At 40.5% G+C, this 286,152-nt stretch overlaps 1 protein-coding gene across 6 annotated transcripts; it reads right to left on the bottom strand.

The window, feature by feature from the left end:
- Nucleotides 1–43,133: 43,133 nt before the first annotated feature.
- Nucleotides 43,134–212,237, bottom strand: PKP4 (plakophilin 4). Of its 6 annotated transcripts, none has more exons than XM_065880987.1 (21): nt 212,106–212,237; nt 158,124–158,236; nt 129,950–129,984; nt 108,030–108,161; nt 107,729–107,919; nt 97,760–98,312; nt 92,463–92,651; nt 90,420–90,643; nt 83,515–83,643; nt 81,964–82,177; nt 66,213–66,396; nt 62,211–62,328; nt 60,516–60,707; nt 60,138–60,311; nt 56,530–56,680; nt 53,016–53,211; nt 50,667–50,751; nt 50,426–50,543; nt 47,754–47,882; nt 45,938–46,011; nt 43,134–44,144 (listed from the first exon to the last, which is right to left on the bottom strand). In XM_065880987.1, the coding sequence occupies exons 1-21, from the start codon at nt 212,235–212,237 to the stop codon at nt 43,896–43,898; spliced, it is 3,582 nt and encodes a 1,193-aa protein (XP_065737059.1). In that variant the 3' UTR covers nt 43,134–43,895. The 6 variants fall into 6 exon arrangements, with proteins under 6 accessions (XP_065737059.1, XP_065737060.1, XP_065737061.1 ...); XM_065880988.1 differs by having other exon boundaries at nt 43,896–44,144; nt 90,420–90,640; XM_065880989.1 differs by having other exon boundaries at nt 43,896–44,144; nt 108,036–108,161.
- Nucleotides 212,238–286,152: the final 73,915 nt, after the last annotated feature.

The following is a 286,152-nucleotide window of genomic DNA, read 5'->3' as shown; positions in this document are numbered from 1 at the left end:
AGATCCCCACCCTTTTGGGGCTTACTTACTAGTAGGAAAGAAAAAAAAAAAACAAGTACATCGTGTAAAATGATACAAATTAAGAAATGACAAGAGCTATTGAAAAAAAAAACAACCCAACAACCAAAGCAGATTAAGAAGGTAGAGAGTGAAGTGGGGAGGTGGTGGAGTGCTACTTTAGATGAGATGGTCAGGGAAGGCCCCTCTTAGGAGGGAGCATTTGAGTAGAGGCCTGAATGAAAGGAGAATAGAGGCCATGTAAAGACCTGGGCAGAGGGAACAAGTGCAAAGGCCCTGAGGCAGAACAAACCAGGGTTATTAAGGAAGAGCCACGAAGGCCAGTGTGGCCCAAGCAGTGTGAACCGAGCAGAGAGCCATGGGAGAGGAAGTGGAGAAGGAGCCACGAGATGCCAGCCCAGCCAAGGGAAGGAGATGGAATTTTATTCTGACCATGGTGGAGAGACGGAAGGCTTTTCAAAGGAAAGACATGACATGAGTTATGTTTGAAAAAGATCTCCACGTACAAACGGCCAACTTGCACATGAAAAGTTGCTCAACGTCACTAATCATCAGTGAAACGCACATCAAATCGCAATGAGATATCACCTCCCACCTATTAGGATGGCTTTTATCAAAGATAAGAGATAACAAACGTTGGTGAGGGTGTGGAGAAAAGGGAACCCTTATAAGCCATTGGTGGGAATGTAAACTGGGGCAGCCATTACAGAAAACAGTATGGCGGTCCCTCAAAAACTTAAAAAATTGAACATATGATCCAGCAATCCCACCCCTGGGTGTATATCTGAATGCACTGAAATCAGTGTCTAGAAGGGGTATCTTCCCTCCCTTGTTTATGGCAGCATTATTCACGATAGCTAAGTTTTGGAAACAACCTGTGTCCACCAATAGATGAATGGATAAAGAAAACATGGTGTATGTGTACAATGGAATATTACTCAGCCAAGAAAAAGAAGAAAATCCTGACATTTGTGACAACAAGGATAGACCTTGAATGCTTTATGCTAAGTGAACTAAGTCAGACAGAGAAAGACAAAAACTGTATGATCTCACTTATATGTGGAACCTAAAAAAACTGAACTTGTGAAAACAGAGTAGAATGGTGGTTACCAGGGGCTGGGGGTGGAGAAATTGGGGAGCTGCTGTTTAAGGGTATAAACTTACAACTAGTAGATAAATAAGTTCTGGAGATCGAATATACAACCTAGTGATTATGGTCAATAATACTGTATTATAAACTTCAAAGTTGCTTAGAGACTAAATCTTAACTATTGTCAACACACAAAAAGAAATGATAATTATGTGACAGGACAAAGTGTTAGTAAGGCTCCTGCAGTAATCATAGTACAATATATCAATGTATCAAACCAACACATATGCCTTAAAAGTATATAGTGTTATATGTCAATTATATCTGTGTTTTAAAAACTAAAATAATGAAAGACATATATATATACAACAGGTAACAACAACCACAAAAGCTCCCATTGCTCTTGTGTGGAGAGGGCTGCGGGAAGCAGGCACAGACAGCAGTGGCTGGGACAAAGCGGAGCAGAGCTGGGGAGAAGTGGCTAGACTCAGGATATATTTTAAGTTATGGGTTCCATCCCTGGAAGATCCTCGCGACTTTCCCAAATGGAAATTAGGTGCTGTTGTCAGAAGTAGTGGTGATAGATGCTGGGGGATGAAAAGCAGGAACTTTCTATTACTTCCACCATTTGTAGTCTCATGCATTTTTCCTTCAGAGATATATTTTCACCATCATCAGCTTTTTCTGGGTTTGAGACTGTATCTCTAATCTCATTTCCTTCCTCCAAGGCCTAGAATCACTGCAATGGATTTTACAGACGATGTGGTCCAACCCCAGTCTATTTACAGATGAGAATCCCAAGTCTTGTACAAGGTTCCCCTCCAGCTAATGAGAGCTGGAACTGGGCCGCAGCTCTGATTCCCAGTGCTGGCTTCATTCATGGAACAAAGGCTCAATTCGGGATGCTGCTAAGGACTGGTGGGGGCTATGGGAGAGGGCTTAATCCTCCTGCAGTCTCCATCAGCATCCCCCAAATAACCAATGAGCTCAATACACAAGGACCCCACCACCGACCATAAAGCTACCCGCAAGGCCCCCATACCGGAAACCTGGAGCCACTCCTATGCCCAGTCACCAGCTCCTCGCCAGCAACTGTAATGAGAGTCAAAAGTCCAGGCCATAAAAGGCAGGCGCACAGATGGAAAACACCAGGGTAGTGCCTTATTTTTATTATATTTTTTTAGAGGAAACTGTATTTGAAGTACAGGCTTTCTATTCCTGCTGGGAAAGCTGCCAGTGGACAGGTCATTGCTTCTGAGCCAGAGGGACACACGTTAGCTTTTGAGGCAGAGCTGCAGCTCTGCAGTCTATAAAGCAACATGCACGGGCAGCTTTGCAGGATGGAACAGCTCGGGAGGAAGGACTGTCTGAAATCCTCCCCTAGATGCTCAGGGTGTGCTGGCCAGTCTCCCTATGGGAGAGGGAGCCTGAGGACAACTTGCTTTGCACTCAGGACCCAGCACGGTGCCTGACACTCAGGGGGAACTGCTATATGCTCAGTGAGGGGAGGCCCAGAGCAGCTGCACCCCCTCCCCCAGATATGCACACCTACTGCACAATGGCCTGGGTCCTCTTGGGTGTATCCTGGGTGACAGAGGGAGAGCCGCATGTCACGAGGGTGGAGACAGGTTGAGCGGTCTGTGGCTCTCACCAAAGGCACTGCAGTGGAAGGCCCTTTCTCTCTCTCTCGCTCTCTGTGGTTTTAATTTACTTCTAAGAAAAATAATCCAGCTTCTCTTTAATCAGCAACCACGATGGCCAGGAGAAGCTGTCACAGAGCCAATGGGAGTGGTTCCTGTGTTTAATCATGAGAATGACCTGGTGGTCCTCTCCGAGGAGGGCAGGGAAGTGACGCCTTGGATGGCTTTCTGTCCTCACCTAGAGCCCACCCTCATTTCGGTGGGGAGCCAGCCGGCCGTGCAGGGCCACCGGCTCCGTGTCTGTGTGGTACTGAGGGGACGGACACGGGGGCGCACAGATTCCGTAGTGAGCTCCACAGGAGTGCAGGGAGTCTTGACCTAACCTCTTCCCAGATGCGCCAGGCAAGAAGAGCAGTGTCTCTGGCTGTGGCAGAGGATCAGAGAGGGGAGGCTAAGGAGCGAGAGGGAGGGGTACCGGCCACAGCACTCGTGCTGGCCTTCCTGACGGATCAAGGACATTCTTTCTCATGGGCCAGTTGGTGCCAGCTAGCAAAACAGAACGAGTGCTGCACTGCAGCAGGGGTGTCCGTGGTGAGGGTGTGGCCGGGGGAGGGGCGAGAAGAGGCTGCAGTGGTGCAATTTCGGGGAGGTGGGGAGTCAGGGGTACCTGGGGTCCTAACTCCCTATTCTGACTTTAGCAAAGAAGGGATGGAGTCCCCCATGTCCTGCTTCTGACCTTAAACATGGACGTGGGCTGCCCCTGCGGGCTGACACGGTCAGTGGGCTTCAGGATAATACTCCTCACGGCCCCTGGCAACCAGGAGAGCGCCCTTGTCAACAAGGAGGGGCACGGCGTGGAGAAGTCACTGAGAGCGCCCAGGAGGCTTCAGCCCATGCGTCTTCTGAAGGTGGCCACCAGAAGGGGGTGCAGTCCTGCTCCAGCCCTCCTCTCCCGTCATTACGCCCAGCCCCTCCAAGGCACGCAGCCACCTGCCCAGGCGGCGACCACCCAGCTCCCGGGCCTCGCCCCAGCGCGGTGTGGAGCCTCTGCGGCTGCGCAGGACGTCCTCCAGCGCTTCTTGTGTGTGTTCCTATGTTTTCATCTAAGATTTTCCTCTCTTCTTCTCTAGGTGGCAAACACGTCCAGGTGAAGGGCTGGCTTACATCTCCTCCGCCCCGCCCCCTGCACCCAGCAAAAACTGTGTTTGAAGCAACACAGCTCCGGCTCCCGAGCTCCGTGTGTTCTAGAAGAAGCTGCCCATCTTTACTCCTTGCACACACTTTACACACGCGCAGGGAACAGACGTAGTTTTCTAACCATGCTGTATTCAGCATTCTCCTTCCCTCAAAATTTCCGCTCCCAGAATATATATGTGTGTGGATGTGTTGGCCAGTTTTTGCCCACCTTAAAACAAATCATCTCTAACATCTCTGCTTGTATCACTGTGAAACCCCAAGGGCACCATAGTGAAGTCTCACCTTAAAAAGGTGTTAAGTTGACCAAAGACATTTTGGAGCGCAGACTGAAATGTTTAGAGCTTACAGCACCCCAGACCCAGAGCACAAAGGCCATCTCTCCTGAAGGAAGGCAGCTACTATCATTTTAGTCTCACGTGCATGACATAAAGAACGCCAGCTCTCCTTCTCCGGTAACCACTCACATCAGAGGTACTTCTGTGGCCCTCCCTTTGCACATCACTTTAATTACAGGCATGAATGCCCATGGGGGTGCGGTGCAAACAGGGAACCTTGGATTTCAGTAAAGTCCAAACTGCTTTGAAATCCAAATACAGCCAACTCTCAGTTATCCACACTGAGGAAAGGGAGCGTAGATAATCCTGAACAGCAGATGATTAAAAAATCATTCCTTGTGGCTTTTGGGAGGTGCCATATGCTATTTGCAACAGAGCAGCAAAATTTCCTCTCTAGTTGTGTTTTGCTCAGATTAATATTGCATTACGCTTGCATTTCTCACGAGCCAGCTGACAGCAGAGGGGGTGAGACACAGGAGTCTGTGAGGAAACAACTTGAGTGGCAGGGGAAGCCAGCAATGAGGGAAGAGGGGTGTGGCTCAAGGTACTGATGAAAAATCAAAGGCTCTGGGTCTCCTCTCTCAACTTCAAAAGAGACTAGAATGGAAGAGGAGGAGAAGGAAAAAGAAGAAAAGGAAATAAATGAAAAAACTCTAGATGGAGAGGCAAGATACAAGAGAGCAGGCTCTCCCGGGGCATCGTCTCGCTTCTGTCTAGGGTGCACTTTATGATTCCGTGACATGAACCATCTTCTTAGAACACCTGGTCGGCTCTCTGCCTCCTTGCCTTTGCTTATGCTGTACCACCTGCCAGAAAGGCCTTTTTCCTCTGGTGTACTATCCACATTTCACTCTGCCTTTCAAAACTAGCAAATTTCCCACCTCTCCATAAAGGCTATTCCAATCATATCCATCAGAAGCAGCCTCCTACTTCCTCTCTTTCACCCCTTCTGAATGGCCATGACACAGTCTTCTCTCTCTCAACCTACTTGGAGCATAAGCTCCGAGAGGACGGGGAGAAACACTGTGTCAGATTTCTGACGGGTGTGGTGTTCCCTTTAACACTTGGCAGTGTTTGGTACACAGTAGGTTCCCCTACCTGGAGATGGACAGACTAAATCCTGCAGAAGGTGTGAAGACACTAAACCAATGGTTCTCAAACTTGAGCTGAGTTAGGCTTTCCCAGGGGACTTGGTGGAAGAGTTTCCCAGAATCCTCTCCCAAAGATGCTGCTTCAGTAGGTTGGGGGAACTCAGAGTCAGACATTTTCTACAAGTGCTAAGGTAATTTTGACCACTGAGAAGTCAGTTGTGAAACACACAAATCACCAACGCTCACACATTCAACAACATCCTTGTGTACCACTCATGTAGGTGAAGCCAAAATGTTAAAAAACAGAGAGGCTGAGAAACACGCTGGGGTTATTAGTGTTATCTCTCATGCTTCCTAAGGCTGATTTCAGCATTTTCTTAAGTAGAAAAAAGCTGCAAAGAGTAGAGGCTAAGATAGCACAGAGGTCTGCAACAGATTCTCCATATTTCCTTGAGCTGAAGCTGCACTTTTTTTTTTTTTTTTTGCGGTACGCGGGCCTCTCACCGTTGTGGCCTCTCCCGTTGCGGAGCACAGGCTCCGGACGCGCAGGCTCAGCGGCCACGGCTCACGGGCCCAGCCGCTCCGCGGCATGTGGGATCTTCCCGGACCGGGGCACGAACCCGTGTCCCCTGCATCGGCAGGCGGACTCTCAACCACTGCGCCACCAGGGAAGCCCGGAGCTGCACATTTTTGCACTTTTTAGCATCTTTGACATCAGAGTACAGCTTACAATCGGCTTTGGAGTGCAGCACTGACTGTCCACACACTAACCTGTTCCTAGCTCTTTACTCCACCATCATGCCAACGAATTATGTGCATTGCCGGCGCTGTACATGTTGAGTTTCGCTGCCATTTAAGTAATTTCCAGGAGATTATACTATAATTTGGTATTGAAGTGAAAAATTGTTGTGTAGACACAAGGCCATGAAGACAGAGCAGCAGAGCATAAATTTGATATTAGCGAAACAAATATTTACTGGAGGAAGAACCATACTTCCTCATTTTCTTGCAAAGAATCAACCAATTGAACCAATTGCTTTGTAGCTTTGCTTCTCAAACTGTGGTACCTACCAACTGCGTTGGCCTCACCTGGGGCTGTGTGAAAACTGCCGAATCTCAGGCCTATCTCAGACCTACTTTACATCTGCTTTTGACAAGATCCCCAGGTGACTTGTATGAACATGAAAGTCTGAGACACACAGTGCTATACGACTTAAGGAAAATATACACAGGTGGATAAAGCTGAGTTATGGTTAGTTACAGAGATACGCACAGAAAGGTTATCCCATGCTAGGCAAGAAAGCTTGCAAAAAGATGTCAGTGGCTTAGAAGATATGGGATATTACGAGAGAGCATATCACCAATTCACTTGAAAGCCCAGAGGACATTACTGTTTGGAAAAATACATGCATCAATGACTGAAAAGTGATGCCTTAACCAACTTTTCCACTGTTTTCCTTCTTAGATGCACGTAAGAGTGATACATGATAACAATAGATGTTTAAATTAACCTCAAAGGGCTCTTTCAATAAGGAAAAAAATTATGAGGAAGGAAAGCATTTGGTCATAGTTAATAAGGAACATCCCTTTTCCTTCATAATACACTATATTGTGTATCTTACAAGCAAAGCCATCTCAGATTTCATGAGATATAAGTCAAAGTCCCACACACTTTACCACAATTGCCTTTTCTCTTAAATTTTAATAATCATTGTTTCACTCCGATGCCCCCTAACAAACATAGTTTAAGTAGAAAATAAAGTTTTGAGTTTGTTACTTACGTTTTTTAAGTTTTACATTTTTTTTTAGGTCCGCCAACTCCACGGTTTTAATCTGCTACTAAGAAAAACAGAGTTTGTCTGCCCTAGCCACCATACTTTAGAATTTAGAAAGTTAAATAAGAATGGAGAAAATACCAAGTGAGAGATGGAAATGAGGCAGAAAGACATGGGTCCAGGTTGCCTCTAACAGCTATCGTATCTCCTTTTCCTATTTCAAACACCGGCCAACAGAAAACATTGAAAAAACCTATTCACTGCTTTCACAATGTTACTGTAGTTAATCCTGAGAAACCTGTCAAACAGGTATTACTATCCTCTTTCTCACAAGTGAAGAGAGCGAAGTCAGAGAAATGAAATAACTCACCCAAGAAGAGTGCGGGATCCTCAGTGGTGGGACCAGAATTCAAAAGAAGCATGACCGCAGCCCCGCCGAGCCGGCGACTCCGGAAGCACAGCTCTGCCACGTGCGTGCGCGCCTGCGTGGCAACACGCCGCGCAGCAATCATTCCTCAGTGTTCGTGAATAATCCATACTCTGTCTTCCGTGGATTTGAAGGCTTTCAGCTGAGTTGCTGTCCTGACACTGCCTTTTACTAAACAACCCCTTAGGCTGCCCAAGCCCCTTGCCTTTAACATGGTACCAGCCTCCCCACCTGTTCTTGACTACACTGAGGCCTCTGAAACTACAGAATTTCTTTCCATGTAAAATGCCCCCATTTCTTGCAGTTTCTTAGAGCTCCTTTTTTTAAAAAACAAAAAATTAGATTGCATTAAGCTCCCTTCACTTGTATCATTTAAAACCATCCTGTGTGACTGGCCCATGCCCAGCTTGGCGGGCGTCATCTCATTGCTAACCTTTCACCCGCCTCCTGGCCTCACTACAGTAACTTTGTCCTGGAGATTCTTACTCTTTACTAATTAACTCAGAATGCCACTCTGAAGTGAATCCTCTTACTTCTCATTAATTACATGAGTGGTTCTCCATCTTGGTAACATTAGAGTCACCTGGTAGCATTAAAAATTATCTCCAGGACTCAGGCCAAACTGCCTGCCAATTAAACCAGAATCTCTGGAGTTGGGATGCAGGATCAGTAGTTTTTCCATTTTGCAGGTGATCTCAATATGCAACCATGGTTCTGAGGTGGTAAATCACTTTACTTCAGCTGTCCACTAGCTCCCTTGTTGCTACCCTTTCCAATTAAGCTCTTTAAATTAAAAGTCCTTTAATAATCGTCCCTCTTTTAGCCACTTTTCAAAAATAACATTTGTTTTTATTACAAAAAAACATACATTTGTTGTACAATCCTTAGCTTTGCAAATACAGTCAGGAGAGGAGAAGGAAATACAAATCACCAGTAATCTCACAACTGCTAAGCTATTCATGAAAATACTGCCAGTGTCTTTCCTTTGGGTCACTATATATTTTGCGTGTATGTATTTTACAGTACACATGGTTTTGTAGCTTTCTTTTCTCACCTGAACATCTTTTCACTCGGACTTAACCTCTTGCCTTTTCCACCTCTGTCCTGGCCTCCATAACTTTCGTAAATCAGTCTTTCCTGGGTCTTTCAGCCTGGCCTTCTGCTGTGAATGTTGAAGCCTCATTTCATCCTAATGGGTGATTCACTTCAGAAGCACTAAACATGCTCCTTCTGGAGTCACTGCCTTTCCAAATGGCTCTACCACCTGGCTGCCCAACTGCTCAAGCCAGACATACCTGAGGTCATCCCTGGCCACTTGGACACTTCACACTTCATTTCTAACCAGTTATCAAGGTATATCCATGGTGCCTCTTAATATTTTTTGAATCCATACAAATCTCTCCATCCCAAGGTTGCAGCTTCCTTCCATTGAGGCCACTATCATCTCTGCCACGGCCTCCTAACTGGCCTCCTTATCCCCTTGCTTCTTTCTAGTCCACTCCCCGCACCATCAGGGTGGTCTCATAAAGTCAATCACGTTACCTTTAAGGTAAAGTCCACACTCCTTATTAAGCCTTTCAAAAACCTCTGTGATCCAGCGCTGTTTAAGCCACGCCTCCTCCACCCTCCTCCCACAACCCAGCATGCACCGGGGCCACATTGCTTCAGAAACGCTCAACTGTTTCCCTCTTTGTTCTGCCTAAAACATGCTTCTCATTCCTTCTGATGGGTGTCTGCTCATCTTGCAGGTCTCAGTTCCTCATTCCTCTGGAGAAGTCTCCCCTGACTCCCTGAATCTGGATTAGATACCCTCCTTTTTTTTTTTTTGCGGTACGCGGGCCTCTCACTGTTGCGGCGTCTTCCGTTGCGGAGCACAGGCTCCGGACGCGCAGGCCCAGCGGCCATGGCCCACGGGCCCAGCTGCTTCGCGGCATGTGGGATTTTCCCGGACCGGGGCACGAACCCGCGTCCCCTGCATCGGCAGGTGGACTCTCAACCACTGCGCCACCAGGGAAGCCCATAGATACCCTCTTGGTGCTCCTCTAACATCCTGTACCTCCCCCATCAAAGCCCATCTCACACTGCACTGCAGTCATCTCTGCTTCTCTGCATTCCCCGACACTGGAGAGAGGGACCATGTCTGTTTTGCTCATCATTATGTCCCCAGCAACTAGCAACACGTACTTAAACCATTTGTTGAATGAAAAATGAATGGTCACATCCCTTCATAACACATCATGGAATCAATCTTTCAGCACAGAAGGGGTTTTTGTTGGATGCAACCTTAGTTGCTACTTAGAATGTTAGCAGGGCCGTGGTGATGCTTCTCTCTGTGCTGTAAGGGGGCCCCGTGCTAAGGGGATGGCTTTTTCTTGTCCTTAGGCCCCTCTCTCAATCTTTCTCGGCTTCATAGCCTTTCCTACCTCATTTTTCTTCTCTTCCTGCCTTCCTCCAGCTTCACAGCCTTCAAGTCAAATTAGCCAGGCTGAATTTTGTATGAACTTAGTTTTATTTTTCACAGTGGAAGCTCCTCAAATCTCCTCATTAATAAGAGGCACCACTGTAACCCAAAGGTCTGTGGCTTTTCAAATAGAATCATGTTTATGAATATCTAATGTTAGCTTGCTATTGATACCAACATTACTAACATTTTAGTGGTGGGGGGAAAAAAAGGAGTCGGTAAAAGCCAGAGATAAGATTGTATGGTTTCCAGTCTTTCTCTCAAGGAGCTTGGGTTCTTTCTTCAAAACGTTGTGAAGCTTTAGTGCCTCTGAACTAGCTACATGACACCATCTAGGGTTAGATTAGGTTTTATCGAGTCTTAGATGTATGTAATTTGGGGACCTTTAAAAGAAAAGGAATGTAAATTATACATATACTACTTACAAGCCTTGAAAAGTGCTTGTGCAAGTTGGGGGCTCCTGAAAATCAGCCTGCATTAGGTAAACCTGTTCTCCATCTTCTATCTTAATTTTTATAATTGGAGAAACTGAGGTCCAGAGTAACAGGTCCACCTGTGGGTTGCCTTGAGGACTGATGGCTGACCTACCTGTCCCCAGTGTAGGACCTGCTGCTCGTTATGGAGCTAGATGGACTTTAAAGATTAGCTAAAGCCTCAGTTCCCTATCTCATTCACACAGGCCAAGCCAGAAGGGTAGAAACATAGATAGGTAAGAAATCAATGTTTCTTCAGCAACTTCAGGCTCTGCTTGAGCAGTGGGCTTCTTGGTCTGGTGGGAAGATCTCTGGGATGGGCATCGGGAGAGGCAGTTATATAGGATCTTGTTTGTATAAATACTATTAAGCACCTACAAAAATTGACCTGCTTATGGGACTCCGCTGGTTGCTCAGTGGTTAAGAATCCGCCTGCCCATGCAGGGGACACGGGTTTGAGCCCTGCTCTGGGAAGATCCCACATGCCGCAGAGCAACTAAGCCCATGAGCCACAACTACTGAGCTCTCGTGCCACAACTACTGAAGCCTGCGCACCTAGAGCTGATGCTCTGCAACAAGAGGCACCACGGCAATGAGGAAAGCCCACGAACCGAGCAACGAAGACCCAACAGACAAAAATAAATAAAGAAAATAAATTAAAAACAAAGAAACAAAGGAAATTTCCTCCTGTGTCAGAAGTGCTTTGTTTGCTGTTGTTACTGATGACACAGATAAGCACACCCAGGAATTCCCTGGCGGTCCAGTTGTTAGAACTCTGCGCTTCCACTGCAGGGGGTATGGGCTCAATCCCCCGTCTGGGAACTAAGATCAGCTAACCACTCCTCCCCTCAAAAATGCATATATAGATAAGCACACCCAGTCCCCATTTGGGTCATGTTGCTTTGCCTGCAGCACTTTTCAAGTTAAAAGAGGAACTCTGAGGTGTCAAATTTCAAGGCAAAGAGAAGGCTCGCTGCATGAGGCCAGGTGTGAGCCCTGGAGCCAGTGTCACTGGCTGTTTCCACTTGGGCAAAGGCCATGGCAAACAGGACCGGGCTTGACAGTGAACCGGCAAGGCGCAGAGTGACCTCCATGGGGGGATTTGTCACACCACCCTCTCTGAGAGGCGGGGGCAGAGGCCCGCTACGGAGCAGGAACTAGAGATACCAGGTCGGAGCAGGTAGGTCTGGAACTGAGGGCAGGAGGTTCATTTGGGAAAAACTCCCTGAGGCCTTGCGCAGAGCCTGGGCCTCTTCATAGAGCACCAGGCCCTCTCCTATGATGCGGAGGACGGGGCCTCACATACAGCGGTGCTCAGTTAAGGGCAGACTCCCTCCTTTCTGAGGGAGCACGAGGTTTGCCCAGAACATGGCCTGTGCGAGCCGTTCCCCACCGCCCCGCAGACCCCCACCAGGCCCTGGGCGCCTGGGGAGGCTCAAGCGGAGCCTCTGTGATTTCCCTGTGGGCGCCCGGGCTTGGTGACCTCCAGAGTCAATGTTAGTCAGGCTATTGTTGGGCCAGTTGTGTTTGCTAAAACCCTTCAAAACAGCTCATACAATCACAGGCCGGTCCTGCAACTGTACTCGTGGCTCTGAAAGAGGTTCTTGTGCAGGCAAAACCCCCAGAAGGCCCAGGGCAGGGGATGGGGTCACCCCCTGCTTTTCCCAGTCTGGCCGCCAGCCTTGCAGTTGCAGCTGGCACTGGGGGTGAGGCTGGGCTTGCTGACGCCCATTGAGACCCATGTTGGCGGCGGCGGTGGTGGAGAACAAACAGGGGATTATCTTGAGGCTTCCCTGCCCTCTGCTTTGCTGAGGGTCAGTGATGGACTCGCTGGGGAGGCAGAAGGGCGGGGACTAGAAGAGTCCAGCTGCTGCAAACCCAGGCACTGCCTGTACAGAAACCACCCCCTGACCCAGGCCCGCTCAGCGGGCTGCAGGCCTGCCTCGGGTCCTCGGGCAGGGGAGGGAGGGAGGAGCTCAGGCTGGGGCGGACCCTGCTCCCTGCACCTGGGCCAGTTGGGAATGTTAATCTTGCTTATCCGGGCATTTCTGTGCCGAACACCATGCTCAGCACTCTGCTCATATGCATCACAATTGACCCCACGAGGTAGATGCTTCCTGCAGCAGTGCCCCCAGTGTTAGAGATCAGGAAGCAGGTGCAGAGCGGTTGTGTCCAAGGCCCCGTGGGCAGTAAGTACAGGGTCAGGATGTGAACTCAACTTGAATTCAAGCCCTTCACCTTGATGGGACTCGTAAGCAAATCACTTCACCTCTCTAAGCTGCAGGTGCCTCATCTGTAACGGGGGCGTAACACACCTCCTTCCTAAGGCTGGAGTAGGGATTAGATGAGAAGAAGTATGGAGAGAGCCTGGCTCTATTCCTGGCTCACAGCAGGTGCTAAACGCAGCTCTTGGTCCTTCCTTGAGATCTGGGATGCTCTCACTGGGGTCCAAGGTGGGCATGAGGGAGGCTGTGGTCACTCTTTGCTTCCCTTTCAACTCCAGAGCATGCGACACTGGGAGCACCTAGGTACCCACCGACCACGGAGGATCTGTGAGGCTAGGCAGTGACTTGGCCCCTGGCTGCGTCCTAGCCAGCCTTCCCTGACAGGTGGATCCATCTTGAGCTGGCCCCTCCTGCTATGTTGGGACTGCATCCAGACACCAGGAAACTACAGAGTGGTGCCCTTGTCTACCCAAGATGCCCATCCTTCCCCTGGACCTGCTCTCCCTGAGGTCAAAATCCCAGCTCTTCCCATCCTGGCCCCATTCCTGGGAACCCTGACAGACTGTGGCAGGCAGAAAAAGGCTCCCAAAGATATCCACATCCTGATCTGGAACCTGTGAGTGTTATCTTGTGTGGTAAAAAAGGACTTTACAGATGTGATTAAGTTAAGGACTTGGAGACGGGGAGATCATCTGAGTGGGCCCTAAATATAATCACGGGAGTCTTTATAAGAGAGAGGAAGAGGGAGATCTCACACAGAGAAAACAGAGAAGAAGGTAACGTGAAGATGAAGGCGGAGGCTGAAGTGATGTGGCCACAAGCCAGGAGTGCTGGCAGCCACCAGCCGCTGGAAGAACCAATGCCAGAGATCCTCCCCAGAGCCTCTGGAGAGAGTGTAGCCCAGTGATAACTGATTTTCGACTTCTGGCCTCCAGATTTGTGAAAGAATAAATATCTGGGTTTTGGTTTTTTTAGCTTAAAACTGTTAAAATATACATAACATTTATTACTTTAACCACTTTTAAGTGTACACTTCTCTGGCATTAAGTACATTTGCTTTGTTGTGCAACCATCACCTCTACCCATCTCCAGACTTTATCATTCCAAATGGAAACCCCATACCAATCAAACAATAATTCCTCCTCCCCCTTTCCCACAATCCCTAGAAAACAGCTTTCTACTTTCTGACTCTATGAATTTCCCTCCTATAAATGGAATCATACGCTATTTATCCTTGTGTGTCTGGCTCATTTTACTTAGTATAGTGTCTTCAAGGTTCATCCACTGTCATAGCATGGATCAGAATTCCCTTCCTTTTTAAGGCTAATATTTCATTGCATGTCTATATCACGTTTTGTTTATCCATCCGTCCATCGACGGACACTGGGTTGCTTTCCACCTTTTGACTATTGTGAATGATGCGGCAGGTTAATGTAGTGGTGATTTGTTACAGCAGCCACAGGGAACTCACACAGGTGGTAATTTGATCCTTGGCATCCCCACTTTCCTCTCCATAGGTCAAACAGAAAAGCAGTGTTTCTAAAGGTGTGGTTAACTGACTCCCCACCTCAGAATCAACTGAGGGAGAGGTGGCAGTGGGACACTTTTAAAAATTCAGATTCCTAGGTTCTACCTCAGAGCTTCAGAATCAGACTCTGACCAGATAGGACTAGGGAAGCTGTATTTTTAACCTATGCACCAGAAGATTTTTGTATAGAGTTTGAGAACTTCTAGCTTCATGAGCTGCTTCTTCCGAATACAAAGTTGATTATATGTGTCTTCTGGATATAATCTCTTAACCTGAAGGAATGACCTTTCTGGTGGAGGTGTCAGGCATGGAGGTGAGACACAGCTCTCTGAGCTTTCAAATCACATGGCAGGTAGAGTGGACAGATGGCAGAAAGCACCTGTTATTTTAGAAGGTGAAAGCAATTTTTCTTTATTGGTCTGGGAGGAAGAATTGTTCTTAAATAGAACTGCACTTTTGTTTGGGGAACAATTATAGGAGCCTCCCAAGTGCTGAGAAAAGAGGTCCGTGGGCCTGAGTTGGATGAGTAAGGGTGAAAGAAAAGAAGGCTAAACAGCTCTTGGAATCAAGAACTGTTAAAATTTTGTTGGCATCTAGGAGGAGGAGGAAGAGATGAGAAGCTAGAAGACCAGACCGGCAGGACATGGCACAGTGGTCTAGAAGGAGCTCTGAGAGAACACAGAGCACAGTGACACGGCACAAGGCTGGAGCATGCAGAAGACAGAGCTGGAGAAAAAGCCCCACTGGTACGTAGAGGTGATTAAAATTAGGAATGGTGATGTCTGCCTAACACTGAATTTATTTTCTGCTCTGTGCTGTAAATATCCCCCTTTAGCCACAAAATCTTCAGTAAAATCTATCTATGTGAGGCTGTCTGCAAAGAACTTTGCAGGAAAAGAAGACAAGGGTTTTGCACCCTTCCAGGACATCTTAAGAAAGGAGAGAGGTGGGCGCTGCAGGAATTGGAGTGACAGTGGGGAAGTAGCTGGTAGCAAGGAATGACAAAACCAATGCAAGCCACTGCTCTTGGAAATCCACAGATATACTGGGAGATGACAGACTTCCTGCAGTAGGTGGAATGGGGACTTTCCTAATCCATTTTATTTGGTGTTGGTGAGAGTCTCTCTGATAGAAGTTTTGTGTGTGTGTATGTGTAAAACAGAAGGTTTATCCAATTTTTGAAAGGCTAATAAAAGATGTTCCAGCAGTGGAGATTAATAAGAAACACAAACTTTTCCTTTCAATATTTTCCTTTCTCCTAAGCTACATGCTCAAGTATTTGGAATTTAAATAATTGTTTTTAAGTCAAACCAATTTTGGAACAGAGAGAGTTAGTGGTTTATAGTCTCCCTTGATCATCAGCGGTTGCTGATTAATGATGCTGGAGTCTGTAATTATACTGCTGTCAGGAGGCTGAGTGTCCTCGATAAATCAAGGCTCATGTGCCTTTCCAAGACACCGGGAGAGGAGTAGCTTGATTTATCCCCCAATTGGCACATGTTCTCTTTACTGTACCTTAGAGAACGTTCACCTACTTAATGGTTTGAGAGGTCAATTTCCATCTTGCTTGTATTGAACAACCTAGAATTTAAGTGTCCTTGCCCACCACTTAAATTAGACCTTTCTTCTTATTGCCTTTTTGGTTCATTTATCTCTCCCTAACTAACCTCATGCATTCAGAAAACTGGGTGTGGCAAATTGCAAAAATAGTGATAACTCCCCACTTTTCTCTGAATCCATGCCCTTTAAAATGTAACTTTGCCACTCTTCCCATTAAGAGATAGAATGATGGTGTCTATTTTGCTATCCTTTGAATCTGAGCTGGACTTGTGACTGGCTTTGGCTTTTAGAATGTGGTGGAAGTGACAATGGAAGTTTCCAGTCTGGTCCTCAAGAGGCTTTTCACTCTTCCACTCTGAGGACCCTGCCAGCTGCCATGTGAACAGGCCCAGGCTTAGCTGCTGCTCGATGAGAGACATGGCTGCCACCCTCCCTTACCCACCCCAGCCCTCCCCCATCCTCAGGTCAGAGCCTTCATGACTTGCAGCTGAGCCCAGCCCATAGCGGAAGAACCACCCAGCTGAGCCTGGCTTAAACAGACTAACTGCTGAATCATGAGCTAAACAATGATTGTTTTAATTTTGGTTCACTATGTAGCATTATTATGGCAATAGATAACCAATACCCTGGGTATCTACTATATACTACCACTGTTCTGGAGTCTGGAGCCACAGAGAGTGAGAGATACAATGACGGTACAGCTAAGACATTGTTCTTACCCTTGAGGAGTTTGTAGTCTAGTGGGGCAGATAGGCTGACAAACGTATAATTGTCATAGGAAGTGACAAGTAGATTAATTTTTCTTGAACATCATCTATATGCCAGGCATAACGTTAAGCATTTTATCTACATTCTCATCTCACTTAGTCTTTGCTGCAAGCCTATGAGGGCTGACACTATTATTAGCCCATTTTAGAGAACAGGATACTGAGACCTATGGAAGTTAAGTCCTGACTCCAAAGCCCGTGCTTTTCCTCCTAGCTCCTGATGTCCCTTTATAACCTGTATAAATCTTAAGGAATCAGAGGAAGGGGCAGCTGGCACTCAGGGTAGGAGGGAAAGCCTCAGTGGGGCCTGGCTAAGGACAAGGATTGGAAGCCTGAGATCACAGGCCACTAAATCAGTTCAGGGGTGAGATGTGGTGATAACGAGCTAGAGAAGCCAGATAGCATGCATTTGGGTCAGCAGCCTGCTGGGGAGCCTGGAAATCTCTTCAACTCATTTTTTTTTTTTTGTGGTACGCGGGCCTCTCACTGTTGTGGCCTCTCCCGTTGCAGAGCACAGGCTCCGGACACGCAGGCTCAGCGGCCATGGCTCACGGGCCCAGCCGCTCCGCGGCATGTGGGATCTTCCCGGACCGGGGCTCGAACCCACGTCCCCTGTATCGGCAGGTGGACTCTCAACCACTGCGCCACCAGGGAAGCCTTTCAACTCATTTTTGGGTGGAGGCTGAAGAAGGCAGGGCATAACCTGGGGGAGGCAGGGGTACAGGAGGGGTTTTGTTTGTTCTCTGTGTCAAGAAGCATTTCTGCCTTTCTCTGGGGCGGAGTATTCAGTGCCAGACAACGCCTGAATGGGAATTTTGGCATGGAATGGACTTTTTTAAAAACACATCACTATTAATAGGAAATTCAGTTTTTCCCTCTGTTGCTTTCTTGGCAATGCTATTTTCAGATGCTTGTTTTTAAGTGGATTGTCCAGCTTTCTTCTGAGGACTTGGAACTCTGCAACTCAGATTGGGACTTGAACCCATGATCTTTTAACTGAGATCACACCAGGTTCTTGATGTCTCATCGCAGAAAGAATTCCATGAGAGACAAAGTGATAGGTAAGAAGTAGATTTATTTAGGGAGAAACACACTCCCTACATAGAGTGTAGGCCATCCCAGAAGGTGAAAGTGGCACCAGGGTATGGGGTTGTCAGTTTTTACAGGGTTGGGTAATTTCCTATGCTAATGAGCCAAAGGAGTATTCCAGCTGTTTGGGGGAAAGGGTGGGGATTTCCAGGAATTGGGCCACCACCCACTTTTTGACCTTTATGTTTGGCCTTGGAACTGCCATGGCGCCTGTGGGTGTGTCACTTAGCTTGCTGATGTGTTACAATGAGCATATACTGAGGCTCAAGGTCAAGGTCTAGTAGAAGTTGACTCATCTGCCATCTTGGACCTATTTGGTTCTAATCAGTTTATGTCATGTCCTTGGGCTATGTCATTTTTTAAAGGTTGTGCCCTGTCCCCTTCCCTCCTGTTTCAGACTCATTTGGCTGAAGGGATTGATACTGTGATGTCATGGTGTGGGACGTGCCTGTCCTGGGCAGCTCCTTACCCACTTTCTGCTCTAACCAGCATTTCCTTCTGTCAAGAATGTCCACACAGAGGGGCATGGAACAGACACAGCATGGGTCCTGACAGATGCCTGGGCTGACTTTAGACTGTGAGCTCCTTACAGTTTAGCACCCAGGTCTACTCTATCTATTGTTCCCTTATTATAGGCGGAGGTCTGCTGTGGGGAAAACAGCTAACAGGTATGGAACGCTTGGTACCAGGCATTGCTGTGTTTATACGTGTCAATTCATAGTAACATACATACTCTCATTTCCTAGTTTTGCAGATCAGGACAAAAGCAGGAGAGGACAACTGTGTTCAAGGCCCCAGAACTGGGAAGGAGAAGGGAATGGATTTGAACCAGGCCATGTGGTTCAGAAGCCCATGGTTTTAAACTCTCTGCTTTCATTGTGTAGAAATGAAATTCCAGGGGCAACGATCTGGGGGAAGCAGGGCTGGGGAGGTGGGTGGTGTCCTTTGCTTTTTCCATTATAAAGTTTGGTTGAGATGAACATGTAATAAAAATGAATATCTGTGGAAAGAAAATAAAAAATGCCTCATAATTTTTTTTAATCATGGAATGTTAGCTCTGAAAGTGACCTTAGAGATGATCTAGCCCAAGGAGGAAATTGTCTTGAAGGTGAAGCAACTGTCCCAGGCCGCACAGTGAGCTGGTGATGACAGAATCTGGAGGAAAACCTGGCTGTCCTTACTGTCCTTGTCACTTCCTCTCAGGTCCTCCCACAGGACAGTATTTATGCGCCACCTGAGGGTGGAGGCGTGGCTGAGGTAGGTTTGCTCGCTCCTTCACCTGACTTTCTACATTCTTCACTTAGCATAATAGCCTCAAGGTCCATCTGTGCATGGCCAATGGCAGGGTTTCCTTCTTTCTCACGACTGAATAATATTCTATTGTATACATACACCACATCTTCTATATCCATTTATCCATTGATGGACCCTTAGGCTGTTTCCCTATCTTGGCTATTGTGAATAATGCTGCGATAAACATGGGAGCGCAGATCTCTCTTTGAGATCCTGTTTTCATTTCCTTCAAATATATACCCAAAAGTGGCATTGCTGGATCACATGGTAGTTCTATTTTTAACTTTTTGAGGAACCTCCATACAGTTTTCCATAGTGACTGCACCAATTTACGTTCCCATCAACAGTGTGTGTGTAAGGGTTCCCTTTTCTCCACACCCTCACCAACAGTTGGTATCTTGTCTTATTGATGGCAGCCTTTCTAACAGGTGTCAGACAGACAAACACTCTGTGTTATTACTGATACGTGGAATCTAAAAAAAGCCAAACTCATAAAAACAGAGTAAAATGATGGTTACCAGGAACTGGGGTGGGGGGATGGAAATAGGAGAGATGTTGTTTAAGCGTACAAAGTTGTAACTAGTAGATGAAGACCTGGAGCTCTAATGCACAGTATAGTGAATATAGACAACACTGTATTATAATCATCAAACTTGCTCAGAGACTAGATTTTAATTATTCCCACCACAATAAAGAAATGATAATTATGTAATGTGATAGCTACCATGGCAATCATATTACGATGTATAAATGTAACAAATCGACATGTTGTACACCTTAAATGCACACAATGTTATATGTCAAATCTATTTCAATAAAAGGAAAATAAATGAAGTACATTCCTCCCTTCCTCTCACCATCTCTGGGCCTGCCTCAGGTGCAGAGGGCTCTCATGCCGGCCCCAGGCTGATTACGGTGACTTTTCTAGGTCCTTCTTGGGCCCATCATTTGGACATGCTCCATGTTTTTCTGACCTCCCTCGCAATCAGATCTGCCTTGTGTCCACATCTGATTCCTTGAACCTATCTGGTCAAGCTGGAGAAACGAATCCAAGCGCACAAGTGAACGTCTGACCCTATTCTTTCCCTTGCAGGTTATAGCTGGATTTTAACAGCAGTCATCAGTGACTTACAGGACTCCTGTAACCACTGCAGCAGCCAGGCCTGGCCAGTGGGGAAGCTCTTGCAGAATTTAATGCCTCAGGTAATGTTCTTAGTAGCAAGAAGAGTTGCTAAGTAGGAAGGAAGAACTAATTGTAGGCAACATTAAATTCCATTCTCTGGTGAGGCCAGTCAGACAAGAGATGTCAACCACAAAATCCCTTGTCCTCTCTCATCTTTTCCCCACTGAAGAATTGCTCTCCTCTCTGACCATTTGCTGGGGAAAGGGTGGCTAGGGCATCACCAGAAAGGAAGATAAACATCAAGGCCTTCAGACAGGGGCCCTCTTCTGGGACAAATTTTAGTTTTTACGGCATCATCCAGTGTCTCGTCTCATTTTATTCAGTGATTTTGTCCTCATGCTGAACCTCCTTAAACTAAGAGAGCGGCCATTTCCTCCTCCTGATTCCCTAAAGGCGGCATATGGCAGACAAGTCACTATTGTGTGGTTCTGGGAGCGGGGGGTGGGGGTGGGGCATGCCACTTAGATGTGTTATGTTTACTGGGAACATTTCTTCTCAGTAAATCTGCTTTCTGAAGTCCTGGCCACTTCCTCTCTCGAGTTGCACAGTGGGCTGTGGTGGCTGAAGACGACGTGAGGGTCAGGAAGCAATTCTGATCCTCATCCTGTATTTAGGATTCTAGCTTCCCCTCACCTCCCCCAGAGTTTTTGTTCTGAAAAACAAGCACTTATGTTCCACGGAACAGAGGTTTCTGCAAAGCACGAAGCCCATCCTGGTAGAGCCCTGTGTGGAGCAGAGAGTGAGGTTCTAGAAGCCCCGTGGGTGTGCTTCTGCTGGGGAGGCCCAGCTAAGATTCAGGTCACACGGTGCGAGCATGCAGGCCCGGGAGGTCAGACTGCACCCGTGTCTGGCAGGACAGGACCCCAGTCAGACACTGCAGGGACTCAGTAACTGTGAACAGCCTTTGTAATCCAAAGGCTACAGATCCAGATTTGGATCTTCTAGGAACACACATTTCTTTGGGCCTCTGTTCATCATTTGCAAAATGGAAATAGTAATACTTTCCCCTCTTACCTTATAGAAGTAGTGTACCAATAACAATCAATAACTAAAACAAAGTAAAAGCACAGGTTACTAGAGTTGGGAAAATGCGAACGATGGCTATGTTCCCTCCACCTCTCTACTGTGCATGTTCCGTCAAGACAGAATATCCACCCTTCTGGAGATCCAGGAGGACAGCTCACATGGTGAGGTACCAGTCCCCTCCCTTGCAGAGCCTGAGTCCTGAGATAACTCCCTGGATTATGTGTGTGGCTCAACATTTCCAAAGTGGACACTATTACAGGATATGATCAGATATTCTGGGAAAATATGTTTCATGCTCACGTTAATTTGGGAAACACTGGATTAAAAAATTAAGCACATTCTTCACTGCAGATGTTCTCAGAGCTTTTAATATGCTAATTGCATTGAGAATCCCAAAGGGAGGGACATAAAATGAAGCCTTTCCTAGATATTTTTGATCTCAGAGAAATATTTTTCTCATGGCACAACTGTTAATGTATCTCAGAACAGGGTGGTAAATGCCAATGTCCATTCATATGCCTTTGGTTATACAAAGTATTTTGTTCTTGATATCAGATTCAAAAAAAGAAATCCATTGCTAAACACCATTCTCTCAGACTTCTGCTTCTGGGAAGGTGGAGTAGACATAATTTTCCCTATTCCTCCTGCTAATCAACACTGGAAACCACTGGACATTACATATAAAACAAACATAGGGCTTCCCTGGTGGCGCAGTGGTTGAGAGTCCACCTGCCAATGCAGGGGACACGGATCCGTGCCCCGGTCTGGGAAGATCCCACATGCCATGGAGTGGCTGGGCCCGTGAGCCATGGCCACTGAGCCTGTGCGTCCGGAGCCTGTGCTCCGCAATGGGAGAGGTCACACCAGTGAGAGGCCCGCGTACGGCAAAAAAACAAAAACAAACAGAAAAATCTGAAAGGTGGAGAAAAGAAGGCAGCCTGACTAGGGAACTCAACCCCAGGAATGACACAGTGATGAGTTCTCTGGGTTTTCTTCTTGTCTCATTTATCAAGGTTTGAAGCTAAAGAAGTTGGAAACAGAGAAAATGGAACCCTCATACACTGTTGGTGGGAATGTAAATTAGTGCAGCCACTGTGGAAAACAGTATGGAGGTTTGTCAAAAAACTAAAAATAGAACTACCATATGACCCAGCAATTCTACTCCAAAATAAAACAAAAACACTAATTTGAAAAGATACATGTACCCCAATGTTCATTGCAGCGTTATTTACAATTGCTGAGATATGGAAGCAACCTAAGTGTCCATCAACAGATGAATGGATAAAGAAGATGTGGTATGAACATTCAATGGAATATTACTCAGACATAAAAAAGAATAAAATTTTGCCATTTGCAACAACACGGGTGGACTTGGAGGGTATCATGCTAAGTGAAATGAGTCAGAGAAAGACAAATACTGTATGATATCATTTATATGTGGAATCTAAAAAATACAACAAACTAGTGAATATAACAAAAAAGAAACAGTTTCACAGATGATAGAGGACAAACTAGTGGTTACCAGCGGGGAGAGGGAAGGGGGATGGGCAAGACAGGGGTAGGGGATTAAGAGGTACAAACTATTACATATAAAATAAACTACAAGAATATACTGTACAATACAGGGAATACAGCCACTATTTTATAATGACTATAAATGGAGCACAGCCTTTAAAATTGTGAATCACTATATTGCACACCTGTAACTTATGTAATATTGTACAACAACTATACTTCAATTTAAAAAATAGTTAAGAAAAAAGAGGCTGGAAACAGCAACAAGCACAGACAAAGTAAAGTTCCCACAAAAGCCTGTTCTCTCTTGCCAAAGGACCAGGAAAGGGGCCTTCTAACCAGAGAGGAAACTTTTAGGCAATAACAACTTCATTCCAGCCAGACAATGCAGGAAATACTGTGGTCCCTGCCTCCCCTTTACTAGCAAAGGCCAAGTAAGGCTTTTGGTGTCCCAGGAGATCTAATGGAGAATCAGGATGTTTAGCGTTGCCCAGTGGTAACACGGCCATCTCCACAATGGTGTCAGTGGAGACCGCGTTGGGGAACCAGAACTCCCACCCAGCAGTGACAAGGAGCCCCCTCACCCCTATGTGTCAGTGGAGCCTGAGTAGGGAACTTAGAATTCCACCTCCACATGGCAATAACGAGGCAGCATAACCCTTCCCTTGCTTGAGCAATGTCAAAGAAAGACACCTAAGACAGAAAATAATATGAATATGTTCATATTTCAATCGGAAGTTATTCATCACACCAAAAACCAAGAACATCTCAAATAGAATGCAGAGACAGTTGATAGATGCCAACAATGAAATGACAGAAATGTTGTAATTGTCTAATGTGATTTAATGCTTCAACATTATGAACATATTTGAAACAAATGAAAAAATAGAAAGCCTCAGCAAAGAAACAGAAAAATATCAGCAACACTATAGATCATATAAAGAATTTCAGAACTGAAAAACACAATAACCAAAATAAAAAACCTCAGTGGATGGGTTCAACAGCAGAACAGAGCGGACAAAGGAAACAATCAGTGAGCTAGAAGATTGAACAATAGAGATTACCCAACCTGAACAACTGAGAGAAAACAGACTGGAACAAACAAATAGAGCTACAGGTACCTGTGGTACTATAACAAAAGATCTAACATTTGTATCACTGGAGGTCCAGAAAGAAAGAGAAAGAGGGAAGGAGTGAAAAAGTATTTGAAGAAATAATCACTGATAACTTCCAAAATTTAGCAAGAGATATAAAGCTACAGATTCTAGAAGCTGAGTAAAATCCAGTTAGGATAAACTCAAATAAATCTACATCAAGGGGCTTCCCTGGTGGCGCAGTGGTTAAGAATCTGCCTGCTAATGCAGGGGACACGGGTTTGAGCCCTGGTCTGGGAGGATCCCATATGCCACGGAGCAACTAGGCCCATGAGCCACAACTACCAAGCCTGCGCATCTGGAGCCTGTCCTCCGCAACAAGAGAGGCTGCGAAAGTGAGAGGCCCATGCACCGCGATGAAGAGTGGCCTCTGCTTGCCACAACTAGAGAAAGCCCTCGCACAGAAACGAAGACCCAACACAGCAAAAATAGATAAATAAAGAAATTACTAAACTCCTACCCCAACATGTTCTTAAAAAAAAATAATCTACATCAAGACACATAATAATTAAATTTCTAAAAACTAAAGACATAAAAAATCTTGAAAGCAACCAGAGAAAAACAACACCATACTTATAGGGGGAAACTAGTTTGAATGACAGTAGATTTCTCTTCAGAAACCATGGGGACAAGAAGGAGTCAGCATAATAATTTTATAATGCTAAAAGAAAAGAATGGTCAGCATCCTATAGGCAGTGAAAATATTCTTCAGAAATGAGAGGAAGTCAAGATATTCTGAGATGAACGAAAATCAGCAGAATTTGTTACAAGCAGGCCTATCCTAAAAGAATAACTAAAGGACATTCTCTAAACAGAAAGGAAATGAAGAAAGAAGGAACTTTAGAATATCAGAAAGGAACAAAGAACATGGTAAGCAAAAACATGGGTAATTACTGTATACTTTACTTCTCCTCTTAAATTTTCTTAATTATGTTTGATGGTTGGAGCAAAAATTACAACACTGACTAATGTGGTTCTAAGTGTATGCAGAGAAAATATTTAAGGCAGTTATAAATAGAGGAGGGTAAAGGGATACAAAGGGAGGTAAACTTTCTGTACCTCACTCAAACTGACAAAATGATACCACCAGTAAACTATAATAAATTATGTATACATAATATAATGCCTAGAGTAACCACCAAAAAGCTATACAAAGAGATACACTAAAAAATTATAGATAAACCCAAATAGAATTCTGAAAAACATTCAAGTAACCCAATGGGCGACAGGAAAAAGAAAAAAGAAATTAAAAACAGAGAGAACAAATATAAAACAAAAATTAAATGGTAGACTTAAGCCTTAAGATGTTAACAATTACTTTAACTATAAATGGTCTAAAAATACCAATTAAAAGGGATTGGCATAGTGGATCAAAAAACATGACCTAACTGTATGCTGTCTATAAGAAACTTCAACTACAGTACAATGATATAGGCAAGTTAAAAGTTAAAGGATAAAACCACTTCACACCATTCGTATGGCAATTATTTAAAAAATAAAACAGAAAATAATAAGCATTGGTGAGGATTTAGAAAAAATTGGAACTCTTGTGCATTGCTGATAGGAATGTAAAATGGTGCAGCCACATGGAAAACAGTAAGGTGGTTCCTCAAAAACTTTAACATAGAATTACTATTACCACTTCTGGGCATAGATCTAAAGGAAGTGAAAGTGGAGATTTGAACAAATATTTGTACATCCATGTTTATAGCAGTATTATTCACAATAGCCAAAAGGTGGAAGTTAACCCAAGTGTTCATCAATGGATGAATGGATAAACAAAATGTAGTATACACTGACAATATTATTTAGCCTTAAAAAATAAGGAAATTCTGACACTTGCTAAGATATGGAAGAACTGTGAGGACATTATGCTAAGTGAAATAAGTTAGTCACAAAAAAAATATGACTGGCTTGTTTCACAGTCCCATGAGATACCCACAGTAGTCAAATTCATAGAGGTGGAAAGTGGAATGGTGGTTTCCAGGGGCTGGTGGGGATACAAAAATGGGGAGCTGGTTTAATGGGTATGGAGTTTTAGTTTTGGAACATGAAATGGGTATGGGTAGTGGTGATGGTTGTACAACACTGCAAATGGTCTTAATGCCACTGAAGTGCACACTTAAAATGGTAAAAAAAAAAATGGATAGAAAAGGATATATCATATAAACATTAATCAAAGGAAAGCAGGAATGGCTATATTAATATTAGATAAAGTAGACATCAGAGCAGAGGAAAATACCAGAGACATTCTATCATGATAAAAGGGTCAGTTCACCAAGAAAACAATTTAGCAGTGCTCAAGGTATATCCAGCCAACAAGAGAGTTGCAAAATACGTGAAGTAAAACCAAATAGAATAGGAAGGAGAAATAGATAAATCCACAATTATAGCTGGAGACCTTAATTCCCCTCTCTCAACACTTGATAGAAACAACGTTCCTGCCACATCTGAGTCTGGTTCTAATACTTACTGTCTCTCCAGATTGTATTTTTTGCCTTGTAGTATGCCTTGTAATTTTTGGTTGAAAGCTAGACATGATATACTGGGTACAAGGAACTGAGGTACATGGCCTGTAGTGTTGTAGTGGTAAGGTATGCAGGGAGAGGAAGTATTCTATAATCCTATGATTAGATCTCAGACTTTTATTGAGCTTGTGCTCCTTTCCACCCCTCCCCGCACCTTAGGTGGGACAGGAAGTTGGGGGTGGGGAGTGGAGTTGGGTATTTCCCTTCCCCCAAGCTCTGTTAGGCTCTGTTAAAACCTCAGTAGGTAAGGTTCTGGTAAGATAGTTTCTCTTGAGGGCAGGCCTTGTTAAGAAGAAGAGAATGCTCTGGTTTTATTTCAGAATGATTATCTTTCTCTTCCTCTTGCTGCAAGCATGAGGGGATTTTTCTCCCATCTTCCCTGTGAGAACCTGGTAGGGGTCTGGAGGTAGAACTCACAAAGGTGTGCCCTACCCCCCACCCAAGACTGGGGCCCCGTGGAGTTTTTTTGTTTTTTTTTTCTTGCGGTACGCGAGCCTCTCACTGTTGTGGCCTCTCCCGTGGCCGAGCACAGGCTCCGGACGCGCAGGCTCAGTGGCCATGGCTCACGGGCCCAGCCGCTCCGCGGCATGTGGGATCCTCCCGGACCGGGGCACGAACCCACGTCCCCTGCATCGGCAGGCGGACTCTCAACCACTGTGCCACCAGGGAAGCCCCCCTATGGAGTTTTTAACTCTCAGAGTTGAGACTGATGAATTATTGAGCCTCCACCAATTTGTTATTTACAGTTTAGGTTTTCCTACCCCAGCACTTGTTCCCACAGAGGTTTCTGCTCTGGTAAGTTGTGATTCTCTGTATCTGCCTCTTTGTTTCTCCAACTCCTGGAGCAGTGGTTTTCTCTGTGACCTCAGTTCCCTGGTGGATCTAAGAAGAGTTGTTGATTTTCAGCATTTTACTTGCTGTTAGGATGGAGTGATGACTTCCAAGCGCCTTACATGCTAGACCAAAAACTGAAAGTCTAAAGGGTTGTCTTAAATAAATTAATATGAAGTTCTTTCCTCAACTCTCTACAAGTTACATGGTAAACAAGTTACTTCTGTTTTCATTTTGGACAAACTGTTCTTAAGGGATATGAGGAGAAAAGCCCAGGGCTTATACTTGGAAAACAGGACCCCTCCCCTTGCAAGGTCTCTCATTGTCAAGAGTATTTGCTGTGAGCTTAAAAGAAAACATCTACACAAAGCAGCCAAATGAACACTGGTTGTGCCATCTTGGGGCAAAACATCCCCAGGGATGTTTTGATTCAATTAATCCTTCCTGAGATGCTGTAGCCTTTTCAACAGTGCTCTAATTTAATTTTCTCAAGAACACAAACTTCCAGAAAACTTAATTTGCCTGAAGAATGTGTAGGTAACCACTTCAGATATGCTCTGCTCCAAGGAAGATAGCGTAGAGGCTAGGAGCAAGGGACATAGATTCAGACTGGACTGGCTCCCAGGTCAGGCTTCACTAGCTGTGTTGTTTAAGTTTTCACCTACTCTATTGCACAAAACTGACACAAGCTCACCCAGATTCAAGGGAAGGGGACTGCTACAGACTGAATGTCTGTGTCCCCTCAAATTCATATGTTGAAACTTAATCTCCAACATGCTGGTATTTGGAGATGGGGCCTTTGGGAGGTGTTTAGGTTATGAAGGCAGGGGTCTCATGAAGGGGATTAGTGTCCTTAGAAAAGTGACCCCAGAGAACTCCCTTGCCCCTTCTGCCATGTGAGGACACAGCAAAAAAATGGCTACCTACGAACCAGGAAATGGGCCATCATCAGTCACCAAATCTGCTGGTGACTTGATCTTGGACTTCTCAGCTAGAACTGTAAGAAATACATTGATTTTGTTTATAAGTCATCCAGTCTATGGTATTTTGTTATAGCAGCCCAAATGGACTAAGACAAGGACCTTTCAATGGCAGGAATGCCAAAGAATTTGTGGCCATGCTTTTTTTAAAAATTAATTAATTTGTTTGTTTTTTTATTTTTGGCTGTGTTGGGTCTTCGTTGCTGTGCGCAGGCTTTCTCTAGTTGCAGTGAGCGGGGGCTACTTTTCGTTGCAGTGCGTGGGCTTCTCATTGCGGTGGCTTCTCTTGTTGCGGAGCATGAGCTCTAGGCGTGCAGGCTTTAGTAGTTGTGGCACGTGGGCTCAGTAGTTGTGGCGCACAGGCTTAGTTGCTCCGTGGCATGTGGGATCTTCGCGGACCAGGGCTCGAACCTCTGTCCCCTGCATTGGCAGGCAGATTCTTAACCACTGTGCCACCAGGGAAGCCCCTGTGGCCATGCTTTAAAACTGCCACCAAAGCCACAGACTCCATACAGTTCCCATGGAGTTCATTTTTTTCTGTGCTATTTTCTGCTCATTTTTATGTAAGGGGAAAAAAGCAAGGCTTTGAGCAGGAGGAACACACAGAAGAGGATGAACCTACCTTTTCAGTGTCTAAAATTGATAATAGATGGCTGGGTATTGCCAGATTCACCTGCTTTATTTTCACTTCTCTGCAGCTGCAGCTCAGGTATTTAGGAAGTAAGGATGGGTACCCATGGCTTTTTGTTTTCTAAAACATCAACTGCCACTACTCTCAGCTAAAAAGTCACTCCTTTCCCCTCACCTCAAATTCACATCTCAGAATGTGATCTTATTTGTAAATGGGGTTTTTGCAGATGTAATTAGTTAAGGATCTGGAGATAAAAATCATCCTGGATTTAGGGTTTGTCCTAAATCCAGTGACTGAGGTCCTTATAAGAAGAGGACAGAACACAAAGAGACACACTAGGAAGAAGGCAATGTGAAGATGGAGACAGAGATTGAGTTCTGTTGCCACAAGTCAGGAAACACCAAGGGCCATGAAAAGCTGGAAGAGACAAGAAAGGGTCCTCCCCTAGAGCCTTTGGAGGGAGCATGGCCCTGCTAACACCTTAATTTAGGACTTCTAGCCTCTTGAACAGAGAGAATAAATTTGTTGTTTCAAGCCACCCAGTTTGTGGTTATTTTGTTACGCAGCCCTAGGAAGCTAATACATATGGTAAATGAGGAAAACCCACTGAAAAGACCTTTGCCAAAGGTGAAGCAAGAACGTATTTTGTGAAAAAATATTTATAATAATGAATTATGTTTGTATTTATTCTTCATACGAGTAATACTGGTCCCCAGATATGTGCAAGCATAATTAAACTCAGTCATATTTGATATCTTGCAAACTTTTAGTCATATAAAAACCATACCTTTAGGCATGCTGTAAATATTTTGTTATGAAGAAATACTTGAGATAAATATATGAAACATTTTATATAACAGTATTAACAGATTTATATCTTTTAAATCTCTCTCTATATTTACATATTTACATGGTACGTATTTCCCTGTGCTCTGCAAATGTTAAGGGTGGGCCTGCACTTTCATGCCTCTAATCATGTTAGAAGGTGAGCTAGAGTCTAAAATAATGGCTAGCATTTATTGAGCACTTTTTTGTAGGCCAGACACTGTGCTAAGTGCTTACATGCACTATCTCAGCAAATCCTACAATAACCCATTTTACAGACGATAAAACGGAGACTTGGGCTTTGCTTGAGGTCATCCTGCCAGTGCGTGGGTGAGCTGGGACTATGTTCTATCCACCCAACTCCAAAATCAGAACTTTTTACCTGAGTCTCCTAAACACAGGTTTGTGTAGAGGGAACAGGTGTGTAGCTACTGCCCTGGTACCAAGCAGGATCCTCAAGGTTTCATTTCTTCTCCTTTGGGTCCGCGGCAGAAAAATTGTTAGCTGTTTCTGATTGTTCACCTGGGGATTCTACAGAACAAGGATGCACCCAGGTCCTGCTCATCTAGAGCCATCTGCCACTCAGTCTTAAGGGGTTGGCCCAAGGGAGGGGCTCCGCATGGGCACAGCATGTGGTCTTTATGCTCAGATCTACCAAAGCTGGTGTCTTTCCCTCTGTTCTCTTTTGTGTCTGGGCTTCAAATCTCCCAGGGCCAAGATGAAACACTGTTTCACCTTCCTCCCATGTGTGAAGAAGAATAAAAGATAGCTCTTCTTGGCTCACTTACATCATAGACCCACTCAAACCTTGCAGGAGAACAGGGCATGGATTATAGATAAAGCTTAACTCCATTCTTGCAGGAATTGGGTGGTTTACAAATGAAGGCAATATCTGTGTTTGGACAATGGCTACCTTGGGGAACTTATGGTTTTAATGAAGTTCTATACATCAAAAGTCTTGGGCTTCCCTGGTGGCGCAGTGGTTGAGAGTCCGCCTGCCTATGCAGGGGACACGGGTTCGTGCCCCGGTCTGGGAAGATCCCACATGCCGCGGAACTGCTGGGCCCATGAGCCATGGCTGCTGAGCCTACACGTCCGGAGCCTGTGCTCCGCAATGGGAGAGGTTGCGACAGTGAGAGGTCCGCGTACCGCAAAAAAGAAAAAAAAAAAAGTCTTAAAAAACCCCTGTGTCAAGAACATGCAAAATGACCCTCCCTCTACTGGGCTCCCGGTGAAAAGTGATGCTGTGGAAAGTGGTGGGTAGGGGAGAGGAAGGAGTATGAGCCAGCCCAGAGCACCAGGGCCCCCTGAGAGGTGAATGCCTTGGTCATGGATGTGCTCATCTCAGGAGCAGGGAGATGCATCCATCCCCCTACTCCTTTCAGGTATGTGCAGAGTGAGAAGGAACGGGGCTGGTCATCTGAAGCAGCAGCTCTCCAAGTGTGGTCCAGGGACCCTGGGGTCCTAGAGACCCTTTCAGGGGGTCCACAAGGTCTAAACTATTACCTGCATAGTACTAATATGTCATTTTCCCTTTTCACCCATATTCTCTCACCAGTGTACAGTGGCACGTTATGAAGACCATATGATGTGTGATGTCAGAACAGATTGAACGTAGAAGCAGGTAAAATACAGCTGTCTTCTGTTAAGCCAGACATTAAAGATACATGCACTCCAATGTTCACTGCAGCACTATTTACAATAGCCAGGACATGGAAGCAGCATAAATGTCCATCAACAAATGAATGGATAAAGAAGATGTGGTACATACATACAATGGAATATTACTCAGCCATAAAAAATAACAAAATAATGGCATTTGCAGCAACATGGATGGACCTAGAGATTGTCATACTGAGCGGAGTAAGACAGAGGAAGACAAATATCATATGATATTGCTTATATGTGGAATCTAAAAAAAAAAATGGTACAAGTGAACCTATTTACAAAACAGAGTCACAGATGTAGAAAACAAACTTATGGTTACCGAGGGGGAGGGATAAATTGGGAGACTGGGATTGACATATACACACTACTATATATAAAATAGACAACTAATACGAACCTACTGTATAGCACAGGGAACTCTACTTAATACTCTGTAATGACCTATATGGGAAAAGAATCTAAAAAAGAGTGAATATATGTATAATTGATTCACTTTGCTGTACAGCAGAAACTAACACAACATTGTAAATCAACTATACTCCGATAAAAATTAATTTAAAAAAAAGCCAGACATTAAAGAGATTTGAGGGAATTCCCTGGTTGTCCAGAGGTTAGGACCAGATGCTTTCACGTGGTGGCCTGGGTTCAAACCCTGGCTGGGGAACTAAGATCCTGCAAGCCATATGGTGTAGCCAGAAAAGAAAAGGGAAAAAAAAAATTTGCACAAATGAAAAACAGTGCCATTCTTCTGAATCTTTTGTTGTTCTGGAGAATGATAGTTATTTTTTCTAAAATGTGTAATTTATGTTAGCATGTAATGGGTTTATTTTTTAATGAAGTATTAAAATATTTTATACATTTCTGAATTTTAATTTCTAATATCATAAATATCAATAGATATAACCCACATAAATGAAAGTTCCTTGGGATTCTCAATATTTTTTAAGAATATAAAGGGGTCTTGGGCTTCCCTGGTGGCGCAGTGGTTGAGAATCTGCCTGCTAATTCAGGGGACACGGGTTCGAGCCCTGGTCTGGGAAGATCCCACATGCCGCGGGGCAACTGGGCCTGTGAGCCACAACTACTGAGCCTGCGCGTCTGGAGCCTGTGCTCCGCAACAAGACAGGCCGCGATAGTGAGAGGCCCGTGCACCGCGATGAAGAGTGGCCCCTGCTTGCCACAACTAGAGAAAGCCCTCACACAGAAACAAAGACCCAACACAGCCCAAAATATAAGTAAATAAAGAAATAATTAAAAAAAAAAAATACTCCTGTTCTCTGTTTTTTAAAAAAAAACTTAATAAAGGGGTCTTGAGACCAAAAAGTTTGAGAACTACTGATGTTATTGAGGGTACAGAACACCCCTCCATCACTTAGCATCAGTGCCTCTGGGCCACGTTATATGCCTACTCCCTGTCTCCACAGAATAATTAAATGGGTTCAGATCTTAATTAAGCTATCATGAATTTAAGGGGAACTTACAGTCTATGAAGATACGTTTTAATTATAAAAGTATAGACTATGTAAGGAAAAAAGAACCTTCACCTATTGAGGTAGGAGGTAGACGGGCTCCGGGCTGAACAGCTGGAGCTTGTCTCCTGCTGGCACTTAAAGGAAAAAAAAGGCAGGAGCAGAGAGGAGCTGAGCTCTGCTTGAGTAGAGAGATAAGATGAGCACATTTTTTATTCTTGAGCGCAAGGAGACTTCCCTGACTACACATGTGCAAAAAGGTTCCTCAGGGGTCAAAAAAGGGAAGGGGCACTAGCCCATAATACGTCCTGCCAACCCAGAGACCCTCATGCTGGAATCCACCTTGGCTAAAGGACGCATGTGCACATCAGGAAGGGCCCTGAGACAGAGCAAATACAGGCATGATGCAAGACAAGGCAAGATGATCGGCCAGAGGGAAGCCGGAAAACTGCCCCCACATAAGCAATTTAAGTCACTCAAAAGTGCGACTGTCTCTCTGAGCCCACCTGTGCGTCTTTCTGCATGTACTTTTCTTCTAATAAATGCTTTACCTGCTTCACTACCTTTTGTCTCTTTGCTGAATTCTTCCTTCAAAGAAGATGAGGACTGAGGTTCTGTTTCAAGCCTACTGGCCCTCGTGCTCTAGTGGCTGGGATTCGGCACGTTTACCACTGAGGCCTGGATTATGATTCCTAGTCGGGGAACTAAGATCCCCCTTCAAGCTGCAGCCCCTTGCAGCCCCTGAGATCACTATGATTGAGGAAAAATAACTTTTATCTACTCTCATATTGCACAAAGTGTGTTCCACTGAACCCTGTTTACTAAAAAAGTGCCCACTCCTCAAAACAAAATGTTCTTGGGTCAAATAAATTTGAGAAGTACTGGACTTCTGAATCCAGTATTTACTGCAAGTTTTCTCAGAGCCCCCAAAATGAGCATTAAAGGTATTGTGAATCTCTACATGAGACATATTATGCTCCATTTTCCAGACTTACCTGAGCATAAACCTCTTCCTAGGGACAGCTTGTGGAACTAATCTTCCAAGGAACATGGGAAACTCCTTTACTCAGCGAAAGGATGAAGTGGTCTCTTGAGTGCTGAGAGCTGCTTAGTATCCTGAAATCCACTTGCTTGCTCCCGTGAGGGAAGTTAGGGCTGGCTGCACGCTCACTCCAGGTGTGCAGGGTCTGGTTGGGGGTGGCATGGGCTGGAAAACATTCACTCCATCAGGTTGGATAAGAGAGGTGATTGGAAGCCCAGGGCAGGCCTGCGGGGAGAAGCAGAAAGGGAGGCTTTCTAGAGCTAGTGGGGAACACGGGATACCGGGGATGGGAGAGCAGAGCCCCCCAGGGGGGTACAGTGACACAGTGAGAGGTGGGAAGACAGGGCAGGGCTGGCCCACCTTACCCATCCAGTCACAGAACAGGAAGGGGGAATGGAGTTTCCACCTGGCCCACAAAGGATGAGAGGGCCATGGCTGCTGGGAGAGGTCCCGTCCCTGCTTCCCTGCTCTCCCAGCAGAGGGGCAGCTACTCATCCCATAGGTGAGAGCCTGATGTTCCTTTAGGGAAGTGGCTCTGGAGGCAGACGCTCTGCCACTGTCACTTGGGGTGAGTCTCTTAACCTCCCTAGACTGGGCTTCCTCATCTGTAAAATGGGGTCGCAGTGACCCTCTCCTCACAACCTCCCAGTGAGACAATCCAGGCAAAGGGCTTTACTCAATGCCTGAGACACAGCATGAACGTGGCGCCCCGGGGCGGGGGCACCAGGCTAGGGGGACGGCCCTCCTTGGTGGTCCGCACCCCAGCGGACTTCCCCACCCGGATGCTCTCCACTCCTGCTTCTCTAGCCTCCCTTCAGCCTCTGACTGGGGCGGGTAGGTCAGCTCAGACCTGCACCACGGACTTGACTGTCTTAAATTCTACGTGGGGATGCGAGGGGAGAGGTGGGAAATCCAGTTTCAACCTCAGGTTCGGCTGTGTTCTCCAAAAGGACGGCTGTTTTCCCAGGGTTTTGGGTGCTGCCCGGGTTAGCAAGGCGGGCTCCCGCCCTCGAGGTACGGTGTCTGTTCCCCAGCACCCAAGACAAACCCTCTTCTTATCTTTTCCCGGGGAGGGGGGTTTCTGGTTTACATGTCGAGATTCAACTCGGTCCCTGTGTGATAAGGACGCACTCCTCTCCTCTCTTGCGGTCAGAAGCAGGGAAGGGCGCGCCCGGGTGTATAGTGTATGCAAACGCGGGTCAGCGTTCTCATTTGGGAAGCGGATTTAGGACCTATAGCCTGAACCAGAGTGAAAAGCAGGCTTCCATAGCTACCCGAGTGAACAGAACTCACCCAGCCAGGACTTCGGGGGCGAGGGGGGCGGCCCAGCCACCGCGCAGGCAGGCTGGACGCTCTGGCGTTCACCCGGGCCGCTGAGCGCCCTGAGCTTACCTTGGATTTTCCTAGGCGCATCAGGTGGTCCCTCCTCTGCCCTTGAAGAGGAGCGAGGTGCCCATGGTTCCCTTTTGAGACTTGGAGGACTGTGAGTCAGCCGTCCGTGTATGCTCTTCCTTCACAAAAGCTAGGGTAGGGGGTAGGGCCTTCTCAGGCTTGGAGGCCACCAGCCCCTTTCCCAGGCTGCACTGCCGGACCCCCTGCCCCCTCCTCCTGCCCAGGCTTCAGACGTTCCCAGCTGAGTTGCTCCTGCAGGCTGGGCTGCTGGCGGTGGGCTGACGGAGCTCGTAAGGTGCTCTCTCGGGTTTGCTTTATTCCTTGAGGTCTTTTGCAGCAGATCTGCCAAAACTCAGAGCATAGTTTGTGAACAGGCAGCTTTATAGTTTTCTGTAGTTTTCAAAACATCTACTTTGACTTGAGACCGTAACGTATTTTCCTAGCTGTCTTTGCTAAGGCAAACATTAAAACTAGTTTGCATTCTTTGAGCCTAATTTGGCGGAGAAGCTAGTAGGAAGCTGGAGGGGGATTCCTGGCTGGGAGAGGGGTTGTCTCATGGGCTTACTTTAGCAGAAACTTAGATTATGTGAAGGCTGGAGGTGACTGCTCTTCTGCCTCATCAGGGAGACCCAGAAGGACTGATGGGGTTCTAGAATCCAACAGATCTCTGACTGATATCACCTTGAGCTACTCAAGCTCCATTTTCGAGCACAGTCTTCTCTTGCACATTGTTTTAGGAGACTGTTTTGAAGATTAAATGGGCTCCTGTGTGTAAAGCACTTAGCGCAGCCCTTGACACTCAATATCCTAGTAAACACTCAGCAAAGGGTTATTATTTGGAGGTTTGTTCTCACCCAAACCAGTGAGAGAAACTCTTTGTTGCTTCTTTCTGCCTTTTCCACTTGCCCTTCTCCCCGTCCTTGGGTTCAGCTGGTTTTCTCGTCAGCCCCATGCCATTCTCATTTATTTTCTGGTGCCTTTGCTTAGAATTAACCTGAAGTTAATTAACCCGAAGTTGAGTTCCTCTTACTCTATGAGGTTTACCTTGACAGCTGACTTGATGGCCGCTGTCTGTTCTGATGGGCTCAGAGGGGGCTGCTTTTGATGCAGTGGGTAGAGGGGCCAGAGTCCCTATCCTCGACTTCTGAAGCTCTTCTGAGGACACCTATGGCTCTGCCCCTCAGAGATTAGAACCCACCACAGGGCGGGGTTTCTGACCATAGATTACTGATGGTACCTGGCTTTCTGTGGTTAACATCTAAACTGCGAGATGGGTCAGTAAGTTGAAACTGACCTGATGGGGAGTCTTGCTTCTAGGACAACCTGAGCTTGAGAAATTTTATCCAGCTTTATCTTTCATGTCTAGTGAGGGCTGGGTACTGGCTTCTGCCCAAGCACAGAATTAATACAACACAGGTCTCTGGCTTGGAGCCTACATTCATAGGAACCCAAGTACTGTAATAGAAATGTAGAGATCACCCCATAACATCATCTATATCTTGGGCAGAGACCTATAGAGCCTTATCCATACCCTCATTGTCCTAACAGAACCCTTACATGAGCAGAGGCAGCAATGAGTCCAGGTTAAACTACTCTTCCAGTGAGATATATGGGATGGAGTCTAGAAAAGCTCTTTCAAGAGGCTCAGTTGGTGGTTCCACATTTCCCGCCAATTGAGTTGAGGAATGAGGGCTTCTCTTCATTGAAGAATGAGGATGTGATGGCTGGAGTTCCAGCAGCCATTTGGGAAGCCATGAGGATGAAGGCCATACCCAGAGATTAGGGTGGAGCCTGAGTCCCTGAGGACATTGTAGAACCACCATACTAGCATTGGTATGCCTTTCTTTGTTCATTTCCATATGTGAGGGAGAAAAAAATCCAAGGCCTTCTATAACTCATCTTGTTGAAGCCACAACTTTGGGGGATTTTGTTATTATCAGCCAAATATAATTCCTCAGTGATGATATGTCACTACCACAACCCAGTGACGTGGCCTCAGAGGATAATATTATTAATAGTTCCAGGTGGTGTTAGGCCAGCTTTTCTCTAATTAAGATGTTATATAGTGACAGGCTGGATGAGTTTCAGTATCGCCGCACCTTTCCTCTGATAGCTTTTCTCCACAGAAGTGTTAATTATCAAAGAAGCAATTCAAAAGTAGGATACAAGCAGTAAAAGTGAGAAAAGGAGCACCTAATTATTTGCAAACTGATTATTGCAAAGTGAACACACCATTATCTTTAGATCACAGTTTAGAGACAAAGAGGAGATTTCTGGTCACTGAGGCCAGCCATGATCGCAGGGATGTTGGTGGATATGTAAATATTTTAATCATTCAGCTACAGAATGTGCTTTCTGGCTTGTCTTCACAAAATAGTCTGTAAAGGCCTGAAATGCATTCCTCATTGCACAACCACTTCGGTCATGGCTGCCAGATCCCCTCCTATTACGGTCATCTCCAACCTGGAGCCCATCTGGATTGAATCCTTTCCTCTAGTGCCCCAGGAAGCTGGGCACACCTGTACTCATTCTCACACCTGAGAGGAAAAGAGAGTTCCTTAGGGTTGGGATGGGACAGCAACTGACTCTGCAGAACCCTGAAGAGAGACCCTGGCAGGGCATCCTCCTCCCCGAAGTCATTTTATTACATTAGTACTCGGTGGATGGCAGCTCATCAAGGCATTGGAGCCAAACACATTATATCCCATCACCAGCAGATAAAGGCAAATTTCAGGGGTGTTGCCTTTGGGGAAGCAACTGAACAGTTATAGGAGCTTTCTAAAGGAAGAGTTGGATATTTTCCCACTGATCTCAGAATTACACCTCTGACCCAGCAGAAGCTGTGTTTATTTTACAAGATAATGCACTGGTCAGCTCTGGAATCACTGGGGCATGAATGGAGGGTGAAATAGCCCATTGTGTCATGAAGTCTATCAAAATTTCCCCAACCTTTGGCTGGGGCTTTTATAATGAAAGAGCTTGTTATAGCTCATGCAAATGATTATGACAGTACAAAATGCTTTGTGGTGATTTCAAGTTAGAATTAGGCAATAGCAATGGGTACAAATAGCCACTCAGGGGACATGCCAGCCGCTTCTAGTGAAGCTGCTGACATAAAAAACAGGGAAAAGCACTAAAACAGATACAATTCAAGTCATAATTTGGTTGCAAATAATTTCCTTTTTGTGTCTGCAGCCTTGAAAGATTGTCCTGAGTAAGTGCATTCATAAAGACAGTGAGCCAGGTTAAGCCACCACACCGATGAATAACAGCAAACTTCTATCATAAGGGTGAGTAAGGCCGGAGTCAAAAGGCAGGATCTCCTAGAGCGGGGCAGAATGGACAAGCACCAGCTGAGAAGTCTTTCTGTATGGGTGGCAGCTCATGGCTGCACATGGTCTCTGAGGCCCAGCCCAGCCCCTGGATAGGTCAGAAGAGGGCAGCTCTCTATCAGAATGGAAGCTCCCTATGGAATCCCCCAACATGATTTGCGTCCTTTGTTCTTCAACCCCCTCGACAGTTGCACACTAATTAAGACTGTTTGCTTCCTCTCCAGCAAGGATTTCCTTGACCTATAGCAAGATCCTCTTTGAATTCAATCCACCCTGCATTTGTAGAGTTTAAAAAAAAAATCCTATTAGCTGCTCTACCTCTGATTTCACGGACCTGTTTTTGTGCTAATACCTCTCTGGTACTTTGCTGAAAGGGCTCCTTTCCCACACTCCTTTCCCTCAGCTTGGGTAGCACCAAGGTGGGCGAGGTGTTTGTTTACACATCTCTTTGGATCATTAGATAAAAGGGGTGACACACTTCTCTCTCTTGGCAACATGTTTAAACATAAGCCCGAGTTTTACTTTTCAACTTACTTTCTTGTCAACACATACATAAATCTGTCCAGTCATAGGCTCATTCAAAAGGACTCTCCCATACAGTGCTTTTCAAATATCAATTTTCTGGAATTCTGTTCAACTTTAGTAAGCTGTCAGCTTTTAAGCAGACTGGTGTATATAACTGCAAAGAATTTTGTGCTAAAATCTTTTGTGTGAAAACCACTGTAAGTAGATGTTTTATAAGGTTTGAAATTTATAAATTGGATTTTTCTCAACTCGGGAGACTAGGAAGAATAACTTTGATTCTAGGTTATAAAACTAAGTCTCAGACAATGTCATCACTCGTTTCTTTCGTGATTTTTGAAGTGTTAATTTTTTTTTATTGGAATAAATTTTACATGTGATGAAATGTAAGATCTTATGTCTACATTTTGATGAGTTTTCCTAAATGTATACATCTGTGTAAGAGCCACCCCAGGCAAGATATAGAGCCTTTCCATCATCTCCTAAAGTGCTCTAGTCAATACCCCTTTAGGTACTGGTACTCAGTAGGCAACAGTGGATCTGATTTCTATCAACATAGATGATTTTTGCCTCTTTTGAAAATAGAATCATTCAGTATGTATACTCTTTTGTGTCCGGTTTCTTTTGAGCATGTTTTTGAGATTCACCCATGTTATTATGAGTATCTGTGGTTCATTCTTTTTTATTGCTGACTAGCATTCCATTACGAGTGTACTCCAATTTATTTATCTATTCTCCTATTGGAGATTTGGGCTGTTTCCAGTTTTTGGCTATTATGAATAATGCTGTTATAAAAAATTTTCAAAAATCTAAGTGAGCAGCAATGGCCAAATTTGCAAATATTTTTTCCTTATAATCTGGTTTGATCATGGAAATGAAACCACCATCCAGTGGATTTAGATACATGTTCCTCCAAAGGTATTACTGAGGCTCCAAAATAAGAGGGTTGCCCAGTGGCAGATTTTAACAGGCCTGTGTCCATAGACAAGGTTCTTTTAAGGGGAGCTCTCAGCCCAACCTAAATCATCATATATATCAGAATGATCAGGACCCACATTTCCAGAAATGAGGTTCATGTAACACCAGTGGTGGTAGACAATGAATTTTGGTGGTACATGGATATTTGTATGTTTAATAGTTAAATGTTCATTTTTATGGTTGCCTCTCTTTTTTTTTTTTAGATAAATTCAGCCCCTCAAACGTTTTATGGTTGCCTTTTATTTATGGCAAGTGATGATAGTTTTTCCTTTATCCTTTGTGATAAAGTTCCCTTTGGCAAATTTAAGACCGATGAAAAAATTTCAGGAAAATAGTTCGGTTGAAAACTCAAATTGCTGAATTTTAAAAACACTGGCATTGTAGTTAAGGTAGACTGTGGTGCTAACTAACCTTGCCTTTGCCACTCATTATGTCACCTTTAGCAAGTTACTCTCCAAGTTTGCTTCAGGATCCATAAAATGGGCTATCAGTACAGGTTTCATACATTTGCTGTGAGGGTTAAATGATGTCTGTGACACTAGTAGCACATCGTTAGTGCTAGATAAAGTGAACCAGTGGTATTTCACTGCAAGAAGCAGCAATCATGTTGGACAACCAAACACTGGCCAGGGATTGATGACTGGAAGTGTTATGTGAGGTCATCATTTCTTTTTTTTAAAAAAAATACTTACTTGCTTATTTATTTATTTTTGGCTGAGTTTGGTCTTTGTTGTTGTGCGCGGGCTTCCTCTAGTTGCGGAGAGGGGGGCTGCTCTTCGTTGCGGTGCGTGGGCTTCTCATTGCGGTGGCTTCTCCTGTTGCGGATCATGGGCTCTAGGCACGCAGGCTTCAGGAGTTGTGGTGTGAGGGCTCAGTAGTTGTGGTTTGCGGGCTTAGCTGCTCCACGGCATGTGGGATCTGCCCAGACCAGGGATCGAACCCATGTCCCCTGCATGGGCAGGTGGATTCTTAACCACTGCACCACCAGGGAAGTCTGAAGTCATCACTTCTGACACCCATGAAACACCCCTGGGCTTTCATAACTTTTTAAAAAGTATGCATGGGCAAAAAGATACATACTCTGGCCAAGAAGAAAAACCTCACTTCTGACATTCAAAATTTAAGATCTCAGTTTTAATACTCCAAATCTTTATCACTCTCTTCCAGGCAAACTTCACACCCCCAACTCCAACCACTAAACTTTCAGGTCACAGGGCAGGAAGGTGGTGAGGGGAAGGAATGGCCCGCAGGCCAAGTGGCCTCTCACCTCGACTGCATATTGCCATCAGCCAGGGAGCTTCTCAAGAACACTGATGCCTGGACCCCACCTCCTGGGGTTTCCATGGGTCAGGGTGGGACCCTCCTATCTATGAAAGCTGCCCAGGTGGTTCTGATGTGCGGTCAGTGTGCAACCTGGTCTAGCTGACCAACATCGGCTCAGTTCAGCCTTGACTCTCCAGGATTGGGTGGAAGTATGCCGATCCTGGCTGAGTGGAAGCGCAGCCCCCTTCACGAGAGCTGAATTCTGCATTCTACTGGGTCACATTTCCGGGAAGCAGCAGAAAGTCAACTTTGTTTTAGTAGAGTTTCATGCCTATGCCTTGGAGCGGGAGTGGGCTCAGCTCTTCGATCCATCATGCAGTTTTGTGTCTTTTAGGCTCCGTCTGCAGGTTCTTTTCTCTGGTTATAAGGGAGGAGCCTGAGACGGCATCTGATTTTCTGCCCAGTCGTCACCCACAGGCTTCTTTCTGGCCCCATTACAAGGTTTGGCTGGAGGCCCAAGTGAGTTCTTTGCAATCTAAATTTGGGTCAGCTTTTGAAATGCTCTGTCAGATGGGGAACCTGGGTCCGCTAAGTTACCCCGAAGGCTAATGAGGTCCCTAAAAGCAACAGTCACTGTCAATTAGCTCAGGCCGGCTGCAGATTCCCTTGTATTCCTGACTCCCTGGGGGAGGGCCTTTAACCCAGATGCACAAAAATCAATCAGGTTCAGGGAAGTCAGTGATTCAAAACTCAAACGGATACCAGACATCTCCAAAGTCCTGATGCCAGTTCCTTGGGCGAAGTCTGGCAGCCTCTGCTGTCTCAAGAGGGCTGTTTCCCGGGCACGTGAGGGCGGAGGCAGCTGGGCAGTCTGTGGGAACTGGCTCAAGTGTCATTTCAGAGAGCCTGCATGTCAGGAAGGCTCCCCATTGGCAGACTTCGGGAATCTTCCTGCTTATACTTGTACTTCCATTTCTCTTTGGAGCCTAATCTTGGGTCGCAGTCCACTCAGCAAGGGAAAGCACTTTTCCCTTGGGACTCTTTCTGTGTATTCACAAATGTAAGCACACACGTTTTCGTCTAGGGTTTGTGTCACATATGCAGGATACACCGAGCTGTGTCAACACCTCTGGGTTTGACTTGCCATATGGGTTGTTTCCCATGTAAGATGCAGGGTGGAAACCCCAGACTTGGGAAGGCCTCAGACTTTGGGCCTCCCGGGGCTGATGCCCTTGTTGTCTCCAAGGATGGAGAAAAGCTCAGAAGTGATGCAGTTTGGCATTAAGACCCCTGCCTGCCATGCAGGTTGGGGCCTCCCCACCCTGTCTCTAAGCCAGGAATTATTCTGTCTCATGGAATCACTCAGCAAAATAATTTAGAATTTGTTTTGGTCTATTACGTTGGTGCCAACCAATAAATGCCCGACCACTGTTCTTATGTAGTTATGGAGTTCTTAAAATGATGCCCAAAGGAGTCTGTCAATTTAGTTAGGGCCAGGCTGCCAGATGTGATTTCTCTTCGTTGAAAAGTGGTGTTAAATATACAGCAGTCTGGAAAAAAAACATGATAAAACGGTAATGGGCATTAGATTCAAAACAGAACCCAAGAAATAAAAACACTAAGATAGGTAAAGAGGAGGAAAGTTCACAGCTTCATTCTTCGGTATAGTCCATCTCACAAAGTGTATTAACTGTACAGAACTAGGAAAAGTCCAAAATAGTTCGATATATTTAAGCTGTTTCCTACATGATGCAATGAGATTTGCATTTATCAATCTGCTTTTCCGTGTCATACACAGAAAAAAAAAAAAAAAGAACAGGGAGCAAATTTCCAAGGATGAAATTTCCACATTTATTTTTCTTTCATGTGCATAGAAAATGGCAGTGAAGTGTCCTATGAAAGAGGCAAGGGAATGGGCATGGCGCTGCTATACCAGACTGGACTTTGTGCTTCAAAGGTACACTATTCATTTTGAAAACAAAGGATGTTGTAGTTTGTTTTTAACCGCTAACAATTCCTTGGGTTTCCCGTTTGTTTTTTAAGCTGTCAGTTTCTTCAAATCTCTTTTCAAATGACACACTGCGTTACAAATGATGGCACTTAACCAATGTGGCATTTCCATATTTACACCAACAAAAGAAATTTACAAGACACAATAGCATACAATCTTGACATTTAGTAATAGCAATAAAACATGAAGGGCATCCATTTTATTATTTTTTTTTCTGTACAAACTATCAGAACATAACTTATTCACATTAAAAAAATCATCTTTAATTTGATTTGACCTACACATCCCCCATCTCATTTCACCCATTTCACAAACCTCTCATCACATCGCCCACACCTTCACCAGACTATAGAATCTACAGGTAATTAGATCTAATGCCTAAGTAGAGCTTAGAAAGTCCTCCCTCCCAAAGGTTACCTCACTTCCCTGATAATTCCTCAAAAAAGAAAAAAAAAATTCTCTTCACTCATTCCTTCCATGTCACTTTCACATTTCATCAGCAAATCAGCAAGACGGACTTCTCATCTCAATCCAAACAAGGTTAGAAAGAAAGAGTTCCTCTCCCAAGCACTGATGCTACACCCACGAGTCTGGGGACCCTGGGTACTGTTCTGATCTGTAAGAAGGTCGTTTAGTGGAATAAAAGTCTACATAATTTGTGGTCGATTTCAGTCCATACTGTGTTGAATAATCAGTAGAAGCTGGAAAGTGAACTCGGTCATCAAAATAAGGATCTTCATAGCTATGAGGAGACTGCAAATACAATCTGTATGCATCAAAGTTCTTTCTGTTGGAGTCATCTTGACTATAATACAGCTGTTGATGCTGTTGACAAAATGAAAAAGCAAATAAATCAAGGCAATTTTTGGAAGTACATGTTTAGGGAAAATTAACGTGGGCTTCCTGCTTCATATTTTTACAGCAATTTTCAGTGTTTGTGAATTTATGGTTGAAAGTTGTTTCTGGTGCATACTGTATGTTCACTAGTGGACCGTAGGGATTTTACACTATGTTTACAGGCAGGCCGGCAGTTTGCTCAAGTCCTTTCCTATGGCCTCTAGAAGTCAGCGCCTTGGGAGAACCCAAGATACCTCCCTCCTTACTAGAGGCCGAGTTCCGTGCTCTGCTGTGGAGGAGCCTGTGACCTGGGCGTGCCCAATGAAAGGATAGACTTGATTTTTGCTTTGACACAGGGAAACCATTAGCACATTAGTTAAAGGTTGGATTTTTGGGCTTTGGATTGTTGTGTAATTGCACAACCATCTTTTAAAACATTTACCTCAGAGATGAAGATTGAGTCCATCCCTCAGTTTTAAAAGAAACATGTAAAGATGCTTATAAAAAAAAAAAAGAAATATGTAGTTTGGTGAACAGTCACACTTTGGAAACCCTGCTGGCTGTGCTTTTAAAGGAATAAGGCAGTCTCTGGGCAGGAGAGTAGCAAAATTAGAAGAGATACGTAAGCATATACAATTCTAAAGGAAAAGACCTCCCCAAGCTGGGGCTAATAATAACTCCATCTGTAAGGAAGCAAGGTGAAACACAGGTGGGCATCATCCACCCCTGCCCTCATTTTCTTTTGTGTTGTCTTATCTCTGACCTCACATTAATTTCTTCAAATATGTTTGGAGAAAAACTGTAATGGTTCTAATGTCTGTCTTTCCCCCGATCATGCCCAAATCCCCCTCTTAGTAAGATGTAACGTATTTATCACATAGGTATCAACACCATGTTCTGGAACTAAACGCATTCTAACATTATAAGGATTTCAGAGCTAAACTTGCTTTTAAATTAGAGTTACGATTCTGAGGCTATTTCTCCTGGCTAAAGAAGATTATGAGTAACTTGAGAGGTTCTTCTTCCATCTACAGAGAAAAGATGATGTGAAGGGAGGTCTAAGAGCATCCTTTTCTGCAGAGCAGGATAACGGCTTGTTTGGGAAACCCCCAGTTGCTCATGTGTTAATGGAAGGTAAGAGGAGAGATCAGATGGCCCAGGTGGACATGGCATCAGGAAGGACCAAAATGAACTTCAAGGCCCCTCATGAACGCAGAGATTGAACGTTACAATCACTAGTCCCTATTGTGATGGAGAGTGGAATTCACCCCTGCAGGGCTGGATACACTCTGACCTCTGAGCCTAATAGAGATCTGGCTGTGGACTCAGGTGTTTTCAAACCACGGAGGCTTGGATGGGAGGGAGTCATGAAGATGGAGAAAGAGGTGTATGTACAAAAAAGAACAATGAGAAGAGAGAATGAAGTGTGCTTACCAACCTTTCCGCACCCACAGGATGGAAGAGATTTTAGAGATTAACAGGAAAAAAAAAAATAAGAGTGGGGAAAAGAAACTGTTGGGCAAAGAGTAGGAGTTAAAGACTTCTCAGCTGGTTGCCATCAGTGGCATGGTGGCACCAGTTCGGATATGCAAGGACATAAGGCTATTGTGGAAGTGATTTGCTTAAACCACGGATGAGCTTCCGAGGAGCAGAGATTCCCCCGGGGAAGCTCCTCGGCCCCTGCCGGGTGGGCCCAGCTCAGGTAAGTCAACCGGCGCGGACCCCTTACTGTGTTGATCCCTGCTAATCGGCCTTCTGTAAAAATGATATTGCAAATTCACCTGTAGCCGTCTATTTTGTTCTCTTGCTGGTGAGGAATAGGAACTGATGTAAATTGGTGAAGGTTTGCTGGAGCCTGTAAGAAAATATTTTACGAAATTAAAAACTAGTGCTCATTACTCTGTTCCATTAGGTTGTGTGGACTCCCTGCTCTAGGGCTGGTGGCGTCCCCGACAGGCCCTGCCTTCCCCGGTGCCAGCACAGCCCCGGACCAGTCAGCAGCCTGGGTGCCCTGGATCAAGCCTGCCTGCTGCTTACCCAGGGTTCTTAGGGGCTAATGAATACGGCAAAGAGAGGCTGTGTGTTTCACCAAAAAGCAATGCCAATGCATAGCTCATCCAAAAAGGGTTCCTTCTCAACTTCTGGTTGAGCTCTCCTTCTCAACCTCTGGTTGAGCTCTTCCCACCTGTGAAGATTTCCCTGGCTGGCTCTGAAGAGCAGACTTGCTCCCTGCGCCAAGGAACACGGCTTTTCCAGGGCTCTGAGCTAGAGAACTGGGTCAGATGAGGGGGTAGGGGAACACAGTGGAACAAGCTCCATGCCCTCAGAGCAGCGTTGATTCAAAATCCCAGGTCCTGGAAGGAGCAGGCACAGGTGTGTTCTAACAGGCCGGCCACCTGGGGGCACATTCTTGTGTCCACCACATTTAAGTATGTTTCAAAACAAAAAGAACCTGGTAATCAGATAGCTGTCTTCACGAGTCCACAGTAGACTCCCAATGATGTCATTGGTTACCCTTCAAGTACTGTTAAGGCTAGTAAAGATTTTTATTTTTTTTTAATGAGGAAAATGAAACATATTTGAGGCAAATTAGTTTATTGAAGCAAGCAAAGAAGATACAGAAGGGCGTGCATGCTAAGGAGGCGATCTTTAAAATAAAGCAGGCTGCCGCAAACCTGAAGCAACAATGCACTTCAGTTGGTGTGTGCATTTCCTCTGCAAAGAGCTTGGTGTTTGAAATGTAGCATCTGCCATTTTCTGAGCTATTAATTGCCATAGTAACAGTAGTTGATTAGTAAACAGTCCTGTGAGATCACAATCTTAAAGACAACAGCACAACTGAGACTGCTCCCCCAGCAGTTGTTAAATTGCCACCAGTTTTTCTCTTTCTTTTTAAGAAACCGTTTTTTTTTGTTGTTGTTGAGAAAGGAGGGTTCCCCCCCCTTTTTTGTTAGCTCACACTGCTTCATTTGAAACCTGTAGAGTACTAATTTGCAACATAGTTGAGAATGGAGACAATAGGAAACCTTGGTAACCCTTCAGGTTGGCCTTCTTTAAGTAAATTATATGCAGGGCTTTCTGAATAGGACATAAAAATATTAATACTGGGCAACATCATTTTTGTTATTCTTAAAAAATAATCATCTGAGGAGAATCCCGTTATATATTTTGTTATTCATTCAAACTCTTTTCCACAAAAATGTAAATGGAATTAATCTCCATCCGCAGGTTTGAATTTATGAGTCAGTCCAGGAGATGTGGGCCTGCCAAGTGTCACAGAGCTCAGGGTTCTGGAACACACAGGGGAGTGGGGAGGGGGGCAGGACAAAGGGCCTGCGCTGCAGGGGAGTCGGAAATGCTTTCTCGTTTGGATACAGTGCTCATTTTATGTGCGGTCACCAGACCACTACCCTCACTTGTTTTTACTTAAAACAAGTGGAGAAGGCCCTGAAGCAGGAGACGGAGAGACTGGACCATGGTTTGCTGCTGGGGGACCATCTCATTGCAGGCAGAGGTTACCTCCCAGGCCACCGGCCAAGTGCCTGGGGACACGCGGCTTTTCGAGATACTCTATCACACACCCGACTGGCGTCTTACCAGGGTACAGGCCTCTATGTGTGGCATCCCCTTGGCTACTGTAATACTGCATAGGTGGCTGGGTCCTATCGTATTCAGAGCGAGGGTCTCTGATTCCTAACAGTGCTGGTGAGGAAGAGGTACTGCCGACTGAAGGGAGAGGCAAGAGGAGGAGGGAGAGAGAGAGAAGAAAGAGAAATCAGGCTGTCAGTGTCTCTAGAAAGTCCCCTCTGGAAAAACAAAGGTCAGTAATTAGAAGTGCACGTGGCTGGCACTAAAGTCAGCTCTTAGAGGTGCTGTGAGTCGTAGGGCAGCCAGCCCTGGGTCTCTGGAAGGTGACCCGCAGGCCGGCCACTGTGAGGATCAGCACTGTCGACCCCCAAGCTTGCTAGAGAGCCACAGCACGTGGTTGCAGGGACCATGCGGCTTCCCCACTGACACGGTGGGTCTCAACCCCCTGCTTGGGCCTTTGAAACCGAGTGATGGTAACTTCCCGGTCATGCAAGAGTTACATGTGCTGCTTTATGATCTCAGTTCACCGACTTGTAACACACCCATCTACTATCCGTTATGTATAGCTCTTCAGTAAGTAGATGTTTTATGGCATGTTTTGATTTCTGATGATTTCAGAAATATCTGTATCTCTAAATGTGTCTGAATAAGAGTGCCCAGCCAATAAAATTTATAATGCTGACCAGCTGTCAGGGGAATTTATAAACTCCGTAAGCCCTGCTCATCAAGCTCATGGTGCTGAGAAGCCCAGGCCTCACAAAGGCCCAGCTTTTTTATCCCAGCTGGAGCCAAACATTTCATAATAACATGTCTACCCATGGGTGTCCTGCTGGGACATTTTTGCACAGAAGGAAAACATCTTCTTTTTCTCATTAAAAAACCCATCTTGCTCGCACTGAAGTATCTTGGAATTAAGAGTGGTCACTTATTCACTGGATCCACTTCAAAGCGGTAAGCCCCAGGCCCTGCTACCAGTGGTTTTGTGTGCATTGATGCTTTCAGAGGAAGACTGACATCAAAATATTTTCCCTAGAAAGTCACTTCACTGACACACAGTGAGCATGCATGGGCAGTGTCTATGTGCTTCTCATCCTGCCTACTTTCTACAAGGTAGGAGGACAGAGGCCGTCGCCACCCGCCTCCCATAATTACATCAGCAAGATGTGAGATGTGCCCGTAAGCAGATACCGCGCTAGTGCTGAGGGACGGATGATCAGTCCTCAGAATAAATGGAGAAACAAGTGTGAATCAGATCCTACCTTCAAATGGAATCCAGAGAGGGACCTAGGAACTTGGACGGGGCCCGTCAGCACTGTCCAGTGTGTATATTTAAGAAGTCCTCAAAACAAGTTCATTGCTTAGTGACTATGTCCTGATTTGTCTGAAATTATTCTTTGGCCTGTACACATGCCTTTCGTTAAACAGCAAGCTCTCTTGCTTCCCCGGGCACCCCTCTTCCCGAGTCTCTAAAGAATCCTGAGCATTTTTATAAAGCAAGACAGCCACAGGCTACACCTGGGAACCCAGCAAGATGTGTCAAAATCCAAGCAGAAGTCTCTTTGAAGAAAACAACTCATAATTTAAAAACTAAGACGTTAAGTATACACCATATGCAGTAGGCAGAGATAATTTTTAAAAATTCCTGGTACAAGCGGAGACATCCAATTATGTGACAAGAACCACCAGTCATATATTAGTCTTTTTGGTCACATCTGTCCACATGAGAAATAAGACTGCCAGCAGGAGCACAGCTGAATACAACAGGTAATATTTATATGTCAGAATGGGAGATTTAAAGCCAAATAAAAAAAGATATTTATTACTTTTCCTGTTTCATTTAGTTAAGAATTAAATTTACAGGACTGAATTGACTTGGTAGTAATATTCTGTTCTTACATGCAAAAAAAAATCCTCCCAAAAAACAACCCCCCCGACAAAACCCAGTCTGAGCCTCAATACATTCTTTCTACCAAATTAAACACCACCAATATGTAAGTAGTGTGGTTGTCAAGATTCCCAACTTACAAATCAAAGGGAATTCCTGTAAAGCCACCTGCAGGGCCCGTTCCCATTAGCCAGGGATGCTGGGGATCTGGAAGGCAGCCAGGGGATGAAGCTTTAACTGCTGAGGAGTAAGGCACAGGTGGAGATCACGGCTCTCCCAGGCTATGGGTCTAAAGCTCACGTCTAAGGGATTCTTTCTAAGAGTTTTCACCAAGAAAACGAAAAAATCACTTTGAAGAGATTTCAGATTTATGGCCTGCAGGCAGGCAAGGGCAGCCATTTTCAGGCACAACCTAATGGTTCTCAGAGTGTGTTCGTCCACTCTCCTGCATCCGCACCACTGGGCCAGCTTATTAAATGCAGGTTCCCAGGCCCCTTCGCAAAGCTAGTGAAGCAGAATCTTAGGGGGAACAGATGCTATTGAGGACCCCGGGATACTTTTATGCGCCACAGTTGGTGTAAACTTACATAAACTTTTAAAGCGGAAGGAGGAGAGTGGGTCTGCTGTATACAATACCATGTAATTCCCAAAGGAGGCTTTCAGCCTGAAGAGCAAACTCTCCCTTCCTCAGTGTTTGGAGGTGACAGGCTTAATCAGTGTACGTTCGATCTCCGGATGGGATACAATGTTCTGTCACACAAATGCTCTCACCAAGACGGGGAGTTTACCCACTGACCTGACTGAATGACAGGTGACATCTGTTGGTTGGTGGTAGACAACGAAGGATGTGATTTGAATCGGTCTCGCTCTAATGTTGACACAGGTGTAATAAAATGGTTCTGATTCCACCCATCCTGTGGAGTTAAAAGAGGAAAAGAAACCTCTCAAAGTGGATAATGACATTTCATTACAATCAATGATTACGAGCGTGTGCGCTCATGAATGCTAATTATGCCAGAGCTATTCTTGTAAGTTACCTTTTTATAGATGCTCCGGAGGTCCCGATATTGCCATAATGTATTCAAGACCTGGGCTGCTGCCTTCACCACTTTCAGAGATGATCTAGGGAGAGAGTGGGGATGTTAATGAATGTGGGCGGCTCCACTTGAAGAGGCTCTGGCAGCAAAGCAATGGCCAAGAGGCCATCACTCCAAGGACCAGGGGGCAAGGAGGCTGCTGCTAGAAACCACCACCAAGGAATCAGGTGTACCTGGGAGTCCGTCAAGTTCAGGGCTGGCCAGAGGTGGCAAGGACCAAAGAGAGGCTCACAGGCACTTGGCTCTGCGGTCAGAAGCTGTGGTCAGGATGAGCCCACGACTTCTGACCATGATCACACATCTCAAGTGTCTGAGGACCCTCCCAAGTTAACTTAAGTTACCCCCCACCCCCATTATTAGGCCTTCATATAAAACATGTTCACTGCCTTCTTGTCATTTGTGCCTCTTTGTGAACAGAGGTGTCTGTGTGCTCTAGTGATTGATTTAGAAAATAAGGTCAGTTATTACCTCCCCTCTCCCTGAGGCCTTCCCGACCAGTGTGTCTGAAATTGTGACAACCCCTCCTCACCCTGGCATGCCCTATCGCTGTCCCCGATTTTGTTATTTGCCCTTCACTCAGCACCATCCACAGGCGCTGCTCATTCCACTGGTACCTTGTCTGTTCCACCCATGGCATGTAAGCTACCTGCGGGCAGATGTGAACTGCTCACTGCTGTAGCCGTGGCAGGTGGGCAAGAGATAGAAGCTTGGTGAGTGAATCAAAAGGAAAATAAGTGTATATTCAGAAGACAGCTTGATTTGATCCAGGTTTTCTGAATCTCTTATTTTGAAAAAAAAAAATTAGACTTTTTTTTTTCAATATACAAAGATTTTGGCACTGGTTCAGCATTTCTCCAGCCTGTTCTTATGCCTTTCACGAATAAAGCCTATCTCACAAAATTCTGGGAGCACTAAATGTGATTTCGGTTACTCTTACAGGAGAGGGGAAGGGAGCTGGAGGCGGAGTTAGTGGAACAGGGCCTTAGCTTTATCTGTAATGTTTCGTTTCCTTTGAAATAAAAATGAGTGTGTTTGTACTTATTACTAATGAGATAAAAAAAGATACCTAACAGAAAAGGACTGAAAGGAAATATGAATAATGTTGGTAGCTGTGGTTTCTGCGGGGTGAGAATATGATTTGCTACATTATTCTTCAAAAGTATACACAGGGGCTTCCCCGGTGGCACAGTGGTTGAGAGTCCGCCTGCCGGTGCAGGGGACACGGGTTCGTGCCCAGGTCCGGGAAGATCTCACATGCCATGGAGCAGCTGGGCCCATGAGCCATGGCCGCTGAGCCTGTGCGTCCGGAGCCTGTGCTCTGCAACGGGAGAGGCCACAACAGTGAGAAGTACCGCAAAAAAAAAAAAAGTATACATAGTGTGAGTTCTAGTACTGACACTCAGCCAATTAATAAACGTTTACTACTATGGGCCAGTCTTTGTTCTAGATACCGAGGATGTAGCAGTGAATGAAAAGACAAGGCACCCGCTCCGGGGGGGCTGTCAGATGCCAGAGGGGGTCGTAAATAACCCCAGAGAAGCCACTGCCGTGTGCAGGAGGAGAGTGGGGAGACGGGTGGGCCCTTTTACGACTGATCGGGAGGCTACTGTCCTGTTGTGTCGAGAATGGGACAAGCAGCCCTACACTTCCAGCTTCCTTGAAGGATTCTCTGATCTGATACTAAGGCAAATTCACAGTCACTGCTATAGCTCCGTGACAAGAAACCTTCAATTTTTGCCACCAATCCTCTAATCCCTACTTCTGCTGCTTCATCACTTGGGTGTCACCCACAAGAGAGGTATGATCCAAGCCCAGGGCACATCCAGAGGCCACACAACGGGCTCTGGCTCTGCTGCATGTGGTGATTTTAGGTGAAATATTATTTAGGTGAAATAATCCCAGAACTGAGGATTTAAGAAGATGTTCTTGCAGAACAGGCCCTGGAGCCTGGAGCAGAGCCAAAGGTCCAAGGGAGATGGGGCCCCAGGTTTTCCTCCTCATGAAATGTCTGATTCTTCCAGGAGTCAAAACGGCCAAATGTGGCTTTAGGGACAGGAATGACGGTAGGGGTGAGGGATGCTCCAAGAAAATAAAGAGCAGAAAAGGGGCCACATGACCACAGATACCTCTCCCAGCAAAAAACAGGTTTTAACTGCTGGAAACCACTTAGCTTATTGGCACGTGAGAAGTGCACACATAAATCCTTCCCAATAAGCAGTGTATCCTCGACCAAGGCCCTTGTCACAGGAATGAGGGCCAGGCGCTGGCGTCTCCTTGCAGCAGACTTGCCTGTCTCCTCTGCCCTTGGTTATGTTCACCAGCTTTTCTATGCCCCCCGAGTCAGCCAGGGCCTTGGCATTCTCCATGTTCTTGCTGGTGACCTCGTGCAGGGCGCAGCAGATGGCTGCCACGGTCTCATCCGACAGCACGCTGGGGCTGGTGCCACCCGGGAGCCTGTTGACCAGGTCTCGCATGGCGTATTTACCTGCCCGAGGCAAAAGAGAGCTCATTCCACTTTTGGAAGGGACCTGGTTTTTGTTATTGTTGTCATTGAAAGATCGTGACTGTGCAGTCTCTTGAAAACAAAACCTCAAAAGAGACAATAACCGGAAAGAAAAAATCCACGGTAAAGAAGAAATAACAAACATTTTAACTGTACGGGGCAGGTTAACATCTATGGCCATGCCGCTGGAGGAAATGATCGGTTTATAAAACCTTACTGCAAATTTGCTGAAAGAAAATGTAAATCAGGGTATAAAACTGGGTATAACAAACAAGTTGCTTTAGTTCCACTATTTTCATTAACAGCAAGAATAAAGGAATTATGATAGTAAATTTTACTCTCCATTCAGTTCCTATGCATCATATAGGAAATACAACTTCCTCTTAAAGCTTTTAAAAACTTTTCTTTGAATAAATTTTAAGCTGGACCAAGTAAGGCTCCCAAACAATTCATTAAATCTTTCTACATCTCAACATGTGAACTGGGTACAGTTACACTTTTTTTTTTTCAAAAATTTTGAATTTTATCTTATTTTTTTATACAGCAGGTTCTTATTAGTAATCTATTTTATACATATTGGTATATATATATATATGTCAATCCCAATCTCCCAATTCATCCCACATTTTTATCAAGTTGAGGGTTTATATCAGTTGGTCTGACATCAGTAACAACATGCTCGTTTCTTTTAAAGAAGACAGAAGTATAATTCTGGTATGAAGATTAAGGGTATGTTACGTCCCAGAAGTAGTGCAATAATAAAGTTCCCGACAGGACCAGGCTGGGGTGTCCCTTCGCTACTGAGGCATTTCCGTACAGATCCTCAATTCCCCTTACTCTTCTCCAAACAGAGATTATCTCAAGCTTTTTCCATTTCAGTTACTGACTGACAAACTGGAATAACTGTACCGCAGACAAAAGAAATTAACTAAAGCTCAAGTAAATCTTTTCCTAGCTTTTCTCCCTATGCTAATAACTGAGTGGATGCTAAATGGGGTTTTTACTGAAGACTTATTTATATACAATGGCAAGCAGAAGAAGACAGGGCCTGAGTACAGGCCGCATAACTTACAGCACGTCAAAGTGAAGACGCGGGCATAACTCACAGAGAACAGTGTTAGGAAGCGTGGAGAAGCCGTGATGACACGGTAAGCCAGAAGGTAAATGTGGTTTTTAAGAACAGATGATAAGTTAGCACTGGTGATTCTGAATACTCACGAATGACCAAAAGGTCCACGACATGTAATTCGTCACTTTGCCACGGCACAATTTTAAACTGTACTCTGGAGGCTTGGGAGAAGGCCAGTCACTCGGTCTGTGAGTGAGCCTAGTGGTCCCTTCAGAGCCTGCAGCCCAGACAGCTGGCTTGGTCAGACTCAGGTGGGTATGCAGCAACTTTTGTGAACTGACAAAACTTTGTTTCCTCGTAAAAAACGGCTCTGGAGAGAAAGTCCATGGCTAGCGCTGGTGACGGATGTGAGGAGAGAGTGGAGAGGTCAGAGAAGGGCATGCTTCTTAGGAACAGAAGTGCTGGGTAAATCAGAGTCACATACTGATTATGGGAGGGGCTCAGACCACACAGGAAGGAAGGGATCTTCGTGGGGAAACAAGAAAAAGCGACTCCTGAAACAGCTCAAGAGTACTCCAGCTGGGTAAAATAATGCTCATCAGAGGAGACAGAAAACACGCGTGAAAGTTTAAAAGGGGGTGAGGACATTCACAGAAAACACAGGGATGCACCGAGAGAAGGTGATGCCCCGGAATATACATGCATTCTTCCCCAAGGTCTTAGCGCTCATGGAGCTGGCTGTGCACCCTCTGCTCTCCCATCTCTCTCCTCCCATTTGTGGAATGACAGGACACAAGGTGTGTGTGGCCAACACTGTTTTTTAGCATTAAGAACTCCCAAACTATACGGGCTTCTTATAAGAAATTCAAATAATACAGATGTAACAAATAACTTAAAAAATATCTTTTTAGGGACCTAAAGGATTTCTCTCAAGGAAATGTGGGATCTTGGAGCTATAACACATCTATTGGAATCAGGCATGAGCTGGCTATGAACAGGGCATGGAAGAGCCTCCTTTCCTCTCTGGGGGGTACAATTTGGCCCAAAGAGACAGTGTTTTAAGAGCAGGTTAGTCCAGGCAATAATTTAAAATAGCACGTCTACCAGGCACTGTGTGAGGGGCCGTAGTGACTCCTCGCAGACACTCTCTGAGGTAAACATTGTTGTCCTTGTTCCTTTTCTCTCTCCACCTTTGTCTTGCTCTATCATGGCAGGTGTATTTTAATATGAGTTCAATATATATTCACTAATCCACATAAGATCTTGTCAAATTTTCCCTCCTTCTCCCCGACCTGTCATCGGCTGTAGGACTGGCGTGGAGCTGGGGGGTTTACAAGGGGCATTTTCACAGCAAGCCCACGGTGACGAGCGCAGGCATGGGCAGCTCCCTTTCAGAGATGGGAACCAAGGGAGAGTTTTCAATTCAGACGAAGGAATGAAGCCCACATGGGCTCCATACAGGACACTCCAGGTTATACAGCCAGTGAGCAGCACATCCAGGGTTTAACCTGAGGTCCACTGGAGGGTCTCTGATCTTTTCTTTCCCCCACACTCTGCTTGGGATGTGGCCATGCTCCGGAGGCAAGCAAGCTAAGCTGCCTTGGGTGCACAACTTTGAAGAGGCACTCATTCTCAAGTTCACGCAAGTGCCGACCCGACGTCTGGATGGACCCAAGGGTGAATGCCTCCTAAAATTTTGCACCCTGTGTGCCTCACTTGCCTTATCCTCATCCTGACCCTGCCCTGGGGTCAGGCCTTGGAACAGTGCCTCTGTTTTAAGGCGAGCACTTACACAGATGTGAGAGGGAAAAGCTATAAAACATTCATGTGATTCCTTTTTTTTAATTTAGAACACGGTAGTGTTGGAGAATTAGCAGATACGACTCAGAAATCAGAAAAGGGAGAATTAAACCTTTTTGGTTGTTCAAGAAATGACTCTCTGGGGAAAGAGATACACCAAATCTACCAAGCAGTTTTATAATGTATGACTGAAATTGCTAGCTCTTCTGAAAATTTACCTTCCTGATCCAGTGTTTAATGAATGAGCCTGCCTCTTGCTGAAAAGGAATGGTCAGAAAGGACAGACACACGGGCACCAAACATGCCAAGACACCGGGGACTAGGACTGAGTTGCTAATCATTTTAAATGTCATATTTTTATAAATCAAAAGAAGAGTTTTATAAACGCCGTTGTTTCTCTCTTTATAGCTCACCTGGTCACCAGAACATACCTATGAGCTCCTTGTTGCGGACATCTAGGGCCATATTCCTCAAGGCAGTCGCCACAGAAGAAACAACTCTATCATTATCCATTCTCAGAAGTTCTACGAGGATGGGGAGCCCTTTTTCTTTGCGGACAGCTGCTCGGATGTACGCTGCAAACTAGGAAATAAAACAAGGTAATAAGTAATATAAAACAGAGTTCAACTCTCAGATGTTACTGTTGCCTAAAAAAAGATGTTTCCAAAAGACAAACTAATAGATTAAATGTTTTCTTTCCAACAGGAGATTAAATTTGTGATGCCAGTCAGGAGAAAACCAGTTTGGGAGAAAGATAAGCTAGGATGACTGATTTAAAAAGAAATCCCAAAGCCTGAAAAGCTCAAGCCACCATCTGGCAGATATTTTTGGGTAGAAAAGAGAAGGCAGTGATTATTTTCTACTTCAGCTACATAAACATGATTAAGGACGGATGGCGTGTCTTCTCTGCAGTTGGCCCCAGGCCAGGTACAGAGGCTATAAATAGGATGGCAGAGAGGGTAACTGGTCAGTCCACATTAAAGGAGAACCTGTTTCCATCAAGTCATTTCTCCCCTGTATTCTCTGCAACAATATTTACAGTTTAGTAACCTTTCAAGGAAATTGCTTGGAAAAAAAATCCCTTGCCTCAGAAGAAGAGGAATTCTGCAGGAACACTGAGCATTGTAATTCATACACACTGGTGAAAAAGTAAGTATATTTGTGTGCAAAATGCTTTACCATTCAAGATTAGTTAGCTGCTGCTGCTATTTTTTTTTTTTTTTTTTGCTGTACGCGGGCCTCTCACTATTGTGGCCTCCCCCGTTGCAGAGCACAGGCTCCGGACGCACAGGCTCAGCGGCCATGGCTCACGGGCCCAGCCGCTCCGCGGCATGTGGGATCTTCCCGGACCGGGGCACGAACCCATGTCCCCTGTGTCGGCAGGCGGACTCTCAACCACTGCGCCACCAGGGAAGCCCTGCTATTTTTTTTTAATCCACAGTCAAGAACTTCTTTTGTGATTAAGAGGCAAGTCTGTAAGGTGAGTCAGTTTGGGCACCATATGAATTGGGAACAAACACTAAGTCATCGAGGAAACAAATAAACAAAAAAAGTAACATTTGAAAATGGGTCTTTAATCTTGTTTTGAGTTTTCACTGACATTGTCTTTCAAAATTTAGGATAATTGAAAAATGTTGCTCATAAAACATCTAATACTTTCCTGCTGTGGTCAAGACAGGAGGACACAGATCTGCCAGCCCTTTGTATTATTTTGAACATGAAAGTATGTGACTGACTACTCAGTGTCCTTAATAACAACAGAATAGATTATTCTAATAACACAAATAAAAGGAAAAGATGCATTTCAAAGATCCTATTAGCTTTCTTCGGATGAAGTCAATACTCTTATTTTCCAAATCAAGTGATATCTGCAAGAGAAATAGAATACATGACTTGCTATCAGGCAAAGGACTTGGGCAGCTTTGGCAACTTCTCTCTCTGAAACCTGCAAGGACAGAACCAACACCTATCTCGCTTGGAGACCAACTGGCTCAGCCCAGCCCTGGGCGCCTCCCTTCTAGAGCACTACAGCCATCACCACTCCCAGATAGCTTCTGACTTATCACATCTGTGGCCATGTTTATCTTGCTTTCTTAATGAGGGCAAATATTTTGATTTACTATTTTAGACACTTTTGAAATCACTTCCATATAATGTTTATATTTTAAACGACCTTGCCATTTAACGTTTATTCACTAAAGATCCCAGAAAATAAAATTCTACAGCTCAAATCGTATCTATTTTAATTATTGTCTTTTTTCGTATTATCATCAAATGAGTCTCAGGTCATAAGAAGCTGGAGGTGAACACTGAGTCACCAACATAAATATTTTTGATACTTATGTGCTAGGCCCTCTCCTGGGTCCTCCACATTTATCTCATTTAATCCTTAAAACCGCCAAATGAGGTAGGTATTATTTCCATTTTACAGATGATGAAACTGAGGACAGAGCGAGCTAAGGCCCCCAGCTAGCAAGGGGGGTGGGGGAGGATTCAAGGCCAAGGGGTCTGGCTCCAGAGCCAGCACTTAGATGCTAAGCTATTAGCACTTTTAATTTTTTTTTTTTTTTGCGGTACACGGGCCTCTCACTGTTGCGGCCTCTCCCGTTGCGGAGCACAGGCTCCGGACGCGCAGGCTCAGCAGCCATGGCTCACGGGCCCAGCTGCTCCGCGGCACGTGGGATCTTCCTTGACCGGGGCACGAACCCATGACCCCTGCATCAGCAGGTGAACTCTCAACCACTGTGCCACCAGAGAAGCCCAGCACTTTTAATTTTTTAGAAATTTATTTATTTATTCACTTTTATTGACCTATAGTTGATTTCCAGTGCTGTGCCAACCTCGGCTGTACAGCAAAGTGACTCAGTCACACACATATCAAGAACAATAACAAAACAGCCACGGTGTCTTAGCGCTAGGCTGTAATTATCTGTATATATTCATTAGAGCATCTGGCCACATGAAACAAACCTTACCTAGGCCTAGCAATGCTTTTCACTCTCACGGAAAAAACGATGGCCAATTTTCATTTGGGGAGGGGGTGATGGAGGAAGTAGTCAAAAACAAGCATTATAGTAATTCTACTGAAATATACTTGTTAGGAAATTTCTAGAGGTTGAAATGTTTCAAACAAGGATTGTCTGGGAAGTTGTTAGATGACATTTAAAAAGTTTTGAGAACTTGCTTATAGTGGTAACAGTAGAAATCACCTTCAGTTTTCCTAAAGAAGTCACACACGTATTAGTGGAGGTGGGAACTTTGCCATGTGTATGTTCTATGAGTGTCTGAGACAGGAATGGCGGCCCAGCCTCAGCTCTAATTCAGGCCCTCGGCATCTCTCACCAGACTCCCCTACAGAATCCTAGCCTCAACCTTCCTCTACTTCAAATTCGCTTTCTGCGCTGCTGCAGACGGGATCCAACGGTGTCCACATCAGCCTGTGTCGTTGGTCTGCTTAAACCCTTTCAGCGGCCCCTCTGGCCCGAAGGTTGGGTCCCAGCTCCTGAAGTTGGCCGTCAGGCCTGGTCACGAGGCCCAGCTCCACGGGGGCACTCCTCGTCCCACCCTCCACGTCCCGGCAACCAGCTTGTAGCCTCCACCCACGGCATCCTCACTGTGACGCCTTTCCCCTGTTGTCCCTTTATCTGGTTGGTTCCCTGTACACCCCGACCTCGACTCTGCTGGCTTAATTCTACTCATTCTTAAAGGTTCCATTTGGGCAGCACCACCCTTCCAGGAACCCTTCCCTATGTTCTGGCTCCCCTCTTTCCTTGCCTCTCCCTCACCTGCCAGGCTGGGTTAGATGTCCTCTTCCAAGACCCCGCCGCACACATATCCCATGGGGTCTACACTGTACTGGCTCCATCTGTCTGTTTTTCTCGCCAGCCTACGTCATATTCATCTTTGGATCCCCAGAGCCGACTGCTGTCTCCCTGCTTTTCTCCTCCCCCGCTTTACCAAACTCTAAACAACCGTGTCCCTTTCCATGATCATTGCTGATCTGACTGCAAGAAGTGTGCACAAGTAGAAGGCATCCTACCTTCCAGTTTCCGGCAGAGAGGTTCTGGAGAGATCCAGCAGAACCTTCCAAGGTGGCTGGGTTGGAACTTTCTGCTAGAAGATTCAGATATGGTTTTACCACTGACGGATGCCATAGCATCTCAACCCCTTTGGGGGACTTCGACAGTCCTGGGATAGGACCAACTCCATCCCACTGAAAGACAAAGAGCACGCATTAGTGGAAGCAAATATGTGAACACAGTATCCAACACCTGAAAACGTTCCTTTCTGCTAGACTCAGCTAGAGCTAAGCAGAAAAACTGCATCACGAGAAAAAAATTTTTTCTTGCCAAATATGTGATTTCTCACTCCCAGAGGAAACGAAACTTTAGAGTTTCATGTCAAGTAAAATGCTAACTTGATCCTCTTGTGGTGTTCTCTTTTTCTTCTTCTTCTTCTTCCCCCAGCAGCTTGGCTCCAAGTCTTTGCTGGGAGACTCTTTTCCGAGCAGGTCATCCAATTCGTTCAGCCCCAGCGGCCGGGCCTGGGGCACCTCCAGCTCCAGCCGATACGACAGGTTCCTCAGTGTGCACACGCAGTTCTCCACGGTCTGAAACCCAACACAGTGTAGGATTAAAACCACCGTGGCACATTAGTGCGAAGTGTTTCTGTACTGAGCACCAGTGATAGTAAAGAAATGTAGAACGTGAAAGAACTGCTTTTCCCTTTATGGGAACTGCAACAGTCTAAGGTCAGAACCGTGAGACTGTTGGCGGGACACCCAATGACAGAGTGCAGAGCCATCTGCAGTGCAGCTGACGATCTGACTGCCTGCTGAGGGAACTGTGCAAGGCTCTGGAGAAGAAAATGCCCAGGGTTGTGCTTCATGGCTGCCGCAGTGGCAGAGATGCGCCCAAGTCACCAGGGTCCCCCCCTTCTCACCACTGGGAATCCTCACTGTGACAGCGGGTGCGACCAGCCTCCACCCCGGACACAGCCCCTCCCCGCAAGTGCCATCTTTGTCGTCTCCTTCCATTTCCCCCTCCCCCCTCCCTCTGTGGAAAGTTCCACGACCTGCTCTCTTTCTCTGCTGACGTTTTGCCTTCCGTACATGGTCTTTTGTTCCTCAAAGTCTGTATCACGCCTCTAATTGGGAGGCCAACTCACTTCAACCAAGTGTGTCTAGAACCAAGTTCAGTTTTGCCTAGCGAGCTCCCCTTCCAACTTGCTTATTCCTCTCAATTTCATCTGCAGATCTTTTGGTTCATTTGGAGCTCAAATAAAAACTTGGCTGTCACTTTGAATTTCTCCTCTAGCTCCCCCGCAATCCTACCACTCAGTCTTCTTTTTCCTCTTAGACCCCTGTTTACGACCCCAGGCCTGTTTGTGGCCCCTCTTCGTCCAGCCCATCCTGAACAACAAGTGCCCTGCCTGCCTTGGGACTCCTGACACTTTTAGTCCCTCCTTCCTGTTTCTCCCCACCTTCCCTGGCCCCTGATGCTGGGGCAGACCCTGGATGGCATCACAGCTGAAAAATGATGAGCGGAATTCCTTGTGAGAGGGCCGGGATGGAGGAAATAGGAGGGGAGGATAAGGGGGACATGCTGGTAACAGACGGAGTGGGTGAAAGACTGCAACCGCATGTAGAAAGGGGCATCCAGAGTTGGTACCGAGGCAAGAAGGGAAGAGAGGTTGGGGAGATTCCAGTGCCTGGACCAGGAACTTTTATTCAGTAGATACCTAGATCCAGATGGATTTGACTGTAGCAGCAGGGGATACGGAACTGGAGGAAAGAGCAGTGGGGCCATCACCTTGACGATGAGCCCAGGAGAAACCACAGAGAAGGTGTGGACCCTGGTCGATCCTTCGCCACATGGAGTCACTCAGTTTTCATGGTTCTAAGGCTATTTTCTTAAGTTCTCATGTCCCTGTTAACTTGTAATTTTTAGAGACAGTCTCCCTATATTTATTTATTTACTTTGAGACAGTCTCCCTTTAATCTGGAGCGTAGCCTAACAAGGAGGAGATGGTCAAGAATTCCAGAAAGAGTCAATGGCACGTGGACAGCGGCGGTCGGCAGCTGCTGTCCTCTGCCACTGCGGCGTTCACTGACCTTGCTGTCGTAGTCAGATGTGTTCACACACGTATGGATCACGTACAGCAGAGAGTCCACCAGCCCCTCACAGGATCGCATCTGCCTTCGCGCTTCCTCCCCCGCGGAGCTGAGATTCCTAAACAGGCAGAGGCACGGGGGAGCTCGTTAGCCGTGGAGCCTTACCTTAATGATCTGAGAACGGGTGACACAGCAGCACGTAGATCTGGTCTGAAGAGGCATTTGGAGGCTGCATTTTAATCTCGAGGGAGCTCACAGTAATAGCCAGCCCCCCATTAGCCACACAAACAGAAGGGAGCAGTGGCACTTGAACTTTGTATTTCTCTTGTGACGGGCCACCTTCTAACCTCCTAAAATAATTATTTTGGGGCTCATCTTCAGTTTCCTCATACATAAGAAAGGGGGAATAATAGTAACTACCTCGTAAGGTTGCTGTAAGGAAGAGATGAGCTGCTACATAGGAAGCAATTAGGAAGTGCCCACCATGTAAAAGGATGTTTGCTAGCCATGCACGGTTGCTGTTTTCAGACATCCTTTACCTCCCTTGTTAGGTCATAAGGTCTTTGCAGTCCCGGCACCTATTAAAATGTTTTGCATGTAGTAGGTGGTCATAAATGCTTCTTGAATGAACAGAGAGAACATATTTCTTGTATAAACATTTCAAGTTAAATAGGAACACTTGCTCAAGCCACAATTTTCCTCATCTTTTTAATTATTAAAAAACCTGAAAATTGTTTTAGGTCTCATCCATATGGAAACTTGTGTTATCAATTCAACTTCGTGAATTGATACCAAATTATAAGGCTCTATTTTATGTGCCATTAACAAGGGTTCTAGGCTAACTCTGAGATTTTGTAAAACTTAGACTAGGTAAGGGGGATCGGGAATGACTTTTCTTTTCGCCTTTGTTTTTCTGAGGCCAGAGATACTATCACGCGTGATCCCTCTACTGTTCTTTTTGTTTGTTTGTTTTGTTTGGCTATATTTAATAGCCAAAGTAACAAAGGCACTGATTCATCATATGAAGGTGTCAACGAAGTAGAAGAGATGTTAGACTTGAACAATCAGTTTGAAGTACAAAGTCTGAATCAGCTGAATGTCAACCACAGGAATAAACAAAAAAATATGTATGTCCCATACAAAGAGAAAACACTTATTATCTTCAATTCCATATTAAATATTATCAAACCTATATCAATACTGACTGGCTACTAGAACATAAAAGAATCTTCAATCAATATGACACAAAATATATTCCCTAACTAAAATTAAATAAAATTAGAAATCATATAAATTCATCTGCCCCACTTATTTGAGATATTAGAATACATACTTTTCTTTAATTCATGATTCTATTAGCTATATATTGCTGTATAACAAATTACCCCAATATTTAACAGCTCAAAAAATAAATACTTGTTGTATTATGGTTTCTCTGGGGCCAGCATTCAGGAGCTCCTTAGCTGGGTGCCTCTGGGTTGGAGTCTCCCATAAGGCTACAATCAAGCTATTACCTGGGGCTATAGTTATCTGAAGGCTCAACTTAGGAAGGATCTACTTCCAAGTTCACACAAGTGGTCGTTCCCAGTCCTCAGGGAATCCACTTTCAAGTCCATTCACGTGACTATGGCAATCCGCAGCTTCTCACTGTTTGCCAGACGTCAGTTCCTGCCATGGGGGTTTCTACCTGGGGAAGCTCACACCATGGCAGCTAGCTTTCGCTCAGAATGAGGGCAAGAAGAGAAAGAGTGAGCAACACATAGGCCAGTCTCTTCGTAACATAATCTCAGAAGTGGCATCTAGAACTTCAGAACTACTATTTATTTGAAGGATTTCACTCAACGAAAGGGGAATACACATGGGCATAACACTAGCAGGCAAGAGTTTTTGCGTCCATCTTAGAGGCTTCCTGCTACAATGGTTTAAGAGAAAATAAAAGTAGAAAATATAAATTATTTATGACTGAATGACAACAAGAGCATTACATAGCTGAAGCCTCTACTGTTCTTATCCAGGGTTACCTCTCAGTAGCTCTCAACAGGTGACCTCTTCTGTTCCTCTAACAGGGATCCGGTACCCCTCTGCTTCTCCTCTCATCCTGCTGTCTTCCCTTCTCAGCCTCTTCTGCCTGTGGGTCCCCTCTGGAGTGCCCAGGGCTACTTTGGTCGCTTCCTATCTTTATCTTGGTGCTCTCCTGGGTGGCCTCCTTCTGCTCCTTGGATTTAATACAACCTATAGACCCATGACTCCCCAGTTTTTATCTTTAGCCCAACCCCTCTCTAGAACTCCAGACTCGTTTATCCAGACATTACATTTATCCACATGGATAGCTAATCAGACATCTCAAAGTGGACCAGACAAAACCCTCAGCTGCTCGTCTCTCCACCCTTCCTCCACCCCTCTGCTCGACCTCATCAACAGCACTTCCGTGCTCCCAGCTGATCTAGCCAGAGATCTAGGCGCTGTCCTTACTTCCTCTCTTTTCCTCGCCACTCATATTCAGTCCATGAGCAAACCTTGTCAGCCTCTCCCTCCACAACGTACTCCGCTCTGCCGACCTCTCTCTGGTGCCTGGCCTTTGTCACCCTCACCATCTGCCTTCCTGCCCCCACTGTGGCCCCCATCACAGCCAGAAACCGTCCCTACTCTTGTGAGTAGACCCTCTGATGGTTCCCCATGACACTTGGCATGTGGTGCACTCCTTGCTCCGATCTAAAAAATCCCAACGTAACTGGTTTCACGTTGCACCTTGCCCGTTAAGCTCCAGCCTCAAGCCCCTTCCTGCCCCAGAGCCTGTACACTCCCTGTTCCCTTTGTCTCGAGTGCGTCCTCCTCCCCTCCCCCACCCCCGCCCTCACAGGAGGGGCACCCCCCCCCCCCCCGCCCCGCTCTCGAGCTCTGGTGTAGAGATGCTCAGACATCTTAGCCTAAACGGTAAATAGCGCTCACTGTGTGTGAGACACTACACGAAGCATTTTATACAAGCTGAGTCTTCACAACTCTGAGATGTTATTATTACCCCTATTGTAAAGATGAGGAAACTGAGGCTCAGAATGGGACAGGAAGTCAGTCTGTCTAAAGCCAGAGCCCACTCTTGTTGTCACCAGGCCACTCTGCCCCAAGGTTACTGTTTCAAGTTCCCAGTAAGCCTGGGAAACTGGGTGGAAATTGAGCTGATGAGAGTTAATGGCAAATAATGAGCAGCACCGTGTACAGTTAAAGGAGGCTTTATGGATTTTAAATGCTAACGATAATGACTGAAAAGAGTATTTGGGCTCATTTTCATTTATTTATAAAACTCTAAACCCAGTGATTGCTTAAACCACACCTTTTTGCACCCTTTTAAAAGCAAAAAAGTTTTAACCGTTACATTTAAAAAGACTGAAGTCTAATTAACAGACATTATATTAGCTTCAGGTGTACAAAACAATAATTTGACATTTGTATACTTTGTGAAATGATCACCACAATAAGTCTAGTTACCGTCTGTCACCACACAAAGTTACCAAGTGTTTTTTTCTTGTGATGAGAACTTTCTTAGCCTCTTTCAACTTTACAGCACAATATCAGTGACTACAGTCACCTTGCTGCACATCATGTCCCCGTGACTGAGCTACTTTATAACATGAAGTTTGCACTTCCACATTTTGAATTTAAACAAACACCAGGCTGCCAACACATTAGCAATCAGAATGTGACAACCAGAAAAATGCTGCTCGAGTGGAAAACACTGGAATTTTCAATAATTTCAGACTGAAAGGGCTTTTTTGACTGATCTATAGAAGAGTCGTTTATAAGATAATGTCTCTCAGGCCACTGCTCTGTGCTCACGATGTTTTCCTCATAGGATAACAAAGCCCAGTGGTCTAAATTAAAAAAAAAACTTGGAAACTTAGAGAGATATTCATAGAAATGAAATATTAAATCATCCTGAAGTCAACTTAGCTATGACACATATTATTTAATCACAGACTTAATCGTAAAGAAGAAACAAAAAGTTACCTCAGGCAACCTGTCGTATTACGCAGAACAAGTGAAGTCTGAAATTTAATTTTATGATCGTCATCAAAAGAAGAGTTATTCCATCCAGAATGTGGAACGATCACAGTGTTTGTCAGGGTTGAGAGAGCATCGCGGATGATTGCCATCTTTACGGCATCACATGAGGATAAATTCCAAAGAACTCCTAAAGAAGGAGATTTTAAATATCAGATCAATTAGAAGTCCTGCAGTTTTAGTAATGAAATAAACATATTAGCTTTAATTGATTGGAATTCAGTCTGTTCCAAACCTAATCTATGGCCTGAATTTACAACCAGGCTGGGGATGGACCTCTAATAAATGTTGACTGAACACATGTAAGCTTCTGGCAGTATATTACCAAGTCGTCCTTATCTTAAGTTTTGGAGCCTATGTATCTATCAGGCAAGACGACTATGGTTTTGCAAAGCAAATTAGAGTTATCCTGTGAGGGGGAGGGGCACAATCCAATCAAGGGTCATAAATATGATGCATCTGTGATGGCTGTAAAACTGTGGTTCATTGTATCATCCCTCACATTCAGTGTTGTGTGTGACAAACCATTTTTAAAATTTAGTACTTGAAAAGAACTTCTCTTTCTCAAAAGAAGGACACTTTCTCTTCATCACACTTCCTTTTCTTACTTTTGCTACCGGGAAGCTCATGCTTAAATATTATACTTGAAGTAACTTGCACAAAGGGTGGTTACATTTGTCTTATCTCCCATATTTAGATAAGGTTTAAACATTTCTATTTCCACGTTAAGAGTTTTATCAGCATGTGCAAGTTACTACCATTCCTTTTTGGATACAGGCGAGACTAACAATAAATTAAAAGCTCCCAATATTGTAATTCGTATCAATATTGCTAGGACAACCAGACCTTAAATGTAGCTTATTAGAGTGTTATTTGAATTATAAGCATATTAGAGGGTCCTCGTTTCTGTGTCAACCATAAGAGGGTTAAATTATTGTTATAAAGCACATATTTCCTAATAGTTACTCTTTTAGAAATTAGAGCAAATTCAGGATTATACCTACTCTAATGTCATTTTCACATTGATGCATTTTCCTAAGTAAGAGGGGATGGGGTGGAGGAGAGACGGTACAGCTGGATCTTCAGAGCCCTACACTCCTGATGTATCCCTGGCAAGTTGCATCAGTCAGTATAGTGATTTTAGGACTATCAACACACAAAAACGCTCGAGGCCTGTGGAGGGGAAGGAGTTGGCAAAACCTGCCCGTGTCCATGGAAGCATGTGAGGCTTGTGAACATGACTGAACTAGAGTGCTGGGCCAGAGACAAGACTGAAAACTGCTGCTCTGGCTCTGGTGACCAAGGAGCCAGCCTGTAAACTGCCTGAGCAGCAGCCTTCTTGGGGCCTAAAATCGCAGGGCCCCTTACGAAGGAGGGTGGCGGGAGAGAGCTGACAGGAGCTTTCTTTCTTTATTGAGGGAGGAGGGGTTCAAGCAAAGGGCTAGAACTGAAGACAGTAAAACAATACTCCGTGAACCGAGAGGACCGTCCATTCCCCGCACACCTGCCCTGACCCACTCACACCGGGGAGGGATGGTCGATGACAGAGGCAGATGCTTGGGCCCCGTCCTGGGAAACGCCCTGGGTCCTGACTCCTCTCTCACTTGGCTTTGATGTCTGGGCCTTGCTGACTGGGTTTCCCTTGCTCCCCCAAGACTTTCATCCTTTCTCTGCTCCTACCCTTTGGGGTGGGACAGCCCACCATAAGCACAGCTTTTCAGGACCTCAGCTTCAGCGGTGACCCATCTAGTAAGGCTCGGACTCGAGGGGGATCTGGACAGTTCAGCATCGGGAAAAGGAAGGACCCTGCTTTGCCTCTGAAGGCTTGTTCTGTCCACCACGACAGACCTTCGTTTCCATAACTACCCTGTGGCTGATGGTCCTGGTGAGAGGGCGGCACACACTGCAGGTGCTTATGACGTGAGCTGAAACTCCACAAGCTGAGCTACTTCTCTGTGGATTCTGATAAAACTGGCTGCATCTCTGTGAGTGGGTTTAAACCGGGCTCCCTGGACTCTGGGGGTTCCGCTGGGCTCTTAGGGGCAGCCGTGTGGGAGGTGGGTGAGAACCGGCGGCAGGGCTCCAGATCCCATCCCAGTTCACCGGGAGCCGCTCCATCCTTATCTGTTCTCAATACTGGGCTTCACTGTATGTTTCTGTTTGAAAAAAGGGTTTTGTGTCTAAGAGACATTTGAAAAGCACTGTATTAGGGGAAAAGTATCTGAGGACGGATGACCACAGAAGAGACCTTGGGCGCTAAGGATGAAAAACGAGTCTCTGGAGGTTGGTTCTGACCCAAATGATAGGTGAGGGGAGAGAAGACAGAAGGAGAGTGGGTTGAGGCACAGAAGCATGGATGATAGCAGCCGCCACGAACAGGGCTTTAACGTTTTCCGCCAGCGAGGCCAACCTCACCCCACCCAGCGCTCTGAAGGGGCCTGCCGGGGGCCTGAGTCAGCCAGAGGGGCAGCGTGTGGCCCAGAGGCCAGTGGTGGGGAAGGGTCATTTCCTAACCTCTCCTGATGACAGTCTTATAACATGCGATTCTGAAGGCCACTGGAACAGTTTTTCTCTCTGTGAAAGCATTTCAAAGTCCTCACTCCACGAAATTCTACACATGGGGGAGAGTTGCATTTTCCAATAAGCTACGTTCTACTTCACAGAATAAATGCATTCCAGTAATGTTAATTTAAGGCAAGGTTTATGCAAAGTAAAGTCTATCATACTGTAGGTTATAGGTATAAAATTAGATACATCTCTATGGAAAATTAAACAGTGCTGAGTCACACGCTTCAGGTGAAAACACGACCAAGAAGAGGAGTGGTTCTTACTTAGCACGTTGGATCTTGGGGCTGATGTCTAGAAGTTCTCCGACTGCTGGCAGAAAAGCTTGTTTTGCATGGTTCCTGCCTCCACTCCTGGCTACTTCTAAGATCTACTCTGGCAAGAGGAGAGTTCCCAGGTTTGTGGATTCGCCTGACTTTCTGTGCTGGAACAAGGATTTTGTCTGGCTCTTTCTTTTCCTTGTCAGGCATTTAGAATGACCAGTGAAGTTATATGTCATTCTACAGTTTACTATTAGCCATTACATCTACAGGGGATTGGAGAGCAGAAACATTCGTAAATCAACATACACAATAGTAACTTGGCCATTTACTATGGTTTTACTCTGTGCCAGACACTGTGTGCTTCACACATAATACCTTAAAGAGTCAAGATGCACAAAATGAATTCACTTCCCATTTAATTATTTGGTAGGCTTGAAATTCTACATGTTGACTTTTTTTTTTAACATCTTTATTGGGGTATAATTGCTTTACAATGGTGTGTTAGTTTCTGCTTTATAACAAAGTGAATCACTTTTACAAGATGACGAGCATTTCTTCTTCTAAATTCAATATTAAATTTCATTAGGCAAGTATAATGAGTAAGAAACACTCTATTATCCATTCTTTTATATGTCTGGTTACACATACGCAGGGGACATAATAGGTGCTCAGAAATATATGTTGATGGATCCAATTTAATAGCCTGTATTTGCTTTGAGATTTCCCTTTTATTTTTTGCCTGTCAGATTTAGCACCTAAGTATGTATTCCCTCCCTTTCACACCTTTTCTTAAAACTGAGCATCCTGAGAGTGTCCCTGAAGGTCTGTAAGTACATGCAGGGGGTCAGAACAGTGGTCTGGATCTTCAAGGGAATTTGCCAGCACAGTTTTGCCTGCTTTTCACATGAAGGCCAAAACGGATGGTTGCTGAAACTACCACCCTAGCTATGGAGCTAGGAGAATTACGTTGCTGCTCCATCTCCCAGAACCAGAAGTTAAGTTACACCGAAATGCCTGAATCCCCATCCCTCAGACTGCAGAAAGAAAGGACCAGTGTTGCCCAATTATAAAATGTTAAATTATTTAAAAATACATAATCCTTCAGTAGACTTGTAGGCCAGCTGACTAGGTTATCTTTCGGTCAACTCAGATGACTCATAAAATCAGTCTGCTATAGAAATTAAAGCTACCTCTCCTGCAACTTCAAAAAGTGTTCAGAATTATTCTTGATCAGAAGAAACGAAAGATTCTATTTTTGCTAAGTCGGTGGCATCCGCACAAAGGCAGCTTTCTGATCCCGCATTAAGAGTTACATTATCCCTCTAATCCTGTACTTCGCTATGTAACACAAAAAACTACATTTGGTAAACTACATTTGGTAAGGATTTAACTCGCCATTTTGAACATCAAAGCAAGTTCCAAGACATTGGTTTTTCCTCCCCACTTTCTTTTTCAAAAATAGAGGTTACGGAAAGCCAAAATAACCAGTTCTGATCAACCAACATTGGATGAAGAAGGTTCACTTAAACTTAAAAGCCTTAGCTATGGAATGATTACTTTGGCTTTTCTACTCAAAGTAACAAGCACCATTCTTAAGACCAACTAATAATACCTGTGTGTACTTGCCTCGCTAAAGCAGTAATAAAACAACGTTCTTTCCACTTACTCTGTCTAGGGCTTCATTTAATGGGTCAGGGAGAATGTTCCTAGAACAGTAAGTAATGAATGGAAAATACACCAGCTCCCATATGTAGCGAGACTGATGAGAAATACAGAACTACTAGCATCCTCCATCAACAGGATAAACCTCCAGCTCCGACGTCCTAGTGCAAAATTATTTTCAAAAATATTTAGCAGCACACTCCACTGTCTCTTGGTTCCTTAAAAGAAAGTTAAAAATAAACTATAATTCAGTTTAGGAAACTTGAGGTTTTTATTTAAAGCAATTAGCTATTTGTTGTGAGAACTAAGAATATATATAAACAAACTCATTTTGAAAATATTAGGGAATTTCCCGCATACTACTGTAGAAAACGCTGCTTATTCTCTACCACAAGAAAAAGTACACATAATTATGAGTAACCAGTAGCCACAATGAGAAACTGCCATAAGAGATGAAAGTTCATTTTCCCCACAAAGAATGAATACAGTAATTAAGATACCATTCACATAAATCCTAGGCCACAGAATTTTGAAAGAGTGCACGTTAAAAACTAGCATTATAGCTATTCTTACAGCCAAATGATAATTTCATAGTTAAATCAGAAACTGATTTTACTTGATTAATTAGAATAATAGCACCATTTGAAAAATGCATTTCTTAAAGGACATTAGAAAACCAACCAAACAACATTTTGAAAATGCTATTTCTCTGGTAGCATAAATACATAACAGCCTATGCAACTGTTTTTCTTTCTTTTTCTGATATGAAAGAAATCTAAACCCACTAATTTTTATATAGTATTCAATTTTTGCTGCTTCCTAATTATCAAAAAAATACCCAAACAAACAGCCCCTCCTCCCAAAACTGCACAACACAAGGGTTCATGGGCATTGCAAAAAAGAAAAATAAAGCAGCCAAAAAAGTGCTAGTGCAACTTCAAATATCACCACTGGACATGCCCCTGCATTTTCTTTCATGAGTTGGCCTCATGCTCAGTGTCTGTTCCTGACATTCTTGTTTCAGACATGCTCTTTCATGAGATGTCCACGAGGCACCCAAGCCTTAGGGGTACGAAGAGTATTAAATCAGAGAAGAGACAACGAGATCTTGGCCGCATCATTCCCTGCACAGAGCAAGCATCATGATAAGTCACTATCATGCTTCAGCTCTGTGGGGGTCAGAACTGCCTGGTATATATGTTCATCCCCTCCCGGCTATTCTGCATCCAATGGGCTGCTTGGAACAGGCTGGTGTCGTGTATACCCACCCTGCAAGCATTCTTGCAGGGGTGGAAATATTAGACTAAAAGTGAAAATATAAAACATCAAGGCTGCAGATTGCATATAAGCGTCCAAGCATGTGTGCTTCTCGTAAACCCATAGTCTGTGGATAACAAGGCAGGAATATGGGCCTTTGTACCCAGGGCCCCTGTCTGCTCCTAGCACATGCCTCCATTGTGATTCCCGAGATGGGTCTCTGGCTGAAACACCCAGGATCTAGCAAAAACACATCTCCGTTTCTTCTCTCTGGAGCTGCCCCGAAGCTCTTCCCTAACCCCAGTAGGGTTTTTATAAACCTCTGCAACTTTCAGTTGGGCAGAGTAATGACAAGATGCTATGGCTACTATATCCTGTCACAACACGGTCACCTGCATCCCTGCCCCCTTCCGGCATTAAAGCTCGGTACCTCATGCCTTTTAGACACATGTTACTTATACCCAAGCACAGCCTAGACATGCACTGTCCAATACAACAGCCACTGGCTGCATGTGGCTATCGAGCGCGTGCAATGTGGCTGGTCCAAACCACGATGGGCTGTAAGTGTAAAATACACACTGGATTATGAAGACCGCGTATGAAAAAATGAATGTAAAACACCTCATTGTTTTTATACTGCTTACAAGTTGAAGTGATATTTTGGAAATATTGGTTTAAACAAACTACACTATTAAAATAAACACATTTTTCTTTTTCCTTTTTAATGTGGCTACTAGGAAGTTCAGAATGACGTGCCCTGCGTTTACACTTCTACTGGAAAGTGCTGGTAGGGACGTTTTCATGCCAGGCTCTAAGGGATACAAGTAGGTGAGCCCTCTGCTCCCAGGAGGCCTTGCCACAAATAGTTGCAGCACCAGGCAGCTCTGACAAAGCACCCACCAGTAGGAAGAGCAGTAAGCCCAGCTCTACAGAAACGCCAAGCGGCAGGTACTGTGTTTCTCACTGGGCAGCTGGTACCGGGTGAGGAGATTTGCTGGGGCTCACAGAGCTGGAAGGAAACAAGTGGATCTGACTCTGGAGCCCACACTCACTCCTGACCCCATGCTGCCTCTCCCTGGATGTTTTTCTTAGCAGGCAAACCTCCGCCTTGGTGTGGAACTGGAAACCACTGCGTTCGAACTGGTGTGTGAAGGGCAGAGGCCAGGGAGAAGCGGGCTGGGGGGTGCCCTCCCAGCTGGGTGGGGCAGGAGTGGGGAAACCTTGAGGCTAGGGTTGGCCCAGAAGGTGAGGGGAGGATAGGGGCTGCAGATTTGGACCGGCAGCTGGGGAAGGATGGACTGCAGGACGGGCATTATCCCAGGAGGGGACAGTGAAGCTGATGGACCAGGAGGGGCAAAGCCTGTGTCCCGGGACAGTAGGTCAAGGGAGCATGTGATGAGGGCCTGAAGGAGTGCAGAGGGGATGGGAAAGCAAAGAGGAAGGGAGAGTGAGTGCTTGTGATGAGAATCTGGAGCCTGACGCAAGCTGAGGGTGATGTCAAAGATGAGCCAACAGTTCACCTCCTGTGTGAGAATATGGTACAGGTAACAGAAATGAGGAAATCAAGGGGGTAGCGGGAAAAAGGTAGTGTGAGAAGTGTCTGCCATTTTGTGGCTTCAGGTAAATGACTCAAACTTTCCACCAGGACTGGAATGCTGTGAATAAATTACGAAACTGAAACAGAACTGAAATAATGGGAAAGCAATTATTGTGAGAGTGGGACAAAAGGACTGTCTTCAGTTATAGAAATGCCTTTCTCTGGATAAATTCCCAGGCAAACAAGTCATGGTGGTGGATAATCATTTCCAGGGTTCCCAAGATGAGACCATCTCAGGAGAGGTACCTGAAAACGTGTGCAGTGAGCCGCAGAGCACCTGAGCGTGCAGTCCTGGAGCTGGCTTACAGGCCCGGCTCCGGGCTTTCTTCTTCCTGTATCCCTGCTGCCAGGCTAGGCTTTGCTACACTCCTTGCTGGTTGGCACAGCTAGCATCCTAGGTGGTGGGCAGTGCAGCTGCCCTGAGAGCTGGGGTCCTGCAGGGAGGCCTGGGCTGGCCAGCCTGGTGGGCTTGTCTTGTGTCCCTCGTTGCTCCCTGAGATTTCCGGCCCAGCTGAGGCATCCCCCATGCCAGGCATGGGAAGGCAAAGTCAGGCCCAGCTGCGGTCATGGTGGTCAGGACCTCGGGTTCCCACCACAGTGAGTGAGGGCTCAGGTGATCTGAGAGAAGGAAGCTGCCCAGGAGGGGGCTGTGTGGAACCGAAGACTTGAGCTGGCCGCAGACGCTGCACACGGTAGGGCACCAGCCTACATATTCAATCTGAAGGGGACTGTTTCCCGCTGCTTAAATCTGTCCCCAGCCGAAGGACCTGAATGATAGATCTTTATATTTTTAGTCTTTAAAGAACATAAGCCTTTGTTTCTGTGATTTTTCAGGTACAAAGGTGGATCACAGCATCTTTGAGAAGATCTATCGATTTCTAAAGCTCCATTTCCAGAGCCACTTTGCATTTCACCATATTCTTTCTTACCTAGGTAATTTCCCAACTTCAGGGGTAGGTTGAGAGGACTGGTGACTTCATGGAGGCATACAGTCCTAGGTACCCTGGAAAGGCATTTCCTCTGAAAATCAATCAGTTTAAAATTCAGAACTGCTGACTAAGCACTGCCCGTAAGGCACGTAAAGGATGATTCTTTCTGTTAGCGGGGAGTTTGTAAAAGCGAATGGGTCACGTGAAGGGAAAGCCCCCCTGGGAGAACTGCTCTGATGCAGAGGTGGCAGTGGGAGCAGTGACCCGGCCACCCTGGGTGCTCTTCAGGTCGTTTCATGTTCTGACAGAGAATTTATTTACACTACCACAGAGATTTCCCTGGGACAAAGTCCCACAGCTGCAGGTTCCACAGCTGACTTTTATGTGTTCCAGGAATGTGCTTATTCATTTGTAACGGCACTAAGGCTTCCACTTTGTCATCTGGTCTGATCAGAAGAAGCTTAGAGACGAAAGTGCCTCCAGTCCTAAGCCACGGGAAATAAGACAGACTCAGAAACTGCAAAGTACCTGAGGGACATGGGTGGGGTCTCTTGGGCACCTCTTTTTGCGAATTTCGTCATGTGCTCTCATCCTTCTCATACCGACGTGCTGTCTAGTTTACTGAGGGAGTGTCATTACGGGGCCTGTCTTGTGCTGAGAGACCCCACCCTGACCACTGGCTGACCACCTGAGTTCTACAGGAACCTCTGAGTCTCCCCGCTTGACTGCCTCATCTTACTCGGCATTCGGAAGCCCGCACACAAAATAGAATGTCATAGTCCACTTCCAAGGGCAAATCTTTTCATACTCAGACCGTGAATCCTGAAATACTCACAAGACTAAAATCACGGTTCACGTGTTTTCTAAGCAACCTGAAGCTTTAGGATTATACCTGATCATTAGTTTGATGTGGCTGTGAGAGTGACCAAGTTCAAAAATATTTACATAGCTGGGTGAAATTCAGAGACTAACTGAGATATTATGGGATTTTTTTTTTCCTTTTCCCTTTTTGGTGGTAATTAGAGAGAATAAGGGAAATGACATGTGAAAATGGGCATTTGCATCCTCCCCCAGATTTTGCGGATGGGCCAGGGTGGGCAGAGGCAAGGGAAGGAAGAGCTTCAGCCGGCATGTCAGAAACCCAACCTCTGGACTCAATCTCTTTGTATCCCAGTTTCTCATCTTGTACTACAGGGGGCAGAATAGAAGATTTGTTTAGGGCCCTTTCCAGCTCAAAGTTCTGTGACTCTGAATTAAGGGTTGTTGCATTTATTAAACTATTTTTGTTTTGTTACCAATGAAACGTTTGTCATTTTATTTCTCATTACTAATTTTTATGGTTTGAAATGTTCAGTAAATAGGAGAGTGCACGCTCCCCTTGCTATTATTTTATAAAGAGGGCCAAGTGGTAAGGATCCTACTGACTTGGGCTCGGAATTGGGAGGCGATGTTGCTGGATTTCTGAAAACTACCCATGAGACTCCTGACAGCTCTTAGGGGCCCACAAAAAGCAGGACAGAAAGTAAGGGGCCAACTCCTCTCCGCACCAGGGAATAAATGACTGTTTTGAAGGCACCTTAGTTAGGCCAAGGGGACATGTTTAGTAATCACTTCATTCTGTAATGGCACATAATCATCCAAAAGGCTGAATGCATGTCCATTAGGTTCTGGCTCTTTATAGGATGTCCTGCTCTTTGCTAAACTTGAGCCTGGCCCATGTACCCTTCCTTGGCACCCAACTATCATTTTCTTATTAATTTACTGTCTAATTAGAAATAAGGAGCTAATGATCAGGAAGGGAATACGCCTAATTTCACGTTCTTCATAGCGTCTGGAACCTACTGCTGGCATCCAAACAGTTTAAAATAAACAGTGTGGAAATATTTTACTTAGCCATATGGAGGAATAATAAGCTCTTGCTAAACTGGAAGGAATGTGAATATAGCAGTCATTTAAACAAAGCCCATTATTATTCAAAGGCTACTTTTTGGTACTTAACACCAGTGTTAATGGGGTAAGAGAAGCATGATAATTTTGGGACATCTGGTGCATCAAAAGGTAGGCGTGCAGATTCTATGCAATATCTTCAATTTGTATAGTTTTAAAAAACGATGCTTTCAGGATGCTCAATAACTTGAAACTCATATATCCTAGCTTAGAAACATATTTAATTATCTTGAACAAATGAGTTCAACATATCTCTTCTAGTGACAAGATGTTCCCACTTTCTACCCATAGTCTGTGGCCTCGCAGACATTCATTTTATAACCCAACTGGGGAACAACGATACTTCATCCAGCTTTCAGGTTTAAGCACAATAAAGGTAAAAAGTACCTCTATAGTAACAACCTCAGCCTAAGCACCTGCACATATCAGCAATTACTGAAAGAAAAGCTCATTAGGTTCCAACCTGGAACATGTTCAACACAGCGAAGAAAACACAAGAATCACGTCACATACTAGAGAACTATTTTAATTAACAATGACAGCCACACTGTCCTGGGAAAATACACTGGGCCAAAAGTATTTTTCCTTCCTACCTCTGCAAATTAAGATGTGGCCAAAAATGCAGGCCCTGGGCAGTTATTACATTTAAAGCAAAGGCAAGACATCTTTTAAAAAGAATAGCTAAAATTTCTGCATTGAAGTGCGTTAAAAATGCCAAACCGAAACAAAGGGAAGTGGAAGAAAAGGCTTTGAATTAATAACGAGGTTGAATTACTTAATATTAAGGACAATAGAATACCTAGTTTCAAGGGGAGAGTAATTTCTTCAAATAACACAATATTTTGAACACAATGGTTCACTGTGCTTTAACATTTCATGACCCTAAGTTGACTACAGTTTACAGTGAAGAACTCTTAGGCCATACCTACAAAGGCCAAGCATCGTGCAAGGTTGGCCAGGGCCAGAGTATTTTGTGGAGACACTGGAAGAACATTAAATTTGGAAGGATATCTTCCAAGAGATGGGCAGCTGATAGGGAATGGTGGGTGATGCAGTCACATAGCACCCTGCTACCCATGTTTGGAGCAGACATGTTTCAATGAAAATGGTTCAGACGGGGACATGCTTTCCTGGTTAGGAAAGGTCTGGAAGGCTGGATTTGGGGCTAACTGGTCTTCTCTTGTAGGGCTACTCTTAGGCAAAATGATGTCCTGAGGGCTTATCTTCCTTGCCTCTCAAGTCATACTTAATGTCTTCTTGTTGCTTTCTGGACAACTGTGCTACTCAGTCTTAATCCCACGAAGTAATGAGCCCCCTATCCCTGTGGGTTCAAGCACATGGTGGGCAGCTACTTTGTGTGGAAGCTGTACAGGGGCTCCATGTGTTGGATGGCTGATTGGACAAAATGAATTTGGAGGTCCCCTCCAACCTTGTGATTCTGTGCTTTAGAGACAGCTTATGAGTATTTGACTTCAGGAATAGTTAACGAAAGAGCTCAAGGTTCTCTTGATTTTGTCATTCTTTAAAATACATCAGGGATTAGCTGCTCTTAAAACATTACTGATCATCAGTTAAAGTTGGTACCACTAAATTCTGGAACTGAGAAATGTGAATAAATAAGTTTTCTTGTCTCCATAAATCTTAACCTACAAATACATGTATACATGTAATACACACACGACCCCAAGCAACTATGCTCGATTTATTATGGCATGGTAGTTTCATATTAGGTAGATAGTGTTTAGGTACAAATCAAACTTGGGCTGACATTTAGCATTTTGAAACTGGAAACTCACTTCTGAAGTCCTCTGGTCCAACTCCTTTATATATTGTCATTTCAGTGAATTGTTTACACACACTACTGCCATTCCAAAGCAAAGACTACTTTTGAAGAAAACGTTTCATAAGCAATCCGTCCACATATCAGTATGAACTGTTACAGGTAAAAGTACAGAGTTATAAAACAGTTCTTAATATTCCCTAACCTATAAGTATGGCCAAAAAATACTTCTAAAAAAAGCCTAAAAGCTACAGGCAGCTATTTCCAAAAAAGAAATATCAGAGGCTGTTGCTAGTTTTATATTGGAACTGATACAACCTATTAGGGAAATAGCTTTTTGAATTATGAAAACTCATATCCTCTTTCAAGGTCAGGGTCCAAGTCTTAAAACTTTTGTGTTCTCAGCAACCTAGTACTGTTCCCAAACAGAAATGAGGATATATGCAGTGAAACATCTAAATTAGCACTCACATCCAGAGTACGCACCAGGTAAATCAGTACATAAAATTTAATAGACTTTACCCTTAATAGTAAAGTCTGGCTCTACTTCAAATAAATTTGATTTATTCTAAAATGAAAAAAAAACCCACCAAACTTTCATACACTTTACTTCTTGTTTATCACTACATCATACAAACTCCTTGAGCTCAGTTCATGAAAGACACTGTTAAGAGTTTCTCCCAAGGATAAAACCTCAAAACAAAAATGCAGTCAAGACTTCTTCCTCCCGTGGGAAATTACGACAGAAGAAGAGAAAAAAGCTGCACATCAAGGATGTAAGGACCAAGTCATGATAAATCTGCCTAGTTAATCAAAACAGAACCAAATCTAGTAGAAGCCGTGCTTCCAAGGTCAGGTCGACCCTGGATCACCGCTGATCCCTCAGGGAGCCTGCACACATCATTCTGCAGCCTTGCTGGCTGCACAGGTGTATTACTGGGAGAAATTACTCGAACGCTCACGGAAGAGTTCAAAATGATGGGAAAGAAACATCAAACGAGGAAAGAAAGTACTCATATACTGCAAATAACACTGTCTTCCTAACAGGGGGCTTAGGACAAATATTTGGGTGTAATCACAGTGATTGTGCTAACTTCTAGAATGGATATGTCTATAATTTTTTTTCTTAATTTTATTTCGCTTGTTCTAATTTTCATTTCATACACACATTACATAGTATGTAAATGTAAATAATTTATTTTTTGGTATGAGAGGGCTTGATGCTTCAAAAGCATTTTACAAAGAGGGAGCTAAATTGATTTACTAATTGACTTACTAATAAATCAATATGTAATTGAGATGTGTTAAAGCATTAATATTCAAATCACATTAGGGCAGGCAGTCCATTCTGGAGTTTAAGATTATATATAAAGCGCATTCTACTTTTAGTACGTAATTTTCATACCTTATTCGAAGTACAGGGTACTTATTTTGAACATGAATATCTTATGAGAAAGTTGATTCCCCTTAACTAAATATTAGATTCAAGGTGGTTTGCTACATTCCTAAGTATTACTGAATAACAGCTGACAGAACCTAAAGCTCTGATTTCATAGTGGAAGCTAGTGGAGAATGGGATTCACTTGGAAGAAATGTCTTTAAAACATTTTAAATTAACTATTTCAAGCATGAAAAATAGCATAGCAAATATAAAACAAACACCCAGATGTCCTCCACCCCTAGCTTTGTTTGTTTGTTTTGTTGTTTTTGTTTTCTTGCGGTACGCGGGCCTCTCTCTCACTGTTGTGGCCTCTCCCGTTGTGGAGCACAGGCTCCGGACGCGCAGACTCAGCGGCCACGGTTCATGGGCCCAGCCGCTCTGCGGCATGTGGGATCCTCCCAGACCGGGGCACAAACCCGTGTCCCCTGCATCGGCAGGCGGACTCTCAACCACTGTGCCACCAGGGAAGCCCCGACCCCTAGCTTTGTTAAATACAGTTGACTTTTGAACAATATGGGTTTGAACTGCACAGGTCCACTTATATGTAGATTTTTTTCAATGGTAAAAACTATAGTATTGCACAATTGGTGGCTGGTTAAATCCACAGATGTGGAATCGTGTACGGAGGAACTACATATACGGAGGGCTAACCATAAGTTATATGCAGATTTTCGACTGCACAGAGGGTCAGGGCCCCCAACCCCCAGGTCATTCAAGGATCAACTGTATTAACATTCTGTCTTCTTTGTTTCAGATTTCTCTTTCCTTTTAAAGAAGTGGAGCCAGATTATACTCCTCAATGCCTTTTTCTCTACCCGCACCCTGTAGAGGTAACCACTATCTTGAATCTGTCTTTTATCATTCTAATGAAAAATTTTACCTTTATTGCATGTGCCTATATCAAAAAATAAAGATAGCCTCAACCTGCATATTTTAAAATTTATACCATAGTGTCATGCTGTGCTTATCATTCTACCAATGTTTCTAGAGATTTATCTATGTTGCTACAGATAGCTCTAATGAACTTATTTTAGCCCTTCTATGTGGTTTCACTGTGTGAATGTACTGCCATTTATTTAACCGTTTTCCTACCAATGAATACTCAGTATTTCCCCCTAATACTCTTATAAACAGTGCTGTCATTAATCACCCTCCTGCAGAACTGTTCTCTCAGCTTGACCTCAAGACAAAGCATCACTCAGTTCCTCTGGGACTCTCACTCCCCATGTTGGACCACTGTGGCCTGGCCATGAAATATTTCTCTCATTGTTTCCTCTTCTCCACTGCCCACCCCTTCTTTCTACCACTGATACAGTTCAAGCTATTATCTCTAGACTACTGACCTCCTCATAGGCCTCCCAGGTGCCAGGCTCATCTACTTCAAATCAATCCCCCACCCCTACTGCCTGCTGGAAGAATGCATATAAAAGCCCAAACTAGCCACGCCATGCCCTGTAATCACTCCCACTGCATGTGGGACACAAGTTCCCCAAACCAGGCCTGTGTTTCTCTCTGCTCTTGTCTCCTTTCAGCATCCCCCTCCTGCTGGCAGCTCCGCCTGTATAACCCATGTTGTCTCCGAGCCTCTGCTTGCGACTGGAAATATTTCCCCTGTATACCCAGCCAATGCCTCCTCAACCTTTAGGCCAGCTTTGGTTTCACACTGACCAGAGAACTTCCCTACCCATCTGCCGTGCTCCCAATGCAACCTCTACGGAGTCCAGCACTTGCACGTTTCACTGACATTCACAGAAAATCACTTGTGTTCCTCTGGAATCGAAGTGCTACTTGAAGGCAGGGACTGAGTTTTATTCAACTTTACATCTCCAGTACCCAGAGAAGCATCTGAGATACTAACAGGCTTTCAGACACAGGCTGAACTGAAGTGGAAGGTAGTCAATCCATTAAGTACAGTTTATTTTCATAAGGAAGGAGAGCCAGTCTATTTAAAACAAGTAATTACTATGGAATATGTAATGAAAAATGACGTATTCAGCCCTCTGTGACAAGACATCTGTTAGCTGATACTTACGCACTAACAAGTACAATAAATGATACTAGTCGAGGTGACTACAGCACTGCGAGTACCTTCTGAATCATTAGATTAACTTACACACAGCCTTTGTCACAGTTGTGAGCACTGTATTGTCACCTCCAACCTAGAACCTCCAAGTCCTTCACGATGCCACCATACATGGGCAGAATCTAGATGGTTTTCAACATCTCCTCCAAGACGTGATCACATTCTTTACCCACCTGTGACCAGCTCCCTTACTTCTGCATCAACAGATTTTCTCAACAGTCGCAACAAGGCAGGTATCCCACCAACATTCTTCATCGCGATTTTATTTTCATCTGTAGACTTGCCAAAAACAAGGTTTCGGAGGGCACCACAAGCATTCTTCTGAACTTCCAAAACTCTGTGGTCCAAAAGGTCAACCAGATGCTTGATTCCCCCTAACCTACACACCTAGAATGAAAAATATTAGGTACCAGGCTTAAGTGACATGTGGTCAATCAGAGAGCAAACAAAAGTCTGTTATGGGAAGATCACGGAAAACATACAACTCCAGATCATTTCAAATGATTATTTTTTATTCTAAAAAAATACATGTTTTATAAATTTTAAGGACACTCTCAAGATGAAGCTCTTTTCACAGGTTCATGGCTTAAAGAAGGGAAGGGAGACTTAGGTGGCTTAACGGCCACACGCAGGTAACATGGTCATACGCCAACCCTCCGAATGTACACAGGGATTATGCTGTCACTTCCAAGTGAAATGCACAAATACACGACCACAACAAAGCTGTATGTAGGGTCGAAGACAACACAGGAAGAGATTTTTTTTTTTTTTTTTTGCGGTATGCGGGCCTCTCACTGCTGTGGCCTCTCCCGTTGCGGAGCACAGGCTCCGGACACGCAGGCTCAGCGGCCATGGCTCACGGGCCCAGCCACTCCGCGTCATGTGGGGTCTTCCCGGACAGGGGCATGAACCCGCGTCCCCTGCATCGGCAGGTGGACTCTCAACCACTGCGCCACCAGGGGAGCCCCAGGAAGAGATTTTTGACTGAAGTCATTTGCTTTCTAGAATTGTTTCTCTAGGTGACTCTCCCTAAATTTTCTTCCATTTGTCACTTCATTAATATTTATGTGAATATTTTTGGGCTTTATTTACTGCATTCACCTTTAGTCTGTAACTGTGTGTTGTTCTAAATTTTAAGGGGTGAAAAACGCTTAAGTTCCATATGACATTGCAGGAGGAAAAAAGGTCTAAAATGTTAAATCTAGCCAATATCAATGACTCACTATGTTTCTATAAAAGCCCCAAAAGCTTAAAATCTGAAATAAAATATTCATATATGTTCGGTATTAGTAATGGTTATAAATCCTTTACTTAATTGTGTGTTGGCACCGATTCTGACCAGAATCTCGTAAAATACATGAGTTCACAAGTACATACTATAATTTGTATCTAATAGATTTATAGAAAATACTTTTAAAATGCAGGTTAAATTGATTTTGTTTCATGTTTTATGAATAAGCTAATGAGTGGACACATGATTTGAAAATGCTAAATGTACTTCAAGAAGTAATCTCATCCCAGATTTTCCCAAGAAATATTGAAATGCATAGCTGAGAAGTAAGAGTCACTGGTATCAGAACACCCCTTGAAAAGGGCCTCTAGATTGCATCTGGTCATTTCTTAAGCACACAAGCACGCAGCTGCTAAACGGACGGAAAGGCACTGCTCGGCCCTCCCCATTCCCCGCCCTGCCAACTCTGGTATCCCAGGCACTGGTCCTGTACCTCTAGCTTCACTTTGTTGTCGCCAAAGCACAGGTGTTGCAGGTAGGCTGCTGCGTTTGCCTGAACTGACGGGAACTGGTGCTGCAGCATGTGAATGACTTCAGGCAACTCGGGATCACGCCAGGCAAACTCCCTGCACGAGAAAAACGCGGCTTCAGAAAGGAAGGCCCGTGTTCTACCGATACACTGAACAAAACATCTGTCAGAGAAGAGAGCTCAGCGGAGACAATGGGAAGTTACAAAAATCCTAGAAGAACTATATATATATATATGTATGTATGTAAATAATTTTTATGCACTGATGAACATATCACAGATGCTTATGATCTTAAAGAAATCATGATGCACAGATGCAGAGAAAGATTCAGGGTAACAAAGAGGTTCTTAATATGGGTAACTTTTCCATTCTTGTTTTCCTCCTCCTGATTCTAATTTTACGCCTTTCTACCTATGTAAGAAATTCGCAGGTGTGAGGCTCAGGTAAACAAGTGCGCTTCAGCTAGGTGAGATGTCACTCCTGAGGAGGGAGGAGCAAAAGCCAGTGGAAATACTGTGTACCTGATGATTTTTAAGAAATTTAATATATATGGTTGCTCTTGATTATAAGAAACATAAAACATGATAAAAAATGTTTTTGCAGTAACCCTATATCCGAGAAAACAACTGTTGACATTTCCCACTGGTGTTTTTTTCAACCAACATATGCAGGCAAGTATGCACATGTGTGTGTACAGAATTTTTTTCAAAGAATTGGATTATTACTAAATAGCACGTACTATTCCGTGCCAGGCACTATTCTAGGCATTTTATGTATATTAGTTCATCTATCCTTAAATTGACCTTGTAGATTTGGAGGTTGAAGCCGAAGGGCTAAGCGACTTGCCTAGTGTCACCCAGCTGGTCAACAACAGAGCAACATTTGAACCCAGGCATCTGCCTTCAGAGTCTGTGCCCTCACCCCCGTGCTACCCCACTTCTTGTACAATAAGTATACAATCATATTAAATATACATACATACTTTTATACTACGTTTTTTTCAGGTAACATCACATTGTCAGATTTTCTGATGTAACTTGATCGGCTCACTGTTTGGAATCCTTGTTAAATGTGATTTTATGCTTATGTTACATAAAGACCAGCTTCTTACAAACGGTTCACAAAGCAACAAATCTGCAGACTTTGATAACAGGATGGAGTAAACTGTTAATCAAAAATGAATTAATCCCGAAGAAACTTAAAAATAAATCTTTAAATTAATGACCCAGTGATACTTCTATGGCCCAGTTTTTAAAGGTCCACAGCCTCTCTGGGAAGGCTCCAGTATGAACTGGTTCATCCACTACAGAGGGTCAGGTCATTCCACACCTGCACACACACATTCATATCACACATTGGTGCATTCTTACTATGCTACAAGTGCCAGAACAGGTGCTGGAGATACAAACATTGAATAAGACATAATTTTATGTATAGGGGCTTGTATGCCAAACTAAAAAAGTCTAGTCTTAATAGCGATAACATGAATAATTACTTATTGAGATTATCTGTGTCAGGTATTCTGTCAAGAGCTTTATAGATATTTTCTCACTTACCTTGACTGTTGCCCCATACGGTAGGCACTATCAAATAACATTAGATATAGATAGATGAGGGACCCGGGATTAGTAATTAAGAGGTGGAGGTTAGTGGTCTAATATGTTATCACCACACACAAGGAACAGAAAGCTGGTGGAGGTCTTAAAGCAGAAGCGTGAGAGAATGCAACAAGGTCACATTTATAAGGAAGATAACTCTGGTGGCCAAGTAGAGAATATACTAGAATCAAAAAAGACTGGTGGCAAGGAGACTATCCCCTATCCCCACATTTGCTCAAAATAGGACCATCCTTGATTTTTCTCTGTCCCTTATCCTTCTCATCCAATCCATCAGCAAACTCTGTTGACTATCTCCAAAATATTTAATATAAACCAAATCCATCCACTCTTTCTATCTTGGCTGGACCCTCTACATGCCACTTACATGTTCTCTCTGCTTCAACTATCACTCCCTCCCCCAACTATTCTTTGCACGGCAACCAGATTATCTACTGAAAACTGAAATCAAGGGTGAGATGGAGATTTCCAGCTTGGGGAACAGACTGGATGATGATGTCATTAACAAGCATTAAGAAAACCATAAGTGCCAAGAGGCAGGATAACGCAGCAGAAAAAGCACAGAATTTGGAGTTAGATTGCCTATGTTTAAGTCCCAGGTCCTTCAATTGTGATGTGATTTTGAAAACCATTTACATAGAACTTCAGTTTCCCCATCTGTAAATTAGGAACAATAAAACTATCATGTTTAACTTCTTCTTAGGCTGGCTATGATGATTAAATTGTGGTGATATATATTAAAGTAGTTTACATACTTTGCATTATGAAAGATGTTTTACTAATATTCATCATCCCTGAAAAGTGAACTATACTATGTTAACTATTTCTGATGAAAATCTATCTAAAGTCTATTATATATAAATCTATAAGGTAATTAACAGAGTGCAAGGAGTGTGATTTAATCTTTCTGTGATGACTCAGTCATTACAAATACACATTTCTGTTCTCTTTAAATGCCACAGGGATGGTCAAGATTTCCTAGCATCCTTGGGTGCCTCCTGAGCCAGACAACACAAAGGGTGGGCTCCCGCTGGAGATGGGCAGTTAGGCTCAGTTGACACCAACTCCAGCCTTGATTTTCAGAAGAAATTTACCCTGGAAAGACTTCTATCAATTCATGGGCTGGCTGGCTGGCGTCAATGCTTGCCAAGATTTGCTTCATTAAAACCTAAGCCCAGACTTCTGTTTTTAGCCATGATAGAGTAGTAACCAGTACTGGGCTTTGCCTTCCTCCCATAAACAACCATTAAACTGGACTAAATGTGTGAGGAAACTGTTTTCAGGCCCTAGACAACAAGTAACACAAGAATGTAATCCTTGAAGGGGCGGGGGCATCACCCTGGGAACCCCATACTCACTTGGCTTTCTGCCTGAGGGCACTTTTTGGATCATGGCACAGGAAGCAAGTCTGAATGGGCATGATGGTCTAAGTGAACTGAGGGGGAAAGATTGGAATTTGGGGATGCTCAAGAGGTTAAAATTTTCAGGGCAGGATATTGGAGAGGACAGAGCTATGCAGAGGAGATTTAACAAGTCTGTGTAAGGATTATGCACAAGTCGTTAGTTGAGCGCTGGGCTGTACATGTGCCTTGCATGTACATGTACAGGTCTGGTGGAGAATAGCTGCTGCTGGAATGAGAACTAAACCAGGAGTTGTTGGACTTCCAGCCCAGTCATAGTGCAGACCTCACCGATCACCTCAGCATTTAGTCTCCACAAAGGCCATATTTAGGAGTAAGAACCATTCCACAGGGTCAGGGCCGTTCTAGGAGTAAAATAAATCTAAAATAGACCTGTCCTAGCAAAGAACAGAACCAATTGTGACAGGATCAAAAGCACTTATCAGTAATTTAGTTATTTTCCACAACGAAACTTAGAATCCTAAGAGGAGACAACATAATACAGAGTCCCTACAATGTATTATCCACAACAATCAGCATATAATTTAAAACTGCTAGGCATAAGAAGAAACAGAAAAATGTGACTCTCAAAGATGTAAACAAACAAATAATAGAAACATACCCAGAGAAAACTGAGATGTCGGAATGATCAGAGGACTTAAAAATGGTTTTTATAAATGTGCTCAAAGACATAAAGCAAAAGATGTATGTAAGGAGTGAATAGATGGGGAATGTTATCAGAGACATGAAAACTACAAAAAAGCCAAATTAAAGTGTCAGAAAAAAAAATCCACTGGATGGGCTTAACAACTGACTGGAGACCACAGAAGAAAAACACAGCAAATCTGAAGACAGATTAATTAAAAAAAGAGATCCAGTATGAAGGATACAGAGAAAAAAGATTAAAAAAAAAAAAGAACAGAACTTCAGTAACCTGTGAGATGATGTCAAGTTATCCCAGGAGAGGAGAGTGAATTTTGGGCCAGAAAAAATATTTACAGAAATAATGGTTGAATATGTCTCAATTTTGGTAAAATCATCAACTAATATTTAAAGAATGTCAGTGAATCCCAAGCAGGTTAAATGTAAAGAAAACTATGCCTAGGCTTGTTAGAGTAAAACTGCTTAAGGTCAACAATAATATGAAAAGTCTGACAGGCAGCCAGAGAGAAGATACATTGCATAATGAGAAGAGCAGTACAAATGTTGGCTGACTTCTCATCAGAAACAATGGAGGTCTGAAGACAAGGAACAACATCCTTTAAAGGACTGAAAAAAAAAACACCACACCCTATTAACCCTGAATTTTATACCTAGCAAAAGTATCCTTTAAAAACGAGTAAATAAAAACACTTTCAGATAAATTAAAGCTGAGAGAATGTGTTGCCAGCAGACATGGAACACAAGAAAGGCTCAAGAAAGTTCTTCAGGCTGAAGGGAAATGAGTGGAGACAGAAACTAGAATTTCTAGGAAGACATGAAGAGAACTATTTACAAATAAGTATGCAGGTGAATATAAAGACCATCTTTTAAACTTAGCTTAATTTCTTTAAAAGACAACTGACTATTTACAGTAAAAATAACAACACTACATTATGGATTTGATAATGTATGTAGAAGTAAAATATTTGACAACAACTTAAAGGTCAAGGAGATGGTAAATGGAATTATTCTGTTGAATGTCACAGCTGAAGCCCTCCTCAAAAAGAACACCATGATTGCTGTCATTCTTTCAGTCACTGTCACTTTCCATAACAAGTACTTTGTTACTCCTTTCAGATGAATTATTTGTACTATTAATAAATTTTGCTTCCAAACTAGACAACTATTAAAAAAAACTCATACATTTCCTCTTATGTATAAAACATCAACAACTTCTTAAGTCTTGCAGGGTAGTTTTCAGGTTAACTATAATGTAGCATTAATGACAGAGGAAGTAAGTTTAGAAGTGAATAAAAATAGTAAAATTTGCTATTTTTAAAACTAAAAATTAAGTAATAATTATCATGAGTTTTTAATTTCATGGTTTGACTATTCAAACTTTAAACTCACTTGGATTCCAGTTGCAAATAAATAAATGCACCTATTATAAGATAATCATTTATTCATCTTACAAAATGCATTATCAGTAAAGTTTCACATAATCAAAGCTAGCCATAACAGTTTTATGCATTAGACTATGAAATTATCATACTATGAATAACTGAAGTATATTATCAGACACGAAATCCTTGTTTATAATGAATCAGCTCATATCAGAGGTCAAAACTGAAGTCTTCAGGAATGCATACTAAACTCAAAGCTCTTATCATATTTCACTGCTTTTCTGGGTAGCTATTCTTTTCTCTGCAGATTCAGCCAAGGGATGGTCTAAATTACCTACAATTCAAAACCCTTTTGAGAATTTCTGCATCTAGTAGCGTGCCCTAGTCTGTTGTTCTTGTGAGGACTTCAAAAAGATTCCACATGCTGCAGAGCAACTAAGCCTATGTGCCACAACTATTGTGCCTGTACTCTAAAGTCTGTGAGCCCCAACTACTGAGCCCACACTCTGCAACAAGAGAAGCCACCGCAATGAGAAGCCTGTGCACTGCAAAGAAGAGTAGCCCCTGCTCACCGCAACTAGAAAAAGCCCGCGTGCAGCAACGAAGACCCAATGCAGCCAAAAATAAATAAGTGAACAAATTTTAAAAAAGAAAAGAACAAAAAACAAAATCATGTAAAAATTTTTTGACTTAATTATATTGAAGTTGTTATTAGACAAATTATTTTTAGAAATGCTTAAAATAACAGAAGGGTGACAACTAGGAATAGCAGAACCAAATGTATGCATACACTGTAAAATATTTTAGGCAAATGAGTGAATAGGTGGAGTGGTTTTAGTGAAGCAGTGGGCTTCCCATTCAACTCAAAAGTACCTTAGGTTATTTTGTTTTAATAACCAAACCTCACTCATGCTTTTAATTCATTAGGATAAGTTGGTAGGCTGCTATAAATGAATTGATAATGATAACAATCTTTCAGTGAAACAACTATTTATGGGCAAAGAGTGAATGAAATCTTGTTAATATATGCCTTAAAATAACACTCAAGCTGCTTAAAATTTAGAAATAATTTCACTCTTTCAGAAGCTAAAATTCTCTTTTAGTTTCTAAATATCTTTATTTCCTGAATATTTTAAATGACTTTCATTAAAGAGATGAGGCTACTTTTTCAAAATCGATCAAGTACTAAATGACTCATCTTAATAAAACATGTTTTCTACATGGCCAAATAAAATTAAAAGCAGGAAACATCTATTATTTGCTAAATATTTTTTGCTCATGAGATGTGAGAATTTCTTGTAAACTATTTTCCCCTAAATGGGAGAAAGCTTTTCAAAGGACCTAGTTAATAAAAGCGCAACACGGCACTGACCAGTATGATTGAAAATGTACATGACACTGGTCTTTCCCAGTTTAAAACAACCATATGCATTTTCTGAAGCCATCATGTAAGAGGTCAGCCAAGATAAAGGAAAAGGCATAAAATGATCCTTTAAAATCTTTTGTGTAATTCAGACGAAGAGGCTATCCCAGGTAGTTGCCTTGATGAAGTATTTCAACTGTGGGTGCTGCAGATATTCACACAGACCTGTGCATTCTCTGACTTATTATTAAAGCGCTGAAAGAAGGAATCTATCTCTAAAGTGAAATTAACCTCAGTGACCTACAGTGCTGGAAAACAACTGGAAATATGAGAGATAAGGAGTTACTGATATTATAACAGACACGGCAACTTGAAAAAAGTCAGAATGAAGGAACTAGTTAACTCCTGAGATATGGTGGCATTCTGGAGACTCATAACCAGTACTTGCCTGGGATCTTTCTGAATGCTGTCTATTGATGGGGATCTCGTGGTGCCATCATCAGCTGGTGCTATGTGCTGAAGCCTGTTATAATTGCACTCTTGCACTCGGTATTGTATTGGCCTGTAGGGCTCCGCATAGGTAGCTGTTGTGTTCAGAGCATAATTATTTCTTTGGTATGTAAGGGTACTTCGTTGGCTGGACGTCCTTTGCAGATTTCCAACACCTACTAGAAAGTCAGCATTTTAAAAAAGATTAGTATGTTCTCCACAAAGTGATACTTTTCAAAGTCAAAATATTTTTAGTTTTAAGAAGGGTTAAGTTTTTAACAATTATATAAATTGCTTACTTTTAGATATTACCAATCTAGCTCATTAGTGCTAACAAAGGCACTGAAGTTTTTAACATAACACAAACAACATTTATGTCAATTTTATTAGCAGGAAAGAGCAAAAATGAAACTATAAATCTGCTTACACAGTAGGTCTTAATATGTTTAAGATTTAGTAACAAAACTGAGAGTGAAATAAAGGAAAATAATTAAACTAATCTTAGAAATAAATAACAAAATTTCATAACTACATTTTAGCAATAAAAGACAAGTAAGATATTCAAACTTATAGATAACTGAAACCATCAAACTTTGGACACCCAGTGAATACAGGTTACGTATTTTGATATATATTTTATTTATAGACTTGTGTATTTTGATAACATTGGAAAATACACTCCACAGGAAAGAAGACTGATATATCAAATTCTTCTAAAGCTACTCCCTAAAATGATTGCGTGATACTATGTATAAAGTACTGTACATTGTATTTAACCTTTCTTTCCAAATTATTGCAGTAGGTATCTCTCCAATGATTGTGTTCATATTCTTCCTGCAATTAACATATTTTAACACTATTTACTTCTTAATCCTAATAAAGAAATTCTTCAATTTACAGAACATAATGAGTGAAACATTTCTTCACTAACATCTATTAAAAATTGGTACATTTTATCAGGAGAAAAATACCACAGTGGACCAAACTGTCAGTTTTTGGCAAAGAACCAATTCAAATTCAGTCTTCTCCCTCGTGGTGTTCTGTGAGGTATGGCTCCTAGAGCTGTGTCTTTAGGGAATTATCATTGCTACCTGGAATTCATTTATGGGCACGTTAATAAATCTGTACTAACTTTTTTTTTTTTTTTAAAGCGGCCTCTTGGGACTTTATAAGCCACACCCGTAGCACAATCTGGCAGCTCACGTGGCCACAGGTTCTAGCTTCTGCTCTATCAGCCGCTACGGTGTGACACAAATGTGAGTCTGGGGGTGCAAGGGTGTGATGCACTAGCTGCTTATTTTTCTTCTTATTTTAAACATTATTATTATTATTTTTTGGTCATACCACGTGGTATGTGGGATCTTAGTTCCCCAACCATGGCTCGAACCTGGGCCCCCTGCAGTGGAAGCACGGAGTTCTAACCACTGGACCCCTGGTGAATTCCTGTTCCCTATTTTTATAGCTGCCATCATTGCATTCTGTCCCAGATTGAGTCTATCATAAGGAATATTTATTTCACATTCTATCACTTAAGAATTCAGAAGAGATTCAGTAACGAAAAAAGAGAAATACCAAATACACTTGGGCTACATACATGCTAAATCAAAGATAAGCCAATAGCTCACGTAGGGATTTTCTCTAAATACGTGTTCTAGGAAACAAAAATTACAAAGAAATATTCCAAAAAAGGCTTTCCTTTCTGTATCTGATATGCTTCCAACCTGAGGAGTCAGATTTATAGCTCAACAAACTTATTTGTGAATTAAAATATAATCACTGTGTTCACTGATCAGATTGAACTAAGGTAAAAATATATCACTTATAAATAGGTACTGAATGAACTTCTGTTTTACTGTTTATTGATTTGCTTTCACGGCTGCTTATCTGACAACCAAATGGGCAATATGAATTCACTCTAACAGGAAATCCATCTCAATAAAATCCTCTACTCTTGGGCTGGTGAAATTGGGAAAGCAGCTGAACAGAGCTGATGCCCACCCGAACCTGTGCGGTACAGTGCTGTCTGCGATCCTTGGAGCTCCACGGTTCCGTGGTTTGGGCTGCAGTAAACTGGGCTGTAATAGGTCCTCCCCTCATAGATAGGAGTGATGTGCAAGTCGGGAGACACAGTTGAACGAAGGTCTTGTCCAAGCTGGCTGTGCTGACTAGCATAGGAACTCCGTAAGCCTACAGGCAAGAAAATTACATCATTAAAAAACTTGAAAGCTGTGGTGAGGCTAAAAGTATAACTGCGAAACAACAGGACCAAATGCTGAGTCTAAACACCAAACCTAGTGAGTTTTACAATAGAGGGATGACAGATATGAATGGGATACCATATACATTCTAAAAATAAAACTTTCTCCTCTGGCAGCAGGATAAAAGTAAATTTTCTAAAAAAAATATAAGAAATTATTAAATGGTTTGATACTCTGTAATTCGTCCCCCAACTGTAAGCTATTTTATGATGGTGACCAAAAAGAGAGCGCCGTCATGTCCCACACCTCTTTAAATCCCAACACTTAAGACGACACCTACATAATAGTGCTTAGAAATAGGCTGATGTTCAAGAACTGTTCTGAACTTTGTCTCAATTTATTCATCCAAGAATTTTATAGAAAAAGGTGAAATTTTATGTTACAAAGTTTAAAATATCATCAGCGAACTAATAAGATTTATAAAGTTTTCTTTTATTATTTGTTATCACAATTAAAAAAAACAAGTGTTTTTCTAGGAATCCAAATACAAGATTCTTGTTTACCTTCTTTCTAGTGTAAAGGAAAAGTACAAAGTTAGTGTATTAAGTCATTTCAAATACTCTCATTCAAATTATTAATAATTAATGCAAATTTCAAACCCAAACATGTTATTTTCTTTAAAAAAGTGAATTAGTATATTCTACATTATGATGCTTAGAAATTTGTGAGTTGTCATCATTCATTAGTAAGTAAAATTTGTCACTTGGTAAGAATACCAACTAAGGTTACATTCTAAATACGAGCAAGAAAAAGCACAAACATATCTGAGGTCAGTCAGCATATATTTGCTTTTAAAAAGACTGCAAATAATCAACACAGTAACTAATTACCAAAAGACACGATTGCTCACATCTTGTTAGCTCAGTTAATCATATGACAACTAAAAGTGAATGGGCCTGAATGTGAGTGATAATTACATGTTGCTTAGTGAGGAGTGGCAAGAAAGTTAATACATTAAAGCTTCTAATATGAATGATTATTACCAACCCCGGACAGCAATGTGACATGGGAAGAAATTAAATGAACAAATGTGGGTTTTGGCTACTGGCTTCTCACTTACTAAAATGAAGATCACAGGTTTATACGATCTTATAATTGGGAGCTCATTCAGCCAAATCTTCCCATTTTAAAATTGAGGAAACAGAGCCCCAAAGGAAATGTAGTTCATCCCCTTCAGAGAGCTACTTCCTGGTGGGGCTGAGAGGAAGCCCCCTCCATGATCTGTCATTGCACTGGACAAAGCTATTTCTCAAGGATCATTGAGACATGGTGTGAGAAACCTTGAACTGGACAGAGCCCTCCACAGACATAAGGTTAAGGAGGGACGTTATCTCACCAGGGGTTCATGGAAGCCCATGTAACTCTAAAGACCATATTATGATTGCTGTTGTAAAGTTCTCATCTGAGGATTTCAGCTTTTTATTCACTGGCAGATTTCTCATTCTTAGCACAGTATAAACTCCAGTTCTTTATAGAGCCCAAGAGTATCTTGAACAAAAGTTGCAGGCATTGATTTTGTTAATGGTGATGTAAAGTGGGCAGGAAAATGCACCTAGTTCTTGGAAATCTTATCAGTATGAGGCATTATTTTAATATTCAGTAGAGCCCTTGATTTACTGTGAGACTCTGAAGATCGCAAACACTTGGGTGGAGGCAAGCTGAGCCCTGGATGCTCCTAAAGTTGGCTAAGCCGCCTTGGCTCACCACCACAGCGATGTGAAAAGAGACCAAAGCATTCTGCCCCGTTCAGAATGTGATATTCTCACCGTGCCAGGATCTAGCTGGAGTCTTCACTGGAATCCATATAATATGAAAACTTTCATAAACATTTACTATGATTTCACAAGAAAGGTAACCAAATGAGCTTGTTACCACTTATAACTATAAAAAGTATCCAATAAACAGCCCCCTGTTACAGGATTATTAGTGAGATGAAATGACTGTATCTGAAAGACTATAACGGGAAATAAAAACTTAAGAATTATAGTGAAATAGCAATTTCTCGATATTAGAAATCTTTGTGAATAACATTATGATGGTAAATATTTTTGTTTACCTACTCATGCATTAAAACAAAAACACGACTACTGTAGATTAACATTTAAAAATTACAAAATTACATAGTCCCTATAGATTAAGTAAAATGATTGTACAGAAAGGCTGTTATAACTTAGTATCTTTTAAACTGGAAGACAAGTGATATGTTGCAATTCCACAAATACATACTGGTTTACCTAATTCAATGATATATTCCTTGTGATTTAAAACCTTTATATTTTAAGTCAGTGAAAACAAACATAAATTTATCTTCCAAATATGAATTCTTCTTATTCTCAAAACTTGTCTTGATATGCTATGATTATACTGAAATGAATATTTTTTTTTTTTTTGAAATGAATATTTTCAGGCAGACATATTTTTCTGTTGTAGGAAGTAATTTATATACATCATTTAAATTATGATCACCAAATATCCAAGTGTCTGAATCTGTTATAAAATATTGCTTTAGGCTTATCAATTAGCAGGTTATTAAGCCTTTGAAATCAGTAGCATAGTAAATATAATGACAAGCGCATCACTTTCTAAAATAAGAAAAAAAAAGAGAGGAATTTACAAATTAGGATCCACATTCAGGCTAACTGGGCAGGTAGCTAGGTGATGGAAACCAAAGCGTCCCTAGAACATTTTAAAAAACGCTTTACTTCTTTTGAAGACTGTCATATTCTAGGGAAAAAAAAATCCATAATAGGCTATGTATAATTTTTTCCCCCTGAAACATAAAGTCTAACTTCACCTGCACTGTCAGAGAAGCAGGTTTTTTAAACCAAAGGAGATCAGCGCTCCAGGGTTAAACATGGAGACAGTACTTTATGTGCTCACTTTCTTTCCTGGGCTTCCTCTTCACTCTACTGCAAACATAGATTTCTGCACAGCCGTTGTTCACATACACGGGGCGAGGCTGGGGCACAGAAATCCTCAGAACTATTTATCTCTTAAGGTTTCCTTCAGAGACAGAATGTCGTAAATGATTCCACCTCACTCTGCTGCATACTTTTCAGAGGCATGCCAGAAAATATCTAAGCCAAGGACACCCCTCTAACGGCTGAATGAAAAAGAGGCAGTTTCTCCACTAGGAATTTCCTTGAGCTCAGAATCAAGTTCAATATTAATTCTTTGTGCAAGATTCTTCAATCAGAAAATTTCAAAAAGGCTTTACCTTTCCCAGAAGCCATACGGAAAGGATATTAATCTTACTTCACAAAATATTAAAAACTTCTGTAAATAAGAAATACCAAAAACAAAGTCAAAAGACAAATTACAAAATGAGAAAAATACCTGAGAAGTATATTACAAGGGGTTAATTTATTTCAAGTATAATAGCATTTACAAATTGAAAAAATAAGATGACCTGAGCTCACAGTTTGCAGAAAAGCAATAAAATGGCTGATAAACATATGAAATCATCAACCTCAGTCATTACTCAACACAGGCCACTTGAAACAATGAGGTACAGCTTTTTAACTGCCAGACTGGCAAAGATGAAACTCTTTGACATCATGCAGTGCTAGTGAAGGTGTAGGGAACATGCGCTCAAACTACTGGTATAAATAGAAATCTATAAAACCTTCCTGGGGGCAATTTGACAGTATTTCATTAAGAAAATATACACACATATTTTGATCCAGCAATTCTACTTCAAGAAATGGATCCCATAGTTATCTTAGTAGCTATGTGCAAATATGCAGGAGGAATAATATATATTGCATCATTGTCTCTAACAGCTAAAAATGAGAAAACCTAAATGTCCATTAATAGCAAAGTGATTAAATTATAATACATCTATAAAATAGGGTCCTAGGCATCCCTTGAGAGAATGAAGTAGAACTCTGACATATTAAAAAATGAACAAGGTTTACAAGATACATATAATAGAATTCCAACAGCATTAAAAATAAAAAAGAAACACAATGTGTGCACATTTGTATGTAATGTATATACTCATATATGTAATCAAACATTCTGGAAGATACATAAACTGGTGAGTGGGACTGGGTGAGGGTAAAGAGAAGGCTGAGACTTTCACTTCTCAATTCATATTTCCCTGCATAGTTTGAATTCTTTTTACCATTATGTACATGTTACTTTAAAAATATAATTTAGAACACTAGCTAAAGATGAATTCATTTTAATCAAAAGAACAAGTCTATACATCATGTAGGGTACCCGCCGTGAAAAAACCCTGAAGGAAACAGTTGGACTACCAGGGACCTGGTTGGTGTCTTTCTGATTTAATACAAGTGGCATTTGAAGGTAATTCATAAGAAATTTGTGCTTTCCCATCAGGATGCTAAAAATCAAGGCAGTAAGTGAGGAAATCCATATTCTAGTCTACACTATTAGGACATTTCTTTAAAAAAAAAAATTTGAACAGACATTCTGATACCACCTTTTAACATATCTTAGGGTTTTGAGTATGGGTAGGCCTAGCTAGTGAAAACTATTTCACTGTGAAAAACCTCAACAAACAGTTTAGAATTCCAACCAATTCTTCTAAAAAGCAAAAAAGTACCTCTTATATCCTAATATTGTGAGGGATGGGGGAAATGTATTCATTACAAAAGAGGTCTGGTGATATAAATGTGTGTAATTCGGTGCATTAAAAATTATACAGTCCAGGGCTTCCCTGGTGGCGCAGTGGTTGGGAGTCTGCCTGCTGACGCAGGGGACGCGGGTTCGTGCCCCGGTCTGGGAAGATCCCACGTAACGTGGAGCAGCTGGGCCCGTGAGCCATGGCCACTGGGCCTGCGTGTCCAGAACCTGTGCTCCGCAGCGGGAGGGGCCACAGCAGTGGGAGGCCCAGGTACCGCAAAAAGAAAAAAAATTATAGAGCCTGAAAGACAAGTCAGCCTGAAGTCTGCAGTATAAATTTTAAGATAAAAATGTAAGCTTTTTCCACGTTACATGCTCTGTTTCAACAACGGTTACATGGAAGACTTTCCCGCTGGGCTTTGTGTAGGGCTGTCCCCTTGTACTCACCTGTCAGGCTGTCTGGCCGAGGTGGAACCATCCTCTCGTAAATGTCATACTGCTGCTGTCCAAATTGTTCCATGTCATGAACAGTCCTTTGCAGTGAAGGTCCCAGATGCTGCGGTACGGCGGTCATCCCTGAGCGTTTGGGGGATAATGACCCCACCTGGCCTTGGGATGGGGAAGCTACTCGAGTCTGTACATCCGTCAGGGTCAGTGGGGACCCCACTCTGGTGGTCGTTTGGTACTGAGGGGTTGGTCCGTTGGGACTGGAGGTCTGCCGGGAGGTGACCGACCCAATCCGACGTACAGCTGATGGGGAGGCGGGTCTCTGTGCAGAGTACGGAGAGGCTGCCCGCTGAGCAGGTAATGTGGTGGAGGAGTATGCACTGGGGTTCAGTGGTCGGGAGTCGGTCACTGATGGAGAGCCGAATCCACTACCAAGAGAAGTTCTCAGTGACCCCCTTGAAGGAGACACGCCTGTGCTGATAACATAAGAAGGAGACTGTGCTCTAGATGGAACTGAACTAACTCTTCTCATGGCCCGATTGGCTACTGATGGCTGATGAAAGGGGGAGAAAAGAGAATGGTTTATCCAGGGTTGTGTGTCCATTGTCATTACACAAAAAAATGTACATAGCTCACTATAGAATGTGAATTCACTATTTATTTTAGGCATCTAAGTTTCTTTTCCTTTTTTTGCTGTAGAGCTGGATCTTAATTTTTCCTTATTCTGTTTTTCTTGTTCTACTATTTTGTTTTTTTGGTGGTGGTTTAATCTCCAACTTTCCCCTTCAGAACACTAAAACCAACCAGTAAGGAGAGATCTAAAGACATTTAATATTCTTTTTTTCTTTTGTCTTTACATTATTTTACCCTTTGCCTACACATTTTCTACAACACATACTATGCTGTATTGCAAGTGTGAAGGGTCACTGGACCACTGTACTTATTTTGTACCCTGCGAGTCAAAGTTTGGCTAAGTTAACCCATTTGTGTAAAACAAAAACAAAACAAACAAAACAAAACTTTTTCAATATCTTAATCTAGATAAAGCTAGAGCAGTATCTATAACTGCCTTTATAACTGTCTTTATGGGTTGGCCCCATTAACAAAAAGAAGGTTCTTTCAAAGTGGAATAACTGAACGTTTGGATAGGGCCTGTGCTCTCAGCTCTCCTCTGTGAGTGCTGCATTAGTGCTTTAGCCAAATCTATCTTTTCTTTTAGCTTAAGTGTGGCTGCTAGTGATTTCAGCCATTTCTTTCTACCTCCTTTGATTTATAAGCTCTTGTCTTAAGCTGGTGGATCAAAAGAGATGCAAATACAAGTACCCTCAATCTGTTCCAGCAGGAGGTATGCTCAAAATCTCTGCTGAGTTCTGGCCAGCTGCAAATGACCAGACTGGGAAATGAAGAACATCTCTGCCAGGGCTAGTCCTTCTATGAATCCATAGAGTTTTGCAAACACTGAGTCTCAGATCCTTTTCTTGATGCAGGACAACAATGAAGAAGAATGGTGGCTGGACTGAGGCAGTGGGTTATAAGCTCAGGACCAAGGTTTTTCTGTATCTCCTTAGTGACTACTAGAGTACAGCTGTCATCAACCCCCTTTCACTTTTAGTTGGGGCAATAAAGGAAGAAAAGGGATGAGTCACAGACTTTGTATACTCTTAGATGCCATAAGAAGAAACATGTTTTGTCTCCACGTGTCATAAGCAGTTGGCTGGCTGAAACACCTGCTCTGAGAACACTTGGGTGCTCAAACTCAACAATTCTGGGAAGGCAATAGCCATGGAAAGGAGAAGATCTGGGGAGGGAAGGTGACTGAAAATAAACAATAAGGCAAGAAAGAGGGAGTTTAAAAATTAGTTGGCAGGAGAACACACAGTGTGCCTCAGGCTGTTACAACACCATGCCGGCCTCTGCCAACGAAGCCTCGCCCTGCATTCCAATTATAACTACCGTACCTCTCCATCCCCCCGCGTGAGTGAGCGAGAGCCCCCTAATCAGCCGCTGCTTTAACCCCACCCAGTCTGGGCGGGAACAGAAGCCTGAGGGTGACCGACATGCAGAGATGGGACCAAAACCAAAGTTGAAACCCAGGAGCTGTGCGAACAAAGAGGAGAAAGGGAAATTTCTCTGTGCAGCCTCAGGAGCAGTGGATAAAATCCCCACAATCAACTTGAGGTACCCTGCACATGTGGAATACCTGAATAGACAATGTGTCAACCCAAAATTGAGGCAGTGGACTTTGGGTGCAACTGTAGACTTGGGGTTTGCTGTCTGCGACTGACTTGTTTCTGATTTTTATGTTTATCTTAGTATAGTTTTTAGTGCTTGTTATCATTCGTGGATTTGTTTATTGGTTTGGTTGCTCTCTTCGTGTTTTTCAAATTGCTTTCTTATTTTTAAATTTGAATTATTTTCTATTATTTTATTAATTATTATTTTTCTTTCTTTTTTTCTCCCTTTTCTTCTGAGCCATGTGGCTGACAGGGTCTTGGTGCTCCGGCCTGGTGTCAGGCCTGAGGCTCTGAGGTGGGAGAGCAAAGTTCAGGACACTGGACCACCAGAGACCTCCTGGCCCCACATAATATCAATCGGCAACAGCTCTCCCAGAGATCACAGTCTCAATGCTAAGACCCAGCTCCACCCAACGGAGAGCAAGCTCCAGCGCTGGATGCCCCATGCCAAATAACTAGCAAGACAGGAACACAACCCCACCCATTAGTAGAGAGGCTTCATAAAATCATACTAAGTTCACAGACACCCCAAAACACACCACTGGACGTGGCCTGCCCACCAGAAAGACAAGATCCAGCCCCACCCACCAGAACACAGGCACCAGTCCCCTCCACCAGGAAGCCTACACAAGCCACTGAACCAACCTCAACTATTGGGGGTAGACTCCAAAAACAACAAGAACTATGAACCTGCAGCCAGCGAAAAGGTGACCCCAAACACAGTAAGTTAAGCAAAATGAGAAGACAGAGAAATATGCAGGAGATAAATGAGTAAGGTAAAAACCAAACAGACAAAATAAATGAACAGAAAATAGGCAGTCTACCTGAAAAAGAATTCAGAGTAATGATAGTAAAGATGATCCAAAATTGTGGAAATAGAATGGAGAAAATACAAGAAACGTTTAACAAGGACCTAGAAGAACTAAAGAGCAAATAAACAATGATGAACAACACAATAAATGAAATTAAAAATTCTCTAGAAGGAATTGATAGCAGAATAACTGAGGCAGAAGAACGGATAAGTGACCTGGAAGATAAAATAGTGGAAATAACTGCTGCAGAGCAGAATAAAGAAAAAAGAGTGAAAAGAATTGAGGACAGTCTCAGAGATCTCTGGGACAATATTAAACACATCAACATTTGAATTGGGTCTCAGAAGAAGAAGAGAAAAAGAAAGGGCCTGAGAAAATATTTGAAGAGCTTATAGTTGAAAACTTCCCTAACATGGGAAAGGAAATAGTCAATCAAGTCCAGGAAGCACAGGGAGTGCCACAAAAGAAAAATCCAAGGAGAAACACACCGAGACACATAATAATCAAACTATCAAAAATTAAATGCAAAGAAAAGATATTAAAAGCAGCAGGGGAAAAGCAACAAATAACATACAAAGGAATCCCCGTAAGATTAACAGCTAATCTTTCAGTAGAAACTCTGCAAGCCAGAAGGGAGTGGCAGGACATACTGAAAGTGATGAAAGGGAAAAACCTACAACCAAGATTACTCTACCCAGCAACGAACTCATTCAGATTTGACAGAGAAATGAAAACCTTTACAGACAAGCAAAAGCTAAGAGAATTCAGCAGCACCGAACCAGCTTTACAACAAATGCTTAAGGAGCTTCTCTAGACAGGAGACATAAGAGAAGGAAAAGACCTACAAGAGCAAACCCAAAACAATTTAAAAATGGTAATAGGAACATACATATTGATAATTACCTTAAATGTAAATGGATTAAATGCTCCAAACAAAAGACACAGACTGGCTGAATGGATACAAAAACAAGACCCATATATATGCTGTCTACAAGAGACCCACTTCAGACCTAGGGACACATACAGACTGAAAGTGAGGGGATGGAAAAAGATATTCCATGCAAATGGAAATCAAAAGAAAGCTGGAGTAGCAATTCTCATATCAGACAAAATAGACTTTAAAATAAAGATTATTACAAGAGACAAAGAAGGACACTACATAATGATCAAGGGATCAATCCAAGAAGAAGATATAACAATTGTAAATATTTATGCACCCAACATAGGAGCACCTCAATATATAAAGCAAATGCTAACAGCCATAAAAGGGGAAATTGACAGTAACACATTCATAGTAGGGGACTTTAACACCCCACTTTCACCAATGGACAGAACATCCAAAATGAAATTAAATAAGGAAACACAAGCTTTAAATGACACATTAAACAAGATGGACTTAATTGATACTTATAGGACATTCCGTCCAAAAACAATAGAATACGCTTTCTTCTCAAGGGCTCATGGAACATTCTCCAGGATAGATCATATCTCGGGTCACACATTAAGCCTTGGTAAATTTAAGAAAATTGAAATCATATTAAGTATCTTATCTGACCACAATGCTATGAGACTAGATATCAATCACAGGAAAAGAACTGTAAAAAATACAGACACATGGAGGCTAAACACTATGCTATTAAATAACCCAGAGGTCACTGAAGAAATCAAAGAGGAAATCAAAAGATATCTAGAGGCAAATGACAATGAAAACATGACAACCCAAAACCTATGGGATGAAGCAAATGCATTTCTAAGAGAGAAGTTTATAGCAATACAATCCTACCTCAAGAAACAAGAAAAATCTCAAATAAACAGCTTAACCTTACACCTAAAGCAATTAGAGAAAGAAGAAGAACAACAACAAAAACCCCCAAAGTTAGCATAATGAAAGAAATCCTAAAGATCAGATCAAAAATAAATGAAAAAGAAATGAAGGACACAATAGCAAAGATCAATAAAACTAAAAGCTGGTTCTTTGAAAAGATAAACAAAATTGATAAACCATTAGCCAGACTCATCAAGAAAAAAAGGGACAAGTCTCAACTCAACGGAATTAGCAATGAAAAAGGAGAAGTAACAACTGACACGGCAGAAATACAAAGGATCATGAGAGATTACTATAAGCAACTATGTGCCAATAAAACGGACAACCTGGAAGAAATGGACAAATTCTTAGAAAAGCACAACCTTCCGAGACTGAACCAGGAAGAAATAGAAATATAAACAGACCAATCACAAGCACTGAAATTGAAACTGTGATTAAAAATCTTCCAACAAACAAAAGCCCAGGACCAGATGGCTTCACAGGTGAACGCTACCAAACATTTAGGGAAGAGCTAGCACCCATCCTTCTCAAACTCTTCCAAAATAGCAGAGGGAGGAACACTCCCAAACTCATTCTACAAGGCCATCATCACCCTGATACCAAAACCAGACAAAGACGTCACAAAAAAAGAAAACTACAGACCAATATCACTGATGAACCTAGATGCAAAAATCCTCAACAAAAATACTAACAAACAGAATCCAACAGCACGTTAAAAGGATCATACACCATGATCAAGTGGCGTTTATCCCAGGAATGCAAGGATTTTTCAATATATGCAAATCAATCAATGTGATACACCATATTAACAAACTGCAGGATAAAAATCATATGATAATCTCAATAGATGCTGAAAAAGCTTTTGACAAAATTCAACACCCATTTATGATAAAAACTCTCCAGAAAGTAGGCATAGAAGGAACTTACCTCAACAATTACAGGCCATATATGACAAACCCACAGCCAACATCGTCCTCAATGGTGAAAAACTGAAACCATTTCCTCTAAAATCAGGAACAAGACAAGGATGCCACTCTCACAAATATTATTCAACACAGTTTTGGAAGTTTTAGCCACAGCAATCAGAGAAGAAAAAGAAATAAAAGGAATCCAAATCGGAAAAGAAGAAGTAAAGCTGTCACTGTTTGCAGATGACATGATACTATACATAGAGAATCCTAAAGATGCTACCAGAAAACTACTAGAGCTAATCAATGAATGTGGTAAAGTAGCAGGATACAAAATTAATGTACAGAAATCTCATGCATTCCTATACACCAATGATGAAAAATCTGAAAGAGAAATTAAGGAAACACTCCCATTTACCTCTGCAATGAAAAGAATAAAACACCTAGGAATAAACCTACCTAAGGAGACAAAAGATTGCGGGCTAATCGGCGGTGTTTGCGGAGGCTGGCGTTTAGGATGTCTCTGCTAGTTGCTGCTTTTGGTGTGAAAAATGCCTGGTCTGGCGGCCACAAGCCCTGCCCCATCTGAGTCGCAGGAGAAGAAGCCTCTGAAGCCCTGCTGTGCCTGCCCAAAGACCAAGAAGGTGTGTGATGCGTGACTGAGAAAGGACAAGAGAACTGTGGACACCTAATGGAGGCCCACAAGGAATGCAAAAATTTTCTGCATGCAGAAAACTATAAGACACTGATGAAAGAAATTAAGGATGATACAAACAGATGGAGAGATATACCATGTTCTTGGATTGGAAGAATCAACACTGTGAAAATGACTACACTGCCCAAGGCAATCTACAGATTCAACACGATCCCTATCAAACTACCAATGGCATTTTTCACAGAACTAGAACAAAAAAATCTCACAATTTGTATGGAAACACAAAAGACCCCAAGTAGCCAAAGCACTCTTGAGAAAGAAAAACAGAGCTAGAGGAATCAGGCTCCCTGACTTCAGTCTATACTACAAAGCAACAGTAACCAAGACAGTATGGTACTGGCCCCAAAACAGAAAATATAGATCAATGGAACAGGATAGAAAGCCCAGAGATAAACCCATGCACATATGGTCACCTTACCTTTGATAAAGGAGGCAAGAATATAAAATGGAGAAAAGAATTCTCTTCAATAAGTGGTGCTGGGAAAACTGGACAGCTACATGTAAAAGAATGAAATTAGCACCCTCCCTAACACCGTATACAAAAATAAACTCAAAATGGATTAAAGACCTAAATGTAAGGTCAGACATTATAAAACTCTTAGAGGAAAACATAGGCAGCAGACTCTTTGACATAAATCACAGCAAAATACTTTTTGACCCACCTCCTAGAGAAATGGAAATAAAAACAAAAATAAACAAATGGGACCTAACGAAACTTCACAGCTTTTGCACAGCAAAGGAAACCATAAACAAGACAAAAAGACAACCCTCAGAATAGGAGAAAATATTTGCAAATGAAGCAACTGACAAAGGATTAATCACCAAAATATATAAGCAGCTCATGCAGCTCAATATCAAAAATACAAACAACCCAATCCAAAAATGGGCAGAAGACCTAAATAGACATTTCTCCAAAGAAGATATATAGCTTGCCAACGAACACATGAAAGGATGCTCAATATCACTAATCATTAGAGAAATGCAAATCAAAACTACAATGAAGTATCACCTCACATCGGTCAGAATGGCCATCATCAAAAAATCTATAAGCAATAAATGCTGGAGACAGTGTGGAGAAAAGGGAACCCTCCTGCACTGTTGGTGGGAATGTAAATTGGTACAGCCACTATGGAGAACAGTATGGAAGTTCCTTAAAAAACTAAAAATAGAACTACCATACCATACCATATACCAGCAATCCCACTACTGGGCATGTACCCTGAGAAAACCATAATTCAAAAAGAGACATGTACCACAATGTTCACTGCAGCACTATTTACAATGGCCTGGACATGGAAGCAACCTAAGTGTCCATTGACAGATGAATGGATAAAGAAGATGTGGCACATATATACAAGGGACTATTACTCATCCATATAAAGAAATGAAATTGCGTTATTTGTAGTGAGATGGAGGGACCTAGAGTCTGTCATAGAGAGTGAAGTAAGTCAGAAAGAGAAAAACAAATACTGTATGCTAACACATATACATGGAATCTAAAAAAAAAAAGGTTCCAGTGAACCTAGGGGCAGGACAGGAATAAAGACACAGAAGTAGAGAATGGACTTGGGGACACGGTGAGGGGGAAGGGTAAGCTGGGATGAAGTGAGAGAGTAGCATTGACATATATACACTATCAAATGTAAAATAGATAGCTAATAGGAAGCAGCCATGATGCACAGGGAGATCAGCTCGGTGCTTTGTGACCACCTGGAAGGGTGAAATAGGGAGGGTGGGAGGGAGATGCAAGAGGGAGGGGATATGGGGATATACGTATACATATAGCTGATTCACTTTGTTATACAGCAGAGACTAACACAACATTGTGAAGCAATTATACTCCAAAAAAGATGTTAAAAAAGAAAAAACAAAACAAAACAAAACAAAAAAATTAGTAGGCAGTTGGAAAATTAAAATCTGTACTTGGGGTTTCCTAATAGTGTTAAAGATAATTTTAAAAATCCCACACATAAGCTGTTTACTATCAAAATGGGATGACACTTGGCCCAGATATCTAGAAATTGTGTTCCCCAGAATACATGCAAGTTCAGTTTTAAAGACGGTCTTGCAATCTCCAGGAACAAAATTAACTTACTGTAAGCTAAAAAATAAATAAATAAATTGAAAAGGTCTCATGGCCACTCTTAGGGGCAAAATAGACAATCTGTGTAATTAATTATTATTCGGAAGTGTGACTTTAGACCTGCCAACATAGAAATTCACCTAAGCAGATGAACTCCTGTAAGCATTTAGTCCGAAGTTTCCCAGTGTTTCATCAGAGCATCCCTAACAGCAGACGAGTAAATGTACCATCTGAGGAATGGAGCTGGTGCAGAGGGGTCTGCAGCTGGAAGTAGTTTGCTATGGGCACAAGATTTCCTGTCTTACCTTAAAATTCATGCACCATATTTGTGTTTGTTTTAATACAGAAATGTTTCTTTTTTTTTTTTGTGGTACGCGGGCCTCTCACTGTTGTGGTCTCTCCCGTTGCGTAGCACAGGCTCTGGACGCGCAGGCCCAGCGGCCATGGCTCACGGGCCCAGCCGCTCCGCGGCATGTGGGATCCTCCCGCACGGGGGCACGAACCCATGTCCCCTGCATCAGCAGGCGGACTCTCAACCACTGCGCCACCAGGGAAGCCCCAGAAATGTCTCTTAATACTTAAAAGTTTCCCTTAAATTGCTGAGCCAAAGTTGTTTTGTGTTTCTCCTTTGGCATTGCGAATGCCGGCCCACTGCTGTGTGTACCTTCAGGGCTTCCTGTATCGCATTAAGAGAAGCTTAGGGTTCGCCTGACTTCTTTGATCATCTTGCCATTTTTCAGCTCCAGAGAAATCACGGAGGTACTTGGACAGAGAGATCCTCACTAGTTATTGCCACTCGGGACTCCTATTACTTTTATTAATTCTGGCATATGCTGGTGGACTGAGGTGAATAAAGTGGCAGTGAGTGAGGAGTTAAGGAGTTTTTGTAAATACATATGCATTATTATTTTTGACTATCAAGTAAGAAAACCTTAACAGAATAGTTATGCTTCTATATAGTAGCTCCCTATCGGCAGGAATATCTATATTCTAGCAAAGCAAATTAATACGTTTTCAGAGAACAATTCCAATGATGAAGGCGAAAACTTTGGTTAGAATGGGCCAGTCCCATTTTGTGCAGGTGTGGGAATAGTGCTTTGCCCTCTAGAACTCTTTACAGCATATTTTAGCTCTAGTATTTTTAGGAACTCATAAACCCTCAGGGACTAGAACATTCCACCCAATCCTCTCACACTCTCCGTGGACTATTCCCCTCATGCCAAACTTGCTGCTTACAGAAAAATTACTCTCCAATGTCTAGAATTTATCAGAATTCATTAATAGGAACTAATGCAGTTTTAGATTTCAAGCGTAAAATTTCATCAACATCATGGACTCATAGTGTAAAATGAGTCCATTTTTTAAAAAAAGATCGAGATGTATTTGGCTTACCTGAACCAGTGTTTGTCCTTCAGCTCTTGAATTCCTCACCAGGTGGTTATTAGTTGATCCTATGAATGAATGTTGTGGCCTATTATCTGCCTTACTCAAGTTCTGGCTGTTGTGGAAACTCCCTGCTTCCTGGTATCCACTGTCGGAATAAGAATTCATTTGTGTTGAACTTCTTGAGTTACCCAATGATCCTGAAGGAATGAAACCAGCAGAATATATCTTCATTTTACACTTCTGATGCTCATTTTCAAAATGGAAACATTAAAAGCAAATCTAATACTTGAAAGATAATACAACAGACCCTCACTTTCATGGAGAGACGTCTGTTCTGGTGAGTAGAGGGTTCCTTGCTCTGGCTCTGTCCTGATGAGATAGTTATTGGGATGGACAGCGTCCGAAGCTCTAGGTTTGTTTACACCAGTATTTGGCACATCTGGAAGAAGATAAGTTTAATCAGCTAAACTCAATGAAAATAATACATAAAAACTTGCTAAAAGAAGGGTTCAGGTATTTGTCAGTAATGTCTTATAATCTTAATACAAGACTATTAACTCAAGACTTCATACAAGTTAATAAAAGACTATTTTCACCTTAAACTGCACATTTGGACTCTTTTCTATATGAAAGTGTTCCATATGCTCAGTTTATTAATATATTTTGCTAAATTTCATGAATGTTTTTCATCCTGATTACCAGCCACAAATTAACTTACATACTACATTAAATTAAAATCTGAAAACTGACCTTGTTACCCCTTGGAAAACTCACCTCTCAGGGTGAGTTCCTCCAAGAGGATTAACAGATGGAATGAGAAGGGTGACTATGTAAAAAAAGATCCTCCATATCTCAAACTATTGAAATGAAAACTTGCATGATATTCACATTATTGAGCTTGGTGATGAAACCTCTGAAGGTAGGGCTAGCTTTTTATGTCACATTTCATATCATCTAAAATCAAAGGAACTCTGTGCAGAGTTTTCAGAACTGCCAACAATGGAAATTTAAATTTCTTACCCATTTGCTTATTTTATTCTTATAGTCTTTACAAAATGAATATAGACAAATCTAACCTCATTATTGCTTTCTTTACTCAAATCTGTCTCGCCCATTACCTTGTTTTATTTTCAACTGCATCATTTTGCCATCTTGAACTTAAAAAACAAAACAAAACAACTTATCTTCTTCCCGATTCCAACCTCTTCTTTATGCTGTAAATTTAGGTGGTGTAGCTTTTACTGCCTTTTCCCAGTTCTAATCAAATATGTTCTCTTTCCTCTAGGTTCTTCAAAATATATTTGCGCATATTCTGATTATATTCATGACAAGTCTTTCTTTCCTCAAGTTTAACCCTCATGCTGCTAACAAACATTTTTTTTCAGGAATGCCACTTCACTCTCATTTTACAGATTTAAATTGAATCGGTATCACATTCTGAGTTTAACACACAATCCTAAGGATTGAAATTAGTCTTTCCTTTCTGACTTTCTTTCTTTAACTATTTATTAAGGCCCTACTATATGCCAGGCTCTAAGCATGCAGCTGAGAAAAGATACAGTGTTTGTGTGTCACCGTGCATGCACATGTTTGTGTTACTGTCGGGGGAAAGGAGCTTAGGAAAAATTTCCTAAAGGAAGTAATATCTAAGCAGTATCCACTTACCACAGGAGGCCAGTTTGCCCTTTCTTTATAGCACTTATCACCATCTCTCTCCACTAGACTGTAAGCTCAAAGCAGGCAGGGACTTTTGTCTGCTTTGTTTACTGTTGTATCCTCAGTGCCTAGGATAGGTGCATAGCACTCAGTAGGTGCTCAGTAAATATTTATTGAACAAACAAATTCCCAGTAAGAATAGCAGCTTCTCTTTATCGAGCACTGATTCATGCCTGGCATTGTGCTGTGGGCTTTACTTTATTGTGTTCAATAAGGTTTGTCTATGAAAAGCAAAGTAAAACTTTTAGGCATTGCTGATCAAGCTAGTTTGGAAAGGGAATATAGGGTTTACAGGAGAACTGGGATGCCACATTCTAAACCTTTAACTTGATGTCAGATTCAATCCAAGGTTTTGTTTCCTAGCCTCCAGAAAGATTTGCTGACATTCTTAATATAGGTTTTTGATGACCCTGTCTCTAGGTTTATCATTTGACATTACACTTCTAGGTAGCAGAACTCTGTGATAGTTCTGAATTCTTAAGTTTGGAATTTCAATACAGATTTCAGATTGTATGTGGATTCCCTGGTACACACGGAAACATGATCTAAGTCTGTATCAGGCTGATAATAGTGAAGAGTAATCTGCTTCATTTATAAGTCTTCTGTCTTTCCACAGTTCTAAACACTCTAACACAGCAATTCTTGAAGGCGTTTCATTCGGGACTAAGTAAAATACATAGTTTGCTAGGTTATAAGAGTTTTACAGGGGATGGAATGCCTCAGAGAAGCTAAACAAGAGAGGACCTGAAATCAGAGCTAGGTAGTAATCCACCTTTATTTCATCCAGGAACGGAACACCGGAAAATCACAAAGGAAATGGCAACAAACTATAGACATGGAAGCACCAATCTGGCAGTTTCAAGAATTGGCATAATGGAAAAGTGGGCCACTTTTAAAAAGAAAAAGACGTTTAGATAGCTCCTAGCTTCAGCTTTAGTACAAGATAAAACCTGGGATACCATTACATCAGAGCTCTTGGCTTGGAAACACTAGGTGGCATGCAGTGTCAGAATCTGAAAAATTATCACCATGGAAACCAAAACCATTAGAGTTCTGTGTATGTCTCTCTCTTTTTAACCATTAGGAGATATTATTTAAATAAGAAAATAAAAAGAGACACGCTAAAAATCTGTACTTCAGCAATTTTGTCTCTTTATCCAATGGAACATTTTCTCACAAACCAGGTGACAAGCAATTGTGCTCATTTACACTCTTTTCTAAGAGAAGCTATTTAAAATAATCTTGATGGGATCAAGATGGCAGAGTAGGAGGATCCTGAGCTCACTTCCTCCTACGGATACACAAAACTGCAACTACGGATAGAACAACCATGTCTGAGAATGGCCTGAAGACTAGCAGAACAGATTTTCTACAACTGAGGATATAAAGAAAAGTCCACATTGAGATGGGTAGGAGGGGAAGATACACGGTCTAGTCAGAACGCACACACTTAGTGCAGCAACCCACAAACGGGAGAGATATTACAACCGTGGAGGACCCCTGAGGAGCGAGGGACCCAAGTCCCACGTCACGCTCCCCAAACCAGGGGAGCTGCACAAGGACGACAAGCCCCCATAACGTCTGGCTTTGAGAACCAGCAAGGCTTAAGTCTGGAAGAGCCAGAGGGCTGTGGGAAACCAAGACTCTGCCCATAAAGAGCTCACACACAAACTCACCTGTTCCAGGTACCAGGGCAGAAGCAACAGCTTGAAAAGCATCGAGGTCATATGAGAAGGAGATTCACTGACTAATCTGGGGGTATGTGCCAGACAGCAGGTATCTGGTGGAACTTTCTTTGGGAATGGAAACACTGTCAGATGCCATTTTTCTTCTTTTCACTTTCCTTCCCCCTGGCTGACCTGTTGCTGGCAGCTGCCATTTCTGTTTCTCTTTTCTCAACCTAACTAACACTGTGCACCTTCCCCAGGTGTTCCTGAGGACCAGCCCTGCACAACCCACCTGCCCCAGCGGGCCCCTTTAAAGTGGTTCTCACTCTGCCCCAGCCAGTGGGTAGCCCCAGCCAGCACTGGCACCCCTCCAAAGTGGCTCTCACTCCAGGGAGCTAGCTCAGCATATCAGCATGTCTGCAACAGTTCCGGCTGGCCTTGCAGCCAGTTGAGCTGGGGACCAGCCCCACACATCAGTGTGCCTGCAGCAGTTGAGGAAAAACCTATCAGCTGGCTGGACCAAGGGGGTGAGCCCAGCCTACCAGAGTGCCTGTAGCAATAGTGGTCTAACCACAACAAGAGGGCACACACAGGGGTAGCCCTGGATATCCTGGCTCTTGTGACCAGGAGGAATTGTGATACTGGACCTCACAGGGGACTTTCTATATAAGACCACCTTTTCAGGAGAAATAGATGATATGCTTAATGCATAGAAACAAACACAGAGAGTTAGACAAATGAGGAGACAAAGGAATAGCTTCCAAATGAAAAAAACAAGACAGAAACTCAGAAAAAGAACTGAACAAAATGGAGATAAACAATTTACCGGGTGGAGTTCAAAATAATGGTCATAAAGATGAAGAATGGTCACTAGGATGAAGAATGGATGAACTCAGGGAGAACTTCAAAAAAGAGAGAGAAAATATAAAAAAGAACTAATCAGAATTGAAGAATAAAATAACTGAAGTCAAAAAACACACTAGAGGAGATCAACAGCAGATTAGAGGATGCAGAGTAACATATCAATGATATGGAAGACAGGATGGTGAAAATCACTGAAAAGGAAGAGCAAAAAGGAAAAAGAATTTTAAAAATGAGGATTGTTTAAGGGACTACTGCAACAACGTCAACTAACATTCACATTACAGGGTCTGTAGAAGGAGAAGAGAGAGAGAAAAGGACAGAAAATCCATCTGAAGAAACAATGGCTAAAACTCCCCTAACCTGGGGAAGAAAACAGATATCCAGATGCAGGAAGCACAAAGTCCCAAATAAGATGAACTCAAAGAGATCCACACCAAGACATAATTAAATGGCCATAGTTAAAGAGAGAAGAACAAAAAGTCACATACAAGGGTTAATATGCCATAAGGCAATTGGCTGATTTTTCAGCAGAAACTTTACCGGCCATAAAGGAGTGGCATGCTATAGTCAAAATAATGAAAGGAAAAACTTACGACCAAGAATACCCTACCCAGCAAGATTATCATTCAGAATTGAGAGATAAAGAGTTTTCCAAACAAGTAAAAGCTAAAGAAGTTCATCATCGCTAAACTGGTCTTAAGAAAATGTTAAAAGGACTTTTTTAAATGGAAAAGAAAAGGCTATAACTAGAAACAAACAAACAAATGAACAAGATGAAAGAAAAAAATAGCACTGGTAAAGGGAAACATTTAGTAAAAGTAGTGGATCGACCACCTAAAAGGTCAGTATGAAGGTTAAAGGACAAAAGTAGTAAAATCATCTATATCTAAAAGAATGAGTTAAGTGATACACAAAATAAAAATAAAATATGACCTCAAAAACACAAAATGTTCAGGGAGGGGAGTAAAAAAAGTAGTGCTTTTAGAAAGTGCAAACTTAAGTGACCACCAACTTAAAATAGACTGCTATATTCATAGGCTGTTATATATAAAACTCATGGGAACCACAAACCGAAAACCTGTAACAGATACACAAAAAATAAAGAGAAAGAAATATAAACATTACACTAAAGAAAGCCATCAAATCACAAGAGAAGAGAACAAGAGAAGAAGGAAGGAACATAGAAGAAGTATAAAAACAGCCAGAAAACAATTAACAAAATGGCCATGGGGTTTCCCTGGTGGCGCAGTGGTTGAGAGTCCACCTGCCGATGCAGGGGACAAAGGTTTGTGCCCCGGTCCGGGAGGATCCCACATGCCGTGGAGCGGCTGGGTCCCTGAGCCATGGTCCCTGAGCCTGCGCATCTGGAGCCACCGCTCCGCAGCGAGAGAGGTCACAATGGTGAGAGGCCCGCATACTGTAAAAAAAAAGGCCATAAGTATGTTCCTATCAATAATTACTTTTAATGGAAATAGACAACATGCTCCAGTCAAAAGACATAGGGTGGCAGAATGGATTAAAAAAACAAGACCCATATATATGCTGCCTACAAGAGACTCACTTCAGATCCAAACACACAAATGAAGGGATGGAAAAAGATGTTCCATGCAAAGAGAAATGAAAAGAAAGCTGGGGTAGCAATACTTCTATCAGGCAAAATAAAATTTAAAATACAGACTGTGACAAGAGACAAAGAAGGGCATTACATAATGATAATGGGATCAATCCAACAAAAGGACATAACTTGTAAACAGCTATGCACCCAACACAGGAGCACCTAAATACATAAAGGGAGATACTGACAGCAATACGATAATAGGGGACTTTAACACCCCACTTACATCAATGGACAGATCAACCAGACAGTCAATAAGGGAACATTGACTTTAAACAACACATTAGACCAAATAGACTTAATGTGTGTGTGTATACACACACACACACACACACACACACACACACACACACACACACACAATACACATTCTTTTCTAAGGCACATGGAACATTCTCCAGGATGGATCACATGTTAGGCCACAAAACAAGTCTCGATAAATTTATGAAGACTGAAATCACATCAAGTGTGTTTTCTGACCATAATAGTATGAAACTAGAAATCAGTAACGAGAAGAAAACTGGCAAAACCACAAACACCTGAAGGCGAAACAACATGCAACTAAACAACCAATGGGTCAATGAAGGAATCAAAGAAGAAATAAAAAAATACTTTGAGACAAAGTGGAAACACAATATTTCAAAATCTATGGGACTAGGCAAAATCAGTTTTAAGAGGGAAGTTTATAGTGATACAGGACTACCTCAGGAAACAAGAAAATTCTGAAATAAATAATCTAACCTTACACCTAAAGGAACTGGAAAAAGAACAAAGCCCAAAGTTAGCAGAAAGAAGGAAGTAATAAAGATTGGAGCAGAAATAACTAAAATAGAGACTATAAAAACAGTAGAAAAGATCAATGAAACTAAAAGCTGGTTCTCTGAAAAGATAAAATTGATAAATCTTTGGCTACACTCATCAAGAAAAACAGAGAGGGGACTCAAATAAATAAAATCAGAAATGAAGCAGGAGAAGTTACAACTGACACCACACAGAGGATTGTAAGAGATTACTTCAAACAATTACACGCCAACAAATCAGAAGAAATGGATCAATTCCTAGAAACACAAAATCTTTCAAGACTGAATCAGGAAGAAACAAAATCTGAGCAGACTAATTGCTAGCAATGAAATTAAATCAGTAATAAAAAAAAACTCCCAACAGACAAAAGCCCAGGCCCAGACTGGTTTCACAGGTGAATTCTACCAAACAAACAAACAAAACAAAAGAAAAGTTAAGACCTATCCTTCTCAAACAAATCCAAAAAACCCCATGCTTATATGGTCAATTAATTTACTACAAAGAAGCCAAGAATATGCAATGGGGAAAGGCAGTCACTTCAATAAATGGTGTTAGGAAAACTGGATAACTACATGCAAAAGAATGAAACTGGGTCACTTTTTTTTTTTTTTTTACACAACACGTACAAAAATAAAATCAAAATGGATTAAAGACTCAAATGTAAGATCTGAAACCATAAAACCCTAGAACAAGACATAGGCAGTATACTCTTTGACACCAGTCTTAGCAATATTTTTTTGGATCTGTCTCCCCAGGCAAGGACAACAAAAGCAAAAATAAACAAACGAGACTACCTCAAACTAAACAGCTTTCGTACACCAACAAAACGAAAAGGTACCCCACTGACTGGGAGAAGATATGTGCAAATGATATATATGTTAAGGGGTTAATATTCAAAATACATAAAGAACTCATACAAATTAATATCAAAAAAACCAAAAAACAAGAAATAATTCAATTAAAAAATGGGCAGAGGACTTGAATAGACTTTTTTTTTAACATCTTTATTGGAGTATAATTGCTTTACAGTGGTGTGTTAGTTTCTGCTTTATAACAAAGTGAATCAGTTATACATATACATATGTCCCCCTATCTCTTCCCTCTTGCGTCTCCCTCCCTCCCACTTGAATAGACATTTTTATAAGGAAGACATACAGATGATCAACAGATACATGAAAAGATGCTCAACATCACTAACCATACGGAAATATAAATCAAAACCACATGCGCTATCACCTCACAGCTGTCAGAATGGTTATTATCAAAAAGACAAAAATCAAGTGTTGGTGATGATGTGGAGAAAAGAAAACCCTTGGGTACTGTTGGTGGGATTGTAAATTGGCGCAGCCATGATGGAAAAGAGTATGGAGGCTCCTCAAAATATTAAAAATAGAACTACCATATGATCCAGCAATTTCACTTCTGGATATTTATCTGAAGAAAATAAAAGCATTAATTTGAGAAGATATATGCACTCATATGTTCACTGCACCATCACTTACAATAGCCAAATACGGAAGCAGCCCAAGTGTCCATCAGTGGATGAATGGGTAAAGATGTGGTATTCCCTCTTGTGAATATTACTCGGCCATAAAAAAGAATGAAATTTTGCCATTTGCCACAACACGGACAGACCTAGAGGGTATCATGCTAAGTGAAGTAAGTCAGACAATGACAAATACCATATGATTTCATTTATATGTGGAAGCTAAAAACCAAAACAGAAACAGACTCATAGACACAGAGAAAGAAATTAGCTCTCAAGGGATGGGTGTGGGGGGATGGTTGGCAAAACTGGTGAAGGGGCTTAAGAGGTACAGACTTCCAGTTATAAAATAAATAAGTCATGGGGACATAATGTACAGCACAGATGAACCTAGGGGCAGGGCAGGAATAAAGATGCAGATGTAGAGGACGGCCTTGAGGACATGGGGCGGGGGAGGGGTAAGCTGGGACGAAGTGAGAGAGTGGCACGGACATATATACACTAGCAAACGTAAAACAGATAGCTAGTGGGAAGCAGCCCCATAGCACAGGGAGATCAGCTCGGTGCTTTGCGATGACCTAGAGGGGTGGGATAGGGAGGGTGGGAGGGAGGCTCAAGAGGGAGGGGATATGGGGATACATGTATGCATATGGCTGATTCACTTTGTTGTACAACAGAAACTAACACAGTATCATGAAGCAATTATACTCCAATAAAGATGTAGTAAATAGAAAAAGAGAATATAATCAACAATATCCCAATAACTCTGTACAGTGACAGATAGTTACTAGACTTATTATGATCAATTTGTAATGTATATAAATGTCAAATCACAATGTCGTACACCCAAAACTAATATAATATTGTATATCACCTATGCTTTAATTTAAAAAAATAAATAAATAATCTTACACAGATCAAGTACAAATTGTAAGATACATTATTCCATACTGGTCACCCTAACAGTAAAACTTAACAGAATTAGAATCTCAATGCAAACACAAACGAAATCAACAAAATTATCCCCAAGTAATATGATCATCTGCCCTCTAAATGTTAGTATCTGTTTCTTATACTTTTATTTTTTATTTACTTACTTTTTGGCTGTGCCGTGTGGCATGCAGTATCTCAGTTCCCTGAACCCGTGCCCCTGCAGTGGAAGCCCAGAGTCTTAACCACTGGACCATCAGGGAAGCCTATGTTTCTTATAGTTTTAAATGCAATGCAACAGGATACAGAAAAGGACACAGAGATGTTAACTAGAACACTAAAATATTAAATCCCCATGTACCCCAAATCTAATTTGAAGACCTAAATGACTGGGTTTAGAGTACAGGGTACCTATTTTGTGCTTTATATTTCAGTAAATATAAAAGTTACAGTTTTACAAAGTTGGTTAAAGAGGTTTATTTAATATGAACTGTAAAACAACCAAATTCTATACTGTGAATAAGGTCTTCAGTCATTTTTCTACTTCTATAGTAGAGTCCAATGATAATGTATACCTACAAAGACAAAAAGATATACTGAAATCTCTTCTGAATCACTAAAAGGAAATTAAATTGTTTTCAAGATAGTTTTTGCTATTATTTACTGTTTCTTTGAAAACTTGTAATTCACAAATCGTATACACCCACATAAATGTATGTACACACAGCTACTATACCTCAGATATACAAACGGGTCATTTCCTAATTACTGAATAAAGTAAACCTTATTGTAGTGTGGTGTGTCACAATTACTAATTATGCATTACTTATGCAATCTTTCAAATAAATGTCTTTTAAAAACGTCTGCTTTGTGGAATGGAAGCAGATACTAGTCAAATTTACCAGAGAAACCCACAGAGACTTACAGGATGGGGTTCATCATTTTATGATCAATGCTGTAAACTACAATTAAACAGCTGGCATGCTGTTTAGCACAATCAGAACATGAAATTGAGAGATTTTTAAGAGTAAAAATGGCAAACAGAATATGAACACTACTTCTTTAATCTGGGTACTGAAGAACATGTGCTACCTTTTTGAAAAAATCACAAACATGTTTCCTGGGACACCAGAAATATACTATGGGAGATTTTCAAACATCAAATTAGCATCTTTCAAGAAAATGAATGTCTACAAATATAGAACTTGAATAAGCTTCAAGGTGGAATGAAATAATCTCCATCTGTGATTAAGAGTGGGAGATTTGTGGAAGCATGGTCCTTCTTGTCTGCTACATTTCATCTGACTGCCTGAATATTACCCAAAAAAGGGCAATTAATTAGAAAAAGTAGAAGGCCGCAGCTAAGAAAAGTAAGGGACAATAATGGTGTAGGGCTATGAAAATCTGTTACATTACCCATCCCATTAAGCTCACAGTAAAAGATGAAATACAAAGTGAATTATTTTATCTTTTCTGTGATGTACCTCCCAAATACATACCAAGTACACATAAAAATATGCTCAGTGAAAGGTCTAAGGCTTGTTTAAAGAACTTGAAATTCTTAAAATGACTCTGCTTTGTTAATCTGTGTGTCTGTTTGTTATATGAAATGACAGAGGTCTACACTGTGTGTAAAATCACCACTGAAACAGGAACCTAGGGATCAGTAAGGAGATTTTTAGTATGTATAACCCTGTAACTAGTCTTTCACAAACCAGCAGGCTGCAACCTTATGCTAGATTCTCCTTGTCCTGAGTTGCTATAGCGTTTAGGGGTTTGCCCTTACATAAAAGGCAGTGCAGTGTGGGTTTTGGCAGGGATCTTGGGATGGTAATAGCACACAATGTTAAGGCAGATGATACTTTCTTTGACAGTTAAGGGAAATGGGTATGTCACATTTCTTCCAACTCTGGCCTATGAGTTGAAGTCAGGCTATCACACTCAGGTGCAACACTGTGAAAAATATGAGAATTTAGTCTTACGGGGACTCAGCTTCCTGTTTGGCCCTGGGACTCTCACTTCCAGTAGCACCGTAGGCTCAGAAGGGAGTCTACTTTCCACAGAGCGGCTGCAGAAATATTCCAGTGCCTTCAATGGCTAAGAAGTAAAGCTCTCAGCCAAATTCTGGAAGCGGACCTGGAAAATAGTCCCCAAGACTTGTCCTCTTCAGTAGCTTCTCTGATGTACAAGACTCATTTCTACAGCAGGTAACTTTATTATTGGAGGCAATGAGAACGTTGGGAAATCCTGTTTCAGAGTGAAAATGTAAACAGGGTGATGGAAGCATGAAGCATAAGAGCAATTCTTTAACCCACATAAGATAGAGATGGATATTGACTGATATCTTAAGAATACTACAGATACTTGGAGTTTGCTGACCCAACTACAAACTACTACATACATATGATATTCTTTCAAAGTTGGGTTTTAATGGAAGTAAAGACTTAGAACGAGCAGAAGACCATGTTTCTTGAAGCTATTTCTAGTCTGGTTCTCTTGATATATCTAGATTTTTGGATCTTATGCATGCTTATACTATCTCTTAAATATTAATAAGACAATGGCCCTAAAATTTTTAGTCATACGGAAAACACTGTGTGAAAAGCCTTGGAAAATAGAAACCATTATTAATGACGTACCTTCTAGTTCACTTTAAACCTTGCTCTAAACATCAACTAGTCTGCCTTAAAATCCACTGTAGAAGCTCATCTACCTGAACTGAATTTCATAGTTTAAACAAACTTCGTATCTGTATAAACTGGTATAAAGTACTTTGGATTTCTACAATGACAAATCTGAAAAATATTTTAGGTTTATATGCCACCAGAGAGCTCTCCTGTTCAAAAACATTTTAAAATTCCTGAATTCTCTTCAGGGATTCAAAATGATTAAAACTAATTTTTAGGGGAAAAATAGGAATTTCCACAAGTAGTCATATTAAGATGAGTGTTTATTAAGTATTTTTAGTCTGGGTACTAACTAAAATACAGTTATTAAACTTGCCATAAAAAATTCATAGTCTATTATCCCTATAAAAGGAAAACTATAAAAACAAGAAGTTTAGAAATACGAAGATGAAAAGAAATGGATCACATCTGCAAAGTGTCCGAGTTTAACAGGCGGTGCTCATAAAAGGCCAGAGGGCTCTCACTTCCTAACGAGTAAAGCTGAACAAAGAATAAGGGACTTGCTGTGAGGTAAAAAGTGTAGTCTATGGAAAATAAGTGCTCAAAAACCAGTCAAATATTTTTCCAAAGACAAATTTTGTTCCTTTTGGGGAAAAGATGTTACCAAATATATAAATGAAAATATTTGATAGTGGGAGATACATTTCTTCTGTTAAAAAAAAAAAAAAGGAAACCAAAAAAAACCCTTCTCTAAAAAATTCCATACATATTCACCTTTAAAAGAAATGAATGGGTCTTGTGAAACCAGGTTTTTCTGTACTTTTCTACTGGATTATCTATTTTGGTAAAGATTATCAAGATAAAGCTAAATGTAGGCTAACTTTGGCATAAAAATGAAATGTGGAGTTATAGATGGTAGCCTTTTTAATGTTTCCCAAAGTAACAATTGTAAGCTAAGGAAGTGGGGCTCTGTGTTGAGGAGGTGGTAATGGAAAAACAGATTTCGGACTTTACAATTTCTATTTTATTTTAGCTAGTTAATAGATTATTTCTTCACGTATCACTAAAAACATGAGAAAATTTAAATATTTATTTGACATGTTTGAATTAAACATAAAATGTTAAAGGCTAAAGCTGGATATTTGATTTTTACATGAAGTACTAACAATATTTAAGCTTCTGGGGGATGTGTTCATACGTCATGAATAACTTGCTCAGGAACATAAAGATACATGTTGGCTAAAGCTAAACGCTAATATTCTTATTTGCTGGCACAGAGTGATAAATGTGGAGTTCTAAGCTGATGCCCAGCACGCTACAGGTGATTTTGCTTAGTAAGAATTTTAACAAAATCCCATCTATGTGGAAACTCAAATTAAGTACCACCCACTGGCTGGGGAGCACATGTCACTGTCTCATAGTTGGTTTCATTTCTGTTAGGACCAGTCTTCAGAGTATGGGCAACAGCTTACTGGCTTTAACACGTCACTCTGATGTACGATTTAAATCCCACTATTTTGAACGCTTTATTTAAATTTTTTAAAATTAAACTTTTCAAACATATATAAAAACAGAGAAAAGTATAACTAACAACCCCCCAGATTTCATAATTACATTATACCACACTTTTATGATCCATTTATCTTTTTCTTTTCTTCTGTTAGAGAATTTTAAAACAGACCTCTCATATCAGATGATCAGAACTCTAAATACTTCCGTTTGTAGCTCTATAAAATAAGGACTTCACAAAACTACAATTATTCCATAATGCTGTATAATGAGTTCATATTCAGAATTTTCCTGATGTCTCAGAAATGTCTTTCTTCAGTGGCTTGTACTAGTCAGGCTGAAATAAGGTTCACTGATTGCGTTTTTGATTGTTACTTAAGTTCTTTCGATCTAGAAAGGATTTCCCATTCCTTCATTTTCATTTTCTTGGCTCACTGCTGGAACCATAGCAATAAACTCATAGGATGCGCCACATTCTAAATGTTGGATGGCTTTCTCGCGGTGGCATTTACACATCTTCAAACCTCAATTTTTCCTGTAAGCAGAAATTTAGAGCTAAAAGCTTTCAGGTCAAACTTTTGTGGTTAGAATACTTCATGAACAGTGCTGTGTACTTCACATGACGTCACATCAGAACTTTTACATTTGCTCAGATCAAGCAGCCAGTTCAAGTGGTGGCAGCCTGACCTTTGTATTTTCAAGTTCACCATCTTTCTTTCTACTAATGCAGGGATTCTCAACCTTGGTTGCACACTGCACAACTTGGTTGTCTGGCGTGGAAATGGAGGGCATAGAATTTAGAAACTACTGCCGAGTCCCATGCCCAGAGATTCCAATTCAATCAGCCCAAGTTGTGGTATGAGTATCAGGATTTTAAAAAACTCCCAAGGTGATTCCAATGTGCAGCTAGGATTGAGAATATAGAGGTTTTTGCATACACTGACAATCTTTGCTTGAACGAGTGATTTCATTAGGGGCTGTCAATTGGTGATTTTTCTAATTTTATTGTTCTTTCTACATTTATCAGCAGGAATTCTTTGGCATATTTAAGAACTCTTTAGATAGCCAGTAGTGACTAGGGTTATTTGGTGATCCTGAAATAAAATCTGTATAGGACAAGCGGGATAAAATTTTAATTCCTCTCTTTAATTACTAGTAACTAAGTTGATTTAACTATGAGTAAGGCAGTGGTTCTCAAACTGCAGAGTGGAATCAACTGGGGAGCTTTAAAGACTATTGATTTCTGGTTTGGGCCCCAGACTTTTGGATTTAATTGTGTATCAGGAGGGCCGGGAATAATATTTTAACAGCTCCACAGGCAATTGTAACATGCAGCAAAGTTTGGGCACCTCTGGAGTGAGGTGTTGGTACCCAAATCACCTCTAATAGTGATAGTATTTCTTGCTTGTTTTGGTAATCGTTTTTGCATTTTTGTTGACAGAAAAATGTATCTGATAATTTTGAGACAGATATGAAAAGAGAAGAAACCAAAGCTGATAGGTATCATGACAAATTTATTAAATTCCAAGATCAGGCTTGTCTCCAATTTCCGTAAGAATGAATCAAATAATAGAATGGTCAGTGGTATGCTGAAGTTTCCATGCAATGTTCTGATTTAATGAATATTTAATAATTATTTCTGTAAATGATTTTACTCTATTTAATAGGTAGACAGAGCTTATGATACAGGGAAATTTGAAGCAATTTTTTTAAATACTCATGAGGATTTACACTTCGTATGTTACTACCCTCTGGTAGCATGGGAAGCATGATAGGCATGACACTTGGTATAGGTAGGAATATATGTTTGTGGGGACCTATTTGGACCCTGAGAGCTGGCATGAAGATTATTCTAAACTAAAGATATTTGAGATTCAACAGATGCAGAAGGAAGCCTTTTTGGAGCTTCCCTTATTTCACTAAAAGCAGAAAAGTCCTGGGAGTGAGGCTGTCATGGATCCCTTCTGGGGGAGTTTTATGGAATGAAAAAAAAAAAAAAATCGGCGAGACCACTTGCACCTGTGTAAACAAACATCCTCACAAACTGTCCTATCTCCTGTTTGCTCCCCTAGAAATCCACTTGTTCTTCCCATATAAGCCTCTTTCGCCTGCTTCCTCTCCCCTAAGTTAGGTATATAAGCCCCCAACCCTAGTCATTGAGGGAGCTACTTCTTTTTTTTTTTAATTTTTAAAATATTTATTTATTTATTTATTTGGCTGCATCAGGTCTCAGTTGCAGCATGCTGATCTTCATTGAGACACATGGGATCTTTCGTTGCGGCGTGTGGGCTCTTCATGGCTGCGTGTGGGCTTCTCTCTAGTTGTGGCATGAAGATTTTCTCACTCTAGTTGTGGCACGGGTTCCAGAGCGTGTGGGCTCTGTAGTTTGCGGCACGCAGGCTCCTAGTTGAGGTGTGTGAGCTCAGTAGTTGTGGCACGTGGGCTTAGTTGCCCCACGGCATGTATGATCTTAGTTCCCTGACCAGGGAGTGAACCTGTGTCTCTCGCACTGGAAGGCGGATTCTTTACCATGGGACCACCAGGGAAGTCCCTAGGGAGCTATTTCTTTTGTGAGTTCTCATATGCATATGAATACTTAGGGTTTTTGAAAAATTATTATTAATCTGTCTACTGTCAGTTAAATTCACAGGCCCCCAGTTACTTAACCTAAGAGGGTAGAGGAAAAATCTCCCCCCCGCCACATACTGCTAAGCATTTTCAGTGGGCAATTGGACACTATTTGCCAAAATAAAAATGTATACACCCTTGCCCAGGCAGTTCCCCTTAAAAATGTAATCAGCAGAGACACTCAGATGTGCAGTGAAAAATTTTACCACTGCTTGTCAAAGGGCAAAGTTGGAAAAAACAAAATATTCACTAATAAGGGACTGGTTACATCAATTTTCTAAACAATAGATAGCCATTAAAAAGGAGGCAGATCTTTATAAATTGACACAGAAACACATGCATAGTTTTACTATGTTGTTAAGGAAAAAAACACTTAAGTCATAGAACAATGTATAACATATCCTCATTGTATTAAAAACAAAACAAAACAAATGCAAATGTGTGGATATTTACACACACACACCCCTCAGGTTTTCTGTGTGTGTGTGTGTGTGTGTGTGTGTTTGTGTAGGTATGTGGGGCAACAGCCATGGTATGGGTAGACGTGGCAATGAAGGAAATTTTTACCTTTTACTCCAAATTCTTCTAGACAATTTATTTTAAATAAGAAGCATGCCAGGGCTTCCCTGGTGGCGCAGTGGTTGAGAATCTGCCTGCGAATGCAGGGGACACGGGTTCGAGCCCTGGTCTGGGAAGATCCCGCATGCCGCGGAGCAACTGGGCCCGTGAGCCACAATTACTGAGCCTGCGCGTCTGGAGCCTGTGCTCCACAGAGAAGAGAGGCAACGATAGTGAGAGGCCCATGCACGGCGATGAAGAGTGGACCCCGCTTGCCACAACTAGAGAAAGCCCTCCCACAGAAACGAAGACCCAACACAGCCATAAATAAATTAATTAATTAAAAAAAAAAAATTAAAAAACATATTTTTAAAAAAAAGAAGCATGCCAAAATAAACAAATAGACAAAAAAACACACACACAAAAGCATAACTTACTTTTGTAACAAAACATGAAAAAGTGGTGATTAGGAAGCTACAGCACTGCAATTGTGGTAGGAAGACTATAATGACTATGTTACTAAAAAAGGTCTGAAAAAATAGGGGAGGAAAATCTTGGGACCCCAAGGCCAATATTAACAGAAATTCATATTCCTCTTGGTATTTGGAAGAGAAGCAGAAATAAAATTTTGTCATTTATACAATTTAGTCATAATAAATCATAACATTCAAAATCTGTAGTAAAATAATAGTCCTTTATCCATGATTGCTAATTTAATATTCTATTTATGAATATGCATGATATAACTTCCTACTGTGGGGACAGACAGCGCACTCCAGCTCTGGAGGCTGCTCCTTGTCCTAATGTGCAGGGAAGAGGAGGGGAGGGGTAGATTCTCAGGCTGATGCTGCTCCCCTCCCCTCATTTTACACACAAGTACTAAAACTGGCAACTGCCTAGATTCTAGTAATTTTCCCCCGAAACAGAAAAACTGTGAAATTGTGATTTGTGACAAAATTCACAAATTCACAAGTTTACAGGATGTGGCTGGAGGATTTAAGTAACAACCCATGATCACTTTGACAAAAGGACTCAATTTATGGCTTCAACAGCTTCTTTCTGGTAGGTAGGGCACATGGTGTTTGGTTATCTTTATGACTGAATTGGTGTGCTTTTTCTTAAAAGAGAGGTAAGTCCAAGCTTTTTTTCTTTAAAAGATATCCTCCATAATATAATATTTTCCATCATGAAGAAGTATAATTACTTGTGCATAAATTTGCATTCTCACTTTCTTCGGGTCTTTACCTATTATTCTAATATATATTTTCTGTGATTCTGGAGTTTATTTTTCTATTTTATTATATGGGTTCTTAAAAGTTACCTCAAATTTTGGTGGAACGTAAGAGACTGTACAAATACATACATTGGTAAGAGATATGAAGACATGACTAGTGGAAAAATGGCACACTAACAAAAGAGGAAACAGGAACCCTAAGACAACATTCCCTCTTCACTCTTTTTCAGCAGAGTATACATAAACACACCCACAAAACCCAAGGTCATAAGAAATGCAAGGCTAAGGAAAGAGCAAAGCCACAACAGAAAATAATAAACTCTCCTCTTCATAAAAGACAAGAGGAGGTCCATTTATGTTTTTAGAGAGCAGACATGTAATGCTGGTAAGCTAGAAAATACAGAATAATGAAGAGAGACGGCAACAGAAGGGCAAGATAACAATAAAGCGTATATGCTTAAAACAACTTTATTATGTCCAGGGGAGCTTCTCCTTAAGATTCCTTCCCAATCAGCCTAGGAAAATAAAAATGTTTTGTAGAATGGATGATTCTTCCCCACACTTTGGGAGGTTATCTCTTTGAGTGTCCAAGGCCTTGGCTTTCTGCTTTGCAACAGCCTGCGATCCTTGGTACAAGTTAAAAATCAAAAATCAACCAACCAACCAATCAACCAACCAGAAAACACAAGTAAGCTGATTCTCCTGAACTGAATCATATAAATGAAAATCTTTTCTGCCTAGGGCATCTTGAGCTTTTCCTTAGAAAATGACTCTGCAGTAAGTTAAGCTACTTAAAAACAAATTCAGCAGTTGGTCTCAATTTCTGGCATTTCAATGGAATATTGCTGAAAACTCCTGAGTAGGCAGGGATCACTCCCAGGTAGTGATCAAACTATTGCCTTGCTAACAATTCACCTTATGGCTGAAAAGCTTTTCAAGCCAAATTTGTAGTAAACCACACACACAAAAGGTAGAGAAACTGTCTTCAAGTAATGTTCAAAATATTAAAGAAAAATGAGGAACAATAACAGACCTTCAATCCTAAATCCTTTCAAATAATCCTTTCTTATTTAGGAAACCAAGATAATTGAATAAAGATGTTTCTTTTGTCAAGACCTATCCAAAGACAAAATAGACCAAAGACCCTTTAAGTATTTTCTTATAAGCCACCCCTACCTCATTCTGGGTGGGACTGCCAAATTCTAAAAACAAGATTATTTTCATATTACATTCAGGGTCTCTGCATGCAAACTGGTAAAGAGAAAATAACAGTTAAACTTTACAGGAAAAGTAGCAGCAAAACTGTCATTTCATCCCATTCACTTACAATCAAACTTCTAAAGGGCATCTATAACTGCTCAGAAAAAGGAATATGAAACCAATAAGATTTATATCTTTTATTCATACAATTAAATTTCAATTTTCTACCCTAATCATTAGAGCTTATTGCCATGGTTACAATTTAAATACCTTAAGTATGGTTGAAAAGTAGGCAAATTTAAGAAAACACACAAGAAACGTTAATGTAATTAAAGTAATAGAGAGTAGAATAAATATCAGTTGTGTTGGCTGTGTTTGAAAGTTAATATACTTCCCCCTCCCTGCAAAAGGAAAAAGGGTAAGTAAAACTCCCAGGTTGGAATATGAGTTTGGGCAGCAGTAAGGGATGAAGTATAGTTATCAGGTGTGAATTATGAATGTCGCTGTGGTGAGGACAGTTGAATTACTAGAGTTGTATTTCCCTAACACTAAAGTATTTGGGGAGCTATCTGGCATGTATTAAAAATATATAATACTTATATATTAAATGAAATATATATATAATATTTTATTTATTTATCTATCTATATTTTATGCATTAGTAAATCATGAAGATGGTGGTCAAATGACTGAAGCTGAGTAAATGCACTGGAGGGGAGGAGAGGCAGAAAGGATGCCAAGGGCCCAGATGTTCATTCTCCATCGTGCGTCTTCACAAGCGCATTCTCTCCATATGTAAATCCATGCAATTACACACCGTGCCCACCTGGCTTTTGGCAGTTAAAAAATCCACAACTGCCCCCTCCACCTCAGTTCAGTCAGGATGTTTCTCCAGCTCTACTTCAGGCAGCACTGCTGGCATGGCTGTATCTCCTTCATGGTTCCAGCTAATGCTGGAAAACTCGCCAGGTCCCACCTCCCACCACTGCTCCAGTTTGGTGGCAAAGCCACCCAGCCCCTTATCCCTGCAGTCTTTGACACGGCAGCAACTTCCAGGAAGGACCACTCCTTTGGGTGGTTGGGCCCTGACTGACACAGCTAATTCTCCTTGGGCTACAAAGAACTCTCACCTATCAAACACTAGCCCTCCAAGAGAAAAGGGCAATGGCGGGATATCGAAACATTTTGTAGATAGAGATATAAACGATGACACTCATGAGGGAGTATGAGAGGACTGGCCTCATATAGCTAAAGGGAGGGAGAATGAATACAATCTTTTTAGGAAGGCAACTTGGTAATACATTTAAAGAGCCTTAAAAATGCTCATATAGGGGCTTCCCTGGTGGCGCAGTGGTTGAGAGTCCGCCTGCCGATGCAGGGGACACGGGTTCGTGCCCCGGTCCGGGAGGATCCCACATGCCGCAGAGCGGCTGGTCCCGTGAGCCATGGCCGCTGAGCCTGCGCGTCCAGAGCCTGTGCTCCGCAACGGGAGAGGCCACAACAGTGAGAGGCCCGCATACCGCAAAAAAAAAAAAAAAGTTCATATAGTTTGAATAGTTTTCTTCCTAAAAATCTAGCCTAAGGTAAATCAAAGCTGCAGATATAATTTTATACATAAGAATATTTACCATAATGTTATTTATTACAATGAAAAGTTAGAAACAACCTAAATGTCCAAAAATAGAGCTATGGGTAAACATGGTATACACTTGTAGTTTTCCTTTACAGAATCCACCCCCGTCACCCCCAATTTTAAGTGTATAGAGTTATATACCTTCACTAGACTTGAAACACTTAAGAGGGCAAGGATATGTGTTTTAAACATTGACAACTATGTGCTAGCCAACTAGACTCTCAAGAAATATTTTCGGAATAAATTAATGATGCAGTATTAAACATGAACTTATAGGAGAATTTTACATTAAATGGTACGTGTTTGCCATAACCAAGTAGCAAATGCACTGTGTATTTTTCTTTAAATTGAATTTTTCAACTCTCTTTTTAACAGTTCATAGCATTGCTATTTCTCCTGAGGAATGTTTAAATCAGGTGACTTTTTGCTCAAACGATTTCCAGTGGCTCCCCATGATGTGCAGGAAGTTCAAAGTCCCTGGTATTTACAGATCTCTATAATTTGGCCCAGTGTGGCTGTCTAGCCTTTGCACATCTTATCATCTCTCAAACTAGTTTCAAATGTTCCCACAAGACATTTCTGTCGTCTCTTCTGCTGCCCAATGACAGTGCCCTCTCCACAGCCGGGCTGCTGGTCAAGTCCCAGGCTCTAGGCTCATCCTCTCTGCAAAGCTATCTCAAAAGTGGGCTGTCCATTTAATGACAATGTTTCTTTCCCACATAATACTTACTTGGTAGTTAACCACATACTACTTCATGCCATGTCTTCCCTTGCATTAAACTGCTGTTTGTAAGTCTTCTTGATAAGTAGCCTTTCACACGTCTCTTCCTAATCTATGGTTTGAGTAAAATACTACATTTCTTGGGAATAGGTTCTTTACAAAATGGCAAATTGCCTTGTATCCACTATAAATAATGCCAGAATCCTGGGGCCAGGTTCAGGTAAACTCAGATACCAGGCATTTGGTGATTTAAGTTTTACTCAATTCAAACCTTGTTCAAAACCTGCCGAAGTATTCAGATATCAAGGCCTATTCTAGCATTCACACATTGCTGGCATTGTCCTTTACATTATGAGAGGTGAGGGAGGTGAGGGGCATATGTGTGTGGAGCCCAGCACTGTCTGACCAATGACACGTATAGTACTTGGTTCATGATGTGGCTACTCAGGAAGCGTTTAATGAGTGAAGACTGAGTATGAAGATATCGAACATCTGTGAAAGTGGCAGACACTCTCCTCAATGCAATTCATCCTTGACATGAGGTGAATTTAGGGTAAAAAGAAGAGATAAAGAGACTATGTTAGAATCTTCCAGACTATTTTAGAAGCTATCAGGTGGTCTACATCTGGATACATAAGGAAAATGAACATTTCAGGCAACTCTTCTCTTGAGTATGAGAAACACTGTAAAAGGAAAGACCTTGACTTATATAACTGATATCCCAGATTATACAAAAACCTTTGGGAGGGCATCCCTGTATTTCTTTATGATAAAAAATTCAGATACTGAATGGATATTAAAAAGGTTTTGATGCCCAATGCTTTAACTTCTTTACAGCTGACATATATAAATCTATTCAAGTATGTTAAAAAAAAATTAAGCATATTAAGAAAGTACTACTTCAAAGCAAAGTAGCTCAATATTGTCACTATTAAAGGCTTTGCTTGGCTGATTTCACCAAGAAGTAGTAATTTAAGAGAGCAGGCTCTGTCTGTGCAAAACTAAAGGAAGATATTTTATATGATTAAAAACTCATACCTGTTGATCTCCAAGGAAATGACTTCTCAGTTGAGCTAGAGAAAAAGAAGGAAAAAAAAAATGGAACATTTACTTCCTTTGTCATAAAATTTAACTTTGGATCTGTTTTGCATATAGACATTTAATTTTCACATTTAATTATATAAAAGTATAAAAACCTCAAACAAAATTTAAAATGACTGTTCTAAGTTAATTTTTAGACAGTATTAAACCCTCCACATCAATCTGGGACAAAACTGTATTTCCTGGAAATTAAGGCAAGTTATAGAACGACTTATAAAGTTGTAAAACGACTTACAAAATGACATAAAAAGTATGATTCTCCTTGGATAAGACAAATACAATAGCACAACTAACTGTGACCATCATAGTACTTATATGAAGTACTACACTGCTTCGTGTGGAATAACTAATATGAAAACTACATATAAATTAAAACAACATATACATTATACTGTACAACACATACATTAAAAAGAACCAAAAAGGCTGTTAAGAAGTTCATTCAATTTACTTATTTTCAAAAGAAGCCCTAGATGCTATAATAGACACATAAGTTAACGGGGTCATTTTGAACTGAATGTTGCCTTATAAAATTTAAATATCCTAAACCTTTATATCAAAATATAAGGTTTTACAAGCTAGGAGAAAATTTTAACTGTATATTTTTCTTGGTTTATAGAGTACCAATTTTAAAAATTTGTGCATAAAAACATATCTGTGCCTCCCTGGTCCCCCTCCCCCGCTTAAAATACTCAATACGGGAAAGCATGGTGCTTAGGGGATGGTGTGGTAGAACAAAGGTACAAGAGGCTGGATTATTAGGCATTTATTAAATGTCAGAGTAAGTACCTCACACATATTATCTCCTTTATATTATTCACAACAACCTAACGAATAGGTACATTATTATCTTAACAGATAAAAAAAACTGGCCAAAGTCTTACGCTAGTAACTGGAAGAGCTGGGATTCAAGCCCAGTATGGTTTGATTTCAAAGTCAGGGCTTCTCGCCACTGTGCTATATAGTAGAATAGCTTGTGATCCCATTTTTGCATTAAACACACACACACACACACACACACACACACACACACACACACACACAATATGCCTAGGAAGAAACCTAGAAAAATAAAAACCAAAGTGTTAGCAGTTATTTCTGTGGGGTACAACTAAAAGGAGTTTTTTCCTTTTTAAACATTTGTACTTTTTTCCTGGAAATCAGAAACAAACACATACTGAAGTATTTTGGAAGTATTTATTAAGTTTATTCAAAAGGTATGTGGCTTTGGGCTTAAGGAAACTGTAACTTAAAGAAAGGGACAGCCTTTCAGTGCCGTAGGTGTAAGATTTTAAGTCCTTGTTAGTTGCTTGATATTCCCCCCCAAGTCATTAAGTGGCTAATGAAATTCTTGCTGGTTAAAAATTCTAGATTCAGTAAGAATTCCCTGAACTTCAATTTTGTCTGTGCTTTGTCTTTTTGTCACCACAGGCGGAGCAGCTCACGTTCCAGGACCTTGAACTAGCTGCAAGCAGCGGGGCATGCTCTCAGTGAATGGAGTCAGTTAATGCTATCTTCAGCACTCCGGTCATGTTCCTGTACCTGATGCACGCCTAACTGATTTCAAAAGGGACTGATGGGGAAGAAAAAAAAGATGAAAATCTGGTCAAGTATCAATAAGGGCACATCTGTCTTGTTCCTGAAGATAGGTCATCACATTCTTATGACTTCAAAAGTGGTTTCCCAGATTGAATTTCAATTCCTCTTGAATATGTTTTTATTATTTAATTCTATCATCTAAATTAGTTTTCTAATCACTGAGCTTGCTATTACCCAACTGTGTTCCTATTAACATGTTCATATTTTTTGTCAATATTAAAATACATGGTAAATCAAACTGCCATCCAGAATTGTGTAATATACCTCAAGTTTCTTGGGAGTGATAAAGTCTGTTATCTTCTGATTGAAATTTACATAAACTTTAATGAAATATGTTTACAAGATTTTTATTCTTGAAGTTATAGATCACAGAATATAATTCATCTTAACTGCTCAAACTGGGCAAGGGTTGTGGCTGTTTTGCGCATCTCTTTAGGTCAAGTGCCCAGCATACTGCCTGGAACATAGAAGATGCTTAATACACATTGTTGCTGTAACACAAATTGTGAAAAAGTAATACCGGGTTCTTCATTGTTCTGAAAGATCAGGTGTATGTAAATTATTACTTACTACTTTGTTCGAACAGGTCAAATTATTCTCTCCCACTCCAGGTAGGAAATTCCAGTAGCCTCATTGCATAACAATCAGGCAACCAGCAGTTTTGCTGCTGAAAAGGCCTTTGGTCATCAAAATACAATAAAGTATTCCTAGGTGAAGGCAAGGGGAAGTCTCCGTTAAAATTATTTTTCCCTACTCTACTCTAGACAAACAACAGAAATCACTAGGAAAATAAGTTAATATTGAGGATTAAAAATAAGCAAAAGTTCCATTTTGAAGACTATATATTCAGTCCATTTACCTTCACACTGATTCCACAGTTCTGTGTGATAGCTGGTCATTATATGTTATTCAGAACAGTCTATTTCTTTCTGAACCACTTACTTTATATGATTCTCAAATTGTTCACCACTCTGGGATTCAGGGATCGCGCAGTAAATATGTGCGGTTTTGAAATGCTGTTTTAAGTCACTGAATGTTTTAAGTCACTTTTATTGGAGAATTTTTTTTTTTTTTTTTTTTTTTTGCGGTACGCAGGCCTCTCACTGTTGTGGCCTCTCCCGTTGCGGAGCACAGGCTCAGCAGCCACGGCTCACGGGCCCAGCCGCTCCGTGGCATGTGGGATCTTCCCGGACCGGGGTGTGAACCCGTGTCCCCTGCATCGGCAAGCGGACTCTCAACCACTGCGCCACCAGGGAAGCCCAAGTCACTTTTATTGGAACAATAAAATGAGAGGCAGCTCCACATTAGACACAGGCATATTCCTTCTTTCCTCTCTCCTTCCAGCCAACTATTCCTAGAAACACTTCCCCAACTTTTACTGAATGTCTACAACATGTCTACAGGCACTGTGGCCATGAATGACTCCATCCCATTCCCTTTCACTTCTCATCTGAAGATGCCAAGCAGTTTATGTTCTAGGATCTTCCACTGGAATGCGAAACATTTTAAAATACAAGAATGGGATCATCCACAATAACTCTGTTTCAGTGGGAAGATGTATTCACAATTTCCAATAACTTAATTATCAACAAGCTTCTAGAATGAAATCCATTTATAAGTTTGGGACTGTTTGGTTAGATAGTGAACAGCAGTTAGGAGCAAGCTCATTTGCAAATTAATAAATCAAGGCAATTCATTTTAATGTGAAAAAAATCTTAGTTTTGTTTTAACAAAGACACCACATCTTCATCACAGTATTATGTGAGAAAAATGCAATAAATCACTACAAAATTATGTACACTTAAGAAATTATATATTTTTTCATTCATAGACATAAATGGAGGCAAAATTACCTTTGTTGAATATTTATGGCTGTCTTTGAAACCCAAACCCCGCTTATCTTAACATCCCATGCTATGTGTGAGAAAACTAGCCTCTCAAACTCTCTGCAGCCAGAGAGCCGGCCAGTGACCGAGGGTCTAGAAGGAGGCAGGCATGTGAGGGGAGGCGGTGGCACTGCGGGGAGCAGTAGCGGGGGCACTGGCCCTGGACACCCCGACTCAGAATCTGGCTCTCTGGGCTTCCTGGAGCTCCTGAAAGTTGACACCTAATAGCTTCTGGTAAGTTCCTTTCCTGCTTATACAAGCCAGAGAGGATTCTACCGTTTGTAGCTGAAAGTTCTGACTGATGTTTTATGACTGAAAACAAATGCAAACAGGCCCTCTGAAAAGCACTGAAACCTCACTCCTTAACTCTTTACCTGTATTTCCAAGTGCACACTGGATATAATACATTTTGTACTCAACACATTGAAACCCTTTTTTCCCCCAAACGAACTCCCATTTAATCATCACCACCTAGTCACTCACACTGAAGAACATGGAGTCATTTTATTGTCTCCCCTACCCTGCCCGCCTCACTAGCATGTAAGCCCCACGAGGGCAGGGAAGTCTGCCTTGTTCACAGATACGCCTCCAGAACCTACGACAGTATCTGGCACATGGCGCTCACTCAAAACATACACCTTCTGAATTCATCCCAACCACCAAGGACACGGTTGGGGCCTTCATCCTCTCATTGTCTTTGGCTGGATCATTCTTTCAGTCTCCCTCCTAACTTGTCTGCTTGGCTTTGATGTCTCATCCTTTCAGGCTCTCTTCCAGGCTGCTGCTACAGTGAGTTTTCAAATCTGAAAACATTCAAATCTTAAATTCTCCGGATGCTAACGCACAACAGATCCTTACAGGGTAAATTTCAAACATCTTAGTATGGCAGAGGCTCAAACATCTTCGTATGGCACAGAAGGCCCTCCACCACCTGGTTCCTTCCCGTTTGCCCTTTCCCACACAAACCTACATTCTAGGCACTTCTAATTACTTGCAGTTTCCTCACGTACCAGGCTGCTTCACTGCTTCCAATGCTATTTTGGGGGTAGAATGTGTAGGAACACAGTCTGGAAACTCAGAATTACACAAATTCCAGAATGGTATATGTGGTACAGTGTAACAATACATATGTCATATACCCATGAAATGGAACACTCTTAAGTTTACCTTCACTTTGTATCACTTAATAACAGGAATATCTTTGGAAAACGGTCTACTTAATTAAGTCACTACTCAATTTCCTCCTGATTTCCTACCGTGCCAGATGTGAGCTTAGGTGGACAGCAGTAGGTAAACAGTAGGGGACGGGGGAGTGGAGAATTTGATGGAGCTACACAGTAACTTTACCATGTCATTTCCCTCACCTTCTCCCTGGTCTAGATGGGGCTCTTTCTATCACTAGTAAAGTGCAAGTTACTGTCATTATTCTCCTGTAAGATACACTGAATTGGGACAGAATCCGAGTTATTTCACTTTGTTTTATTTTAAAAAAGTCATTGTGTTAAGAAATTTTATACACACACAGCCATATATATGTGAACCCTTATTAGTAGTTCAAAAAATTAAGCACAGCCAAAACCAAATTCAATTTCACTTGGCATTAAAGGACAGGAATTACTGGAATGAATGTTCTAGAAACTATCTGATTTATAAATAGAGTACAGGTGTGTACCACTGTCTAGACCACACACCCTCCACAGCGTCCTCTCTGGTGAGCACTAATCATCCTTCGAGAATTAGCTTGATGAAAGTTGATCACTTCTTCCTTTACATGAAGAATGTACCCATTAATCTATCTCGAGTTTTGTTTTTCATATGATTGCGATTGCAGGATTTGTTTACCTGTTTCCACTATCAGACTATGGCTCTCTTGAGGGTAAAGATTGTGTCTTAATTCTGCCTGCATTCGACCAGCACTGATATAGGATGCTAAATAAATGATAGCTGACCGTAACTTTTTGGGTTGTTCTTTATTAGGGTTAATCCTGTGTTATTTTAGAAATTGTTTCAATCATTCTACAAAGGAGATTTCGGCTCTTTCTACATCTTATAGAAAAGATGTCTGTTGTAAATATTATAGGAATCAATCCAACAAATATTTATTGATCATCTACTGAGTGCCAGACATTGTTAGAGGCTGGGGTATAATGGTGACAAGAGGCAAAGCCTTTGCCTTCTGCATGCTCACAATTGTCTTGTAATTACTCATTACAGTACGCAGGTGACTCCCCCACTGGATCACATGCCCCTCAAAGGCAAGGTGTCAAGAGACTTTTGAAAGGCAGAAACCTGTAAGAGAGTGCTCTGATGAGTCCAGCAGTGTTATGATTGAAGAAGCATTCGCATATCTATAACAACCCAAAGTGTGAAACATTTGTCTTTTAAAACAAAAACAAGACCCAGCTCTCCTTCTACTTACCTATGAAAATGAGGGAAATTGGTATTAGGACTACCCAGGTAGGAATTTGAACATGAAGGCTCCGAGGGAAGAGGTATGTAGCAATGTGAAATGTACTGTTATATTCAAGAATTTGCTTCAGTTCCCACAGATCAAAAATTATAAAGTGCTAGAAATCAGCCAGTTTGGGAGACCATCAATATAATAGTCCACATGTGCAGATAAACCTGACATGTCAGGTCTCCCCTGTGTATTATGACAGTCTCTTCAAATGGTTGTTTAAACCACCCCAATTTAGCAGCATTACATAATCTATGTATTTCACTATTGCAACATATTCTTTCACAATATTTTTCTAAAATGACCCTTAGGTGATCTTCCTTTACTGAACAGAGGTAATTAACAGATGAACTCTCATTGATCATATGTTCATTAATCTTACTATAAATATTTTCAAAACTGTATGTGTACATTGCTGGCCTGACGTTTTACTCTTGGCTTTCCTATTAGTTTTACTATTTTGAGCTCTGACCATAAATGTTGAGTTCCACGCAAAGGTTCTGTATTTCTGGACATTCAGATGGCCGACAGGCATGTGAAAAAATGCTTGACATCATTAATCATCAGAAAAATGCAAATTAAAACCACAATAGGATGTCACCTCACACATGTCAGAATGGCCATCATCAAAAAGAACACAAGCAATAAATGCTGGAGAGGATGTGGAGAAAAATGAACCCTGTACACTGTTGGTGGGAATGTAAATTGGTGCAGTCACTGTGGAAAACAGTGTGGAGGTTTCTCAAAAAAACTAAAAATAGAACTACCATATGACAAAGAAATTTACTCCTGGGTATATATCCAAAATAACAAAAAACACTAATTCGAAAAGATACATGCACCCCCAATGTTCACAGCAGCATTCTTTACAACTGCCAAGATATGGAAGCAACCTAAGTGTCCATCAACACTGGATAATGTTTCACTTTGTTTTATTTTAAAAAAGTCATTGTGTTAAGAAATTTATGGCACAGAAATTCAACAGTGAAGATGTGTGATGTATATATACATATATACAATGGAATACTACTCAGCCAGAAAAAGAATGAAATTTTGCCATTTTCAGCAACATGGATGGACTTGGAGGGTATTATGCTAAGTGAAATGAGTCAGACACAGAAAGCAAACACTGTATGATACCATTTATATGAGGAATCTAAAAAATACAACAAACTAGTGAATATAACAAAACAGAAACAGACTCATAGATATAGGCAACAAACCAGTGGCTACCAGTGGGGAGAGGGATGAGGGGAGGGGCAAGATAGGGGCAGGGGATAAAGAGGTACAAACTATTATGTATGAAATAAATAAGCTAAGAGGATATATTGTACAACACAGGGAATATAGCCAGTATTTAATAATGACTGTAAATGGAGTATAACCTTTAAAAATTGCGAATCAGTACATTATACACCTGTAACATATAATATTATACACCAACTATACTTCAATTAAAAAAAAGTTCTGTATTTCTTCTGCACACGTTAACTCTTGAATTTAGGAACTACCACGTGCTTACAGATGAAATCTCAGTAAGTAGCTGGAATAAATTCCAAAATGCATTTTTCTCCTTCTCCACCAATTCATTACTAACTGAAGTTATTCCATTAGCAAATGTTCTGGATTCTAAATCCATTACGAAAAAAATTCTGGCAGCTCATTATTGGTTTGTTATAACTGCCTTTGTAATCCATTGCTCTAATATTTATAAGTCTACCTTTCACTTGATTCCAAGGTCCATTTCTCAGTTAAAAAAGAAAAAGTTGGTTTGTTCGGGTTTTTATTTTAGGCGATTAATTCATATTGAAATTACTTACTACCCAGCTATCCTCTAGGTATTACAGATTACGTTTTAATGAACCGCTTCAGAATCTTCTTAGGTATGAAAGCTAGGCTCCATAGTCCACAGGTCACTCCAGATTTCCTATTATGCACCTAGGATTTTCTCAGCCAGAATCTGGCAAAATAACTACTAATGATTCTCAACTTTTGGTCTCTATCTGGAGTTCTACCAGATAAAATTTAAAATAAATTCCCTTAACGGAGTAACCCATTCTATCCAATACTTAAATTTCTCTATCTTCATTAATTATAATTAAATCTTAAATTATGATACGGCGATAACATCATACCACACTTTTAAGTCTTTTAAAATTTCTATCTAGTATTGCTTTGACTTTCCTTGTAATTAGTACGTTTAAAACTTTACCCAGTTTCTGTTAATGCATTTGTAAAATATTCCATTAGTTTTTTGTGAGTTCTTAGCTGGGTAAAGCTCATTCTGTGGTTTAGCTTTCTTGAGTGCTCTTGAATCTATGCTTGAGAAAGGCACTTTTTGAAGATAATGCCTGTGAAAGTCCCAGGTTTTAAAGCATTCACCATGTAAGCAGGTCAAATTTCTCCTCCCCTTGACCTCGGCAAGAACGTTCTTGAGTTCATTTTATACTCATAATTAGCATGGTGAGAAGTGGGGTCTAGAAGCCTAAGATGGAATCAAGGGCTCTCTAATGCCATGAGCCATCTTCTGATGCTCCAAGAACTCATTACCATCTAACAATAGGAAACTGATAGGTTTTAACAGTTTTGTTTTTCTTAAGTTTGGGAAACAAGGACCTCATCTCTCCCTTTTAGTTAGATAAGAATTAACTAAGGGCTTCCCTGGTGGCGCAGTGGTTGAGAATCTGCCTGCCAATGCAGGGGCCACGGGTTCGAGCCCTGGTCCGGGAAGATCCCACATGCCGCGGAGCAACAAAGCCCGTGCGCCCCAACTACCGAGCCTGCGCTCTAGAGCCCGCGAGCCACAACTACTGAGCTTGTGCTCTAGAGCCCGTGCTCCGCAACGAGAGAAGCCACCTCAAGGAGAAGCCCGCGCACCGCAAAGAAGAGTAGCCCCTGCTCGCTGCAACTAGAGAAAGTCGTGTGCAGCAGTGAAGACCCAAAAATAAACGCAGTCAAAAATAAATAAAAAAAAAATTTTTAATGAATAAAATCTATCTTAAAAAAAAATTAAGAAATAAATCCTTTACATTAAACAGAGACGTACTCTCTGTCTTACTGTCAAAACTAGAGCAATTAGACAAAATTAAATACATTACGATTATTCTTCCTGAGACAGCTGCGGATAGCTATCCTTCCACTAAGCTATTTCAGTAAGTCAAAGACGGGAAGGCTAATATGTACCACAGACGATGATGGTGAACGGCTCTGCCTGGCTGAAGGAGAGGAGGGGAGGTGGGAGGCAGACAGCTATCCCTACCCACCACGTTATTTTTCCTAAGGGGCTCTGAGGACCCTAGTTTGACAAATCACTAGCCTTTAGATAATAAGGGTATTTTAGCAGTAATACTTAGAAAGCAATCCTTCTTAGTATTTTACTACATTTTGGGGAGCTTCTTCCAAATTTACTTATTGTCTATTCATAATCAATCTCAACAAAAACAAAACCAAAAGCTCTCAGTCCAAATTTATGATTTTTCGGGACTGAGGCTCCTTTCTGTGTCCTCTTTATTGTGCTCTCAGACCGTAGAAAATTTTCTATTGGATGGAGACTGATTTCCTTCTTCCTGCCAAAGGACCACTTGATACCAGCAGTCAGGAAAAGTGAAACCATGACAACATGCCCATAATTGTAGTTTATTATTATTTTTAATGTGTTATGGTTTTGAATTGCCCCTGAAAATGGTATATGCCTGTAATTTGAACTGAGCAAGGCATAAAGAATGAGACAGGGCAAAGGCTCTCTTTTCATAATTATTTTTATGTCTGAAGGTGACACTGAGGTTAAAGAAAAGGCACTTGAATTAAAAATGATGTCCTTCACGTAGAATGCAGCTGCTCCTGAGCCATCAGCAACAGGACATGAGCCCTGAGTTCCCTTCCATGCATGGTGATGGATATGTGCCCGTCCACCTGCACTCACTTGTCACCATCACCTGGGTGACCAACAGAAGGAACAGGCAAGACGGCTGCAGGAAGGCAGGCCTGAGGTTTCATGGAACACGGGAAAGGTCAGAGGCTTACAGTCGGACCCACATACTCCTTGCTCAGTGACACCTCACCTGAAAAAACTGGCCACGCGCTCAGAATATGCTTTTACAATTTCAGTCTTTAAAAAATAATGAGGAACAGCAAAGGGCGGTATAAAAGTGCGATCTTGGTTTTCCACTGGCTGCTAGCAAGTTTAGAGTAAAATGTATAACTGAACACTGTGGTGAACATTTTCGGTCTCATGACTGGCTCTATTTTGTTGTCACCCTTGTTTACTCAGTTCTTCATTCCACTCCTCCCTCATGCCACTTTACCATATTTTTGCACCCTTATAACATCTGTCTAAAATGGATTCCAGGAAAAGGTAAGATAAAAGTAAATAATATTACAGCCAGTCTCTGAAAGAGAAAGTTATGTACTTGATGCACAGCAAAAACGTTAAAGGAACAGGAAATATCAGATTAGCCCTTTAAACAATTCAAGTAACTTGAATTGTTTAATAGGGACTAGAGGTGAACACACATTTTAGAAGATGTTAAATATTCTTTGACAAAAGCATTTTGTGTTACTGCTTTGAATCTATGAATAAAAGATCCAGAGGACCACATGGGAAGGGGAGGATTAAAAAGAATGTCATACAAGACAAAAATGAGACAAACAGTTCCCTCTGGTATCTCCATAAATTATACAGGAAGCATGACTTCTGTTTAAGCTCATGCCACAACAGGTATTCCAACCAGTAAAAGTAGAAATCAGAATAGAAGGGTTTTCTAACATTTCAGATGACATTTGAAAGAGTGAAAGCAACTGAGATGAAAATAGTAAAATGACTAAATACAAAACCGAACTCTCTTTCCTAAGTATTCTGCCATAACTTAGGATGCTATTTAGGCAAAGGGTCAAGCCTCAGAATAGATGGGCCACTGTGAATTATTTGTATTGAGGTCTACAAAATGCTACTGTCTCCCTCATTTCTGTTCTTTCAAATTCTTCCAAAGGCAAAGAAACAGAAAAGGAAAACATTTCTTAAAATTTAAGATAAAAAAAACAAGAAAGAGCACACACAAATATACTCCTTTTAGAAATATGTAAAACAATTCAAAATCGTACATTTTTAAATAAAGCTGGCACTGGTAAGAAGCAGCGTGAGGGTCCTGTTTTTCTACTTGCTCTACAGGAGATGGAGCACAGAGTTAACATGGGACTAAGCTGTAGAGATCTATAGTAAGAGGTACACTGGCTGACATCCCAAACCCATAAAATTCCTCATTATAAATAGTTCTGTTTATGATGCATACAATTTCATTTTGAATATTATTTAGGATGTAAAATGCTCTGAAAAGCCTATATAAAAATTCACTTAAAAGCAACTTTAAGATATCATAAAATTAAATGTTTTATTAAACGCGTACCGACCACTCTGATTACTTAGACATTCAAGAGCAAAAGATATATTCATATATGATTCTTTGATACTCATATAAAGACATTATCAAATCTGGTGTGTGTCTAAAGAATGATATTCACTTTCTGTCCACTGATCACCCAGAAGATTTTATTAAAAAATTATTATAAACAGTAAAGTTTCTGTAATTTCTGAGGAAACTTTTCATTATGAGTGTGAAAAGGAAGAACATGATCTATTTCTTAAAGTTCTGCTTTGCTTTTTGAGAAAAATAACGCTTCTCCCTGTCATAGCATTTTCAGCTCTTGATTCATGGTCAAGCACCATAAATAGCTGTTTTAGTGCTGAAGGAGGAATGAATTCACAAGTGGGGTAGAGTACAGACCCCACATCATCAATAACTGTCCAGGAAGAAGAATGGATGCATAAGGATACAGTCAAAATTTGGCGGAGCATATGCTAGGCTTCTAGGTAGTAAGACTTAACGAACCCAGCTAAGTGCTTCTAGAATGCTTTAAATCTCCCCTGAAAGCTCTCATGGATCCCTCATTTGTCCTACATCCCCTTTCCCACCCTGTTTCCTTCTCTTCTCTATTATCCCCCCACACATAATTATGCAGGGTTTCCAAACTACTGAATAGGGGAATGAAATGGAAAAAGGCCTGTTAGAATGAATGAGAAGGAATGACAACAATGACAATGGAAAGTAAAGTCTCTTCAAACAGAATTCTTGATGTATAATGGGTGAGCCATAAACACTGCTCAGGCACTCTCCACGGCAAATGGACAAGTGGCTGGACAAGACTGTTAAATTCCTAGCTTTAATACCCAGCATTCTTCTTTTAAGAAATATGAATGAAAAGAGGAACAGTGGTTCGCAACGTGACACAAGTGGTTGGTCTGCTTTATCCTGCTTTCCCCTCTTTGCTCCCTCTCCCATTCACTGCCACAGTGAGCCAACATTATTGATGGAAAAGGCATTACAAAGTATATGGAGCATACTGTGTAGATTTATAATCTAATTTAACTTAAATAAATATTCTTCATTTGAACTATTGAAGAAAACATCTACCACTCAGATTTTTAAAAATATGACCTTCTTAACTTTATAAAATGAAAAAAAAAAGTTTTAACCAAAATTTCAGTCAGAAAATTAAGAGCTGGATTACTTAATATTTAAACTTTTTGTTACACAGCATTTAAAACACACACTCACTGATATATAAAAGAAAACAGTATAATGAACCCCCTATGGATTCATCACCCAGCTTCAACAAATAAAAGGGAACATGTGGTCAACACTTACTTCATCTATACTTTTACCCACTGTTTTCTGTGCATTACTAGATTATTTTGAACCAAGTCTCAGGCATCTTATTACTTTAGATGTATATCTAAATATAGAGACTTTTAAAAGACTATAACCACAATAACATTATCACACCTAAAAAAATTACCAGTAAAATTCTTCATATCAACAAATATCTAGTCAGTATTCAAAGTTCCTGTTTGAATTCTTGAAAACAGTTGCTTGAATCAAGACCAAAACAATGTCTACACATTGTATTTGGTTGTTATGTCTCTAAAAATTTCTTTTCATGCAGTCTCACGCTCCCTCTTACATCATTTTTTCCCTGTTTGAAACGATTTCAGTTGCCTTGCAAAATTCCCAATAGACTGGATCTAACTAAGGCATCAGCAAAATGTTGTTTAACCTGTTCCTCTGTCTCTGATTTCCTATGAATTGTTACTTATATCTAGATGGTTGAGCAATCTGGAGGCAAGAATGCATCCTAGGTGATGATATGCACTTCCCATTGCATCATTTCAGAAGGCCAAAATTTCTCACTATCTTTTGTTTTGTAGAACATCTATCTTAGATCAGTGAGTTCAGGTGCTGTCAGCCTGATCCATTTATTGTAAAGTTTCTCATCATTTTTTCAGCTAAAGATTTTAACAGCCATTGATGATTACTGATGTAGATACACTGTTTTGTCAGTGGTTGCAAAAAAAACTCACCCAAGATTTTAATTTCTAGACTTTGTTTGAATGTACTACTCTGGTCAATAGTAGTTTCTACCTTTGTATCTATGTTCATAAGGAATACAATGCTGTTTCACTTACTATTTACAAATAAGTCTTTACTGAAAGTTATTTTGCTAATGCTCCTCTGAAAATAGATATAATCCTGTATTTTGTACTTCCTAAGCACCAGTTCTTAGATGATCATTGATAATTTTGCTTGAATTTTCTCTGTGGCTCAAATAGCCGCATTATTGATAATGTAACTAAAGCTGGGGGTAGATCAACCTTTAATTGGCGTGTTCTAAAGCAGAAACAACAGATCACGGGATCCTAGAATAATTGGCTGTTATTTGTTCTTTTCCAATAAAAAAAAGGCTAGAAGAAATAAACAAGTATACCCTAAAGACATTCCTCCTTGGCTTATAAGCAGTCCAATAATGCGAACCAAATGTTGTATCTAAACTATCTGACAGTGGTTAAAATGTGTAATTGTTTAATATAACATTTTTAAGCTATGAAAATCTGTAGCCTACAGGCATTCTCCCTGTTCAGTTTTAGAGTGGTTTTCTCCCTATTTAACTGGGGAGTAACACAACAGCAGGGCAGAAAAATCTATGCAAAAACCAGATGAGATTGATTTGTTATTAAATAGATTGTGAAGCCTCAGGGAGGATAGCTATAATAACAATTTAGTCACTACAAAGTCTGGCAACGTTGTCAGTTGTTTTTCCCCGCCCTTGGCAGACATGCCATGTTCATTTTTATGGCAAGCTGATTAACGGCTAAAAATGCACTAATGGATGGCTCTCACTTTTAGGTGGATAATCACATTTCCAATTTCCTTTTCTATACATCATTGGATTAGAGCATATACAGTAGTATATCTCTGAAGGGCTGAGGAAACATCTCATCACACACATCAGTCTTTCCCCTCTGTGTCCTTAACCTGCCAAATGGTAATGAGAATGGGAACTTAACACCAACCTTCCTTTATTTCATGGAGAGTAAAGGAATTAGATGAAGGAATGGCAAACTGCCCCCCCACATCGCAAATAATGAACCGCAGAGAGTACATTAGTGGCAATGTTTTTCAAGATCGTTTTCTAGAATCTTTGAATTAATACCTACATGACTTCTTGTAACATGTCTGTGATCAACCAAAAACAGAAAATAGAAGCCACGCCAAAGTTTCTACGAAGGAGAGACAAAATAGTGGTAGTGGAGATGGGGCTGGGGGCTAGGGGTTTTGTACTTGTCTTTGTATAGCAAGCAGTTTTGATATAGACTGTGTCTATCTGGAGCGGTGGAGTGGAGGTAAGTGGGTTGCCTAAGTCTTCTCAAACGAATTCTTGACACCCCAGTGGGAAATCAATAGAATAAAACTATTTTTAGGAGAAAATATCATCTTAATGTTAAAATCAGGTGTACAATAATAATAAAAACCAAAGCAAACTAAAACACAAAAACAAACCTCGTGGAAACCCTTGAACAAGCAGATAATGGGTATAAAACATCGACTCGCACAAATGTTTATTATATCATAGGTGCTCAATGGCTATTGTTCTCTTCCCTCTAATATAATTACAAAGAAGTATTTTCACCTAAGGATATGAGAATCAAAGACACCAAAGCAAGGCCTCCCTGGATAGAGCCAGGACAATGTAATCTGATCAGCACACTGCTCTTCAAAAATAAACATAATAAAATACAGACATATATTTTATGCGGCTACTAAGGTACTTTGTCATATGGCTAAATTACACACAATGTTCCCTTCTACTAGACTGGAAATTCCAGGCTTCTGTATCTTTGTATCTCTACAATAAAGCAAAGGCATAACTATTTACTGAGTGAATTTAGAGAAGACGTCATAAACCTTTGCAGAAGAAAATAAAAGCAGTTACTAAAGGAAATGTGGACATAGAAAGAGAAATGAGTGTTAGTATCATCTGTTTGGGCAGATTTGGAGAATTTGAGATCCATTATTATATATCACATATAGAGGGTTGTTTCTCCTACATACTTGTCATCATACTAAAGACTTATATTCTAAAAATAGATTAATATGGTATACTTTGTGTTGTGATGTACCAAGGCTTGTACTATTTTAGATGTATTGATATATCCCAGAGTTATTTCAGCTCGATAAAACTAATGATGGAACCAAAAAATAAGTAAATAAATAAACCAAATTACTCATTAGAAAAATGGGCAAAGGATATGACCAGAAGAGGAAATGCAAATGGATCATAAGGATATGAAAAGATATTTAACCCGACCAGTCATCAAGAAAATGCAAAGTAAAATGAGATAACATTAGATTGGTAAAATTTAAAGACGCTGCGTAATATTAAATGTTGGCCAAAAAGAAAAGAGAGAGAAAGAGAGAGAACCTGGAACTTTTTCACACACTGCTTGAGAGGGTGCAATTGTTGAGGTACCTGAGAAAGCAGCTCAGCAAGATCTAGAAAAATTGAAAACATGCATTCATTATGCCCGAAGTATTCTACTTCTAATGATACCTCTTCTAGAACCTCACACATGTAAACCAGGAGATAAGTCTCCAAATGTTCACTGCTGCATTACTTAAAATACTTAAAAGTGGAACTTAAATGTTCTTCAGTAGGGGAATGGACAAACAGTTTAATATTCTATGACATAAATATATAACAGCAGTTTAAAAATAAACTAGATTTACACACATCAATATGAATAAATCTCAAACACTGAGTAGAGAAATCAAGATGCGTAATGACACACAGATTACACCATTTGTGTATGTTAAAAAAGCACACAAAACATGGGCCATGGATGTATATGATGTATGTATATTATATAAAAGTACACAAAGTAGACTATATACTAGTTAATGCCTATTGGGAAGGGAGAATTGAATGGGGCAAAGAGGTCTTGAATTTTATGTTTAATATATTTTTATATAAAAAAGCCAAAATGATGAATTATCGATGCTTTTCAATTCTGGGATGTACTTAAATTTTTGTTATATCATTCTCTATACTTTTTAGTATTTTTCACATTTCTCAAGATATAGATTAAAAAGTACAAAATAAGTAATAAGAAAATATAGGAGTAAAGTAATTATTAATTCCTATAAAGCAGTAAAGGTAAATTTTTCCAAAAAGCATCCTGATATATACTATGTGGCCTGTGTAAATTACCTTATAATTTTTCAAAATATACACATGGTTAAAAAAAACCTAATGACTAAGAGTGGTGACTAGTAATATAATTCTTGTATTGATTCAATAATTCATCACTGTTACATATTTTAGGAATAGTAATTATAGAATGCAAACTATGAAAAATTACAGAAAATGAAATAATGTGATTTTAATTAAAACAGTTCTTTAATAAATAATTAAATAATGGCATGGTACATATATTTCAGATGCATGGGCTTCTGAATTTTAAAAAGTATTTTCCTCTTCATTAATTAGGAAAATTCATACAGCTGGGCTGACTCTGTATTTAACCAAATGTATTAAAATAGTCTTTATCTGAAACTTTGATGCTATAAACTTTGAACTATAAACTTGATCTCTTTTTGTGGTTCCTTCTAACCATATCTCCAACTTAACATTTTAAAATGCTCAGTTTAAGAAACAGGTAAATCATTTTGAAATATTTACTCACTATGATTAAGACATTTTGTTGTATAATGTTCTAGGTCCATAAAAGATTCTAATAGTTATGAAGACTACTTGGCTTAAAATTCAAATTCAACATGGTCACATTCTTAGGTTAAAATAGGTTACCTTAATGGAATACTGGTTGAATCACCTTGGGCTCATGCCCTACATAAGACTTAGTTTATGTAAGTTTAATTCAAATGTGTAGAGATAGTTGCCAGGTGGATTTGTATGTCCCAGATGAAACAGGCTTGTGATCACAATGGCAATGTGCAGTAGCAATTAAAATGCTTTTTGGAAGAACTGTGCTTGAGCAAACTGCTCCAGAAAATGACTTCTGGAGAGATGCAGGTCAGCCACAGACTCATTTGTATCTTTCAGATGTGTTACTCTTTACTGTGTTAACACAGGAGAGTTGCATCATAAACATTCAGTGTCACTAAATTTGCTCAGAAGAGCATCCATGTAATAAATATTCACGGTAGAGATCCCGGAGAGGGTTTCTGATAATTACATTCAAATATCAAATAGTTTATTCTTCATTTAGTCTGAATTCCAAATGAACATAAAGAGCTTTTATTTGTTTGACTATTAAGAGTCACTAGTGACCAAATACAATATTAAGAAAGGAAATCTGATGAACTATATTCTGATAAACATAAGAGGACTCCCCAATAGCTTACCTACTATGCACTTAAAACGAACTCAGCTAGCTCAGCAATATACAAGGATTTACCATAACAGAGAGCAAAGGAGAGAGAAAAGAAGGTGAGCCCCTGTGAGGGAGTAGGAGGATGGAGACAGAGGCTAAGGGGAATCCTTACTACTCTCAGTGCCTCTCCCCAGCCCCAAACTAAGAATGCCTGGAGCAGAACCCTTGGGATTTTCCCCTCTTAAAACCTGAGACATAGTAGCATTATTCTCAATTACCAAAAAGTGGAAACAACACAAATGCCCATTAGGTGATTAAAAAAATAAACAAAATGTGGTATATCCATACACTGGAATATTATTTGGAAATAAAAAAGGATGAAGAACTGATACATGTTATAACATGGATGAACCTTGAAATTATCATGCTAAGTTGAAGAAGCCAGTCACAAAAGGCTATATATTGTATGATGCCATATATAGGAAATGTCCAGAAGAGGCAAGCCCATAGGGACAGAAAACAGATCATTGGTTCTCGGTGGCTGGGGGCAGGGGGAAGGAAAAATGGGGAAGGAGTGCTAATGGGTAGAGGGTTCCTTTTTGGGATGGTGAAAATGTTCTAAAATTAGATAGTGGTGATGATTGCACAGCTCTATGAATATACTAAAAAATACTGAATCATATCCTTTAAAAGTATGAAGTTTATGATATATGAAATATATCTCAATAAACTATTATTTAAAAAACTCAGATTTCGGCCAGTGAGAGCACTGAAGGTCAAAGGGACAGAACTTTATCAAGCATCTTCCTGAAGCAGTACATTAAATAAGTAATAAGCTGTCAAAACACAAACATTCAATCTTTGCAAAGACTCTTCATTTTTAAAGAATGTTTCATTTGAGAAAGTTTATTTCACAATGACTTAAAAATATCTGCTGAACAAAAGACCTGACCCATGAAAAAGGCTTTTCGGCTACTGTCAGCCTTACGGCATTTTTAGAATTTTTAATAGTATCAATGGAAGCCTGATGGGCACTAGCAGATGATCCTATAAAGTGTAAAAAAAAAAAATAGTCTGAATGGTAGTAGGGAATCAAATCTTTTCATTAAAAAATAAGAGTTCTTTTCATAAATGGCAATAAGAAGACTATTTGTCAAGATTGTATGACCTTTCTGAAACCATAAAGAATTCTATTATAGCAGAGCTTTAAACTAACTGAAAAGGGAGAGACAATCTTAGGAAGAGTGTGAAGTTATTTAATTTTAATATTGCCACCCATTTCCCCCCTCATTCAGTTGATAGATATGGACAGGATTTTTCTCAGGGTCTAGAGTAACTTCCTAACACCAATGGCAGTCAGCTAAAGGACAGACAATGTGAAGGGGCCAACTGCTTCCAAATGGCATAAACAAATTTTAAAACAATGTGCAAAATATCAAAACAAAAATTTAAAACTAAGCTTCAATTCCAAAAGTTGTCATTAGTGTTTTCTACAATTAATAAAAGGTCCATCATTTAAGTATCTCTTTTGTACTTCAATATAAATGAAAATTTAGTGCTTCATCTTAAGGAGCAGAGAAGCTATGATTTATTTACAAGATAAAATATGTGGAACCAATATCTGTGTCCCAAAGAAATAAACTTTCTCCTTTACCACCTACAACTTACCTAGAAGTAAGTGAGAAGTGAAGTTTCTGTTTCTGGGCAATGGTAAGATTCTGAGCCTGTTATCAGAAATAGTTTTGAAATTCTGTACTGTAAAATTTCAGAAATAATTTCTTGAATTCTGAGATGATCGTATTTATATTTACTGACTTTTCAATTTGAATTATATTTTCTTCTCCTTCCACAGTTTCTGTTACCCCAGCTGAACCACTAGTGTAATGTCTCTGCTCGGATGAAACACGCAACGCAGGCCACATCTTGTACACTTGAAGACTGTGCCTTTTAGTAGTTCCCCTGGCCAAGCCCCCTGCACCCACCGAGTGCAGTTTGCCATGGGAAGGCTGTAGTGACCTCTAACCACCGCTAAATTAGCATCCCTTGGGTGCATCTCCAAGCCACTCTGCTCCTTGACAATTCCTCAGACAGGTGGGAGCCATTAAAAGTTAGAACCGGCTATCAAAGTGGGACTTTAGGAATGAGATAAAAAGTTGGCTGGAGGGAGTTATCTTACACTTAAATTTTTTTGGAAGGGAATGAAATGTGGCAAACTTTAAAAAGTGGTTGCCGGGCTTCCCTGGTGGTGCAGTGGTTGAGAGTCCGCCTGCCGATGCAGGGGACGCGGGTTCGTGCCCCGGTCTGAGAGGATCCCACATGCCCCGGGGCGGCTGGGCCCGTGAGCCATGGCCGCTGAGCCTGCGCGTCCGGAGCCTGTGCTCCGCGACGGGAGAGGCCACAGCAGTGATAGGCCCGCATACCGCAAAAAAAAAAAAAAAAAAAAAAAAAGTGGTTGCCTCTTTTTTCGGGTTAATGGAAATGTTCTACATTTCAATCATGATGGTGGTTATACAACTACATGCCAAACTGCCAAAAATCATAAAACTGTATGCTACAAAGGGTGAATTTTACTGTAAGTAAATTACACTTCAATAAACCGGACCTAAAAATAAAGTGGTTATCTCTGAATGGTAGAATTACGATTTTTCTCTTTAGTTTCTTGAACTTTACAAATTGACTAAAATGAGCATTATGTAACTCCAGTCAGTTAAAAGGTGAGAATACTGTTTTGGCCACACTTGTCCCCTTCTGTGCCCTTGGGAGTGTAGGTAGGCAGGGGAAGTCCCCTTGCTGTCACCCCCCATCCAGGGAAGTCTAAAGCAGGCTAAGGTGAGAGCAACACTCCATTGATGATACCGCAAAGAGAAAAAGAATAAATCCTACATTCATCAAAATTTGGATTTGAAGGTTGTTGCTTAGCCCATGGGGTGCAAGAAGTTTAAAGGGCATTATTTGCCTCTGAGATTCTTCTGAGATGCGCTGTACATACCTCTGCATCCCCTGAGGACCATTTCTGTCGCTAAGGCATGCACAACGTGCACCTGCACGGTGACCTGCAACACAGGACCTCTCAAATCTTGGTTCCCACTGCCACCCATGACTCTAAAAAGCTCTGCAGACAGAAGTCATCATGGCATGCTGCTTGCTTGGAGAACCCAAAATTGATCCATCCATCTGCATATGCTAACTATCACCCTCCCGCCAAACGGGAGCAACAGAATTGGCCTCCTGGAGAACTGCTTTTAGCTAAGCTGCTTTTCCATCCGTTTATATTGTATTTAACAACAAAAGAAAGAACCCCTGTGAGTCTGATTTTATAATTTAGAAACTACCGAGGACGCTGTTTGCCTCATCACGCAGTGCTCTCAACAGCAACTCACAAGAGAAACCACTCAAGTCTCGGCCCCAGGGACAGTAAATCCTCCTGAGCAACCTGGTTTGTTTTTATCTTCCAGACACTGTGAATCATGTAATTCATTACTGCTTTTTTCTTTAGCCTGGCTATCAGGACACTCAGAGCCAAAGTGGCTCTCTACTTTAAGCCAATGCGTGCAATATTGACAACATATATTTTGTATACTATTTTAACCTTGGCTTCATCTTATTTTTCTAGTCTTTATTTTATCTTTGCCCCAATTCCCTCACTCCATTGTTGGCTTTTGTGTTTTCTAAAAATGTTCCAAATACATGTGGAGAGGTAAAATATTAAACAGTACATAGTGCATAGTACATAAGATATAGTGTACTCAGTATAAATGCAGAAATGCTGTAACTTTTCAATAAACTGATTGCACGCCCTACTTTCTATAAGGTGAAATACTGAATATATAAATAACTATAGTACACTAAAAACAAATGCAGAAAATCGGTATTTTCTCTATTAACTGATCCCAAGGCCCACTTCAAATGAGGTAAAAAATTAAATATATAAATATCTATACTATACTCAGTACAAATACAGAAAAGATATAATTTATTGACTGTTTCTACAGCCTATCTTTAATCAGGTGAAATATTAAAATAGATGACTATTAAATGCACAGGTAACTATAGTGTACTTGGTACAAAGGCAGAAAGTCTGTAGCTTTTCTATTAACTAATCCCATAGCTCCCCTTCAGGGTTTCTCAATTTTCAGTGATTATTCGTGGTCTGATACATCATCTTTGGGTACAAGCACCAACAATTCCAGATTAAGGATCATTATATACTGATAATGCTGGTGTTATTACTTGTGTTATTAATGCATTTTTGCAGTAAATGAAACAAATAAAAATCGTATTAGAAATGGGGTTTTTTATTGCTAGCTTGTTTAGAGTCACTACTTCCAAAGAGTCGTTAATAGAAAACCTAGCAATCATTTTAATTTTTGATAAAGGAGTCAAGAATATACAATGGAGAAAAGATAGCCTCTTCGATAAGTGGTGCTGGGAAAACTGGACAGGTACATGTAAAAGAATGAAATTAGAACAATCCCTAACACCATACACAAAAATAAACTCAAAATGGATTAAAGACCTAAATGTAAGGTCAGACACTATCAAACTCTTAGAGGAAAACATAGGCAGAACACTCTATGACATACATCACAGCAAGATCCTTTTTGACCCACCTCCTAGAGAAATGGAAATAAAAACAAAAATAGACAAATGGGACCTAATGAAATTTAAAAGCTTTTGCACAGCAAAGGAAACCATAAACAAGACGAAAAGACAACCCTCAGAATAGGAGAAAATATTTGCAAATGAAGCAACTGACAAAGGATTAATCTCCAAAATTTATAAGCAGCTCATGCAGCTCAATATCAAAAAAACAAACAACCCAATCCAAAAATGGGCAAGACCTAAATAGACATTTCTCCTAAGAAGATATACAGATTGCCAACAAACACATGAAAGGATGCTCAACATCACTAATCATTAGAGAAATGCAAATCAAAACTACAATGAGATATCATCTCACACCAGTCAGAATGGCCATCATCAAAATATCTACAGACAATAAATGCTGGAGAGGGTGTGGAGAAAAGGGAACCCTCTTGCACTGTTGGTAGGAATGTAAATTGATACAGCCACTATGGAGAACAATATGGAGGTTCCTTAAAAAACTAAAAATAGCAATCCCACTACTGGGCATATATACCCTGAGAAAACCATGATTCAAAAAGAGTCATGTACCAAAATGTTCACTGCAGCACTATTTACAATAGCCAGGACATGGAAGCAACCTAAGTGTCCATCGACAGAAGAATGGATAAAGGAGATGTGGCACATATATACAAGGGAATATTACTTAGCCATAAAAAGAAACGAAATTGAGTTATTTGCAGTGAGTTGGATAGACCTAGAGTCTGTCATACAGAGTGAAGTAAGTCAGAAAGAGAAAAACAAATACCGTATGCTAACACATATATATGGAATCTAAAGAGGAAAAAAATGGTTCTGAAGAACCTAGGGGGCAGGACAGGAATAAAGACACAGAAGTAGAAAATGGACTTGAGGACATGGGGAGGGGGAAGGGTAAGCTGGGATGAAGTGAGAGAGTGGCATGGACATATATACACCACCAAATGTAAAATAGATAGCTAGTGGGAAGCAGTCATATAGCACAGGGAGATCAGCTCGGTGCTTTGTGACCACCTAAAGGGGTGGAATAGGGAGGGTGGGAGGGAGACACAAGAGGGAGGAGATATGGGGATATATGTATATGTATAGCTGATGCACTTTGTTATAAAGCAGAAACTAACACACCATTGTAAAGCAATTATACTCCACTAAAGATGTTAAAAAAAGAAAACCTAGCAATCATTTTAATCATTAAGATTTTTTTTAACGTTCTCAGCAAGGCATATTGCAAATGAACTGCCAAAGACAGCTGTGCAGCTCGCCTTTTAGGATGCTTCCTAAATAAATACATGCAGAGACTCAGTTTCCATACTGTAAAATGGGAACACGTCATGGCAGGGTTAAAAATTTATCTTTGGTACTGCAAGTGTGAGGAAACAGAAATGCTGGGCTTTAGAGCCATTCGGAAGAGGGCTCTACAGTATATTATTTAGTACAATATTAGAGTCATTAATTAAATAGGACCTCATGCCACTGTCTACTCCTTCTTCACAGGGTGAGGCCAACATGGCAAGAACTCTGGACAACTGAAAAAGTAAATCAAAGTATGCTTTTCTTTACCCTTTGAGATCATATCTGGACTAGGAAAAATAAAATCTTACAGATCACCTTACCAACTCTGACATAGGATCTAAATCAAACAATTATGAAAGATAACCAGTTTTCAAATCCCCCATCTTGCTGACTAAACTTACTCCCATGTAAGAAGGACCTGAATCCAAAGGAAGTTTCCTGGCTGGAAGCAGTGATCGCACTTATAATTTTCCTTCACAAAATCAGAAATGGCTGATGGGAAAGAGGGCTGGGGTCTGAGAGCTATTTTCTGTATCTTTAGATTCTGGTTCTGAGACTGATGGTGGGGACTGACAGGCACAAGGGAGATCTCTCAAGTGACACAGTAAAAACCTATGCTCCCTTCACTAACACTGTTTTCTAATGGGCTCTTGCCAGTGTGTACACCTGGTGGTCACGGAGCAGAGTTCTTCTTAAGGTCCACCGAAAAGCACACTGAAACGTGTGAAGAAGGCAGATATGAGAAAGGGTGAATGCCAAGTAGGTGACCTAATGGTAAAGCATCCTTTCCTGAGGAACTTAAATCACACCGGGCTTAAGTTTCATTATTTATTCAATGAACACTTAGCAGGGTGCCTGCCTGCTGAGCCCCAGGCACTGTGCCAGGGCTGCGGTGAGCTTTAGCTCCTCATAGGAGGCTAATACAGGCACAGAGGAACAGTTATGAGAGTTCGGATGAAGAGAGATGACTTTCCTGGAGAACTGTGGGAAAGGCTGTACGAACGGGTTAGCACTTAGCTGGGGGCATCGAGAATACATGAGAATCCAACATGAGACAGGAGAAGGGCAATCAAAGTGGATCAATTATCATTCCAACCAGAGTTCACTGAATAAAGAAACCCACCTTACTCATAACCGTTAAGATTCCATAATAGATTCCTGTCTTGCTGCCTGGCCTCTCTTCTTTCTGACCTACACCCTACACTATCAGGACAACTGCTTCTAACCAGAGCAATGTGTTTCAACCTGTCTCCTTTACAGACCTAATGAAGGTGACACTCATCATCACCTGGTTCCCGGTTCTCCACAATCTAATGCCAGCTTTACCCTTCCAACCTCACAAGCCACTAGGTCCTTTTAGTACACATCCTAGAAACTACCAGGCCTCTTGGAACTCCAGTACAGCAATGCGAGATCATACACACTTCTGTGCATACCTTCCCTCTTTCTCTGGTCAGCCCGGTTTCCATTTCTGCAGGACCCACTCACTCACCCGACATTGTCTGACTGAGCCCCACTGCCATGCCAGGAGCCAAGCTGGGCACTGAGATCCAGACACAAAGCCCCAAATCACTGACAATAAGTATTACTCACAATATGTATTTTACTAACAGATTTTTAACGAACCTATGGAATTAGCTAATTCAAACTATATAATCCTAAAATTATTTAATATTTTAAAACATTTACTACAGAAAATAATCTAACAGCCATGCATATATCAACAACCCCCTTGTTTAACAGATATCAATATTCATATTTGTTGTTATGTTTGTTCCAGATGGCAGTCTTAAATAAAACGTTACAGATTTGGCTAAAGCCGAATTCCTGATAGCTTCCTCCTCCCCTTCGTCCCTAGAGGTACCACTATCTTAAAGTGGTGTCATCCTGAAATATTTTTTATACTTCTACTAGAGATGCACTGATTCGTAAACAAAATCAAACACTATTTAAATTCAGCATTATGTATATTTTAAAATGTTCATAAAGATAACCTATACCTATTCTTTTGCAACTTGTAGTTTTCACTCGAAAGTCTGTTCTGCAAAGATGTCCACGTTGATACATGTAGTTATTTCGTTTTAATGGCTCTTGAGTTTACTTATCCACAGTTTATTTCCCATTTCTATCCTGATTCAAATTTTTTACTTTTGCAAATAATGTTACACTAAGCATCTTTGTACCTGTCTTCCTGTGCATCCCTGTCAGACTTTCTCCAATGATATCAGGTGTTTAAAAGTTTTAAATCCTGCTCTCCTGCTTGCTGATTCTTACTCATCCTTGAGTTTCTTTGACTTGAGTTTTTTATTATCTGATTGTGAGCGCATCTTTGGTGATGTCAGTTTCTCAGCTGGGTATTCCTGAACAATGCGTAGTTACATTTGGGCACCAGACCCACGTGCCGTGCAAGCCTGGGGCTGTCCAAGGGTGCAGCTTTTGAGGGTCATGGCTTAATGCAGTGTCCCCAAGTTCAACTCTACCACCGTGAGCACATAAGGCCTCACTCTTTGGTCCCTGCAGGGGTATTAAACCTAAGACTCCAGTGCTTTGTTGGGGGCTTGACAGTGCCCAGGCCTCCTGCACTCAATGCAGCTCAGATGCTTGTGGCTCTGGCTTTTGGTTCTCTATTTCTGGTACCTGGGGATTTTCCTTTCTCCTTTGCCATTTCCTCTAGGTATTGACTTGTATTATTGACATATCAAGTATCTCTAGGAGTTTACCGAGAAAAGTTCTATGTTCGTTTAATTGGCAAAATTGTCAGAATAAACGCCTTAATTGAATTCTTTAAATACTGATTTAATTTTTCTAATAGTGTAAAATTATATTTGAAAAAATCTGGAAATATATAACACCACATTATTTAGCTTGTGAACTGCTCTTTTCGGTGCTAAACATACAGATATCCTTTAAAAAAACTGGGTAAAATTAAAACAAATTTTTGTTTTGACAATTTTAACTTTCTTGATAAATTATCTAATTGAGGAGTACAAAGCTAGAGTTAGAAATTTTTGATTTGTAATTTTACACCTTGCTTATAACTTCTCTTCCTACGAAAAACTGCCTGGATGTCTTAAAAATGATCACCTAATTTGATATCTGTGTTTTGAAAGTTTTCTTGATCTTACTTGCATGCTTTATGCCTTACTAAACATACTAACGTGCATAACTGTTAAGGGTCAAAGACTTAAAAATTCATGACAATACAATTTTATCTGCCTAATAATTTAAAATTCATAGCAATCAGCTGGGAAAGACAAACTACAGACAGCATTGTATTCACCAAGAAGAATTTTTTGGCTATGAATAACAGAAGATAATGAGAAATACAACAATTACAATGTTAGAAACAACTGAAAGACAAGTTACTATGGGCACACACCTACTTAGGATTAAACAAACTAAGCTTAAAAATGCAAGCAACAGAAGTATTTTATGGTAGGCTTTATTGGAATATGTAAATACTAAGAAAGAAACCCACAGATTGCATAAGTAGTGATTTCACCATTTGGAGTTGTGGCCGTAATTTTTATTCTAATGATATTTTAAATAGCATAAGAGGCTACTTAAATATAAAATACTTGTGATTAAATGTGTTTTTTTCCAGTAATATACTGGTTTTGCATTTACTATATATTTTTTAAAATTAATTTTTATTGGTGTATAGTTGCTTTACAACGTTGTGTTAGTTTCTACCGTACAGCAAAATGAATCAGCTATACATATACACGTATCCCCTCTTTTTTGGATTTCCTTCCCGTTTAGGTCACCACAGTGCACTAAGTAGAGTTCCCTGTGCTATACAGTAGGTTCTCATTAGTTATCTATTTTATACATAGTATCAGTAGTGTATATACATCAATCCCAATCTCCCAATTCGTCCCACCCTCCTTCCCCCCTTGGTATCCGTACATTTGTTCTCTACATCTGGGTCTCTATTTCTGCTTTGCAAATAAGATCATCTATACCATTTTTCTAGATTCCACATACATGTGTTAATAATACGATATTTGTTTTTCTTTTCGACTTACTTAGCATTTACTGTATTTGAATACACAATTATTTCATATAGTAATTATTTCGTATAGTAGTTTTCCAGAGTTCTAGAAAACTCCAAGTAAATTGAATGTGTTTTTCGAAGCTAGATAAATGTTATGACTTAGAAATATTTCTTAGTTAAAAAAAATCAGTATCAGGTTTTCAAAGCCAATTAGCTTTGCCAAATAATTAACAATTGTTGAAAACATTCATTAACTTTGTCTACATATAAGAAATCAAATTTCTAAAGTTAGCATGGTAGCTTTTGCTAGAGAGGCATACCAATGCTGTATAAAACACTTCAAGCACAGGACTGAAAGATAATCAACATTACAAGAGGTTTCTCAAAATTAGAATAAATTGACATTTTTGGTATCAATTTCAGGAAGGCCAGTTAACAGTGACAACACTAAAAGCATCATTTGCTGCATCTAGGACAACTTAATAATGTGTGACTTGAAGGCGTGTAAGAAAATAGAGCCATCGGCCCTGTACCTGGTGCTCGCGATGCTTGGTGATTCTGCTCCAAGCCTACATCTTTCTAGCTGACTGGCAACAATCTGCCTTTCCACCTCCAGTTCTCGGGTTAGTCGCTGAAACTGAAGCTCCTGTGATTCAAGGAAATAGAAGGCATATAAGGCACCAGGTTTGCTTAGGCAGATACATGAATTCATGTATGTCACAGGAAACACAGGAACATGCCCGTAATGTAACACTACAGTGTGGCCTTACGAGATTAGGGTTTTGAATAGAACTGTGGGCCTAAACAACCTACTAATTTATAGCTTTTACAAACTTAAAGGCACTAGAATATGTGTCTTCGTTTGAAACTGAAAACATGTAGACCTTTATTTGGCCTTTTTTGCTGTTGGTGATGGTGGTTCTAAATGAGGTCTTCAAACAGTACTTTTGCTCCAGTGATGTATTAAAGTAAGGTTTGCAGAGTCCTCACTCGATGTGCCTACATTAGAGGCACACCAACCAATATAGGCCTCAACAGCCAATTCTTCCATCCCTCATACTGTATGTTAGCACAGCATTAAAAAAAAAAAAAAGAAGTAAATTCCTGTAATGAGAATCACTTGACCATATTTGATACAAAGCCTTTCCACTGTTAAGAAAAAAAATCATTACAACCCCACAAAAAAGTCTTGCTATATTTATCTATAATACACATTTTTTCCTACTGTCACAAATGCATTCATGTGTCACTTCATGAAGGGACAAGAGAAAAAAATAATGAAAAAGTCTGAGCCATAATACAGAATTTAAAATTGTATTAAAAAGCTGGAAAGATTGTCTCAAGAAATTATATTCTACATTCTACGATGCATCATGAAGGCCAGTATTCTATTCTAGGAGAAATGTTTTAACATTATTTGTACTTATCTCATTGTTATCTTGACAGGATTTTAATAAATAGAAAGCAGGCCATGCCATAAAATATCTATAAATCAAATCAAGTATACTCTAAAGGCTTTAAGCCACAAATAACATCTCCAGTAACACCTCAAGCTCCCTTGTGCCATATTAACTCCTTACAAGTCTACTCAAAGCAAATGCTGAACTGTAAGTGGTTTAATTGGACACTGACTCCTGGTTCAAAATACCAGACAGATGAACCCTAAGTCTAGGAGCTAATCAGAAATAAAACTACCTTAGTTTTGTTTATAATAATAATATTACTGACAACATAATATTATTTATGACAATGTGTATTTGTCATGCAAACAAAAATACAAAACAATTTAATTGAAAAGTGTATTAACTCCCTGCGGAGTCAGGCAAATGTGCAGTTACTTGACAGCATTGGCCGTGCAAATTCTACAAACTACTCCTAGAATAATTCTTAAGAAACAGCCCGTGAACTCCTTATTGCTTCCTGATATTGAGAGTCCTTTGCTAATGGGCCCAGTTGGTGTGGGCGTACAGGGCAGTGCCTGAATGAGTAATAGTTGGCCCAATAATGCCGTACAATAGGATCATAATGGGTAAGTAGGACACTGCCTACATCTGCTTAACACTTCCTAGACCACAGGCTTTTGATAAATGTTTGGCAACAAAAGACCAGATAGATAATAATTGCACAACATTCAGTACCAGGCTAAGATCATTGATTTTAAGGACAAATATTATTATGTTTACTTCACACTTAGTCTTTCTTTGTCCTTAAACAGCATCATAGTTTCTGTGATACGCTTCCATTCTTTCTATTATTTTACTCAGTTGTCTTATTATACACATCTTTTCCTGGAAGACTGGCTGCTTGGATCAAGCTGGGCCAGGAAAGGACCATCCGTGCATCTCAAATATTCCCCAAGCCATCACATAACTTTTGTGTTCTCAGTTCAGTGGCTACTAGGGATTGAGGGCTGGAGGGTTTTCTTCATTTTGCGATAGCCAAAAGTTACCAGGGTAGGATTGAGGCATGTTTCAAATGAGAACATTAAAAAAATTTCCATTCATAGAAAAAAAAACATTTTAGTGGATTTTTAAAATCATATTTGTAGCTGCCTATGGCCTTTTGAGCATCCTTTCAAGGAAATGGTTGGGAAATTTCCTGCTTGAAGGCACAGGTTGGAACTTAATGACCCATAATTCCTTCCCTTAGAAGCTGAGACAGATGACTTTGGCTCTGCCGAGAAGATGCCAGACTGTGACTTGGATGCTGAAACCAAGACAGTGACATCAGAAAATATGAAGCTCGTTTTCTCTCTTTCTTTCACCTTCTTGCTGTACTCCCTGCAGTAGGACTCAAGGTCAAGTTTCTAACATGGAAATGACCTCCACACAAACTATGTTTATACTTGGCGGCAGTGGCAGTGTTTACTTGATTCGGACATTGTTCCTGGGAGTTTAGTCTCAAGGTTTGTTCTCCAGTCCTGGCAACAAATGTGGGAATTCACTAATAACCACCTAATAAGCACTTTTTTCCCCCTGCATAATTAGCCATGTCAGTCTCTTTTTCTTGCAACTAGAAACTCTGACTGACATACTGCTAGAAACCATTTACAGTTGTCAAGTTGCTAGAAGAGCCTCTGTACCCAAGATGCAGCTACATTTTTTTAGAAGTTGGGTAATTCCTTTAACACTCATATGAACTGAGTAAAGTCTACACTGTATCCCTCCTGGCTGTGGAGCCCATAATACTGAACATCACTGGCTACTTTTATCAAAACCATTTTATCCATTATTTGCCCACACTTCTCACAAGTATGACATCATTAAAGCCCCCAAAGCAGACTCTCAGGAAGCTGTAAAGCATGGAATCTATAAAGGTTATCTAATACCTGTGGATATTTACAAGTAAAATATATATATGCTTTTTAATAAAATTATTAATACTACTTCTACAGAATACAAATAAAACTCCCACATGTGACTGGCACCAAGATGAATGAGTAGGATATAAATATTTGACAATTCTGTCTCTACTGGCTTCTTAGAATGACTGACAAGGAAGACGGTATTACATAGTCATATAAAAACACATCTAATGATTTCCAAAATAACACTCATTGAGATGATTATGCAGTGATACCATCCATAAATTTTAAATCTTAATATTTTATCCTCTAAACATAGTGTGTGAAGGCTGATCTTTACTGCAGCATCCCAAACTGGGCATCTAAATTACAGGGGGCTCCTTTGAGAAGAGCAAGGAAATAATGTTAAAAGCATTTGCCAATGATTAGTACATGACAATTTCCTCTTAAATTCTGTCAAACAAGGCCATATTCAAGCTTAGAAAGAAAGCCAAGCCTACTAACATGCTATAAAAGTGGAGTCAGTTCACATGTGTTTGGAAGCTTTTGTTTATATTTACCTCATCTCTCTCAGTAAGTATATTGATAAATATTCTCTGAGAGTCAAGGGAATAGAAGGAAACAAAGATTCACTTGCATGATCTTGTATGGTAGACAGAAACGCATGGCCCGTGGAGGCCCAAGGAAGAACTCAATACCCCAGTGGTCAGTGCCTTCAGGGGGCCCTCAGATGCAGAGAATCTCCTTGACCAAGGAAGTTGTACCCTTCTGGGCAGGCTGCATGCAGCCACTGATTGAGGTGAGAATATAAAAGCTGGGTCCAGATTTGCTTCAGAGCTTTCCATGGGCTTGACTGCTTGGCATGGTATTTGGACCTCTCCCCTGCCCAAGCCTGCTTTTCCTTGCCCTCACCTCCACAAGTGCTGATCTATAATAAACATTCTGCATGCAAAACTCCACTCCAGTGAGAACCCAACCTGGAACAGTATTGTTTTTGGATTCCTTTTATATAATGATAGAAGTGTTCTCTCACTCCTAATTTTTCAATACTGTGAGATGCTTTAAATGTACTGAAAAAGTATAAACAATAATACAATGAGCTTTGGCAAAGCTGATCCAGCTCTAGCAAATCTTACTGTTTTGCTACATTTGCTTCAGGTTTTTTGAGAAATAAAATATTACAGATACGATGGAATCCCCTGGTTTCTTCTTCTTGGATCTTATTTCCCTCTCTTCTTCCCTCTCCAGAAGAAACCATTATCTTGAATTTGGTGTTTAATATTCACATGAATATTTCATATTCTTACTACTCCATATATACAGATCCATAGATAATATATAGTACTGTTTTGCACATTCATACAATTTATATCAATGGTATAATACACCCAGTGCTCTGCAGATTGGTTTTATTATATGATTTTGAGATTTATCAGTATCAGTACACATAGATCTAGTTCATTTATTTCCATTGCTCAACAGTATTCTATTGTACAACTACAGCACAATATATTTATATGTTCTTATAATGAGGAACCCTTGGGGTGCTTCCAATTTTGTGCAATTATAAGCGTACTGCAAAATAAGCGCCACTGTATAAATCACCCTGTGCACATGTGCCAGACCTCTCCAGTAGAGACACAGACGTGGAATCGTTGGGTTGAAGGCTATGCATATCTTCAAGTTTACTTGATAACGATTATCAAATCACCTTCCAAAGTAGCTGTACCAATTTACATTCCAGTCAGCAGTGTATGAGAGCTCCAGTTTCTGTACATTTTCACCGATACTGATATGCATTTTGGGGCTTAAATTTCCTTCCTTCCTTCCTTCCTTCCTTCCCTCCTTCCTTCCTCCCTCCCTCCCTCCCTCTTTCCTTCCTTCTCTCCCTCCCTCCCTTCCTTTCTTTCTTTGTAATCTGATAGGCATGGGATGCTACCTTGCATTTATTTTATTTTGTATTTCCTTGCTAACCAACATCTTTTCATATGCTTATTGGCCATTTAGGTACCCTCTCTCACAGGTATCATAAACTCTCAGGGGGATACTTTCTCCCTACTACCAGCACCCAAGCTTGTCCTCTTCTGGGGGACAGGTTTCTCAACACCCTTGTACTAATGCTGTAGCTCTGTAAAGTTTTATGTTTGGGCAAGGGATATCCCATTAGACTCCCCATCTTGGGCAGCCCTCAAAGGGCACATGGCATTTGACATCTAATGGTATGCTCAAGATGACCTAGGTTTGACACATACTTTCAAGGTGGAAGCCAGGTTTACCGGTTACTTAGCTTAGGAGTCTCACTTTCATTTTGGTTTTTGTTTCTGTGAGTACTTTACTTCCTTGGCAGCTCAGCCTTGCTTTTAAAAAGACAATTTAAATACTTTATTCAGTATACGTATTTAGTTTCTTTCAGTGGGGAGACCGGTTAGGGTACTGAATATGCCAGAAATGGGAGTCTCCACAGCTTTTTCATATTTTCTCTTAATTTCTCTGAGAATTTCTCAGTATTTCTTTCAATTCACTATTTCTCTGTTTGCCTTGTGAAGGGTTTATCTCATCTATTATTCACTTTTTTCCAATGACAACGTTTTCCATTTCTGAGACTTCTAGTTGGGTCTTCTTCATACCCACCTGTTCCTGCTGTTCATTTAGAGTGAAACCTCTACCTAAACTCCAGGTACCTCAGTCCTAAATGCGACCTTAAACTGGTGATTCAGCGTTTTTTTAAAACAGAAATAATACTGCATACCTAGTCATGTCTCCTGCCACTGGCTTCCAGAAGCCCAGGAAGCTTCCAGCATTAGGTCCTTCCACTCCCATCTCCTTCAATAAGCAGGAAGCGCTCCATCCCAGACCTCAGCTTCAAGGACTCTGGTGCTGGCACTAAAAACAGGACATACTTCACCCTCTTGTGGCCTCCTAGCCCCTCTCACCTTCATTAAATCCTCACTGATGGCCAGTAGTGACATATCTCCTGACCCTTTCCAACTGTGCCCTATGGAAGCCTCGTTCCAGTTTGCAAATTCTGTTTATAAACTCTTCATCATTTACTTAGAATATTCTCCATCTCAGGGTTACTAAGAAGACTCTCCACCTACAGACTTTAATTGAAATGTAGTTCTTTCCTGAAAATACTGCTTCTTCTGATCTTTGTCTGGTGAAGACTATGCATTCTTCACACATCACAGCTGAGGTGCTCCAGAGAAAGAACCTGGCCTTCCCCTGGTTCCTCACTACCTCTACTTATTAGCATGAAGTTGTATATAATATTCCTCACTGTCCTCCTGTCAGTAGAATCTGTAATTATATTCCCACTTACATTCTTTTTTTAAAAAAAGATTTATTTATTTATTTTTTGGGCTGCACTGGGTCTTAGTTGCAGCATGAGGGATCTTCGTTGGGGCATGCGGGATCTTTCATTGAGGCACGGTCTCTTTGTTGCGGTGCCCAGACTTCTCTCCAGTTGTGGTGTGCAGGTTTTCTCTTCTCTAGTTGTGGCACATGGCTCCAGGGCATGTGGGTTCTGTAGTTGGGGCGCGCAGGCTCCAGAGCGCGTGGGCTCTGTAGTTTGCAGCACGCGGGCTCTCTAGTCGAGGCGTGTGAGCTCAGTAGGTGTGGCACGTGGGCTTAGCTGCCCTGTGGCGTGTGGGACCTTAATTTACTGACCAGGGATCAAACTCACGTTCCCTGCATTGGAAGGTGGATTCTTTACCACTGGACCGCCCGGGAAGTCTCGTCCACTTACATTCTTACATTAGTATGCTGTGTTCCCTCTTTACTTAGATGCTAGAAGCAATTCTTCCAAACTTGTGCAAAAGCTCATTGGGGGTCATGCCATCCAACTACAGTTGCCCACTTGAATCACTAGCATCTATTTACTTCAGGTTGTCCTAACTGATTCACTAATTCAGGAGTGGCTACAATAGTGACTACCACTATGATGATGACAATTAAGAAAGAGCAGTAGGCATTCCTATCAGGCCATTAGTGATGACACCCTCAACTTCCTATCCCACATTTATGTTAATCCTCAGTCCTCTTCCAGGCTTGGTAGAGGAGTGTCCCCTTCCTGTCTAAGGCCAGACTCCCCATGCCCTCTTGCCTCTTCCAGGATCTTGCTTCTCTATCCCGAATCGTCAGTGTTTCCTCTCAGTTTAATGCTTAAATCTTCTCATCAGAAAACATCTTCTCAGGACTCAGGACTCCTCAATCTCTGTTTCCTTCCCATTTAACCTATACTACCTTTTAGTAAATATTTCTCTTTAAATTGACTCTTTTTTAAGACAAGACAGTATCATTCTAGCATTAAATCATTGAAATCCTGGTTTCTAATGCTTCTATATAATTTTCCTAATATAACTTAAAATACGTAATTTTTAAAGATGCTCATCTGTGTATTAAAAACCCATTCACATCACAGTACATGTACAACACACCAGGCGTCAACATACCTTTCCATGTCTATACATCTCAGCAGGAAAGTACTGAGTACTGGTTAGACTGAAAGAAGTAAACTGACAAGGTCATTATTTGATACAATCAGTGCTTAAGTAAGAAATAATTTTTACTTCAATCACTGTTGCTTAAAAATCTTCCAATAATAAATAATTTACCTTTCTAATTTAGTATGGTGAAAGAGTTATATCACTAAAAGATCAATCATCACTGAATAATAATGTTAGATTTTTAAGGTGCAGAGAACTTCACAGTATATGTCCTATATCAGGATATACTATAGCATTTTTTTCTATTTTGCACGTTAAAAAGATGAGTAAATTACAGTCATGATCATATATTTGATGCTCTTGAGTCAGGCCTAGAGAACTACTTTAAAAATGAATATTTAAGAGCTAGGAAGAAATCCTCAAAGCATCCCAGATTCCATTCCCAAATCTAGGCTGATACCAAAACCAAAGCAGTCATATTTTGAAAGGGTCCCTGAACTCTCAACCTTAATAACCATCCACTAGTGCAGAGGTGATCAAATGTCCTGACCTTCTATCACAGTTTACCTAATAATTGACAAGTCTTTATTAAGTCTACTTGGTAGTCACTAAAAACCATATAAAATTAATTATAAAAATGCTAAGTATATGACGTTTAACCCCTCTGTACTGACCAGATCCTTTTGTTAAGAAGAAATATTACCTTTCTCAATCAAGCTGTTCTCAGATACCAGTGTCTCACTGTCCCATAGGGGTTTAAACCTTCAAGCAGGTTTGAAAAATGTTGCCCAGAAGATTCCAAAGCTTGGAGGTTCACAGTGACACTAGCATATTAAAAGTTTTCAGACGTCCACCAGTAGGATATCAGCTTACCTTTGTATAACCTGGCCATTCTTTGATTTATTGAAACTAACCACACCTTTTCTTTTCAAGTAATAACTATTAACATCTCAAGAAACAATATTGTCTTGCAGAACACAACTTAGTCAACAGTAAAAATTCAGCTCAGGGAATTCCCCTGGCGGTCCAGTGGTTAGGACTCTGAGCTCTCACTGCTGAGGGCGTGGGTTCAATCCCCTGTTGGGGAACTAAGATCCCACAAGCCAAAATAAATAAAATAAGAATTCAGCTCATTTTTACTGTATTTTGGGATGGTTGAACTAAGGGGTACTATCCTGTATTCTACATTAAAAATATACCTTACATGTTGGAAAACAAAATTTTAATTACTTTGGTCAAGGCTGAATATTTACAAAGGGCTGGTCACCACAAAGGGTTAACCTTCAAATGGAAACTCCTGACCTCACACCACTCTGAAGACAGGAAGGGAATGATTGTTAGGACACTACTGCTGGATTAGTTGCTCTAATCTATGCCCACAGCCTTTTACATTTAGATCTTCTTTAAGATAACAGAAAAACATGAGACACAACCACCAATCTGATTTTTTGTTATACTAGTTGACATTCAAATAGGAGATGATCAACATTCAGATCTTTATTGTTTTATCCTACTATCAAACCACACAGGATTATACCAGGTTTTAGCTTTGATATCTATCCTTCAGTTTTAATGAAGCAGAGAGAATGGCAAAGCTTACCAGATGCTCTCAATCTATATTCTAAACCTCAGGCTCTTATCTGTAACTGTCACCAAAGCTCCTTTGTTAGGAAATCAAAATGAAGAGAGGTTTACATTAAAACACACTAATGAAAGCTTTGCTTAGACCCACATACAGAGAAGGCTGAGCCAAACGGGTAAAAGCTCAAGCCTTTCCTACAGCATCACCGATGGCTTTATAAAAACTTGTCTACCCACCAGTAGCTCACTGGCTCTTTAATCTCTTACCTGGCAATCTCTGACCATTGCATGGGCCTGTGTACACCGGTGATGTCCAAATCCACTACCTCTAATCAGATTCAAACTGATGTTTTCAATGGTAGTGAACTAAGCATTTTGATGGTAGTGAACTAAGCATCTCTACTTGAAGGATGAGCCATGGCTCACATCTAGCCATACCACCCCCTGCCTCCGGTGTTTTCTATTTCTCCACTGCAGTGGTCCTCGAAGTACGGGCCCTGAACCAGCAGCATCAGTATCACCTGGAAACTTCTTTGAACCAGAAGGGGTCAGGTCCAGCCACTGGTACTTGAACAGGACCTCCAGGAGATTCTCACGCACACAAAAGTTCCAGAATCACTAACCAAATGGAACCACCATTCCCCTTTTACTCAGACTCAAAATGCAAGTGTTTTCATCTTTGCATCATTTCCCCCTTTCTCTTATTCCCCATTTCTCACACGTTAAATGGTTTCCCAAATCCTGTCACTCAACCTCTCTACCACTATTGAATCCATTCCCTTCCTTGCCATTCCCACCACTACTACCCTAATTCGGACTCACATTAACTTTAGACTATTGTAATAACCCTGCACTAAGTCTTCTCCCCACCATGGTGGCGAGGGGCCTTGACTCTGCTTTTCACACTTCTCCCAGATAAATCTGTTGAGGGCATAATACTACTCATCAATAATCTCTATCCTCTCCTGAGTGTTTCCTGGACTCCAGGCTCTCTGCTAAGCTTTAACATGCATTACGTCGTTAACTTCTCAGTCAGACTGCAAGGTAGTGAATGAAGGTTACCCTCATTCACAGAGGGCTGACTTGACTGAAGTCATTCAAAACCAAGATTTGAATCACATCAGTCTGACTCCTAAACCCATGGTGTTAACCACTGCACACCATGCCCTTCACACCCAACCCGTAGTACGGTTACCACAGCCTTATTTTAAGACCCTCAGCAGTCTGCCCCAAATACCTTTTTTTCAGTCTCCTGCCACTCCCCTTCATGCACCTGGACAGAACTATTCATAATTTCCTATACTTACCACTCAGAGCTTTTTCTCACCTTGCTCCATCCACCTGAAATATCACCCTCGTGCGTGCCTAGAGTCCTTTATCCAGCCCTTGGGTAAAGCACTTAGCCATTACATGTGCTCCATTTACTAAACTGAATTCTCCTTAAAGAACAGTGAAATCTGTATTTCATCCATCTAGCTTCTTACAAGACCAAGACAAGAAAATCCTGTTAATTCATTCTGGGTGAATTTTAAACAGTACACTTTATTTAGTATGTTATAATCGATCACATAAATTTTTAAATTGATTGATTCCTAAGTAATTTTATATAATGACAGGCATAATATATTATGGTTGGTCCTTTATGAGGCTCTTAAAGCATTTCAAATGTAATAATAATCACATGCTTACAATGTAGGTAACGGAAATTAGAAAAATCAGTGGTACAAAAGGATTTTCTACCTTTAAAGTCACAGAGAGATATGAAGGCAGAGCTGTAACTAGAACCTGTGTTTCCCTAAATTTTGTTGACTGCTCTTTCAATAAATCAGCTCTGCCCATGCTCCGCAACGAGAAGCCACCACAATGAGAAGCCCGCGCACTGCAACGAAGAGTAGCCTTCCGCTCGCCACAACCAGAGAAAGCCCGCACGCAGCAACGAAGACCCAATGCAACCAAAAATAAATAAACAAATAAATACATTTTAAAAAATAATAAAAAATAAATCAGCTCTATCAGGGATTTCATATTATTCATGGTGACACGGGCAAATAGGTTCTTTTTTTTTGCAGTACGCGGGCCTCTCACTGTCGTGGCCTCTCCCGTTGCGGAGCACAGGCTCTGGACGTGCAGGCTCAGCGGCCACGGCTCCGTGTGGAATCCTCCTGGACCGGGGCACGAACCCGTGTCCCCTGCATCGGCAGGCGGACTCTCAACCACTGCGCCACCAGAGAAGCCCAATAGGTTCTTTTTTTTAAAAAAAAATAACATGCATCATTTCAGTGGCACAGTAGCTTAATGCTGTTCCTATGACTTACTCCACGCCACTGCTTCCCCTCCCCTCACTTGCTTATTATACCTGTTTCCATCTGCCAATTCCCTGATCTCTCAGGCGTCATACCCCGCCTCTCAGAAAATCAGGAGTTTCCCAGCCTTGGCATGACATTTTTGAAAACCTGTCCACCAGTCCAAAGACACTTTAAATTATTTAACTAGAAATGCCTTCTTTTATTTCCATTTACCTTCTCTCCTAAAAGTAGAATGTGTGTGTGTATGAATATATGTGTGTGTAAATATAAATGCTAGATAAGTCTTCTGTTAGTTGAGGTTTTACTAATTTATGCTTACTAGTAGTCAAACAAATATTCAGTAAAAGAGCTACAACATGAAAAATGGATGCCTGTTATGCATCAGTGTCAGTTGTCAGTGACAACTCCTGCTGTCATTTTCCAACAAGGTAGGTATTTGGTAGAATTAACGTCAAAAACACAAAGGAGATTTCCCTTAAAATGTAATGCCTTGAATCTCTGTCTTTTTTTTTTTTTTTTTTTTTTTTTGTGATACGCGGGCCTCTCAGTGTTGTGGCCGCTCCCGTTGCGGAGCACAGGCTCCGGACGCGCAGGCTCAGCGGTCATGGCTCACGGGCCCAGCCGCTCCGCGGCATGTGGGATCTTCCCGGACGGGGGCACGAACCCATGTCCCCTGCATCGGCAGGCGGACTCTCAACCACTGCACCACCAGGGAAGCCCGATTAGACATTTTTTAAAAATTCATTAAGAAATTATGAAAAATACTAATGACTTAACATTAATAATTTATCTGGTTTTCTAGTACCTAAATATTTCAAAATTAGTAAGACCAGCGATGCATACCACCTAATGTTAGATGTTTATTTGAGAGCTAATTGACTGTGCAGATGATAATAACGCGTATAAATCATTATTTGCTGAAATGGAAAAGTGAGAGGAATAAATGACCAACCTCCCACTTCCTCTCTGTGGACTAGTTGTTGCAAACACAACAAAGAATATGAAAAGGATAAGAGAAACATAAACAAGGCAAAATTGAATCTTCCTTTCTTCAGTAGGTCTAATAAATAGCACTAGGGAATAAGAGGCTAATTTTCAAAATGATTAATTTAAGGTTTGGTTAATGAAGTGTAATGGGGAAAGAAAACAAACACTGTCTAGTGCAGGTAGCGCTTGTCTTACGATTATACTTTTTAAATTACTAGGCTTACTTCTACAGCTGTTCTTTCTGCTTCGCAGATATTTTAAGACTAAAGTGTGGGGAAGCGAGGAGGTAACTAGAATAAGAATATACATTTATGAGCTGTGCCCTTAGTCAGTTAAATGGTTCCCTGAGAAGTCTTGTTACCCAGCCCAAGAGGTATAAGTGGTATTCAATTGTTTTTCCTTTTTAACTTTTCGATTTTTACATTTTACCTGTATGGCTTCACTAACATCATTTGTTTCTAAACCTCCAGAAATTGTCCTGGGGTTCTTGAGAAATAAGGTTAAGAAAAATCAATGTATTATTGATAACCACAGGACATCTCTAACCTACAGGAAACATTAAAGCCTTAGGACAGAACTGGGGCACGTCAATGTGTCTGCATCTAGACTCATGACCATCCTTATTTTCAGGTCCACAACTGTTTCCATACTCAGTGTCCTCTGTTTTTCTCTGACTCTCCTGCTTTCTCCCCTAACATCCAGCTCTTCTACAGGTGAGCTAAACAGAAAAGCAATTAAAATTTGTTTTAATTTTAAAATTTGTTGTTCCCAATAGCTGTATTTTCCTTACTTAGCTAAAAAAGTGGACAAGTTACGGTGCTTTGTGACCACCTAGAGGGATGGGATAGGGAGGGTGGGAGGGAGGGAGGGAAACGCAAGAGGGAAGACATATGGGAACATATGTATATGTATAACTGATTCACTTTGTTATAAAGCAGAAACTAACACACCATTGTAAAGCAATTATACTCCAATAAAGATGTTTAAAAAAAAAAGTGGACAAATAAGGTTACTTTTTACTTGTGTTAGGTCTGTATGGCTCTCAGTAGAAAACAAAGAAAAAGAAAAATGTTCTTAGAAAAAGGTGTCAGACTTCATTACATTATTTTTATTGTTCACACTAATTTACTTGCCTGAAAGAATCTTTAAATTACCGTATTTAGAATTCTTTTTCTCTTGCACATGATATATACTCACGAAGTGACACATCTGCTTATGTTTGGAGCAGACATAACTTGATATCCAATGTCTTACTTTCTTATTTTTTGTTAAGTCCTAACACTAGTGGTAATACTAGGTACCACCGAATGAAGGCCAACTGTGGGTCAGGCACTCTACATATTTTTTTCTCTAATCCTTACAAAAGTGCAGGCCACTATTGAGTTGAGCAATCATAGCCTGGGAGAGGCAAAATAAATAAATGACTTGCTCAAGGTCACATAATTAGGAAGTGGAGCGCTGGAAATGGAACTCTAAATTCTTGCTCTTTCTGTTACAGGAAGCTGAAAAAAATAAGGTTGTCTCATTTTCTATTCCTGAAGGTTATATTTAGAACTGTATTGACTTTATTGCTTCAAAACATTTTTTCCCAAGTCAAATAAAGCCCTGGAATGTAATAAGAATTAAAGAGCCAGATGCTAGTATATATGGGGACTTAGTAATTACGACGAAGGTAGAATTTCATTCAATGGGAAAAGAACTGCTGGTATAATTAGGGAAAACAAAGCTAGATTACCACCTCAAACCACACACACACACACACACACACACACACACATACACACACGTTCTATAACAAATGTAGGGGAAAAAACCCACTATATAAAAGATGACCTAGGAGAATATTTTTTTTCAGTATCTTTTTTTTAAAAAACTGAAGTATAGTTGGTTTACAATGTTGTGATAATTTCTGTTGTACAGCAAAGTGATTCAGTTATACATATATATATATTCTTTTTAAAAATATTCTTTTCCATTATGGTTTATCAGAGGATATTGAATATAGTTCTCCATGCTATACAGTAGGACCTTCTTGTTTATCCATCCTAAATGTAATAGTTTGCATCTACTAACCCCAAACTCCCAATCCATCCTCTCCCTTGGAAACCACAAGTCAGTTCTCTATGTCTGTGAGTCTGTTTCATAGATAGGTTCATTTATGTCATATTTTAGATTCCACATATAAGTGATATCATATGGTATTTGTCTTTCTCTTTCTGACTTACTTCACTTAGTACGATAATCTCTAGTTGCACGCATGTTGCTACAAATGGCATTATTTCATTCTTATTTACAGCTGAGTAGTATTCCATTGTATATATGTACCACATCTTCTTTGTCCGTTCATCTGTTGATGGACATTTAGGTTGTTTCCATGTCTTGGCTATTGTGAACAGTGCTGCTATGAACATAGGGGTGCATGTATCTTTTTGAATTAGAGTTTTGTCTGGATATAGGCCCAGGAGTGGGATTGCTTGCTGGATCATATGGTAATTCTATTTTTAGTTTTCTGAGGAACCTCCATACAGTTTTCCATAATGGCTGTACCAACTTACATTCCCACCAACAGTGTAGAAGGGTTAGGAGAATATTTTTATAAACTTGGGATGATAGAGACCTCCTTAAAGAAGACAAGAAACTGCCAAATCGTAAGGGATAAAATAAGCATATTTAACTTCATAAAAATAAAACTTCATACTCCAAAAGCTCATGCAAAGTCAAATGCCCAAAAAAAGAGAGCAAGAGAGAAACATTTTTAACACCTAACATATAACACACATTTAAAATCTCATATAAACAAATTTACACATAGTAAAAATAGGAAGAGTATCAACAAGCAATCCATCTAAGATGAAATGTAAATGCTAATTAAAATATCAGAAAAAATGTTCAATTTCATTCATAAGGAGTAAGAAAATCAAGTAACAAGATGCTGGTTTTCATCATATTGGCAAATATTTTCAAAGTGTCCCATCCAGGGCTGGGGAGGAACACTTGGAGAAAAGAGCACAGACACATATTGTTCATGTTAGCGTGATTTGCTATTATAATCTGGTAATCTTTTAAAATTAAAAATATATATTCCCCATGAGCTTGCAACTCCACTTTTGGATATATACTCTGTAGAAATAAAGTCAACTGTATACATAAAATATTAATTGTAGCATTGTTAGAAACAATTTAAGAATCTACCTATATGGCAATATTTTAACAAACTATGGAATCTCCACACTACATGTAATAACTACTATATATGTGGCTGTTAAAAAGAATGAGCTGGACCTTTATCTGTTGCCTCAGGAAGACCATTACATGCAATTAAGTGAAAAAGCCAGTTGAACAGCTGAGTAAAACACAGCAAAATAATAAAATTAAAAACCTCTATATGTGTTAGTTTGAGCATGGAGGAAACTATGACAGGAATATAGCAGATCAGGAAGATTGGTTACCTCAGGAGGATGGGAATGAAAAAGGGGTCAAGGTATTATTTACATTTATCTTCTTTCATTTATTTATTTAATCTTCTTTTATTATCTTCTTTGTATTGTTTCACTTGTAGCTAGCATATGAATTCCTTAATTAAAATCTAACCCCCAAAACTAAGAAGAAAAGAATAAAAGGGCTAAAAAATTCTGTTTAAATAGTACCAGGACAGATCCTGCTTAGGAAACAATCTAATTCCTGGAAAATGGTATTCTGATTGAGAGGAGGATAGATGTTTTTACCTTTTTGAAGTTATTAAAGTACTTTGAAGTATTCAGTAGTATTCTAATGACCCATTCAAACAATGAGCAATAGCACTTAGATTTACAAGTTCTTGGCACTGGTAAGGGCATGGAGAAAAGGTGCTGTGGGGATGTACATTGGTGCAAACTCTTGTGGGGGCAATTTAATAATATCTAAAGAAAAAAAAAGTGTACCGACCTACTGATCCATCAGTTTTTTTTTTAAATTTTATCATTCAGTGTTTTTTTTTTTTAATTTTTAAATTTTTGGCTGCGTTGGGTCTTTGTTGCTGTGCACGGGCTTTCTCTAGTTGTGGAGAGTGGGGGCTACTCTTCGTTGCAGTGCGCCGGCTTCTCTTGTTGCACAGCATGGGCTCTAGGTGCGTGGGCTTCAGTAGTTGTGGCATGCCGGCTCAGTAGTTGTGGCACACGGGCTTAGCTGCTCCACGGCATCTGCCCGGACCAGGGCTCGAACCCGTGTCCCCTGCATTGGCAGGCGGATTCTTAACCACTGTGCCACCAGGGAAGCCCTGGCCCATCTGTTCTAATGCTGAGACTTTGGATATACCTGGAAAGGTACACAAAACCAACCAATCAAATAAAACTGGAAACAAGCTAACATCCATAAACGAGGGACTGGTTAAATATATTACATACTAAAAAAAAAAAAAAAAAATATATATATATATATATATATATATATATATTACATACTTCTATAAGATGGGACTCCATGCAATTGCTAGAAAAGGTTGAACTAAACCCACATGTGCTGGTGTGGAATAATCTATAAGAAAGATTACCCAGGAAAATAAAGCTATGCAGTTGTTTTTCTAAAAAAGACAGATGCTGGAGTAAGCAGAAAACCTTTTTTTCTTGATGTATACTCAAGAAACTTAACCAGGTAAAGTTTTAACCATTGGGAAAACGGACTGGACGTTGGTAGGGTAGTTTACTTTTTATTTCATACTTTTTAGGTGAATATTTAATTTTTTTAAACTTGGGTATTCATTTGTTACTAGTTTTTACAAATACAATAGAGTAAGAATTGTTTTTTCATTTAAAACCACACTAAGAACCTAATTTTTACTACTAGTTAAAGGCTCCAATTCTGACCTGTTTAAAAAGAGCATGTTTTAAGAATTAGTTTTCATAAAGGGCATGAAATACATGATAGCAGTAATAAATACTTTACATGAAAATAAATGTTGTATAATGAACTGATTAATAGTGAATTCTATGTATATATTTCTCTTAAAACTCTTTAATAAAGAATTGGTATCTTTAGAAAGGTGCTTCTCAGCTAGTTCTACAGTTTTAATGAATTTTTTTCCAAAAACTTCTAACAAGTAGGGAAGGAAGAAACAACTTATGCTCAGTGTAACCATAAAAATCAAATCCACATAATCTTTCTTACAAATTCTATATATCAACATACCTTTTGGAAATAAATTCTGGAAGAGGACCCTACACTTAACTTTCAATTTTAAATCATGTTAGGGTAAAATATACGTAACACAAAATTTACCATTTAAACAATTTTTAAGTGTACCACTTAGTGGCATTAAGTACCTTCACACTGTCATGGAACCATCACCACCATCCATCTCTGGAACTTTTTCATCTTCCTAAACTGAAACACCATACTCAATAATTCCAAATTCCTCCCTCCACTCAGCCTGTGGCAACCACCATTTTATTTTCTGTCTCTATGAATTTAACTCTTCTAGGTAGCTTGTATAAGTGGGATCATACAATATTTGTCATTGGTGACTGGCTTTTGTCACTTAGCATAATGTTGACAAGCTTCATCAATGCTGTAGCTTGTGTCTGAATTTCCTTCCTTTTTAAGGCTGAATAACGTTCCATTGTTTGTATATACCACAATTGTTTATATATTCATCCATCAGTGGATAATACCTGGATTGTTTCTATATACTTTTTTAAAAATCCAAAATTTTGTTTCAAATTTAAGCAAACTTGTAAGATTTTGTTCATGAACACTGAAATTTGAAATTCATCTAATTTTCAGGTGTCATGAAATCACCTTCTTCTAATTATTTTTAAACCATTAAAAAAAGGTAAAAAAACAAAAAACATTTAGCTTGCAGGCTACAAAAAAACAGGCAGGGGCCAGATTTGGACTGTGAGCCAGAGTTTTGCTTACCCAGGTCCTAGAGCTTAAAAACCTGTAAGTCTCTTTAGAAGCATGTGCTTAGAGGTAGATTACAACAAAGATGGAAGGATTCTAAGACTTGCACTCCAACCTGGATCTGATTCTAGGCTCTGTCACTTACTAGCTAAATGATACTGAAAAGTCACTTTAACATCTATAAGCCCCAGTTTAACTGTCTGTAAAATGGGGATAACACCCACATCACAGAGGAATTGTTAAATGCTGCATAAACCATAAAGCTGTTTTTAGAGAGTTGGGCATTATATAGTAACAAATATACATTTGAAAAAAGCACCATGTTCTTCCCTAATAGGTTCACTTGCCAAAAATTTGGGGATATACAGTATTTTCAATTTCTAAGTGGAGAAAAAAATAAAGTAATCTGGACTATAAGGAGATGCCTTGGATTCCATTTTTATCAAGCTCTTAGTATTGTACAGTGCTATTATACCATTCATTTAATAATTTACTTCTTTCACCTTCTGATCATATTCTGTTCTCAATAGCTCTGCTCTGTCATTTTTTGTTTTCTCTTCTCAAACCTCATATAAAGAGGATCCAATTTTACATACCACAAGAAGAAAGTGGTGGCTGAAGCACCACTCGTGACAAACAACTAAGAAAAGAGCGGTTGCTTCTTGCTAGTATCATATGCTCTATTTTCTATTTATTAAATTTCAAAACAAGTAATTTTAGCAAATTTAGGGACCCTCACAAAATTAAAATGTATGATTTCTATAGTCAGCATGACGAATGCCAATGAACAGTACGGGGATGGTGGATAAATATGTTAAGTTGTTCTTTAATACTCAGATACTGATTCAATGCAGCCCAAAATCTTTATTCAATATTTCCCATCATCTTACTCTATTAAGAAATTCCTTAACACTAGACCTATGGTAACCATTTCACAATATATACATATATTGAATCATTATGCTGTACATCTGAAACTAATATAAAATTATATGTCAATTACATCTCAATTAAAAAAAAATTCCTTCCTGGGAATTTCCTGGCAGTCCAGTGGTTGGGACTCAGCGCTTTCACTGCCACAGCCTCACGTTTGGTCCCTGGTCGGGGAACTGGGATACTGCAAGCCAAGCAGCGCGGCCAAGAAAAAAAAAAATTCCTTCCTTGTGTCTATTTTATGAAAATACCGAAAAACAGCCTTTTCTTCATGTTTTTTGAAGATATTCTGATCAGTAATTGTCATGCCAACAACTCATACCTACAGTTAACAGACATGAAAAAGGTGGAGCTGAACTCTGCAACTGTCTTCTCTCCTGAAAGCAGAAGTTGATGTGCCCAGAGGATGCTACCTCCGAGCCGAATGCTTGGTGCAGGGGGTCGGCAGAGCATCAGGCTCGGTCCACGTGCCTGTCCAGGCCCGAGGCTCAGGTAAGCCTCAGAGGTGCACCAGCCTCAGTGCCTGGGACCATGCCTGCTGCATGCATGTGTGAGTAAGAATGAGAAGGCTGGTCCCTTTGGGAAGGAAAGATAACTCGGTCTGCCAGAGGAGACCTTCTGAGCCCATCAGCAGAGTGAATGAAAGGGCGTGGAAATACCACCATGTGGCAGGCTATGGCTCTCTCTTACTACTCTCCTTGAAACTAAACCTAAATGACCACTTTAAGTACACATCTGTGACACTTATCTTTTAAAATAAACTAATGTGTTTCTAATTAAAATAAAACATTTTAACAGTACTGTGTAATGAAAGTCAAGAATATCAGATGGTAGGTAAAAATACATAATTTGGCCAACCTTAGCATTTTCTCACAGCATACAGTAAGTTAGTTTGAACAGCACAGATTTTTAGAACAGCACATACTTAGCTGGGTTTAATTTAAGAACAATGACATGTTCATTGTAAAGGCTGCTGGGCTGATGACTCTAGCCTGGCACCCTTGCACTCCAGGACAGTATATAGAATGGCTTGGATGGTTTCTGGCTCTCCACCCCTTTTCATTCATATGAGTAATTGTTTTATGATTGAATACACCAAATTTTAACCATTCTCTTATAATCTAATAAGACTCTAGCAGAGACTCACTTAAGGAATTATAATATACTAGTATTACTAGCTATTATTTATTAGGTGCTTACTACGAGCCAGACACTGTACTAATACTTTCCATGCATATCTTACATGGTGAGTACAACCAATAACCAATGAATGACTTCTACTAAGTATCTCTTATTTAATTTTTATAACCACCCCACGACGTATGTATCACTACTCTCATTTTTGAGATGCGGATCGTGAGTGTCTAAGGTCACACACCTGGCAGATGGCAGAGCAGGAAGATGAAGCTAAGAGGTGTGACTCCAGAGTTGGTGCTCTCTGTCACTGTCTTTCAGCCTCACACCGTGACCTACAGAGTGTAGCAATGAAATTGATTTCTAGGTGAAGAGAGGAAGAAAACAACCTCTTAAGAACAATACAAGCCTAAGGAATCCATCAAAGGTCTCGCTGCCTGGCTTGTTATTGCACTCTGATGTGATCACCTCCTTCAATTTAATAACCGTCACTCATCAGTCTTTCTTTGGCATCATCGAAATAAGATGGCACTGCTAAGTAGGACCGTAGTGGTCTCAAGTTCCAGGGAAGCAGCTGTGGATGAAGGGAATCTAGTTTGCAGCTTTTTAGAGACATCTTCTCTATGGTTTCCCATCTGATAAACAGGGCCTTCTGTGATGTCCAGCTCACTTTACAGAGAGAGAGCAATGTCTTCAGTGGATCTTAAAACTCTTGGGATCACAAACAAGAACTTGTAAGTGCAAGTCAGAAAAGAAGTGCTATATTGCTTCATTTATCTATCTGGATTTCTCCATTCTGAATTTTCTATGCAGGTTTCTGTTTCTAAGCTCATTATTGTCAATATATCTGATTGAGAAAGAAGCTAAACAAGTCCCAGGTGAGACTGTACCATAGCAACAGGCCCGCCATGAATTCTCTGGGAAGCAGAATTTCACAGGAGTATTTGATTGCCTATTCACACTCTTGATTATAACACACTGAGCTGTTAAACTAAATTGTATGCCATTAGTGTACTGAAGAACTTTAAAAATTAAACTACCCTGTGTGAAGATATTTTTCACACTTAGGTTCACACTGAGATGTGTTTAATTGTATGTAGCCCATTTCCCTTCTATTTAGAAAAGAAGAGAGACATTTTTAAACTATTTCAGAACTTGCCAATGTCACAGTGTAGTAATGTGATAAATAAGGCATTACTACCCTTTATCACAGGTAACTATTGAATCCTTATTCTGGTTCATAAATATGTGTTTTATTCTCCACTCTGACTATGACAGAATACAAATGTGCTGCCCTTAGAATTTGATCAGGAGTATTAACGTGCTGTACCTTGAGTTAAATAAACAGTGGCCAAAATAACCATAGAAAAAGGAACCTTGAGGTTAAAACCACCTCAGTCTCATAGCAGATTACACTTAGACCTGGCCATATCTAAGTATAAAAGGGAGACCAGGTGAGAATACAGATAGCATGAGCAAAATCCATCACAACCATCAGAAAATCAACTCAAAGCAAATCCAAATCATCGCCATCCATCTTTATGTTTAAATACAATACATTTAACCAACTCTTCCCACATTTTGGCTGTAAAGGGTGCTGGAGACAGAGTAAAACATTTCACAAACATTCAAAACAAAGGACGGAGGAATGTTCACGAAGTTATTTTTACACAACCAAATCTGTTATTCATGCTACTAGAAACACCCAGTGGTGTGGCTCTAATCCATATTATTTACATTTAATTTTGTAATGCATGGTACAATGTTTCTATAGCAGATCTGCCTTTCCAATTACATTCTGCTCTATTATTAAAATCAGTTTACGTGTCCTTAACATTTACCTGCTGTAAGGGAAAGGAGGTGTCCCAGAAGCCTACTGGGCAGGAGGACAGATGGCTCACAATTACAAATACACCAACACACTCCAGAGAAGAAAGAATTGACTGAACAATCCCAAGCCTTAATTACTTTATAAGCACTTAAAGTTTACATAAGATTGGTCCCTTGTTTCCTTTCTTTCATTTTTGATGATGTTGTATTTGGCCTTCCTCTTAGAAGACTGGGGAACTCCCTGAACTACCCAGAGCACAATTAGAAGTTATCCTTTCACTAAATAAACATGTATTTATATTTAATTGACTAGGCATGGCTTTTATGAGACAAATTCCTTAGAATCTATTAATACAATTAGAATATTCAGAACTATTTATTTCAAGCAAGCAAATAGTAATCATAATATTGTGTTGGCCAAAAGGTTCATTCGGTTAATAAATACATTGTTCAATAAAGTTCTTGGTGAAAATGAAAAGTGTCTTTTAGTTTTTACTTAAAAACCGAACGAACTTTTTGGCCAACCCAATACACTGGAAATACGCAGTGTTGCAAGCATTATATAATGGACCCCTGTTGGTTGTGCCACCTGGCATCTTTTTACCTTTCTTCTAGATACGGCGTTCTGATTTTTCCATGGGGAGTCCTACCTGCCCTATTCTCAGACCATGTTAATTTAGTATATCAACGGTGGGGTTGCTCAAGGTATAGAGAAAGTGGCAAGACCAACAAATAGTTTTTAATAAAGACGAAGAATTATTTTGGGGGACAGTACAAAAGAAGTGAGCTAAAGGACAGGGTTTTTTGGTCTAAGAATACAATGTTTAAAGGAAAAGGTCGGGCTTCCCTGGTGGCGCAGTGGTTGAGAGTCCGCCTGCCAATGCAGGGGACACGGGTTCGTGCCCCGGTCCAGGAGGATCCCACGTGCCGCGGAGCGGCTGGGCCCATGAGCCATGGCCGCTGGGCCTGCGTGTCCGGAGCCTGTGCTCCGCAACGGGAGAGGCCACAACAGTGAGAGGCCCGCATACCGCAAAAAAAAAAAAAAAAAAAAAGTAAAAGGTCACTCCACATGAGGAAGCCAAGGAACTGCTCTGCCAGATACTGGGTGGGCTGTCCAGGTGGATACTGAGGTCACCCAGAGACTCATGGTGGAGGAACTGGAGGAGTAGCCATGAACTGGGAGCTGAGTCTTCAGTGAATGAGGCTGAGTAACCAGAAGGCGGTCACATGACAGCACTGAGAAGGAGGGGGGTGGTGCAGCCAGGCAAGGGAGTCTCAAAGGAGCAGGACTAGTGCAGGGGGTGCCTATGTGAATGACTGGGGAGCAAGGAGAATAAAGACTACTTCCTGAGCTCAAGAAACCCAGAGATTAAGAGAATAACCAGATACCCCTAGAGTGGGTTTCACTGAATGTGGGGTCCGCTCAGGGGACAACCAGACTGCTACTAAGGAGAGAAGCGGGGAAGGAAAGATGAGGAGGCCGAGGATGCAGGGTTAGTGGCTGACCGCAGAGCAGTAGCTCCAGAGGACAGGGGAGAAGGGTTTGGGAGGCAGCATGGGGGGAATGGGGTTAGACTGGACAAGAGGACAGACAGAAGGATGGGGTGGGAAATTGTCAGCTAACAGGACAACCAGACAGGCATGGACTTCTGGTGATGAAATGAAGGCAATGTGAGGTGTGAGAGATTGAGTACTTAGGTCTCAGGAAGTAGTACAAAAACTTGTGGACTGTCAGAGGGAAAGGGGTGTAGACAGCTGAGCACAGCTATCTCACTGAGCTTCAGGTGCAGGTATGGTGGGTCCTCTAGGATGTGGAGGGTCTTAGGCCTCAGGGGGTGAGTTGTCAGTCACCTGTCCCTTGGGGTGACAGATCTTATGCCCAGTGTGCAGTCACAACCTGGCAGTTAGTGGGGGCCTGATCCACAGTGTGATCAGGTAATGTCTGCAAATTACTGGCCTCTAGAGCCAAAAGAAAATCCTACTCTTAATATTCTTATATGACAGCACTTTGCTTGGAAATCTTTTCAGCTAAATATCCAAGTTCAGGGGCTTCCCTAGTGGTGCAGTGGTTGAGAGTCCGCCTGCCGATGCAGGGGACACGGGTTCGTGCCCCGGTCGGGAAGATCCCACATGCCGCGGAGCGGCTAGGCCCGTGAGCCATGGCCGCTGAGCCTGCACGTCCGGAGCCTGTGCTCCGCAACGAGAGGGGCCACAACAGTGAGAGGCCCGCGTACCGCAAAAATAAATAAATAAATAAATAAAAAACCTGTATTAGTGTCCTATGCCTGCTATAACAAATCACCATAAACCTAGTGTTTCTTAGAACAGAAACTTATACTCTCCTAGTTCTGGAATTTAGAAATTTGAAATTAGCTTCATTTGACTAAACTCAAGGTTGTAAGCTGAGATATATTCATCCTAGAGGTTGAAGGGAAGAATCTGTTCTTTGCCTCTTACAGCTTCTGGTGGTTGCTGGCTCACCTAGGCTCGTGGCCCCAACATTGCTATTTCTGTCTCCACCTTCACCCTGCCTTCTCTTCTGAACATGTGTCAAATCTCCCTCTGCTTCTCTTCTATGGACATTTGTGAAGGCATTTACAGCTGACCTGGATAATCCAGTATCATCTCCCACATTCAAGGCCCTTAATTTAATTACACCAATAAAGACCTTTTTCAAATAAAGTAACATTTACAAGCTCCAGGTATTAGGACTTCCTATCTTTGGGGAGAGAAGCATTACTCTGCCTACCACAATCACAATACAGAAGCATGGCATATTACTACAAGTCTATTATGCTTATTAAAAAAAAGCGCTGAAATCAAATCTGGCTCTTCCAAAGCGACCATTTGTTCCTTAATATTGCAATAAAAGGCTGCAAGTTACTTTTCTAAAGCTATTATGTTAATGTGAAATACTTATTCTGATTTTTCCATTTACAGATAAGTGTAATTAACTTTGCAAACATAATTTAAAAATGAGGTTGATAGTACAGCTAAGTAGAGTAAGCACTGGTAAATTAGCAAATATAAATAGTTGCAAAGACTAAAAAAAAATTTCTGCAGAAAGTCAAGATTTTAGGAACAGATATGCCTATATATTAGGAAACTACTCTTTAGGAAAATACTTTTTTCCCCTTAGGAGCTAGGGTAAATAAGTGGCTGAAATCTCTCTTTTAAAACTTAGTTATATTCAGTTTATACTTGTATTCTTTGGGATAAAGAAGGGCCAACGGTGATCAAATACCAGTTGGGAGAATCCTGGCTGAGATGGTTTTAGTAGAGCAGCAGGCAAGCTAAGTCCCTGCCAATTTGATCAATTACCCTGGGAGTGGCTTCACAGCCAAGAAATTGGCTCGCCCACTTGCATTTGCTGTTACAGTAAAGGGAAGATTTCGAGAGACACTAGTAGAGCTAAACAAATTAATGCATTTTCTCTAACCTAGAAACAAACAGCTTGGGGTTCTCTATCTGGCCAAATAAAAACTGTGTCCTTGTAATAGCTTTAATTGCTTTGGTAAAGTTAACCCAAAGACCACAGGCCTGGTGGGAATTTTAACACTAAGAAAGGAAATTGTTCTTTTCCTTTTAAGCGTTATCAGGCAAACCAGAATTACGTTAGAGAATGATCATTAATACTTAACAGTGAAAAGAATAAATAATGACAACTAAGTAACTGTATTTGCAAAATGTTATTCTAAAAAAAATTGATTCACACTAGTCATTTTGAATATATAGTTGTATTTTTGACATAAAAAACCATAAATAAGCAGCACAGCAACCTAATCTGTTTTCTCTGTATATTGTCATCTTTAAAAAGGCTAGGCTGCCTAGACTGTGCATTCCTGGTAGGGTACCTCATTTGTTTTCTAGAAGTTTTAAAAATTTCTCTTAAAGTACTAATTTTGCAAACCTAAACCTAAACTAACAAAGTAACGATAAATGTTGAATACTTAAAACATATATGTCGGGATTTCCCTGGCGGCACAGTGGTTAAGACTCCACGCCCCCAATGCAGGGGCCCGGGTTTGATCCCTGGTCAGGGAACGAGATGCCACATGCATGCCGCAACTAAAGAGCCCACGTGCCGCAACTAAGAAGCCGGTGGGCTGCAACTAAGGAGCAAGGCTGCCGCAACTAAGACCTGCACAGCCAAATAAATACAAAATAAAACAAAATCAAAACATAAATGTCCACTCTTGCATAAACTTTAAAACCCACAGCAATAGAATTTTAACAATGAGGGCTTCCCTGGTGGCGCAGTGCAGGGGACACGGGTTCGTGCCGCGGTCCGGGAAGATCCCACATGCCGCGGAGCGGCTGGGCCCGTGAGCCATGGCCACTGAGCCTGTGCGTCCGGAGCCTGTGCTCCGCAACGGGAGAGGCCACAACTGTGAGAGGCCCGCGTACCGCAAAAAAAAAAAAAAAAAAAAAAAAAAAAGAGAATTTTAGCAATGAGAGCAGTTGCAAACACTTTCTCACTAGAACACAGAGCTCCAGGGATTCTCCATTGGGACTGAGAAGCAGGTGGACTCTACGAGTTCGTCAAATTGGAAAGATCTTATGTTGAAGAGGTATCAAGCTGCCACCCTCGCAGACAGTGCAGCCAAAGTGGAGCACTGGGGATCACCCCATCATGGAGTTACAGTCTCAGTGGCAAAGTGCTTGCTGTGTCACACGGTTGTTTGTCCAAAGACAACTCACAGCCACCTTTTGAAAAACCTTTTACACAACGTTTTCTGGGATGATGGAAATGTTCTAAATCTTTTTTTTAAAATTTATTTATTTTTGGCTGAGTTGGGTCTTCACTGCTGAGCTTTCTCCAGTTGGCGGCGAATGGGGGCCACTGTTGGTTGCGGTGCGCAGGCTTCTCATTGCGGTGACTTCTCTTGCTGCGGAGCACGGGCTCTAGGCACGCGGGCTTCAGTAGTTGTGGCTCGCGGGCTTAGTTGCTCCATGGCACGTGGGATCTTTCCGGACCAGGGATCGAACCCGTGTCCCCTGCATTGGCAGGCGGATTCTTAACCACTGAGCCACCAGGGAAGTCCCAATGTTCTAAATCTTGACTGTATTCATTTGCAAAACTCGTAGAACTACTCACTAAAAGGGTACATTTTATTGTATGTAAATTATGCCTCAATCAACTTGCCTTAAAAACATTAACACACATCGCCATATTTTATTTTTATTACGTCATGATAATTTCATTCACAGATGCCTTTCTTATAATTCTGGCAAAAATGCTATAGGTACACTCACTAATCCACCTTGATGTACATTACAAGTAGATGCCTATGTTTCAGGCAACATTTCTTCACAGTAACAGACTGTCCGATTTAACTTCTCATTGGCGGCAGAATAATTTTTTTTCCCCTGAGATATCTATAAATGTAACTTTGTTTGGGGCATAGCCACAGAAAGGGCCTCAGGAGAGTGTGTGCCTGACCCTTCTGATGTTTTCTCCTTTAAGACGCTGGGACAATGCTATTACCATTAGCCACAGTGCTCTGAGGTAAAATGCCATTTACATTAGGTTGAATCATTTGAGAACCCTTTTTAAATATTATGCCATACATATTGGGCATAATTGTAAATATTTTACACAACTTAGATGCTTTCATTTCTAAAAGTCCATACGATTTTTAAAGCAATGATTGAAAGAAAATAATATTTATCAAACTAAGCCACTATATTGTCAATAAAATCATTGTAATAAAAAACCTTTTTTAATTTAAAATTTTGTTAATAAATGCAAAATACAGGCATCGGAATATTAATGACCCTTTCCAAACGAGTCAACATGAAAGACTAAAATTCTGGGCTCTGAAGTTAAATCGATCTCTGCCTTCTCCCTCTGCTTATTAATAAATTATAAATGAGAAAAAAGTTGCCTGTTTTCAATTCCAAATTTGTCTATTTAAAATAAACTTTAAAAGGAGAATGAAACACGTTCTCATAAGAAGGTAAAAGGTGTTTGACATAGTCTCTGGTGATCTGTCAACATCTTACACGCAAGGCAACCCATGGAGGGGAGCCTTCACTCTTCTAGAAATGGTGACCTTACAAACGGTGACTGCAGAATCACACTGAGCACCAGACCACTGAAAGCACTGATATCTGCAGAGTAAGTTCATCAAGGAAATGGATCAAGTGTTGGTGGTGACTAATATACCGCAGGAGACATGGAGGTCATACAGCAATACACTGGTAGATGCCAATTAGCCCTAACAAACCCTATGTAGGTCTGTATGAATATTTTTGGAAGGCCTGTGTTCTTTACAAGAACCCCATCTAGGAACCAAAAAAGTCATACTGTTCAAAACTTTAAAACAGATATTTGTACAGAGAGGCAAACGGCTAGGCAAGTGACCTAGCTAGGTAAGATCAAAGGTATCTGTATGTTGTCAAGGTACAGAAATACACCAGTCAAAAACTGCTGATATATTATGGCATATAGTATAGTCTGAAAGGCAACCAAAGCTTTTGCTCCATTTTGGAAATCATGGTCCAGAGATACTGGTTAGGATATTTTATGCACAGAAAGGAACAGAGGGAAGGAAATTATGCCTAAATTTTAGCTTACTCAAGTTCATCTATGCATGTTAAACTGAGGGGGAGGGGAAAGTGGGAAAAGGCACATCATATTGATTTGTCCCACTATTGTTAACTTTAACTTAGAACACTTGATTTAGGTGGTGTGTATCAGGTTTTCCCACCGTAAAGCCTCTTGTTTCCCTTCTGTAATTAATAACATCTTGTAGGGAGATACTTTGAGACTATGTAAATAGATTATGTAAATATCCTGTTTCTCATCATCCTTATCCACTAGTTTTAGCAGACATTGGTGATTCGTGCCCTAAACAATTATTACTATGGTGACTGCCAAATGTAGGTTTTTCCTCTCCTAATTCTACTTTAGGATTAATTTTTCACAAGCAGACATAACGGATGGTCCTGAGGAAGGTAGTCTACCAACTACACCCCAAGAAATCCTGATCTGTTTTTTTTTTTTTTTTTTTTAAACTACCTGAGAGTAAGGCTGCCAGAGGAAGGCTGAACCAACCCCATAAGACCCTCTACCAGAAGAAAGTAGTCCCATCTGCCAAAATACCAGGTCTGGTGTGTATCGATTAAGTACCAACTAATTGCGAACATTCCATAGGTGGGGGTCAGTTTTCTTCTCTCTTCAAGGATACATCTATGTCCAGTTACAAGAACACAATGTAAGTAAGAATACAACAGTGCATCCCCTGGATTAAACACATCTCTTGATCCAAACAAGCCAAAAAACCAAATGCTTCATGATAAGGCCAAGATGAGCCAATGAGCTAATGAGTTATTAGGGTTAAAAGAAACAGGGATGAAATATGGATGGACTTCAGAGGGGTGACTGCACCTAACTACTTGTAGGCCCAGCAGTTCTCAGAGTGCTGAATAGCAAAGGGTAGGGGAAGAAGTCAAAATCTAGGGGGGGTGGGCACGCGGGGCGCATATTCAACCAAACCACTCCTCCCTGACAGGGACGAAGCCGCAAGGCCACTTAAGAACTTCCCCAAACTCTGAAATATACTGCAATAACATTTTAAGGGATTAAAAAGCAGAACACTGACTCAAGTTTAGTTTTCAGATGTGAAATAAAACATGATCCTCCTCTGTAAAAGTACCCTCTGGTAATACTGGAAACTTAACATTTAGGGAGTTGTATAACCTAAGGCGATTTCTTCAGTGTTAACACAGAGAAACCAGATACAGATACTACATTTTTTCCACAGGGTTAAAGTTTTACTCACCCATCCAATTCTGCTTCTTCATAAGTAAATATGAGTATAACTGTTTCAATCTTAAAATACGCCTGAAGTATAAGATGTTATTTCCATAATCCTGGTCCTCAAATAGATGAGTCAGGCTTGATTTTATTAGAACTACCAACACAGGCTCCTTACGTTACTTCAGTGAAATCGTCTCCTATACTGTATAAAGTACTCCACAGACAGTGAATCGTCTGAATCCCTGTCTGCCGTCCCAAAGGCTTTATCTATAATTCCAGCCGTGGCAGATTACGTTGCACACATGCCTCTCCAGGAGAAAAATCAATGTTAGGATAAACAAATCTAAAACAAAAACTTTATATACAACAGCTTCACCCAGCCTCGGCACAGACTGGAACTCTGGCCCTTGGGCCTTACTGGTTGAACTGCAGGGAGCTTCCGTCTTCTACTCCCAGCCTATTAGGTCACCTCGTTTCTATCTTTTACTCAAAAGTATTTATTGGGCGCCTAGTACTGAGCTAAATGCAGGAGATTAAAAAATTCCCTACCAAAGAGCCTGTGCTCTGCTGAAGCTCACAATCTAGTTTAAGCCAAGCCAAGTTCACTTTTTTCTTTTATTTATTTTTTGTGGTACGCGGGCCTCTCACTGCTGTGGCCTCTCCCGCTGTGGAGCACAGGCTCCGGACGCGCAGGCTCTGCGGCCGTGGCTCACGGGCCCAGCCACTCCGCGGCACGTGGGAATCTTCCCGGACCAGGGCACGAACCCGTGTCCCGTGCCATCGGCAGGCGGACTCCCAACCACTGCGCCACCATGGAAGCCCAGGCCACGTTCAGATTTTTAAAAACACATAATATTTTTAATTTTAAAGTCACCTTTGAGACATAACTTACATACAATAAAACCCATTTTAAAGATGCCGAGTTTGCTGGGTTTTACTAAACATACACAACAATGAACTACAAACTCCAATCAGATTTAGGATATTCGTTACCCTCCCAAAATTGCCTTACCTCCTTTTCAGTACTGCCCCTCCCCCTACTCCTTGGCAACCACGGGTTTGCTTTCTGTTGTTGTAGGTGAATTTTGCCTGTTCTAAAATTTTATGTAAATGAAATAGTGTAGTATGAACTCTTCTGTGTCTGGCCTCTTTACCTTAGCATATTTTTGAGATTTATCCATATTGCTGCGTGTATCAGTGGTTTCTTTTTTCTTGTTTGGCAGTATGAATATGATTTGTTTATTCGCCTACCTACTGACAGACAATTAAGCTGGTTAATTTGGGGGTACTGTAAATACCCACAAATGGCACTATAAACATTTGTATACAAGTTTTTGTGTGGATGTATTTATTTCATTCATTCCTGGGTTATACCCAGGAGAACTGTTGGATGGTGAGGTAAGTGTATGATTATAAGAAATTGCCAAACTGTTTTCTAACGTAGTTTTATCCATCTTATACTCGAACAGGCAAAAAAATGTAAAAACCATCTTAGGTCACAGTCACAGTTCATACAAAAATAGGTGACAGACCAAATCTGGCTGTAGTCTGCTGACTCCTGCTCTAGAGTTTTCTACATATAAAATCATGTCCTCTGTGTAAAAGGATAGTTTTAATTTTCCTTTCCAATTTTTGTGCCCTTAATTTCTTTTTCTTGCCTTACTGTACTGGTTAAAATCTTAGCGGGAATGTATTCAGTCTTCCATCATTAAATATAATACTAGCTTTAGGTTCTTCATAAATGCCCTTTATCCAAGTCTGCTGAGAGACTTCATCATAAATGGGCATTGACTTTTTAATCAAATGCCTTTTCTTTATCCACTGAGATAATGATGTGGGCTTCCTTTTTTTCTATTAATATGGTGAATTATAATTGCTTAATTTTCAAATGCTAAGCTAACCTTGCATTCTTGGGATAAACCATACTTGGTCATGATGAGTTAAATTTTTATATATTGTTGGTTTGGTCTTGGTAATATTTTGTAATAGATTTTTATATTTATGTTCATGAGGGACAGATAGTGGTTTAGAGTTTTCTTATCATGTAATATCTGCTGGTTTTGGTATAAGTATAATGTTATATGTACTATTTAAAATTTAGTTGTATTAATATTTCAGGTTCTTCTTTCCTCTATTAGTCTGCTCTGCCTCTTTAAAATATGCAAAAGAATACAAATTTGCATTTCACAAGCAGTTCTCTTGATCAAATTCTTGAAACATACTTGCCATAGATAAGTTACTGCGCTGACTTAACACTTACATTAAAAATGAGTTCAAAGTTCAAGGCAGATTGGTCAGGCCCCAAAGGCCATCCTCTAAACAGCAAGCATACCATCCCTGGCTACCTTGTCAGTAGGGAAGTTGAAATGCTGAGAAATCAAGTGTCTTTTCTAAAATCACCCAGCGTCCAGCGACAGAATGAACATAAAAAAAAAAGGCTTTGACTTACTCTAGCCTTGTGCTGTGTGATTCCAACTCATCTCTTACCTTTCACTGCCTGAACTTCGATATTTCAGCCATTTGTGCATATGCTCCACACCTATTTTTCTCTCAATCCATAAGTCAGACCTCACTGCTTTTTATTCATAATCTGTGCCTCAATGCTCCCACGGCTGGGTTTTTTTTTTTTTGGTTTGTTTTAATGCTTATCTTCTATCCACCCAGCTGAACTGTCTGAGAGGGAATCTTTTTCTCAAAAGTGAAATTAGGTTGAATTTGACACCTTACTTGTGCTGCCAACCGCTTACATTTTTTGGCTCATGCCCTAAGCTACTATTTTCCCAACAAATATTTTCACTTTGTTTCCTTTATATTGAGGTCAACTGAACTCCCAAATATCTTGTGACTACTTAGAAAAGGAACATTCCAAAAAGCATCAGGTTTTAAATATGCAGTGCCTTTTGTTTTTGCCATCTAACCATCTTCACTTAAGCATCTTCTGTTTGTAGATTTCTCTGAATGCAGTAATAAAAAATGGTTTTCATAATCTTTCAAGGAAAGTGAAGCAAAAATCTGAAGAAAAATGATGTCTGAACAACAACCAAAAGAAACCCAAAACTATATGAAAAAATAAATTGGGGAAAGAACTTCACTAAGTTCTTTGGGCCAAGGAATCTACAAAGATTGACGTTTGAAATCTTTTTCTTATTCATTTTATTTAATATTATTTTGAGTATCTCACATAGAATTCTCTACTTAAACAAAACTCAGTTCAGATAAATCCTAGAATAGTACTACAAATTCAGCATACATTTAAAAAATAATCTGACAGCCTAATGCAGAGTTTGATGGATAGAATCCAACGGTCAAAAGGTATTTCAGGTGTAAATGATTGAAGAGATAATCAAGTTAATCCGAGTTTACAGTTCATTTTTTTCAAGATTAAAACCAGCAAGAATAATCCAGTTACTACCTCAACCAAAAAAAAGCTTCTAATTTTGAAATACTCTCAAAGGTATTGCATATAAACCTTTTTTGATTGATCATGAGAGAAACTATGTGCAGGAGAAACTGAGTCCTGGGAATTACATGAAGAAAGCAATCATAATTCTTGGCATAAATGCCAAATGTAGAGATCTTACCTTCAGAGTTTTTATGAACATTAATTAAATCATACAATGCACTTGTGAAGTTTTATCAATAGCTTACAGATAGGAAATTCTATGGTACCAGCTTTGAAACAAGCATGACACTAGGTGGTAAATATGCAGATATACACGTAACACACACACACACACACACACACACACACACATAAATGAATAGCTATGACTGCTCATGGATATGCCAAATAACTACTGGAAGCAAGTTTAAGTAAGTGTGAAGATTATGAACTGAATGCAGGTATTATTAGGAAAATCCTAACTTCTGCATCTGCTTAAATCCCATTACGGTTGTGCTTTGTTACTACAAAAAGCATTAAATTCATGAGATTTTATTAATGCTCTGCAATGTACAACAAGGGCATTTGCCCTCCAGCAATTTACAACTTAAAAGAACAGACTTACCTATACCTCAAATTTTTAAAACTCTTCTCCACCTCCCTTTCTTTGAACAAAAACAACAGGAGACAGTGCTGCTGGTAGGCTTGTAGGAAGAGCAAAAGGGACAAAGCTGAGAAAGCAGGAAAAGGAAACAGCTGTTAACATGAGAGTATACAGAGGAAGAAAGAGGCGGCCTAGGTGCCAGGTGAGGAAGCCACACCCCCAAAAGGGGAAGCAAAGAGAGGCTTCCTCCTGAGGTAAGTAAGCTAATCAGAAGTAATGCTCAACTGTCTTGTGCCCAGTAGCTCCCAACTAAATGTGGAAGTTAGGCCTGCTCTCTGCCATGCTTAGGACTCAAGACTACAAGTGTTGGGTCTCTGGCATGGTGCATGTGCAAAGGATGGAACCAGATCTGTAGAAGGTGAGTATCTGGTAGATTTGGTAGAAGGCAGCGGGTGGGGAGTTAGAGGAAGAGGAGACAGTGAAGGTTCACTCATTGAGCTCCACCTTCCTTAAATGTCACTTCATGGTTACTACTCCCAGTTTGCACCTGCAGGTAAAGAGGGCTCTCTCCTGACATGGCTTTGTGCTCTCCTAAAGTCTGGACAGATAGATGATGCATGTGAACTTATCCAACAGCCGATTATATATGGATAACGAATGTGTGTAGACAGAGTTGGATGGATGACCGAAGGACCTTCTGGCTTCTGGTGGCACGTTCCATTCAGACCGCATTCAATACTCAGTGCAAAAGGAGTCACCAAAGAAAACTAATTCTTCATTACTCTCACTGTCCCCTTACACAGTTTACATACCATTGCACTGAAAGGAACACAATATAACCAGGACTTTTCCCACTAAGCTGGGGGGTGAGGGGTCGGGGGAGTGAGGTGGGGTGTAGAATAAGATATTTATGGCAGGGAGAAAGAACAAAATAAAGATTTCTTAACTTGAAAATATTTGAGGCCTAAATTACTCTAATCTTTATTTCTTAGTGCACAATGCTGTCAATACATAATACTTCCTAAATGGAAATAACTATATTCTTATTTTGCTGATTATAAGAATATTGTAACAATGTCTTATAACAACTTTTACGAAGTAGAGGATTTCTAAGTGCTTTTAGTCTCATGAGTCTCACAATGCTTTTATGCAGTAGGGAGTCAACTGATTACTTTTACCCCCATTATCCAGCACACACACTGAGGCTTGGAAACACCATCTCATGTGGCTGGCTTAGAGCCACAAACTAGGAAGTAGTTTTGCTTCAACTAAGCATGGCTCTCCTGAAGGCTGGCAAGGGCATAAGCTCTGCCACTGGTGGCAGAATGGGGTGAGGGTAAGATTCCTGCTAATTGTTTATGAATTGTGTGAACCACACACAGCAACTTAACCTTAACCCACTTACACCTCAGTTCCTCGCATTTCAAAAGAGCTAATCTGTGTTAATTCTGAAATCACAGAGCGATGGGGAATTTAATCAATACACACACTGCCATCACCTGCACGGTGCCTGGTCCAAGTGCTCAATAAACACTAATTATTATCCTGTCAACAAAACTCTACTTGGCCTCTCTGGTAAGGATAACTAGGATGGGTAGAACTAGTCTAGTCCCTCAGTGCTATTCTCCCTAGTTATAACCTTTTAATGCATTCCTTTCTAAACCTGGCTACATGGATTCTTTATACTACTTAATAGTTTTTCATTTCTCCATCACCTCTGAGTAAAGAGCTGTTTCACGGGATTAAAATTTCTGGATATCCAAAGCTGATCCTTCAAATGCCAATTTATTTTCTGATTTCAAACACTCCTAAGGTATTATGCTTTCTCCTGACTTGTTAAATAGAATATATGGAACACGCATACTTTTCTAAATAACTGACAATAATAATCTGACTAACGAAACATGCATAACCACAACCATTTGGAGGCATCACTAATCCCTGGAGCCTGCCCATCAGTTGTCCTGTCTCCTTCCCTGATGCAGCAATGTCACCTGGTGCTGTCACAGTTCCTTTGGGAATTCTGATCTCCATCCTTTCTCTGTCCTGCCCTCTGGTCCCTCTCCTCACCTTCCTGCCCTGCAACTCCTCGGCTAAATATGTACATCCAAAACATATTCTACAAAAATACAGTGACGACCAAATTATATGTTGTAAACTAGAGGGAATAAGGTTGAAGGTGAGGGCCTAAAGCCATTTTCATGGTAATTTTTAGTATGTTTCAAAGGGCTGAAGTTGCCAGTGGCCTGACCTCCAAACAAATGCATGTGTATACATGCACACAGGTGTGCATACGTGTGTGTGTGTGTGCGTGCATGTGCTGTATGTGAATACATTGGGTATTTGGGGGGTAGTTGCTATAGTCAAAACACTTTAAGTATGTAGTTTTGCAATTTTTTTTTTTTTTTTTTTTTTTGCGGTACGTGGGCCTCTCACTGTTGTGGCCTCTCCTGTTGCGGAGCACAGGCTCCGGACGCGCAGGCTCAGTGGCCATGGCTCACTGGCCCAGCCGCTCCGCGGCATGTGGGATCTTCCCAGACCGGGGCATGAACCCGTGTCCCCTGCATCGGCAGGTGGACTCTCAACCAACTGTGCCACCAGGGAAGCCCAATTTTGCAATTTTTTAATCTAAGCATACAGGTTAAAAATGGGAAACTTTTTTAACTTAAAAAGTTAAATATGATTTAGTCAACAAGTATTTGAGTACTGTACTTACATGCTGGGCATTGTTCTAGGTACTAAGAATGAAAAGTCAAAAAAGGATAGGTAACTTTCTTACTCTTATGGGTCAAAATGTTTGAATTAGAAAACCTCTTCTGTTTTCCTAAAAAAAGGAATGTTTTAGTTGAGATTACACTTTGAAATTTACTCATTTCCAATTATAAACTGCAGGGGAAGAAGTTTTCAGGTAATAGGGGGAAAATGCTGACAACTGTAACTCTGGAGAGAAACCTGATGACATTATAAAAATACATTTAAATTTAAGACCCTGGGGTAGTATAATTTTTCCAAATGCAGAAACAGAGAAGTAAAGAAATAGAAATGCAACATTTAGGATCTCATAGCAACATTAATTACTCATACTAGGCATATTTAGCAATTTCTATTACTCTTTTACAAGATGGCAATAGCATGAAAAGTTCAATGAAGATTTTTTTAAAATTTAAGCAATATTAACAGGGTTTCAAAAATTGGCATATTTAGGCTTAAAGGGAAAACAAACTTAAATAGAAACTTACTGAGAATGCAAGGAAATCAAACTCAACAGCAAAACAACTCAGTTGAAAAATGGGCAGAAGACCTAAATAGACATTTCTCCAAAGACATAGAGATGGCCAACAGGCACATGGAAAGATGCTCATCATTGCTAATTATTAGAGAAATGCAAATCAAAACTACGAGGTATCACCTCACACAGGTCAGAATGGCCAACATTAAAATAAATCTACAAATAACAAACGCTGGAGAAGGTGTGGAGTCTATGAGTCCCTCATAGACTGTGTGGGAATGTAAACTGGTGCAGCCACTATGGAGAACAGTACGGAGGTTCCTCACAAAACTAGAGTTCCCACATGATCCAGCAATCCCACTTCTGGGCATATATCTGAACAAAACTATATTTCAAAAAGACACATGCACCCCTATATTCACAGCAGCACTATTCACAATAGCCAAGACATGGAAACAACCTAAATGCCTACTGACAGATGAATGGATAAAGGAGATGTGGTACATATATACAATGGAATACTACTCAGCCATGAAAAAGAATGAAATAATGCCATCTGCAGCAACATGGATGGAACTAGAGATTATCCCATTAAGCAAAGTAAGTCAGAAAGAGAAAGACAAATACCATATGATATGACTTATGGGTGGAATTCAAAAACATGATGTAAATGAACTTATTTACAAAACAGAAACAGATTCACAGACATAGGAGAACAGACTTGTGGTTGCCAAGGGGGGAGGGGAGGTGGGGGAGGGATGGATTGGGAGTTTGAGATTAGCAGATATAAACTAGTATACATAGCACAGGGAACTATATTCAATATCCTCTGATAAACCATAATGGAAAAGAATATGAAAAAGAATGTACGTATGTATGTGTGTGTGTGTATATATATATATATATATATACATGAATTACTTTGCTGCATGGCAGAAATTAACACTGTAAATCAACTATATGCCAATAAAATAAATTCTAAAAAAAGGAACCCAAGGAAATAAAATTTTGGTCTGTCCTCCACAGCATTTCTTATTTACAAATGTTAAACAGAGAATATAAAAATCAGTGTAGTGATTCTGATTTTGTTCCTTTCTGGACCACCATGAACATCCAGGACGGCTCAGCCCAGCCTAGCGCTAATCAAAAGGAGGGTAGAGTAAGGCAGGTAGAAAAGATGGCAGAGGAGTAACGAGGCCCAGGTGCCAGGGCTCCCACACGCTTCCCAAGTACACTGTGGCAGAAACTGCTGTTTGTTGATAAATCATTTTATCCGAACCCATGGCTGTTCAGCTGGAGCCTGCATTTCCAGTTTTTGGGGCAGCTCACTGTGGCCAAATGACCCAGTTCACGCAGCAGTTCAATGCCTAAGAGGAACAAGCCTCTTTAGACCACGCCCTCCAAAAAGGAATGCATCTGTTCCCCTGGCTCTTTATCCCTCCCTACCTCCTGTCAGGACCTAATGAGACCTGGGAGCTGCCTGACACCAAGAGACAGCAACCATGCAGCAACACTGCCTTGGCAGCTCTGGACCACTACACTCTGGAATGTTTCATGAGAGAGAAATATATTCCTATCTTGTTTAAGCCATGGTATTTTGATGTCTCATTGTTTACAGCAGCTAAACCTGAAGCCCAATTAACACATATTTATGGCAGAGCTGAGTGTTTTAGCGCCTAGTTGCCTCAGCTCCTATTTTGAAGCTTAGCAAGCATATTCTGAACATCTTTACTGGGTTGGAAGCATCTTCATTGGATTATATGCATCTAGAGGGCGGGAATCATGTCCTCTACTTCTCTGAAACTGTCTAATACAGGGCTGATTGAAGGAGGGGAAGGGCAGGAAAATGACACAAGTTTAAGCTAGACGCTTTGGCGTCTGAGAGTCCCCTGGAATTAAATCCTTTGTCAATCCCTGGATTCTGACCAGATGTGTGAACTTGAGGAAGTTCAGTCATCCAACATTTATCAGTTGAGTGTCTATTATGCAGCAGGCCCCATTCTAGGAACAAGGGCTTCTGCTATGGATGACGCTGTCTACACTCTGGTAGACTTAAGTTTCACAAACTCTCTAAGCCTCAGCTGCTTCATCCGTAAAATGGGGATAATAATAGTGACAGACTTTTAGAACTGCTGTGAGGATTACATGAGGTGACACATACAAAGTATGTGAGTCAGTGTCATGCACACTGGTACTCAATAAACGTGAACAGTAACTAAGAACTGTCAATAATTTGTGCCTGGTACAGACACTCACTAACTGCCACGGCATCAGAGCACTGTTTCTTAGCACCAAGTAGGAGAAGCAAGTCAGGAATTGCTATTTCCTATTAGAGTCTCATCTCTGACATCTGTTTGATAGGAATTCTAGACATGTCTTACAGATAAATAAGGGCTTACCAAATACAATATATATTACAGACGACTTGGGGCCTAATAGTTAAAATTGAAAATATTAAAATTGTTCAAGAAATAATTCCTTTTCATGAACTTATTGAAGGAAACGAGTGGATTCTTTGCAATATGATGGTTTGACAATCTCCTTTAAGGGGTTGGGGTTCAAAACAGAGCACTGCCCACCCCCCCGCGATGGCTGCAGGACCTGAAGCACACCAGACTGCTTCAGCGCGTCATCCCGCACACTGAGTCAGAATCTGCCGCTTCAAGCAGTCATGGCTCATATTCTCAAAACAATTAATGGCTTCTCGGATCCAGCAGAGAGCTCTTTCAGAATAATCGTACTACATTATTTTGGACTGCAGAATGTTCAAATGCATTTCAGGTTAAGGCAGAGTCCTAAGGCAGGCTTTAACAAGAAAAAGGAGGTGGGTGTGGGATCTCCTCAACTCACCGAACAAAACAGAGATTGGGAATTAAAGATTTCTGGTAGATGAAGATGAAAAACAAACTTAATGCACTGCAGGAAACAAAGAGCAATAGAGTTAACAACACTCAACACTGGTGGGTGGCTTCATTTTGCTATGGCCATTTCAGGGGCAATTAGATCTGAATGCCAGTTTTATCACTAAAACCCCAAAGACAGAAAACTTCAATATTTATGAAACACCTGAGACAGCTCTGCTTCTAAAGAGGGGCTTGACCACCTATTAAGTACCAAGCACTTTATTAGCATTTTAAAATATATGACCTATACCCTACAAACTGGGCATTGTTGTAATTTTACAGAGGAAACAGGCTACGAGAGGTTAAGGGGCTTGCCCAATAGCATAAAGCTCTTTGTGGGACTCTGGATTTGAACCCAGGTCGGTCTGACATCAATGTCTACATGCTTCCCATTCTACCAGGAAACTACTGAATTCTTTACAAGAGTACAGTGAAACTCTGTAAGAGTTCACTGATGAGTTAGGCTTATCAGATTATTACCCTAAATAGTAACAAGCCTAACATTTAAAAATATTCACTATGGTACAGTGATGTCCTCAGGACAAACTGCAGCGCCCCCCCCAGGGCTCTGTGTGCCTCTTCTAGAGGGTCCCAGGGGCTGGCTGGTTGGCTGGCTGTGAGGATGCCCTGGCTGAAGGGCTGATCATGACTGGCCTGCCCAGCAGCGCCCTCCGGAGCATCCAGCTGAAGGGAAAGGGAGAGAGCTGGGCTTCTTTGACTCAGTTCTCCTGGTTGGCATCCTCATCCTTCCCCGCCTGGCTCTCAGGTGGCCATTTGACATTTTTCTGAGCTGTAAAGGTGCTTGACCTTCCAACTTGCCAGTACTAATCTGCTACGGGAATCAAAACCTGTACTTGGGAACATGGTTTTCTCAAGATGTTTAAAAACCTATTTCGGGTAGTCAAAATGCTAGCTAAAACAGTCACAGAATACAAATGGGATCTTGTACTTTGCAATACTTTGTGGTCAATCTACTCTATTTTGTTGTGCACTTCTAGTCCGCCTGGGATAAAGGATTTTGAAGCTGGGAGGTTATTTTCCAGATACAAGTATTGTATTGGAAATGGCCCCATATTTTTTGCATAGTTCTAGTCATAAAATAAGACAGTCCTAATTACAACATTTACTTTCTTCTGTGTAGGAATATATCATAAGGGAACACTTAGAGTCTACCGATGTAAGCTCTGCCAGTTCAAATAAATCAGTCAGAGTGGATACAACTGGGTTTGGATTGCATCCAGGTTATGGAAGGCAAGAATAGATTAGAGGTATGCGCCATCACAGCAGTGACAAACTCAACTTCTTTGTAAAAGCACCAGTGTTTCTTCAGGCTTAGACATGACTCACTAAAGCTACATTTTCAATGAAATATGAAATATTGCTGGAAGCACTTAAAAGCTGGAAAATATAATCATATCAGTACAGATGCTTCGCCTCCCACCCCCAAAAAGAGTGACATCATTTTGAGAAGTAGTCAGTCTGCTGTTACTAGGCTGTGGGGTTGGAGAGGTGGATGCCTGCACAAGCAAAGGAAGCCCAAGTGTGGTGTGGTCCTGGTTAAGATGCAAGGACCACCGTTTCACTTCAGACACAAACATCCATTTTTGAACAAATCTCTTATGACTATCACTTTTGGGCAGAATTGATTTTTCTAATGGAAGGGAAAAAATGGTCAGCTATAAACTTTCATATACATGTCATGAGGAAACTTTTTTACTTTACTTTTTTACTTTGGATCTATATCCCCCTCCTACTCTGTTTTGGGGGGAAGGGGCTTCTTACTTCCTCCCTCACCATCCCTAGGTAATGAATGTGAGTTTGATGTGCACTAGTATGTTTGTGTTTTGTTCCCTACTTATTTCCCATGGATACACAAACATTTTCAACAAATATATTTTCAACAGGTACTGAGAGCTGATTAGTACCAGACACTACTCTAAGCTCTGGAATATAGTGGAAAGCATCCTTGCAGCTTATATCCTGCAGTGGGGCAATCCAAAAAAATGGGGGTTTGGTACACTTCTCTGCACCTTCCTTTTCTTACTTAATGATACTTTGTAGAAAAGCCCTCCAAGGCAGCTGGTAAAGATATATCTCAGGAATCTCTTAACTAGACTTCTGAATATACTACATAAAGATATCTGCAAAAGAGGTGGATTTGCAGAATTACTGTAAGATGACACCAACCATATCTCCATGGGTCCAGACAGATGTTGGCTCCTCCCATCAGCTTCATCGGCATTACGCCATAAGGGCCCTAAGTCATATAACCTCTGCCTGGTCCTCTGGATGGAACCCCTTCAGTGGGCCAGGTCTCAGCCTTGGCCCTTGCCTTTGAGTATTCTTCAGTTTGGATGCAGGTCCTTCCTAAGTGGCCCCGGGCTAGAACGTAATGCTTCCACAAGCTTTCTACATATCATCTCAGAGATAACAACTGCAGCGAACCTTTACTGAGTACTCACTATTTCAGTAAGATTGGAACCATTATCCTCACTTTACAAATGAAGACATAGAAAGCCTCTATCTGAAGTAACCTGAAGTCACACGGCACAGCCAGGGGTAGTCATGGGAGCCCCTGCTCTTAACCACTGTGCCGTGATACCCTATCCGAAGACTGCCATCACAGCCATGCTAAATTTTCCATTTCAACCATGAGTTATCTGACAAATGTTCCACATCTTGTAACTTATATACACTTCTTTCCTTTCCTTCTCTGTCAACCTTAGTCTATGGTAACCTTTTATTATTATCTTTTTGAAAACTTCAAAAACCTCAGTCACATTACTTTATGGCTTTAGAATTTTTATTAAGCATTACATGATTTTTGTAAGGAAATTTGCAAAATACAAGGGAGAAAGCCTGAAGATACTTGCTCAACATTTAGGAGTGTCTCTTGTTTTTATTAATGAGTGCACACGCATTTGTTTGTGTGTATGTGTGTGCACACACACACAAATAGGCGTGTATTTCTGTAGCAAATTTGTACATATATGGTTAGATGCCTTATTTTTTCCTTTGTACTCTTAAGTTTTCCTGTCATTAAAAATTCTTTAGAAGTGTGATTTTTTTTTTATTTTGTGGTACGCGGGCCTCTCACTGTTGTGGCCTCTCCCGCTGCGAAGCACAGGCTCCGGACGCGCAGGCTCAGCGGCCATGGATCACGGGCCTAGACGTTCCGCGCCATGTGGGATCTTCCCGGACCGGGGCACGAATCCGTGTCCCCTGCATCGGCAGGCAGATTCTCAACCACTGCGTCACCAGGGAAGCCCTAGAAGCGTGATTTTTAAGCTGTGCAAAGCCCATCATATTTGTGTACTACTGTTATGCAATCATTCTACTTGTATTGGACAATCAAGTTGTTGCCAATTTTTAGATACTATAAACATCACTATGACTAATATTTTTGTGTTAACATTTACTATTTCCTTAGACTGGACACCTAGAATTGGAATTATTGGATCAAAGTGGTTTCCAAAATGGTTGTGCCAATTTACTCTCACCAATACTGCATGAAATCGCTAACATCACTACGCTCACACCGTTTTAATCTTTAACTGTTGCCAATATGAAAGGCAGATATAGTCTCATTATTTTAATATGTATTTCTGCAATTACTAGTGAGCTAAAAATATTATTTCATATGTACATTAGTTATTTATATCCCTTCTTTTGTCAACTATCTGTTAATGTCAAATACCTCTTTTCTCTGTTTTTCCTTTCTCATTTCTAATTACTCTGCACAGATTTCATTCACTTTATTCACTCATTTGATAGGTACCTACTAAACTCTGTCGCTTACCTTGTCCTGTGCTAAGGACACAGTTCTATTCTTCATAGTCCAGAATACCTTTGGGAATTTCCTTACAAGACTTTTCTAAGTGAATATATATCTTAACATAACTAAGATGATATTACCAACACGGATGTTTTAAACACAATTAAAGCACTCATAGATCCAACAAAGATAAAAACATGTATAGGAATTTGTTCCCAGCTCAAACTGAAGTTTTTTTTGTTTTTTTTTTTGCAGTATGCGGGCCTCTCACTGTTGTGGCCTCTCCCGTTGCGGAGCACAGGCTCTGGACGCGCAGGCTCAGCGGCCATGGCTCACGGGCCCAGCCGCTCCGCGGCATGTGGGATCTTCCCAGACCGGGGCACGAACGAACCCATGCTCCCTGCATCGGCAGGCGGACTCTCAACCACTGCGTCACCAGGGAAGCCCAAGATGTCTTTTTTTTTTTTCTTTTTCTTTTTGTCTGTGCAAATCCAATAAGCCAACAAACCATGACTCAAAACATTCAATATAAGTTTATAGGTGGCAAAACATCTTAAGTGCTGGGACAATGAAAAATGCCACTAAATGTCTAAATGATGCCCTACCATTGACTGGGCATTCTCGCTGTGGAGTATCTAAAATATGTAAGCAGTTTACCTCCTATTATCAAGAGTGAATCAGAATAGTACCAATGGCTAATAGGGACAGTCACCAGAGTAACATATCCATCTGAACTACCTGAAGGAGTATATAGATTGGGGATCATGAGAAGCAGGAAAGCACTGGAGAAGAACTGCAAAATCTAATCGATAGCACATAATAACCCTTGATTCCTGGTTTGGAATCTTAATTGAGTAAGAGATGATGCACTAGTTACTTTATACCATAAATTTCTCATCCTTGAGTCTTAAATTTGATTACTCTCTGAAGGGAACACATCTTCAACTACTGAAGGGTACCAGGGTACAAGAGAGAACACATTTCATGAGTTCAACACACTCAACATGAGTTGAATGTCTGAAAGCATCTTTTTCATTCTTCACACATGGAAGGCAATTTAGCTGGGTATAAACCTCTTGGACTATAAGCATTTTTTTCCCCTCAATACTCTAAACACAATGCTCTACACCAAGCTATAGCTATATGTCAGTCTGATTTTACCTTTTGCAGATAAACTATTTGTTTAATCTGGATTCTTGTAGAGTCTTTTTCCCCATTATCTTTGTAAATACAAAATTTTGTCAAAGTTATTCCTAGACAGGTCTCTTTTCCACAGGTGATGCCTTGTAATATGCTGACCCCTTCAAATCTATATACTCAGGACTTTATTTTCTGCTTAGAAAATCCGTTTTAAAATTATATTTAAGTATTGCTTCTGCTCCAGTTATTCTAAAATATTTCTCAGGAACATCCACAATGCTTATGGCAGATTTATTCTCTATGGCCTCCATGTCTAGTGACATCTATCATATCCTTTTTGTTCTTTTCCTCCATATTCCAAGATAACTTCTCAAATAATCTTATCAACATCAGTGATTCGATTTTCTTCTGTATCCAGTTTTCTCTCTTGACTCCACTGTAGATTTTAACTGTTTAGTATGCATCTCTAGACTGTAACTGCCTGGATATGAATACCAGATGCCCTATTTATTAATTGTGTAAGTGTGGGCAACTTACCCAACTTTTCCTGAGTTTCCATTTTCCCATTTGTAAATGGGGGTAATAATAATAACTATGCATAATTCAAGGTTTTAATTAAAATCTTTTCTAAAATTTTTCATTTGCTTCTGGTAGTAGTACTGGTGGTGGTGGTGGTGGTAGAGAGAGAAAAGACAGCAATCTGGTTGTATCGAAAAGCTGGCAAGCCCAATAAAAGCAATGTAGGGTCTTTGTCCTTAGAATGGAAGACCTAGCATAGATAATCCACTGACCATTCTTCTCAATCCTGTTCGATTGTCCTTATAGTAGAACTCCTCTCCAACTCTGACAATAGGGTGAGTGTCTTCAGGGTTTTTAATGGGAACTCAAAAGAAGTTTTATCAAGGGTTATGAAATTTAAAAAAGAAATTCAACCAAATAAAAGTTTTGCATGCATAAAATATTTTGCATGAATAAAATGTTTTCCCTATTCTATCGTGCAGATCAAATAAACTAAGTGAGAGAGCATTCTGTTCAGTATCCACAGCTATACAAATATAAGTTTCATATTCTTACCTACAGACCATCAAATCTTCTAATCAGTCAGCTGAGAATAATGCCAACAGCAGCAATTACTACGCTATTTTTCCACAGAATAATTTAGTAAGAATTCACTTTCTCATTATACCTTGCTAACTAAAAGAAAAATCAAGATCCTGCCGTTCACTGTTTACATTACAGAAAAAACAATATTCACCTTATTAAGAAACAAATGAGAAAATGGGTGGAAGAGAAAAGCTCCAGTAAGCTTGCCCCCTTCCAACAACTGTTGCTTTTAAGCAAGAAACATATGAGGTAGCTAAGGCCATGAGTGAAAAAAGGAGGTGCCAATTTATTCTAGACTTGGGCAAGACAGGTTTACTCTTTTATTAATAAAACAATTCATGAAAATATTTTGCAAAGGGGAGAAATGATGGTTTATCTCAACTTTTGATGCAATTTGTAAAGGAATAACAGATGCAGAGATGCTAAATATAGAGGAAATAGTAAGAATTGATTCCCCCAGAATAGCTTATTAGAAGGCCATATGCAGTGGCTGAGGACTTTTATCTTGATTTAAACTTTAGGAATGATTTTAGGAAAACTTATAAATCAGACATATGCCTATTACAGTAGATAATACCACATGATGAATACTTTTCTGATGTTGTGCTGCTTTATAGGAATTTTCATATGTAAAGGTCTACAAATTAAAATACAAGTTTGAAATGACTAGGTCTCCAATTTTTAAAGGAAAATTAAATTTTCTTTCAAGAGATTTCAATTCTACGAAAACTATCTTTCAATTTATGATAGCCATTTTCATATCTGAAATATGATTTACATCGAATTTAACTTTATAACATGCATTTATCTTCATGTTTCAATAATGTGTTCTTTCAATTTGCTTGCAGAGTGTTTCTATTATTTCCAATCCCTATATTATTAAGGTTTCAGCGCATAAAAACTCAAGATTCTATAAGCTAAGACATTCTATAAGCTAAGACATAGATTTATCTTTGCATTACTTGAAAAGAACTTTACATTTTAAATAATTTTTCTTAGGAACGCCTAAAATGAAATAATCAAAACCTAAATTACTTTGCTGAGGTACAAGTAGATCCGATCACTCTGGAAAGAATACACGCATAAAATAAAAACAGATGCAGTAAGACCGTATGGATCCCTTTCTGCAAAAGTAACAAAAACGGCAATTTAGAAATTGAGAACACAAACATGAAGACAGCCTGTTTCGCTATCGCTATGGAGTAACTTTAGGGTTATTCCTGAGGGAAAAAGTATGTTTCTTAAGTATTTTTCTCTCCAGAAGTGACTCTAAAAAGAAAAACAATCATTCAGCGTAGAGAATTCAACGCTGAATAATCCTGTCACCCATTTAATCTCATCAATCAGCAGTCACTCATTTCACGTTCAGTAGCATATAGTTTGCACGTACAGGGGAAAGATTATTCCATATATTCATAATTTAACTCTGAACAGGAATTGTGAACTGAGTTATTCAACTGAAAAGGAAATTATTGTTTTAAACATGCAAAGTCGGGGTTGACTTTAAGTGTTAATAAAGGAAAAATATTCTATTGCTTTCAAATGTTAACCAAAGGTAAAGCTAATTCAATGGTAAAAATTAAAGTTAATCATGCCTAAATTAACAAATTTACATAAAACCGACATAATACAATACGTATCTATAGGCTGCTTAACTAAAATAGGGGGCAAAAGTACATATATTCTTGGATTTTGTGGTTCCAATGAATGAATATTCATTATATGCCAATTACCACACATAAAAATATACAATAAGGTTTGTGACTGCATTCTTCTGAGGGTAGAAACTGTATGAAACAGACCATCTTCATAGGTCTCCTTACCATCCCTCCCGACTCTTTCCTGGGCAGTCTTTGCTCACAGTAGGCTTTCAATCAATATTTTTTTATCTAGTTAAAAGCAAGTGTAAAACAACTACAGTGGGATAGTAAGCATTTTTACATTCTTAGTTCATATACCCAATAAATACTTTGGGGGCACCTACTATGCATATCATGTCTGCAAGTGTAATTCAGCTATATGTGAAGAGCCAGACAGAATCTGTTCAAATTCCTGGAATTTAAGAGCTCTTCAAGAAAAACAAAGTAAAATAAAACAAACCACCTACGGTGTCAATACACCTAAAAAGATGTCTCCAGTGGAATCAAACAGAACAAAAACTCAGTTATTCAAAATGTATGCCTGGGACATGTAAGCCTGGGAACTGTGCTCACAAGTCCAGTTGATCATTCATCAGACTACTGGAAAACATGAGCAGATGTAAAAGTGTACATGCTTGTTGTTAGCTAACTTGGCAATCTAAGGACTATTTTTTTTTTTTTTTGTACACTCAAATACTGAATAAATCTGTTGGCTATACTCTTTTGTATTGTTTAACCACAGAGATACTTGAAGTGCGGGATACGCTACACATCATTAACACATGGAAGAGAAACGTTAAATTTTGACCATGTCACATGCAACTTAAAAGGACTGATCTCTCGAGAACCAAGCATCAGTGTTAAGAATTCTTGAATCCAGGTCAAAGACTGTCACAAGACCTCTACCACTTGACCTCATTTTGAACCTGATTTCCATAATATTAAAGAGGTAAAGCTGTGAAATTTGATGATCCCACAGAAGTCACTAAGAAAAGATCCAATCTTACCTTGTGTTTGATGACGCAGTTCAGGCACAGAAGACTTCCCTATGCATTACACGATAATTACAATTGCCAGGATAATTCAGTTACCAAGAGGAAAAATTACTAAGTTACTAAAAGGAAAAACGTGAAGCTTCAGGAATTGTACTTACAGTACAGTGCTTTTAGCTAAGCTACAAACTGTGCTTGTTTACAGCTGAAGTAAAAATTCTGTCTTCTGCATGTGGTTGAGGTGTGTCAGGGAGAACTATTTCATTGTAAATAAACTTAGGGGCCAAATAAAAGGAAGTTGCAAAGGCAGGTGTACAACAGTTGAGCTGTTTCGGTTTCAGAGAAATAAAGTAAATAATTGTACTGGAATCTGTTCAGTTCTGGGCATTCTGCCATACAGGAAAGGGTGTGTAATTACTGAAGCTAACATATCCACGTAAAAATGAAGTAATATCAGTAGGACACAGTTGGGCTCCAAATTTCCTTTTTTATCTTCAAAAATTAAGGATCTCTAATGACTCATTTCACTCTGTAATATTTAAATATCACTTAAACTAATAGGGACACACTGAAGGTAGAATTGTAATTTTCACAAAGTCAGATACTATCTTGAGAGGTGGTATTCTCTTTGAAAGCCTCACAAGTGAAGAACATTGCAATTTTCACTCATCAAAGGTAACAAAAGAACTACACACAGTATCTAATTTAGGACTTCACCAGAGTAAGAGTAAAATTAGCAAAGTTTTACCAAATCTATTCTTTGCTTACCATTTCATGCTACCTGGATTGGCCTCAATCTTAAATCTGGATTCCAAACTTCTTAAATCATAAACCAAAAATAAGAGGGTGTGGTTTGTGGGAGAACAATGGAAGTTAGAGCACCTAGGGAGTAAGGCCAAGTTCAAATAGGGGCCTCAATTATTCAAGAAACTTTACAACAGAAGAGGAAAGAGTGTAATAAATATTACATGTGTGATTTTATAGAATGCGAATCAACTTGGCACCTTTATAGAGCTATGAAAAGTATTTAACCCTATCCAGGATTGGCCATATGGTCTTTTAGAGTGTTTCTACAATCCAGGATGACATTCTATTAATTATAAGACTGCTACATACTTTCCCAATTGATAGTAGTAGCCTGCTCGGGGCCCTTGGCTCACTGCTTCCTTGAGCCTGTGAAGTTAGCACGCTGACACATCTAAGTTGCAGGGGGTGGCAGCGAATTTCTGGATAAGTCAATGTCTTATCAAATTCCAAATTCCTCTGTATCCAAAGGCGTGCTGTCCATTTCAAGGACGAATCAATCACTTTAGTCTAAGGTTTTCACAAGAGGAGGCAAGGCTCTCTGAGGGCACCACATTTGGCCATATTTCTTTTACAAGATGTTAAGCTAGGCACTAGATTATTCTCAAGTAAGCCTGAAAACTATCAGGATACAAAAAAATGTGTTTCCAACATCTGTATTCATCTTGGACTCCTGGATTTTCATTAGGAGTTGAGCTGAACAGTAGAAGCTGCCAAATGATGATCCTGATTACAGCCAACAACCAACTGGTGGCTTAAGTTCAACATACTTCCTGTAACTTTACATTCGAGTCCAAGGATCACATTACTTTGTTATTCCCATGGGCTTTTTATTTCTCTTAAAGTACGATCCTTACCTGAAAGGCATTTCTTTTGTGATTACCTGGTATACATGATGCCGGTGGATATTTTGTGACATCACTGAGATAAACCACATCCTTTCCTTCCCTACACTTAATTTTCAACTAAGTTGGACAGATAGAAGATGGAACATAAATTTATTTCATATTTACAAAACACCTATGCCATTATTTGACCATCCATATGAAATAAAATTTTTGTTTGCTCCATGCAGAGATCAGATTTAATTTCTAAATCAATAGGATACAGTGCAATTCAAACTGTCTTAAAGACAAGAATGTACAGCTGGGTAACTAGTTTTCTAAGTGCTGTCTGTGAGATTCTCTTGCTTAGTAATGTTTCTATGAATGTGGCAACAGATTCCATTATCCTCACAAAACAGCCAGTTGGTGACAAAGTGACCTGATAGTCAGCATTATTTATCTACTCCTTCCTTGAACAATCATTTATTGCAGCTCTAGTATATTCAAGGGCCCAGGCGAGGAGTGGCCTGTAACATGTGTGTGAAGCAACATATAAAACACAGCTCTATCCTTAGGTAGGTTTTTATTGTATCATCCAAAGGAGCATATGATAAGAGTAACAGCCGTGGTATAAAGTGCTAAAGAAGATCAGGAGGGAGTTGACTTCAGGATGGGCTTCATGAAAGAGGTAGCACTTGAACAGAAGTAGGTTCCTTCTTTCTATCTGCAAAAGAGCAAGGACTTTTTCTATAACTGCACATATAATGCATCTATGTGACCGACATCAGTGTGAAAGGTCATCACTTCATAAAAGAGAGAGAATATGAATCTCAGCATTTTGTCAAGAAATAAGGAACAGCTTCCGGCACAGGACGATCCTAGGGAAAGTGTGGCCCAGTAGAGGAAGATTTCATTGTTCCTATGACATCCTAAATCCAATTTCAGATATTAACAGACTAATGATTTGTTAACAAGACTGCTACTGGTCACTTCCCTTCCCTACTACTTGCAATGAATTACCCAGAGGGAATTCATGTGAGGTATTTTAGTGGCTTGGATATAATTTACAAGAGGAACACAGACTCTTCCTCTCAAAATTCAGTTGCATGTTGAAATACATTACTTTCCACTTCTTTAACCAAGTGCCTTGACGTTATGTTTGGGGTTGTACTACATCAGCATGTTAATAAAATTTATTTTCACATGCTCCATTTCTTATAATAAATACATAAAGCTGTTTTAACTGGTGAGACCAGTATGGTGAAGTTTGGAAAGTTTAATGTCATGCAGAAGTAAATACTGTCACAACATAAACATGGCTCAATATTCAGAAAGTTTTTGTCTTCATATCAGTGTCCTGAAAGAAGTGTCACTCAATCCCTATAGATACATATTTAAAAGTAAAACCACCAGCTTCTCTTAAGGAGGGCATTTTCTTCTTATGCAGAGATGATGATAATAGTAATATTAGCCTTTACTATGAGCATTTACTAAGTGTCAGGCAGTATAAAAATTTTGCACAGGTTAATTTAATGTTTTCAATAACTATTATTATCCTCATTTTATAGATGAGAAACTGAGGCACAGAGAGGTTAATAATTTTCCCAAGATCACACAATAAGTAGTAGAGCCATGATGGGAACCCAGCCACATCCCCCCTTGCACTAAAGGGGTCTCTGTACCCGAACGAAACACCCTTCCTGAGAGATGGCTGCCACCAAACAAGGTCTGTTCCTTGAGATCAGCGGAGCTGATCCTATCACCTCATGGCTATGAAAATGAGGCACCCTTTTTTCTTTCTCCTATAATTATACATCCCACCCAAGAATACTGCTCTTTTGATACAAAACATGACCAAGGACATAATCTAAAATTAACTATCATTTGAGTCTAATGCAACTAAGAACTGATATTCTGACTAGTATTTTAAAATCAAATATATAAGGTAAATAGTAATTAACTTTCTTTTTCCTAGCTAACTTTTCTGTGCTCTGTCTCATCTGACAGACAAAAACGAGTGACATATTTCAGGAAAGTCTAAGAAATTTTTACTATGGAGAAATTAGAGTATCTTGCCTGGTACCACAAAAATCCTATGGGAACTAGAGTTAGCTATTTAAAATCAGGCAAACATCTTGGAACAAGAGATAGATATGGTGTCTTGGGTTGAATGATTAAAGCACTGAGTAATGAACACTGACAATCTTAAAAGAAATTAAGAATGAAAACTGTAAATGTATATTAATGGACTCAAATTCTTAGAAGAAGAATAGAGGAGTATCTCTTCCCACTAACTAAATGAAGTGGGAGACATATGATAATTCTAACAAATATCTCTATTTTTTTTTTGGTTACCTCGAGAAACCAGAACCCCTTTTGCTTTCTCCCACAAAACATCCATTCAGAATACTATTCTTTGCCAAAAGATAAAATTTTGAAGTCATCTGAGGCCGTCAAGGAATTACAGGGCAAAAATCATGATAGGTTTCCAATTTTCTTCAACATGCAGGGTTATCTGGTTCCAAGGTACAAACACAAAAGTTCCTGTTGCTATGCCTGCTGAACAGTTTCTGGTTTGAAGTTAGTTCTGGGCATTTTGATAAATTTACCATCGTGTTTCACCAAAACGCAGTATAAGCTAAGAGCCGCAAATAAATCAGAGTCTTTTCATTTTATAGCTCCTTGGGTCAAATCTCAACAACTATGAAGAAAGAGTCCTTTTCTCCTCCCTAAAGGTGACAGAAGCTTAGATAATCTATAGTTTAGTGGAAAACAGAAACAGTACTGACTCTAATTTTCTTGTGTCTTCTCAAATTCCTAGCTTGTGAAATGTTTAAAAACTTCAAATTTCTGTGAGGAATGAAAAAATATTTTGACAGCTTGCTACTAGGGTAAATTGTGAAATCATTTTTTTCTTGAAAGTACAGCTCTAATGGCAGACACATCTCCTAGTTCTAGAGCAATCTTTCATACAATACTCAGCTTTAAGTTACAGCAAACAGTAAAATAATGAAGTTTTCAACATGCCTTCATTCTTTGTCATCATTACTCATTTGAGCTGCTGATACTGATTTTTCAAAAAATAATTCCAGCCTATATTCAACATCTAGCTTGTATCTCTTGAGAAAAAAAGACCAGTCACTTAATCATAAGATTTAAAAAGAGGATTTTACTATTAGATTATCACCAACAAAATAACCCTCACGGAGGGCATATACTTTTTGTCTGCTTGTTTGTTTTCTGAGGGAGGGGGCAGAAAAGTCTCCCTGGAGCTTTACATCTACACTCACCTTATTAAGCTTTTAAATCTTAAACAATGAAAACCAGTAATCCCAATTTCTCTAAGCCCGCCAGATAAAAATCTAATTTAGAAGGCTACTTGGGTTTGAAGGATAAATAGTATTAAGTGCCTTTAAAAAAATCAACATAAACAGGACATTTAAGCAAACTGGCACAGTGTGACAAGTTTTAGAACATTAGCTCACAAAATGAGTATACTCTGATTCAGACAAACACAACAAATAGAGCCTTTTATCCAAAAATCACCGAGACAACCCTATGTAATACCTATGTTAAAACGTTCAACAGATCTAAGGATATCACAGGCCTCAAGTTGCCAGAGTCCTGACAGAAAAGTCAGTGATGTGAAACACGCTTTATGAAGCTTGGCGTGCATGCACACACTCTGCAAGGTGAGCGAGACAAGAGACACCGATGACCACCGATATTGTCCTTACTTGCAGACGCACAAGTATCCTGCATGTTCCGATTCTGACTGGCACCTGGAGCGGCTCTACCTGCCAGTCATCCCAATGTATTCAGGGATGTAAACACCTTATAATTAGAAAACGTGAAGGTGTCAAGGACGTTAGACAAATTGAAAACACATCCAAAGATTAATTTTTAAAGGCATTGAAGAAATAATTAATTGCAAAGTCTAAAATCAGAGGATGTACCTGCTCCTTCACGGAAGCTAGAATAGTGGTGGCTGTGGTCTCGGGTTCCATGCCTGGGCCAGTGGGGGCAGCTTCCTGGCGGGTCTGTGGTTGCCCCTCCTCCACCAATGAGGCCTGCTCAGGAGCTGGCATTCCTCCTGCAATCAAGCAGGCAAAGGGTTAACACTTTCTCCTCCGCTCCTGGGCAGGAACAGGCAGGGGCTGAGCATTTGCAGATGGTTCCTAGGAACTACTACAGATTCTACACACCATGATCACAACACCATACGGCTACCTGATTTCTAAAAAAAGGCAACATCTAGGGCCAAAGTATAGCTAGTACTACCAAATACTAAAAAATAACAACAGAATAAGAATGATAATAATAAACACTGAGAAAATACTTAAACAACATCATAGTAAAAAATGATGTGAAAAGGGTTAGGGAAGAGGACTCAAAAGTATATTGAGGACACTAAGGCTGTTAGATGCTATAAAATTGCTGAATTTTCTAAACAGTTAACCATTAAGTAAATATGATTTTCTTATCACGAACAAAATAACAACACTCTAGATTGCTATACGGGTCAGTTTTCAGAGAAGTGTATGCACAGGAAGACACCTACGAACGTGCAAATGCTTTATGATTATAGAAGAGGCTTATTCAACAGAAGAAAAAGGGGTTAAAACTTATGAAAGGCTTGAAAATAAGCAAAATTCTGCTGTATTTAAAAGAAATGCAAGGCATTAATAACCAGCAATAAAGATAACGTTGGTGGAGTATTATAGCTAGCTTGGTTTCCTTAGAGGAATCTGATTATGCAAAGATGACAATGGCTATGGAGCTGCTGTTGAAAGAGAATTTATTTTTCAGGACCATAGCTTGTGACAAATGAAATGGGTTCTTGACAGGAGATGAGGTGCCTCTCCTAAGATAAACACATACTGAGAGTGGTATGTTTGCCGGGAAACTTATTGATCTGATATGGACTTTGTATAAATTTGCAAAAGATGTGGAAAAGGTGTAACCTAAAATGTTGTAAATATTTTAATAACTTGTTTACCTGTCAGTCTCTCTGCCTATTTCCTCAAGAGTAGAGTCTACCATACCATGAGACTAGCCTAGTGCCTGGCATATAATAATAATAGATACTCAATGTTTCCCAAATAATTGAATACATGAATGAAGGACTGACTGTCTCTTCCATGTCTCATTACAGTCATTAGACAAATCTGACCAAGTGCTATGATGCTCATGAGACCTTATTTGTTCAATGCATTACCCTGTGTACTTGTATATGGACATTTGAGACCATAAATGCTGTTTCTGACATTCCTCTTTTAGCTTTCTCCTAAAAATGACTCTACTGTTGTATTTTGATTTCTTATCAACTTCCACAAAGTTCATTTCTGTAGGATGAGCTGGGGATTTTTTCCCCATTCCACCAAATGTCAGTATCAGCTTGCTGTTTACTTCCAAACTCATAATCTATAAGACAGGGGAAGATGACGTATCACCTGAGCCTCCATCTCATTCTTTACTCTCCTGACTTCCACATTAGTGAAGATGGGGTTAGGTTCCAGGTTGCCACCAGTGGTTGCTTTATTCTTACAATTTTAGAAATAGACAATGGGTCTGATGAGTTTGAGCATTTTCCCCCAATGGGACTCTCAGTGAGGAGTTCTCGTGCCAGCTCTAGCAGGTATATTCTTTTCTTTTAAAATTTATTTATTTTTATTTATTTACTTTTGGCTGTGTTGGGTCTTTGTTGCTGCACGCGAGCTTTCTCTAGTTGCGGCGAGTGGGCGATACTCTTCATTGCGGTGCGTGGGCTTCTCATTGCGGTGGCTTCTCTTGTTGCGGAGCACAGGCTCCAGGCGCACGGGCTTCAGTAGTTGTGGCACATGGGCTCAGTAGTTGCGGCTCGTGGGCTCTAGAGCACAGGCTCAGCAGTTGTGGCGCACGGGCTTAGTTGCTCTGCGACATGTGGGATCTTCCCAGACTAGGGATCAAACCCGTGTCCCCTACATTGCAGGCAGATTCTTAACTACTGTCTAGCAGGTAAATTCTTTATCACCCGTTTCTGTGGGGCCCAAGCCTGGGGGTGCAGCCTCATCTGCAAGGAGGAGAGTTTCCTCAAGGACAAGTGAGAGGAGGACCTTCAGACTTGGAGTAAGTGGCTCCAGGATCAAAACCTAAGTGCCTTGAACACGAGCCACCCTTTCCTCACTTACAAAAATGGCTTACTAATTCTTCATACAACACCACGGAATGATTTTTATGGCAACCGTCATTTTTTAGTATGTATGTTGTGTTGAGATATAAAATAGTACACTTAAAATATCATCAACTGGATAAAATAACTGTATTCAACCAGTGCTCATTATGTACAAGATTTAAGGTCTATGAAGAAAAAAATGCCCCACAAAGATCTTAGCTTTGCATTTAAGGCTAATAAAGATATGAAAGCACTCTATGCCATTGAGAAACTACACACCTGAAAATAAGCAGGTGGTTGCAAAGAACAAAAGTGTTACTATGCAACAGTGAGACAGATAATGCCAAGAAACAAACTTTAAAACACCAAGAGCACAATACCATGGAATAACCAATGTGTACGAAAAAGGGAAGCAACATTTCAGTGAACAAAGAGAATTTGAAAAAGAGAGAAACAGAAACATCACTGGGGAAGTAATTATTCTCTACTAAAAACAGGAGGATCCTTACTGTCTAAAGAAAGATACTAAATTATATTTTTGTAATTACATTACATCACTGTGAGTATACCATACTTAATTTCATACTATTTATTTTTTGATGACTGTCCAGATCTATGACAACAGATGAGCATTTTCTGAATACCACTTTGCCCATGTAATATGCAGAGTGATAAGGAAATACAGGCATAAAGCAAGGTCACTGACCATTAGTGGCTCATCATCTAGCTGAGGCAGCAAAATATAAATCAGATCAAGGCAAAGTATAGCAAGATACAAGTGATGGAATAATAATGCTGAAGTTGATAGTTGAAGAATGCTGAAGTTGAAGAGGTGGTGAAGAGGTTATACATTTGTACAAGAAACTACTATTTAGCAAGAGAGGAGACTTTCATAGGTAGGTATGATGTTTTTATTCTCAGATTCCTCAAAGACTAGGAGACATTGCAGGCAATCACACCTACGGGATACAGAAGGATGACCAGGGTACCCAGGCATAACTGAGGACGCGACACTTCTTTACACCTCATCTCTGGAACAGTCCCCAAATACCATTACCAACGTGGGACAGAGGAGGGATGCCATAATACTGACAAGCTATACACCTATTCAAGTATTCTGTTCACTTACTTGTAGTTCTCATGACAGTTTGAGGAGTTGAAGGAATCAAGCTAAGACTAAAGTCACAGAATATTATTACCTCTCTCCATTAGCAAAGAAAAAGAAAGCAATAGGTACTTATATAGCAAAGAGAGGGTGAGAAATTAGGCCTTGTGCTTCCCTCAATGATCTCAATTTGCCCGAGTTGGGCAATTACATTTTAGGGACCTGAGAAAACTTACAAATAAGTTGCTGAACCATTCTGGCTCTTTGGAGAATCACAGAGAATGGAAGAGGTGCCAGAAAACTGGAAGCAGGAAAATGCCATTGCTGTTTTTGGAAAGAAGAAAGTAGACTCTCTTCACGTTACAAACTAGAGAGCTAGACATAGATCGTGGGTGAGATTCTTACAAGGATTTTGTCCAAGAGATGATCTGTGAGAACCAAAAAGGGGCACGCCAAAGAAAAGTCATGTTAAGCTGGTTTAACTTCTCTTTGGCACTGTAACCGTGGAAACGCAGTGTGTCTAGACTCTGGTGAGGCATGTATGGTGCTAGAAGTCCCCTATGGTATAATCAGCATAGAAATGGGGCTGGCACAAGGTCAACTGCTGACTCTGACAATCTGTAAATAGCTGAACAACATATACCAACCTACAGAGGTTTCTAATGTAATGCCAGAGAGCTCTGATCTTGGCCCAGCCCTAACCAAAAACTTTAGCCATAATGTAAATAATAATATACAAGGCATGTTCAGATTCTTCAGTGAGTAGGAATACTGTATTTACCAGGTGATGAAATTCAAATACAAAAACCACTGCTACACTGCAGTGATGAGCTGCCTCTAATGAGAGAAAAACACCAGGGATAAACGTAGGGATTTGCATTTAGTTTAGCTCAGCAGCACACAGGGGAGAAGATTTAGGCACTTCAGACTCAAGAGCAGAATGAGTGAACCATGAGTGAAACAAGGCTGCTGCAAAGCCAAGGTGATGCTATGCTGTATTGATATCAGCATTTAAAGTGATAGGAAGAAGGGGACAAGTGAGTGTACACCTTTTCTTCTGATGCCTTGGGACATGTCCAGTTATGGGTGGCACACTAACAGGAACGAACACAAGTGCATCCATTCAAGAGAGGATGAAAGGATGAGGAAAGGACTTCAGGAGCAAGAACAAGCACAATGAGCTCAAAGCTTAGCCGAGAACACAGGAGGCACAGCGGAGGAAACAGGAAGAGAAAGTGTGACCTGAAGAAGAGAAGGACCACGCAGACAAGCAAAAGGTCTATAAACCTCTTCAGGACTGCCAAGTACAAATAAAGTTAGACTTTTCGGTCCCAAAAGCTAGACCAAAAACTAATGGTGTTGTAACAAACTTGTATTAACCTAAATTACTACTGTCTTTATACTCTGAAGCAAATTTGGCTAATAGTTATATTTTATTATATTTATATATTAATATTACATTATAAAACTAAAGATTGGAGCCATGAGGGCAAGCTCATGAGGTCTTTCCTTTTGGAAAGTCAATGTCATTGGAGAGTCAAATGTCCATAATTTCAAAAAGTGATAACCCCAAAGGTGTTACAATTCCCCATCACAAGAGGTCTTTGATCACAGTTCAGATGATCAAGTAGCAGGGATGGTACAGGAGGTGTCCTGCACTGGGTGTGTGTTAGAATCAGGAAACAAAGTTCTCTGAATCTTGAGGCTGACACTAGGATATGACAACATCTACATTCTGAATTGATGTGAATGCTCCTCGGGGGTTTTCAGAATGTCGTCTACCGTAACACACCTCTGTGTAAAAAGGCACCTGAAGGCCAGGATGCTGTGTTTTCCTGAGGGAGTGATGGGCACTGGAAATGTTAGTGCTGACTGTTTCTGTTCAGCTACACAAAAAGCTCAGAGGAGTCTGTAACCAACTCTTACAACTGTGTTCCCATTTTATCCCAGCCTTTCATTACTAAATTTCCTCTTTGCTCAGGTCTCTATTTTTATCATTCTATTGGACGGCATTCTTTTGAACCCTGTGAAACCCTTTTTGGAAAGCTGACTATGAACGGTTATGTGTTTTCACTGCTACATTTATTGAACACAAATAAGCTTTTGTGTGAAACTGTTAGCATAATATTGTGTGTGTGTGTGTCTTACAGTGAACTCTTACAAATTAACAAGAGATTCTTCTGCTCAAGGATGCAGGCCACATACATTCTAGTGTGATTATCTAAGGCTTTCTTTGCAGGCTGTGGATGTAATATATAGGTATAACCTAAGACTCAATAACTACAATCTCTTTTACCACAGATAACACTAATCCACAAAATCATCTTCACTAAATTTCTGAGATAGAAGATCAACTAGATACTGTATTTTCCTCTATTTACTCATTTTACTCTCCTAACAGATAATTTTTGGTCAAAGTATAATAAGTATACTTTATTTTGTCTTATCCAGTGAAATAAATTAGACTGTGTATTTTTTTCCTACTCTTTTGCATTAATAATCTGGAGTATAACACACATCTCATGACTTCATTTTGAACACTCAGAAAATGTTATGATGATTGATAACAACCATTTCAAAATTGGTAGGATAAAATAAAGACGTCTAAGAACAAATTAAGACTAATAAAGGACAGAAAATAAGCACAAATATTTAAATTTGATTCAAAGCAATATATTAATAATATAGAATAAAAGTTTGTTAAATAAGCATTAGATGAACAAAATATTATGAGTAAAAATTTTTTTAAATTACTGAGTATCATATGTAGCAAAGATAAGTTTCTTTGCTTTACTTATAATGAAACTGGAACAGATATTACAGAAGAAAAGAATGAAGTACTGGGAATTAGGAATATGCCTCAAAAGTAAAACACCTTCAGTACCATATGGAGTCTATTCTAGAATTCTAAAAAGAATACTAGATACTTTTCACAGTTATAGTTTAAAAATATCCCGGGAATAAGAAGCATTACAAAAATCTGCAACTGTTTAGGAAGCCTAGAGATAGTTACATACTGAACTTCTAATCAAACAGTTCACCCAAAAAATTTCAATTTCCTGGCAAGAATTTATTTAGAAGGGAGCTATATGCCAAACATCAGAGTAATTCGAGAGAATGGATTACATATAGCGGTTAATTATTTTGACTTATGGATTTATTATTACAATCAAAAGATCAATGGACGACAACCTCACACAAAAATAAGCAAAAGAGATGAATAGGTCTTTCAGAAAAGAGAAAATCTAGACGGCCAATAGTGAGTTGCTCAACCTCTTTAGTAATTAGAAAAACGCAAATTCATGCTACAATGAGATATCAATACAAAACCACCAGAATGGCAATACATTTTATCAATATCAAATTTTGGCAAAGATGTGGAACAATGGTAAAAATCACAGGCTACTGCTGAGTGTGTAAATGGGAACCATAACCTTGGAACGCATGTTGGCATTTATCTAGTTGAGCTGCTGATAACATATATTACACAGCCCAGTAATTCCATTCCTGATTATATAGAGATACTTTTGCACACAAACACCTGGAGAGACACAGAAGTACGATCATGGCAGCACTCTTCATGAAAGCCATGAATTGCAAATAACCCAAATGACAATTAACAGTGGAATGAATAAATACATTGTGGTACACTCATGCAATGTATTTCACCTATAGCAATAAAACAAATGAACGACAGCTGTGTAACAAGAGCGACTCTCACAAGCATAATGTTGAATAAAAGAAGCAAGTCACAAAAGAAACAAACAGTAGAATTCTGCTTATGTAAAGTTTAAAAAATAGGCAAGATAAAACTATGTTTATTAGGGATGCATGCATTGGTACCAAGGAAATGGTTATCACCAAAGTCAGAGGAATGGTTACCTCTTTGGGGAAAAGAAGAGGCTGTGATCTCACAAGGATGCAGGAAGAACTTTTGGGGTGCTGGCATGGCGTGGGCAGTAATTAACGGATGTGTATCTTTTGAATTTTTATTATTATATATATTTTTTATTCACTCTCCCAGTTTTTTTGTGAAAAAGGAAAAATATTAATATAGTGGAATGAGCATATGATAAATTCTTATTAGATATAATTTATAAAGAGAATAATTTAGCATATTTATAAACAGAATACAATAGTGTTTAATAGCTTAAATACTAAAGATTATCCATTTTTAAGAGAACTGAATTACTTCTGGTTATAAAGCTATACTAAATATAATTTCACGGTTCATAAATGTCTGGAATTCATTTCAATAAAAGGGGGCTCACATTACAAAATAGAATGCCCTCAACCCTGTATACTATTCAACAGTACTTTCTGAAAATGAAACGCATGGTTAATAATAGCACGGCTCACACCTCGAGGCGGCCTCTCACACTGTGTGCGGTGTGAGCGGTGCCCCTTGGAGTCAGCTGGAGTGCTGACATGGTCCCTGTCATGACAGGTAAATCCTGCAAAACTGTTAATAAAAACTAAAAATTCTATGTGGCATAAACACAGACTGCACTCTGGTATTTTCAACCTTTCCAAAAAACATTTCTTACGGGGAGCAAAAGAGGAAATCTTTTTGGAAAATAATACAGGTTCAGTGTTTTTAGGATTTGGGATCCTTTGTAGCATACAGATGTCTGGCATGTTAAAGGGTGTAAAAAAGACAGGACGGGGATAACCAATAGGGTAAGAAGATGATTAACTCTGAGGGGGGATGACTGGATGGAGACCATACATTTCCGATGACCATACATTTCCGTTCTTTTCCAACTCACGACACCATGAAATAACAGAAAAGGCATTTTCTCTTTTTAAGATAAGAAAATTAGCCAGTCTAGAGATTCAAAAAATGCCACTGATGTGCCAACATACTAGAAAAATAATGGCTGCAGACCTATGGCAAAATAACCGTAAGAAACCAAAACGCACAAGAAAAAAAAGCCTGCTTGAGAGGCTGGAGCAGTTGGTGAGGGAGCTCAGAGTCGGTGGATCACAGAACTTGAGGCTCTTAGGCCTGGGCCACGATCAGATGATCAAAGGGAGAGAGACAATGCCACTAGGTGGTCAGTGGGCCCCTGCCCTGGACATGCTCTACCAGTTGCCACAGGCAAAGAAGGAGGGATCCAGACAGAGCAGGGCGTCAGTCAGCACTGATACCCAGAAGGGACAGATTCCCTAAACAGAAAAAGTAAAGTGGAATAGGTAGACTAACATCCTTAGCGTTAAAATTGAAAACTGTACTGTGCATGTGAAAGAGAAACAGCCAGAGACCTTGAAAAGAAGACACAGGGTAAAGACAAAAATCTCAATCAGGGCTTCCCTGGTGGCGCAGTGGTTGAGAGTCCGCCTGCCGATGCAGGGGACACGGGTTCGTGCCCCGGTCTGGGAAGATCCCACATGCTGCGGAGCGGCTGGGCCCGTGAGCCATGGCCGCTGAGCCTGCGCGTCCGGAGCCTGTGCTCCGCAACGGGAGAGGCCACAACAGTGAGAGGCCCGCGTAACGCATAAAAAAAAAAAAAAAAAAAAAAAAAAAAAAAAAAAAAAAATCTCAATCAATGAAATGAGCAGCAAAATGAATTTCTGTAAAAAGAGGATTTCATAAGAGTGATGTAAATAATTCTATCTGAGCACCCCACTGCCCATCCCCCCACCCAAAGAAAAGAGAGAGAGAGAGAGAAAGAAAGAGATGAAAAAGATAAAAGAACAGTTTGGAGACTAGAGACTAGATGCAGAAGTTACGTTTATTTACCAAGAGTACTAGGAAGAGAGAAAAAATACTAAAAGAAGAAATGAAAATTTCTCAGAGATGAAAACTAATATTTAAATGGGTCAATAAGTGAATAAAATGAATGAAACAGACTACATCTAGAACCAATGCGTTGAAACTTCTACATTCCAAGGATAAAGACAAGACTGTAAATGTTAACATGGAGGAAAAATAAACTGCTTACAAAGGAATGAGAATCAGTTTGGCATCAGACCTCTTATCAGCTACAGTGGATACAGTAATAACTTCTAAGTACTGACCAAAAATTATTATTCAAATGTGAAGAAAAGAAAGGCATTTTAGGACATACCAGGACCCAAGAAAATGTGCCTTCAATACTCTTTAAAGGAAGTTCTGCAACCAAATAATAAATATGATCAGGGAAGGGTTAGTACACAAGAAACAAGTGCTAAGCAGATAATTCAGGAACCTGAAGATTGAGTCTAAAGAAACCCCCCATGGTAACAGCAGGAGAGGTGTGGGGAGCTGAAGAAAGTAAAACTGGGACTTCCCTGGTGGCAGAGTGGTTAAGAATCCCCCTGCCAATGCAAGCAACACGGGTTCGAGCCCTGATCCAGGAAGATTCCACATGCCATGGAGCAACTAATCCTGTGCACCACAACAACTGAGCCTGTGCTCTACAGCCTGTGAGCCACAACTACTGAAGCCCGCACTCCAAAACAAGAGAAGCCACCACAACGAGAAGCCCGTGCACCACAACGAAGAGTAGCCCCTGCTTGCCGCAACTAGAGAAAGCTCGCGCACAGCAAAAAAGACCCAATGCAGACAAAAATAAATTAATTAATTACTCAATTAAACCAAAAAAACCACCTAAAACTGTACTAATGTCTTATTTAACTTTCTGGGATGAAGGGCATACAGAGGAACTCCAGAGGACTGTGCCTTCGCTGCTCCTCTCAGGAAGAGGCAGAGCCCACTGCCTGCCCCTTGAATGTGGGGATGGCCTCTTATGACGCAGAATGCGGCCGAGGTGATTTTGTACAACATCTGAGGCTAAACCTTAAAAAGGATTTGCAGCTTCCTTGGGAACCTTGAGATCACTATGCCATGAAAGAGCTCAGGATTAAAAGATGCTACGGGAGACCTTCAAGATGGCAGAGGAGTAAGACGTGAAGATCACCTTCCGCCCCATAAATACATCAAAAGTAACATCTACATGGGGAACAACTCCTACAGAACACCTACTGTACGCTGGCAGAAGACCTGAGACTTCCCAAAAAGCAAGAAAATCCCCACATACATCGGTAGGGCAAAAGAAAAATGAAGAAACACAGACAAAAGAATAGGGACAGGACGCACACCTCTGGGAGGGAGTTGTAAAGGAGGAAAAGGTTCCACACACTAGGAAGCCCCTTCACTGGCGGAGATGGGGGTGGGCGGGAGAGAATCTTCAGAGCCACGGAGGAGAGCGCAGCAACAGGGGTGCGGAGGGCAAAGTGGAGACATTTCTGCACAGAGGATCACCAGCCTGAGACGCTTGTCTGCTCACCCGCCAGGACGGGCAGGGGCTGGGAGCTGAGGCTCGGGTTTCGGAGGTCAGGTCCCAGGGAGAGGACTGGGGTTGGCTGCGTGAACACAGCCTGAAGGGGGATAATGAGCCACAGCTAGCCATGTGGGAGTCCGAGAAAAAGTCTGGAACTGCCAGAGAGGCAAGAGACCTTTGTTTCTGGGTGCGCAAGGAAAGGGGATTCCTTCCCAGTGTGCCCACAGAAGGCAGAGCACCGCTTATACAAGCTCCAGAGGGGGGCGTGAGCCGCAGCTATCAGCTCAGACCCCAGAGATGGGCATGAACCACTAACGCTGTGGCCCCTGCCACCAAGAATCCTGTGTGCAAGCACAGGTCACTATCCATACACCCCTGGGAGCCTGTGCAGCCCGCCACTGCCAGGGTCCCGTGATCCAGGAACAACTTCTCCGGGAGAACACACGGCGTGCCTCACGCTGTTGCAACGTCACGCTGGCCTCTGCTACCTAAGGCTCGCCCCTCATTCCAATTATGACTACCGTACCCTCCCTCTCCCCAGCCTGAGTGAGCAAGAGAGCCCTAATCAACTGTTGCTTTAAGCCCCTCCTATCTGGGCAGGGAACAGACTCCTGAGGGCTGCCTACACGCAGAGGGGGGGCAAAAGTCAAAGCTGAACTCTAGGAGCTGTGCGAACAAAGAAGAGAAAGGAAAATTTCTCCGTGCAGCTTCAGGAGCAGCAGATTAAAACACCACAATCAACCTGATAAACACTGCATCTGAAGAATACCTGAACAGACAATGAATGTTCCCCGAATTGAAGCAGTGGACTTTGGGAGCAACTGTAGACGTGGGGTCTGCTTTCTGCATCTAATTTGTTTCTGGTTTTAAGTTCATCTTAGTTTAGTATTTATTATCATCGGTGGAGTTGTTTGTTGCTTTGGTTGCTCTCTTCCAATTTTGTTTTTAAATATATATATTTTTTTTTTCCTTTTTCTTTTTGTGAATGTGTATGTGTATGCTTCTTTGTGTGATTTTGCCAGTATAGGTTTGCTTTTACCGTTTTTTTTTTTCTTTCTTCCTTTTCTTCTGAGCTGGGTGGCTGGCAGGGTCTTGGTGCTCCAGCCAGGTGTCGGGCCTGAGCCGCTGACGTGGGAGGGCCAAGTCCAGGACACTGGACCACCAGAAACCTCCTAGCCCCACATAATATCAATTAGCAAGAGCTCTCCCAGAGATGTTCATCTCAACACTAAGACCCAGCTCCACCCAATGGCCAGCAAGGTCCAGAGCTGGATGTCTCATGCCAAACAACTAGCAAGACAGGAACACAACCCCACCCATTAGCAGAGAGGCTGCCTAAGCCATACTAAGTCCACAGACACTCCACAACACACCACCCGACGCAGCCCTGCCCATCAGAAGGACAAGATACAGCCCAACCCACCAGAACACAGGCACCAGTCCCCTCTACCAGGAAGCCTACACAAGCTACTGAACCAACCTCAGCCACTGGGGGTAGAAAATAATAACGATAACCAAACAGGAACTATCAACCTGCAGCCTGCAAAAAGAAGACCCCAAACACAGTAAGTTAAGCAAAATGAGAAGACAGAGAAACACACAGCAGATAAAGGAGCAAGGTAAAAACACACCAGACCAAACAAATGAAAAGGAAATAGGCAGTCTACCTGAAAAAGAATTCAGAATAATGACAGTAAAGATGATCCAAAATCTTGGAAACAGAATGGAGAAAATACAAGAAACGTTTAACAAGGACCTAGAAGAACTAAAGAGCAAACAAACAATGATGAACAACACAATAAACGAAATTAAAAATACTCTAGAAGGAATCAACAGCAAAATAACTGAGGCAGAAGAACAGGTAAGCGACCTGGAAGACAAAATAGTGGAAATAACTGCCACAGAGCCAAATAAACAAAAAACAATGAAAAAAATTGAGGACAGTCTTAGAGACCTCGGGGACAACATTAAACGCATCAACATTCAAATTACAGGGATCCCACACGAAGAAAAGAAAGGGTCTGAGAAAATATTTCAAGAGATTATAGTTGAAAACTTCCCTAAGATGGGAAAGGAAATAGTCAATCAAGTCCAGGAAAAGCAGAGAGTCCCATACAGGATAAACCCAAGGAGAAACACATCAAGACACATATTAATCAAAAATTAAATACAAAGAAAACATATTAAAAGCAGCAAGGGAAAAACAACAAATAACACACAAGGGAATCCCCATAAGGGTAACACCTGATCCTTCAGCAGAAACTCTACAAGCCAGAAGGGAGTGGCAGGACATATTTAAAGTGATGAAAGGGAAGAACCTACAACCAAGATTACTCTACCCAGCAAGGATCTCATTCAAATTCGGTGGAGAAATTAAAACCTTTACAGACAAGCAAAAGCTAAGAGAACGCAGCACTACCAAACCAGCTTAAAAACACATGCTAAGGGAACTTCTCCAGGCAGGAAACACAAGAAAAGGAAAAGACCTACAATAAGAAATCCAAAACAATTAAGAAAATAGTAATAGGAACATACATATTGATAATTACCTTAAATGTAAATGGATTAAGTGCTCCCACCAAAACATACAGACTGGCTGAATGGATACAAAAACAAGACCTGCATAAGATACTGTCTACAAGAGGCCCACTTCAGACCTAGGGACACATACAGACTGAAAGTGAGGGAATGGAATAAAGATACTGCACACAAATGGAAATCAAAAGAAAGCTGGAGTAGCAATTCTCATATCAGACAAAACAGACTTTAAAATAAAGACTATTACAAGAGACGAAGAAGGACACTATATAATGATCAAGGGATCAATCCAAGAAGAAGATATAACAATTGTAAATATTTATGCACTCAACATAGGAGCACCTCAATACATAAGGCAAATGCTAACAGCCATAAAAGGGGAAATCGACAGTAACACATCATAGTAGGGGACTTTAACACCCCACTTTCAGCAATGGACAGATCATCCAAAATGAACATAAATAAGGAAACGCAAGCTTTAAGAGACACACAGGACCAGACAGACTTTATTGGTATTTATAGGACATTCCATCCAAAAACAACAGAATACACTTTCTTCTCAAGTGCTCATGGAACATTCTCCAGGATAGATCATATCTTGGGTCACAAATCAAGCCTCAGTAAACTTAAGAAAACTGATATTGAATCAAGTATCTTTTCTGACCACAGCGCTATAAGACTCCATATCAACTACAGGAAAAAAACTGTAAAAAATACAAACATATGGAAGCTAAACAATATGCTACTAAATAACCAAGAGATCACTGAAGAAATCAAAGAGGAAATAAAAAAATACCTGGAAACAAATGACAATGAAAACACGAAGACCCAAAACCTATGGGATGCAGCAAAAGCAGTTCTAAGAGGGAAGTTTATAGGAATACAATCCTACCTCAAGATAAATCTCCAATAAACAACTTAACCTTACACCTAAAGCAATTAGGGAAAGAAGAACAAAAAAACCCTAAAGTTAGAAGAAGGAAAAAAATCATAAAGATCAGATCAGAAATGAATAAAAAAGAAATCAAGGAAACGATAGCAAAGATCAATAAAACTAAAAGCTGGTTCTTTGAGAAGATAAACAAAATTGATAAACCATTAGCCAGACACAACAAGAAAAAAAGGGAGGAGACTCAAATCAATAGAATTGGAAATGAAACAGGAGAAGTAATAACTGACACTGCAGAAATACAAAGGATCATGAGAGATTACTACAAGCAACTCCATGCCAATAAAATGGACAACCTGGAAGAAATGAACGAATTCTTAGAAGAGCACAACCTTCTGAGACCAAACTAGGAAGAAATAGAAAATATAAACAGACCAATCACAAGCACTGAAATTGAAACTGTGATTAAAAATCTTCCAACAAACAAAAGTCCAGGACCAGATGGCTTCACAGGTGAATTCTATCAAACAGCTAACACCTATCTTCTCGAACTCTTCCAAAATACAGCAGAGGGAAGAACACTCCCAAACTCATCCTACGAGGTCACCACCACCCTGATACCAAAACCAGACAAAGACGTCACAAAAAAAGAAAACTACAGACCAATATCACTGATGAATATTGATGCAAAAGTCCTCAACAACATACTAGCAAACAGATTCCAACAACACATTAAAAGGATCATACACCATGATCAAGTGGGGTTTAACCAAGGAATGCAAGGATTCTTCAATATATACAACACAATCAATATGATACACCATATTAACAAACTGAAGGATAAAAACCATATGATTGTCTCAACAGATGCAGAAAAAGCTTTTGATAATAGTCAATACCCATTTATGATAAAAACCCTGCAGAAAGTAGGCATAGAGGGAACTTACCTCAACATAATAAAGGCCATATATGACAAACTCACAGTCAACATCATTCTCAATGGTGAAAAACGGAAACCATTTCCTCTAAAATCAGGAACAAGACAAGTTTGCCCACTCTCACCGCTATTATTCAACATAATTTTGGAAGTTTTAGCCACAGCAATCAGAGAACAGAACGAAATAAAAGGACTCCAAATCGGAAAAGAAGTACAACTGTCACTGTTTGCAGATGACATGATAATATACAGAGAGAATCCTAAAGATGTTACCAGAAAACTACTAGAGCTAATCAATGAATGCGGTAAACTTGCAGGATACAAAATTAATGCACAGAAATCTCTTGCATTCCTATACACTAACAATGAAAGATCAGAAAGAGAAATTAAGGAGACAATCCCATTCACCATTGCAACAAAAAGAAGAGAATACCTAGGAATAAACCTACCGAAGGAGGTAAAAGACCTGTACTCAGAAAACTATAAGACACTGATGAAAGAAATCAAAGATGACACAAACAGATGGAGAGATATACCATGTTCATGGATTGGAAGTATCAATATTGTGAAAATGACTATACTACCCAAAGCAATCTACAGATTCAGTGCAATCCCTATCAAACTACCAATGGCATTTTTCACAGAACTGGAACAAAAAATTTTACAATTTGTATGGAAATACAAAAGACCCCGAATAGCCAAAGCAATCTTGAGAAGCAAAAGCAGAGCTGGAAGAATCAGACTCCCTGACTTTAGACTATACTAGAAAGCTACAGTAATCAAGACAGTATGGTACTGGCACAAAAACAGAAATACAGATCAATGGAACAGGATAGAGTGCCCAGAGATAAACCCAAGCACATATGGTCACCTTATCTTTGATAAAGGATGTCAGAATATACAATGGAGAAAAGACAGCCTGTTCAATAAGTGGTGCTGGGAAAACTGGATAGCTACATGTAAAAGAATGAAATTAGAACACTTCCTAACACCATACACAAAAATAAACTCAAAATGGATTAAAGACCTAAATGTAAGGCCAGACACTATAAAACTCTTAGTGGAAAACATAGGCAGAACACTCTATGATGTAAATCACAGCAAAATCCTTTTTTTTTTTTTTTTTTTTTTTTTTGCAGTACACGGGCCTCTCACTGTTGTGGCCTCTCCTGTTGCGGAGCACAGGCTCCGGACGTGCAGGATCAGCGGCCATGGCTCACGGGCCCAGGTGCTCCGTGGCATATGGGATCTTCCTGGACCGGGGCACGAACCCATGTCCCCTGCATCGGCAGGCGGACTCTCAACCACTGCGCCACCAGGGAAGCCCGCAAAATCCTTTTTGACCCACCTCTTAGAGAGACGGAAATAAAAACAAAAATAAACAAATGGGACCTAATGAAATTTAAAAGCTTTTGCACAGCAAAAGAAACCATAAACAAGACGAAAAGACAACCCTCAGAATGGCAGAAGATATTTGTAAATGAAGCAACTGAGAAAGGGTTAATCTCCAAAATTTACAAGCAGCTCATGCAGCTCAATATGAGAAAAACAAACAACCCAATCAAAAACTGGGCCAAAGTCGTAAATAGACACTTCTCCAAAGAAGACAGATTGGTTGCCAACAAACACATGAAAGGATGCTCAGCATCCCTAATTATTAGAGAAATGAAAATCAAAACTACAATGAGGTATCACCTCACACTGGTCAGAATGGCCATCACCAAAAAATCTACAAACAATAAATGCTGTAGAGGGTGTGGAAAAAAGGGAACCCTCTTGCACTGTTGGGGGGAATGTAAATTGGTACAGCCACTATGGAGAACAGTATGGAGGTTCCCTAAAAAACTAAAAATAGAACTAACATACCACCCAGCAACCCCACTACTGTGCATATACCCTGAGAATACCGTAATTCAGAACGAGACATGTACCACAATGTTCACTGCAGCACTATTTACAATAGCCAGGACATAGAAACAACCTAAGTGTCCATCGAGAGATAAATGGATAAAGATGTGGCACATATATACAATGGAATACTACTTGGCATAAGAGGAAATGAAATTGAGTTATCTGTAGTGAGATGGATGGACCTAGAGTCTGTCATACAGAGTCATGTAAGTCAGAAAGAGAAAAACAAATACCGTATGGTAACACATATATATGGAATCTAAAAAAAGAAAAAAAAATGGTTCCAATGAACCTAGGGGAAGGACAGGAATAAAGACACAGACGTAGAGAATGGACTTGAGGACCCGGGGAGGGGGAAGGGTTAGCTGGGACGAAGGTAAAGAGTAGCACTGACATATATACACTACCAAATGTAAAACAGATAGCTAGTGGGAAGCAGCTGCACAGCACAGGGAGATTAGCTCGGTGCTTTGTGACCACCTAGAGGGGTGGGGTAGGGAGGGTGGAAGGGAGATGCAAGAGGGACGGGATATGGGGATATATGTATATATATAGCTGATTCACTTTGTTATACAGCAGACACTATCACAACATTGTAAAGCAATTATACTCCAATAAAGATGTTAAAACGAAACAAAATAGAGATGCTTCGGAGACACAGACCCAGCGATCCCAGCCATACGAGCTAAGACCTTGGAATATGTAAGACAGGCCATTTTAGAAAGTCCTGCCCTGACCAAGTCACCAGCTGTCTGTAGCCACCTGAGTGAACCCAGGAAAGATCAGCAGAACCTCCTAAGTAACCTAGAATTGTGAGAAATTTAAAAATCGTTGTTTGAGTCTCTGAGATTTCAGATGACTTGTTATATGATGAATAAGTAAAACTAATTTATACACCCATGAAGACAAAAAATGAGGATAAGGGGAAAAAATTTAACTTACATTATTTTTAAATGTTATAAGATTAAAAAATTAAACTTTACATGCTGAATTATCTTCTAAAGATAGTTTATTTAATGCATCATTGATCTACCACTTACTATGTACCACACTATAAACTAGGTGTAACTAAAAATATAAAGATGAATAAGACGCTGATCTCCAAGCCAATTTACAGTCTAAAAGGAAAGACAAGGTAAATAAAGATCTATAATAAAATACACATCTCGAGATAAATGGGGCACTAAGAGCTCATATACAGGAAGCAGGTGCTCAAAGCTGGGTTTCAGTAGGTATGTATAAATGAGGACATACTACATCAGGTGCAGCAGCAGACCCAGGTGGGGAAACAAGTCCACCTATAATGTATTAATTAATTTTATTAAGCTTTTATATGTAAAAATTTGCTCTAAGTTCAACAGATTTCTCAAAAACCTCCCTAGACTCTTGTTTTATATCATATACAATTAAGGGTATGGCAAGCCATATCAAATCTCAAGCTGTTTAAATAAAAGATTTATTTATCTAATTTAATTTAATTAAATTTAATTAATTCATTTATTTCTCGGTACGCGGGCCTCTCACTGTTGTGGCCTCTCCCGTTGCGGAGCACAGGCTCCGGACGCGCAGGCTCAGCGGCCATGGCTCATGGGCCCAGCCGCTCCGCGGCATGTGGGATCCTCCCGGACCGGGGCACGAACCCGTGTCCCCTGCATCGGCAGGCGGACTCTCAACCACTGCGCCACCAGGGAAGCCCAATAAAAGATTTATTTTTATCTTTATCATTAGTTTTTCATATCAAATGCTAGTGGTAAAGATTAAAGACTACTAAAACCACTAGCACAGCACATATGGGGATTTAGAAAAATGGTAATTTATAAATCAATTACTAGAGGCAATAAAAACAAAGTAAATGTTTAAGGACTTGGGTATTTAATAACATTTATAAGGTCTTTCAAAAAAAAGTATACAGTCTAGTAACAACCTGATATCTTATGCAGAGTCTGCCTATTTAGTTCATGATAAGTGATTTTTCTTTTTACATGGACTAGCTAAATGATTTCTCAGTGTCTTGGGATTTACACTAGGCCGTCTAGCTGAAAATAACCCACAAGTTCTGTATCAGATGTCTCAGAAGCATTATTGCATTAGACTTCTATTTAAATTACAAATTCATTTGTAATTTGAAAGATTCAATTTAAAATTAAAAATTCTCAAAATATGCTCCATGGACTACTTCTAATATGTCAAAAACAATGTTTCTATGGTTAGTAAGTGTGGGAGATGCTACAGAGCATGCTTCCTCTTGAAGATTCCAAAAAACCTTTGTTATTTAATGTGAGACCTGTGGGGCAGCTACACTGGCAGCACTTTAGAGCTTGTAACGAATGCAGAATTTCAGGCCCTACCCAACACCTACTGAAACAATCTTCATGTGAATAAGAACACCAGTGTTTTGTATACACCTTCAAGGTTGAGGAGCAGTGGTGCAGAGCATTTAAAGACTAAGAAATCTTAAAAGTAGATGAACCTGTTTAATCTCATCTAACTCAGTATCTCACACTTATCTGACCCTCAATCATTTTGAGGTCACCTATTAACATTCTGAGGAACATGCTTTGGGAAATCCCACAATATAATAATAATTATTACTAATGAGTAAATAAAGTTAGGGTACTGTCCCATCCTTCACAATTAAAATTTGGCTCTCTCAGCTTTTCCAGTCATGTCAGTCCATTAAAAGAAAAACATTAATTAAGTACTTTTAAGAAAATGGTACCGAAAATTTTAAGTTCTCTTCAGTAAAGATTCCTGCCAACAAAATTAAACACGGAATTGTGTTTTGGCTGTAAGTTGGGTACCAATTTCTTGGAAAACTTCATTTCTAAATGAAGGAATAAATGGTTTTCCAGAAAAAGCACCCAGTCTGCTCCAGGCCAGGTGCGAGTTTTAATTCCATTTTTCATACTTGTCTTGCGAACAGTCATGTGGAAACAGACACGGTGTATGGCACACACTGGTATTTTGGTTGGGAAGATCAACTCCCCATTTGGGATATATAACAATTAGCCTAAACCATGTCCAGTTTAAGACAGATGTTAGTCTAGAAGGCACTTTACTGAAAGCACAGGTGAAAAAGGAAAGCTGACAGCTGTGAACTGGAGTATCATCAAAAACATTGATCTTACACATGCTTAAAGTAGCTTTTAATAATACCGATTTAAGCAACAGTGCAGGTAATGATTCCAATTTTGTAAGTAGCTCTTTAGAGTAAAAGGGAAAATTCTAGATTTAAAAAGGCATCAAAACTGAAAGTACGGTAGATAAACAACTGTAACAACAATCCTTTCTTTCTGTCCCTGTTTTCAGCAAGTTAAAATCAGAGAAATGATGGTTAACTTTCAGTCTCCTTTGATCAGTTTAAATTCTGTATGCTTAATACTATATTTTGTTTTCAAGAAGACAGACACATTTTCACACTTAACATTTCCAAACAGCTATGTGAAGAAAGCACAAGAAAAAGCTTCTGGCGTTTTGTTGATCACAGATGGAGCATATGCAATGGACTATACTGAATTTCCTCTCCACTGTTCTGTATCCCCTAACCATACACACTAGATTCAGGGAGAGCAGGGACTGTTTTCATCTGAATCACCACTGTATTCTCAGCACCAATACAAGTGCCTGAAACACAGTACATGTTCAATAGCGTTTGTTCAGTGGAAGAATGAAACAAACCGAAGGAAAGAACAATACACCTGCACTTTTATCAAAAAAGCATCTGTAATAGGTGCCAGGCGGTGTTAGGTTTCAGAACCATCGAGATGCTGAAGGAGCTCACGGTCTAACAGGAAAGAAAGGAACAAAAATAGTGTGATAAATGCAACAGTAAAGATCCTAAAACATGCCATAGGAAGAGGGACATCAGGCAAGATGAGAATTACTACAAAGACAGAGGTATAAAACATCGCAATGTGTTGTGTTCAGAGAATGCCAACAGTCTAAAATTAGGGCGGCGAGGAGGAGGAGAGAGAAAACTCTGGAGATGAGGAGATGAAGGAACTATGAAGGCAGGGAAAGCATAGCTCGTCTACCAGATCTTTAAAATTGCCTAAGATGATGGTGAAAGTTGAGGCAAAGAGTCCAACTGAATCAGATACCAGTGCCCCAGTGAAGGCAGTAAGGTGACCCGGAGTTAGATGGCACGGCTAAGGAAGAGGAGAGGGTAAAAGCTAGACGGTGTCAGCTTAGAGCAGCGGGAAAACATCTGGAAAGCCCAGTGAGGAGCCAGAAAGCAAATGTGGGGAAAAGGGCAACAACATTTAAGAAGACTTCAAAAAGAACACACCATGCAAAACCTGTAACAGGAAACAATTATTCTTCTGTCCCCCATGTGCCAAGTTCCTGGGGATACAAGGATGAATATAATCCTGGGAAACCCGTCCTTCATTGTTCGAGTGGTCTGTTTAGAGAAATGACGAGAAGTCCCCAAGCATCACCACCCTCTTTGCTTCCATATCCTCACAGGGAGCATCCAATACAATAGGGAGAGAGAAAGAAAAGAGGGCTGCTCCCAGGAGACAAAATTTAATAAAATAAGGATAAGACTGGCTGTGAGGGGAAATAAACTAAGAACCAGTAAATGCATTCCCCTTAAGAACTTTATAAAAACTATAATCAGGAAAAGACTACAATATCCAGACCAGAATCAAAATGTGAGTTATGCTCCATTACATGTAATTACCATCAGAATCAGAGAAGGGGATAGTTGTGAGTGTGAAGCACTGAAGAGGAAAAACTAGATTCAGGCCCTGTCTGGAGAAGTCAAATAAGAGATTTCTAGAAAGATCTTCTCTATAAGATCTTTCACTATAAGGGACAGAGATGGTCCTCAAATGAAATCTCTCTTGAAACTCTCCTCACCTTTGACAGGACTCTAGGTTCACCACTGCAACAGTTACCCAGATGCCAGAAGGGAGAGGCCTGCTCAGCAACCATGGACATTTCGGCAGTTATGAATTCATAAATTAATAAATGAGTGGTCTGGTTTATAGATTAGTCCTGGTTCCTAGAAGTGCAGAACTGAGGACAGGCTCAGGTCAGGACTGTGGGGACTTCAAAGCTCAGGATGGCGTTTGGGGAGGCCTGGCCTCTACCCCAGTTGTTCTCCCCAAAAAACAATCTAGCTGAGGATTGGCTCACTCCAATTCAGAAATGTAAGAAAGGGTTGACACAAAACCCACACAAATGAAAAGGTCAGTCACCATGAGGAACATATGTCCATTAGTCACTCTAGAACAGGATGAAAACAGCTACACGCTCACAGAGCTGCCTGTGAAGGTTTTACATGCCCCGTGCACAATCTCTACCACTGCCATGCATCCACTGTGCTCCTGCACTGCGTGGCCACCATATGCATGGCAATGAAAGTCAACTCTTTCAACACTCACTGGTTTAAATCAACTTCTGCAGAGCCATGCCCTAATTCTGGGTTATCATTTATCTTTAAAATCTGTTTTAAATTTTGCTTTCAAAAACCAGTGCATTTACAGGGAACTGTATTCAATATCCTGTGATAAATCATAATGGAAAAGAATATAAAAAAGAATGTCTATATGTGTATAACTGAGTCACTTTACTGCACAGCAGAGATTGGCACTACACTGTAAATCAACTGTCCTTCAGTTAAAAAAAAAACAACAACAGTGTATTTAATCATCTGAAGTGCAAAAAATTTCAAAACCGAGAACCAGGAAAGCATGGTTCTGTGTTCCACATGTGACATCCAGAAAAGCACCTAGGCGATTTTATTTTGTACATTTTAAAATAAAAGCCTGTCCTTGTTAAAATTCACAGTATTTGTGTATTCCTAGTCTGGTCACCCGGGAGCACAAGTGCCTACAAATGAATATATAATAATACAGAACTGTCTTCAAATTTGCAACAAGCAACCAGAAAAACGTTAAATGTTTAAAATGTTATAACATTTAAAAAAATTAAGATACAATTCATACCATACCATTTCTACTGGCTTTACCACTGCCCATTTTTATGACTAAATATGCTTTAGTCAGGATTTTTTATTAAACACCCAATGGGACGGATTCAGAGCTGGGTATCTATTGTGACTAGCTTGTGTTTACATATGCTCTTATTTCACGTGTAAAATTTAAATGGCATGTCATAGAGGGAAGGTAAATAAATGTTTTCTTTATGAAAGCTTGAACAAAAAACAAATTGGAAAACAGAAGATGTTTCACTCTGAAAATGTCTTCCTAACTGGTCTCAGTGTGTCTGTCTGTCTGCGTCTCTCTCTCAAATAAAATTCATTACTGCTTTCCAGAAGGAAATTCAGTCTGGTAGTACAGTTAACCAAGCAAATGTTATTCATCAGATAAATAACACATGAAATTTTTCTAAGTTTCAGCAAATTCTTCTCCTCCAAAAGGTAGACCATTTGTTTGTTTCGAAGTACTGATAAGTTTCAGCATTCAAATAAAACTCATTATGTCTCAAATTAACCAAAAACCACACTTTTGATCAACGTAATACAATACATATGGAAAATAAAAACTGTCGACCTGAGAAAAGGTTCTGTGAAGACTGGTATCACAGTAGAGGACTCTAACCTGGGCTTTATTCTTTTTTCTTTTTGCGGTACTTGGGCCTCTCACTGTTGTGGCCTCTCCCTTTGCGGAGCACAGGCTCCGGACGCGCAGGCTCAGCGGCCATGGCTCACGGGCCCAGCCGCTCCGCGGCATGTGGGATCTTCCCGGACCGGGGCACGAACCCGTGTCCCCTGCATCGGCAGGCGGACTCTCAACCACTGCACCACCAGGGAAGCCCTAACCTGGGCTTTATACACATTTGTGTGTTCCCTCTCGCCTGCATTCTTCTCCTCCCGCAACTCACTCGGGCTCACAGAGGTCATCCCTGACCACTGTGGTCTTCTGGAACAAGAAGAGTTGAGCAGGCCTTTGAAGGATTAAGAATGGCGGACGGCGTGGGTAGGTATAGCAATACAGATCACCACAGAAATCAGAGGCAAAAGTGAGGTGGAAATGTGGAAGGAGCCCCACTAATTCTGCTTGTTCCCAAACCATGAGCATCCTTGCAAGCAAGCAGTGGCTCCCTCAGCATAGCCTCTCATTATGGTGCGATTTCCAGGCCTGTGATCTGCTGCCTGAGGCTGGGTGAGTAGAACTAGCCCCTCCTCCCCGCCCCAGAGCTCCAGCCCTGGGCTTTCTGCTGCTTCCCGAGCGTAGCCACTCCACCTCCAGTCATTGCAAACTCCACAAGCAAGCGTAAAGCCAAGCTCACTGCCTTCTGCTTCACCAAACTGTTTCTTCCTTCTGCACACACAGACTGTGTATGTGCCTCTCCTTATGAAGGCATTTCTCAGTGTGCTCTGGAAATGCCTTTTTTTTTTTTTTAATGACTCACCCCTCTAGTCTAACTAATCTAGTTAAAGTCTTAACACCACCAGCACACAATGCTCATTTACACCCACTTGTATCTGCTCTATAAATGTTCCCTCACCTATTTAGACTTAAGTTTATTGAAACCAGGACCCTCGTCTTAAACGTCCGTCTTTTCTTTGGTGTCTCGCACATGTGCTGGGGCATTTCATACGATGCCTGCTAACAGAACAGGTTTTACTATGTGAGGAGTTGAAAACAGAAACTGGCACTCTACTGCCGTACTTGCTGAAAAATGTTTAATATATTAGATGGCTCATATTCAAAGAACCACTGAATAAACTGCTTCCCTAAAAAAGTCTTTTGTTCAGTAGTTGGCACTAAAAATGTCAGAAAGAGTCAGACTTCATTTTCAATCTTCCTACTTAGGTAACTTGTTTCTTTTTAGGTGTGGGTTTGACTTTCTTGAGGGAAGAACTTAGGAAAATAGCTATGAGTCAAGGAAGCTACATTCCATTAGCAGGAGATAACACAACCTATGTCACAATGTGGTCACACTAGTATTTCTAAGTTCTCAGTTGCAGATCTAGTAAATAAAGTGTATTTTTAATGAGACCCTACAAATCAGAGCTATGATTCCTGCAATAATCTAGAAAGCTGTTATCAAAGTCTTGATTATGTTTCAATATACTGAAACGTCACCTGTTCCAATTAAATGGGCAGGAAAGTAAAGGGACTGAATTATTCCATACTTTAAAGACATGTTTTTTACTGCTGCTAATAAAAATATAGATATCTGTGCTGTGATTTAATGAACAGATCAAAAGCAGCATTTCGTGATTCTAAAACAGTGTGGTAAAATACCTCAAAGATTAACTATGTTTATATACATCTCAAACATTTTTTACTTTCCTTTTTTTGCTTAATACTTCATTATTCAGAGTGCAAAGATAACTTTATCAAAAATGAATTTATTACAAATTCATAATCTATCAGAATCTAAATTAGTGTGACATACCAGATCTTAAAAAATAAGTACGAATTTTGAGTTTAAAATATTGTGCCCTAGATGCATTTTCGTATCATTTTAATTTGGTGGGGGAGACTTGCCTTTATTAATCTGAAGATCATAAACTATGATTCGAAGTTCACTGATAGGTTGACAGGGAAATGCTCATATGTCTCTTATATACTGCAGAAAACCTACCTAATGCCCTCTGAAAGGTGGAACATTCACCAATAAAGTATCGCATTACAGAGTATAAATAAGTGATGATTAATAAATATTTAGAACTCTGGCAGTGCAAAGAAAGAGAACACATGTCAGATGACTTTCCAAAGCCACCCCCAGAATCTCTCTACAATTAAGGTAATAGTGTGAATATAAAACTTTGATGCCCAATCAGCCTACTGGGATTATAAAGACTGTGTCAAAAGTACCATCTGTCCACATGGAAGTATGTACCCTCACAACTCATAAGAAGTACAGTAACATATCTAATTTTGAACATCAGAGGCACCATGATAAATAAGACACTTAATTTAAAATGTCTGGTGAAGATGGAGCAAACTGGTACTTTGATGGGATAGAAAAAGATACCGAAATGGCAATCTGCTCATTTTACAGCTCCACAATTCTCTCCTCTTTCTGAGTCACTACACTCCTACTCTGAGAGCAGCTGGTTCTCTCAGTATCAATTCCCTACCTATATGTCAATTATAAACTACTACAAAACACATGGAAGAACTGTCAGTGGGAATGAAGAATTGCCTAGGACACAAAGCGGTTCCTAACTTTCCCTCACTGGCATCTTCCTTTCTATCTTCAATGTCTTATACAGAATGCCTAAAGGATAAAATGTTCTCTGAGTGGGGAAAATTGGATGCACCTATTAAAGGAGAAAGGCAATAGCCACCCTGTGGTGGAACCACAATGAGCAGAGATGGAGGAAGTCTACTCCTGGGGATGGATCCAGGAATATTTCAATTGTGGACCAACGCTCACCCTGGAGGGCACTGGGTTCACATTACTCACATTCAACTGGCAACAAAGGTTTCAAGAGCTCTCCCTGGTAGCAGTCTACATTCACAACATTCTATGGACCCCATGGCCTCAAACATCACTTTCTTATCAATTGCTTAACAGAATGTATTTTCTCTCCTCCATCAATGTTAACTTCAATAATCTCATGATCCAAAAGAATCGAAAAATACTAAACTAACCAAGAAGCCAAGTCTGTTCCCATTTCAAGACCTGCAATTCATTCCCCTAAGAAAGTAAAGGTTTCAAATGGAGCCAGTTCAGCAAGGGACAGAGTTGGGGAAATGTCAGATGAAACACATCTGAGAGTTAGTTGGGAGTCTCATGTTGCCATAACCGAGTCCTGGTTTCACAGTACGCTGTTGATCTTCACCACTGTGTTACCTAAACCAGCTGGCTTTCAATTTACTTTCGACTCACAGCTGCCATGAGCAGCTCCTGAAATTACATCACAACAAAGCCACTCCATTAACAGCATAAACTCATTCTCATACATCACAGTGGTCAGTCACACAGAAACACTGAGAAACACACAGGTCTCTCTCTAGACTTGAATTCATGTATTCTGATTCAGCATGTGATATCAATCATTTATGGATCAATACATCTGCACCACTGCAAAACATATGTATCATGATAAATGTACAGAATATGAAAACACCCAAGTGATGGGCATGCCTCCTTGGCCTTTAAAGCAAAAGAAAGAACGAAATAGTCTATGTCTGGATGGAACAGGCTTTAGGTTGACCAGAGGAATCCCTCGGCTGTTTCCCACCCGACTTCCTATAATTCCTCACTGTTATTCATGAGAAAGTAGTGGCAGCACCCCACAAGACTATGTCCTCTAAAAGTGAGTGCAGTAATGAAGAATGACCATAAACTAAACATGGTACTTTTAGAAAACACTTAGCAGTTCTCTTATTAACCTAATCACATCTGATTTTTCTTCCCTAGTCAAAAATAAAATATTTTAACTAGCAGTTGGCTGCTCCACCCCTTCTGAAAGTACACAAGGTGAGGAACTTCCTTGGTGGTCCACTGGCTAAGACTCCACGCTCCCAATGCAGGGGGCCCAGGTTCAAACCCTGGTCAGGGAACTAGATCCCATATGCCGCAACTAAGAGTCCACATGCCGCAACTAAAGATCCCACATGCTGGAACTAATATCTGGCGCAGCCAAACAGATAAATAAATATTTTTTTAAAAATAAAATAAAAGTACACAAGATGAAATTACATCTATAGGAGCTTCTTGGCAACATTTCATATATGCATTTTAGTCAGAGAGCATAGGGCAAAGTTCCACTCTAACCCTTTCCTATTCTCTTCAGAGTTTTGGAATATTTTAATTCATAAAGCTTTACTAAAAGGTTAAAAACAGACATAAGTATACATTTTGTAGAGATAATTTTGTCAATTCTTGATCAGATTTCAAAAATAATCACAAAACAAGGAGTATTAAACATAGTAAAACCCCTTATCCCTAAGGATGCTCTCGTACCAAATACATGATTAGTCAAGAAGCACTTCTGTCAGAAACATCTGAGGTCACCAACACAAACCTAAACATTTCTGTGGCTGAATTACGTGGAAGCAACATATACTTGAGGACTAATAAAAATAGTAGCTCTGGATACGGGAAGGACCTTGACGCTCATCTAGTTGACTGGTTTTCCAAATTCCTATTCTTTTAACTTTTTTTCCTAAATAAACTCGGGAGTAATCCCAATACTTAAGAAAGAAAGAAAAAAAGAAAAGTAGAAGCTACTCCTCCGGGACCTTCTTCCCCTCCTGGAAGGAGAAGGGAAGCTCCCCGAGGAAGGTCATTTAACATCAAGGCTCACGCTTCAGAGAGATGCCTGGAGGCTCAGAGCAGGGACACACTTGCCCGGTCTTGCTAATGGGTTTGCTCGTTCTCAAGGCAGGTTCTTTCAACTGTTGCGAGCAACTAAAGCAATACAGTCCTAGATGAAACGTGCGTTTGTTACCATCCAACGCCAAAGTACTACACGATCTTTTTAAAATTCAAATTTCACAGTACAGCTTTGAGGGAAAAAGTTCAGATGTACTATTTTCCAAATGTTTTAATGTGTCAGAATGAAGACCGCTCAAACTTGCAGCTGAAGGACGTGCCCTCTGAGTATTGCAGAGATCTTCAGCACCAGAGCCGAGGCTGGCAGAGGTGGGCCACAGCCCACTCCAGGGCCCCTTGCCTTGCGCCTGCACTTCAGGGACCACGGTACCCTGCCCCTTCCTCTAAGTGCCCCTGTACCTGGTGGTCCAGGCCCTGGCATGCCCCCGTTCCAACTCTTGGTCCCTTATCTCATACTGCTGAGTAACTTCATCTGTGACCTTTTTTTTTTTAATGATCCACATATTTTTCTGTTGTACAGTATGTATTTTTTTAAATTTTATTTATTTATTTTTGGCTGCGTTGGGTCTTTGTTGCTGTGCGCAGGCTTTCTCTATTTGTGGTGAGGGGGGCTACTCTTCGTTACGGTGCACAGGCTTCTCACTGTGGTGGCTTCTCTTGCTGCAGAGCCCAGGCTCTGGGTGCGCGCGAGCTCAGTAGTCGTGGCACACGGGATTAGTTGCTCCGCGCCATGTGGGATCTTCCCGGACCAGGGCTTGAACCTGTGTCCCCTGCATTGGCAGGCGGATTCTTAACCACTGTGCCACCAGGGAAGTCCCCATCTGCGACCTTCTTGACCTTGAGCCTGACCTTACCAACCCCCTCCCAGTCATCCCATGGCCCTCTCTCCTTTCCTCACCCACCCTGCTATTTTTCATCGTAACACTCAACACCATCTGATCTCATCCCCCTTCGTCTCAAATATAAGCTGCATTAGTAGAGACTTTGTTCACTAGTTTATCGAAAGCAGCAGCAGGCAGCAAGAAGAACCTCGGCCTCAGTGAAGCTCTGCTCGTATGACTAGGACTCAGTTTCCTGATTCCTGATTCCTCCTAAGCTCCAGGAGTTCCTAAGGTGTTTGGTTTTCCAAAAAAGATCTATCTGGGAGGAAGGGGGCTGGGGGAGGTAAAATCTTAAGGCTTTGGTGACCCCTTCTAGGCTAACCACTAAAAATAGGATCTGGAGCCCCGAGCTCAGTTTCAATTTTCATGTTTCCAGGCCATCAACAGGGTGTCCTTCCAGACACTCAAAAACTCTGCATGCCCACAGCTGAGTCCATCATCTTCCCAAACCTGTAGAGTTTATGGAGTACCTTTCTTATCAGGATCATAACAGTTTTCTAATTCACTCTTACGATATCCTCATGAAGCAAGCAGAAGCAGTAGAGAAATGTTTTATAAGTTACAGTCCATGAAATGACGGCATCAGAACCAGGACAGGAATGGAAATTTCTCTTACTTTCCACCTGAAAACACTATTAAGCTCTTCTGTTCATTTTCTCGTATGGAAGAAGCACTTTGGCAAACACTGATATGAGCAGGTAGTTTAGCAATCTACAGTGACTCCATCTGTCATAATTAACAGGAGAGCCATCAAAAACAAAGCTAAAACATCACTGAAATTGCACTGAAGTAACTGGAAAATGTTAACATTACATAGATATTCCATGGAATTCAACATTTTCGGAACTATAACAATAAACCTGGTTTGAATGTAATGACATAGGATTGGAAATTCCCATGAATTTGGAAGAAGCGTATAAAAATAATATCTAATTTGCTATATACTTACATTCCAGATTAGCTAATAAAGTTTTTTGAAAATATATAATTAGAAAATCGAAGGTCCAGCTTGAATAGTGAACCCAAACCATCCCCATAGGAACTTTTTAAAAAAGTTAATACTACCTATTCCAGTAATTATTACTAACAAGTAAGAGAAAAGTGAAGGCTTAATTTTTTTTTGTTTTTTTCTTTTTGCTGTACGTGGGCCTCTCGCTGCCGTGGCCTCTCCTGTTGCGGAGCACAGGCTCCAGACGCGCAGGCTCCGTGGCATGTGGGATCTTCCCGGACTGGGGCACGAACCCGTGTCCCTTACATCGGCAGGCGGACCCCCAACCACTGCGCCACCAGGGAAGCCCGTGAAGGCTTAATTTTATGTTTAACTTGCTTCCCGCTTTTGATAGTAGAAGGGCTAAATTATCAGTGAGATAACCATCCCTCAGGAACACAAGTATGAGAAGCAAAGGTGGTAAAAACGGCAAAGTTGATAAAACAGATAACTCTCAGATAGTCAAAGTTGGATCAGCTGTTTTCAAGGAGTAACTTCCATGATGCCGGGGGAAGATGAACTGCTATACATTCATTTGCTTATTTCATCATTTACTGGATGTCCCCTTTATAGAAACCTGGCACTGGGCATATGCTTTATAGAAACTTATTTATATGGAGTTCCTAGTACTGATACGAAGTTAATAGTACAGAAGTCATTGCAATGCTCCATTCACCGTCTCTCAAATTATTAAGGAAAACCAGCAAATGCATATTTGATCATTTCCCAAGAAATACCAGTCACACTGTCAGCACCATATACATTTAAATTAAAATAAGTAAAATGCAATATCCTGAGAACCACAAGAAAGGGAATATGGCTAAAAAGCATCTTACATATAACTTTGGGAACCATAAAAACTCTGGCAAACCGTTCTTATCTTTCCTTTGTTCTCTTGTACCTCAAACTCATATTTGAAAATCACAACAGATCACTACTTACTAGACTTCCTAAGCAGTAGTGCTGAAAGCATGGTGCACCAGAACCAGCAACATCCCATACCTGGTGAATCAGACTCTGGGAGTAAAAGGTGCAGAACTCTGTTTTTAACAAGCCCTCTGGGTGGTCCCGATACACACTAAAGGCTGAGAACCCCCAAAACAACAAATCAGAGGTGACAGAATGAAGGAGAGTGCGTTCATAATTGCGTACACAAAGATGAAGATACAGTTTGGGTTTATACTTAGAGAAAAGTTTATAGTAAAAATGTTAAAGATCATAATTTCTTCTTAACTATAGGAATAACGCTGTACTTTTAGCATGTCGAAAAACTCAAAAATATTTCATTTACTGGGCTTGGAATTAAAAATAGTTCTAAGTAAATGAATGGTTACCAACTTTGTCCAGCTGCTAAAATTTCTGATTAAAATAAAATAGGAGGTGTTTAAAATATTTGGAATGTTCAAAATTTCAACATAAAATTTCAATGAGATATGTAAGATCTTAATTTTCCAAGGCATAATTTTTAAAATTACAAGTATATCCCCACTAAGAAAATATGATTTGATAAAATATTAATTTTTATATGAGACTATAGTTCCACTTTACAAAAATATTCTTTCCTTTATAAAATTACTTAATGGGATTTTGTTTTAGTGGCAAGTTCCGTTAGTCAGCCATTGAAATATCTGTTTATAAGTTATCACAATATTTTTGAATTCTTGGAGAAGGAGGAAATTAGAGGTAAAAGGAGAATCAAGAGAATCTACGCCAAAGTGTTAGTCAGCTACCGATTAAACTAAATATGAAACAAATTAAAGATAAAGCATCCCTGAAATTCCCGTTGACATATCTTCTACATGAGTAGACACACATCTAAGAAATATCAGAAGCACAGCAAGTACAGCTAACAACTTGGATATTGCTTATATCATCTGACAAATGTTGCTTCCAGGAGCTCTTCCAATTCCTTCGCATGTGCTATGGCTCAAAGTTTTAATTAGGCTGAAGAATTCCTACGAGGGGAGGTTCTAACTGGACTTAGGCAAAACAGATGTGGACGGCAATGCTAAGAGAGGTATAAGAGGCCCCAAGCCTTTAGCACTTCTTACCAAGAATTCACACAGCGTTCTTAAATGTACAAATGTAAGACCACAGAGCAGAAAGTTTCAAGGATTTGTGCCAAAAGTTTATTTTAAAACAGGGAGAGCTTACTATTCTTTGCTTTTATAAATGTCAAACTTTTATTCTTGCAAAACCCATCTCTAACATACTGCAGAGGCTATACCACAGGTAAAAATTCTGTATCACCATCAGCATGTGAGTTACCTTTGTGAACTACCTTTGTCTCCTGCTGCACCAAGTGCATTTGGATAGTTCTCTAAAGGATACCAGTACCTTGGAAACGTTTTATGTTTGACATGGGACTAGCTGGGCTGAAGGACAGAGAAGCAGAGAAGTCCAGTGGGGGCAGGAGTTCAGCTGGAAGCGACAGTGGTGATCCACATGGAAGGTGACGGGTGACAGGAAGACACTTCAACTTCAGACCAGATGGGACTTCGAGATACGTAAGAAGTCAGAGAAAGAGCAGTGGCAGGAACTGAAGGTGAAGCATCGTGTCATGGAATTTTAAAGCTCAAAGGGACTTGAGAGATTATTGAAACTTTCCAGCCCAGGGCACTTGTTTGGGAATGAGGGATCTAGCTTCTTTGAAAGACTTTTTGGGAGCCCTACAATAGGAATAGGAAGATATCAATCTCAGAAGAGACTAGAACCAGAGTTCCTATGGACCCAATGCTATAAAGGCAGGAATCTGGGTTCTAATGAAACTCAAGGCCACTAACGTGTCCCATACCTTATTTACAGGAACTATCATCAAGATATCTGCTAAGTTTACATCACCAGTCAACCTGGATTATCCCAGTTCCTAAAATATGATTGCTGTTATGTACTCAGATCCTGAGATCCTGAGGTTTCATGAGCATAGTCTTTTAAATCCATTCAGATGGTCATGAATGGAATAAAGCAAAGTCATATGATGGCTTCCATCTTACTCTATTTTACTTCACCAAGTGCTTTCAGCCCTCAGAAGACCTGAATGAGACTGTACGCATAATCCAATGCACTTTACAAATGCTACTGTCCAGAAGCTGCCCAATGCCAACAACCATGCTCCTGGAGTACATATTTGGGAGAGTCTCTGAGTGATTACAAGTGATCCTGTAGTCTTAAAGATACTACGGACTAAAAAGTACATGGGAAGATCAAGGTTACAACCTGCTTTAGGCAAGAAAACCTTACGTAGTAAACAATGCATGGTGATACTGCTGAGAAAACAGTATGAAAATCAATCAAAACCAACGCACTTTAGAGACTGAAATGATAATCACGCACCTTTCACAGAGCTATGAAATTCGGTTCTGCCCTCACTGGAGTGTTTAAATCTGTCTTTTCAACAAAACGCTTCACATCAGATGGTAAGACAGGAGTGGCAAGACTGGAGCGTAGCCAGTTCACCGGCACTGAAGCCGTGCTCACTCCAATTTAGCTCTGTTAGCTGGACGTGTGCTGTGGACGGATATCAGCAGGGTGTGCAAGCAGCTGCTACATGAGAACCTCAAGCAGGGAAGCTGTGCAGGGCAGGGAGGGAGAAATCTGAAGATGCTCTAAAGCACAGCTTTGAGTAACGTGGCATCTGTGGAATGCTGAGAAACAGAAGCACATAAAACAACCTGGCATGTAGCAATTAGAAATAAAATGGTTCCTTCAGGCGACATCAGTGGATTCCCAGAAAGGCCAAAAGGGCAGAGTTGCAAGGCAATGATAAATGCTGGGATTTTTGTTGCGGTTGCTGTTACTATATTTTATTAAGTGAGAGGTTACCATTGGTAATGATAGCCTTTTTGGTAACACGTGTCAGAGGTCAAACAGCCTACTCGAGGCCACAACCCAGAAGGCAGCAGAGTAAGGAAGTGTGCCCCAGGGAGCACAGTGTTCGCAGAGCACTGCTGAGCCAGGACCATTGTTGTCCCTGCAAAGTTCAATCTAAAACCCCTCTTGTGCTCAGGTCTAGCAGCCATGCTAAATTTTCCTAGGTTTCTGAGGTCTCAGACAAAGCAACACCTCTACAAGATGGCTCCTAGCTAAGGGCAGCCTCAAGCAACGGAATCAAAGCAGGGAGGCTGGGCATTCAGATCTGGCATCTGTCACAACCCTCCGGTATCCACTCTGCCCAGAACACAGCTGCTAACCAGAATAACTAGATTGGCCCTAACTGTCATTGTAGCTCAGAATATATATACCTTTCCACTACTCCATGTCCTCTCCCAGATACCTACATCTCTCTGCATTTCTTTTTCTCTAATATTAGAGTCTAAAATGTTCTCTCTTATAGGAATCCTTTTCTAATTAACAGAAGAATGGAAATCATTTCTTATGGTAGTCAACCCTTACAACTTCTTCAACACAAACTCCCATGGACTGTCAGAAATATAAAAAATGCATATAACGTATCTTATCAGATTGATTTATAGATTTATACTGCAAAGCACAAAAAGGTAGGTGTATCTCCATTGTTTCTATGGTAAGAAGGCTATCTTTCCCTGCTTATTGATAGAACATAATTAAATGTAACCATAAAATCCTCATAAATTAACACACAAAGAAATGTTAACTTTTATTATCACTGGCCAAGGTTTTCTCAACATTACTTTCTATACAATATTATAGTACCAAATATCAAAGGCACATTATAGAGAACAAAACACAGATTAAGTGGGAATCTTAAAAATCAAGATCTCTGGATCCATTTATTGATTTATGTGTGGGACACCATACCCAGCATCATGGAGAATGGAATGGTGAATCAGAAGCTAACTCTGACTTCAAAGAAATTAGTTCAGAAGTAAATGATGGGACATACGGCTATAAACACATCATTAAAAAGTATGTGAGGTAATTAAAATAAAAGCAGTACAAATAAAGTGGGAAATGGTGTGTACATGTGCATGAGTTCAAGGAGAAGGAGGGTGCTGGAGTCAGGAACATCTTCATGGAAGAAATACTTGAGCAGGGCCTTGCAGGGTGTAAAGCCCTTGGACAGTGAATAAAAAATGTGAAGAAGAAGATTTGAGGCAGGGTGAAGAGCATCATGAGAAAGAATGGGGGCAACATACTGTAGGTTGTGTATAGAGCGGATGACCCTTCTGGTTTGGCTGAACGACAGTGTGCCTGAAGGGGACAGTGGTGAATCCTGGGAAATGCAAAGATGGTTGGTCTTGCAGATGAAGCCTCATCTGCATGATAGGCATTAGGGCTCCAATGGAAATACCTGAGCAGGAGAACGATGCCGTCACCTTCATGTTTCAGGAAGACCACTTTAGTACCACGTGAGGCTGACTGGAAAGAAGAGGGGACAGGAGGCCTTGTTGGGAGCTATCTCAACAGTTCAGGTAGGAGGAAAAATGGAAGTAGGCATTGAGCTGAGACTATAGGTTTGAGAAATATTGCAGAAATAAGTCATCAAACAAATAAGTCAACAAGACTTGATAAATGACTGGACATGGAGGCAGAGGAAGGAGCGAAATCAAAGATGAGCTATGGTTTGATGTCTGGTACCATGAATGAAACTAAGGAAAATGAGAGGAAGAGCCCAGGATAGGAGGTCAGTTTGGACATACGGGGTTTGCAGACCTGGTGGGTTGCTCTGATGGAGAAGAGGCCAGCAGAAAAACAGCAAGGACCTAACCTGGAACCACAACTCTATCAGCTACTGACTGCTTTTACTCAGTCCAGGCTCAAGCCCCAAAGTGGACAACTCCACAAGAGCAGCTCCACAGTCCAGAGGGGTCCTGGGCCACAACGCAGGAGAGCTGGCTCAATCGTATACATGCTGTCACGGACCCCGGGATGAAGTAAGCCTAGACTCTGAGTTGGAGGTACCTCTGTGGAAAAAACTGGAGGCCATTACCATCTGCAGGCTTATATTTTCCCAAAGCATTGCAACTAAGTCAAATAAGGACTGCATTTTCTGTGGCTCAGGGAAACAAAACGTCTATAAACGTTGTTGTGCCTTTTCTTTATAGAACTCGGGTTTTAATAAGGATAGATTATCTTTACTTTTGGCTATTATGCATGTTTACCAAAGAACAAAAACGTATTTATAAGGCAAAACAAAAACTTCTCCATGCTTTATAACAGACCTTGACTGGTATCATCAACAAGGTCGTCATTACTGGCAGTATTGGAATGACTGCTTTCTCTACAGAAGCAACTGAGCTGACTGGGGTCTTCACATTTGCTACTGCACCATGGGTGCATGCACTGCACTACGTTCGGGTGTTCCAGGAGAAAGAGAAATGACGGGGGTGCTAAAAATAGAGCAATTAGGAAACAAACATGCAAGATTAGCCTGCCCTGATTACCCATGAACATAACACATGCCAAATTACCTTATATACTGTCCATAAATGTACCAACAACTTACTACTGAAGATAACTTTCTTGACCGCTTTCTCTAGCATCAGTATAATAATTAGAACTTTCTAACATATCTGGTAGAATACCATCTACCATCTCACTTTCTGATACATGCTACTGTGCTAATAATAGAATCAGAAATTGCAAATTCAGGTCTGGGGAGGTGAGACTTTGATCAATTCACGCATCCTACTCTCTAAGCCTCGAGTCTCTATACTCTCTGTGTTCCAATATCCTTCCTTTTATTCAAGAAGCCTGAGACTAACCTATGGGCAAGGGCATTGTTTTACTTGGTGCAAGTGTTACCCATTTTTTTCCAGAAATAATTGACCTCATTTTTAACCAAGCAGATGAAGAATAAGTACTAAGACAATCGTGTGATTTAGAACACACTGTCATGAAGTCAGGCCACCTAGCTACCAAACTGTAGTAGGGGTCAGTGGTGCTCTGCTTGGCTACCCACACAAATACAAATTCTTCTCCAGGCCAGTGGACACAGGGCCAATCATCCTTTAGGAATATCAGAACACTGACCTCTGCTATTCTAACTTAAATGCAGACACATGTTAAATAAACATTATTCGGCCAAAACTCAGTGGCGGTACAGTTTCTCTAGGGCTAGGGACACAATGGGGTCACAAGGAACTAACTTCTAAGAACAAGCCAGGAAACGAGCGAGGTGGGTCACTGGCATGCTTCACAGACAGAGGGGTCCAGCTGGGGCAGGGTGCTCAGCAGAAGGCTGTGGGACCTGCTCCGGGTTCAGGGGGGCGGGGTCCGCTGGAACACTGCCAACTGGGGTTGGCGGTTGTATACCCTTAGGCAGTGTTCACATCTACAGTGCTGATGTCAAAGGGGTCCACTTTTTAATTAAACGAGAGCCCGACGGGTCATTTAGTCTTACGCATTTGAAATTAGGTTTCACAAGCTGTCCTCCTTAGCCACCATAATAAACAGCTCCAACGAGCAGAGGGAATCTCCAGTAACTGCTATTCTGGATCCTGAAGGCAACCCCACGGCAGCCTTCTTTCACGTGGGGTGTTTCACTGCTCTTACTGCACAAGCGGCCACACTTACTGTGGATTCAGGAGCACTGAGCTGATGCACGAGCCCCAGGGGCTCAATCCCTAGGTGAGGTGGGGAACTCTGCTCTCTTCCGTGGCCACAGGCTGTGATGTCACTGTCACCAGCTGTGCCAGAGAAAGCCATGCCTGGTCAGAAGAGGCAGAGCACTTGGATCTCCCCCAAATCTCCCACCTTTGTAGAAAAAAAACCCCACAACCTTCTCGCTGCTGGTACAGGGCAACAGCATTTGTCTGAACAAAAGGATAAGGAGTGTATATGAGAGCAAAGCAGAGAGGAACAAGTTCTGGAAGGGCCTCAGACTGTCTACTCTACCAACTTACCTCCGAGATTCAACACTGCAGAATCCCCAGATATTAGAAGAAGTATCTTGGGGAAGATGGCTACAGGGCCAATAACAGCATAATAAACTGGATTCCCAGTGATTTGCACCACTGAAGAAATGCCGTAAACAAAAATGAAGCCCCTAAACAAAATGACTTTTCATGTTTTGGGAACACTATATAAAACTAACAAAATAATAAAGTTCTGAGACAAAGTTCCAAAATACAGAGTTTATCATGAGAATGTAGTGATAAAGACTATAAAAATGTTTTTATATCTGGATAGGTGTTTTTGTCCTTTCCAAATCACCTTTATATTCATATTCACTTAAAAATGTGTGAAAAGAGGTACAGTTAAGAATCCCCTCCCCTTTTCTGCCCATCCTCACAATTGCCTCAAGGTAGTCATCATTCATCATTTATCTTTTTATTTAGTCAGGAGCTGAGACTTTTTTTTTTCCCCTTTCCCCATAATCCTTTCCTCATTCTCTTTCTGCCACATTCCATATCAAAGTTTATAATACTTCTGAACATGAGATAAAACTTTAAGTTCTACCCCATACTTCTGTCTTGTTGACTTGTTTGGTTTTTGACTGTACACTGAGTAGGCAATGTTTACTGGCATTTTAAACGTTGACACAGTATTTGAAATAAGATGTCTGGCCTCCATTTCATCTTTGAAAACTTGATGCAATCATCTATTGAATACTTCTTATGAGTCAGCTCTGAGCACTTTACAAACATTATATCATTTAATCTTCAAGGCAAAATTGAGTTACACATTATCCCTGTTTCACTGTTGAGAATACAGAAGCCAAAGAAGTTAACTTGCATAAGGTCACACACCGGGCAGGTGACACAGTCTGGATTCAAGCCAAGGCCTAATCGACTCCTAAACTCTTAACCACCACCCTATATGTTTCCAGAAAAAACAGCAGACCATTTTCTACAGTCACACTTTAAAGAGTTGGAAGATAATTTTTTTTTAAAAAAAGAAGATAACTTCTCCTCAGTCAGTATTAATTTTCTTACATGATTTATATCTAGTACTGGGTAAGCAAAAGCAAAGGAACTAAAGAGGAGTAGGAAAAGCAGGCAAAAGCGAAGGGAACTTGGAGCTATAAACTAGGCAAAGAGCCAAGGAAGAAGGAGGGACACTCAAAAATGTATAAACACAAATACAGCCAAACAGAGAACAGAAAAAGTTCGCATATCACTGCAGTCAATTTAAAAAGATACAATTAAACTGGTATCCATTTACTGAAACAAAGGTTAAAAATATGTATGTACACCTCTCCTTTTTTATTTTAAAACGCGTGGGTATTTTTATTGAAGTATAGTTGATTTACAATGTTGTATTAATTTCTGCTGTACAGCAAAATGGTTCAGTTATACATATATATACATTTTTATATTCTTTTCCATTATGCTTTATCACAGGATACTGAATAGAGTTCCCTGTGCTACACAGTAGGATCTTGTTGTTCATCCATCCTATATATAATAGTTTGCATCTGCTAACCCCAAACTCCCAGCCCATCCCTTCCCCACCTCCTCTCCCCCTTAGCTTAATATTTTGATTTATAGTTTTTAATTTTCTAAATAACTCAGCAGAAAACAGTCTTTGTCCACTTGAGTGGTAACTGCCTTACAGTACATTAGACATTGTGGACCAAATGTACTTTCTGGATTTTTGAAGGCTGTTGATGCCTAGTGCCAACTTCCTCTTTAGAAGAGTCGTGGCAACGTGAGCTGGTGTCACTGACCCTCGTCGGTACGAGGTTCTATCATTCTTTCCGATCTTTGTCAGTCTCAACAACTGGTACCATATTGTTTTAATAGTTTTCTTTTATTACTAAAAAGGCAAAACTTAAAAAAAATAGAATGGCCATTTATTTCATCTCACTGAATTTAAAAAAACAAACAAACAAAAATCCTAGAGGCAGGAATTACCTTGACTTCATCGATAACGAAATAGGCTCAAAGCAGTTAAAATATCTGCTCAAATTTAAAGGATAAGCAAATTGCAAAACTAAAACTTTTAGTTGGTTTTACAAAATCATAACTGTTTACTTACAAATTAAAAGAAACATTAAATGTATTTTATCTACAATGAGAGTATTTCATACCTCAAAAGTCTTTGCAGGGCTTCCCTGGTGGCGCAGTGGTTGAGAGTCCGCCTGCCGATGCAGGGGACACGGGTTCGTGCCCCGGTCCGGGAAGATCCCACATGCCACGGAGAGGCTGGGCCCGTGAGCCATGGCTGCTGAGCCTGTGCATCTGGAGCCTGTGCTCCGCAACGGGCGAGGCCACAACAGTGAGAGGCCCGCGTACCGCAAAAAAAAAAAAAAAAAAAAAAAAAAGTCTTTGCAGTTCGTTCAGAAATTTTCATATTAAAAAATCTAAATGAAAAAACTGAATAATGAAAGCAATCTACCATATTTTAAAGTGTTTTTACTATCTGTGATTGTGTCGTTCAAACATTTTATTCCAAAAGAAATCATCCTTAATGTTATTAATCATCACTTCAGACACATCAGGCTCATAATTTGCTCATCTACCTTCAAATAACTAAGGTATATTTTAAGTTACTTATTCACACTATTGCAAATAACTTGCTAGTTCACAGCATATTTTTGGCACAGTTGTTATTTCAAATAAACTTCAGGTAAGACTGTATAAAGGTCACATTTTTTTGCTACTAAGAAGTCTTTTTTGTTTTAAACAGAACTCATTTCCCATTCTACAATTTAATAAAAACAATTTTAGAGCTGCGGTGAAATGATTTTCACAATGCACATAATGAAAACATATAACCTCTTGTCCCAGAGTGCTGAAAACAGAGCAAAATGCTTAAAGTAGTGTTAACAGATGAGGATCTTGAGTGGTGTAATGAGAAATATGCTAAGTGCAAACAGCTTTTCCCTCTTCATCAGTGAATCACTTAAAGTTCCCAAATTTCAAAAAGAAAATGATCCGACTTTTATAATAGTAAGAGTCTGCCTACTTCCCAAAGTCTGAAAATGTCAACCTTATTTTAAATGAATCTTGCACCCCTGGATTCCATTCCTTTCTTCCCAAAAGACCAAAAAAATTTTAGCAGTACAATCAATTATCACACAGGAGAATGAAAGAATATTGAGAGAAGGGATGTACACAGGGTGGGGAGAGGGGAAGTGGGAAAGAGAGGAAACCAATGGTCAGAGCTAGACTAGCATCCTGAGACATCAAGAAATGTGTCAACAAATGAGCAGGCGTACACAGATCAGAAGGCTAGGCTGAACTATGCTCACTGTCAGCAGCAAGTGCTTGACACCTATAGGGACTAGAGGCCTTCTGAGACCTTCTCAAATGCCCATGTTTGCTAACGTCATCGTATCAGTGAATTTATCTCCCAGCATGCTGGAGTGTCAGGGATTCCTTCAGTCCCTCGATGAGGGTTACTCAGGTGCAATGACATCGTGAGCAGCCCTGGAGAGCAACAAGCCCAGTCTGGAGCAGGAAAAGAGAAGGGCTGGCCCCAAGGGTGGGTCAAAAGAAAACAATGAAACACAATTATTATCTGCTAGACTGACCACCACATGGAAAATGGCACTAAGAGGCTGAAGGAGGGTATGGGGAAGATTCAGCCACAGATAAGAACAAAATTAAGAAAATGGAAAAATGAGGCAAGTGTTTCCACTGGAGGATACATACAAAAAGAAAGACAAAAGACTACTTGGCTCCTTGGTGAATCAATAATGGTGAGTCAAAATAATGCAAACAATTAATGGTGATTTAATTTTTCGTACCAATGTTTTCATAGGTCAGTCTCTCAAGGCAATAGAAATAAAAGCAAAAATAAATAAATAGGACCTAATCAAACTTACAGGCTTTTGCACAGCAAAGGAAACCATAAACAAAATGAAAAGAGAAACTATGTAACGGGAGAAAATATTTGCAAACAATGTGACCAACAAGGGCTTGATTTCCAAAATATACAAACAGCTCATAAAACTCAGCAACAAAAAAAACAAACAACCCAATTGAAAAATGGGCAGAAGACCTAAATAAGACATTTCTCCAAAGAAGGCCTACTGATGGCTAACAAGCACATGAAAAGATGCTCAACATCACTGTTAGAGAAATGCAAATCAAAACTACAATGAGGTACCACCTCACACCGGGCAGAATGGCCATTGTTAAAAAATCTACAAATAATAAATGCTGGAGAGGGTATGGAGAAAAGGGAACCCTCCTGCACTGCTGGTGGAAATGTAAATTGATACAGACACTATGGAAACCAGTATGGAGGTTCCTTAAAAAACTAAAAATAGAGTTGCCATATGATTCAACAATCCCACTCTTGGGCACATATCCAGAGAAAATTCGAAAAGATACATGCACCCCAATGTTCATAGCAGCGCTATTTACAATAGCTAAGGCATGGAAACAGTGCGGACACATCCAAATGAGAAGAAATGTGTGCGACAGACCTTTAGAGGCTTCATATGCCCTCTGAGTGCTCTGGCTACACTCTGTAGATAACTTAGGTCCCTTGAAACCTTTTAATCAGGGCAGTGGGACACGATGTGAACTCCAGATGGAAGAAAGCCAAACTGTAAAAGGTAAACTATAAAGTTAAAAGAAGAGAATGTCGGAGAACATCTTTGAAACCTAGTAGGGAAGGACTTAAACCTACAAGCCACAAGGAAGAAAAAAAATTTTTTTGAAAGCACATTTAAGAGTGTCTTTTCCATGGATAAAATTAACAGGCAGATGAGAATGAGAGATCAGAAGATTTCTGCAATGCCCCAATAATGGACTAATATCCAGAATATAAGAATGCCCCTCAAATCAACAAAAGATGGGAATCCCAACAGAAAAATGGGCAAAAGCTATACACAGGGCTTCCCTGGTGGCGCAGTGGTTGAGAGTCCGCCTGCCGATGCAGGGGACACGGGTTTGTGCCCTGGTCCGGGAGGATCCTTCATGCCGCGGAGCAGCTGGGCCGGTGAGCCATGGCCACTGAGCCTGCACGTCCGGAGCCTGTGCTCCGCAAAGGGAGAGGCCACAACAGTGAGAGGGCCGCGTACCGCCAAAAAAAAAAAAAGCGCTATACACAAAAAATTTACAGAAGACGATATCGCCCCCCAAATAACAAGCAGATGAAGGGATGATGAAGTTCACACATAGTCAGAGAACTGCAAACTAAGAGTGAGATATTTTATAACTGATACCCTGGCAAAAATCAGAAAGCCATACCATGCCAAGTGGCGGCAGCCATTCTAGAGACCATCAGGTATGACTTATGCAAATTAAATGCACTCACCAGTCTATGACCCAGCAATCATAATCCTAGACATAGTTCCCAAAGAAATTGTCACACAGGTCCCAAGGGACAGGCAGCCCACTTTGTGATGATGTGGACGTTGAAGCAATCTGAATTCCCATCACAGGAGAAGTAAAACTGGATGAATGTACATCACAAGATACTCAACTATAGTCAGAATCAACAAGGTAATATTCACACAGGACCAGAGACAAATCTTTAAAATAAACTGCTGAGCAAAAACATTAACTGAAGGAGAACAATACCGTTTATGTAACAGTTTGCATAATATAAAATATACATTATACAAGAGCACATACAAACAAAAAGAAATGCACTAACCACATTAGACCAGTGCCCATGGTAATGGGGTGGGGGGAATATGTAGGCGATGGTGATGACAAATTTGGAATCAATAAATAAAACACTGGCTTGGCCCAGACCAATGATGACAAAGTGCCACCAGCCGACGTGTATGAATAACTCAACCCTCACTAAAGTCCAACTAGAAATTTTGTACAAAATAAAGATTAGCAATGTGAGCAAAGTGGGGAGAACAAATAGAAGTGAGGAGAACAAATGAAGGCCGTTTCGTCAGTCTTCTAGAGTGTTCACTACTGGAAACCTAGACATTCATGCCCTCCTCAGGACAGATTAAATGGATGTTTAAAACCATCCCCTACACTGACTCCTGAGGAGCACTGCTATTTGCATTTCTTCCTCCAGAAAAATACATCCTTATTCCAACTTACTATTTTCCACTTCCAAACTTCAACTCCCTATTGACAAATCAGCTATTATCACCAGGTAAAGCCTAACAGCAATTTTTAAAAACAGCCATTAAAAGTGGAACTTTGGGGGCTTCCCTGGTGGTGCAGTGCTTAAGAATCCACCTGCCAATACAGAGGACATGGATTCGAGCCCTGGTCTGGGAATATCCCACATGCCGCAAAGCAACTAGGCCCATGAGCCACAACTACTGAGCCTGCGCTCTAGAGCCGGCAAGCCACAACTACCGAGTCCGCGTGCCACAACTACTGAAGCCCGTGCGCCTAGAGTCCATGCTCTGCAATGAGGAGCCACCGCAATAAGAAGCCCACGCACCACAAAGAAGAGTAGCCCCTGCTCACCGCAACTAGAGAAAGCCCGCGCACAGCAACAAAAACCCAACGCAGCCAAAAATAAATAAATATATTTTTTTAAAGTGGAAATTTGTTATTTTTTGAAAGTATACAAAAATACATATACTTTACTTATGTATGTTTTAACCCCCTCAAAACATTCTAGTAAACGTATTTGCTTGCAGATATCATATTTGCTTTCCTTCCAAAGCTTTTTATTTTTTTTTGATTTGGTAACCAGGTCTGTTATCACATAGGTACCAGGAGCCTAGCAGGAAAGAAAGGTGGACAGCTAATGCCCTAAGTCCCCTTGCATCACTATGTGCACAGTGATACCAACCTGCTGGCCCAATAACTGTTCATAAGCTAAATTCACACATTCTGGCTACAAGCATCCCGATTTCACCCTTCAAAAATCCTAGGTAGATGCCATCTGTTACTAGTGATTTGCGCACTCTTAAATTGACTGAAAATATTTTGAGTAAATCCAGCTGTTTGATCTAGCATTTCTAATGCATCAATTTAAAAACACAATTTGAGATGTCTCCTAATTATTAATCCTTAATAATGACCGACAGCTGAAGAAAAATGATTCATATTGTTAGGTGTTATCTCAAAGAAGGCGGGGCTGGGGATTGGGAAAGAGCCCTGACAAGGGATTCAGAGATCATCAGCATGCGAACCAAACCTGAGGAATCCAGACTCCCCTCACCTTAATGTCTTCCTACTATATACCTTGTTAAAGTTTTGCTGGACATAATTATATTTTTACCATATCTACTTTTGTCTTATTTGATAAACATTGCTTTAAAAATTATTTCCACTGATTCCCAAAGGCAAGAAAATTTTGTAAACCACATGAGCTTAAATGTAGTGAGTAGAATTTAGCTTCTGATAACCTGACGCTGAAAAGAACAGGTTAATAAAACTTGGAGATCTGAGTGGGAAGGGGCTCAGAAAAGAGAGCTCATGGCAAAAAACCATCTGCCTGCGTCCTGCTAAGGCAGGCAGCCAAAGGGGCAGGAGAACCTGCACCAGTATTTCAAGTGCCATTATTAGATACCAGGAACATTTTAGAGCACAGAGACGGTTTTCAGGCATGCCACGCCAACTCCACAGGAGGAACAAAATATAATACATGTAGTGTACAGAAAGGGACACATATTTTCCCCAGCAAGTAATTTTTAGCTTCAGAAACCTTTTTCATTTGTCAGGAGCAAACTCAAAAAGATTAAGATAGTGTGACCGCATTAAAATTGCCTTCATACGGGCTTCCCTGATGGCGCAGTGGTTAAGAATCCACCTGCCAATGCAGGGGACAGGGGTTCGAGCCTTGGTCTGGGAAGATCCCACATGCCGTGGAGTAACTAAGCCCATGTGCCACAACTACTGAACCTGTGTTCTAGAGCCCACGAGCCACAACTACTGAGCTCACGGGCCAAACTACTGAAGCCTGTGTGCCTAGAGCCTGTGCTCCACAAGAGAAGCCATGACAATGAGAAGCCAGCGCACTGCAACGAAGAGTAGCGCCTGCTCGCCACAACTAGAGAAAGCCTGCGCACAGCAACGAAGACCCAACACAGCCAAGAAACCCCCCAAACAAACAAAGAAACAAATAAATAAATAAAAAGGAAAGCAGACTTTGGGCCAAGGGAAGGAATTTCGAATTTACCCTAATTGCAATGGTTTAACCTATTAAAAAAAAATTGCCTTCACAACTATAAAAAGTATAACTCTAGGAAGTTACTGTAAACAGTAACTCAAAAAAGAGACACCCAGATATGCTAATATCCAATGAAATAACATCAGAAGATTTAAGGTGGTATATAAATTTCATACCTATGACATAAGGTTTCTGAAGGAAAAAATTAACTTCACTCTACCTGGATGAGATTTTTTTGTTTTTGTTGTAAATTAAACATCCTTATCAAAAAGCAAAATATTAGATATCTGGATGTAGAGAATGTGAACTGAAGAGATTCAGCAAAATCCTAAAGTTCAACTCCAGCCATTGTAGAGATGAGAAAATAATGGCTCAGAGAGATGTAATGCCTTCTCGAAGACTGCTAATGTAGCCAACAGAAGTGGAGACAAGTCTTCTTTTGAAGGACGGTGCCTGGCTCTCCTGTTCTTATCTGTTCCCAGATACCTTTTGGACAGCTCTTTGTAAACAGGCCTTGTCCTTTTCCAGACTCAGAAGCAAATTCTAAGTTCTTTCAGTACAAAGCTGTCAAGGACCACGATATTGATAACACTGCTGTTCTTAGAAGTGACGTTCCATCCTCCTAAGGAATACTGAATTTATTAGAAGTGAATAATAATTTTAGACCCTGTTCAAGGGAAAGGTATGAATTCCAGGAAGGAGGGATCACAGGAGGCTATCTTAAAAGCTGTCTACCATATCATACCATATATTGGATACCTGGATATCAGTGAGACAGGGAGCTTCCAACAGGGTCAAGACAGGGTCAGGGGTGATTCCTTCTTCTTTGTGGATGCTTCCTCACATTGGTGGGACAATGTTAAGTGGTACAGAAAAAAATAAAATAAGGAAAGTGCACATGGTACATATGTGAATTCAGCAAGGCACCATCTCTGGAGAAGCCTCAGTTGTCAGAGGAAGACAAAGTGAAGAGCCATCTCTGAAGAAGACGAAGGAAGTGCTGAGAAGGTGAAGGAATTCTAGTAAGGATAATGTGTGCTAGTGAATGCTAAAGAAGAGGATGCCCCAATCACATTGCAGGGTAAACAAATATTTGTTAAATTAAGCTTTTATATGTTTTTTAATTGTATACCCTATCTGCATCTTACAACTCTCCCTCAAAAATATTTTTATAATCTGGTTTCATGAGAATGTGAAATTTGATTTGTAGCACATGTGTACAGAAATCTACTGTAAAATAGTTAGGAAGGATTGAGTGGGTAGCAGTGATAAATTTGTGGGTATAGAGGGAAGAAACTGAAAACTGTGGAGGGTCTACCTAGAAGATGATCTGATCCTGTGGAAAGACTTCAGAAGTGAATAATTCCCTAACTGAAGAAACAAATCAACCTTTTCATTTATGATTTAGGCATATCTCAGGAGTTTTCTACTTAATTTATCATATACGTTATCTTTCATCACCGTATTTACAAGACACAAACACTGGCCAAATCTTTGCTTTTCATTCATTCATTTGACATCACTGAGTCCCTATGAGCCAGGATTGTGCCTGGCAGTGGGATAGTGCAATGTCTTTACTCGGCAATCAAAACGTATAAAGAAAAAAAGTGTGGAACAGTATCTGCAGAAACTATTCCAACACTGAAATTCTTTTAGCACAAATCTATCAAAATTTAACTTGAAAAATTATATAAACATTATACCTGAACAAAACAAAACTCTAAACCCATAGGTGCTTTCTACATAGGACATCACTCACATTTAACTCACAAGAGCAGCATGGTCAAACAGAGGCCTTTTCTTTTTACATCAGAAAACTAAGCTTTGGATTCCCATTCTACTACTTACTAGCTTCAAGATCCTAGGCAAATCACAGATAATCTTTCAGTCCATTTCCTGGTGTGTAAAACATATACGATGATAATATTGTACACGTACAAAGATAATGGTGAAAACAAATGGTAAATAAGAAAATATACAGAACCGGGCTTCTGGGAAGATGGCGGAAGAGTAAGACGCAGAGATCACCTTCCTCCCCACAGATACACCAGAAATACATCTGCACGTGGAACAACTCCTACAGAACACCTACTGAACGCTGGCAGAAGACCTCAGACCTCCCAAAAGGCAAGAAACCCCCCACGTACCTGGGTAGGGCAAAAGAAAAAAGAATAAACAGAGACAAAAGGATAGGGACGGGACCTACAACAGTGGGAGGGAGCTGTGAAGGAGGAAAGGTTTCCACACACTAGGAAGCCCCTTCGCGGGCGGAGACTGCGGGTGGCGGAGGGGGAAGCTTCGGAGCCGCGGAGGAGAGCACAGCAACAGGGGTGCGGAGGGCAAAGCAAAGAGGTTCCCGCACAGAGGATCAGGGCCGACCGGCACTCAGCAGCCCGAGAGGCTTGTATGCTCACCCGCCGGGGCGGACGGGGCTGGGAGTTGAGGCTCGGGCTTCGGTCAGAGCGCAGGGAGAGGACTGGGCTTGGGGGCGTGAACACAGCCTACAGGGGGTTAGTGCACCACGACTAGACGGAACGGAGTCCGGGGAAAAGTCTGGACCTGCAGAAGAGGAAAGAGACTTTTTCTTCTCTGTTTCCTGGTGCACAAGGAGAGGGGATTAAGAGTGCTGCTTAAAGGAGCTCCAGAAATGGGCGCAAGCCGCAGCTAAAAGCGCGGACCCCAGAGACGGGCATGAGACGCTAAGGCTGCTGCTGCCGCCACCAAGAAGCCTGTGTCAGGTCACTATCCACATCCCCCTTCCGGGGAGCCTGTGCAGCCCGCCACTGCCAGGGTCCCGGGATCCAGGGACAACTCCCCAGGGAGAACAAACGGTGCGCCTCAGGCTGGTGCTACGTCAGACTAGCCTCTGCCGCCACAGGCCTGCCCCGCATCGTGCCCCCCTCCCCCCGCACCGGCCTGAGTGAGCCAGAGCCCCCGCATCAGCGGCTCCTTTAACCCCGTCCTGTCTGAGCGAAGAACAGACACCCTCCAGTGACGTACACGCAGAGGCGGGGCCAAATCCAAAGGTAAGCCCCTGGGAGCTGTGAGAACAAAAAAGAGAAAGGGAAATCTCTCCCAGCAGCGGATTAAAGCTCCACAATAAACTTGATGTACCCTGCATCTGTGGAATACATGAATATACAACGAATCATCCCAAATTAAGGAGGTGGACTTTAAGAGCAAGATTTATGATTTCTTCCCCCTTTTCCTCTTTTTCTGAGTGTGTATGTGTATGCTTCTGTGTGAGATTTTCTCTGTATAACTTTGCTTCCACCATTTGTCCTAGGGTTTTATCCAGCCGTCTTTTTTCTTTTCTTTCTCTTAATATTTTTTTATTTTAATAACTTTACTATATTTTATCTTAATTTTACTTTATCTTTTCTTTTTTTCCTTCCTTCCCTCCCTCCTTCCTTCCTCCCTCCCTGCTTTCTTTCTTTCTTACTACTTCTACTAATTGTTTCTACTTTTTCTCCCTTTTATTCTGAGTCGTGTGGATGAAAGGCTCTTGGTGCTGCAGCCAAGAGTCAGTGCTGTGCCTCTGAGGTGGGAGAGCCAACTTCAGGACAATGGTCCACAGGAGACCTCCCAGGTCCACGTAATATCAAACGGCGAAAATCTCCCAGAGATCTCCATCTCAACACCAGCACCCAGCTTCACTCAACGACCAGCAAGCTACAGTGCTGGACACCCTAGGCCAAACAACCAGCAAGACAGGAACACGACACCACCCATTAGCAGACAGGCTGCCTAAAATCATAATAAGTCCACAGACACCCCAAAACACACCACCAGACGTGGACCTGCCCACCAGAAAGACAAGATCCTACCTCATCCACCAGAACACAGGCACTAGTCCCCTCCACCAGGAAGTCTACACAACCCACTGAACCAACCTTAGCCACTGGGGATAGACACCAAAAACAACAGGAAATACAAGCCTGCAGCCTGCAAAAAGGAGACCACAAACAGAGTAAGATAAGCAAAATGAGAAGACAGAAAAACACACAGCAGATAAAGGAGCAAGATAAAAACTAACCAGACCTAACAAATGAAGAGTAAATAGGCAGTCTACCTGAAAAAGAATTCAGAATAATGATAATAAAGATGATCCAAAATCTCGGAAATAGAATGGACAAAATGAAAGAAACTTTTAAAAAGGACTTAGAAGAACTAAAGATGAAACAAACAATGATGAACAGCATAATAAATGAAATTAAAAATACTCTAGATGGGATCAATAGCAGAATAACTGAGGAATTAGAACGGATAAGTGACCTGGAAGATAAAATAGTGGAAATAACTACTGCAGAGCAGAATAAAGAAAATAGAATGAAAAGAACTGAGGATAGTCTCAGAGACCTCTGGGACAACATTAAAGCACCAACATTCGAATTATAAGGGTGCCAGAAGAAGAGAAAAAGAAAGGGACAGAGAAAATATGTGAAGAGATTATAACTGAAAACTTCCCTAATATGGGAAAGGAAATAGTCAAGTCCAGGAAGCACAGAGAGTCCCATACAGGATAAATCCAAGGAGAAATACTCCAAGACACATATTAATCAAACTGTCAAAAATTAAATACAAAGAAAACATATTAAAAGCAGCAAGGGAAAAACAACAAATAACACACAAGGGAATCCCCATAAGGTTAACAGCTGATCTTTCAGCAGAAACTCTGCAACCCACAAGGGACTGGCAGGACATATTTAAAGTGATGAAGGAGAAAAACCTGCAACCAAGATTACTCTACCCAGCAAGGATCTCATTCAGATTTGATAGAGAAATTAAAACCTTTACAGACAAGCAAAAGCTGAGAGAGTTCAGCACCACCAAACCAGCTTTACAACAACTGCTAAAGGAACTTCTCTAGGCAAGAAACACAAGAGAAGGAAAAGACCTACAATAACGATCCCAAAACAATTAAGAAAACGGGAATAGGAACACACATATCGATAATTACCTTAAATGTAAATGGATTAAATGCTCCCACCAAAAGACACAGACTGGCTGAATGGATACAAAAACAAGACCCATATATTTGTTGTCTACAAGAGACCCACTTCAGACCTAGAAACACATACAGAATGAAAGTAGGGGATGGAAAAAGATATTTCATGCTAATGGAAACCAAAAGAAAGCTGGAGTAGCAATTCTCATATCAGACAAAATAGACTTTAAAATAAAGACTATTAGAAGAGACAAAGAAGGACACTACGTAATGATCAAGGGATCGATCCAAGAAGAAGATGTAACAATTGTAAATATTTATGCACCCAACATAGGAACACCTCAATACATACGGCAAATACAAACAGCCATAAAAGGGGAAATCAACAGTAACACATTCATAGCAGGGGACTTTAACACCCCACTTTCACCAATGGACAGATCATCCAAAATGAAAATAAATAAGGAAACACAAGCTTTAAATGATACATTAAACAAGATGGACTTAATTGATATTTATAGGACATTCCATCCAAAAACAACAGAATACACATTTCTCTCAAGTGCTCATGGAACATTCTCCAGGATAGATCATGTCTTGGGTCACAAATTAAGCCTTGGTAAATTTAAGAAACTTGAAATTGTATCAAGTATCTTTTCCGACCACAACTCTATGAGACTAGATATCAATTACAGGAAAAGACCTGTAAAAAATACAAACACATGGAGGCTAAACAATACACTACTTAATAACGAAGTGATCACGGGAGAAATCAAAGAGGAAACAAAAAAAGTACCTAGAAACAAATAACAATGGAGGCACGACGACCCAAAATCTATGGGCTGCAGCAAAAGCAGTTCTAAGAGGGAAGTTTATAGCAATACAAACCTACCTTAAGAAACAGGAAACATGTTGAATAAAGAACCTAATCTTGCACCTAAAGCAATTAGAGAAAGAAGAACAAAAAAACCCCAAAGTTAGCAGAAGGAAAGAATTCATAAAAATCAGATCAGAAATAAATGAAAAAGAAATGAAGGAAACGACAGCAAAGATCAATAAAACTAAAAGCTGGTTCTTTGAGAAGATAAACATAATTGATAAGCCATTAGCCAGACTCATCAAGAAAAAAAGGGACTAGACTCAAATCAATAGAATTAGAAATGAAAAAGAAGTAACAACTGACACTGCAGAAATACAAAAGATCATGAGAGATTACTACAAGCAACTCTAGGCCAATAAAATGGACAACCTGGAAGAAATGGACGAATTCTTAGAAATGCACAACCTGCCAAGACTGAATCAGGAAGAAATAGAAAATATGAACAGACCAATCACAAGCACTGAAATTGAAACTGTGATTTAAAATCTTCCAACAAACAAAAGCCCAGGACCAGATGGCTTCACAGGCAAATTCTATCAAACATTTAGAGAAGAGCTAACACCTATCCTTCTCAAACTCTTCCAAAATATAGCAGAGGGAGGAACACTCCCAAACTCATTCTACGAGGCCACCGTCACCCTGATACCAAAACCAGACAAGGATGTCACAAAGAGAAAACTACAGGCCAATTTCACTGATGAACATAGATGCAAAAATCCTCAACAAAATACTAGCAAACAGAATCCAACAGCACATTAAAAGGATCATACACCATGATCACGTGGGGTTTATTCCAGGAATGCAAGGATTCTTCAATATATGCAAATCAATCAACGTGATACACCATATTAACAAATTGAAGGAGAAAAACCATATGATCATCTCAATAGATGCAGAGAAAGCTTTTGACAAAATTCAACAGCCATTTATGATAAAAACCCTGCAGAAAGTAGGCATAGAGGGAACTTTCCTCAACATAATAAAAGCCATATATGACAAACCCACAGCCAACACCGTCCTCAATGGTGAAAAACTGAAACCATTTCCTCTAAGATCAGGAACAAGATAAGGTTGCCCACTCTCACCACTCTTATTCAACATAGTTTTGGAAGTTTTAGCCACAGCAATCAGAGAAGAAAAGGAAATAAAAGGAATCCAAATCAGAAAAGAAGAAGTACAGCTGTCACTGTTTGCAGATGACATGATACTATACATAGAGAATCCTAAAGATGCTACCAGAAAACTACTAGAGCTAATCAATGAATTTGGTAAAGTAGCAGGATCCAAAATTAATGTACAGAAATCTCTTGCATTCCTATACACTAATGATGAAATATCTGAAAGAGAAATTAAGGAAACACTCCCATTTACCATTGCAACAAAAAGCTTAAAATATCTAGGAATAACCCTACCTAAGGAGATAAAGACCTGTATGCAGAAAATTATAAGACACTGATGAAAGAAATTAAAGATGATACAAATAGATGGAGAGATATACCATGTTCTTGGATTGGAAGAATGAACACTGTGAAAATGAATCTACTACCCAAAGCAATCTACAGATTCAATGCAATCCCTATCAAACTACCACTGGCATTTTTCACAGAACTAAAACAAAAAATTTCACAATTTGCATGGAAACACAAAAGACACCGAATAGCCAAAGCAATCTTGGGAACGAAAAACGGAGCTGGAGGAATCAGGCTCCCTGACTTCAGACTACACTACAAAGCTACAGTAATCAAGATAGTATGGTACTGGCACAAAAACAGAAAGATAGAGAAATGGAACAGGATAGAAAGCCCAGAGATAAACCCATGCACATATGGTCACCTTATCTTTGATAAAGGAGGCAGGAATGTACAGTGGAGAAAGGACAGCCTCTTCAATAAGTGGTGCTGGGAAAACTGGACAGGTCCATGTAAAAGTATGAGATTAGATCACTCCCTAACACTATACACAAAAATAAGCTCTAAATGGATTAAAGACTTAAATGTAAGGCCAGAAACTATCAAACTCTTAGAGGAAAGCATAGGCAGAACACTCTATGACATAAATCACAGCAAGATCCTTTCTGACTCACCTCCTAGAGAAATGGAAATAAAAACAAAAATAAACAAATGGGACCTAATGAAACTTCAAAGCTTTTGCACAACAAAGGAAACCATAAACAAGACCAGAAGACAACCCTCAGAATGGGAGAAAATATTTGCAAATGAAGCAACTGACAAATGATTCATATCCAAAATTTATAAGCAGCTCATGCAGCTCAATAACAAAAATACAAACAACCCAATCCAAAAATGGGCAGAAGGCATAAATAGACATTTCTCCAAAGAAGATATACAGACTGCCAACAAACACATGAAAGAATGCTCAACATCATTAATCATTAGAGAAATGGAAATCAAAACTACAATGAGATATCATCTCACACCAGTCAGAATGGCCATCATCAAAAAATCTAGAAAGAATGCATGCTGGAGAGGGTGTGGAGAAAAGTGAACCCGCTTGCACTGTTGGTGGGAATGTAAATTGTACAGCCACTGTGGAGAACAGTATGGAGGTGCCTTAAAAAACTACAAATAGAACTACCATATGACCCAGCAATCCTACTACTGGGCATATACCCTGAGAAAACCATAATTCAAAGAGTCATGTACCAAAATGTTCATTGCAGCTCTATTTACAATAGCCAGCAGATGGAAACAACCTAAGTGTCCATCATCGGATGAATGGATAAAGAAGCTGTGGCACATATATACAATGGAATATTACTCAGCCATAAAAAGAAACGAAATTGAGTTATTTGTAATGAGGTGGATAGACCTAGAATCTGTCATACAGAGTGAAGTAAGTCAGAAAGAGAGAGACAAATACCGTATGCTAACACATATATATGGAATTTAAGAAAAAAAAATGTCATGAAGAACCTAGGGGTAAGACAGGAATAAAGACACAGACCTACTAGAGAATGGACTTTAGGATATGGGGAGGGGGATGGGTAAGCTGTGACAAAGTGAGAGAGAGGCATGGACATATATACTCTACCAAACGTAAGGTAGATAGCTAGTGGGAAGCAGCCGCAGAGCACAGGGAGATCAGCTCAGTGCTTTGTGACTGCCTGGAGCGGTGGGATAGGGAGGTTGGGAGGGAGGGAGACGCAAGAGGGAAGCGATGTGGGAACATATGTATATGTATAACTGATTCACTTTGATATAAAGCAGAAACTAACACACCACTGTAAAGCAATTATACTCCAATAAAGATGTAAAAAAAAAAATCTAAAAAAAAATGAAAGAAAGTATACAGAACCATTGTATGGTTCACACAAATGCACTGTTTTTTTTAATAGTGCATCTTTTTTAAAAAAATAAAATTATTTTACTTTGGCTGCATTGGGTCCTCGTTGCTGTGTGCGGGCTTTCTTTTAGTTGCGGCGAGTGGGAGCTACTCTGTGTTGTGGTGTGTGGTCTGTTCACGGCGGTAGCTTCTCGTTGTGGAGCACAGGCTCTAGGCACGCAGGCTCAGTAGTTGTGGCGGACGGGCTTAGCTGCTCTGCGGCATGTGGGATCTTCCCGGACCAGGGCTCGAACCCGTATCTACTGCATTGGCAGGTGGATTCTTAACCACTGTGCCACTAGGGAAGCCCCCACAAGGGCACTTTTAAAAAGGCTTTGTGCCAGTTTAAATGTCCCATTTATGGCCTTAAGGCTCCACTATGTCACTTGCTTTTAACTATTACACAAAGCTCACAGGCTCGTGCTGTAATCACTACTACAGGCTGAACCACACTGTGTCATAAACTCCATGTTCCAGCCACTTCTCTGTGTTCTCTGTCCCACTCTTGTTTACAGTTATACCATATATAAGGATGTTGATGTAACATTTCCTAAGGCATGTATCACAGGGCTGGAAACAGGTATACGACTATGAAGTTATATACAAGTTACACGGAAGATACTTTTGTGTTTAAAACATTACCGTAATTCTGACAATAACCATTCTTTGCATGCACAGCTATGACTGAAACGATCAGTGCCCAAATAATGTTACTCAACCTACAAGGACTGTCACTGGACTCATGCATTGTCTATGATCCAGCCTCGAGCTTTCCACATTCAAGAGGGACCATCCCAAGCAAATAGAATGGCTTTCAATCACCGTTATTCTATACTTCATGATGATGGCATGTTGCTAAAAGGTATATCTTTCAAGTATCTTTCTAGACTACTTCCCAAATTCAGTTTGCCATGTAGCAGGTATTAATTTATTATGCTTTATTTAATCAATTCTCTGCCTTACGGTTTAGTTGAGAAGAGCTGGATTTGGAATATGGGCCACTTTGTTCTAAACCCCACCCTATACTTGAAACCCACAGCTCTTAGTAAGCTGCAACACTGCTCAAACAGCTGGATGAGATCTGTAGGTCTTAGGGATCTCACCGTCATTCAAAACTTTGTGCTTTAAGTCTCTATTCTCACCTAAAACTCAGTGCTACACTGCCACTAAACAATTAGCTCTCAAAAAAATCCATTAGATATAATGGAAAATGTTCAGTCATATTTTGTTTAAATTTCTTGACTTCACCTTATTCAAGGTTACTTTAATAACCTCAAAGGAAAAAACATTCTACTTTTTTATGACACAATTAATATTGTCTCCATACTTCATATAACTTAATATAATAAAATTCTCTTTTTATATCATATCAAACATATTCAAATAGGAAGAAACTAGTTAAAATTATAACCTATCACGAAAGTAAAAATTTAGAAACTGAGCTGCCAAGTATCTTCAAAGTAATTTTACTATGATTATAAATTAAATGCCAAAATACAGTTCTCCTTATCAAATTCCATTTTTGTAATGCTTTTAGTTTGAACTCCACTTTTAATGATTACATAGATTTAATTAGAAATAAAAAATTCAATGTGGCCCAAATCAGAATATGTATTCTTTTGGTAATAAAATATGAATGTTGTTTAAGTTTTAAATAAATTAAAATAACAAGTTACTATAAACATAACCTTAATTATATTGCATATGCCAATGTATTTTAATTATTGACATAATGGATGGCTGGTACTGAACATAAGCTAATTAATACCTATTCGCATACTCGTGATCAAAACAAAACTACAAAAACAAATCTCTAACCATTATGAAGTTACACATTTTTTATATTAGAATCCAACTTGCTTTATAGAAATTTCAATATCATTCCCCAATTTTACAAATGATAATGAACTAAAGGATTAAACATCTTTGCTTCTAAAAGGTTATGCTCTCGTGTTCAAGCTCAGAGATGAGTCATGTCAGACCACTTTGATTTATTCTTTCAACAAATATACACCAACCGCCTAGTACATGTCAGATGCTCATAAAGAGCTCTAAAAACACAATGATAAACGGGGAAAGGACACAGATCCTCCCTCATAGGATTTACAGTACCTTCATGGAACTTACAACTTGCTTGTGGGGGGAGGAGACTTCAATCAAACAATCCTAGAAATGAATGTGAAATTCTGAACAACAGTGTTACGGGTTACACTGAGAGCCTGTCTCAGGCAGCACAGAGAGTGGATACGAGCATGGGGTCTAGATTAATTGCCCAGGACTGAAATTCCAGCTCTGTCACTTCCTAGCTGCGTATCTCTAGATGACATACTTCACTGTTTTGTGTTTCTATGTGTTCTCTTCTGTAAAATAGAGCTATTAATCCCTGGCTCCGCTGGGTTTTTGTGAGAATTAAATGAATTAATTCACATAAAATGCTTAGAATAGTTCCTCCATATAATAAGCACTCAATAAACAATGACTATTATTTTAAGAGAAGGTTGAAATTTGGACTTGTGTGCAGGACAGGCTGCCAGTTTGGAACTTCTGCTTAGAGAGGAAGGCAGGTCACGCAAGGCCTCGTAGATCATAGTCAGGCTTTCAGTCTTTACCTCAGAGCAGTGGTCAGTCATGTAAGTACTGAAGCAACCTAATCAAATGGCACTTTATCTTTTCCTTTTAAAGATCTGGCACTTGAGGAAAACAATGAAATAATTCTCGACCATCACCACCCAACTGAACTTCCGGTGATGATGGAAATGTATATTTGTGCTGTCCTGTGTGGCGGCCACTAGCCATTTGTGGCGATCAAGCACTTGAAACGCAGCCAGTGTGACTGAGGAACTGAGGTTTTAATTTTAATTAATTTAAATTTAAACACAGCTAAACATGGCTCGTGGATATATATTAGACAGCACAGATAGATAATTAAGGCATGACAGACCCCATTGAAGAAATCTACAAACTTTATCGATATTGCTCTAAGTAGAATATAGTAAAATATCACTAACATTCACGACAATGTTTTAAAATCTGACACTAAAGCTATAAACTAATTTGGCACCATTTCAATAATACATATGGGTGAGTAATGTTAATTAGTATAGCCAGTTTTGCTTTTCATGTGTTATGTGATAGCCAATTCTCCATGTATTTTACCCATACATTATCATTCATTCCTACAAAATTTCCTTTCCCCAAAAGTAATCACATACTTGTAATAAAAGCATTTGAAATAAGCCAATCTAAAAATAGGCAAGGAATTGAATAGACATTTTTCCAAAGACATACAAATAGCCAATAATCATATGAAAATATGCTCCAATGTCATCAGTCATTAGGGAAATATAAATCCAACAATGAGTTATCACTGTATATCCATTAGGAAAGTCTATAATTAAAGACAGACAATACCAAGTGTTGGTGAGAATGTAGGACAGGAACCCTCACATACTGCTGGTGGGAAAGTAAAACAGTGCAGCTGTTTTGGACACAGCCTGACAGTAACTCAGAAAGTTAAAGAGAGTTATCATATGCACCAGCAATTCCACTCCTAGGTATATATCGAGAAGAACTGAAAACATATGTTTATGTAAAAACACACATGAATGTTCACAGCAGCATTTTCTTAATAGCCAAAAAATGAAAACCCAAATTCTATCAGCTGATGCAGGATAAAGCAAAAGGTGGTCTGTCCAAACGATACAATATTATTCAGTCATAAAATGGAATGAAATACTGATTTGTGCTACAATATGGATGAATCTTGAAAATACTATGCTAAGCGGCCTGACACAAAAGTTCACATATTGTATGATTCTATTTATATGAAATGTCCAGAACTGGCAAATCCATAGAGGAAGTAAACAAGTGGTTCCCGGGGATGGGGGTGGGGGGAGGAAATGGGGAATGACTAATTAACAGGTATGGGGTTTATTTTGGGGGTGAAAATGTTTTGGAATTAGATGGTGATGATTGCCCAACTCTGTAAATGTACTAAAAGCCACTGAATTGTTACGTGAATTATATCTCAATTTTAAAAAGCACTTCAATTTTTGGTTTTAAAATTTTGTTAATTTCCTGTTCATATAATTTTTCTTTAAACATCTTGGGGTGCTTTTTTTCCCTCTCTCTCTCTAAAGAAATACTAGCAATTTTATTAGGTGGTTTTGTGTAAGAACAGGCATTTGCAAACAAAAATTCTGTATAGGAGGCAAATTTTAAAAGCTGCTAGTTACTTTAAAAGTACATAGAGATACAGAAGTCTATTTGGCTCTCTCTGTGAAGCAATAGCAGTTCTGAACTAAAGTTTGAGAAGACAGAATTCCTCTCTTTCTGACATTCTCCTGAGCTGACAAAGGAGAGATCTGAAAGATGAAGACTGAAGCCACATGGGCAGCCCTGGTTGACGCTTAGAGCTGAAACAAAACTGAGAAGCCAAGTTATGGGCAGACCCTGGATTTCAACATTAAATCAAGTAAACATGAGAAATGAGCTGAAATTTTCTCCCTGAAGATACAAAGAGAAACTGGGGTAAAGAATAAGGCAAGTAAAGAAGCAACCCAAGTGTCCATCAACTGATGAATGGATAAAGAAGATGCAGTATATGTATGTATGTGTACGTACACACGCGCACACACACACACACACACACGAATATTACTCAACCATAAAAAATGAAGTTCTTCCATTTGCATCAATGTGGATAGACCTAGAGGGCATTATGCTTAGTGAAATAAGTCAGACAGAGAAAGACAAAATACTCTATGTTATTACTTACATGTGGAATATAAAAAATAAAACGAATGTATATAACAAAACAGAAACAGACTCACAGATACAGAAAACAAACTAGTGGTCACCAGCGGGGAGGGGGACGAGGGGTAAGATAGGGGTATGGGATTAAGAGATACAAACTACTGTGTATAAAATAAATAAGCAACAGGGATATATTGTACAGCACAGGAAAATATAGCCATTATTTTGTAATAACATTAAATGGGGGCTTCCCTGGTGGCGCAGTGGTGAAGAATCCACCTGCCAATGCAGGGGACACGGGTTCAAGCCCCAGTCCAGGAAGATCCCACATGCCACGGAGCAACTAAGTCCAAGTGCCACAACTACTGACCCTGCACTCTAGAGCCTGCAAGCCACAACTACTCAGCCTGCACTCTAGAGCCCAGAAGCCACAACTACTGACCCTGCACTCTAGAGTCCGCAAGCCACAACTACTGACCCTGCACTCTAGAGCCCATGAGCCACAACTACTGAGCCCGCGCACCTAGAGCCCGTGCTCCACAACAAGAGAAGCCACCACAATGAGGAGCCCATGCACTGCAACGAAGAGTAGCCCCCACTTCGCTACAACTAGAGAAAGCCTGCGTGCAGCAATGAAGACCCAACACAGGTTGGGTCTTTATGTTGTATTTTTATTTTACAAAAATTAAAATAAATAAAATAAATAAATTTATTTTAAAAATATAAAATGGAAAATAATCTGTAAATACTGAATCACTACATACACCTGAAATTAATATTGTAAATCAACTATGTTTCTATTAAAAAGAAAAAAGACAAGGAGAGGGAAGTACAAAATTTGCATAAATCCAAAAGAAATCATAAATGCTTCAGAAATACATTTCTATTTCATGACTTGGAAAAGAACTATTTGTCTGGGTCATACAGTAAGTCAGAGACTCAATAATAAATCAAAGAGTAATTAATACTTATGAACTCTTATTCAGCTGTCATCAATGACAGAGAGTAGGATTACCACCTGTTATAGGTTAATGAAGTTTTTTTCCCTTAAAACAGTTGCTATTAGTTGAATTCTTTTCATGATTGATAAATACATCGAAATTCTCATTTTAAGTACAAAAATGTCAAACTGCCCAGGGAAACTTAAACAGGAAAATACCAAGAAAAAGAAAAATTTTAATTTATGCTACATTTAAAAGTTAGCTACTATTTAACATCTAAATTGTTGAAGAGCTGAAAGGTTGAAAAAAAAATAATACCGCTTAAGTAACTCCTACTAACAGAAAAAGAAAAATAAGACAAACCTCCTGGAGGATCCTGGCTTGGCAGCCCTACCTAGAAAAGAAATGGGAACAAGTCCCTTCCATCAAAGTACTTCAGGGGTGGAATTTACTAACTCTAATATACTGGGGGAAAAGTGTCAAGAAATCATACAACCATAAGAAAGATTTTCAGCATCTAAAAGCCTATATATATACATATGTATATGTATATATATAAAAATGATACATATATATCATTTTATAAAAACATAATGAAAAGGATAAACACCAACTTCAGAAACCCTAAGCAAATTTGGTAAAACCAGATTTCTCAAATCTGAACGACAGTGTTCACCATAATGGGTGTTCATTACACTAGTCTCTGTACTTTTCTGTATTTGAAATATTCCATAAAAACGCTAAACAAAGTCTCATTAGCATTAGCGATCACCAGTTTCTATTTACCCCAAAAGTTCAAATTATGTTTTTCTTTTTATTGAGGTATAACTGACATATAACATTATATTAGTTTCAGGTATACAACACAATTATTCTCTATTTGTACATATTGTGAAATGATCACCACAATAAGTCTAGTAAACATCTGTCACCCCAGTTACAAAACTTTGTTTCTTGTGATGAGAACTTTTAAGTTCTACTCTTTTAGCAACTTTCAAATATGTAACAGTGAAAGAGTCACCATGCTTTACATTACATCATGCTTTACATTACATCCTCCATGCTTTACATTACATCCTCAGGAGTTATTTATTTTGTAACTGGAAATTTGTATCTTTTTTTTAAAGACATGTTTATTGGAGTATAATTGCTTTACAATGGTGTGTTAGTTTCTGCTGTATAACAAAGTGAATCAGCTATACATATACATATATCCCCTATCTCCTCCCTCTTGCGTCTCCCTCCCACCCTCCCTATCCCACCCCTCTAGGTGGTCACAAAGCACTGAGCTGATCTCCCTCTGCTATGCAGCTGCTTCCCACTAGCTATCTATTTTACAATTGGTAGTGTATATATTAGTCCATGCCACTCTCTTCGTCCCAGCTTACCCTTCCCCCCACCCCGGGTCCTCAAGTCCATTCTCTGCATCTGCGTCTTTATCCTGTCCTGCCTCTAGGTTCCTCAGAACCATTTTTTTTTTTTCAGATTCCATATATATGTGTTAGCACACAGTATTTTTCTCTTTCTGACTTACTTCACTCTGTATGACAGACTCTAGGTCCATCCACCTCACTACAAATAACTCAATTTCGCTTCTTTTTATGGCTGAGTAATTGTATATATGTGCCACAGGAAATTTGTATCTTTTGACCCCTTTCACCCATCACACTTCAAATTATGCTTTTGAACAACTACCAAAATATTATGTAGTTAATTAATATTTTGTTTGTACTTCACCATGTTGCTTCAGGTTTAAGCCATTACTAATAACTTAGGTGATTCAGTCAAAAATATTTATCAACTATTTAATAGAAAAAAAATGAGATATTGCCGAGGTGGACAGACAACAGATGACACATGCTTGCTAATGATTCCATTTATCTTAATTACACCTACTACAACAATTTTAAAACGTGTATCTTTCAGTACAAAGAATTTAAAGACCACATATATTGTCGGCATAGTCCAAAGTGTTTATTAAACTTTGAAAATCAAAATCATAGCAAGTCATCTGCTTGTGAGCATCTTATCTTACAATATTCTAACTCACTGAATGGGAGAAACAAAGCATACAACATAATGTGATTACTTTTAAGACACAGAAGTAAATTTATTGAATGCTTCCCTAATTAAAAAAATAATAATCTAAGTAATGCTTATGTCTTTATAATCTGGGATGAAGCTAAAATTCCTCCTTATTCAACAACCTCACATCTTGTAGCTAACATGAGGTTAAATTTCAAACCACATCCTTTCAGAAAGAAAACTGCAAATTTAAGATCTCTAACCTTTGCCAGTCTATTTTAGAACACTGAAAATGTTTTTAGCCTGAACCAGAAGTTTCTCTCTAGAACACAAGAGCTAAGACTATAAACTTTGTTCCTGGCTTATCGGTTACGTATATGAGGCATTATAATAGTTAGCAACTTATTATGTGCATACCTCAGAAGCTGGTCCCTACAGCTTAGTTGGCATGGGGCTTTAGCCATTTTTTAAATAAGGAATTGTTAGCAGGAAATTGAACCTCAGCCTAATCCCAGTTGATCAATATGATAGAATTCCAGGGAACCCTGATATCTCACTTCTCTTCACAGGGTCTGTTCCTTGCTGCTTGGCTTTCAGAGAAATCAGGCCATAATTAATATTTCAACGGCGCAGGAGCTGATACTTCTGCTGCAGTGAAGTAGTTCATTCACTTTGACAAGGTTTTCTCCCGATTCCTTATTTGCAAAAAGCACACCGCCAGATTAGTTGGCCTAGATCATTTCCTGTTTTTAAATTTTTTTGTGTGGGGGAGGGAGGGGATTAAAGTCCTGAATTCTCATCTAAATTAGTTAATGAGAGACATGGTACCTTGCCCAGGATGCTGCGATGCAATCCTACTGGACTTGCAGTTTTGAGAAAGTTTCCTGTGGCCTTGAAACAGTTGGGCCATCAATTGCTGTCAACAAGTTTTCTTCCTCTCCTTGGCACACATAATGGAGGCGGACTGTGGATTAAAGGCTTATGGAATGCACTGAGCTCCTGTGTGTGTCTGCACAGCACTGGGCATGTAGACATCTAAGGGTGGAAGTACCTTCTGGCCAAACTAAGAGGTCAGGTTCAGACTCCAGACCAAAAGATCTGGCCATCTCCAGTGTTCCTAAGTCAGAGATACCTAACCAGCACTTAAGATTTCTACAATTACTGATGATGCTTTCACTGCTTTACTTTGATATAATGACTAATGGATACAAACTGGTTCCTATTCTGAATTTGTTTCTGGTCACCAACAAATTCAGGATAGGAACAAGTCTGATACCAATGAAGCAAAGGCTTTATGTACTGAAGAAATTACAGCAAGAAGTGCCTCACAGCTACACAAATTTGTATAATGGGAATTCACATACAAAAATTTATATATAACCAAACATACTGGCAGCCAAACTCCGGAATTCGTGGCTGGCTAGCTTGGTAGGCAGACCTACTTTGGCGACTTCATTAATCTTGCCGTGATTCACCTCCACATTTCATAGGACTGAATTTTTTGTATCTCACCCACACTATCATGGCAGGGTTTGACTGTTGCCCTCAAGAGATTATTTTTAAATTGACTAGCATCGGTAGCATGGATAGGCCTTCCCCGCCCCCTCTGAGTTTCTTAGATTTAAATAAAATGACCATAAGACATGATACTTGAAGCAACAAGAAAACTGAACTACATCAATAGAAGATAAATAAATCCTGATGCAAATTTCTTTCACATATCCCTCACTGCCACCTCACCAATTTCTCTTGGGGCCTAAGATTTTGTTCAATAGTATCTTTAGTTTAGCTTCTCATATTTACTTGTCAACATCCCAATGCACCACTAGACCAAAGCTTCAAGTACTAAGGCCAGCTATTTAACATGAAGCAGATAGATTTTCCTGGGTTAGGCCATTTCATCAAGATCATAAGTCCAAGAATAGATAGAGGGGGACATGTGAATGTCTTGGTGACACAGTGAGAATGAATGATTCAGGGACCAGCGACTTGATTCATCTCACACTGAACATCTGAGTCATTCAGGAAAAGTATCTTGTATTTACTTTTTAGAAAAAGGTACATTTTGAAGATGCAGAACAGTTTGATTCCATTTTTTTGAAGACATTTGAATGTCAAATCTAGGGCTATATCTGGATTCCATAACACTTGTGTGTGGTGAGGTGTTTTTTTTAGCACTTCCTAAAATTTTAAAGCATAAAGCAGCAATTACTATATAAAGATAAAAAAGAACTAATACAACCTAAAACCTAAAATCAAACACAAAATTAATCCATGAGGTGACAGAAAGGGATGTTAGCTCTCAGTGAGATCAACATATCTTTTCAACAAACCTGGCTAATAATTTGGGGATATTAACATGGTTTTTGGTTTAGGCTTCAGGTCATGACTTAGGTCTCACTGTTTTTCAGCTTCAAATTTGGACCTGCCTTGGAGACTGGATGACCAAAATGATACCAGTAACACAAGTTCCAAAGATGCTGCATATGCGCCATTGTCTCCTGCCACCCAACCTGAAGTCAAGTTTCCCAAGTAACTCTTCCAGAGTAACCCAAGTAGAGGTAACCACTGGAGCAGCAAACTGATCACCTCAAGAAGTAAAGCAGAGATGTGGCCCACAGAGAACAATCTGGCATCCATCAAGGGAAGGACTCAATGGGATTCTGGGAGGCCCAGACTGCAAAGGCTATTCCCACAAAGGATGACCAGGCTGCAGATACACACAGACACAACCCCTGAGGAAGCAGCTACATCTCCTGATCCAGGAAAGTACATGAACCTGAGTCACCACCTCTCCAGATCTCAGGTTCTTCTCCTGTAAAAGGGACTGCATATTGTGACTCCATAAACATTAACCTTGTCAGCAGTGTTCTACTCAAAGTGTGACCATCATGTCTGTGGCTTAACTTTAACACAGTCGTCATACATTTAAAAAGGAATTTGATGGTTTATAACAAAATACCTACAGTGATCACCTCTGGATGCAGGTAAATATAGGTGGGTTTCACTTCCTTCTTTTGTGGTTTTCTGAATTTAAAGACTTTTCTATAATGGTACAGATCATGTTTATAATTAGAAAAAGAAAACTATTTTAAAAGTGAATTTTCCTATATTTGAAATAGCAGTTCTCTAATCCAAAACTGATACTATTTTAATTCAGTTAAACCTTCAGAAGATGAGCTCCCTATTCAAAGTGAGGAAAGGGATGGTAAAATGTTGACACCACAATACATTTTTGCTGTGCATGTGGATGATAAAGTTAAACCTGAAATCATATCTTTAAAATTCGGGGTTGAGATATGCCCACATGTGTACCTATAAATGTCCCAGTGATTTCCTGATCGCATCTAAAAAGATTCACTGTACCAGTCCTCTGAAAGGGAAAGAACTGCTCTAAAGTCTTAAGCTAAAGGAAAAAAAAAAAAAAAAAAAAAAAGATGTTTCTTTACCTTCATTGCAATTATCCTAACTCTTTGAAGGGGAGAAGCAAAGAACTATTTGAAAATCTGTTGAAAGTTATAACTCCTCTCAAAAAAAAAAAAAGTCAAATCTCCTTGATTTTGTTGATTGTTCCTAGTATACAGAACTTCCAATGTCTGAATATTTATGTGAACTATAACTGTACTGAGTTGGAATTCCCCAGAATCAGACCCAAGACAAGGATTGGAGTGCAAGTAATTGACTTGGGAGGTGGACAAGTAAGGTAGGGAAGAAAAGTGACTAAGGGGTACATTAGTGAGCAGGTCACTGCTCTGAGCAAATGGATCTCCCGTCTGCTGGGGACCTCAGGGAGCCTGCAGAGGACAGGCCTCAGGGATGTCTCAACTAAGGGGCCAAGAAGCTGGGCTACTGGTCCAGCTCCCGTTAGTTGATGGTTGGGGGCTACTCCCAGGGATGATAACCTCCTGGCACTTCTGACCTGACCCAACATTGGTAGCAGAAGCTTCAGGCTAGAAGTCCCAGGGGCTTGTAGTAGGAAGCTGTTAGGTCAGAAGACAATGACTTGATGGCGAGTGCCATGGCATGTGGGCAGGGCACAGACAGAATATGCTGCCACCATTAAGTATAAAAAGAAAAGTGCCCTCATTTCGATTAAAATGCAAACTACAATGTCTACACTTACTGAGCGCCCACTCTGTGCCAGGCACAGTTTTATGACTGTTAGTCCACAATCTAGTGGCAAGACAGTACATAGACAGGTTATTGAAAAATAAAAAAGCTCTAATAAAAAGATTTTAAAACTGGGGCCCGGGGTTCTTGACACTGGAAGTGGAAAGATTAGCTTCTTCAAAGGGGCTGTAAATGTATATAACATTTCCTCCAGGAGAACAAAGAAAGAACAGAGATTTCACCCTGATGACAGCCACAAAAACACCACACAGTCTGCCAACTCACAATTTTCTTCAACTCAGAGAGCTGAAACCTCAGTATAACCAACTAACCTGAAATTAAGGAAAGAGAGGCATCTCCAAGGAGATGGACCTGCTTACCTGGGGCAATGCTGCTGAATGCTGGCAAGAAGAAATGAGCTAGTAAACTGGTAAAGGCTAAATGTGGGCAAGCAAGAGAATACAGAACTCTGAAGGACCACAGACAGGAGGTGAACCCACAGTCAGGTTCTTCTACATGCACCTCCCCAGGTGCCAACATAAAATCCTGGCCAGAGTCCGGAGACCGCCTCCCACTAGGTGCAGGCCTGGGGAGGAGAATAGCAACTGCCTTGGGAGAGGCACGAAATACCACCTGGATCCTTCTCTCCTATCTCTGCTAGAGAAAAAAGGCCTTAAACTGCTGAGGAAAGGGCAAAAGACCCTGTGTTCCTTAGGACACTGGTGAAAGCCCACTGTAGCTGGGAATTTGTCAGTATAGTGTAGTGACTCTATTCTATGAACAGTTTAACTCAAAAACAGCATGCTTGTTATAAACACAGCTTCCAGACCCTGGTCCCTCCTTCAGCCAGACCACCAACCTAAGCCCCTTCTCAACAAGCACTATGGAGCCACCCAGGGTAGAGGAATCTCTCAGGGATTTGGAGGGGAAGGAGAGAAAACCATGGCCCAAAAGGGGGCTTTGGTGGAAGAAATGTTTTAAAGATGAAGACGTGAGCCTGATTACGGAGGGGGCCAGGAAAGTCAAAGAATAGGATTAATGATCAGGGAGTAAGGAGGATGGGTTATAAATCACTTGGCATGAATTTTCTTCTGAATGTTACATCAATGTAGTTGCTTAGACATGCAAGTTTAGTTTCTGTTTGAAATAAGGGGGGAAAGCCTACATGAATAGATTCTGGATTAAATTTAGTATCAGATTTAAGTTTTACAGTCAAGAACAATTAAATTGTCTGCTCGAATTTTCTGGATCACAAGAGCTATTCACACTGAAATGTCTAACGTTTTGCTCGTTGTCAAAACGAAAAAAAAGCCTTCAAGTGCTGACACGAAAAACTGTGCTTTATTTCAAACTGTGCAGATCACAGTAACAGAAGCTCATCACACGTATGAGAGAAGACATACTGGAAGTAAGATTCATCTCTTCTCCTAGTGGGTCTGACATAAGCAGTAGCTTCCAACTAAATATCAATGAACGCCTGTTTTACTATTTCTCCAATCTTATTCATAGTTACAAAATCAGGACAATTTCCTTCTTCTATTAACTGCCATTTATTGAACTAAGCATTATTTCAAAGAAACAAAGGGCTAGTCATTGAAAAGTAATTCCATTTCAGACACCACATTAAACTTAACAGAGGCATTTAAACATTTTTGATGACTGAAAAATTAAACATGCTTATTATTCAGTCTTGTTCTACAGCTAGCCCAAACTTAAATAAATCTTATCACATGGTTTCTAAAGGATATAGAGTAAAACTGTACTCTTCCCCAGCTCTCTCTCCTCCAAAAAGCTTTAAGAAGCTCAGCGCAGAACTGAAAATTAAAATGAATCCAATAAAAGTGAGTGAAAAAGTATCTTCAGACCGACTCTATCCGTTTTAATGTCTTTACAAGCAAACTGAGTCACGGAGAAGGGGCCTGCGCACTAGTTACAGCCTATACTTTCCCTGTCAGGAGGCTCAATCACCTAAGCTTCTTAAAAGCAGTAAAAAAAAATAAGACCATAAGATACAGCATAGATTTGTTATATCTTAAATATTAAAAACATGAAATGTCAAGATATATTTATTTAAAGTAACTGAAATTGTACGTCAGGATTTTTCTTTTTTTTTTTCCTGAAGCTACTTTATGGAAATTTAAAAATCAGATGAAATGTCTGTGTCTTCGATCGGCATTAAAAGAAAAAATAGGGGAAGGGGGAGGGCTCTGCTTTGGCTTTCCTTCAATTATGAAGCAAGGTGATACTCTGCATACTAAATTAATTCCATTTCTCATGTTGTTTAACTTATTTTGCATACCTACACTTCTGTGTGTTCCAGGCAGTTTTTAAATTTAATTTTCGAAGCAAAACAACAAATCAAAGATGTTCAGAACAACCATTTTCTTTCTCTTATCCCCAGAATCATGGACAAGTTTTTTTTTGTTTTTTTTTTTCATGGACAAGTTTTAACATAAGCTTCTTGAGGACAAGCACTCTGCTTTATACCTTTGCTGCCCTGACATGTCTCAGCCTGCGGGCAGAAGGCAGGAGAGGAAAAGACTCTGGCAGACTTGAAGTTGCCACACAGATCAAGACAATCAAGCCTTTCTGCAGTCAGTAAGGACATTTCTGGCATCTCTGAGGCTCACCTTGTACTGTAACAACACTTCTAAGAGTGAATGTCCTGAATGTAGGGACTAGGCCTTTCCCAAATCATTTCTGTACCCCTTCCCATACAGAGCACTGGACCTCTGTAATAAATGGTTCTTGACTACAATTCTCCGAATTCTACTGAAAATTTCAAAAGATAAGACCAAGTTTTTTTTTTAACTTGATGAGTTTTTTTTTTTAATATACTTGTGAGCATGGTCCTTTCTTTTTTTAAAATTTTTATTTATTTAATTTATTTTTGGCTGCGTTGGGTCTTCGTCACTGTGCGCAGGCTTTCTCTAGTTGCGGCGAGCGGGAGCTACTCTTCGTTGTGGTGCACGGGCTTCTCATTGTGGTGGCTTCTCTTGTTTCGGAGCACGGGCTCTAGGTGCACGGGCTTCAGTAGTTGTGACTCGCGGGCTCTAGAGCGCAGGCTCAGTAGTTGTGGCACATGGGCTTAGTTGCTCCGCGGCATGTGGGATCTTCCCAGACCAGGGCTTGAACCCACGTCCCCTGCATTGGCAGGCGGATTCTTAACCACAGTGCCACCAGGGAAGTCCCCTTGATGAGATTTTAAGTGATGAAAAAAATAAGATCACACATCCTTGTACATCAAATGCTTTCCATAATTCATTAACCAAATATTAACTACTAAATAACAACTATCTTATTTCAGTATTAAGAACTGAACCACAAACTAAACTTATAGTTTATTTTGATACTTTTATTACTGTGACTCTCTTATAATTTCCTTGCTAGTGAAATGAAGGTAGTATATCACCTATTTTTACAGTTATTAGAAGGATTAAATAGATATTAATAGAAATGCTTTGGAAACTGTAAAGCTATATCATATTGCTTTGTTAACCAAAAAACATTTACAGTTTTGTTATTTTATTTATAACTGGTCCCAGCTACTCTCTATACCAGCTGCAACAGAATTTTCTGCAATGACAAAAATGTTTTGTATCTGCCTATTACTATAGCCACTTGTCCTATGTGGCTATTCAGCACTTACAATGTGGCTACTGAGGACAAGAAACTGAAGTTTTAATTTAAAATTTTCAATAGTCCATATGGTCAGTAGCTACCAGACTGGACATCACAACTCTGTAGCTTCAAAAACATATAACTTGGGCTTCCCTGGTGGCACAGTGGTTGAGAGTCCGCCTGCCGATGAAGGGGACGTGGGTTCGTGCCCCGGTCCGGGAAGATCCCACATGCCGCGGAGCGGCTGGGCCCGTGAGCCATGGCCGCTGAGCCTGCACGTCCGGAGCCTGTGCTCCGCAACGGGAGAGGCCGCAACAGTGAGAGGCCCGTGTAACACACAAAAAAAAAAAAAAAAAAACATATAACTTTTCACTGTTTAAAAAAAAAAAAGTTCAAGAGATAAAATTTTCTTTGTTTTCTCAGTCACAGTGTTCACTCTTTTCAACATGTGACAGTACTATATAAAAATAAGAGACAACAACTTAGAGAAGCAAAACCCCACTTAATACAGCTTATTTGGCAAAGAGGTCTTTAAGAACAAATGATCAAAACTTCATTTTGACGTAGCTTATTTGACAACTGAGGTCTCCAAAACATCTAGATGGCATATACCAAAAACTGGCAGATACTAGGTGCTTCGCAAATAACTATTAATGAAAGAAGGACCTGAAAGGCTATCTTTCATATACATCTCAGCATTCCTAAGTTAGAGGTTGGCCCTGCCCACCAACATCACCAGCAGGCACAACCTCTACTTCCTGAATGAGCTCTACTTGAAATGCGTCACTTGGTAGATAGCAAACATACAAGACAAGGGCCCTGCCTCGAGAGCTACAATCAACTTGGAGGAAAGAGACAAAAGAAAAGTTAATCAGTAGATGTTAACAGTCCAACACAACAACAGAAAAACCACCATGGGGAATTTATCATTAAAAGCCAGAGAAAAGAGACATTTGGAGAAGGAGAGGTGACCATCAGTGGTCTGAAGTCACACACACAAGGAAGGATTTGAACTAGGTCTTGGAGGGCTATGAGGATTGAAACAGACAGCGCAGGGAGTCAGGAAACAGCGAGTCGAAACTGGTTTTGCTGACATAGAAGGTTCAGGAAGGAGAGTAATTAAGGTTTGATTGTGAAGGGCCTTTATTGGTAGGCAGGCTGGAGTCTAAAGTGATCCTGCAGGGTGAAAAATGGGGACTCACTAAAGGTTAGAGTGGAGAGGGATGACTAAGGTTATAAACAAAGTATTTCATTATTCATTTACCCAAAGCAGGTATCTGGTGCTTAATATGTATGTCAGGCACATTGCTAGGTGAGGGTTACAATGACGGCTGTGACACCGTTCTAACCTGGACAGTGCTCACAATACAGCCAGGAACACAGAAATAACCTGAACACTGTGTGACACATATTTGTAGCAGAGTTACATGCAAAGTGCTAAGAAGCACAGGTGGGAAGGTTTAAATCTGCAGAGAAGGGCAAAGGAGGCTTCACCAAGGAGGGGTCATTAAGTTAGACCTTGAAGGGAAAAACCCATGGGCTCACCAGGCAGAGAAGGGCATACCAGCTACCTACAGAAAGCCTTTGGGAAATCTAAAATTTGTTGGGAAGATCATACTTCTACGAAATTAAAAGGTGCTGAGGTTGTATCATTCAAATATAGAGAAAGGAGCTTCCCTGGTGGCGCAGTGGTTGAGAGTCCGCCTGCCGATGCAGTGGACACGGGTTCGTACCCTGGTCCAGGAAGATCCCACATGCCGCAGAGCGGCTGGTCCCGTGAGCCATGGCCGCTGAGCCTGCGCGTCCAGAGCCTGTGCTCCGCAACAGGAGAGGCCACAACAGTGAGAGGCCCGCGTACCGCAAAAAAAAAAAAAAAAAAAAGTTCCAGGTATGGTTGTCAGCTTCCACCTGACAACTGGATTGATTCCAATCACATACAAGGATACTGTCTTCATTTTAAATCCCTAGTTCACCTGTTAGCATGGTACACAATAAATTTTTGTTTTAAAAGAATATTACTACAATTGTTTACATCATATACAGGTGAAGTTCTGAAAAAACTAACATTAACAATTACATTTTAAAATACAGAATTGTTATTGGAAATTAAATATACCTCCTGTCTAAAACAAAACAAAATATAACAGAAGGAAACAAACAAACCCTGAAGTCAAGCTACAAAGTAACTTCATGAATTCCATTTAAAATCAATGATGAGACTAATGTTCATAGCATTATTTACAATTGCCAAGATATGGAAGCAACCTAAGTGCCCATCAGTAAATAAATGGATAAAGAAGATGTGGTACATATATACAATGGAATACTACTCAGCCATAAAAAAGAATAAAATTTTGCCATTTGCACCAACATGGATGAACTTAGGGGGCATTATGCTAAGTGAAATAAGTCAGAGAAAGACAATGATATCACTTATATATGGAATCTAAAAAAATGCAACAAACTAGTGAATATAACAAAAAAGAAGCAGACTCACAGATGTAGAGCACAAACTAGTTCTCTGTATCCAATAGGGAGAAGGAAGGTGGGAGGGGCAATATAGGGGTAGGGGATTAAGAGATACAATCTATTTGGTATAAAATAAGCTACAAAGATGTACTGTACAACATGGCAATGTAGCCAATATTTTTTAATACCTGTAAATGGAGTATAATCTTTAAAAATTGTGAATCACTATATTGTACACCTGTAACTTATATAACACTGTCCATCACCTATGCATCAATAAAAAAATGAAACAAAATAAAATCAATGATGAGATTCTGTTAAAAATAAGGTAGGAGGCAGTATTTGTAAAATACTTGGTAATAAAAGATAAAAGACTTGGTTTCACAGACAAGGTTTTTATAATTTACCAAAACTATAAATCTAACTTTTAAATTACCGAGGTCACATGTAATTCTGTGTATAATTATAGAAAGGAAGCTTTAAATATTATAATTTAATTCAGCAATTGCATTCCTGGACATTTCCCTCAGAGAAATATAAACTTATAACATAAAAACCTGTATAGAGATATGTCTAGTAGCTCTGTAAATTGAAAATAAATTCAGATGTCCCTCAAAGTGTGAATGGTTAAACAAACTGTGGTACATTCTTATTATAGAATACTACACAGCAATAAAACAGGAGAGAACACTGATACATGTAACAACTTGCATGAATTTCTAAAAACTTATGCTGAGGAGACAGATACAAACAACTCTCAAGTTACATACTGTAGATTTCATTCATGTAACATTCTTGAAATGATGAAATTATATAAGTAAATTATATTTCTATAATGTACAGAAAGAGGACAATTAGTGGTTGCTAGAGATTAAGGAGGGGGTGAGGATGGAAGAGAAGTGGAAGTGTGACTGCAAAAGGGCCACACGAGGACCCTTGGAGTGATGGAAATGTTCTGTATCTTGATGGCATCGATGTCAATATCCAGACTGCGATACTGTTCTATGGTTTCGCAAGCTGTCACCATTGGGGTTAAATGGGTAATGGGTACACAG

This window comes from Phocoena phocoena, chromosome 7, assembly GCF_963924675.1.
Source record: "Phocoena phocoena chromosome 7, mPhoPho1.1, whole genome shotgun sequence".
In the NCBI taxonomy this organism is placed as follows: domain Eukaryota; kingdom Metazoa; phylum Chordata; class Mammalia; order Artiodactyla; family Phocoenidae; genus Phocoena; species Phocoena phocoena.
This window is presented reverse-complemented; position numbering and strand designations above follow the sequence as displayed.

Excerpts from the sequence above, each read along its gene's own strand:
- PKP4 (XM_065880987.1), bottom strand. The coding sequence starts at position 212,237 with ATGCCAGCTCCTGAGCAGGCCTCATTGGTGGAGGAGGGGCAACCACAG. Across the intron at positions 50,752-53,015 it reads ACCAAGGGCAGAGGAGACAG|ATCATCTCTGAAAGTGGTGA; the intron begins GCAAGTCTGCTG and ends CTCTCTCCCTAG. Across the intron at positions 47,883-50,425 it reads GTCACCTGTCATTCAGTCAG|TCGGCAGTACCTCTTCCTCA; the intron begins GTCAGTGGGTAA and ends CTCTCCCTTCAG.